The 277,286-nt window shown below is 46.6% G+C and overlaps 2 protein-coding genes across 3 annotated transcripts; both read left to right on the top strand.

Moving 5' to 3' along the window:
• Positions 1 to 33,714: 33,714 nt before the first annotated feature.
• Positions 33,715 to 189,703, top strand: LOC139264384 (inactive ubiquitin thioesterase OTULINL-like). Of its 2 annotated transcripts, XR_011593337.1 has the most exons (10): positions 33,715 to 33,820; positions 64,942 to 65,098; positions 65,877 to 65,899; positions 66,003 to 66,094; positions 77,596 to 77,745; positions 81,900 to 82,025; positions 86,879 to 87,148; positions 90,936 to 91,132; positions 160,373 to 160,424; positions 189,675 to 189,703. XR_011593337.1 is itself a non-coding variant. In XM_070880751.1 (8 exons), the coding sequence occupies exons 1-8, from the start codon at positions 33,775 to 33,777 to the stop codon at positions 91,113 to 91,115; spliced, it is 1,044 nt and encodes a 347-aa protein (XP_070736852.1). In that variant the 5' UTR covers positions 33,716 to 33,774; the 3' UTR covers positions 91,116 to 91,219. The 2 variants fall into 2 exon arrangements, 1 of the variants encoding a protein (XP_070736852.1); XM_070880751.1 differs by lacking the exons at positions 160,373 to 160,424; positions 189,675 to 189,703 and having other exon boundaries at positions 33,716 to 33,820; positions 90,936 to 91,219.
• A 12,156-nt stretch (positions 189,704 to 201,859) lies between these two features.
• LOC139264093 (histone H2B 1.2-like) lies at positions 201,860 to 202,207 on the top strand (the record flags this gene model as incomplete). Its single annotated transcript, XM_070880184.1, has 1 exon — positions 201,860 to 202,207. A coding segment is annotated over one exon (348 nt), but the record flags the coding sequence as incomplete, so codon positions are not given.
• Between the last annotated feature and the right edge of the window lie 75,079 nt (positions 202,208 to 277,286).

Below are 277,286 nucleotides of genomic sequence, written 5' to 3'. Positions count from 1 at the left end.
TCGTCTTTAAAAAAAAAATGACATTTTCCAGTTTTACTTAATTAGAATTTCAGCATTTTTCTAGCAAGATTCAAAACATGAGGTATCTGCAGTCATAGAATGGTTACAGCACCGAAGGACGCCATTCGGCCCATCAATCCGTGCCGGCTCTGTGCAAGAAGTGCTAGTCCCACTCCCTCACAGCCCTCTAATTTTTTTTCCTTCAGGTACTTATCCTACTCCCTTTTGAAAGCCACGATTGAATCTGCCTCCACCATCCTTTCAGGCAGTGCATTTCAGATAGTAACCACTTGCTGCGTAAAAAAGTTTGTCTTCATATCGCCTTTGGTTCTTCTTCTTTAAATCTTTGTCCTCTGGTTCTCGACCCTTCTGCCATTGGGAACAGTTTCTCTCTACCTACTCTGTCTAGACCTCTCATGATTTTGACCTCCTCTGCTCTCAGAACATCTCCAGCTTCTCTAGTCTATCCACGTAACTAAAGTCCCTCTTCCCTGAAACCATTCTTGTAAATCTTTTCTGCACTCTAATGCCTTCACATCCTTCCTAAAGTGCAGTGCCCAATACTTCAGTTGAGGCCGAACTAGTATTTTATAAAGATTCATCAAAATTTTCTTGCTTTTGTACTCTATGCCTCTATTTATGAAGCTTAGGATCCAGTATGCTTTTTTAACCGCTTTATCAACCTGCCCTGCCACCTTCAACTATTTGTGCACATGTACCCTCAAGGGTCTCTGTTCATGTACTCCCTTTAAAATTGTACCTTTTAGTTTCTATTGCCGCTCCTTGTTCTTCCTACTAAAATGTATCACTTCCACTTTTTGGAGTTAAATTTCATCTGCCACGTTTCTGCCCAGTCCACCAGTCTGTCTATGTCCTCTTGAAGTCTATCACTATCCTCCTCACTGTTCACTATACATCCAAGTTATGTGTCATCTGTAAATTTTGAAATTATGCCCTGTATATCCAAGTCATTAATATATATCAAGAAAAGCAGTGGTTCTAGTACTGACCTCTGGGGAACACCACTGTATACCTTCCTCCAGTCCGAAAAACAACCGTTCACCACTACTCTCTGTTTCCTGTCACCTAACCAATTTTGTATCCATGCTGCCACTGTCCCTTTTATTCCATGGGCTTCAACTTTGTTGGCAAGCTTATTATGTGGCACTTTATCAAATGCTTTTTGAAAGTCCATGTACACCCTCATCAAAAAACTCAATCAACTTAGTTAAACATGATTTTCTTTTAACAAATCCTTACTGGCTTTCCTTAATTAATCCACACTTTTCCAAGTGACTATTAATTTTGTCCCGGATTATCGTTTCTAAAAGCTTCCCCACTACCGAGGTTAAACTGACCAGCCTGTAGTTGCTGGGTTTATCCTTGCACCTTTTTTGAACAAGTGTAACATTTGCAATTCTCCAGCCCTCTGGCACCACACCATCATGTCCTGATTTTGCCATTCTGGCCCTGATTCAACCAAAAAAGAACAAGTGATCACAGTTGACCAGATTGAAATATCTTCTTTATCTATTTCCGCCCCCCCCCCCCCCCCCCATCACTACCAACTCCCAAGTAAGCCCCACAAACTAACCTCAGGATGCTATTCCTACTAAAAGTGTCAGTTTTGCTCAGTAGCAGCAGTCCTATCTCCGAGTCAGCAGGTTGTGGGTTTAAACCCAACTCCAGAATTTAAGTAAATAATCTAAGCTAATACTTTAGTGCAGTATTGAGGGAGTCCTGCATTGTCACAGGTGCTGTCTTTCAAATAAGATATTGAACCGATATCCTGTCTGTGTGCTCAGGTGGACGTAAAAGAACCCATGCCACTATTTGAACATGAGTAGGGACTTCTCCCAGTATCCTGACTAACATTTATCATTCAACTACTACCACCAAAACTGGTTGTTTAACTCGGATGTTTGAGACACCTTGCTTTGTACAAATTTGCAAGTGACAACCATAAAAAAAAATCTTAAGTATGGAGCCTAAAATCAGAATTTTCCCCACTAGAACTTCAGTGGAAGCCTGTTCTGCTAAACCATTAACAGTAATAATCTATTAAGTGTGTGGCAACAATATTCCAACAATGAATAGTCAAGGGACTATAGAGGGGGGAGGAACTTAACACAATCACAATCACTAAGGAGGTGGTCCTCAGTAAGATAATGGGACTAAAGGCAGATACATCCTCTGGACTTGATGGCTTGCATCCTAGGGTCTTAAGAGAAGGGATTGTGGATGCATTGGTTGTAATTTACCAAAATTCCCTGGATTCTGGGGAGGTCCCAGCAGATTGGAAAACTGCAAATGTAACGCCTCTATTTAAAAAAGCAGGAAACTATAGACCAGTTAGCCAAACATCTGTGGTTGGGAAAATGTTGGAGTCGATTATTAAAGAAGCAGTAGCAGGACATTTGGAAAAGCAAAATTCGGTCAGGCAGAGTCAGCATGGATTTATGAAGGGAAAGTCATGTTTGACAAATTTGCTGGAGTTCTTTGAGGATGTAATGAACAGGGTGGATAAATGGAAACCAGTGGATGTGTATTTGGACTTCCAGAAGGCATTTGACAAGGTGCCACATAAAAGGTTACTGCACAAAATAAAAGTTCATGGGGTTGGGGGTAATATATTAGCATGGATAGAGGATTGGCTAACTAATAGAAAACAGAGTGTCGGGATAAAGGGTTCATTCTCTGGTTGGCAACCAGTAACTAGTGGGGTGTCGCAGGGATCAGTGCTGGGACCCCAACTATTTACAATCTATATTACCGACTTGGAAGAAGGGACTAAGTGTAACGTAGCCAAGTTTGCTGATGATACAAAGATAGGAGGAAAAGCAATGTGTGAGGAGGACACACAAAATCTGCAAAAGGACATAGGGTAAGTGAGTGGGCAAAATTTGGCATATGGAGTATAATGTTGTAAAGTGTGAGGTCATGCACTTTGGCAGAAAAAATCAAAGAGCAAGCTATTATTTAAATGGAGAAAGATTGCAAAGTGCTGCAGTACAGCGGGACCTGGGGGTACTTGTACATGAAACTCTTTTGAGTTAACCTGCAAAAACATAAAACATTAAAACCATGCCACCCGACCTGGGTGACACAGCAGACATTTTCAAGGCCCCTTTTTTTTTTGGTTTTTGGTTTTTTTTTGGGGCGCTAAAATCAAATTTTTCCAGTGCCCCCTATAAAAGGGGAGGGGGACACTAAAAGCACCGGCAATGAAAACAAATTAAACTTTAAAACGTAAAATCAAATTAAAATTTGGTTGCCGGGCGTGATGATGCACTCCAGTCCCTCCGGTGCCCACCTCTCGCGGAAGGCCGCGAGCGTACCGGTGGACACCGCGTGCTCCATCTACTTGTACATGAAACACAAAAGAATAGTATGCAGGTGCAGCAAGTGATCAGGAAGGCCAATGGTATCTTGGCCTTTATTGTAAAGGGGATGGAGTATAAAAGCAGGGAAGTCTTGCTACAGCTATACAAGGTATTGGTGAGGCCACACCTGGAATACTTTACAACATTATACTTCATATGCCAAATTTTGCCCACTCACTTACCCTGTCTATGTCCTTTTGCAGATTTTGGTTTCCATATTTTGGTTTCCATATTTACGAAAGGATATACTTGCTTTGGAGGCAGTTCAGAAAAAGTTCACTAGGTTGATTCCGGAGATGAGAGGGTTGACTTATGAGGAAAGGTTGAGTAGGTTGGGCCTCTACTCATTGGAATTCAGAAGAATGAGAGGTGATCTTATCGAAACGTATAAGATTATGAGGGGCCTTGACAAGGTGGATGCAGAGAGGATGTTTCCACTGATGGGGGAGACTAGAACCAAATGGCATGATCTTAGATTAAGGGGCTGCCCATTTTAAACTGAGATGAGGAGAAATTTCTTCTCTGAGGGTTGTAAATCTGCCTCAGAGAGCTGTGGAAGCTGGGACATTGAATAAATTTAAGACAGAAATAGACAGTTTCTTAAACGATAAGGGGATAAGGGGTTATGGGAAGCGGGCGGGGAAGTGGAGCTGAGTCCATGATCAGATCAGCCATGATCTTACTGAATGGCGGAGCAGGCTCGAGGGGTCGTATGGCCAATCCTGTTCCTAGTTCTTATGTGCTAAGAGTAGTTTTTAGTGGCATATGTCATAACGCTGTCATTAAATGCATAGGTCTCACTTAAACAGCAGTATTATGGCCCATTTCTCATCTTTGCAAATAACAATTTACTCATTGTTAATTTTTTTTGGTCGGAGCCTAACACAAGCAGAAATGTGTCACCATGCTGAAGAGTTTTCAAAGCAAGCTACTGGGAAATTCACATGGACAAGAGTTTCTGTTTGACGGATAGGGAGCGCACACACTCTCTCTGTAGGAACACACTGCATTTATCAAAGTCCAAACAGCTTATGCACAGATTGGCAACAGCCAAAGTTTTGGGATTCCCAAGTGAGCACAGGGGTATTACTGGAATTTAGCGAGCTAAAATTGTGCAGCCTTCAAGTATGGAATGCTGGTAAGCTTCTGCTTGTTTGTTCAGCTAGGACCATTTACTTGTTGGGTTATCTAGAGAAAACGGGGAAGAGCCCACTGCTTAATTTCAAGTCTACCCCTCTGGGTCCCATCAATGAGCCAGCCTGACTGGTCAACTATCAATAGTGCCTGGAATACTATGTACCTGCTTGGCTCAGTTCTTGGATTTGTTCATTTACTACCAAAGTCTAACCAATTATGATATCACCATTACAGAACAGTTTCTAAATTTAGTTTTTGCCCGAAGTATATTTTGAATATTCTCTTACGATTACACCACATAGGTGCAGGAAATAACATTGTAGAAAACTCAGTTGTATGCCACAAATGAGTATATGGTATTGATTATTGAAACAGTGTTTGCAATGGCTCTTATTTTCTTTATATCACTATTATCCCACAGTCTCATTTCTCAACTTACCATTTACATGTCAGGGATATGTTGCTAAATAAAAGAAAATTCACAGCCAGTCACACGAGCAGAAAGCAATTAATGAGATGTTAAACACAGTTATCTTTAGTAAGATTGAACTGCCTTGAAATTTCTAAGTGAAAGTCTAATAAACCACAGTTCCAGCTACTTTTCTGAACCCTTATGACCAATAGCAATGCTAAAGAATTATCTCTTGTCTCGGTACAAAGAATTAAATTACACAAGTTGACATACTGTCTTCACTCTGACTTCAAGTTCTCAACCCACATTAATGCCCAACTCTCTCCAGGGGGACAAAATTGCCCCTCTCCTTAAGGCCTGTTACCAGCGCAAATCGGTGGTCATGCTGTGGAGTGGAATGTCCGCCAACTTTTGGTGGAATGGCCGCTGCTAGCCCAATTGCCCTCCCGAGATTTTCCAGCGGTGCCCCAATCCCCCCCTTACCGCTCCACTGCTGCCGATTGGTGTTAAGCACGTCATCACCGCATGCGCACCGCTGATCTAACTACATTCCCCTTGGAAAATCTTTGGCCCACCCGGTGGTGCCAAAACAAGCTTTTTCCCAGTGGTTCAGTGAGGCTGTGGCCTTCTGTAGCGGCGATGCGACATCCTTTAAAGGGGGGGTGGGGGGGGCTCACTTGTCACTGACGCCATTTTTTTTTGTCGGCCGACTGCCATGTTCAGCCCCCATGTTCAGCCCCCGTGTTCAGCCGGGCCGTCAACAGGCAGCCTGGACCACTGGCCTGGCCGAAACCCTCCCTGGTGGCCCAGTGGGCCGAAGTTTAAAAATCGCGACGGCTCTCCCCTTTAAGTGAAAGGGATAGCCATGGTGACGCGGCGCTGTGATGATGTCATCGCGGCGGTGACCCCGCACCAGCCCCAACTTCTGTCCCTCAGTTGCTGTCACTGTCGCATCTTTGCCCCTCAGGTGTAGTCACCGTCCCCATTTACACCGATTTCCGGATCAAAACAAATAAACCAAAGAGCGGAATTTGTCGAAAGAGTCGACCTGAACCATAGCTGCGGTAAAAACCATCGAAACAGGGTGGGAGCGCTCCATTTCGGGTGTGGGGACAATTTCTACTCCCAGGTCTCTTCGTCACACTCAAGTGTTTGCTAAACAGTTCTGGTGAGGGAGATGATTTGACTGTTGAAATGAAAGAATGTATACATATTTCTCTTATGTATACAGAATGAGCATATTCTGAGACAAATCAGACTGACTCCTGGTACGGGGCAACTAAGTACGAAACTATAAAATGACTGAGCATGTTCTGTTTGCACCATTACTGATTGTCCCCAGCTAATACTTCTGAAGAATAATAATTCTTTATCCCCAATGATAATTGAGTGAAAATTTGCATAATCTCAATCTAACATTACAAACTACATTATTCAGCCTCGATCACTTGCACACAGATTGCATTCCCATGGTCTCAGCAGCACAGCAATTATAGTGCTTTGTGGATCATCTATGTTAAGAGTGTCCAAAGTTTTAGTCTTTATGGGCCATAGAGCTTGATTTCAACTTTACAAGTGATCCATGTTCCCATTAATCTTCATATTTATCAAGCTCCCACTGAAACCCTCATTCATGCCACTGCCATGTCTCAACTATTCCAATGCTTGCCTGGCTGTCCTCCCATCCTCTATAAACTTCAGCTCATCCAAAACTCTGCTGTTCTGTATCATACCCTGCACCAGGTCCTGATCATCATTCATTCCTACCCTTATAAGCTCCTGTTCTCCAAAAACATTTAATTTAAAATTCTCATCCACAAGTTTAAATCCCTTCATGCCCTCACCCCTTCCTATCTCTATACAATGCTACACTACAACTCTCTGTTCCTGTAAGTCTGGATTATTGTGCATCCTTCCCCCCGTCCCCCCCACTCCCCCGCCCCCTCACCCCATCATTGGCGATCATGCCTTTAGTCGTTTATGCCATGCACTCTGAAATTCCCTCCATGTCTCCATCTTCCTTTAAGGAACTCCCTAAAACCTACTTCTTTGACCAAGCTTTTGGTCACTCGAATATCTATTTTGTCTCAGCATTCATTTATGTCTGATTACATACACCACCTTTAATCGCCATAGGACATTTTTCTACATTAAAGGCACTATATAAATTAAAGTTGTTATTGCTAATACTATCAGATATTGATGTTCAAATTCAGGAGTTGTAAGCACTGTTGCCTCATTGGTTAATAACGATCATTTGGAAACGTCTAGGCCCATTAATGTATGAACATAGACAGCGAGTGTTAGTTGGCTATTTCATTGGCTTTAATTGTGCTGAGTTCTACAATCAGCCTGTTCTCACCTCATGTCCACACATCCATATTTCTCGCAGGAGGTCACTAAATAGCAATCAGGTGCAAAAACCCTGTCTGATTTTTTTTTTCCTCTACCAAACCAATCAGCCAATTGTAACTACTGTCACACTAGCTGTGATTAGGGAGCGCAGCATAGACCGGAGATCAAACTTACGATCTTTTTCATAGAATCATAGAAATTTACAGCACAGAAGGAGGCCATTTTGGCCCATTATGTCCGCACCAACCGACCGAGAGCTATCCAGCCTAATCCCACTTTCCAGCTCTTGGTCCGTAGCCCTGTAGGTTACGGAACTTTAAATGCATATCCAAGTATTTTTTAAATGTGCTGAGGCTTTCTGCCTCTACCACCCTTTTAGGCAGTGAGTTCCAGATCCCCACCACCCTCCTGGGTGAAGACATTTCCCCTCATATCCCCTCTATACCTCCCCCCAATTACTTTAAATCTATGCCCCCTGGTTGTTGACCCATCCGCCAAGGAAAACAGGTCCTTCCTATCCACTCTATCCAGGCCACTCATAATTTTATACACCTTAATCAGGTCTCCCCTCAGCCTCCTCTGTTCCAAAGAAAACAGACCCAGCATCTCCAATCTTTCCTCATAGCCAAAAATTCTCCAGGTCCAGGCAATATTCTTGTAAATCTGCTCTGCACCTTTTCCAGTGCAATCACATCTTTCTTGTAATGTGGTGACCAGAACTGCACACTGTACTCCAGCTGCGGCCTAACCAGTGTTTTATACAGTTCAAGCGTAACGTCCTTGCACTTGTATTCCATGCCTTGACTAATAAAGGCAAGTATTCTATATGCCTTCTTAACCACCTTATCTACCTGGCCTGCTACCTTCAGAGATCTGTGGACCTGTACTCCAAGGTCTAATTTTTCCTCTATACTTTTCAGTGTCGTGCCATTTAATGTGTATTCCCTTGCCTTGTTAGACCTCCCCAAATGCATTACCTCACACTTATCTGGATTGAATTCCATTTGCCACTGTTCTGCCCACCTGACCAGTTCATTGATATCTTCCTGCAGTCCGCAGCTTTCTTCTTCATTATCAACCACATAGCCGATTTTAGTGTCATCAGTAAACTTCTTAATCATTCCCCCAACATTCAAGTCCAAGTCATTGATATATATACCACAAAAAGCAAGGGACCCAACACTGAGCCATGCGGAACCCCACTGGATACAGCCTTCCAGTCTCAAAAACACCCATCAACCATGACCCTTTGCTTCCTGCCTCTGAGCCAATTTTGGATCCAACTTGCCACTTTGCTCTGGATACCATGGGCTTTTACTTTCGTGGCCAGTTTGCCATGTGGGACTTATCAAAAGTTGTAATACGACTCACCACTCACCAGTGAAACTTGCTGAGCTCACAGGAGAATGAATCCCAGCTCCTTTTCATGGGAACGAATGGATATAGCATTATTAGATGACATCATAACAATGATCAAGGAAATTTAGTGATGTGATTTTTGCAAACTAAGGCAACTAGTTCTTACAAATAGTGTGACAGTTGCATCTCTCAACTTTGTACTGCAAGCAATCTTGCTGTTTCAAGAAAATGCTTTAAATCAATTTGCAACAAAATTTAAGAATCAGATGAAAAATGCCTGTTGCGTTCTTCATCTTGGATTAGTTAAATGTATCTTTCCTGCACATATCATGTATGCTGTGATTAGACTGGCCATTTAAACATCAATCACGAGTAGATGAGTGTGCCAGCAGGCAAAATTACATAAAGACTGTCTAATACACAGATATTGCAATACAATACAAGTAGACGCAACTACCTATTGACCGTTATAATATTGCTAGTTACTCAAAGCTGCCCACATTTCTGAAAATATAGACACGAAGTAAATCTGAAAAAGCGGGAAGACAGAGCAAATAAATGGAAAAGGGAATGAAATATACAAAACAGATTTTGAGTAACGTCTTCACGTGACACTTGTAGTGAGAGAAAAAATGGTAATACTAAAGCTTCAATTATTGGAAATTTTCTAGTGATGCTATTAATATTTTAAATTTTGCAAGTGTCATTTCCAGTCAATGGAGCAAACTGGTTGGTTTTTGATCAGATGTGTCTCCATCCTTGTCTTTCCATGTATATAGCAAGTATGTTGTATTATTTCTGTGGATGTTATCTTATTTAAAATTTCAGTTTGAATTTTTAATGCTTTGAGACACATCTTTAAAACAAATAGGCAACATGCATGATGTAAACTAAGCATAAAATGTAAACTAAGTATATGATGTAAACCAAATATTTACAATCTATATTAATGACTTGGAAGAAGGGACTGAGTGTAACGTAGCCAAGTTTGCTGACGATACAAAGACAGGAGGAAAAGCAATGTGTGAGGAGGACACACAAAATCTGCAAAAGGACATAGACAGGCTAAGTGAGTGGGCAAAAATTTGGCAGATGGAGTATAATGTTGAAAAGTGTGAGGTTATGCACTTTGGCAGAAAAAATCAAAGCAAGTTATTATTTAAATGAAGAAAAATTGCAACGTGATCAGGAAGGTCAATGGAATCTTGGCCTTTATTGCAAAGGGGATGGAGTATAAAAACAAGGAAGTCTTGCTACAGGTGTACAGGGTATTGGTGAGGCCACACCTAGAATACTGCGTAGAGTTTTGTTTCCATATTTAAGAAAGGATATACTTGCTTTGGAGGCAGTTCAGAGAAGGTTCACTAGATTCCGGAGATAAGGGGGTTGACTTATGAGGAAAGGTTGAGTAGGTTGGGCCTCTACTCATTGGAATTCAGAAGAATGAGAGATGATCTTATCAAAACATATAAGATTATGAGGGGGCTTGATAAGGTGGATGCAGAGAGGATGTTTCCACTGATAGGGGAGATTAGAACTAGGGGGCATAATCTTATAAGGGGCCACCCATTTAAAACTGAGATGAGGAGGAATTTCTTCTCTCAGAGGATTGTAAATCTGTGGAATTCACTGCCTCAGAGTGCTGTGGAAGCTGGGACATTGAATGGATTTAAGAAAGAGATAGACAGTTTCTTAACTGATAAGGGAATAAGTGGTTATGGGGAGCGGGCAGGGAAGTGGACCTGAGTCCATGATCGGATCAGCCATGATCATATTAAATGGTGGAGCAGGCTCAAGGGGCCGTATGGCCTACTCGTGCTCCTATTTCTTATGTTCTTATGAAACATACACCTGTTTGTTAGAATCAAAGGATTTACTCAAAGTAATTTTCCTGGTTACATTTGCAGCATTGTTACTACATTTGTTACAAACTTTTCTTGATTTGTTTTTATAAACTGAGTCAAATTTACACCATTTTATACTTTGTTACTTCATCAGTGGCAATTATATTGATATTTTATTATTGCATCTCTGTCATAGCAATATGTTACCACAAGCGTGTGATTAGATCTGATGAATAATAACCTAATTCCAAAGTGCATGCACATAAAAATACATACAGGGCAGGTATCTTGTCAAATAGGGACTAGGGATGGCTATCATCACTTTACACGATACTGTTCTTAGTCACAACACCAATTGATGTAATTAACAGCTTTGCTTATCTGTACCTATTCAACACTTGTGTGTATTGAAACAAAGTTTGTTTTGCACCTGATGTATTCTTGCTGAGCTGATGTATAAATTTGATATTTTGTAATACTTGTTAAACCAATAAACCATTCAAAAAGTATCTTCTGTGCAAGCTAGTTATCATGCAACATCGTTTTAAAAAAAAAATCACAAAAATAAAATCCACATGATACAAGCAGCATGAAGCTTATTAATAGCCAAACAAAGTGTGCTACTAAGGAGCATCTCCAACTCAGACTGCTAACAAATAGCATCTACTCGAGGACTATATAAATCGCTTGTTGGTTTTAAAGAATCTGTTATTCTACCAAACACATCTTCCCTTCCTCTCTCCTTTCACATTCCGCAGGGACTGCTCCCTCCATGACACCCTTGTCCACTCCTCAATCACTCCTCAATCACCCCCAACAACCCCTCCCCTTCCTACGGCACCTTCCCGTGCAAGCGCAGAAGATGCAACACCTGCCCTTTTACCTCCTCCCTTCCCACTGTCCAGGGCCCCAAAACTCCTTCCAGTTTAGTATACTGTATTCGCTGCTCACGATGTGGTCTCTTCTACATCGGGAAGACCACACATAGATTGGGTGACCGCTTTGCAGAACACTTTCGTTCAGTCGGTAAGCATGACTCTGAGCTTCCGGTCGCCTGTTGCTTTAATTCTCTGCTCCTCTCCCAGTCTGATCTCTCTGTTCTCGGCCTCTTGCGCTGTTCCAACAAAACTCAAGGAATAGCACCTCATCTTTCATTTAGGAATTTTACAGCCTATCGAGTTCAACAATTTCAAATCATAACTCCTGCCCCTAATTTTTTTCCTGTTTTTTTTCTCTTTCCCATGGCAGCTGTTGATGATTCTGCCATTTCCATTTACACCCTATCTCGACTCGTCTTTTGTTTCTTAAATAGCTCCATTACCATTTCCTTTTGCCTTGCACCATCATCCCTTTGGTCTCTTAATCTCTCCAGCCTTCCACCCTATCACAGACCTTCCCTTTTCTTTCCTTTCCTGTTGAGACTAGCTCATTGAATGTATTCAAATCACAGATAGATAGATTTTTAACCAATAAGGGAATTAAGGGTTATGGGGAGCGGGCGGGTAAGTGGAGCTGAGTCCACGGCCAGATCAGCCATGATCTTGTTGAGTGGCGGAGCAGGCTCGAGGGGCTAGATGGCCTACTCCTGTTCCTAATTCTTATGTTCTTATGTCCCCTTTCCCTGCTTCTATAATTGCTTAATACCTGTTACATCTCTAACTTTTTCAAGTTCTGACAAAGGGTCTTCGACCTGAAATGTTAACTCTGTTCTCTCTCCACAGATGTTACCTGACCTGCTGAGTATTTCCAGAATTTTCTGTGTTTAATGAGATGGAACAATCGGCCTGGCACAGGATCCTTGACCCCCAAGATCTCTGGCCGAAAATGCGGGGCCAGCAAGACAGCCAATCCACACGAAGTGGAAGTGAGGTGGCTCATGCGGACCACTTCGTGCTATTCCAGAAGCCACGTAGCCTTGTCTCCCAGAACGGTGTGCATTTCCTGCAGGAAGCACTCTCATACTTCGCTTCCTTAAGGAACGAGAAGTTAATAAATCTGTGACGCACCTCTGCCTCTCAGCTTGCAGAGGCTCATGCCCTGGCCCACGCTCAGGGTCATAGCAGCAGAGTGGATGGACCTGATGGGCAGTGCCAGCTCCGACCATCTGTCGAGGGCCAGCTGGATTTTTTGCGACGACCCAGGCAACCAACCAGAAATCCCTGGAGTTTCTCAAAAAGGATGAGGGGAGACTCTGTAGGGGACACGAGGGCATCCACCACCTCACTGGTGATTGACTCCAAATCGTCCCCAATGCCCTCCACCGAGTCACCCTCCCCCCTCCAGGAGGTTGCTGCCAGTGGCTGACCCACGCACCACACCGCATAGACTGCAGCGAATGGCTCGGCCGCACCAGCCGGTCCCACCTGTCACGATCTACCTCCAGGATCGATGGCAGAGGAGTCCTCCCTGGGTTCCTCCGTGGGGCTTGGGTCAGAGAGATGCAGAAGTTCGGGACCCCCTCCGCCTCAGGCACCAGGTTGTGAGGTGAAACTAGGGAAAGAACCATCCTAAGTTCCCTAACACACCCGGTACAAACATGGGGAAGGGAGGGGCCACCCCTTACCCGCCACTACCCGGCAGGGCAAGGATTTCCTATTAAAGAACAGGTCAAGCAACTCCTGGGGAATGTCAGGACATGGGTGGGTGGGTGGACTTAGCTACATCGGCCATGCCCGCCCCAGACGAGTTGCGGTGTTACTTTGTGCGGAACCGCGGCCCCCCACCCCATGGACAGGGCTTTCTTCCCACCCCCAGGAGGCATGAGCTGGACAGACGAATCTGTCTTAGCTTCCTGAGGGATGGGTGACTTCGCCGACTGCAAGGTGCGGGTGGGGTGGAGAGTGGGGGGGGGGGGGGGGAGGGGGGCCGCAGGTCCCATGACAAACGCCGTCTCCTCTTCCACGGAGGGACATGAGCTTTCTTCCACTTCCAAGGAATGGTGCCTGCGACTCTTCCTCCCAGAGGGAGGGAGACCTCCATGTCGGCAGAGGCCCCCACCTCCACATCCTCCTATTTTTGGCTCCCTCTTCTGAGCCCGACTGCGGGATGAAAGTTTTCCGCAGAAGTGGACGTGATCATGGGCTCGCGAATGAACGTGGGGATAGGACTGTGCGCACTCTCTGGGATACTTAGCCCGAGGTTTTTAGGTCTTTCTCCACGTCGATGCTCTCCCCCCGCCGGAGGCTGCGATAACATTGGCCTCTGATGTCGAACACGCATTTGGTGTTACTAGCATGGGGATGGGGGCAGTGGCAGTGCCAGCCTTGGCCGTCTTTGCTGTTTTGTCAGCCTTGGAAGCAGGGCAGTTTTTACGTCCATGCCCCACCTCCTTGCAGGCATGGCACCACACATCGTCCGACATTCAGAAGATATGGTAGGGAGTCCCCTGTGGTCAAAAAAAATATGGGAAAAGGCAAGAGATAGCTTTACCCAGGCAGTCGGGGGCTGTGTTTATAATTCTGTATGGCTTAGTTGATTTTGAAAGACCACACACACACCCCGCTCAATCTTTCAATCTTTGAATCTTTATCTTCTTTACTCCCCCCACCAACATGCAATAGTCTTGAAGATAAAGTGCACCAACACCCACTTTATGTTGATCTTTGGTGTTCGTAGTCGCCCTCCTTCCAAGTAGATGGTATTTTCTTCCAGTTGTTGAAGTTTCAAAAGTTGTAGTTCTCCCTCACTCTCTCCCAATACAGAGAGCCAATAAGTAAGCAAACAAATTGCTCCCTTCTCCCTACCTTCTAGTAGACCCAATGGAAAAACTGAAGCTTAGTTGCTTACAAGCTTTTTGTCACATAGATGCACATTACATGCTAAGTGCACCCCCCGCCACCCCCTCCCCCAGCCCAGTGGTCGTTGCGGGACCCCACCTCCGGTTCCGGTGAATGCTATCAGCATTTTCTCCAGGACATGGTTAAAGTGGCAAAAGACAATTTAGTGACCTCACCAGGATTGCCAAGGTGAGTCTCTCTTTCACATCTTTATAGTTTCTGCACAGCTCTCCAGGACCCTAACTTTGCCTCAGTACGATCAATCCTTCCCTCCCTCACTTGCCATGACTCTCCATAAGTCAACAGGGAAGATTTCACTGCCTTCCTTTCTGCTTGCACACAAAAGCTATCACTGGTCTCAAAAAACGATTTGTACCTCAGCCACACTTGCTGTTTTTTTCCTGTTGACGCCCTGCTAGATGTCAGCCTTGGCTCAGTGGTAGCTCTCATCTCTAAGGCAGAAGGTTGTGGTTTCAAATTCCATTCCAGAAACTTGAGCACATAATCTGGCTGAAAGTTCAGAGTAGTACTGAGGGAGTGCTGCACTGTCAGAGGTGCTGACTTTCATTAGGGGCCGGATTTTCGGCTTTCGGGGTTTTTTGGTGAAAACTGTCGTGATACGTGAAACTTAGCGTTTTCGCTGAGCTACCGTTTTTAGCCCGAACTTTCGGCCTTTATGTCTGTGCCGGGACGCATCGGTAAGGGAGGCGTTGCACAAACATTCGCGGCGCAAACTGCGAGTTTCAACAACTTCAGTCCGGTGCCGGGAGCGCTGTGAGAGAGGTCTTGGGAAGGGGTAAAAAAGAAAAAAAATTCCAAAAACATTTACAAGACCCTTAACATATTTTTGCAGATTTTCATATTTACTGCTGCTAGCAGGGCTGCACCGACAGGTTTGATCTGTCGCTATTCTGGGCACGGCGTACAGGTCGGGAGAGTGCCAAAACTCGAACGCAAACGCAATCCGAGTCATTGCACGTCAGCACATTTTTCCCCCGGCGGTACTTGAAAGTGCCACCGCAAACAGGTACTCGAGGATCCCGCCCGGGCTTTGCGACTGGGATTTTGCCATAGAGGGTCAAACCCGGTCGCAAACCTGCCGAAAATCTGGCCCATTTAATTGTGTTAAACTGAAACCTGGCCTTCCCTTTCAGGAAGATGTAAAAGGTCCCAGAGCACTATTCGAAGAAGAGCAGTGGAGTTCTTCTGGTGGCCTGGCCTGGCCAATATTTATCCTTCAATAAACACCACCTTGACTACACTTCAAAAGCACTTTGGGACATCCTGAGGTGGATATTTTGGCATCTTCCCTTTTTCTCTTTCAACTTAACTTTTTCAGTCACACACTCACCTACTGATCATGACAATCTGATATATTTCCCAGAGAGGCTCCAGTAACATCAATAGGGCTGACACTTTGTTCCTCTGCATACTCAACTGGTAAAATGCTTTCCTGGGTTGGGTGACTCTGGAAAAGTCTCCAGGCTGGTCCTAAATAAGTGCAGATTCACCAGTATGCTGCCTTGTATGAGAAAATACAAATGCAAAGAAAGACTTGAAAACATTGGAATATGTTTTCATTAGAACAGAGGAAATTGCTTTGATCGAGGTGTTTAAAATGATTAAGGGATGGGACAGGATAGATAAAAACATTGTGTCCAGAGATTGAGAGGTCTAAAACAAGTGGACATAGGTACCAGATTTTTAGGTATATATTTAGGTATATATATATTTTTGTATGATATTTAGGACAGAGAGCAGGAGATACTTTTTTTATACAGATGGTTGTGAGGCTATGAAATGCATGACCAGAGTTCGTGATTATAGCAAAGACCATTTTAACAGTTTTGGAATAGATTAGATAAGTGGTTGAAGGAAAAGGGAATAAAGGGATCTGGCAACATAGCAGGCATATGAGATTAGGAGGATAAACACCAATATCAAATGGTCATGCAGAACAGCCTGTATCCATGTTGTAAATTCTATGTAAATGGCTTGTGGTTATTGTCTGTGGCTGTGAGCTTTTGTTATTGAAAATTAGTTTTATATTAAGAGGTTTGATGTACTTTTTAAAATGTACACTTTTCTGCCTGCCAGTTTCACAAAAATATTGTTTTAATTAAACTTGAGGTGATTAGTGGGAAACTTTGAATACATGGGCACAGGGCTATTTGATTTCCCTAAAGGATATTGGTTTCAGCAAGTTAGTATGCACATCTGACACCCAAATGGAATCTTAAATACAACATGCAAAATTCTAGAAATGACATCCAAATATCTAATGGGAAGATATCTATGTTGCACAACTATCATTTTTGGTACTGACATGAACCTCAGTTACATATAAAAACAGTCACAACAATTCAACTGAAAAGAAAATGATGTAATTCATGGCCCTTATGCACATATAAAAATAACTCTTTCTTTCTCAAAGTCTCAACTTCCTGATCTGTGCCATAAAATACCATTCTTATTTCATCAACCTCCACAGACAATAGGGGCATTGCTTATTTTCTCCAGTGCAATGACAGGGGTATCCTATTTATATATGGAGGTCAGATGTCTTTCCATGAATGAGTAAGTTTGTATCTACACTAGGTAACTTAACCTACTTTTAGAATTACAATTACTTTACAATTATTTTACAATTACCTTATTTTATTGTATGCACTCGCCCGATTTTATGTTATTGAACATTTTGAGTGTGTATGCACCCACAACCACATCTGTAGTGTGAGATTGGGGGTGAGGAGTGATGGGCTATGCTGAATTTTGTAATATAAGCTCTGGACCTACTTTGAAAAGACTAAAAGTGTTATATATGTAAACTTGTATTTACTCTGTACAGCCACCAGAGGGCTCATCCCCTGGAGTCCCAAGGGATCCCATAATCCCTTGGGAGCACAGGTATTTAAGGAGGTCTCACAGGTTGGAGAGGCACTCTGGAGACCTGCAATAAAAGACTAAGGTCACACTTTACTTTGAGCTCACAGTGCTCAGTCTGACTCTTTCTCCATACATAACAACTAGCGACGAGATACAGATAGCGAACCCAAAGATGCAGAGAACAGTGGGCATCCTGGAGAAATTATCAGAGGGAGATGATTGGGAAACTTTTGTGGAGCGACTCGACCAATACTTCGTGGCCAACGAGCTAGATGGGGAAACACTGCCAAACGAAGGGCGACTCTCCTCACCGTCTGTGGGGCACCAACGTACGGCCTCATGAGGAATCTGCTCACTCCAGCGAAACCCACGGAGAAATCATATGATGATTTGTGCACACTGGTCAGAGAGCATTTGAACCCGAAGGAAAGCATTCTGATGGCGAGGTACCGGTTCTACACCTACAAAAGGTCTGAAGGCCAGGAAGTGGCAAGTTATGTCGGCAAGCTAAGACGCCTTGCAGGACATTGCGAATTTGAAGGACATTTGGAGCACGTGCTCAGAGACATTTTCGTACTTGGCATTGGACACAAAACCATACTTCGCAAACTTTTGACTGTAGAGACCCCAACCTTGAGTAAGGCCATAGCGATAGCCCAGGTGTTCATTGCCACCAGTAACAATACTAAACAAATCTCTCAGCACACAAGTGCTGCTACAAGTACTGTGAACAAAGTGATGTTGTTTTCGAATTGCAATGTACAGGGCAGGTCAGACATGCCTGCAGCTGCACGTCTGCAGATATCTGAGTCCACTATCAAGGGTGATGAATGCAAGGCCATTAACACCTTGATGGCGCTGCGGAGGTGATCATCGTTTCCATTCATGCCGATTCAAAGGGTATGTTTGTAAGGACCGTGGAACAATGGGACACCTCGAACGTATGTGCAGGCATGCTGTTAATCCTGTTAAGCCCGCAAACCACCATGTTGCAAAGGAGAACAGATCCACAGAGGATCACGATGAACCAGAGCCTCAGACCGAGGAGGCAGAGGTACATGGGGTGCACACATTCACCACGAATTGTCCTCCAATAATGCTGAATGTTGAACTAAATGGACTCCCGGTGTCAATGGAACTGGACACAGACGCGAGCCAGTCCATCATGGGCAAAAAGACTTTCGAGAGACTATGGTGCAACAAGGCCTCAAGGCCAGTCTTAACTCCAAATCGTAAGAAACGAAGAAATTACACGAAAGAACTGATTCCCGTAATTGGCAGTGCTACCGTAAAGGTCTTTTACGTTGGAGCGGTGCACAAGCTACCACTCTGGGTGGTACGGGGCGATGGTCCCAAGTTGCTCGGCAGAAACTGGCTGGGAAAGATACGCTGGAACTGGGACGACGTCCGAGCTAGTGCTGTTGGGGAGGAGTTAAACTAATATGGCAGGGAGAAGGGAAACTATGCAGGAAAACAGAGGCAAGTAGAATGGGGGCAGAAGCAAAAGATAGAAAGAAGAAAAGTAAAAGTGGAGGGCAGAGAAACCCAAGGCAAAAAGCAAAAAGGGCCAAATTCTGAAGGGGAAAAGTGTGTTAGAAAGACAAGCCTGACGGCTCTGTGCCTCAATGCGAGGAGTATTCGTAATAAGGTGGACGAATTAACTGCGCAGACAGCAGTTAACGGAGATGATGTAATTGGCCTCACGGAGACATGGCTCCAGGGTGACCAAGGCTGGGAACTCAACATCCAGGGGTAGTCAACATTTAGGAAGGATAGACAGAAAGGAAAAGGAGGTGGGGTGGCATTGCTGGTTAATGAGGAAATTAATGCAATAGTGAGGAAGGACATTAGCTTGGATGATGTGGAATCGGTATGGATGGAGCTGCGGAATACCAAAGGGCAGAAAACGCTAGTGGGAGTTGTGTACAGACCTCCAAACACAAGTAGTGAGGTTGGGGGCAGCATCAAACAAGAAATAAGGGATGCGTGCAATAAAGGTACAGCAGTTATCATTGGTGACTTTAGTCTACATATTGATTGGGTTTGCCAAACTGGTAACAATGCGGTGGAGGAGGATTTCCTGGAGTGTATTAGGGATGGTTTTCTAGACCAATATGTTGAGGAACTAACTAGAGAGCTGGCCATCCTAGACTGGGTGATGTGTAATGGGAAAGGACTAATTAGCAATCTTGTTGTGCAAGGCCCCTTGGGGAAGAGTGACCATAATATGGTAGAATTCTTTATTAAAATGGAGAGTGACACAATTAATTCAGAAACTAGGGTCCTGAACTTAAGGAAAGGTAACTTCGATGGCATGAGGTGTGAATTGGCCAGAATTGACTGGCAAATGATAGTTAAAGGGTGGACGGTGGATAGGCAATGGCAAACATTTAAAGATCACATGGGTGAACTTCAACAATAGTACATCCCTGTCTGGTGTAAAAATAAAACGCGGAAGGTGGCTCAATTGTGGCGAACAAGGGAAATTAAGGATAGTGTTAAATCCAAGGAAGAGGTATATAAATTGGTCAGAAAAAGCAGCAAACCTGAGGACTGGGAGAAATTTAGAATTCAGCAGAGGAGGACAAAGGGTTTAATTAAGAGGTGGAAAATAGAATATGAGAGGAAGCTTGCCGGGGACATAAAAACTGACTGCAAAAGTTTTTATCGATATGTGAAGAGAAAAAGATTAGTAAAGACAAACGTAGGCCCCTTGCAGTCGGATTCAGGTGAATTTATAATGGGGAACAAAGAAATGGCAGACCAATTGAACAAATACTTTAGTTCTGTCTTCACGAAGGGAAACACAAATAACCTTCAGGAAGTACCAGGGGATCGAGGGTCTAGTGAGAAGGAGGAACTGAAGGATATCCTTATTAGGCGGGAAATTGTGTTAGGGATGGGATTGAAGGCCGATAAATCCCCGGGGCCTGATAGTCTGCATCCCAGAGTACTTAAAGAAGTGACCCTAGAAATAGTGGATGCATTGGTGATCATTTTCCAACAGTCTATCGACTCTGGATCAGTTCCTATGGACTGGAGGGTAGCTAATGTAACACCACTTTTTAAAAAGGGAGGGAGAGAGAAAATGGGTAATTAAAGACCAGTAGTCATTAGTAGTGTGGAAAATGTTGGAATCAATTATTAAGGATGAAATAGCAGTGCATCTGGAAAGCATTGATAGGATCGGTCCAAGTCAGCATGGGATTTATGAAAGGGAAATCATGCTTGACAAATCTGGAATTTTTTGAGGATGTAAAACTAGTAGAGTGGACAAGGGAGAACCAGTGGATGTGGTGTATTTGGACTTTCAAAAGGCTTTTGACAAGATCCAACACAAGAGATTGGTGTGCAAAATCAAAACACATGGTATTGGGGGTAATGTACTGACGTGGATGGAGAACTAGTTGGCAAGCAGGAAGCAGAGAGTCGGGATAAATAGGACCTTTTCAGAATGACAGACAGTGACTAGTGGAGTGCCGCAGGGCTCAGTGCTGGGACCCCAGCTTTTCACAATATACATTCATGATTTACATGAAGGAATTGAGTGTAATATCTCCAAATTTGCAGATGACACTAAACTGGGTGGCGGTGTGAGCTGTGAGGAGGACGCTAAGAGGCTGCAGGGTGACTTGGATAAGTTAAGTGAGTGGGCAAATGCATGGCAGATGCAGTATAATGTGGATAAATGTGAGGTTATCCACTTTGGTGGCAAAAACACGAAGGCAGAATATTATCTGAATGGCGGCAGATAAGGAAAAGGGGAGGTGCAACGAGACCTGAATGTCATGGTCATCAGTCATTGAAAGTTGCCATGCAGGTACAGCAGGTGGTAAAGAAGGCAAATGGTATGTTGGCCTTCATAGTTAGGGGATTTGAGTATAGGAGCAGGGAGGTCTTACTGCAGTTGTACAGGGCCTTGCTGAGGCCTCACCTGGAATATTGTGTTCAGTTTTGGTCTCCTAATCTGAGGAAGGACGTTCTTGCTATTGAGGGAGTGCAGCAAAGGTTCACCAGACTAATTCCTGGGATGGCTGGACTGACATATGAGGAGAGACTGGATCAAATGGGCCTTTATACATCGGGTGTGTATTGCAACAAGCTAATGATTTTGGGAAACTGCAACCAGTTGCTTATGCGTCCAGGAGTTTTTCTAAGGCTGAGAGCGCCGACAGCATGATTGAGAAAGAAGCGTTAGCGTGTGTTTATGGGGTAAAGAAAATGCATCAATACCTGTTCGGGCTAAAATTCGAATTGGAAACTGACCATAAGCCATTTATATCCCTGTTTCCCGAGAGTAAAGGTATAAATACCAACACATTGGCCCGCATCCAGAGATGGCCGCTCACGTTGTCCGGATACAACTACGCCATCCGCCACAGGCCAGGCACAGTAGACTGCCGTTGCCCACCATGGGGGTGGAAATGGCACAGCCCGCAGATTCAGCCATGGTTATGGAAGTATTTGAGAGTGATCAATTACCTGTCACTGCCCGGCAGATAAAAACCTGGACGAGCCAGAACCCCTTATTATCCCTAGTCAAAAGCCGTGTGCTTCATAGGAGCTGGTCCAGTGTCCCAGTGGAAATGCAGGAAGAGATAAAGCCGTTCCAGCGGCGCAAAGATGAAATGTCTATACAGGCAGACTGCCTTCTGTGGGGCAATCGTGTAGTGGTTCCCAAGAAGGGCAGAGACACCATCAATGACCTCAACAGTACCCACCCAGGCATCCTAATGATGAAAGCGACAGATCCCTTGTGTGGTGGCCCGGTATCGATGCGGACTTAGAATCCTGCGTTCACAGATGTAGTACATGCTCGCAGTTAAGCAATGTACCCAGGGAGGCGCCGCTAAGTTTATGGTCTTGGCCCTCCAAACCGTGGTCTAGGGTACACATCGACTATGCAGGCCCGTTCTTGCGTAAAATGTTCCTTGTGGTTGTAGATGCGTACTCCCAAGTGGATTGAACGTGAGATAATGTCGGCTAGCCTGTCTGCTGCCACTACTGAAAGCCTGCGGACCATGTTTGCCACACACGGCCTACCCAATGTCCTGGTGAGCGACAACGGGCCATGTTTTACCAGTGCTAAATTCAAAGAATTCATGACTCGTAACGGGATCAAATGTATCACGTCTGCCCCATTTAAACCAGCGTCCAATGGTCAGGCAGAGAGAATAGTGCAAATCATCAAGCAAGGCTTGAAGAGGGTAACTGAAGGCACACTGCAGACTTGCCTATCCCGAGTCCTGCTTAGCTACCGCACGAGATTCCACTGGGATCCCACCTGCTGAACTGCTCATGAAAAGAGGACTTAAGACAAGGCTCTCATTTGTTCACTCTGATCTACATGAACAGGTAGATAGCAGGCTTCAACAAAGTACATACCATGAAAGCGCAAATGTGTTACGCGAGATTGAAATCAATGATACTGTATTTGTAATAAATTATGGACAAGGTCCCAACTGGCTTCCCGGCACTGTCGTGGCCAAAGAGGGGAGCAGGGTGTTTCGGGTCAAACTTTCAAATGGACTCATTCACCGGAAACACTTGAACCAAATCAAACTCAGATTCACGGACTATCCTGAGCAACCCACCTTGGACCCTACCTTTTTTGATCCCCCAACATACACACCCGTGGCAACCGACACCATGGGTAACCACGAAGCAGAACCCATCCACAGCAGCCCAGCTGGACCCAACACACCAGGCAGCGCAGCAAGGCCAGCTGCACAGTAGCCCAGCGAGGGTCCAACAAATGATTCAACACCAGCTTTCACACCGAGACGATCAACCAGGGCAAGAAGGGCCCCACAACGACTCACATTGTAAATAGTTACACAATTGACTTTGGGGGAGAGTGTTATATATGTGGACTTTTATTTACTCTGTACAGCCACCAGAGGGCTCATCCCCTGGAGTCCCAAGGGATCCCATAATCCCTTGGGAGCACAGGTATTTAAGGAGGCTTCACAGATTGGAGAGGCACTCTGGAGACCTGCAATAAAAGACTACGGTCACACTTTACTTTGAGCTCGGTGTTCAGTCTGACTCTTTCTTCGTACATAACAAAAGGCATCTCCCTCAGAGCTTATCCTGAGCAGATTTGGCTTGGGATCACAAACTTCAGTGCAGAAGCTGGTCTAAAATGGCTGCAGCTCGCCATTAAACAGCAAAAGGTAGACTACGTGAATGAGCCATGAAGACAACACTGCTTCCTCTGCTGCAAAAGATTTGAAGGTCCAGCTGCAGGAAGTGCCCTAAAGGAAAGTGGCTTTATTTGACGTTGATGGCCATCCTCTAATGAAGGTGCATGTGCCAGCTGTATAGAGGCAGAAAAAAGAAAGATTTGAATTTACATAGCTACTTTCACATTCTCAGGACACCCAAAGTAATTCACAACCAATGAATTACTTTTTGAAGTTTAGTCACTATAATTTTGTCGGCAAACTTGACCACACTTTACAACATTTCACAAACAGGACTGAGAACAATGGCCAATCTATTTTGGTGGTGGTAGTTGAGGGATGAATGCCGGTCAGAACGCTCAGAAAAGTACCAGTTTGTCTTTGAAAATGTGCCATGGGAGCTTTTATGCCCACCTGAACATGCAGACTGGTTTGGTTTATCATCTCATCCAAAAGATGGCACCTCCGTCAATTCAGCAGTTCCTCCATACTGCACTGAAGCATCAACTTAGATTATGTGCCCAAGGATAAGTTAAAGGGACTCATGGAGGAAAAGACACCAGGGCCAGATTAGATTTATCCCAGTTTACTGATGGAAATGGCTGAAGTTGTTGGTGATACGGTTGTAAAAACTTTGAATAGTTCAGAGAACTGGGAAAGTGGTGGATGATTGGAGGAAGGCACACCTGGTACTGTAAGTTAAAATGAATAAAATCGCAACTTAGTCAATATAGACTGGTGAGTTTACTCTCAGTGGCAGGAACATTAATGCAAAACATCTTTAAGGATGCTATTAATGATCATCTAGAACACTTGGGCTTGATAGGCACTTGATGAAGAGTTCTTCTGAAGACAAAGTCTCTTCTTCACACTGAGGACACCCTCCAGTGTGTTGTGTGACACCACCACCATGCTAAATGGGATAGATTCAGAACAGATCTAGCACCTCATAACTTGGCATCCATGAGCAGCTGTGAGCCATGAGCAGCAGCGGAATTGTATGCTACCACAATCTGTAACCTTGTGTCCCGGCATATCACTCACTCTATCATTACCATCAAGCCAGACGACCAACCCTGGTTCAATGAAGAGTATAGAAGAGCATGCCAGAAGCAGCACCAGGTGTACCTAAAGATGAGATGCCAACCTGGTGATACTATATCACAGGACTACATGCAGCATGCTATAGACAGAGCTAAGCGGTCCCACAATCAATGGATCAGATCAAAGTTCTGCAGTCCTGCCACATCCAGTCATGAATGGGGGTGGACAATTAAACAACTAACGGGAGGAGGCTCCCAGAACATTCCCATTCTCAATGATGGTGGAGCCCAGCATGTGAGTGCAAAAGACACAGCTGAAGCATTCACAACCATATTCAGCCAGAAGTGCCGAGTGGATGACCCATATCGGCCTCTTCCTGAGGTCCCCACCGTCACAAATACCAGTCTTCAGCCAATACAGTTCACTCCACGTGATATTAAGAAATGGCTGAGCACTCTGAATACGGCAAAGGCTGACAACATCCCGACTGAAGGCTTGCCCTCCAGAACTAGCCGCGCCTCTAGACAAGCTGTTCGAATAGACATACAACATTAGCAACTACCCGACAAAGTGAAAAATTGCCCAGGTATGTCCTCTTCACAAAAGGCAGGACGAATCCAATCGGCCAATTACTGCCCCATCAGCCTAACCCTAACCCTCAATCAGCAGCAAAGTGATGGAAGGTGTTGTCGACAGTGCTATCAAACGACACTTACCGATAACTGCTAACCGATGCCCAGTTTGGGTTCTGCCAGGGTCACCTGGCTCCAGACCTCATTACAGCCTTGGTTCAAACATAGACAAAAGAGCTGAATTCCAAAGGTGAGGTGAGAGTGACTGCCCTTGATGTCAAGGCAACATTTGACCGAGTGTGGCACCAAGGAGCCTTAGTAAAACTGAAGCCAATGGAAATCATGGAAAACTCTCCACTTGCTGGAGTCGTATGTAGCACAAAGGAAGATGGAGGCAAATCATCTCAGCCCCAGGACATTGCTGCAGGAGTTCCTCTTGGCAGTGTCCTAATCTCAACCATCTTTAGGGGCTTCATCAATGACCTTCCAGCTATAATTTTCAGCTAAAGTAATTTAGGTTTTGTAAAGAGCTGTGACTTGTTAGAGATTAAATAAAGCCACTAATACGTTTTATAAATGAACTGTCAATTTATATTGGTTTATGTTTTTAAAAAATAGTAACTCATGATTTCTAACCAAATCTCAAGAATTTTAAGAGTTCGTCTCATGATTTATGAGATGATGGGATTGGCATTACTGATAAGGTCAGAAGTGGGGATGTTTGCTGATGATTGCAGTGTTCAGTTCCATTTGCAGTTCCTCAGATAATGAAGCAGTCCGTATATACATGCAGCAAGACCTGGATGACATCCATCATAGGCAGACCCTCGAATTTGAGGAAGACTTGCTTCCAATCTAAAAGTGAGTTCTCAGGTGGATGTACAGTCCAATGCGGGAATTACAGTCTCTGTAACAGGTGGGGCAGACAGTGGTTGAAGGAAAGGGTGGGTGGGACTGGTTTGCCGCATGCTCCTTCCGCTGTCTGCGCTTGATTTCTGCATGCTCTCGGCGACGAGACTTGGGGTGCTCAGCGCCCTCCCGGATGTTCTTCCTCCACTTTGGGCGGTCTTGGATCAGGAATTCCCAGGTGCTGGTGGGGATGTTGTACTTTACCAAGGAGGCTTTGAGAGTATCCTTGAAACGTTTCCTCTGCCCACCTGGGGCTTGCTTGCCATGTAGGAGTTCCGAGTGGAGCGCTTGCTCAGGGAGTCTCGTGTCGGGCATGATGTGGCCCATCCAATGGAGCTGGATGAGTGTGGTCGGTGCTTCGATGCTGGGGATGTTGGCCTGAGCGAGAACACTGACATTGGTGCATTGGTGATATGATGACATCCAGGTTTGGGCTGATAAGTGGCAAGTAACATGCATGCTACATAAGTGCTAGGCAATGACCATCCCCAAGAAAAGAGAGTCTGATCTTGATGTTCAACGGCATCATCATCATTAAATCCTCCACCATCAACATCCTGGGAATCACCATTGACCAGAAACTTAAGTGAAGCAGTCACATAAATACTGTGGTACAAGATCAGGTCAGAGGCTGGGTGTTCTATAGTGAGTGACTTACCTCCTGACTCCCCAAAGCCTTTCCACTATCTACAAGGCACAAGTCAGGAGTGTGATGGAATACTCTCCACTTGCCTGGATGAGTGTAGTTCCAACAACACTTAAAAAGCTCGACACCATCCAGGACAAAGCAGCTCGATTGATTGGCACCCCATCCACCACATTAAACATTCACTCCTTTCACTGTAATGAGGTCTGGAGCCAAGTGATCCCTGGTGCACTGTGGCTGGTGTGTGTACCATCTACAAAATGTATTGCAGCAACTCACCAAGGATTCTTCGACAACACCTCCCAAACCCAAGACCTCCACCACCTAGAAGGACAAGAGCAACATGGGAACACCACCACCTCCAAGTTCCCCTCCAAGGCACACACCATCCTGACTTGGAAATATATTGCTGTTCCTTCATTGTCACTGGGCCAAAATGCTGGAACTCCCTACCTAACAGCACAATGGGAGTGCAGTTCAAGAAAGTGGATCGCCACCACTACCTTCTCAAGGGGAATTAGGAAAGGGCAATAATTTCTGGCCTTGCCAGCAATATCTACATCCTGTGAATGAATGAAAAAACAAATTTATTGGTCATTGTCACATTGATGCTTGTGGGACTTAATATACAAATTAGCTGCCAGCATTTGTCTACATAAAACAGGGACTACACTTCAAAAGTAATTAATTGACTGGGAAGTGCTGTGGCATGTCCTGAGATTATGAAAGATGCTATATAAATTTAAGTTATTTATTTTTGTGTACTTAAATTAAACTCAGTAATTACTGCATGGCAATTTAATACCTGCCACATGAACTGATTCAAAGAATCTTTGCTGGAAGCCTTGAATGACTCAGTTCAGTTTGAGTTCCCAAATACCATTTGAAGGGTTATAACTCTGTATGAATGGATTTTGGTTTAACGTTCAAAGTTTAGCTCTCCCTCAGGTGTGATAGTGTGAGTGTGCATTGTCACTGCCAGAACACTGAACTTTCTAATTGCATCACTCACATGTTCTGAGAGCTGATGTCCTTGATGTAGACATACAACTGGAACTGACTGCCCACCTATTTTTTGGAGAACAAATTCAACACATGAATTCAATGACCATGTTCCTGCTTACATAACCATTTAATACTGGATTCATGGCTACTTCTACTTTCCTGAAGAGCATACTCCTTTATGATGGCTTTCTCCCAATGTACATTGGATATTGCATACAAAGGTTAATGTATGCACAGTTTAAAAAAAAAAAGTGATTTTCATGGGATTATTTTGAGTAAGTTTATGTTAAGCAGTTAAAGGAATAGCAGTGACTATTATAAGTGTCCAGTATTTGGAAGCAGAATCTGCATACCTAATCATTGCCTTCAAATTGGTTTGGGTCTTGGAATGAAGTCTGAGATGGGCCTGACCCAATTCAATGTCTGATTGGAATTCTGGAGTTTCCATCAATTACATTCTAAAATGGAGCTCAGATTCAGCAGAATTAGTATGCAAGTATGATGTCTGTTTGTAATTCTAAACAAAATATGGAAGAGATGGGGGATGATTTCCTCTGGTTAATATGTTGTAAATATTGCAAGAAGATTTTCTATGTTCACTTGCAAAATGTTACAAATAGCAATCAGAGGAAATCTTCCCACTATCCTTATGATGTTATTAACACATAGTGAACAGAGAAAATCTTTCCTTCCTGGCATTGTAAAGTGGGCCTAGCTTTTAAAAGGTCCACTTTGGTAAGCTTCCACTGTAGTTATATTTGCAGACAGCTAACTGAGAGAGAAAATTCTGTGGATATTTCTACCTATTTCCCCTCCTGCCTATTGGCATCTCCTTCTGTTACTTATAATGGATTACATAGAAGTTTCAACATGGAAACAGGCCTTTCGGCTCAACCAGTCCATGTTGGTGTTTATCCTCCACATGAACAATAGTCTTAATCCCATTTGTCCACTTGGTTTCCATTTCCCTTTATTCTTTTTTCTTTCAACCTCATATCTAACCTATTCTTAAATTAAACTCTTTTACAGTACAATCTGCAATACCCAGAATTGACTAATAACTTTATTATAGTCAGTGCATTACAATCAGCAGATCTGAATAAATTAAACTACTGTTTTACAGTACAGTAGTCCCTGATAACATATTTTTACATGTGCACAAAGGGGAGCATATTTGTCTGTTCATTTGTACTTGACACCTCACCTGAAGGAGTCCTACCTGAAAAAATATGCATCGTTTTAAAATATTGGATTTAAAAAAATTCTGAAATCTACTATTTTCCATTTTTGTTGCTTATTGTCATTTGATTCATTCTCTTGAGGCATATCAGCTAGAAGATTTATTATTATATAAGTAATCTTTAATGTTTATTATCAATATCTAATTCACAATGGAAAAAGTCCATAAAAATGTTTTGATTATTTTTTGATTTATGAAGGAAATATGAAATCAGATTTTCAGAATATCTCTTATTTGTTCCCAGGATATGGGTGAAGCTGGCAAAGGTGTTCTCACATTATGGGATTTCTGACTATACTACCACAGAGGACTTTGGTATAATATATGTGGAAAAAAACTACAATTGTGTTAAATTGAGCTGTCTAGGGCCCGAAATTGGTGAACTTACCACCCACTGCCACGTCCGTCTAGTGCCACTTTCGACGTGGCCTGGAGCGGGCGGGAGGGGAGCGCCGCCGGGAAGCGCAAGTGGACTCCCGCCCGCTGAGATGTGATATTCATGTGGGCAGGAGTTGGCGGCAGAACGAGGGTGGACCGCTGGCTGGAGGCTGGTCTGTCTCCGACGGAAAATAGGAAAATTGCAGAAAATAGGTTAGTGAACATTTTTTTTGTTTTTTCCACAGCGACTTACCTTGATGGTGTCCCCTGAAGGTTTTCCGATAGTTTTTTAATTTTTGCTAATGATTTTTATTTTTAAGTCTTCAACCCTCCATGGGCCCGACTCCATCCTCAGCGGCATATGGGCGGCAGGCGCCTCTGCTGCTGAGAATGAAAGCTCCCGTCGGCTGCTGTCCAGATTGGCCATGTAAGTCCCTCATTTACTGCTCGCCGACCTTCGAGGGATCTTGGTGATGAAAATCCCGCCCAAAGAACCGTCGGGTACTTTGGCGGTCCTTTGGGCGACACTTGGGTCCCAAGTGTTTAATTTGTAGATTAGAATTCAGATAAGATGTGTGAAATGGCAAGCTTCAGACAATTACATTTAGTTTGGACATTTAGATGACCAATTTATTCTGGTCAGGTGACTTAGTTCATTGGAGTATAGCAGCAATAGTTGTCAGGAACCTCTGGTAAGATCCACTTCCTGGGGCTAGAATTAACCAAAACATTTTCAGGGCGAGTCACGTCTAGCAAAGGCTGCAAGAAAGTGGGTCTGGGCCTGAGCTGGCCCCTTATGCCTGCAGAATCAGTTGGTATTTTTCTCCCGTTTCCAGATACAACGTGCTGCCAGGGGTGCATTGGACTTAAATGTACTGAACCTGCAAATACAGGCAGAGCGCACTTTGGCTGTACTCCGCTTGACGTGGGAGGGGGGAGTTTATTGTTCTGATTGGACTTCACAGGTCCTTTAGTTCCACATCCGCAGTCCAAGTCAAATAGCCTGCTTATCATCTATACTTCTCAACAACTTAAATCCCTGGATTACATTTCCCGTCAGTATCTTTTTCTCCATTTAAAACAAATTTTGCTCTCTGTATTAGCTCCTAGTTGAGAGCCCAAAATCCTAGTATGAACCATGTCACTTTTCTTTGATTACTCCCCAAAACGTCAATGGCACTCACTGCTGCAACTTATTTTTCAATTACTTTTGTACCACATAGGATTCGACCTGTTTGCTACCGATTAAGGATTAGATAAGAAGACGCAATAAAAAGACCTAATAGGATATTAATTTATGCCATAAGTAATCTGACCCTGCTGACTTATGCTTAAAGAAGTAGCAAGTGATTTACTATCAATGAACCAGTGGAATATAAATTATATCCACTGGCTCTATATAGTATATGATTTTTACACCACATTGCCAATTTTACGAATATGCACTCCTTGAGGGCGAGATTCCCTTCCAGGAATACGCATTTGTAAAATCAGTCCTCACATAGCAAAAAGTTAAGCAGATATCGAGGTAAAAGAATTGAGTTTATTATTGCGATATATGGCTTTGTGGTTTGTTTTCAGTAAACTCTCGGCAGATTGTTATGCTCTTTGGCTTTAGAATGTTTATACTTTGAACATTCTCTTCAAATGATTTTTAATAATAAGTAGTTTCATGATCAGGGTGTGATTAAATAAAAAAAATAACATGATATAATTAGCATTTTATTCAGCTGGTGGCTACCTATCTACCCATCTGCCTAGTGCTTGCCAACATCTTCAGCTGCTCCCTCTCCTTAGGCAGTTCTCTACCACCCTTTCTAAACTACAATTATCCTGCTCCTTATAAAACTTATCCTCAAATCCCACTATCCTTGCCAACTATTGTCCATTCCTTCCATTCCACTCGAAGGTTTCAGAATATGTCACTGCCACCCAATACTGTTTCTATATCTCTCACCACCCCCTTTTTGAATCTCCAGTTTAACATCCATATCATCCACAGAGACCAAAAACCCATTATGTGCGACTCTAACCATGCTCATCCACCTCAACCTCTCTGTGGCCTTTGACATGGTCAACCACAGCATCCTGCTCCACTGCCTCTCCTCCATTGCCCAGCTCTGAGGTACTGTGCTCACATAGTTTCATTCCGACCTATCCCAACAGAACCAGCATATCTCTTGATTCTGCTCTCATGCCTCCATGGTCACCTCTGGTGTGCCCTAAAATTTCATCCTTGCTCCCCATGTTATCTATATGTTGCCCCTTGGCATTACTCGTAAGAAAGGTGTCATCTTTCGAATGTATGCCATTAGTACGCAGTTTAACGTCATCCCTGCCCTTGATTTCAGAACAGTCACAGTGCTATTTGAGTGCCTGTTCGACATCAAATTCTGGATGAGCCAGAACTTACTGTTGCTCAGCAATGGTAAGATTGAAGCTATTGTGCTTGATGTTCACTAGAAACTCCAAACATTAACACTGATTCTATCCTTCTTCCTGAATGCCCATTTAAGATCACACGAACGATGAGCAACATTGGTATATTACTTATTCCTAAGTAGAGCTTTAAACCCCATTTCCCACTGTCGAGAACACCAATTTCAACTACTAATATATTGCCACCCTTATCTCTGATCAGCCATGATCTTATTGAATGGTGGAGCAGGTTCGAAGGGCTGTATGGCCTACTCTTGCTCCTATTTCTTATGTTCACTGTCACATCTCTACTGCTGCTGAAACCCTCCTTAAAGGCTTTATTGTCTCTTCCAATGCCAACTCTGCCTCCTCAGCTCCACTCCATCCTACATAAACTCCAACTCATTTAGAAGTCCACCATTTGCATCCTATTCACACACACAAAGTCTCATTCATCCATCTCCTCTATCCTAGCCAAACTACATTGGCTCCTCATCCCTCAACTTCACAATCCTCTAAATCCTTCCATAACCTTGCTCCACACTACTGCTGTAACTACCTTCAGCCCTATAGCCCTTCTAGCACATTACACTCTTCCAACAACAGTCTACTGGTATATTCTCCTCTCTTTTGGTGGCAAAGAGTTCAATCAATTTACCCCACACTTTTGAACTCTTTTTGTGTACCATTCTGCCTTCAAAAGCCTCTTAAAACCTTTGTTTTGACTACGTGCGTCTCCCTTAATTTTCCCCTCCTACTGATACTAGAATACTGCGTACAGTTTTGGTTTCCATATTTAAGAAAGGATATACTTGCTTTGGAGGCAGTTCAGAGAAGGTTCACTAGGTTGATTTCGGAGATGAGGGGGTTGACTTAAGAGGAAAGGTTGAGAAGGTTGGGCCTCTACTCAATGGAATTCAGAAGATTGAGAGGCGATCTTATCGAAACATATAAGATTATATAAGCTTGACAAGGTGGATGCAAAGAAGATGTTTCCATTGATAGGGGAGACTAGAATTAGGGGGCATAATCTTAGAATAAGGAGCTGCCCATTTAAAACTGAGATGAGGAGGAATTTCTTCTCTGAGGGTTGTAAATCTGTGGAATTCTCTGTCTGAGAGAGCTGTGGAAGCTGGAAATTGAATAAATTTAAGACACAGATAGACAGTTTCTTAACCAATAAGGGGTTATGGGGAGTCAGCAGAGAAGTGGACCTGAGTCCATGATCAGATCAGCCATGATCGTATTAAATGGCAGAGCAGGCTCGAGGGGCCGTATGGCCTACTCCTGCCCTATTTCTTATGTTCTTATGATACCCTTGTCTGATTGCCAACTGTGAAGTGCCTTGAGATATTTTCCTATGTTAAAAACACTATATAAATGGAAGAAGTTGTAAATTATAAGACTCCCTCCGTGGGTTGGTGTGTGTTCCTTTGATTTTTTTTCCTCCTTCACCCTTCTGTAAAGCACCTTAGGACATTTTCTCTGTTAAAGGCGTTATATAAGTTACATAGATTGGAAGTTTATTCTGCAGTTTTTAACTGTACTTGTTTTGTAGAGATATATTCAGTGACACAAATAACGTTCATGTTGCGTGTGCACAGACATTGCTGAAAAACGTTTGAGTTGTAATGAATTTTAAGAGAAATGCTCCAAAATCCCCTCAGCAGTGACATTCAATACTCCGGATCAGGAAACGACACAACCACTCCCTCATTAAAGCCTTTCGTTAATTCTGGTATTTGGCAAAGGAAACACAAGACTCAAGTCATGATTCACCTCGACTGTTGCCACATTGTTCCACCCGTTCAGTTCTGGACCTGTGAAAAGGTCAGCTGCAAGTTTCGAAAGAGCACAGTCTCAATTACGATACATATTAATTTATCACAGTTGTTTCCAAGTATATTATGTTTCACAAATTGAAGAATCTAAATACGCTTTGTCTCATTCTAAAACACACTTAAAGGGTAGATTTTACCAAGACGCCTTTAATTTCCCTATATTGGCTTCCAGCGCTTTGCTGTATACTTCTGCTCCAGTTGCGATTGTTACTGTGTTGGGTTAAATGGAAGCGTCACTCTGTCACACCAATGAGGATGAGTTAAGATTATCACTTTCCCTCAGTGTTAGTTGATTGGCTGTGTGAGCTGTCCATCAGAATGCGGAAGTTGCACACCAGACGTTGCTTAAAGTGAAAGCTGCAGGAGCGTCGAGAGAGCTACAGGATGGGAACGTTACTCACCAACCAAAACATCAACTCCACCTTTGCAGGTAAATGCTGCATCTCCGCTCATAGTTCGGGAAAGGGCACACTGATTTTAGCCAGCCTTGTATGTTTTCGCCCTGCTGTGTGAGGGAGGAAGATTCCGCAACCGAATAAATGCTTCGAAGGGGAACCGACTTGGGCTTCTGCATTTGGAGCCTTGTTGCTTTTGGATTTGAGTGCATTGTTTCTTCATTTGCTCCCTTGTAACAGCATTCAGATTCACTGAGTAAATGGTGGGGGAGATATTCGGTGAGTCGATGGGGTGTAGCGAGGAGGGGCTGAGGCTCAGTTAGCAGGTTACAGAGGAGGGAGAGAAAGGTATCCAGTGAGTGAGTGGATGTAATCCAGCAAGTCAGTAGTGAGTAAGTGGGTGGATAGCAGCCGATCATTAAATATAGACTGAGCTGGGTTTTAAAGTTTTTATGCCTTGGGAATGTTATAGTTTTATTTAAATGAATTCAGACAAACATTTTAACACTTCATTTAATCTCTTTATAGGTTATTGGCTCTTCAAAATGTTTTTGGAAGTAATCTTATTCGTATTATACACTTCTTGTTGATTTTCTTCTATTCCCCTCATTAAGGTGTTGACTATGGTTTTACAAGTGCCAAAAGTAACTTTTATCATCTATGAGCATGATCCTTTCATGGCCTCTCCTGTCATGTATTCTACATGGTTACTGCTTGTAGTATTACAAGGTGTGCCACCAGAGGGCACCACAGTGGGAGGTTACCTTTACAGGTGTGCCTGGCCTAGTATAAAAGACAAGCCACCATGTGTGATCCTCACTCTGGAGTTATCAATAAAGGACTAAGGTCACTACAGTTCAAGTACAACACATTGCCTCGTGAAGTCATTATCAGAGCATCTAAAGACATAACATCTCCCTATTTCTATAACCTTCTCCAGTGCTCATCATCATAGGTAGTCCCTCGGAATCGAAGATGACTTGCTTCCACTCTAAAAGTGAGTTCTCAGGTGGCTGAAGAGTCCAATGCGAGACCTACAATCTTTGTCACAGGTGGGACAGACAGTGGTTGAAGGAAAGGGGGGGGGGGGAGCCTGATTTGCCACATGCTCCTTCCGCCGTCATCGCTTGGATTCTGCATGCTCTCAGCGTTGAGAATCGAGGTGCTCAGCGCCCACCTGGATGCTCTTCCTCCACTTCAGACAATCTCGGGCCAGGGATTCCCAGGAGTCGGTGGGGATGTTGTACTTTATTAGGGAGGCTTTGAAGGTGTTCTTGAAGCGTTTTCTCTGCCCACCTCGGGATCACTTGCCGTGATGAAGCTCCGAGTAGAGCGCTTGCTTTGGGAGTCTCCTGTCGGGCATGTGAACGATGTGGCCCGCTGATCGAGCGTGGTCAGCACTTCGATGCTGGGGATGTTGGCCTGAGCGAGAGCAGTGACGTTGGTGCGTCTGTCTTCCCAATGGATTTGCAGGATCTTGCAGAGGCAATGCTGGTGGTACTTCTCCAGTGTTTTGACATGTCTCTGTAATTAGTCCACGTCTCTGAGCCATATAGGGAGGCTGGGTATCACTACTGCCCTGTAGACCATAAGCTTGGTGCCAGATTTGAGTTCCTGGTCTTCAAACACTCTTTTCCTCAGGCGACTGAAGGCTGCGCTAGCGCACTGGAGACAGTGTTGGACCTAATCATCAATCTGCAGTACTACAACCTCACCAACCCCAAACACTCTGCTCCTTTGGCTCTGGCCTCTAATGCACACCAAGGCCTGGTCAGATGGACATAAAAGATCATATGGCACTATTCAAAGAGAAGGGCAGTTCTTCCAGTGTCCTGGTCTATTTATCCTTCAACCAATACCACCAAAGTAATTAACTGTTTGTTTGTTTATCCCAGTGTGTAAATTGGTTGCTGTGTTTGCTTACATTATATCTCAAAAGTATTCATTGGCTGTAAAGAGCTTTGGAACATGCAAAAGATGCTATATAAATGCAAGTTTGTTCGTTCTTAACCTTATCTCTTCTTCCTTTCTGAACTATCCTCTCAACCTGTATCCTGCCCTTTCCCAACCTCCTGCTATCACTCCCCTCATGCTCAACCCTCCATCAAGTTCCCCAACCCTGCACCCCCACCCCCCGGCCAAAGGATAGTGGTGAGAGGCCAGAGGGTCCCTTGCCCTTCATTGTTTTCCCCCAGCCTGCCTTCCTCTATCTTCTGTTCTCCTTTTTTGTCAAAGGCTTTATTTGCTTTCAAAATCAGAATTTTTTTTTAAAAAGAGCAAGCAAATTAGATTGATGAATCTGTCTGTCTGTCTTTCTTTCTTTCTTGCTTGCTTGCTTGCTTGCTTTCTCTTTTTCTTTTTCTTTTTCTTTTTCTTTCTCTTTTCCCCATGCCCCATGTCTTACAGGTGTAAGCCACTGGCAGCAATCCTTTCTAACGGTCAACAAAAATATAGGTGGAGATAATCATTTGGTTTCAAAATACAACTTTTTTTAAATTCATATGTGCTTATTCTTAAGAGTGACATAGATCAAAATAGAGCTAAGTTTTAAATGATGATGAGTGGTGACAGGCCTGGTAATGAAAGAGAGATTATTACAGTCCTGACTGCTAAGAGAAAAGATAGCTATCCGTGGCTAACTAAAGAAATAAAGGACGGTATCCAATTTAAAAACAAGGGCATACAATGTGGCCAAGACTAGTAGGAGGGCAGAAGATTGGGAAGCTTTTAAAAGCCACCACAGGATGACTAAGAAAATGATTAAGAAAGGGAAGATAGACTATGAAAGTAAACTAGCACGAAATATAAAAACAGATAGCAAGAGTTTCTATAGGTATATAAAAAGGAAAAGAGTGGCTAGAGTAAATGTTGGTCCCTTAGAGGACGAGACCGGGCAATTAGTAATGGGGAACATGGAGATGACAGAAACTCTGAACAAATATTTTGTATCAGTCTTTATGGTAGAGGACACTAACAATATCCCAATAGTGGGTAGTCAAGGGGCTATGAGGGGGAGGAACTTAACACAATCACAATCACTAAGGAGGTGGTACTCAGTAAGATAATGGGACTAAAGGCGGATAAATCCCCTGGACCTGATGACTTGCATCCTAGGGTCTTAAGAGCAGTAACGGCAGGGATAGTGGATGCATTGGTTGTAATTTACCAAAATTCCCAGGATTCTGGGGAGGTCCCAGCAGATTGGAAAACTGCAAATGTAATGCCCCTATTTAAAAAAGGAGTCAGACAAAAAGCAGGAAACTATAGACCAGTTAGCCTAACATCTGTGGTTGGGAAAATGTTGGAGTCCATTATTAAAGAAGCAGTAGCAGGACATTTGGAAAAGCAGAGTCAGCATGGATTTATGAAGGGGAAGTCATGTTTGACAAATTTGGTGGAATTTTTTGAGGATGTAACGAACCGGGTGGATAAAGGGGAACCAGTGGATGTGGTGTATTTGGATTTCCAGAAGGCATTTGACAAGGTGCCACATAAAAGGTTACTGCACAAGATAAAAGTTCACTGGGTTGGGGGTAATATATTAGCATGTATAAAGGATTGGCTAACGAACAGAAAACAGAAAGTAGGGATAAATGGTGCATTCTCGGGTTGGCAATCAGTAACCAGTGGGGTGCCGCAGGGATCAGTGCTGGGTCCCCAACTATTTACAATCTACATTAACGACTTGGAGGCAGGGACTGAGTGCAATGTAGCCAAGTTTGCCGACGATAAAGATGGAAGGAAAAGCAATGTGTGAGGAGGACACACAATATCTGCAAAAGGACATCGGCAGGCTAAGTGAGTGGGCAAAAATTTGCAGATGGAGTATAATGTTGGAAAGTGTGAGGTCATGCATTTTGGCAGAAAAAAAATCAAAGAGCAAGTTATTATTTAAATGGAGAAAGATTGCAAAGTGCTGCAGTACAGCGGGACCTGGGGATGCTTGCGCATGAAACACAAAAGGTTAGTATGCAGGTATAGCAAGGGAAGGCCAATGGAATCTTGGCTTTTATTGCAAAGGAGTGGAGTATAACTGCAGGGAAGTCATGCTACAGTTATACAGGGTATTGGTGAGGCCACACCTGGAATACTGCATGCAGTTTTGGTTTCCATGTTTACGAAAGGATATACTTGCTTTGAAGGCAGTTCAGAGGAGGTTCACTAGAATGATTCTGGAGATGAGGTTGTTGACTTATGAGGGAAGGTTGAGTAGGTTGGGCCTCTACTCATTGGAATTCAGAAGAATGAGAGGTGATCTTATCGAAACGTCTAAGATTATGAGGAGGCTTGACAAGGTGGATGTAGAGAGGATGTTTCCACTGATGGGGAGACTAGAACTCGGGGCAAAATCTTAGAATAAGGGGCCGCCCATTTAAAACTGAGATGAGGAGAAATTTCTTCTGAGGGTTGCAAATCTGTGGAATTCGCTGCCTCAGAGAGCTGTGGAAGCCATTGAATAAATTTAAGACAGAACTAGACAGTTCCTTAAACGATAAGGGGTTATGGACAGCGGGCTGGGAATGGAACTGAGTCCATGATCGGATCAGCCATGATCATATTAAATGGTGGAGCAGGCTCAAGGGGCCGTATGGCCTACTCGTGCTCCTATTTCTTATGTCCTTAAGTGACAATACTGCTAAGTTTTGTTAAAGAAGGGATATCATCAGCATCATCATTGATTTCAGCATGATAGGATACAATTGCGTCATAAGCACTGGAGATACAGGTGCCGCATCCTAAATACGGGACGAAGGCCGTTTTGCCAGATTTTGGATCGTCTTTCTGATGTCACAAAGCCGAAAACACCCGAGCCCAGGGTGGGTTGCTCGCCGAAGAGCTGATTGGCCAGCAGCCCACCCCAGCCCCATCCCCTTTCTGATATTTCGAAATCCGAAAATAACCGAACCTGGGATCGCCGGGCGATGAGTTTGGGCGGGGCCCCGCCACCGTGGAGGAGTCGAGGGGGGCATGAGGGCGGGGGCGGCCCTGGGCGGAGGCGAAACGAGGCCTGGGCGGAGGCGGAGAGTAAGAGTGTATGGGGGGAGGGGAGAAAGAGAGTGCATTGGGGGGGGGGGGGGGGAGAATGCATTGTGGGGGGGAGGAAAGAGAAAGAGAGTGCATTGGGGGGGGAGGGGGGAGAGAGTGCATTGTGGGGGGGAGGAAAGAGAAAGAGAGTGCATTGGGGGGGAGGGGGGAGAGAGAGTGCATTGGGGGGGAGGGGGGAGAGAGTGCATTGGGGGGGAGGGGGGAGAGAGTGCATTGGGGGGGAGGGGGGAGAGAGTGCATTGGAGGGGAGGGGGGAGAGAGAGTGCATTGGGGGGGAGGGGGGGAGAGAGAGTGCATTGGGGGGGAGGGGGGAGAGAGAGAGAGTGCATTGGGGGGAGGGGGGAGAGAGAGAGTGCATTGGGGGGAGGGGGGAGAGAGAGAGTGCATTGGGGGGGAGGGGGGAGAGAGAGAGTGCATTGGGGGGGAGGGGGGAGAGAGAGAATGCATTGTGGGGGGGGGGAGGAGACTGCATTGTGGGGGGGGAGGAGACTGCATTGGGGGGAGGGGGGAGAGAGAGAGTGCATTGGGGGGGAGGGGGGAGAGAGAGAGTGCATTGGGGGGGAGGGGGGAGAGAGAGAGTGCATTGGGGGGGAGGGGGGAGAGAGAGAGTGCATTGGGGGGGAGGGCGGAGAGAGAGAGTGCATTGGGGGGGAGGGCGGAGAGAGAGAGTGCATTGGGGGGGAGGGGGGAGAGAGAGAATGCATTGTGGGGGGGGGGAGGAGACTGCATTGGGGGGGGGGAGGAGACTGCATTGGGGGGGGGGGAGGAGACTGCATTTGGGGGGGGGGGGGGGGAGGAGACTGCATTGGGGGGGGGAGGAGGAGACTGCATTGGGGGGGGGGAGGAGACTGCATTGGAGGGGGGGAGGAGAGTGCATTGGAGGGGGGGAGGAGAGTGCATTGGAGGGGGGGAGGAGAGTGCATTGGGGGGGGGAGGAGAGTGCATTGGGGGGGGGAGGAGAGTGCATTGGGGGGGGGGAGGAGAGTGCATTGGGGGGGGGGGGAGGAGAGTGCATTGGGGGGGGGGGGGGAGGAGAGTGCATTGGGGGGGGGGGGGGAGGAGAGTGCATTGGGGGGGGGGGAGGAGAGTGCATTGGGGGGGGGAGGAGAGTGCATTGGGGGGGGGAGGAGAGTGCATTGGGGGGGGGGGAGGAGAGTGCATTGGGGGGGGGAGGAGAGTGCATTGGGGGGGGGAGGAGAGTGCATTGGGGGGGGGAGGAGAGTGCATTGGGGGGGGGAGGAGAGTGCATTGGGGGGGGGGAGGAGAGTGCATTGGGGGGGGAGGAGAGTGCATTGGGGGGGGGAGGAGAGTGCATTGGGGGAGGGGGGGGGAGAGCATTGGGGGAGGGGGGGGGAGAGTGCATTGGGGGGGGGGGAGAGTGCATTGGGGGGGGGGAAGAGTGCATTGGGGGGGGAGGGGAGGAGAGGGTGCATTGGCGGGGGGAGAGGGTGCACGGGGGGGAGAGAGTGCATGGGGGGGAAGAGAGTGCATGGGGGGGGAGGGGGGGGGAAGAGAGTGCATTGGGAGGGGAGAAAGAGAGTGCATTGGGAGGGGAGGGGGGGGAAGAGAGTGCATTGGGAGGGGAGGGGAGGGGGGGGAAGAGAGTGCATTGGGAGGGGAGGGGAGGGGGGGGAAGAGAGTGCATTGGGAGGGGAGGGGGGGAAGAGAGTGCATTGGGAGGGGAGGGGGGGAAGAGAGTGCATTGGGAGGGGAGGGGGGGAAGAGAGTGCATTGGGAGGGGAGGGGGGGAAGAGAGAGAACATTGGGAGGGGAGGGGGGGAAGAGAGAGTGCATTGGGAGGGGAGGGGGGGGAGAGAGATAGCATTGGAGGGGGAGGGAGGGGAGAGAGAGTGCATTGGGGGTAGAGGGGGGAGAGAGAGAAAGAGAATGCATGGGGTGGGGGGGCAGGGGGGGAGAGAGAGAGAATGCAGGGGGGGAGAGAGAGAGAATGCAGTGGGGGAGAGAGAGTGCATTGGGGGGGCAGGGGGAGAGAGAGTGCATTGGGGGAGGGGGGAAGAGAGAGTGCATTGGGGGGGAGGGGGGAGAGAGTGCATTGGGGGGGAGGGGGGAGAGAGAGAGCATTGGGTGGGGGGGGAGAGAGAGTGCATTGGGGGAAGGGGGGGAGAGAGAGTGCATTGGGGGAAGGGGGGGAGAGAGAGTGCATTGGGGGAAGGGGGGGAGAGAGTGCATTGGGGGGGAGGGTGGAGAGAGGGTGCATGGGGGGGGGGGAGAGGGTGCATGGAGGGGGGGGGAGAGGGTGCATGGAGATGGAGAGAGGGTGCATATGGGGGGGGGGAAGAGGGTGCATGGAGGGTGCATGGAGATGGAGAGAGGGTGCATGGAGATGGAGAGAGGGTGCATGGAGATGGAGAGAGGGTGCATGGAGATGGAGAGAGGGTGCATATGGGGGGGGGGAAGAGGGTGCATGGAGAGGGTGCATGGAGGGGGGGGTGGGAGGGTGCATGGAGGGGGGGGGGGGGAGAGGGTGCATGGAGGGAGGGGGAGAGGGTGCATGGAGGGAGGGGGAGAGGGTGCATGGAGGGGGGGGGGGAGGGTGCATGGGGGGGGTGGAGAGGGTGCATGGGGGGGGTGGAGAGGGTGCATGGAGGGGGGAGGGGAGAGGGTGCATGGAGGGGGGGGGGGAGAGGGTGCATGGAGGGGGGGGGGAGAGGGTGCATGGAGGGGGGGGGGAGAGGGTGCATGGAGGGGGGGGGGAGAGAGGGTGCATGGAGGGGGGGGGGAGAGAGGGTGCATGGAGGGGGGGGAGAGGGGGTGCATGGAGGGGGGGGGGGGAGAGTGGGTGCATGGAGGGGGGGGGGAAGAGAGGGTGCATAGGGGGGGGGGAGAGAAAGGGGGGAGAGAGTGCATTGGGGGGGGAGGGAGAGAATGCATTGGGGGGGGAGGGAGAGAGTGCATTGTGGGGGGGAGGGAGAGAGTGCATTGGGGGGGGGAGGGAGAGAGTGCATTGGGGGGGGGAGGGAGAGAGTGCATTGGGGGGGGGGTGGAGAGAGTGCATTGGGGGGGTGGAGAGAGTGCATTGGGGGGGTGGAGAGAGAGTGCATTGGGGGGGTGGAGAGAGAGTGCATTGGGAGGGGAGGGAGAGAGAGAGTGCATTGGGGGGGGAGGGAGAGAGAGAGAGAGAGTGCATTGGGGGGGAGGGAGAGAGTGCATTGGGGGGGAGGGGGGAGAGAGAAAGAGTGCATGAGGGGGGGAGGGGGGAGAGAGAGAGTGCATGAGGGGGGGAGGGGGGAGAGAGAGAGTGCATGAGGGGGGGAGGGGGGAGAGAGAGAGTGCATGAGGGGGGAGGGGGGGAGAGAGAGTGCATGAGGGGGGGGGGAGAGAGAGAGAGCGTGCATTTGAGGGGGGGGGGGGAAGAGAGAGAGCGTGCATAGGGGGGGGGAGAAGGGAGAGAGAGAGTGCATTGGGGGGGAGAGAGAGAGAGCATTGGGGGGGAAGAGAGAGTGCATTGGGGGGAAGGGAGAGAGAGTGCATTGGGGGAGGGGGGAGAGAGAGTGCATTGGGGAGAGGGGGAGAGAGAGTGCATTGGGGAGAGGGGGGGGGAGAGAGAGAGAGAGAGAGAGAGAGAGTGCATTGGGGAGAGGGGGGAGAGAGAGAGAGAGAGAGAGAGAGAGAGAGTGCATTGGGGGGATGGGGAGAGAGAGTGCATTGGGGTGGGAGGGGGAGAGAGCGAGAGAGTGCATTGGGAGGGAGGGAGAGAGAGAGAGAGTGCATTGGGGGGAGGGGGGAAGAGAGAGTGCATTGGGGTGGGGGGGGGAGAGAGAGAGCATTGGTGGGAGAGGGGGGGGGAGAGAGAGCATTGGTGGGAGAGGGGGGGAGAGAGAGAGAGTGCATTGGGGGGGAGGGGGGAGGGAGAGTGAGAGTGCATTGGGGGGAGAGAGAGAGTGCATTGGGGGGAGGGGGGAGAGAGAGAGAGAGAGAGAGTGCATTGCGGGGGGAGGGGGGAGAGAGAGAGTGCATTGGGGGGGGAGGGGGGAGAGAGAGAGAGTGCATTGGGGGGAGGGGGGGAGAGAGAGAGTGCATTGGGAGGGGGAGGGGGGGAGAGAGAGAGAGAGTGCATGGGGAGGGGGGGGAGAGAGAGAGTGCATTGGGGGGGAGGGGGGGGGAGAGAGAGAGTGCATTGGGGGGGAGAGAGAGAGTGCATTGAGGGGGGGGGGGAGAGAGAGAGAGTGCATTGGGGGGGGAGGGGGGAGAGTGCATTGGGGGGGAGGGGGGAGAGTGCATTGGGGTGGAAGGGGGAGAGAGAGAGAGTGCATTGGGGTGGGAGGGGGAGAGAGAGAGAGAGTGCATTGGGGCGGGAGGGTGAGAGAGAGAGAGTGCATTGGGGTGGGAGGGGGAGAGAGAGAGAGTGCATTGGGGTGGGAGGGGGAGAGAGAGAGAGTGCATTGGGGTGGGAGGGGGAGAGAGAGAGTGCATTGGTGGGGGAAGGGGAGGGGGGAGAGAGTGCATTGGGGGGGAGGGGGGGAGAGAGTGCATTGGGGGGAGGGGGGGAGAGTGCATTGGGGGGAGGGGGGGAGAGTGCATTGGGGGGAGGGGGGGAGAGAGTGCATTGGGAGGGGGGAGGGGGGGAGAGAGTGCATTGGGGGGAGGGGGGAGGGAGAGTGCATTGGGGTGGGAGGGGGAGAGAGAGTGCATTGGGGGGAGGGAGAGAGAGAGAGAGAGAGAGAGTGCATTGGGGGGGAGGGGGGGGGAGAGAGAGAGTGCATTGGGGGGGGGGGGAGAGAGAGAGAGTGCATTGGGGGGGGGAGAGAGAGAGAGAGAGTGCATTGGGGGGGGGAGAGAGAGAGAGTGCATGGAGGGGGGGAGAGAGAGAGTGCATTGGGGGGGGGAGGGGGGGGGGAGAGAGAGAGAGAGTGCATTGGGGGGAGGGGGGGAGAGAGAGAGTGCATTGGGGGGGAGGGGGGCAGAGAGAGAGTGCATTGGGGGGGAGGGGGGGGAGAGAGAGAGAGAGAGTGCATTGGGGGGAGGGGGGGGGGAAGAGAGAGAGAGTGCATTGGGGGGAGGGGGGAGGGGGGAGAGAGAGAGAGAGAGAGTGCATTGGGGGGGAGGGGGGAGAGAGTGCATTGGGGGGGAAGGGGGGGAAGAGAGAGAGAGTGCATTGGCGGGGAGGGGGTAGAGAGAGTGCATTGGAGGGGGAGGGTGGGGAGAGAGAGAGAGCATTGGGTGGGGGGAGAGAGAGAGCATTGGGTGGGGGGAGAGAGAGAGCATTGGGTGGGGGGAAGAGAGAGAGCATTGGGTGGGGGGAGGGAGAGAGAGCATTGGGGGGGGAGGGAGAGAGTGCATTGGAGGGAGGGGGAGAGAGAGTGCATTGGAGGGAGGGGGAGAGAGAGAGAGAGAGAGTGCATTGGGGGGGGGGGAGGGGGGGGGAGAGAGAGAGAGTGCATGGGGGGGGGGGAAGAGAGAGAGAGAGTGCATTGGAGGGGGGGTGGGGGTGGGGGAGAGAGAGCATTGGGTGGCGGGAGAGAGAGCGAGTGCATTGGGGGGGAGAGAGAGTGAGAGAGAGAGAGTGCATTGGGGGGGGAGAGAGAGTGCATTGGGGGGAGTGGGGGGAAAGAGAGTGCATTGGTGGGGGAGGGGGAGAGAGAGAGTGCATTGGGGGGAGGGGGAAAAGAGAGTGCATTGGGGTGGGAGGGGGAGAGAGAGAGAGAGAGAGAGAGAGTGCATTGGGGGGGAGGGGGAGAGAGTGCATTGGTGGGGGAGGGGGGGAGAGAGTGCATTGGGGGGAGGGGGAGGGGGGAGAGAGAGTGCATTGGGGTGGGAGGGGGAGAGAGAGAGAATGCATTGGGGTGGGAGGGGGAGAGAGAGAGAGAGAGAGAGAGAGTGCATTGGGGGGAGGGGAGAGAGAGAGTGCATTGGGGGGGGAGGGTGGAGAGAGAGAGAGAGAGAGTGCATTGGGGTGGGAGGGGGAGAGAGAGAGAATGCATTGGGGTGGGAGAGGGAGGGAGGGAGAGAGAGAGAGAGTGCATTGGTGGGGGAGAGAGAGAGTGCATTGGGGGGAGGGGGGAGGGAGAGTGCATTGGGGTGGGAGGGGGAGAGAGAGAGAGAGAGTGCATTGGGGGGAGGGGAGAGAGAGAGAGAGAGAGAGAGAGTGCATGGAGGGGGAGAGAGAGCGAGAGAGAGAGAGAGAGAGCATTGGGGGAGGGGGAGAGGGAGAGAGAGAGAGAGAGAGAGAGAGTGCATTGGGGGAGGAGGGAGGGGAGAGAGAGAGTGCATTGGGGGGGGGTAGGGGGGAGAGAGAGTGCATTGGGGGGGAGGGGGGAGAGAGAGAGAGAGAGAGAGAGAGTGCATGGAGGGAGAGAGAGAGAGAGAGTGCATTGGGGGGGAGGGGGGGAAGAGAGAGAGAGAGAGAGAGTGCATTGGGGGGGGAGGGGGGAGAGAGAGAGTGCACTGGGGGGGGAGGGGGGGAGAGAGAGAGTGCACTGGGGGGGGGAGGGGGGGAGAGAGAGTGCATTGGGGGGGAGGGGGGAAGAGAGAGAGAGTGCATTGGGGGGGAGGGGGGGCGAGAGAGTGCATTGGAGGGGGAGGTGGAGAGAGAGAGAGAGAGAGCATTGGGTGGGGGGAGAGAGAGAGCATTGGGTGGGGGGAGAGAGAGAGAGCATTGGGTGGGGGGAGAGAGAGAGAGCATTGGGTGGGGGGAGAGAGAGAGAGCATTGGGTGGGGGGAGAGAGAGAGAGCATTGGGTGGGGGGAGAGAGAGAGAGCATTGGGTGGGGGGAGAGAGAGAGAGCATTGGGTGGGGGGAGAGAGAGAGAGCATTGGGTGGGGGGAGAGAGAGAGAGCATTGGGTGGGGGGAGAGAGAGAGAGCATTGGGTGGGGGGAGAGAGAGAGAGCATTGGGTGGGGGGAGAGAGAGAGAGCATTGGGTGGGGGGAGAGAGAGAGAGCATTGGGTGGGGGGAGAGAGAGAGCATTGGGTGGGGGGAGAGAGAGAGCATTGGGTGGGGGGAGAGAGAGAGAGCATTGGGTGGGGGGAGAGAGAGAGAGCATTGGGTGGGGGGAGAGAGAGAGAGCATTGGGTGGGGGAGAGAGAGAGAGCATTGGGTGGGGGGAGAGAGAGAGAGCATTGGGTGGGGGGAGAGAGAGAGAGCATTGGGTGGGGGGAGAGAGAGAGAGCATTGGGTGGGGGGAGAGAGAGAGAGCATTGGGTGGGGGGAGAGAGAGAGCATTGGGTGGGGGGAGAGAGAGAGCATTGGGTGGGGGGGGGAGAGAGAGAGCATTGGGTGGGGGGGAGAGAGAGAGCATTGGGTGGGGGGAGAGAGAGAGCATTGGGTGGGGGGAAGAGAGAGAGCATTGGGTGGGGGGAGAGAGAGAGAGCATTGGGTGGGGGGAGAGAGAGAGTGCATTGGAGGGAGGGGGGGAGAGAGAGTGCATTGGGGGGACGGGTAAGAGAGAGTGCATTGGGGGGAGGGGGGAAGAGAGAGTGCATTGGGGTGGGAGGGAGAGAGAGAGAGAGAGAGAGTGCATTGGGGGGGAGGGGAGAGAGAGAGAGAGAGAGAGAGAGAGAGAGAGAGAGAGAGTGCATTGGGGCGGGGGGAGGGGGGGAGAGAGAGTGCATTGGGGGAAGGGGGGAGAGAGAGAGAGAGAGAGAGAGAGAGAGAGCGCATTGGGGGGGGAGGGGGGGAGAGAGAGAGTGCATTGGGGGGAGGGGGGGGAAGAGAGAGAGTGCATTGGGGGTGGAGGGGGGGGAGAGAGAGAGAGTGCATTGGGGGGGAGGGGGGGGGGAAGAGAGAGAGAGAGTGCATTGGGAGGGAGGGGGTAGAGAGAGTGCATTGGAGGGGGAGGGGGGGGAGAGAGAGCATTGGGTGGGGGGAGAGAGAGAGCATTGGGTGGGGGGAGAGAGAGAGCATTGGGTGGGGGGAGAGAGAGAGCATTGGGTGGGGAGAGAGAGTGCATTGGAGGGAGGGGAGAGAGAGAGAGAGAGAGTGCATTGGGGGGGGGAGGGGGGGGAGAGAGAGAGAGAGAGAGAGTGCATTGGGGGGGGGGGAAGAGAGAGAGAGCGAGAGTGCATTGGAGGGGGGGGGTGGGGGAGAGAGAGCGAGTGCATTGGGGGGGAGAGAGAGAGTGCATTGCGGGGGGGGGGAGAGAGTGCATTGGGGGGAGTGGGGGGAGAGAGAGTGCATTGGTGGGGGAGGGGGAGAGAGAGTGCATTGGGGGGAGTGGGGGGAGAGAGAGTGCATTGGGGGGAGGGGGGGAAGAGAGAGTGCATTGGGGGAGGGGGGAAGAGAGAGTGCATTGGAGTGGGAGGGGGAGAGAGAGAGAGAGAGAGGGAGTGCATTGGGGGGGAGGGGGAGAGAGTGCATTGGTGGGGGAGGGGGGGAGAGAGTGCATTGGGGGGAGGGGGGAGAGAGAGTGCATTGGGGTGGGAGGGGGAGAGAGAGAGTGCATTGGGATGGGAGAGGGAGAGAGAGAGTGCATTGGGGTGGGAGGGGGAGAGAGAGAGAAAGTGCATTGGTGGGGGAGAGAGAGAGTGCATTGGTGGGAGGGGGGAGAGAGAATGCATTGGGGTGGGAGGGGGAGAGAGAGAGAGTGCATTGGGGTGGGAGAGGGAGGGAGAGAGAGAGAGAGAGAGAGAATTGGTGGGGGAGAGAGAGAGAGAGAGTGCATTGGTGGGGGAGAGAGAGAGTGCATTGCGGGGAGGGGGGAGGGGGGAGAGAGAGTGCATTGGGGTGGGAGGGGGAGAGAGAGGGTGCATTGGGGGGAGGGGGAGAGAGAGAGAGAGAGAGAGAGTGCATTGGGGGGTGGGGGGGAGAGAGAGAGAGAGAGAGTGCATTGGGGGGAGAGAGAGAGAGAGTGCATTGGGGGGAGGGGGAGAGAGAGAGAGTGCATTGGGGGGGGAGGGGGAGAGAGAGAGAGAGAGAGAGAGCATTGGGGGGGGAGGGGGGAGAGAGAGAGTGCATTGGGGGGGGGGAGGGGGGAGAGAGAGAGTGCATTGGGGGGGGAGGGGGGGGAAGAGAGAGAGAGTGCATTGGGGGGGGAGGGGGGAAGAGAGAGAGTGCATTGGGGGGGAGGGGGGAAGAGAGAGAGTGCATTGGGGGGGAGGGGGGGAGAGAGAGTGCATTGGAGGGGGAGGGGGGGGAGAGAGAGAGCATTGGGTGGGGGGAGAGAGAGAGCATTGGGTGGGGGGAGAGAGAGAGCATTGGGTGGGGGGAGAGAGAGAGCATTGGGTGGGGGGGAGAGAGAGAGTGCATTGGGGGGGAGAGAGAGTGCATTGGAGGGAGGGGGGGGGGAGAGAGTGCATTGGGGGGAGGGGGGGAAGAGAGAGTGCAATGGGGGGAGGGGGAGAGAGGAGAGAGAGAGTGCATTGGTGGGGGAGGGGGGGAGAGAGTGCATTGGGGTGGGAGGGGGAGAGAGAGAGAAAGAATGCATTGGGTGGGGGGAGGGGGGGAAGAGAGAGAGAGAGAGAGAGAGAGAGAGAGTGCATGGGGGGGGGGGAGAGAGAGAGAGAGTGCATTGGGTGGGGGGAGGGGGGGAAGAGAGAGAGAGAGTGCATGGGGGGGGGAAGAGAGAGAGAGAGAGAGAGAGTGCATTGGAGGGGGGGATGGGGGATAGAGAGCATTGGGTGGGGGGAGAGAGAGTGCATTGGGGGGGAGAGAGAGAGAGAGTGCATTGGGGGGGGGGGAGAGAGTGCATTGGTGGGGGAGGGGGAGAGAGTGCATTGGGGGGAGGGGGGAAGAGAGAGTGCATTGGGGGGAGGGGGGGAAGAGAGAGTGCATTGGGGTGGGAGGGGGAGAGAGAGGGAGAGAGAGCATTGGGGGGAGGGGGAGAGAGTGCATTGGGAGGGAGGGGGAGAGAGAGACAGAGAGTGCATTGGGGGGAGGGGGGGAGAGAGAGAGTGCATTGGGGTGGGGATGGGGGAGAGAGAGTGCATTGGGGTGGGAGGGGGGGAGAGAGTGCATTGGGGGGAAGGTGGGGGGTGAGAGAGAGTGCGCATTGGGGGTGAGAGAGAGTGCACATTGGGGGGGGTAGAGAGAATGCATGAGGGGGGGGGAGAGAGAGTGCATTGGGGAGGGAGGGGGGGAGAGAGAGAGAGAGTGCAGTGGGGGGGGAGGGGGGGAGAGAGAGTGCATTGGGCGGGGAGGGGGGGGAGAGAGTGCATTGGGGGGGGGGAGAGAGAGAGAGAGAGAGAGAGAGAGTGCAGTGGGGGGGGAGGGGGGGAGAGAGAGAGCATTGGAGGGGGAGGGGGGGAGAGAGAGAGAGAGAGAGAGAGCATTCATTGTGGGGGGGAGGGAGAGAGAGTGTCTCTCTCTCTCTAGCTACCCCCCCCCCGACATTGCGGCTAGCAGCTCTCATTTCTCCGGTAAGATTTACTTCCTCTTTATTAATATTTCAATTGTTAGAGCTTTTCCTTGCAATGTTTGGTGCTTGGTTGTTGAGGTCCTCTCCAGTTCCCTTCTCTCCCTATGGTTTCCCTAATGTCTGCCGAATGTGGGCTGCTTTTTCTTCACTGCCCGCAGGTCTTTCAGAGCTGGCCACATACGCTGACCTAAGTGGATTTAGAGTAAGTTTTTTGGGGGGAAGGGAAAGAAAGAGAGTGAGATTGCTGGGGGCGGGGTTGGGGGGAAGAGAGTAAGATAGCAGGTGGTGGGAGAGAGTGAGATCGCAGGGGGGTGTGGGGAGGGGGAAGGAGAGATCGCTGTCGGGGTAAGACTGGGGGTGGGGGGAGGTTGGGGCGGGTGAGAGAGACTGGGGGGGTGAGACTAAAGGAATAAATAAGGCTTTGTTAGACCATTTATATTATTGCCTAACACTAGAAAATACTACAATCCATTTAAAAATACATGAAACTGGAGAACTATAAAGATCTGTGTAATATCAAATAAACTTATCAGATCTGTGTCCATACCGCCCACTTAAGATCCAATAAAACCTGCTTTTTCAGGACGGTATTAAGATCCGATGGTAAACGGATCTTAATGATGAAACTTCCTATTTGGGCGGTAATATATGGGCGGACAGTATCGAATACCGCCCAGCGGTTTCTAGGCAGTAAATGGGCGATTTGAGAGGAAACTCTAGCCCACAGTAGCTGGTCCTAGGCTTAAGATAGTCAAACTTGGGGAGTTCTACTGCTGTTTTATTATCTACTGTACCATTGCTTTTGTAGTTTATGATGACAGAGCCACGTTGCTGAATTACTGCTGTTTTGCTCTGTCCCTGTTATCCTATGTTATTTCCTGGTACTTGGCTAATATTATGGTGCTCTTTTCTGAGATGGTGAGCTCATGTCTTTCAATTAGTAGACCGTTGACAAGCTTGCAACAAAGTTATCGCAGTTTAAAAAAAAAAATTGGAATAAATTATTAAAATTTGTTATAACGTGTGCTGCAGTGGATTGGAGCACAAACACAGTGATAACGCCCGTTTTCTGGCGTATTGCCACAGTTACGCCCGTTTTTGTAGGCCAGAAATGCAGCAGAAATATTTTGTCAAAGTTTCGGCGATGTATAATTTGAATTTGGCGCTGCGCAGCGTGTCCAGTCACCTCTGGGGGGGGGGGGGTCTGCGCTGAAAACCGAAGCCGCACACCCTCTGCGCATGCGCGGGGGGGAAAAGCAACGGTTTTGACATTCTAATGGACATGAATGCTCAGTACAGCTCGGATTTGGCAATTGGCCATTTTTAAAGAGCCAGTTGTGTGTGTGAGAAGGAGTGCTGTGAGAGCATTGGGAAAATCGCAGCTGGAGCAATACCAGATGCAACGCAGTGCAAGGACCAAGAGTTTCTTACAGGAAGAAGTGGAGGCATTAGTTACTGTGATTGAGAACAGATGACAGGAGCTGGACACCAGCAGTGGTCACACAAAAGTTCCACCCAAAGAAATGAAGAAACGCTGGAACCAAGTTGCAGAAGATTACTGCGCTGTGGTGACCACCACGAGATCTGGAGGCCAGTGTAAAAAGAAATGGCAGGACCTTGGTCAAGTAGTTAGTGTAAGTAATATTTCCATTCATTCAATAGAATTGCAATTGTAAATGTGACCAGCTGTACATGTTCCACCCAGCAGAAAGACACCCTCTCTTTTAAAAAGTTGCATTTTCATCTTTGGCACACAACAAAAGGGATAGAGCTCGAACAGGAAGAGGCCCGACAAATCTGCACCCACTGACACCCTTGGAAGAGAGGGTCGCTGCTTTGATGGGTCCTGCCTGGAAAAAAGCAATCAGTACTGCACAAGCTGGACCCACACTCGAGGGAGAGGGTAAGTCCTGCAAATTCATTGCCGTCCTTCAAATCAGCCTGCAGCCTGGCCTGAGCCTATTCATGCCACTCACTCTGCCTCCACCTCTGCTGCTAACCATTTGACTGTTCTGTTATCTTTTGCAAAACTTAAGGCCAACCCTGACAATGCAGAAGAAGATTCAGACGAGGACGAGCCTGAGGAGGAGAACGTCTTCTAATCTAACCCTCCAGACCAAGAACATGGGGGTGAGCGGGTGGGGTTGGAGCTGGATGAAGCTCCCACTGTTGCACTGACTTTGAAGAGGTGCCGCTTATGGAGGTGACAGTCCCTTCCGTGACTAGTGGTTTGAGTGTTGGTGGGACATTCCATGGTTTCACACCTTCCGAGGTTGCAGGTCCCAATGGTGTGGTGTAACGAGGCACACCCAGGGTCCCACCTTCCGAGGTTGCGGGTCCCAGTTCTGTGGTGCAGTGAGGCACACTCTGCCCCACCATCCCTGGCCGTGGGTCTCCGTGTTGGGGTGCGAGCCACACCCTTGGGGAGTGTCATGTATTCAACCAGCATTGTGACCCATGTATAATCTGACCTAAGTTATACACTGTGAGAACAATGACCACTAGGTGGGAGACACTCCTAACCTGGACCTTCAGGTATAAAAGGGGAAGCTCCACCCACCTTCATCACTTGAGTGCTAAAAAATAAAGGACAGATCACAGACTGACCTCTCAAGCATTGGCCTCGTGTGCATTTATACTGTATAGTAAGGACTTATCAATGGCGACGAGAAACTGGAATTTAAACCACGCGAGCATGGCCACGAGCAGAACAGACGAGAGGTACTGTGTTAAGGAATGGTTGGGACAGAGATTCAACATTGTTAAAGCAGCACACAGCTCCAGGTAGACAAGGGCAGTCGGGCATGCCCCAACATGTAGTCGAACCCAGAGGAGGAGTTCGACAGAGACAATGGCAAGTTGAACGGCGATTCACGCCATTGCAAGGTACAATGCGGCCAGTAATGGGGCCATCAACACCTGTTAATGGCGCACTCAAGGACAGTCACAGGGGCAATCGGGGACGATCGACTGGCAAGGGACATTTTTGTTTCCAACAGCAGCTCATGTTGGAGGCATGGAAGCACACACTCAGCCGGAGCTTGCAGAGATGAGCAAAATACCTGCAGAAATGAACGCTGGGGGAAATCGCTGGAAGCTGAAGTTCAGCGAGTTCATGTGGAGCACGTATACAGTTCATACACCAGGACGCCACCGATAATGATGAAAGTGCTCCTCAATGGCATCCCAGTATCAATGGAGCTAGACACGGGGGCCAGCCAGTCACTGATGGGTATCAAACAGTTTGAAAAGTTGTGGGCGTCCAAGGCCAGGAGGCCAAAATTATCGCTGATTGACGCACAGCTACGGACTTGCACAAAGTAGTGATTCACATAAACCCGGACGCCAGGCCAGTACACCACAAGGCCAGAGCGGTGCCGTACATGATGCGGGAAAAGATAGAAGGCGAATTGGACCGCCTGCTGAGGGAAGGCATCATCTCCCCAGTCGAATTCAGTGACTGGGCGAGCCCGATCGTGCCGGTGCTCAAGGCGGATGGGTCGGTCAGGATATGTGGTGATTACAAGGCCACCATCAATCGGGTGTCACTCCAAGACCAGCACCCGCTAACGAGAGCGGAGGACCTCTTTGCGACGCTATTCGGTGGCAAACTTTTTTCAAAATTGGACCTGACCTCAGCTTTCATGACCAGGAGCTGGCGAGTGAGTCGAAGAAGCTGACCACCATCACGACACACAAGGGGTTGTTTGAGTACAACAGATGTCCGTTTGGGATTCGCTCGGCCGCCACGATCTTCCAACGAAATATGGAAAGCTTCCTCAAGTCGATTCCAGGGACGGTGGTTTTTCAGGACGACATCCTCATCACGGGTGAAAGTCTACGGGCCATAGTCTACTGGACGTCTTGGACAGCGACAATGACCCGTGCTTCACAAGCACTGAATTCCAGGACTTCATGGCAGGCAGTGGAATTAACCATGTCAGAACGGCACCGTTCAAGCCGGCCTCAAACGGCCAGGCAGAACGAGCAGTGCAGATAATCAAACAGGGGATGCTCAGAATCCAAGGGGGTTCCCTACAAAGGCGCTTATCACGCCTCCTGTTGGCCTATAGATCCCGACCACACTCTCTCACAGGGGTTCCACCCACAGAGCTGCTAATGAAAAGGATGCTCAAAACCCGGCTATCCCTTATAGAATCTATCATGAAAGAAATTGTCGAGAGCAGGCGCCAGCCACAATATGACTACCATGACAGGAATGTGAGGGCGCGATGTATTGATGTAAATGATCCTGTTTTTGTCCTCAACTACACTGCAGGGCCCAAATGGCTCGCAGGCACTGTGATTGATTGCCAAAGAGGAAAATAGGATTCTGGTAGTTAAACTTACCAATGGACAAATCTGCCGCAAACACGTGGATCAAACAAAAAGGAGGTTCAGCAACCCCATAGAAGAAGCAGAGGAAGAACACGATGTAGAGTTCACTCCTCCACAGGTGACCACACACCGGAACCAAAGGGAGGAGAGCCAAGTCACTGTGGGCAGTCTGGATAGGTCTGAGGCACCGCAAGCAGCAGACACTCAGGCCAGCGCCCAACAACCGGAGCCCCAACTCAGGCGCTCTACAAGAGAGCATAAACCATCAGAGAGACTCAACCTGTGATCCCAATAAGACTTTGGGGCAGAGGTGATGTCATGTATTCAACCAGCATTGTAACCCATGTATAATCTGACCTAAGTTGTACACGGAGAACAATGATCTCTAGTTGGGAGATACTCCTAACCTGGACCTTCAGGTATTAAAGGGGAAGCTCCAACCACCTTCATCACTTGAGTGCTAAGAAATAAAGGACAGGTCACAGACTGACCTCTCAAGCATGGGCCTCGTGTGCATTTATACTGTATAGTAAGGACGTATCAGGGAGGAGGGGAAGGAGAGCTAGACCACGCTCTCCTGAAGTGCATGGTCTAACGGTTCAGATGATGTCATTGAGTGCGGAGAGCATTGACCTTACCTGATCACTCCTGGACACCATCGGTGGAGTGAGTGATGAGGTAGCGGGATTGTCTGGAGAAGTAACAGCAATGACACAAGAAATGGGAACGATATCCGGAACCATCATTGAGGGAATAGTGGCCATGAGGGAGGGAATGTCAGAGGTAGTGCAAACCAGGTCACTGACCATGAGGGAGGGAATGTTGCAGGTCGTTGAGACACTGTCGGGGTGCATGAGGGACGGCATGTCAGAGTTAGCTGCTGCAATAAGGGAACACGTCCAGACCCCGCGCCCATTGACAGAATCAACTGTCACTCCCACTCCAATCCCCGCACCAGTCTCTGAAGATGCTAAAGCTGGGCCCTCCAACTTGCCGCCTGACTCCAATGCCCCCCACCCTCAAGAGGTGCGCAGTATCCGAGATGTTAAAAAGAATAAGCTTGGTATCAAGCCCTGAAACACTGCGCCACCACCAGCGGGCAGGGGTGGAGTGTCCATGACCAAGTGCAGCGGGTGGTCTTAGAATAAGGGGGATGAGAGATGGGTGCAGCATTTCAGGGCTTGTTATTATTGTTACTGTTGTAACTGTTCACAAATTTAAAGTTTTTTGTAAGTTATGTAAATTTATAAGTGATCGTAAAGTGATATTTAAAGTAAAGTTTGATACAAGAATCATATTATTTAAGTTAAGTACATTGTAAACTTTTGAGTAAAATATATTTTACATTAAAACTGAATCATGTTCCATTAACACAACACAACATTATGGAACAGCTCCAAACAGTAAACGTGTCCATGTGGAATAGTTGTCACTGAGTCCTCCGGCATCATTTAAGCGTTCACGGATGAGCTGCTGGTGCAAAGCTTGAGCAATCGTTAAAGGAGCACAATGGCCCGCTCTTCTCTGCCGTCATGCACCGGCGTCAGGCACTTGCATGGCTTCCTCTTCCTTGTCCTCCTCCTCCTCCTCCTCCTGCTCGTCGTCTGCATCTTCCACATCATTATCATCAGCCGCAGGTGGGTCTTCCACTACTAGGTGTTGCTGCCTCATGGTGGCTAAGTTATTGCAGCACACAACAGTGAACTGACCGACAATCTCAGGGAAGTACAGCAAGTAGCCTCCGCAATGGTCCAGGCATCGGAAACGCTGTTTCAAAATGCCAATGGTCCTCCCGATGATGCTGCGTGTCGCAATGTGCAACAATTTGTATTGACGGTCAGCTTCCGTCCGGGTTACGCGTAGTTTCGTCATGAGCCAGGTGGCGAGGCCGTACCCTTTGTCTCCCAGTAGCCAGCTCTGCCCTTCTGGCTGCTGCTGAAACATGGCAGATATAACACTGTCGCATGGGATGAACGCGTCATGGGTGCTGCCAGGGTATCTTGCATCGACTGACATGATATGCATGTTGTCACACACGAGCTGCAAGTTAATTGAGTGGAAGCCTTTTTTATTCCTGTACATTTCGGAATCCTTAAGGTGCTCACAAGGCGATGTGGGTACAATCAATGCAGCCCTGTACCTTTGGGAAGCCAGCAATCCTTGAGAAGCCCACAGCCCTGTCATGGATTGCTTGGGCAGTCATGGGGAACTTTATGAAGTCATTCCTACGCACGTACAGGGCGAATGGAGACATGTGTTGCATGTTGAGAGATAGTGCACACATCCCCAGTTGTAGCTTGAAACGAGCTGGAGGCATACAATGAAAGTGCAGCTGTAACCTTCACTTCAACTGACTAAGCAGTCCTCCTGATGCTTCTAGGTTGCAGGTCTGCTTTGACCAACTCACAGATCTCACTTACAACTTTGCGGAAACACAGCCTTCTGACACAGTCTGCATCACAGGTGGAGGTACAAGCACCTGTCTCGATATACCCGAGGTGTATAAGGCTTCCTGCCCAGCACTCTATGGGCTCTGATGTTCTTGATGCGATGAAGTCAAATCAGTTGTCTCCTACGTAGTACCATGATGCAAGGTATGGATGGCATTGTCAGTATTGCCCCATACTTAAATTTAACCTTTGAAAGAAGCTCAAAACGGCAAGAAAGCAGGCAGCACAGGTTCACTGTTGTATCTCTCCAGGTCTGTATGGATGGACCACACCCAAAGGTTTTGTGACTTCACTTTCTTTCTCCCCCCCCCCCCCCCCCCCCACCCCCTCCTTGAGTCTTGTGATTTCTCTCTCTCCCTCCCCAGGCTCCAAGCCTTCTGATCGGTCTCTCTCACTCTTTTTTTTTCTCTCTCTCTCCTTTTTCTCTTTCTCCTTTTTTTTTTTCTCCTCCTCCTCTTTCTCCTCCTCCTCGCCTTCCGATTGGCATCTCTCTCTCTCTCTCTCTCTCTCTCTCTCTCTCTCTCTCTCTCTCTCTCTCTCTCTCTCTCTCTCTCTCTCTCTCTCATTCCCCAATGGCTGTGGAGACAGACTTACTGAGGGAATGATCAGCCATGATATTATTGAATGGCGGTGCAGGCTCGAAGGGCCAAATGGCCTACTCCTGCATCTATTTTCTATGTTTCTATATAAGATTCTGAGGAGGCTTGACAGGGTAGATGCAGAGAGAATGTTTCCCCTCGGGGAATCTAGAACTAGAGGGCATAGTTTCAGAATTAGGGGTCACCCATTTAAAACAGAAATGAGGAAGAATTTCTTCTGAGGATCGTGAATCTTTGGCATTCTCTACCCCAGACTGCTGTGGAGGCTGGGTCATTGAATATATTTAAGGTGGAGATAGACAGATTTCTGAACGATAAGGGAGTCCAGGGTTATGGGGAGAGGGCAGGGAAGTGGAGCTGAGGCCAAGATCAGATCAGCCTTGATCTTGTTGAATTGAGAATGTGGGAAAATGTATAGAGACATTGAAGTTGAGAATGTGGGAAAATGTATCGAGACAGTGAAATTGAACAAAGGATTCATGGAAGAATAGCATTAAGACTGTCAAACTGCAAATGTTACAACATTGGCACAAATAACAGACTGGCTCAAGGTCTTACTAAGTCACACCAGTAAACTTGAAACATTAACAAGGGTAAGAAAGGTTCTTTGTGTAAAAACAGTTGAACAATTGCTGCTACACATAACTACAGACCCATACCTAATTGGCCCAGGAAGGCCAGATGTCAGCTCATTAGTGGACAAAGGGAAGGAGGGATCATAAGGGGACAGGGTGAACTGAATGTCACTCAAATTGTATCATGTACTGAAAGTGTATAACCGTTGCGCCCTTACATTGTAACAGGACTTGTCCGTAGGGAGTGGGTGCACTCTAGAGGGAGAGCATTCCTTCTTTCTGATAAGTCCCGGCCGGTGAAACAATTAATAAAGTCTGCTTTGTTATAAGCGGCAACGGTGTTCGACTCAGTGAATTCGCTGAACCAGATTGAGGGAAAAGAATCTGTATTTACAGAATGGCCAAATGGCCTACTCCTGCTCTTATTTCTTATGTTCCTAGCAGTTACTCATGCACTACAAATGTTCATGTAATTACTGTGGATGTGACGTCACACTATTGAAACCCCCCGGTGACTGGTCACACTTGATTCCACTCCATAGTATCTAAGATTAGTCCATCTTCCTCCGGTGACTGTGACCAGTCCCTCCCTCACCCGCTGCGGTTGCCGTGCTCTCGGGCACTTCCGGCACCGATAATTGAGCAACACGAGATCAGCTGCAAATTCAAACAACCACTGGCACATGCGCAGAAGACCGCAAAGTGACCGCTTAGGGGTACGCTTACTGCCAAGGGGTACGCTTTGGGGATGAGTTTTGTGAACCGGGAACATTGTTTGCCTGGGGACACAATACTTCATTTGGGGTCTGTCTCTGGAAAATGGGAACATGTGGTCATACAAATGTCTCAATACTATTTGTACAAGTATTTATATAGTGCCCATTGATTTTTTTTTTAAAAATTCCTGTTCTGATTGGTCAGTTGGGGGTGACAGTGAAGAGAAGAGGGGAAGTAAGTAAATTCTACAAATTTTCACTTGTTATTGGTGTGGGCATGGGATCTAAATCTGGTGTTGGGCAAGCTTATGTACCCCTCCTTTAAATTATTCAAATGTTGTGAAATAAAATATTTTCATACTAAACTGCCATCTTAAATGCATAGATCACCAGTGCAAATGAGGTTTTACCCAAGTATTATATAACCCTACCATTGTGGTCCTAGTTTTGTACTGAATAGTTCGGGCAATTCTGTCACGATGGACATGGTCAGGACTGAAAACTTGTATCTCAAATACCTCCCAGCTGACCACATACATAAATCTCACTACAGGTGGCTTTGTTCAACAAAAAGCAACCTTATAACAGAACTGTGTATGTACACAACAGCAATATATCCCAAAAATATATAAGCCTTTTCTGCCAAGCAAGTAGCTACAAATAATTGGTGGGTAAGGTTCATCTCCTGCTAAGGTTTCATATGCTGCTGAGGGTTCAGACTGCCTCCTGCATTTGGTTTATGTTCCCTTTTAATACACAACTATGTCCTATATATCTTGCAGTGCCACCTCATTATTAAATTTGCTCCCTCTAAGTAAGTTGGGTTTATTTTCCACTTCCATAGCACTTGGCTTATCTAAGAGCAATCTGTTCCCTTTCAAGAGGAAATTAAGAAGGAAGAAGCCCCATTATTCTGCAACAGTCGGAACAGTATTCTGGAAGAAGTGACCTGAAGTGCCCTCATCAAGAGACAAACCTTTATTGTGAACTTGAATGACATGTCCATGTTTATACACATATCTAGTGTAAGCAGCCATATTTTAAGGGCCCAAGTTTCGGGTGGAGTTGCTCCAATTTTTTTGGAGCAACTAGTTTAGTTTGGAGTATCTTAGAAATCGCAATTCTCGGCATTTAGTTTGCTCCAGTTCTAGTGAGTGAGTTTAGTTTCGTTTTAGTTCAGTTTTTTTTTTCAAAAGGGGATGTGTCCAGCCACTCGGGCCTGTTTTGCAAGTTTGAACTGCGAAAAGTTAGTCGAAACTAATATAGAACGGAGTAAGTGTCCACTATTGTAAGCTCTGAAACACCTTATCTAGCGTTAAGTTCAGTGGTAGAGAATTCCACAGGTTCGCCACTCTCCTCATCTTGGTCCTAAATGGCTTACCCCTTATCCTTAGACTGTGACCCCTGGTTCTGGACTTCCCCCAACATTGGGAACAATGTTCCTGCATCTAACCTGTCTAAACCCGTCAGAATTTTAAACGTTTCTATGAGATCCCCTCTCATTCTTCTGAACTCCAGTGAATACAAACCCAGTTGATCCAGTCTTTCTTGATATGTCACTCCCGCCATCCCGGGAATCAGTCTGGTGAACCTTCGCTGCACACCCTCAATAGCGAGAATGTCCTTCCTCAAGTTAGGAGACCAAAACTGTACACACTACTCCAGGTGTGGCCTCACCAAGGCCCTGTAAACTGTAGTAATACCTCCCTGCCCCTGTATTCAAATCCCCTCGCTATGAAGGCCAACATGCCATTTGCTTTCTTAACCGCCTGCTGTATCTGCATGCCAACCTTCAATGACTGATGTACCATGACACCCAGGTCTTGTTGCACCTCCCCTTTTCCAGATCTGTCACCATTCAGATAATAGTCTGTCTCTCTATTTTTTACAACCAAAGTGGACAACCTCACATTTATCCACATTATACTTCATCTGCCATGCATTTGCCCACTCACCTAACCTATCCAAGTCACTCTGCAGCCTCATAGCATCCTCCTCGCTGCTCACACTGCCACCCAACTTAGTGTCATCCGCAAATTTGGAGATACTACATTTAATCCCCTCGTCTAAATCATTAATGTACAATATAAACAGCTGGGGCCCCAGCACAGAACCTTGCGGTACCCCACTTGTCACTGCCTGCCATTCTGAAAAGTACCCATTTACTCCTACTCTTTGCTTCCTGTCTGCCAACCAGTTCTCAATCCATGTCAGCACACTACCCCCAATCCCATGTGCTTTAACTTTGCACATTAATCTCTTGTGTGGGACCTTGTCGAAAGCCTTCTGAAAGTCCAAATATACCACATCAACTGGTTCTCCCTTGTCCACTCTATGGGAAACATCCTCAAAAAATTCCAGAAGATTTGTCAAGGATGATTTCCCTTTCACAAATCCATGCTGTCTTGGACCTATCATGTCACCTCTTTCCAAATGCGCTGCTATGACATTCTTAATAATTGATTCCATCATTTTACCCACGACCGATGTCAGGCTGACCGGTCTATAATTCCCTGTTTTTCTCCCTCCTTTTTTAAAAAGTGGGGTTACATTGGCTACCCTCCACTCCATAGGAACTGATCCAGAGTCTATGGAATGTTGGAAAATGATCACCAATGCGTCCACTATTTCCAAGGCCACCTCCATAATTACTCTGGGATGCAGACCATCAGGCCCTGGGGATTTATCGGCCTTCAATCCCATCAATTTCCCCAACACAATTTCCTGACTAATAAGGATTTCCCTCAGTTCCTCCTTCTTACTAGACCCTCTGACCCCTTTTATATTCGGAGGGTTGTTTGTGTCCTCCTTAGTGAATACCGAATCAAAGTACTTGTTCAATTGGTCTGCCATTTCTTTGTTCCCAGTTATGACTTCTCCTGATTCTGACTGCAGGGGATCTACATTTGTCTTTACTAACCTTTTCCTCTTTACATATCTATAGAAGCTTTTGCAGTCCATTTTAATGTTCCCTGCAAACTTCCCCTCGTACTCTATTTTCCATGCCCTAATCAAACCCTTTGTCCTCCTCTGCTGAGTTCTAAATTTCTCCCAGTCCCTTGGTTCGCTGCTATTTCTGGCCAATTTGTATGCCACTTCCTTGGCTTTAATACTATCCCTGATTTCCCTTGATAGCCACGGTTGAGCCACCTTCCCTTTTTTATTTTTACGCCAGACAGGGATGTACAATTGTTGTAGTTCATCCATGCGGTCTCTAAATGTCTGCCATTGCCCATCCACTGTCAACCCCTTAAGTATCATTCGGCAAGCTATCCTAGCCAATTCACGCCTCATACCTTCAAAGTTACCCTTCTTTAAGTTCTGGACCATGGTCTCTGAATTAACTGTTTCATTCTCCATCCTAATGCAGAATTCCACCATATTATGGTCACTATTCCCCAAGGGGCCTCGCACAATGAGATTGCTAATTAATCCTCTCTCATTACACAACACCCAGTCTAAGATGGCCTCCCCCCCCCCCCCCACCTAGTTGGTTCCTCGACTTATTGGTCTAGAAAACCATCCCTTATGCACTCCACCTCGGGAGGACGAGGAAGAGGAGCCTGGCGAGGAACCCATTGCGGTGAGACCACAACCACAGGAGAGGCAGCATGGAGATGTGGCCGCAGCAAGTGCCTTGCATCGGCAGCTCATCATTGACTGGTTTGCTTGAATGGGGAAGGTGGGGTTGCAATGTTGACTTGCTATTCTATGCCACCCTGCTGGCTAATCTACACACAATTCTGCAATGAGACAAAAGACAGCCATGGCAAAAGTCAAACAAACATTTCTATAGACATCAATAATTAAAATGTCCCCCCCCCCCCCCCCCCCAAAACTATAAAGTAAATAGACACAAACCTGCTTCCTGAAGCAAGACAAATCAAGATAAATCAATTGTTATCATACAGCTATGTTCAATTTTTACAATGCTACATACAGCCATGAGCACCAGCTTGTGCCAGGCCTTAATGACTCTTATCCAAATTCCCTTCAACCCCTCCCATGCCTGCTGCTGCTCCTCAATGAGGCCTTAGTGTGTATAGCAAGACTGCTAGAGTGCTGTTGTGTTGGGGGGGTCAGACAATGCAGATGGCGTCTAAGGACGCCTTGTACCAGCTCTTGGCCTAGAAGGCCCGCTATGGACTGCTGCACCTCATCATCGGCGGGAGCAGTCACTGGTGGCTGGGGTGTCAACCGTGTATGGTGCATGGTTGGCAAGTCAGTGGTGGGATCCAGAATGCTGTCATCCCGAGGAAGGACAGCCCTTCCATTTCCTGGGAGTGACTCTCCGGGGCTGGGCCTCAGCATCCGGAGCATAATGTGTCTCCACAACTTGCTGGTCTGCCTCGGCACCATCCCTTCCCTGTTTGACAGAGAGGAATGAAGAGAGTATGGTAGCAGACATCGACTGAGTCACTTGACCAAGCTGAAGCAAAGCTTGTGCATGCGATGTGACCGAGTCTACGACGTGATCAAGGGCATGCGCCCCACACTCTGGAACTTTACTGTTGCTGCTCGAGGCCACCAGCCTCTGTGTGGGTAATGATGGCCCCGCTGGACTCCCAAGTCTGTGACACTGCCTCTGCAACAGTCGCCGTAAGCTTGTCGATGCTTTCTGGGATCCGCCCAATGCATCCATAAGTTCACGGTACATTCTTGTGGTTTCCGTGGACATTTCCATTAAGTCCAGTTCCATGTCTGCCTGTAGTTGAGCAAACTGACTTTGCTGACTTGACCTCCAGAGAGCTGGCCTGTGAGAAGCCCCTCTCGCACTGCACTGCTGTACGTGACTGGGGTCAGGAGCCTCTAACTCCTCAAACCGCTGGAAATCCGCCTCATTCCCAGATGTAGTGAGGTCAGTGGAGGCAACTGGTGGGCTCTTCGGCTCCGGCAGAACACTCTTTTCCTCTCCCTCATCATCTTCCCCCATGGCCAGATGTAGAGGGCTCCCTCGAAGGATGCTGCGCTTGTGACTGGTCATCTGCAAGCAGAAAACAACAGACGTGTGGTTAGCAGCAGGGGAGGGGGCAGGGTGACATGAGGAAGGTGGCATTGCACATGTTCATGTGAAGGCCCTACGCCACTTCATTATATATTTCAATGCAGTCTCTTCAGTCGCTCTAGCCATTTACACACGTTCACTACCCGAAGGGGGCTCCGCATCACCCCCGGTAACAGTCCGAGCTGGTATACCTATGAGTGTCGACACCCGTTCCTCGACAAGAGTGAGTGGCAATAATTGGGGCAGCCCTCCTCCTGTTGTGGGAGTGCTTCGACTCCATAGAGAAAAATAGGAAAGGATCAGAAAGGCTTAATCCGTTTGGATTTTGCATGTGCTTCATGAGGAATTATTAGGTTAAAGGGAGGTTACATGGGCATTGTAGGTGATGTTTCTGAAAGGCTTGATAGCAATGGGAGTGTATTCTGATGAAGGATGTAAATGAGTGGGTTTATGTGCATTGCTCATTAGAAGACAATGAGTCCAGAAGTAAGCCTTCATCTTTCTTTTGCATTGTGATAGCCACCCCACCTGTTGAGCGGGACCATATGCATTAAAAACTTCACAGTATGTGAGATTCAAGTTAAATGTAATGGAGGTATACATAATTGCAAATGCTACTCACCCTGATGCATCTGGTAAGGTCGTTGAACTTTTTACGACACTGTGTGGCTGTTCTGGCCACAGTGTCTGCAGCAGACACCTCCTGAGCAAAGTCTCTCCACAGTCTCTCTAAAAACAGATGGGAATGGTCTGCCTCCCCCAGCAAGATGGAGTAAGGACCATCTCCTCTCCATTGTGTTCACTAAGGCCTCACTCAGCTCATTGGTGAAGCGCCTGGCACACTGACTTCCCTCCTGCTCCTCCAGCTCTGCTGAAGTGGGGCGGTTTATATGCGCATGCATGTAGGAAGCTGCCACGTCCTGCATTAGCCTTTGCGAGTGGGGGAAAAAAAAATGTGCAATGCGCAAAATGGTCATCTCCTTTAATGGACGCACAAAGCCCGTTGTGCAACACCTGACTTAACGCCGATGCTCCTCCAAAAGTTCTTTTTCGTCGAAACTGGTCGAAGGTGCAAACTATTTTCAGCTGCAAACTTTAATGCCCAAAATCCAGCCCCAAGTGCTTTGTATCATCAGCTTGAGATACATGCAAATTACTGGGAACATGTGTCTGTCTCCCAAGGTGCCAAGTATGCACCAATGTGTCCTTTGAAAAGGATAAGCTTGGGTGCTCCTATCTTGTAGTAATTATTCTCTGAGAAAATGTATTGACTCAAAGGCAAACAATTGATTTCCCTCGTGCATAATGTAACAATAATGCAGAGAATGCCTGGGGAGGCTTGAAGAACTTTCCAGTTGATCATTGGCTACTTCAGAAAACATTCAGTGGCCATTGTTGCTTGTTGATGGATGTAGAAATATGCTCATTTGAGTTTGTTTACCTGTAGCAGAGAACATTCTGTTCAAAAATTAAAGGGAGTGTATTTCCCTATTTTTACTTCATTTCCCTCCTACCCTTTTTAACTTGGAGTAAGTGCCTTGGCTCTTCACTTGAGTTTCTCAATTTGAAGAATAAAACCATAAGTGTCACTCTCACCCAAGTCAGAAAGGTATGGTTTGAAGGCCCGCTTTAGGAATTCAGCACATAATCAAACTGACATTTCGGTGAAGAAGAGCTGTCTTTCAGATGATAAACTGAGCCCCTAGTTGCCTGCTCAGGTGAATGTAAAAGATCCCATGGCACTATTCGAAGAAGAGCAGGGATGTTCTCTTGGCCAGCATTTATCTCTCAACCAACCTCACCAGAAAACAGATTATCTGGTCATTTATCTCTGCCATTTGTTATGTGCAAATTATCTGCCGTATTTACCTGCATAGCAACAGTGATGACACTTCTGAAGTAATTCAGTGGCTTGTTGAGCACTTTAGACATCCTGGGGACATGAAAGGTGCTGTATAAATGCGAGTTAATTTTCTTTTGTTTTCCTTCCTCCCTCACCCTCTCAGTTCAACATTGTTTTGAAATTATAGTGAACTTGAACCTTTTGCACTGTGCTTCTGCTCTTTTTTTTTTACTGAGTATAAAGAGAAGACCATCTAATTTTTCTCATTGCAGAGGCAAAAATACACTCCTTGAGACAAACTGTCTCCTGGATCATAGGCTGTACCTGGAAAAAACTTCAGAGTCCATTCATTGTTGGAATAGTAGCAATATTGTTGAGTTCGTGGTTCATCAGAACATCTTACACATGGGTAGGATATTTTCTAAAATGGTAAGTGTACTAATTTTATCTACTGTCACTACATATGTGCAACTATTGTGTTGTTTGAGGTAAATCTCTCTCTCTCGCTCTCGCTCTCGCTCTCTCTCTCTCTCTCTCTCTCTCTCTCTCTCTCTCTCATCTCTATCTTTCTTTACTCTCTTCCTCCCTTCCAGGTGAGGTTAGCTAGCCGTCCCCTTTTCAGTACCACTCATCTAGACTACCCAGGTAACCCTCTACTGTTAGCTCCTCAAAGTCATTGATGTGTAGCTAGCTGCTGCTCTGCATGCCTCTGTTCTCAAAACTAACAGCCCTGTTTAAAATCATACCGACCTCGGTTACAATGGCAGGTGGCAACAGCGGAAAAAAACAACACAAAAGTTTTTATCACCAACAGTAGCTTGAGGAAGTTTTTCTCTTTAAATCTATTTTGGATTTTGGAATTCTCTATTTGTAGAGCTTTATTTGTATTTGCAATGCATTATACCTTCGTGGAGAGGCCAGAAAGACCTTTTAGTTCTTGATCCAGCCCCAATAGTAGGGTGGTTCCCTTCACTCAGGGTATGCCTGGCTTCCATGAAATAGCAGAGATTAAAAACTTGCCATGCAAGGAATTGTGAGCTTGATTCCATGTTCATCCACTTGGGAGCTCATGGGTGTCTTGCCATTGCACTGTAAGTTTGAATTGTTCTGAAATAATGGTGAAGATTTTGAGTTTTGTATGCACTTTTTTTGAAGAATAAACCACCTACTAGAGCTTGATTTTTCTTTTCTCATTTTACCATTACAGGCCATTTAGTATAAGAAACAAAAGTAAGACATGATTTTTTTTTTCTGAATTGTTTATTTTTAAAAATTTTACTTATTCCATAGATTAAGCAGTGGAATAATACTTTTGTGCCTTGTTTTGGTTCAGAAAACATTGCTGTTGGCCCATTAACGGACCTTTTTGAATATGGAAACATCGAATGGAAGGGAGATACCAAGCAAGCTGAAAAGATGAGAAGGGTAACGATATTACATATTATGACTATTGAACACCCATTCTATAATACTGTCTTTTGGAACAATACAGTAAGTTTGTTTAGAATGTAATCACCTAATGTAAATGGATAGTTATGACATAATTTGCAACCGAGAGGTTCCTGTACTGTTCTCCACTCCATAGTTACAATGTCATATGTAGCAATTAATTCTCTGTTCTATTATCCAAATTATATACTATTTAGTTTTCCTCATCCACCCAGCACTTCCTCTAGAATCTAGATAGCTCAACTGAGATTGAGGGCTCATTTTGCAGAGTGGATTAACACCAACAAGGAACATTGTACTATCCTGTACATAATACTTGCTTGCGTAGTTGCTTAAACCTTTTCAGTCCTTGTCAAGGAAAACATGGAGTGAACAGTCAATTCCTGCGAAAATGTTCATGTTAAAGGGGTTGGTGGGAAATAGTTGAGGACTTAAATCACTTTTCCCCTGAAGGTGAGATATTGCTGATGGTGACTTGGTTGAAATATGAAGATATCATTGTAATGAACTGGTTGATGTATTGGCTACTGCTGAGGCTCTAATATTTTATAACAATAGTTCACCACTGAGATTTTGTTAAAAAGGAAATGAAACATTTTATTTACAACTACCAAGATCCAAGTCTGCACTAGACACACTTTATTAAAAAAAAACTATAGGAACAGGAATAGGCCATTAGCCCCTCGAGCCTGTTCCGCCATTCAGTGACATCATGACTGATCTGCGACCTGACTCCATATAACCGCCTTCATCCATATCCCTTCATACTTTTAGTTTACAAAAAGTTATCCAGCTCTGATTGAAAATTAACAATTAATCTAGTATCAATTGCTGTTTGTGGAAGAGAGATCCAAACTTCTACCACTTTTTGTGTGTAAAAGAGTTTCCTAATTTCACTCCTGAAAGGTTTGGCTCTAATTTTTAGACATTGCTCCCTAGTCCTAGAATCTCCAACCAGCGGAAATACTTTCTCTCTATCTACCCTATTTGTTCCCCTTAATATCTTGTAAACTTCGATCAGCTCACCCCTTAACCTTCTAAATTCTAGGGAATATAACCCTAATTTGTGTAATCTCTCGTAACTTAACCCTTGAAGTGTGGGTATCATTCTGGTAAACCTATGCTGCAGTCCTTCCAAAGTCAATATATCCTTCCTATGGTATGGTGCCCAGAACTGCTTACAGCACTCCAGGGTTTTATAATTCCAAGTTGCAGCATAACTTCTACCCTCTTGTATTCTAGTTCTCTAGAAATAAAAGCCAGCATTCCATTAGCCTTTTTGATTATTTTCTGTGTCTGTTAATGACATTTTAATGATCTATATACCTCACCCCCAAGTCTCTTTGGATCTCCACTGTTTTTAGCTGTTCACCATTTAAAACCTGATTTTAAACAGAAAAGCCTGTTCAACAAACAGGTTTTAGTATATTTAAAAGGTATATGTGTTATATTTTTGGGTCTACTCTAATATCTAGAGTATTTTATCTCCATCTTGGATTGCTCTTATGAGTGAATCCCTACTCTTCATACCTTCAAGAGTGTCTATCCTAGCCTTGAGATCTAGGTGAGCTTTCAGTAAAGTGTGTGAAATAAACAGCAAATCCAGTTTGGAATTATTTTTAGCTACTGAATTTGGCCATTTAAAAACTCATTGCTCTCGCATCAGAATTAGTTTTAAGTTTAAAATATCAAGCCTACTATATTTCACAAAGACTAAACAAGTACATAATTAACAGTGATACTACATATTTACAATAAATGTTTTTTAACCTAACTACTGGAGTAAACAAAATAATATTTCAACGCTTAAGAACCAAATCCTTTGTAAATATGAAATAGTGTTACTTTTCCGACAATTTCTTGCTACAATGGGAGCCTAATGTAAACTGTTCCTTAGAAATTCAAGACGATTTTTCTGTCTTTTATGAGTTACAAATGTAATGGTTCCTTCTCCCAAGATTTTTTTAATAAACTCTTTGGTTTAGACAGAACAGCCGTTTTTTAATGTCCTGGCAAGAATTTTTGGGACTTCCTAGATTTTCAATACCTGACCATTCAAATTTGAAAAGGAAAGGCAATGCAGCACCTTCACGGCTAATAGAAACTGCCTCTATAAACTTGTCATGCTGCAATTATACCCTCTTGCCAACAGAGGTGCTGCATAACACTGCTGGCTGAAGGATATAATTACAGCGTGACAAGTTTACATAGATGGTTTCCATTATAAATATGGACAAAGCATTTTATAATGAGACGTTGATAGGAAGCACAAGCAGACGTAAGTTAGACATATAGGGCTCAATTTTCCCCAGTTATCTCTGCCATATTTTTGTCATGCATCATTTTTTCTTGAAGTAAATAAAAATCTCCAAGTTTCCTCAAAATTTCTGCGCCAGCATAATTCAGTTAGGTACAATTTATTTTTTAAGGTTACGATTTATTTGTGTCATAGGGGGCGTAATCTGATGTCTGCGCTAGTTTTTCACATTTAAGCAAGTTTAGCCAACTTACATTTTTCCTAGGACGGTGTATGTGACCACTCCCAAAGAAACCTTCTGGGCACTTAAGAAAAAGCAGCGCACATTGCAAAATCGGTACAGAATGACGTCATTGTTTTTAGGCAATGTTTTGGAGGGAATCAAGAAGACAAATAATATGCATCATAAATCTTAATTGTTTCAAAGTCAAAAGGGAGAAAATGAAAGTCCAATGCAATTCTTCAATTTTTTTTTCAAAGTACCACCCCACCATCGAATGTCTCCTCACCGGGCTCAAGGGTCAGAGCGTCGGACGGCAGAATCGCTCCCTCTCCTGGACACGGGCTCGGCTTCAAAAGAAGCCTGGGGGTTGGGGGTGATGGGGCGGAAGCCGAATGGAACTGCCAGCCACTTATACAAAAGCAAAATACTGTGGATGCTGGAATCTGGAATAAAAACAGAAAATGCTGGAAACCTCAGCAGGTCACACAGCATCTGTGGAGAGGAAGCAGAGTTAACATTTCAGGTTGGTTCTGACAAAGGTTCATCGACCCGAAACGTTAACTCTGCTTCCTCTCCACAGATGCTGCCTGACCTGCTGAGGTTTCCAGCATTTTCTGTTTTTATGCCAGCCACTTAAATAAGGGATGAGAACCCTTAGGCTACACAGCAGCTTCAAAAGAAGCCCGGGCGGGTGGGGGAGGGTTGGAGTGGAAGCTGAGCCCCTGTGTCCGGGCGAGGGAGCGATTCTGCCGGTCGACACTCTGACCCTCGAGCCCGGTGAGGAGACGTTCAGTGGTGGGGTGGTACTTTAAAAATGTAAATAAATTAATTAATTAGTTTGAAAAGATTAAAGAATGCATTAGATTTTGTTGCCCCAAATGCCTTCATTGAATGCCCAGCTTCCTGTTCTAAGCAAGCCTATTGAACATGTGCAGATCAAGGTGTGGTCCATACTAGGGCATGCACCTTGGAGAGAGAGAGAGAGAGGAAAGAAGGCGTGAGTGCATTGTCCTTTTGTTTTGAGCTTGGTGCAAAGCTACAATTAAATTATGGGGGCAATATTGACAATGCTATACCTCGTGCAAGCCTTCTGCATGATGATGGTGCTGCGGAGAAGACGATTGATAAGGCATCATCACCTGAGGAACCTCCGAGCACGTAGGATGATGGGCAGAAGGCCTTATCCTCATTGGGTATTTCGAGACAGGTGTTCACCTGAGTGATAGAAACATAGAAAATAGGTGCAGGAGTAGGCCATTCGGCCCTTCGAGCCTGCACCACCATTCAATGAGATCATGGCTGATCATTCCTTCAGTACCCCTTTCCTGCTTTCTCTCCATACCCATTGATCCCTTTAACCGTAAGGGCCATATCTAACTCCCTCTTGAATATATCCAATGAACTGGCATCAACAACTCTCTGCGGCAAGGAATTCCACAGGTTAACAACTCTGAGTGAAGAATTCTCTCCTCATCTCAGTCCTAAATGGCCGACCCCTTATCCTAAGACTATGTCCCCGGTTCTGGACTTCAACATCGGGAACATTCTACCCGCATCTAACCTGTCCAGTCCCGTCAGAATCTTATACGTTTCTATGAGATCCCCTCTCATCCTTCTAAACTCCAGTGAATAAAGGCCCAGTTGATCCAGTGTCTCCTCATATGACAGTCCAGACATTCCTGGAATCAGTCTGGTGAACCTTCGCTGCACTCCCTCAATAGCAAGAAATCCTTCCTCAGATTAGGAGACCAAAACTGAACACAATATTCCAGGTGAGGCCTTACTAAGGCCCTGTACAACTGCAGTAAGACCTCCCTGCTCCTATACTCAAATCCCCTAGCTGTGAAGGCCAACATACCATTTGTCGCCTTCACTGCCTGCTGTACCTGCACGCAAACTTTCAAATGACTGATGAACTGCACACCAATCTCTTGTGTGGGACCTTGTCAAAAGCCTTTTGAAAGTCCAAATACATCACATCCACTGGTTCTCCATTGTCCACTCTGCTAGTTACATCCTCAAAAAATTCCAGAAGATTCGTCAAGCTTGATTTCCCTTTCATAAATCCCTGCTGACTTGGACCGATCCTGTCACTGCTTTCCAAATTCCAAATTTCATCCTTAATGATTGATTCCAACATTTTCCCGACTACTGATGTCAGGCTAACCGGTCCATAATTACCCATTTTCTCTCTCCTTTTTTAAAAAGTGGTGTTACATTAGTTACCCTCCAGTCCATAGGAACTGATCCAGAATCGATTTCCCTAACACAATTTTCCACCTAATAAGGATATCCTTCAGTTCTTCCTTCTCACTGGACCCACTGTCCGCTAGTACATTCGGAAGGTTATTTGTGTCTTTGCTCGTGATAACAGAACCGAAGTATTTGTTCAATTGGTCTGTCAATTTTTTTATTCCCCATTATAAATTCACCTGAATCTGACTGCAAGGGACCTATGTTTGTCTTCACTAATCTTTTTCTCTTCACATATTTATAGAAGCTTTTGCAGTCAGTTTTTAATGTTCCCTGCAAGCTTCCTCTCATACTCTATTTTCCCCCTCTTAATTAAACCCTTAGTCCTCCTCTGTTGAATTCTAAATTTCTCCCAGTCTCAGGCTTGCTGCTTTTTCTAGCCAATTTATATGCCTCTTCCTTGGTTTTAACACTATCCTTAATTTCCGTTGTTAGCCTCGGTTGAGCCACCTTCCCCGTTTTATTTTTACTCCAGACAGGGATGTACAATTGCTGAAGTTCATCCATGTGATCTTTAAATGTTTGCCATTGCTTATCCACCGTCAACCCTTTAAGTATCCTTTGCCAGTCTAGTCTAGCCAATTCACGCCTCATACCGTCGAAGTTACCTTTCCTTAAGTTTAGGACCCTAGTTTCCGAATTGACTGTGTCACTCTCCATTTTAATAAAGAATTCTACCATATTATGGTCACTTTTCCCCAAGGGGCCTCGCACAACAAGATTGCTAATTAGTCCCTTCTCATTACACACCACCCAGTCTTGGATGGCCAGCCCTCTAGTTGGTTCCTCGACATATTGGTCTAGAAATCCATCCCTAATACACTCCAGGAAATCCTCCTCCACTGCATTGTTCCCAGTTTGGTTAGCCCAATCAATATGTAGATTAAAGTCGCCCATGATAACTGCTGTACCTTTATTGCACACATCCCTTATTTCTTGTTTGATGCTGTCCCCAACCTCACTACTACTGGTTGGTGGTCTGTACACAACTCCCACTGGTGTTTTCTGCTCTTTGGTATTCCGCAGCTCCACTCATACTGATTCCACTTCATCCAGGCTAATATCCCTCCTTACTATTGCATTAATTTCCTCTTTAACCAGCAACGCCACCCCGCCTCCTTTTCCTCTCTGCCTATCCTTCCTAAATGTTGAATACCCCTGGATGTTGAGTTCCCAGCCTTGGTCACCCTGGAGCCATGTCTCCGTGATGCCAATAACATTATATCTGGTAAATGCTGTCTGCGCAGTTAATTCGCCCACCTTATTCCGAATACTCCTCACATTGAGGCACAGAGCCTTCAGGCTTGTCTTTTTAACACACTTTGCCCCTTTAGAATTTTGCTGTAATGTGGCCCTTTTTGTTTTTTGCCTTGGGTTTCTCTGCCCTCCACTTTTATTATTCTCCTTTCTATCTTTTGCCTCTGCCTCCATTTTGTTTCCCTCTTGTCTCCCTGCATAGGTTCCCATTCCCTTGCCATTTTAGTTTAACTCCTCCCCAACAGCACTATCCTGCCCAGGTGCAGACCGTCCGGTTTGTACTGGTCCCACCTCCCCCAGGACAGGTTCCAATGTCCCAGGAATTTGAATCCCTCCCTTTTGGACCACTCAAGCCACGTATTCATCTGAGCTATCCTGTGATTCCTACTCTGACTAGCATGTGGCACTGGTAGCAATCCTGAGATTATTACTTTTGAGGTCCTACTTTTTAATTTAGCTCCTAGCTCCCTAAATTCGTCTTGTAGGACCTCATCCCATTTTTTACCTATATCGTTGGTACCTATATGCACCACGACAACTGACTGTTCACCCTCCCTTTTCAGAATGTCCTGCACCCGCTCTGAAATATCCTTGACCCTTGCACCAAGTAGGCAGCATACCATCCTGGAGTCTCGGTTGCAGCCGCAGAAACGTCTATCTATACCCCTTACAATTGAATCCCCTATCACTATAGCTCTCCCACTCTTCTTCCTGCCCTCCTGTACAGCAGAGCCACCCACGGTGCCATGAACTTGGCTGCTGCTGCCCTCCCCTGATGAGTCATCCCCCCCCCCCCAACAGTACTCAAGAGTGGTGTATCTGTTTTGCAGGGGGATGACCACAGGGGACCCCTGCACTACCTTCCTTGCACTGCTCTTCCAGTTGGTCACCCATTTACTATCTGGCTGTGTACCCTTTACCTGCGGTAAGACCAACTCGCTAAACGTGCTATTCACATCATTCTCAGCATCATGGATGCTCCAGAGTTCATCCACCCGCAGCTTCAGGGCCATAATTCGTTCCATCAAGAGCTGGAGGCGTCCCTGACTTCTTACATAGTACAGGAGGAGCATAACACATGTCCGAGCTCTCCTGCCATGACTTAACCCCTAGTTAAACTTAATTTGGCAACAACAATGCTAAATGTTACTTACTGATAAAGAAAAGAAAAAAGAAAAGCTACTTACCAATCACTTACCCCCTTGGCTGTGACGTCACCTTTCGATTTCTTTCTACTTTTTTGCCTCCCTGCTGCAGCTGCACCGGCTGGGCCTCTTGTAGGCCGCTCGCCTCCCGAACTCCCGCCTCTCACGAACTCCCGCTGCTCACTGACGGGCCTCTTGTAGGCCGCTCGCCTCCCGAACTCCCGCCTCTCATACAGACTGTGTGAGACGGCTGCGTTTCTGCAAAGAAGTTGTAACCGAGGTCTGTGAGTTAATAAAAGCAGACCTGCACCCTAAAAGCATTAGGAGGACTGCTTTGTCAGTTGAAGTAAAGGTTACATCTTCACTTTCATTTTATGCATCTGGATCATTCCAGGCCACAACTGGGGATGTGTGCACCATTTCTCAACATGCAACACATATCTGCATTCGGCAGGTGACTGCTGCACTATATGCCCGGAGGAATGACTACATAAAGTTCCCCATGACCGCCCAGGCAATGCATGACACGGCTGTGGGCTTCTCCAGGATTGCTGGCTTCCCAAAGGTACAGGGCTGCATTGATTGTACCCACGTTGTCTTGCGAGCACCTTTGGAGGATCCGAAGATGTACAGGAACAGAAAAGGCTTCCACAACATGAACGTGCAGCTCGTCTGTGACGACATGCATCGCATCACAGCAGTTGATGCGAGATACCCTGGCAGCACCCATGATGCGTTCATCCTACGCGAGTCCGAAGATGTACAGGAACAGAAAAGGCTTCCACAACATGAACGTGCAGCTCGTCTGTGACGACATGCATCGCATCACAGCAGTTGATGCGAGATACCCTGGCAGCACCCATGATGCGTTCATCCTACGCGAGAGCGCTATATCTGCCATGTTTCAGCAGCAGCCAGAAGGGCAGAGCTGGCTGCTGAGCGACAAAGGGTACGGCCTCGCCACCTGGCTCATGACGCCCCTACGCACAACCCGGACAGAAGCTGAGCGGGAATTCAACATGTCACACATTGCGATGCGCAGCATAATAAGAGAGAACCATTGGCATCTTGAAGCAGTGTTTCCGATGCCTGGACCATTCCGGGGGCTACTTGCAATACGCCCCTGAGATTGTAGGTTAGTTCACTGTTGTCTGCTGCATGCTGCATAACTTAGCCATTATGAGGCAGCAGCAGCTGGTAGTAAAAGACTCACCTGAGGTGAGAGTGTCTGATGATGAGGTAGATGCAGATGCCGAGGAGGAGGAGAAGCCATGCAACTACCTGAACCCGGAGCACGACGGTGGAGGAGGGCGGGCCATCGTGCCCCTTTAACGATTGCTCGAGCCTTGTGCCAGCAACTCATTCATGATCGCTTTACTGCCTGAAGGCTCAGCAGCAACTATTCCAAATGGCCCATGTTTACTATTTGCACATGTGTTAATGGAACAAATAATGTACATGATGATTCTTCAGTTCAAAAAGTTGTATTAATAATGGAACAAATAATAATTCAGTTATAATTTAAAATCTATTATTCAAAAGTTTAACATTTGTTTGTAAACTTTAATAAAAATATTCTTGTATAAAACTTTAAAGTATTCAGTTAAGATCACTTACAAACTTTTAAACTTGTAAATTTACATAACTTACAAAAACCTTTTAATTTGAGAACAGTAATAACAACAACAGCAGCAAAGAAAGGCTGCACCCATCTCTCCTCCACCTTATTCTAAGACCGCCTGCTGCGCTTGGTCTTGGTGACTCTACCCCTGCCCGCAGGCGGTGGTGCAGTGTTTCTTGGGTTGGTACCATGCATATTCTTTCGAGCATCTTGGGTAATGTACACTTCTTGATTGGCGGGGGGGGGCGGCGGCGGGGAGTGGGCGTGGGCAGACGGTAATGTGGAAGGCCCGGCTTGGGCCTCATCAGAGGTTGGTCTGGGGATTGGAGTGGGAGTGACAGTCGATTCCGTCAATAGCCGTGGAGTCTGGATGTGTTCCCTTATTGCAGCAGCTACCTCCGACATTCCCTCCCTCATATGCCTTGACAGTACCTCAACTACCTGCGACAATCAATCCCTAATGTGCCCGGGCAGTGTTCCCATTTCTCGCGAGTGTGTTGTTACTTCTCCCGACAGTCCCAAAACCTCATCACCCACCCCACTGATGGTGTCCAGGCGTGATCGCGTAAGGACCTCTCCACTCATAGCCATCATCTGTACCACATCTGTTAGATCCTGCACCTCAGGAGAGCGCTGTCAAGCTCTCCTTCCCCTCCCCACCCTGGGTATGGCTCGCTGCATCCTACTGTGACCTGCAGCCTCGGACGGTGGGGCCCTGGGTGTGGCTTGCTGCACTCCACTGGGACCCGCAGCCTCGGACTGTTTGAAACCATGAAATGTCCCAACACTTATACCACTCAGGGAAGGGGCTGGCACCTCAATGGGCAGCACCAGCACCACCTCCAGAGTGAGTACAAGAGTGGGGGCTTCATCTGCTCCCTCCCCTACACCCATATGCTCTTGGTCTGGAAGGTCGGGTTGGAAGATGTTCAGGCTGTTCTGCGTCTGAATCTTCTGCATCGGCTTCGGCTCGTCAGGGTTGGCCTCAAGTTCTGCAAAATATTATAACAGAACAGACAAATGGTTAGTAGCAGAGGAGGGGGCAGGGTGGCATGAGTAGGCTCAAACAGTGCAGGCAGCAGGCTGATTTGAAGGACCACGATGAACGATAGCACATTGCACCAACTGAAGCGTAGCTGACTGAGACATCCCCATGAACCGAAGCATGGGTAGCCTGCACAGTACTTAACATTTAGCAAAGCCAGACTGTGTAATTTGCAGGACTTAACCTCTCCCTCAAGTGTGGGCCCAGCTTGTGCAGTGGTGGTTGCTTTTCTCCAGGCAGGACCCATCAAAGCAGCGACCCTGTCTTCCACAGGTGTCAGTGGTTGCAGATTTGCCGGGCCTCCTGATCGAGTGTTCTCTCTTTGTTGTGTGCCACCTTCCTCTGCAAAGATGAAAATATAACTTTTTAGAGAGGGTGTCTTTCTGCTGGGTGGGACATAAGGATGGTCACATTTACAATTGCAATTCCAGTGAATAAATTAAAATATTACTTACACCTACTACTTGACCAAGGTCCTGCCATTTCTTTTTGCACTGCCCTCCGGACCTCTGGGCGGTCACCATTGCACAGTAATCTGTGAAAGTTGGTTCCAGCGTTATTTCTTTTCTTTTGGTGAAACTTTTATGTGACTTCTGCTGGTGTCCAGCTCGTGCCATCAGGCTTCCACTTCGTCCTGTGAGATATTCTTGGTCCTTGAGCTGCGTTGCATATTGCAGCTCCAATTTTAAGTTCTCACACACCACTCAAGAAAAGTTCTCGCACACAACTGGCTCTTTAAAAATGGCTGAATGCAGACCGTAAGGTGTACTGGGCATGCAGTAGCAGTCGCGTAAAAAACGTCTTTTTTTTCGCACATGCGCAGAAGGGGAGATATCCTTTTTTCGGCACAGACATTAGGCTCCACCCCCTGAAGCGAAAGGAGAGACTGCGCGGTGCAAATTTCAAAAATTAGAACGGAAACTTTCAAGTTTTTTTTTTGGAGTAGTCGGGCCCCCAAAAATTGAGCGTAACTCTTCAAATACGCCAAAAAACAGCATTGGGGAAAATTGAGCCCATAATATATACGATCTGCAGCACAAGTGTCTCAGTGGCTTTCAATTTATTGCAATGATGTGCTGACGCTTCAGCAGGAAATGTCTGTCGTATGCTTTTCTCTCTCCAGCTGTGCCTCCGCAAAGTGTTCCTCTAAGTAACCTAACAGAACTGATAAGAGCCACCCAGCGAGATGGATAAGAAGCTAACGGTTGCTAAAATATTTTAAGAACGTTGAAGTGTATATGGGAAAGAACTCATGTTGCCCAATCTTTATCAGTGTTTAGCACTGCTCCTGACCACTGCCAAGTTGCACTTACACACAACTGTAGTTTTACCTTCACAGCAATGCTAAACTTATGAAGTGTCAATGTGTTAAACCAATTGCTTTCTAACATTAAACTAAGAGTAACCATCAGTGATTCTCTGATATGTAACTAATTACATATGCAAAATGTAGAGGTGAAGATGATCAGGAAGGATTGTGCTGCATCTGTGGAGAGAGAAACAGAGTTAACGTTTCAGGTCGATGACCTTTCATCAGAACGGAGTTTTCCAGCATTTTCTGTTTCTATTATTAAAAAATGCAAGAATTGAAACTGATTGATTAAGGTTATGGGGATAAAACTATTTAATGTTGTTTTGTAAAATGTTTATTTTATGAACCTATTTCTGTGTTCTAGGCTTATGAAGCTATTTATTTGGAGCACAATATTAAACACGTGCGAAAAATCCGAGGAGATAACTACTGTGCACTGAGGGCAGTTTTATTTCAGATTCTCAGCCATGGTATACCTCTTCCATCGTGGATGAGGGAACAGGATGTAACCAAGGTAACTTGATGTTTGAAAAGGATACGCAAACCAGTGCACAACTGTTGCAGTTCTAGCCATTGAAGCACTGAAGGATTGTCTGTTTCCAAAATGCATATTTCTTTCCTATTTTGTATATGTGCAAAAAAATGCATACATTTCAAGCAGCTTTTGGGAAACCTACATGACGTTAAAACAGTTTCTTCTTTAATGGTGTTTTTGTTTGGAATATACCAAATTTTCTTCTATGACATAACGTCCCTATTGCTAAGAAGACGGGGGGGGGCATATTAGAAAATCACAGTAGTAGAAGAACATGGTGCATGATGCATAGCCATGTGTCACTTTTGGAATGTTGGGGTGAGCAATCTTATGTACTGTTTGTTGAGAGAGCCTGTTCTGTTGTATTGTTAATATTACAGTACCTCTTTTAGATCTACTTGAGTTACATTCCCAATTACAGATTCAATTTACTGAGAATCAATTGCTTATATTTCTTGCAGCAATTTTCTAACTGAGTAACAGCTTAAGTATCATTCTTTGATATGAAGAAGGTTGGCGAAAGGATATAAAGTACAGTAGGAAACATTACATGTAGCTGCAGAGATCTGTATTGAGACCTCCTGAATTCTTCCATATGAATAAATAATTTGGACATAGAAGGAATAAGAACATTAGGAGCCGGAGTAAGCCTTTTGGCCCTTCGAGCCTTCAGTAAGATGGCTGATCTTCTACCTCAACTCCATCTTCCCGCACTGTCCCCATATCCCTCGATTTCCTTAATATCCAAAAATCTATTGATCTCTGTCTTGAATATACTCAGTGACACAGCCTCCACAGCGCTCTGGGATAGATCATTTCAAAGATTCGCAACCCTTTGAGTAAAGACATTTCTCCTCATCTCAGTCCTAAATGGCTGACCCCTTAATCTAAGACTGTGACCCACTAGTTCGAGACGACTCTGTCAGGGGAAACATTCTCCCAACATCAACCCTGTCAAGCCCTGTGAGAACTTTATATGTTTCAATGAGATCACCTCTCATTCTTTTTCTAAATTCTAGGGAATATAGGCCTAGTCTCCTCAATCTATCCTCATAGGATAATCCCCCCATTCCAGGAATCAGTGTAGTGAACCTTCATTGCACTCCCTCTAAGGCAAGCATATCCTTCCTTAGATAAGGAGACTAAAACTGAACGCAGTATTCCAGGTGTTGTCTCACCAAGGCCCCATATAATTGCAGTAAGACGTCTTTACTCTTGTACTCCAACCTTTTGTAATAAAGACCAACATACCATTTGCTTTCCTAATTGCTGTACCTGTATGTTAACTTTCAGCGATTCATGTGCCAGGACATCCAGGTCCCTCTGAACACCAACATTTCTCAATCTCTCATCATTTAAAAAATATTCTGCTTTTCTATTTTTCCAACCAAAGTGGATACATTCATAATTCTCCACATTATATTCCACCTGCCTGTTCTTACCCACTCACTTAACCTGTCTATATCCCTTTGCAGTCTCTTTGCATGTCCTCACAACTTACTTTCCCACTTAACTTTGTATCATCAGTAAACTTGGATACATTACGCTCGGTCCCCTCATCTAAGCCATTTGATATAGATTGTAAATATCTGAAGCCCAAGCACTGATTCTTGCGGTAGCCTAGTAGTTAAAGCGTGCCAACTCGAAAATGACCCGTTTATTCCTACTCTGTTTTCTGTCCGTTAACCAATCCTCAATCCATGCTAATATATTACCCCCATTCGCAAGAGCCCTAATAACCTCTTATGTGGCACATTATTGAATGCTTTCTGAATATTCAAATATACTACATCCCCTGGTTCCCCTTATCTACCCTGCTAGTTACAACCCGAAAAGCTCTTAACAGATTTGGCAAACATGATTTCCCTTTCATAAATCGGTGTTGACTCCGCCCAATCGTATTATGATTCTTTAAGTGCCCTATTACCACATCCCTTATAATAGATTCTAGCATTTTCCCACTACTGATGTCAGGCTAACTGGTTTGTAGTTCCCTGTTTTCTCTCTCCCTCCTTTCTTGAATAGTGGGGTTGCAGTTGCTACTTTCCAATCCACGGAGAACATTATAGAATCTAGGGAATTCTGGAAGATAAAAACCAATGCATCAACTATATCTGTAGCCACCTCTTTTAAAACCCTAGGACGCAGGCCATCAGGTCCAAGGGATTTGTTGGCTTTTAATGTAGTCCTAATAATTTCTCCAGTACTATTTATTTACTAATACTAAGTGATCGGTCCATGGCTAACTAAAGAACTTAAGGATAGCATTAGATTAAAAGAAGAGGCTTATAATGTTGCGAAGAATTGTAGTAAGCCTGAGGATTGGGAGAGCTTTAGAAACCAGCAAAGGATGACCAAACAATTGATAAGGGAGACAATAGAATATGAGTCAACTTGCAAGAAATATAAAAAACGATTGCAAGAGCTTCTAAAAATATGTAAAAAGGAAAAGAGTAGCAAATTTAAGCATTGATCCCTTAGAGGCTGAAACAGGAGAAATTATAATGGGGAATAAGGAAATGGCAGAAACTGACATATGAGGAAAGACTGGATCGGCTAGGCTTTTATACTCACTGGAATTTAGAAGAATGAGAGGGGATCTCATAGAAACGTATAAAATTCTGACGGGACTGGACAGGTTAGATGCAGGAAGAATGTTCCCGATGTTGGGGAAGTCCAGAACCAGGGGACATAGTCTTAAGGATAAGGGGTAAGCCATCTAGGACCGAGATGAGGAGAAACTGTTTCACCCAGAGAATTGTGAACCTGTGGAATTCTCTACAACAGAAAGTTGTTGAGTCCAGTTCATTGGATATATTCAAAAGGGAGTTAGATGTGGCCCTTATGGCTAAAGTGATCAGGGGGTATGGAGAGAAGGCTGGGGTGGGGTACTGAGGTTGAATGATCAGCCATGATCATATTGAATGAAAGGGCCAAAAACCCTGCTCCTGCACCTATTTTCTATGTTTCTATGTAAACAAATATTTTGCCTCTAGTGAGGAACCAAAGGAGTAATGAAAGTTAGGAACTTAAATTACTTAATTAGAGAAAAAGTACTTGATTTAAAAGATGGCTGTAGATATAGTGGATGCTTTGGTTTTGCCTAGAGACTTCGTTTCTGATTGGTCCCCTTGGAGGATAAGCCACACCCTGAAGTTTCACAGGAATCTGTCACTGGAACTGCCCATCCCAAGGTCTCACTGACTTTGCAAATTGTAACTCAATCCACTTTGACTTCCTGAAGTGACAGAGGACAGAGCTCCCCAGAAGACAGCAAGAGCCAGTCAAAGTCCTGTACCCAGCGCAAGTGCATCCTCCCCCCCCCACCCACAGATGGGGCAGGCATTGTGTACGGATTGTTAACAGGTTTATTGGGTATGAAGTGAATAGTGACAGTATCGTGACTTCTGGATTTTATTCATTACAACGATATCCTTTGTAGGGGATTGGAAGAACGTGATCATCTTCCCTGAACTCCCTCTTTCCCCTCAGATTCCACAGCCCCCCTGCCACCTGTCTCTCTGTGTCTCTCTCTCTCTCTCTCTCTCTCTCTCTCTCTCTCTCTCTCGTGTCTCTCTCTCTCGCGCTTTCTCTCTTTCTCTCTCTCTCTCACCCCCCCCCTGACCCCCTCTCTCTCTCTCTCTCACCCCCCCCCGACCCCCCCTCTCTCTCGTCCCCCTGACCCCCTCTCTCTCTTTCGCCCCCCCCGACCCTCTCTCTCCGCTCCAGTCTCTCTCTCTCTCTCTCTCTCTCTCTCTCTCTCTCTCTCTCTCTCTCTCTCTTTATCTCTTTCTCTTTCTCTTTCTTTTCCCGCCGCCCCCCCCCCCCCTCTCTCTTTCCCTTCCCGCCCCCCCAGCCTCCCTCTCTCTCTCTCTCTCTCTCTCTCTCTCTCTCGCTATCGGGGCTGCACTCGGGCCCTCACACCGGCCGCACTCGGAGCCACATGCATCGAATGATTTGTCCAGGATGGGGGTGGAGCTTAACAGGGGACGCCTGTCAGTCAAAAAAGTGCAGTACAAATAGTTAGTCCCTTTTAATCACTACTCCTGCACTGTCTGAACATATTTGACAGGTCGTTGAAATGTAAGAAAAGAGGACATTTTTTTTTCTTTTTTGTTTAATTTCTTTTCTAGATTCCTGAAAAAGTATTTACACAAGGATGCAACTGGCTACAGCAATACAGTTTTGGTCCTGAGAAATATACCGGGAATAATGTATTTGGAAAATTACGCAAGTACCTGGAATTATTTAAAGTGCAGGTAAAGTGTTTGTGTGGAAATAAAGATTAGGTCAGAAATAGGCAGCTGAGTCCTCAAAGAAAGAAAAGACTTACATTTATATAGCGCCTTTCATCTTCAGGATGTCCCAAATTCCTTTACGGCCAATTAATTACTTTTGACATGTAGTCACTGATGTTTTGTAAGCAAATCAGGCAGACAACAAAGTCAAACTAACAGCAATGAGCGACCAATTCATTGGTTAATGTATGTGCTGAAAATTTCAAGCCTCACCAGGTCCGTACGAAGTGAGCACGGTCCCGGTGAGGCCTCACAAAGGCCAGTTTTCGGGCCACAATGTGCATGTGCCGAAAACCGGCTTTTCTGATCTGTCACGATTTCTCTCAACAGATCCTCCGCATCCCAGGGAGAAGGACATCCGCGCGGGAGACATGTCCAGCAAATGTCTTTCAAAGTTTTACGCCTGGTAAAAGTAGGCGCATAGTTTACTTTTACCAGCGTAACACTTTTAAACATATAAAAATTAAATTTAAGCATTCACTTTTATATTAAAAACCCTCTCCATTAACGTAAGTTTATTTTTAATCCTATTAAAATACTTTAAAAAATGTTTTAAATATATTTTTTTCCTTAAATATTTAATTTCAATTAATTTTAAGTATGTGAGGTGTTTTATTTATGTATTATGCTGTGTTTCGGTGTTTTAGAGGGTTATTCTCATAGTAATGAGAATTCATACAAACAGAAGTCCCATTTTTATCAATGAGAATACTGCATAGTGATTGGTGGTCCAGGCCCGTGTGACTCTAGCATGTACTTACCTGAAAAACATCTTCCCATGCGCTGCGCAGTGTCGAGACCTCTGACCTGAATCCTACGTCCCTCTGGGGCCACCAGGTATTTGCGTAGATTTTTTTCGGGTCAGAGGCGTTTGTATGAAGGAAGCCTCTGACCGCAATTTTCCCCCCAATGTATATGTTTAGAAGGAACTTTGTGAATACCCTAATGAGTGCAAAACATAAACGGGAGTTGAACCAACCTGATAGTTGCAGTAGTCGAGTGCTCATTATTTAACCAGAGGATCACCAAGTTTAACATTTTTTGACCAGGCCCTTGCATGGAAATCTATGACAGACAGTGCCATCTGTTAACCAGTAATCGTATGTACAATGGGTCTGAAGGCCCACTGCCTCTCACCAAAGAGAGTTACAAGTTTTTGATACTGTATTTCATGAGAAATACTACAGGCCTTCAATGAGTTGAATCAAATAATGGCAGCGTATAATTTTGAATGACCATATTCTGCATCAGCTAAACTGAGGTTCTCTTTAAGCCACCACATAGAATGAAGTATGATGTGGTTTTATATATTTTTTGTATTATTCCCAATACCAGTTTTTTCACTTTTTATTAAAATAATTACTTCCTTCTCATTAAGTTCTCTTTTTTTTTAATGAATAAATTGATATCTTGGATTTAAATTATTTGTTAACTCATTAACTGTTTGTCTTCTGCCTCTTTTTAAAAAAAAAAATCTTTCAGCCCTGGTATTTCAATGCCTCATCTGTGACTTACTTGCTTCCTCTTCCTTCAGCAATATTCCACATTAAACCCTATCCGATTGGTGCTTTTACTTCTTTTAAATCGCTTTATCAACTTCATAAGAATTAAGAACATAAGAACATAAGAATTAGGAACAGGAGTAGGCCATCTAGCCCCTCGAGCCTGCTCCACCATTCAACAAGATCATGGCTGATCTGGCCGTGGACTCAGCTCCACTTACCCGCCCGCTCCCCATAACCCTTAATTCCCTCATTGGTTAAAAATCTATCTATCTGTGACTTGAATGCATTCAATGAGCTAGCCTCAACTGTTTCCTTGGGCAGAGAATTCCACAGATTCACAACCCTCTGGGAGAAGAAATTCCTTCTCAACTCGGTTTTAAATTGGCTCCCCCGTATTTTGAGGCTGTGCCCCCTAGTTCTAGTCTCCCCGACCAGTGGAAACAACCTCTCTGCCTCTATCTTGTCTATCCCTTTCATTATTTTAAATGTTTCTATAAGATCACCCCTCATCCTTCTGAACTCCAACGAGTAAAGACCCAGTCTACTCAATCTATCATCATAAGGTATCCCCCTCATCTCTGGAATCATCCTAGTGAATCGTCTCTGTACCCCCTCCAAAGCTAGTATATCCTTCCTTAAGTAAGGTGACCAAAACTGCACGCAGTACTCCAGGTGCGGCCTCACTAATACCCTATACAGTTGCAGAAGGACCTCCCTGCTTTTGTACTCCATACCTCTTGCAATGAAGGCCAACATTCCATTCGCCTTCCTGATTACCTGCTGCACCTGCAAACTAACTTTGTGGGATTCATGCACAAGGACCCCCAGGTCCCTCTGCACCGCAGCATGTTGTAATTTCTCCCCATTCAAATAATATTCCCTTTTACTGTTTTTTTTTTCCCCCAAGGTGGATGACCTCACACTTTCCGACATTGTATTCCATCTGCCAAACCTTAGCCCATTCACTTAACCTATCTAAATCTCTTTGCAGCCTCTCTGTGTCCTCTACACAACCCGCTTTCCCACTAATCTTTGTCATCTGCAAATTTTGTTACACTACACTCTGTTCCCTCTTCCAGGTCATCTATGTATATTGTAAACAGTTGTGGTCCTCGTACCGATCCCTGTGGCACACCACTAACCACCGATTTCCAACCCGAAAAGGACCCATTCATCCCGACTCTCTGCTTTCTGTTAGCCAGCCAACTCTCTATCCATGCTAATACATTCTTCTCCCCGTTTGAAAGATTTCTGTATCTGTATCCCAAAGTGTCTCGGCACTCCTATTCTTTAAAGTTTCACCAATTATTGTACATTTCCTCATCTTAAAATTACCATCCCACATTAAATTTTATCTGACATCTATCTGCCCAATCTATTATCCCATCTATGTCCTTCTGAATTTGCTTACAGTCCTCTTTATAGTTAATCATGCTCTTTTTATGTTTCAAAATTTTGATTTGCCCCAAACGTTGAGTACAGATCAACGTTTCTAATCCTGGCTCCTGGGAGACAACATCAGTCTGAAAATCATCATTCCCTTTTAATATTGTGGCCCTTAATTTTATCAATAACCCACCTATGCAGTACCTTATCATGCTTATTGAAGATTCATGTACAATATATTACTTTTATCATTAAACCCCATTATTTCCTCAAAGTACACTTTCAAATTTGTCAGACACGACTTGGCTTTTACAAATCTATGTTGGCTGCACTTAATTAACCCAGTCTGAAGCGAGTATTAATTTTATTCCCCGTTATAGCCTCGAGAAGCTTACCCACTACTGATGTTGGGCTGACTGGCTTATGGTTACTTTTTGATCCTTTTGTCGATTCTTGACCAGAGATGTTACATTGGCAACCCTACAGTCCTCTGGCACAATTTTTATATCCAAGGATGTTTGCAAGATAGTGGTCAGAGCCTGTGTTATTCTCTGTCTGACCTCCCTCAGCATTGCAAGATTCATATCATTAGGGTCCCATACCTTTTCCACTGTGATTACTACATCCTTTTCATCTTTTTCATCTTTTTCTAAGTACTATGCAATGCTTTCCCAAACAAATTGTGAAATATGTGCATTAGGTAACAGATTAGTTTGCTACCTCTAGGACTTGGGTTTAAATCCAGGTCAGACTGTTTAATACAAGTCTCTTCTGTTTTACTGGCTATAAGGGCCTCCTGCACCAATCTGTCCAGAATTCAATAACAGCTTGCATTTATATAGCGCCTTTTACAGAGAGAAACATCCCAAGGCACTGCACAGGTGTAGAGAGAAAGCAGCACTATAGCATCCCTCATTAACAAGTCCCATTCCAGGAACTTGTAGCACAAAAAATCTAAGCTGACACTTCAGTGTAGTGCTGAGGGAGTGTTGCACTGTCGGAGCTGCCGTCTTTTGGATGAGATGTTAAACCGAGGCCCCTTCTGCTCTCAAGTGGACGTAAAAAATCCCTTGGCACTATTTCGAAGAAGAGCAGGGGAGTTATTCCCGGTGTTCTGGACAATATTTATTCCTCAATCAACATAACAAAAACAGATTGTCTGGTCATTATCACATTGCTGTTTGTGGGGGCTTGCATGTGCGCAAGTTGGCTGCTGCATTTTGCACATTATAGCAGTGACTACACTCCAAAAGTACTTCATTGACTGTAAAGCACTTTGGGACGTCCAGTGGTCGTGAAAGACGCTATATAAATCCAAGTCTGTCTTTTTTTTTCTTTAATTAACTGTTCATCAGTTGCAAGTAAGCAACTAAGACAGCTTACTAACACTCCTAATCTTTATTTTCTGTAAAGTGCTTTGAGATGTCCAGTGGTCGTGAAAGCGACTATATAAATGTAATTCTTTCTGCCTTTCTTTCTGCTTTTCTTTTTGCCTTTCTTTTTTCGCCTTTCTTTAAGTTGGCCGCCTCATAGAAAATTGAATTGCCACACACAGTCTAAAATAGCCTTGCTTTGGAGTAGTTCCCATTTACCTTTCTGCAGAAGATTCTGCTGCATCACCATTGTCCACATACAGAAGTAAAGGGTAGTCTTGCTCCGAAAGATCACAGGATCGCTGGTGCAGCAGATGGGCTATTCTGAGGTCGGGGCTTAGTCTTTCTGATGGCTGGGCAATACCTTAGTTGAAATGGGAAGACTTCCATTCCCTGGCACTAATATCTTTCACCTTTTGAAATATTACTTCATATCTGTTCTTCTTGACTGTATTCCCTCCTTACAATTAGTTAATTGAATCGGTTTCTTAGATCACTGTTAAACAAAGTTTGTTGTGCTTTGATTAAAACCATATTCATTTTGTTCCAGTGGATCAACATTCATGGAATTAAAGACCAGGAGAAAAGAACCAAAATGTGTATGAAATTATTCAGTGAGCAGGAGAATGAGTACAAAATGTATGAAGCTATGAAATTTCTTATGTTATACATTGTAGTCGAGCTTCATGAGGACATAAAAAATGGAGATGATGTTCCCAGCTTTTGTACTTTCTTCTTTGCTCGAGAATCCTCAACTGATCCTTTAAGTTTCATGATGAACCACCTGAACTGTGTTGGTGACACCGGTGGACTGGAGCAGGTATGTAACTGTTATGGTTTGGACTCTCTCCTAACTTTCTTTATTTGTGTAAGTGGAGAATTCCAGTGGTGAATCTGCATTCCCAATAGCTGAAATGTACAATTATAGATGATGCAGTAAATGCCTCAGGACTAATGATCAACCGCTTTATAGTATAGCACAGTCTGAATAATACTATGTCACACATCACTTCAGCAGACTAATAATATCAGCCATATAATGATCTAATAATCTGATTTATATGCAAGTATAATTATTTACAGAAGTGAGCAGTACAGGTGAGGTATTAGCATACAGTACTAGATGTCTGGAGATCATTTACAATGGATTAGTTAAATAAGCACATCTTTTTATCGTTCTTCTGGAAAATCAAATGACACATACAGCTGTGTAATGCTTTTACTTTTGATTTGAATGACTGATTCTATTTGCAGTATTATGATTCTTGGCCTGTTCTTTATATATTAAAGTATTATTTGCATTTCTTCATCCCTGATTAACATGCTTAGTCAGCAATTATTATACAGGGCTTGAATTATATTTCTTTAGTTGAAGTGGAGCAACATTGTGTGGAGGCAGGGAAATGGAAAACCCCTGGCTGTATTGACCTTTCTAATAGAAACATAGAAAATAGGTGCAGGAGTAGGCCATTCGGCCCTTCGAGCCTGCACCACCATTCAATAAAATCATGGCTGATCATTCCCTCAGTACCCCTTTCCTGCTTTCCATACCCCTTGATCTCTTTAGCCGTAAGGGCCATATCTAACTCCCTCTTGAATATATCCAATGAACTGGCATCAACAACTCTCTGCAGCAGGGAATTCCACAGGTTAACAACTCTGAGTGAAGAAGTTTCTCCTCATCTCAGTCCTAAATGGCCTACCTCTTATCCTAAGACTATGACCCCTGGTTCTGGACTTCCCCAACATCGGGAACATTCTTCCCGCATCTATCCTGTCCAGTCCCGTCAGAATCTTATATGTTTCTATGAGATCCCCTCTCATCCTTCTAAACTCCAGTGAATAAAGGCCCAGTTGATCCAGTCTCTCCTCATATGTCAGTCCAGTCATCCCTGGAATCAGTCTGGTGAACCTTCGTTGCACTTCCTCAATAGCAAGAACGTCCTTCCTCAGATTGGGAGACCAAAACTGAACACAATATTCCAGGTGAGGCCTCACCAAGGCCATGTACAACTGCAGTAAGACCTCCCTGCTCCTATACTCAAATCCCCTAGCTATGAAGGCCAACATACCATTTGCCGCCTTCACCGCCTGCTGTACCTGCATGCCAACTTTCAATGACTGATGAACCATGACACCCAGGTCTCGTTGCACCTCCCCTTTTCCTAATCTGCCACCATTCAGATAATAGTCAGCCTTCATGTTTTTGCCCCCAAAATGGATAACCTCACATTTATCCACATTATACTGCATCTGCCATGCATTTGCCCACTCACCTAACCTGTCCAAGTCACCCTGCAGCCTCTTAGCATCCTCCTCACAGCTCACACCGCCACCCAGTTTAGTGTCATCTGCAAACTTGGAGATATTACACACAATTCCTTCATCTAACTCATTAATGTATATTGTAAAGAGCTGGGGTCACAGCACTGAGCCCTGCGGCACTCCACTAGTCACTGCCTGCCATTCTGAAAAGGACCCGTTTATCCCGACTCGCTACTTCCTGTCTGCCAACCAGTTCTCTATCCAGGTCAGTACATTACCCCCAATACCATGTGCTTTGATTTTGCACACCAATCTCTTGTGCGTGACCTTGTCACAAGCCTTTTGAAAGTCCAAATATACCACATCCACTGGTTCTCCCTTGTCCACTCTGCTAGTTACATCCTCAAAAAAAATTCCAGAAGATTCGTCGAGCATGATTTCCCTTTCATAATTCCATGCTGACTTGGACCGATCCTGTCACTGCTTTCCAAATGCACTGCTATTTCATCCTTAATGATTGATTCCAACATTTTCCCCACTACTGATGTAATTACCCATTTTCTCTCCCTCCTTTTTTTTAAAAAGTGGTGTTACATTAGCTACCCTCCAGTCCATAGGAACTGATCCAGAGTCGATAGACTGTTGGAAAATGATCACCAATGCATCCACTATTTCTAGGGCCACTTCCTTAAGTACTCAGGGATGCAGACTATCAGGTCCCGGGGATTTATCGGCCTTCAATCCCATCAATTTCCCTAACACAATTTCCCGTCAGAGAATCATGATCAGCAGTCAAGACTGGGAGGGAATGCCAGTCCTGTCAAAACAATGAGACCCAGCCAAAGGCAGATATACCATGTATATCAGTGGAATGGCTCTCTTCCAGTTATTGGACCTGATACAGCAAATCTCCAGCAAGATACCGTCAGCTGTTCAAATGTGGAATTTGTTAGATAGAAGAAATAATAAATAACTTTTTAGGGAAATTAATGTTGTATAACTAGGATTTCTCATTCTAATCCATTCCAGAATTTCCCCTTTCAAAAGTTGTAAGTTCTTGTTTGCTGGAATCTAAATTCTCGAATATAGATTGTACTGAATAATTGTCTTGTGTTTTTATTTCCTTCAGCAACACCGGTCTAGATATTTATTGGCAGATCTGGCACGATTATGTTGAGCATTAACATGCTTTGCTCATCAGCCAAATCCACCACCCCCTTGTCCACTCCAGGAAACCAAAGACAACGCAAGGCTTTTCTTCATGACTAACCACCTCCACAAACTTTTACCTTGACTCCCCCACTCTCCACTCCAACACAAAGTATGAAGATCTCATGATGTTTTTATCTCCAAGGCTGAGACCATCTGTATGGCAGCCTCTGTTGCTATTTTCCTATTTTGTCCTTCTTGATTGGTACCACCCCACAACTCGTATCCACTCTAGCTCTGATACCCGCTGACACTGCAGTCTCTACTCTTTCCCTCCCCATGACCTCTCCTAGGCTCACTTCTTCCTTGATTCCTAACCTATTCAAAGTCTGACCGCTCAACTACTCTTGGATTCTATGCTAGCTACCATTGTTTGTGGCTCCCTTTGCTTAGGCACAATCTCATTCACTTTCAAAATCACCATCCTCAAAATACCCACTCTCAATCTATGCATTCAACTATCGACCATATCTAACCATACTTTAATAAGGGCCATAAATTTGTCCTCATCACCCAGCTCCATGCCGGTCACCAAACATCCATTCCTGCTTTTGCCATGGTCGCAGGGTCAAGGAAACTAACCGCATGTCTGCAGATGATGTCAGCAAGGGGCACCATGTAGACGAGGAAGGGGCTAAGGGAAGCCATTGCTGGAGATGCACTGGCTACTATTAGATAGGTAAGAGTGGAATCCAGCAAGGGCAATCCCATCAAGTTAGACAGTGGACGAGAGGCATTGAGAGAGGATGATGTGATCGTCTACATGAAGGATACATAGAGGTTGAAGAGGGATAATGCACCATGCAGTCTGTGACTTTTGGTTTGGGCTGTTTTAGTGCTCTGGGAGGAGAACTGTGATTGGAATGTATTCAAATGTAGTTGAGAGAGCTAGGCTTAGATCTGGAAGGTGATACCTTCAAGCAAGGAAGGCTGGAAATGGGGTGGTAGGTAGTGAGGACAGAGGGATAGAGAAGGTGTTGTTGTTTTGAGGGCAGAGAATAAGAGTGATGAACAATGTTTGCTGTGTGGTAATACCTGTCTCTCTATCATACTACAAATAAAATCTTCTATATGATAGTTGAAATCAGTATTTCTGTTCTGTGTGTATTTTGTTTTATTTCTTTCTCTTCTAGATTGAAATGTTTCTCCTTGGATTCACATTTCATTTGAAAATCAGAACCTTCAGACTGTACAAATATGATACTGAAGAATTTGTATCATGTTATCCTGAGGATAGCCACAGGGAATGGCATGAAATTCTCCTTCTAACTGAGGATGACCGGCATTACAATGTTCCCATTACCTGGAGCTGAGTGACATTACTGAGATTGTGAGAAAACATTTTATCTACATTGTAAATATCTTTGGTACAGCTGCTTTAAGCCAATATAAATGCCAATCATTGTATAGCAACAAAGTCTATTATTTTAATTTCATTGAAACTTTTATTTGAACACACAGTTTTGCCATATGCTGCAAGCCTAAAGGCATCCTGCAAGATTCAGATCTTGATCTAAACAATGGGAAATATTCAACTTAGTAAACAAAAATAACAGCACGTATATAGGATCATTATATAAAGAGTGAACCAATTGATGTTTTAAAATTTTCTTCCATCTTTCTCCAGTCTCATCCCCTCCACCTCTACTGAGACTTTCCACCCTCTGCTATATGTGAGCTTAGACAATGTGCTCAGTCATCCTGATACTACCAGTAGAAGTCACTGGATACTCAGTAAACAAGGAACATTATGTTTGGAGGGGGGTGGGGGTGGTGAGTGAGAAATAAGAGGCAACTTCTAAAATGCCCAGTATCATTCTGTATTCTGGAGCTTCTGATCAACTAAAAGCAGATCTGTCCTCTGCTCATATGAAACAGACCTAAGCGAGTGATGCCTATAGACTCGACATCCACACCCCTCTCCCTGTTCATGTTTAATATGCTGCTCCTCCTCCAAAGAAAACTCACCATTAACGGAAGACCAATAAATCTATTCAAAGTTTGCCAATGACTGGGGAGGGTTCCGAGATCCCTTAGCTGCTCTATCCCACCCAGACTCTCACCTTCCAAGTAATAAGTGACCTCCCTATTCTTCCTACCAAAATGTAGTACCTTAAATTTATGTGTTCAAATACATTTGCTAATTATATGCCCATTCTGTAAGTTTATTAATGTCTTCCTCAGTATTGACTATCTCTTCTCCCCGCCAATTTGGTGTCATCCGCAAATTTATAAATTGTGTTTTTGATTCCAAAGTCTAAATCATTAATATAAATTGTGAACAACAGTGGTCCCAACACTGATCCTTCTGCCGGTGTAAATAGCCACCATTTACCTATAATCTCAGCTTTTTATCTCTAAGCCAGCTAGCTATCCATTCTGCTACTTGTCCCGACTCTGCATTCTCTGACCTTATTCATTAGTCTATTATGTGATAGCTTATCGAAGGCCTTTTTGAAAATCTAGATAAATGACATCTATTCATTACCCTTATCTACTCTCTTTGTTACCTCTTCAAAAAATTCAATGAGGTTGGTCAAGCAAGATTTTCCCTTTTGAATTCCTTATTGACTATTCATTATTATATTTTTGGTCTCTAGATGTTCTATTTTCTCCATTATTTTTCGTACCACTGATGTTAAGCTGAGTGGTCTATAATTCTTCGGACATGTTCAATCTCCCTTCTTAAATATAGTATTACATTAGCAATCCGCCAGTCTTCTGGCACTACATCATAAAAGGAGTGGCCAGGGGCCCTTGGCCTCGGGAGCAGCGTGGAGGCCCCGACCTGCGTGAGTACACCAGCGGCAGGTCGGGGCCAAAAAAGGGGCAGCGAGTGGCCTCGAGAGTAGCGTGGAAGCCCCGGCCTGCGTGAGTACACCAGCAGCAGGTCAGGGCCATAAAAGGAACGACGAGCGGCCTCGGGAGCAGCATGGAGGCGTACCACTTCAGGGAGCAGCGCGAGCTGGGGCAGGAGGGCGACGGCAGCAAAGAGGGACGTCATCAAGGTCCAGGTAGGTGATTGGAGCGTGGTCAGGTACAGCAGGAGCAGCGAGGTCGGGGCGAAGGAGCGGCGAGAGATTGTAGAGGGATGTGATCGGGGCCCAGAAGAAGCGTGATTTCAGGGCCCAGAAGAGGCGAGGGCCCAGGGGCAGCACGGGCCAGCCCACACTGCGATATGTGTGTGAACTGTGTCCATGCAGCCGAGCAGGTCTCCAGTTGTCTTGGATAATTCTTGCAACTGGACCAAGACCTACCTCTGTCAAGCCCGTGTGATGGCTGGTGTGCAATGGCCACCCCACGTTAAAAAATCCACGCACAGGCATCTTCCACCCTTCAGGATGTAGTTCAGGACCTGGAATATTAGATCCTTCATTGAAACACCTGTGAACTCATCCTTTTTTGGCGTGGAAACAAGTCATCCTCGTTTCGAGGGACTGCCTATGATGATGATGACATCATTTTCTAATGAATTATTAAATATGTACAGTAATGCCTCGGTCTTCTCTTCCCTAGATTCTTTTAAACTGTGTGGATGTAAATTGTCCGGACAAGGGGTTTTAACCTCTTTGAGTTTGATTAGTTTCTTTAATATATATCCCCTTTTTATTTTAAATGCAAGTATCTCATTACTAATCTCATCATGCAATATCATGTCCACCTGTTCTATCTCCCTGGGCAATACTGAAGTCGTCGTCTTAGGCAGTCTCCCGGAGTCGAGGATGACTTGCTTCCACACTAAAATGAGTTCTAAGGTGACTGATGAGACCAATGCGGGATCTACACTCTCTGTCACAGGTGGATCAGATGGTTGTTGGAAGGACTGGTGGGTGGGGTGAGGTCACTGGAAGGAACCAGAATGTGAACACTCTGCCCTGCCTCCTCCTTGATCCTCTTTGAAAAATTGCAGACCGTAAAAATAAAGCAGAGATTTCTCCACCGAATAATTGGTCAATACTTCGCAGACACCCCTGGAAAGTCTCTACGGACTCGTGGATCATTTGTTTAGACATTGGTTCTTGAATTATTTTGGGCTGTGCTACAGAATTTTCAAGAAATCTTGTATTCTCCAACATAAGAACATAAGAAATAGGAGCAGGAGTAGGCTACCCTGACCCCTCGAGCCTGTTCCGCCATTTAATAACATCATGGCTGATCTGATCATGGACTCAGCTCCACTTCCCAACCCGCTCCCCTTTTTTCTCTTATCGCTCAAAAATATGTCTATCTACGCCTGAAATATATTCAATGACCCAGCCTCCACAGCTCTCTGGGGCAGAGAATTCCATAGATTTACAACATTCTGAGAGAAGAAATTCCAGTTTTAAATGGGCGACCCTTTATTCTGAAACTGTGTCCCCTAGTTTTAGTTTCCCCTATGAGTGGACATATCCTTTCTGCATCTACCTTGTCTAGCCCCCTCATTATCTTGTATGTTTCGATAAGATCACCTCTCATTCTTCTGAACTCCAATGAGTATAGGCCCAACCTACTCAACCTATCTTCATAAGTCAACCCTTCCTCTCTGGAATCAACCTAGTGAACCTTCTCTGAACTGCCTCCAATGCAAGTATATCCTTCCTTAAATATAGAGACCAAAACTGCACGCAGTACTCCAGATGTGGCGTCACCAATACCCTGTACAGTTGTAGCAGGACTTCTCTGCTTTTATACTCTATCCCCCTTGCAATAAAGGCCAACATTCCATTTGTCTTCCTGATTACTTGCTGTACCTGCATACTAACTTTGTGTTTCATGCACAAGGACCCCCCAGGTCCCTCTGTACTGCAGCACTTTGCAATTTTTCTCCATTTAAGTAATAATTTGCTTTTCTATTTTTTTCTGCCAAAGTGGATAACCTCTCATTTTCCCACATTATTCTCCATCTGCCAAATTTTTGCCCACTCACTTAAGAACACAAGAACATAAGAAATAGGAGCAGGAGTAGGCCATTTGTCCTCTTGTGCCTGCTCTGCCATTCAATAAGATCATGGTTGATCTGATGATGGACTCAGCTCCACTTCCCTGCCCGCTCCCCATAACCCTTTACTCCCTTATCGCTCAAAAATCTGTCTATCTCTGCCTTAAATATATTCAATGACCCAGCCTCCACAGCTCTCTGGGGCAGAGAATTCCACAGATTTACAACCCTCAGAAGAAATTTCTTCCCCTCTCAGTTTTAAATGGGTGGCTCCTTATTCTAAGTTTTAGTTTTCCCTATGAGTGAAAATATTCTCTCTGCATCCACCTTGTTGAGCCCCCTCATTATCTTATGTTTCAATAAGATCATCTCTCATTCTTCGGAACTCCAATGTGTATAGGCCCAACCTACTCAACCTATCCTCATAAGTCATAACCTGTCTATATCCCTTTGCAGATTTTTTGTGTCCTCCTTACATAGATGAGTGGGAAAGCAAATTGTATCATCATTAAACTTAGCAATATTCCACTCGGTCCCTCCATCCAAGTCATTAATATAGATTGTAAATAGTTGATGCCCCAGCACCATACTAGTCACTGTTTGCCAACCGGAAAATTACCCATTTATCCCAACTCTCTGTTTTCTGTTAGTTAGCCAATCCTCTATCCATGCTAATATATTACCCCCAACCCCATGAACTTTTATCTTTTATGTGGCACCTTATCGAATGCCTTCTGGAAATCTAAATACACCACATCCACTGGTTCCCCTTTATCCACCCTGCTCGTTGCATTCTCAATGAACTCCCAACAAATTTGTCAAACATGATTTCCCTTTCATAAAACCATGCTGACTCTGCTTAATTGAATTATGCTTTTCCACCTAGAGTACTGGTATGGTAAATTGCATTTGGAGGAAGAGAGGAAAGAATCATTGTTTTGTTTTTATTTATTTATTTTCCTGTGCTTCAAACAAAAGAGCTGAATTCCAGAGGTGAGGAGAGTGGGACTGCTCTTGACATCAAGGTGGCATTTGACCGAGTGTGGCATCAAGGAGCCCTAGTAAAACTGAAGTCAATGGGGGATCAGGGGAAAACTCTCAAGTGGCTGGAATCATACCTGGCACAAAGGAAGATGGCTGTAGTTGTTGGAGGCCAATCATCTCTGCCCCAGGACATCACTGCAGGAATTCCTCAGGGCAGTGTCCCAACTGCTTTATTAATGGCCTCCCCTCCATCATATGGTCAGAAGTGGGGATTTTCGCTGATGATTACACAGTGTTCAGTTCCATTCGCATCTCCTCAGATAATGAAGTAGTCCATGCTGTATATGCAGGCACGACCTGGACAACATTCAGACTTGGGCTGATGTGGCAAGTAACATTAACACCACACACATGCCAGCCAATGAACATCTTCAAGAAGAGAAAGTCTAACTGCCTCCCCATGATATTCAGTGGCATTACCATGGCAGAATCCCCCACAATCAACGTCCTGGGTGTTTCCATTGACCAGAAACTCAACTGGACCAGCCATGTAAATGCCATGGCTACTAGGGCAAGTCAGAGGCTGGATATTGTATGGTAAGTGGCTCCTTACTCCCCAAAGCCTCTCCACCACCTACAAGGCACAAATCAGGAGTGTTGTGGAATCCTCTCCACTTGCCTGAAATGGATGCAGCTGCAGCAACACTAAAAGCTCAACACCATCCAGGACAAAGCTGTCAAGTGGCAGCCTATCCATCACCTTAAACAACCACTCACCCCACCACTGGCACATTGTGGCTGCAGTGTAAACTATCTACAGGATGCACTGCAGCAACTCATCAAGGCTCCTTCGACAGCACTTCCCAAACCTGCGACCACCAGCACCTAGAAGAACAAGTGCAGTAGATGCTTAGGAACATCTTCACCTCCAATTTCCAGTACAAGTCATACACCATCCGGACTTGGACATATATCCACATGGACTACAATGCTTCAAGAAGGCTCACCACCACCATCTCCAGGGCAACTAGGATTGGCAATAAATGCTAGTCTTGTTCGTGACACCCAAATGCCCAGAATGAATAAAAATAATTTAGAAAGTTAGTTTGCATTGTGATAACATCAATAAGAACCTAAGAACATAAGAAATAGGAGCAGGAGAAGGCCATACGGTCCCTCGAGCCTGCTCCGCCATTTAATACGATCATGGCTGATCCAATCATGGACTCAGGTCTACTTCTCTGCCCGCTCTCCATATCCCCTTATTCCCTTATCTTTTAAGAAACTGTCTATTTCTGTCTTAAATTTATTCAATGTCCTAGCTTCCACAACTCTCTGAGGCAGCGAATTCCACAGATCCACAAACCTCTGAGAGAAGAAATTTCTCCTCATATCTGTTTTAAATGGGTGGCCCCTTATTCTAAGATTATGCCCTGTCTGGCATAGAAATAAAAAAGGGAAGGTGGCTCAACCGTGGCTATCAAGGGAAATCAGGGATAGTATTAAAGCCAAGGAAGTGGCATACAAATTGGCCAGAAATAGCAGCGAACCTGGGGACTGGGAGAAATTTAGAACTCAGCAGAGGAGGACAAAGGGTTTGATTAGGGCAGGGAAAATGGAGTATGAGAAGAAGCTTGCAGGGAACATTAAGACGGATTGCAAAAGTTTCTATAGATATGTAAAGAGAAAAAGGTTAGTAAAGACAAATGTAGGTCCCCTGCAGTCAGAATCAGGGGAAGTCATAACGGGGAACAAAGAAATGGCGGACCAATTGAACAAGTACTTTGGTTCGGTATTCACGAAGGAGGACACGAACAACCTTCCGGTTATAAAAGGGGTCGGGGGGTCTAGTAAGGAGGAGGAACTGAGGGAAATCCTTATTAGCCGGGAAATTGTGTTGGGGAAATTGATGGGATTGAAGGCCGATAAATCCCCAGGGCCTGATGGACTGCATCCCAGAGTACTTAAGGAGGTGGCCTTGGAAATAGTGGATGCGTTGACAGTCATTTTCCAACATTCCATTGACTCTGGATCAGTTCCTATGGAGTGGAGGGTAGCCAATGTAACCCCACTTTTTAAAAAAGGAGGGAGAGAGAAAACAGGGAATTATAGACCGGTCAGCCTGACATCGGTAGTGGGTAAAATGATGGAATCAATTATTAAGGATGTCATAGCAGTGCATTTGGAAAGAGGTGACATGATAGGTCCAAGTCAGCATGGATTTGTGAAAGGGAAATCATGCTTGACAAATCTTCTGGAATTTTTTGAGGATGTTTCCAGTAGAGTGGATAAGGGAGAACCAGTTGATGTGGTATATTTGGACTTTCAGAAGGCGTTCGACAAGGTCCCACACAAGAGATTGATGTGCAAAGTTAGAGCACATGGGATTGGGGGTAGTGTACTGACATGGATTGAGAACTGGTTGTCAGACAGGAAGCAAAGAGTAGGAGTAAATGGGTACTTTTCAGAATGGCAGGCAGTGACTAGTGGGGTACCGCAAGGTTCTGTGCTGGGGCCCCAGCTGTTTACACTGTACATTAATGATTTAGATGAGGGGATTAAATGTAGTATCTCCAAATTTGCGGATGACACTAAGTTGGGTGGCAGTGTGAGCTGCGAGGAGGATGCTGTGAGGCTGCAGAGCGACTTGGATAGGTTAGGTGAGTGGGCAAATGCATGGCAAATGAAGTATAATGTGGATAAATGTGAGGTTATCCACTTTGGTGGTAAAAACAGAGAGACAGACTATTATCTGAATGGTGACAGATTAGGAAAAGGGGAGGTGCAAAGAGACCTGGGTGTCATGGTACATCAGTCATTGAAGGTTGGCATGCAGGTGCAGCAGGCGGTTAAGAAAGCAAATGGCATGTTGGCCTTCATAGCAAGGGGATTTGAGTACAGGGGCAGGGAGGTGTTGCTACAGTTGTACAGGGCATTGGTGAGGCCACACCTGGAGTATTGTGTACAGTTTTGGTCTCCTAACCTAAGGAAGGACATTCTTGCTATTGAGGGAGTGCAGCGAAGGTTCACCAGACTGATTCCCGGGATGGCGGGACTGACCTATCAAGAAAGACTGGATCAACTGGGCTTGTATTCACTGGAGTTCAGAAGAATGAGAGGGGACCTCATAGAAACATATAAAATTCTGACGGGGTTAGACAGGTTAGATGCAGGAAGAATGTTCCCAATGTTGGGGAAGTCCAGAACCAGGGGTCACAGTCTAAGGATAAGGGGTAAGCCATTTAGGACCGAGATGCGGAGGAACTTCTTCACCCAGAGAGTGGTGAACCTGTGGAATTCTCTACCACAGAAAGTTGTTGAGGCCAATTCACTAAATATATTCAAAAAGGAGTTAGATGAGGTCCTTACTGCTAGGGGGATCAAGGGGTATGGCGAGAAAGCAGGAATGGGGTACTGAAGTTGAATGTTCAGCCATGAACTCATTGAATGGCGGTGCAGGCTAGAAGGGCCGAATGGCCTACTCCTGCACCTATTTTCTATGTTTCTATGTTTCTAGTTCTAGTCTCTCCTATCAGCGGAAGCATCCTATCTGCAATCATCTTGTCAAGCCCCCTCATAATCTTATTCATTTCGATACGTTTCTGAATTCCAATGAGTAGAGGCCCAACCTACTCAATCTTTCCTCATAAGTCAACCCCTTCATCTCTGGAATCAACCTTGTGAACCTTCTTTGAATTGCCTCCAAAGCAAGTATATCCTTTTGTAAATATGGAAACTAAAACTGCAGCAGTATTCCAGGTGTGGCCTCACCAATACCCTGTATAACTGTAGCAAGACTTTCCTGCTTTTATACTCCATCCCCTTTGCAATAAAGGCCAAGATTCCATTGGCCTCCCTGATCACTTGCTGTACCTGCATACTAACCTTTTGTGTTTCATGCGCAAGCATCCCCAGGTCCCGCTGTACTGCAGCACTTTGCAATCTTTCTCCATTTAAATAATAACTTGCTCTTTGATTTTTTTCTGCCAAAGTGCATGACCTCACACTTTCCAACATTATATGCCATCTGCCAAATTTTTGCCCATTCACTTAGCCTGCCTTTTGCAGATATTGTGTGTCCTCCTCACACATTGCTTTTCCTCCCATCTTTATCGTCGGCAAACTTGGCTACATTACACTCAGTCCCTTCTTCCAAGTCGTTAATGTAGATTGTAAATAGTTGGGGTCCCAGCACTGATCCCTGCGGCACCCCACTGGTTACTGATTGCCAACCCGAGAATGCATCATTTATCCCTACTTTCTGTTTTCTGTTCGTTAGCCAATCCTCTATCCATGCTAATATATTACCCCCAACCCTGTGATCTTTTATCTTGTGCAGTAACCTTTTATGTGGCACCTTGTCAAATGCCTTCTGGAAGTCCAAATACACCACATCCACTGGTTCCCCTTTATCCACCCTCTTCGTTACATCCTCAAAGAATTCCAGCAAATTTGTCAAACATGACTTCCCCTTCATAAATCCATGCTGACTCTACCTGACCGAATTTTGCTTTTCCAAATGTCCTGCTACTGCTTCTTTAATAATGGACTCCAACATTTTGCCAACCACAGATGATAGGCCAACTTGTCTGTAGTTTCCTGCTTTTTGTCTGCCTCCTTTTGTAAATAGTGGCATTACTTTTGCAGTTTTCCAATCTGCTGGGACCTCCCCAGAATCCAGGGAATTTTGGTAAATTACAACCAATGCATCCACAATCCCTGCCGCTACTTCTCAAGATCTTAGGATGCAAGCCATCAGCTCCAGGGGATTTATCTGCCTTTAGTCCCATTATCTTACTGAGTAGCACCTCCTTAGTGATTGTGATTGTATTAAGTTCCTCCCCCCGCTATAGCCCCTTGACTATCCACTATTGGGATATTATTCGTGTCCTCTACCGTAAAGACTGATACAAAATATTTGTTCAGAGTTTCTACCATCTCCATGTTCCCCATTTCTAATTCCCCGGTCTCGTCCTCTAAGGGACCAACATTTACTTTAGTCACTCTTTTCCTTTTTATATATCAACTGGCAGTAAGAGACTGTTTGACTGGTATATAATATATATAATGGACATTTTTTGATATAAATGAGTATATATTTAGGTGGAGCAACACAGAAAATAAAACTTCCTTTTCTTTTATGACAGGGGAATATAACCCCTAAATCCAAAGCTTAAAACGAACCGCTTTTGGATAGGAAGTTAAACCAAATGGATGTAAAACATCTCATGGCACTATTTCGAAGAAGAGCAAGGGAGTTATCCCTGATGTCCTGGCCAATATTTATCCCTCAATCAACATAACAAAAAAACAGATTATCTGGTCACTATCACATTGCTGTTTGTGGGAGCTTGCTTGTGTGTAAATTGGTTGCTGCGTATCCTACGTTACAACAGTGACTACACTTCAAAAGTACTTCATTGGCTGTAAAGTGCTTTGAACACCTGGTGGTTGTGAAAGACGCTATCAATCCAAGTCTTTCTTTTTCTTCCCTTTTTTTCTCTTTCTTTATTTCTCTCTCCCTTTCTTTCTCCCTTCCTTTCTTTTCCTTTTTCTTTCGTTATTGGTGATCATCTGTTTGTCACTTCTCAAATTGGATGTTCACCTATAATTCCAATTTGTAATAGTGTATTGATTTTTATAGATATTTACAAAGCAAATTTATTAGAATTGAACAAAGATTCCAAACATGGTGAATGCAGTACACAAACTGCTGGATCAAATTTTGTTATAAAATATGTCTATGCATTAAATATATAGCATATTTCATGGAATATCAGCGGATCCAGCACTTGGTTTCAGCACTGTATTCTGGAATGCCAGAGCAGTGGAATATTACTAAATTTAGTAATGTAACACATGTCACTAAAGCCTCATACACTCCTCATTCAGGTGATACAAGGTACTGCACTTCATTTAAACAATATTGGCAGATTCGGAGAGACTGTTTTGCATGTTTTCAATTCAAACATGATAATGGTAATGTAGTAATAAAGCTACTCAAACATAAGGAACCCTGGGAGAGCCATCAGCCACCTGGATCCTACTCTCTGGACTTTCCTCTTCAAACTTCTCCGTCACTCCAACTCCCTTTGCTCTTTTTAAAAAAAAAAATCTCAAAACACATCTTTTCAACCAAGTTTTCAGTCACCCCTCTGAATCCCTTCCTGGTTTGGTTTCTGTTTCCTTGCACCGATCTATGAAACCTCTTTTGATATTTTTAACATCTCAGATGCTGTAGAAAGGCAAATTGTTGTAAATTACCAAAATTAAACACCTAAAATACAACTTTATGGAAAAACTCATGGAGTGTGCCTTTTTAAGTAATCTAATGTGTGTTAACAACCATAGTGCATCACATGTCCTCTTTTGGTTCTTGGCAGGGAGGATAGAGAGATGATTTCTGGAAAAAAAACTTTCAGGTTGCATCAAATAAGAAACATTTCAGTAGTACATTTTATGATATGTGATTTTAAAAATTGGTTTCAACTAATTGTAGCTTGAAGGAGTTGCCATTATTAATTGTGACTAGATTAATTGAAGTTTTTATGTGAGTAGGCTGAACGACTTTGGTGCCAGAAGCTAATTTGGTCAAAGTTTGCTTGGCAGCCGGGTAGTCTCTCAGATTAGATTAATCAAATGGCTAAACCATTGAATGATATGCTTGAGAGGACGATAGTTAATGTCTCAATATTAACACCTGTGACTGGACCATTTTTTCGCATGAAGACACTGCCTTATAACACATACAAAAGGAAAATACTGTTGATGCTGGAAATCTGAAATAAACACACAAAATGCTGGAAATACTCAATAGGTCAGGCAGCATCTATGGAGGGAGAAACACAGTTAATGTTTCAGGTTGATGACCTTATTGTCAGAACAGTTTTGACAAAAAGGTTGTCGAACTGAAATTTTAACTCTGTTTTTCACTCTCCACAGATGCTGACTAACCAGCTGTGTATTTCCAGCATTTTCTGCTTTTATATGGATGTGTTTATTTGTAACACCTAAATAATCTGATTGAGTCCCCTTCATCACATTACCTGATTGGTCCCCTTGGAGGATAAGACACACCCAGCAGCTTCTCTGAAATATGTAATTAGAACTGCCCAGCCTACGTAATCAGTGACTTTGCAAAGTGTAAATCGAGCCATTCTGACTGATGACTCCAGACAGGAGAGAGCTCGCTCTCGCAGGTTAAGATCTCTCTTTCTCCAACTTCCTCCCCCCGCCCCCCAGCCAAGTTCCTGACTCCAGCCCAAGTTCCTAATCTCCCATCGCAGCCCAAGCTACTTCCCCACCCCAGCCCAAGTTCCTGCCCCCTCCCCTGGCGAGCCCACGTTTGTTGCTTTTCAAAAGCTAACCCAAAAGCCCTAGTAGCAGGCAATAGTCACTGACCCAAATGATGCAGAATCGGTCAATCCACAATTTAAGCGAAACATGCAACTCTGATTTCTAGCAACACTACAAAGGTACCAAGATCCAAGGAAGCAAAGCAAAGCACTTCTGCTTTCGGGTTCGAGGAATCTGCACAGGCACGGCACGCTAAAATGCGCATATGTGCAAAAGGGGGTGGAGTCCAAGGCGGTCTTGCACATGCGCAGCACGCCTCGGTGGAGTCCAGGGCATGCATGTGCAGAAGGACACAAAAGTTGCAGATAATCACACTATTTTTATATGCCTTGTAGTTCATCTTTGATTCAGTTCACTTGTGAACTTGAACTCCACAAAAGCAACTTAGGAATTGCATCACATGGTAGATGATCAAGTTGGGTAGTTTGAAAGTCTGTTTCAACTGCAAGTTTTACCGATTAATGAAAAAATATTTCAAAGTGACATTTTAATGCTTTATCAACCTACATTACATCATTATGAGAGCACCATCACCACAAGTGCTGCAGTGGTCCAAGGAGAGGGCTCACCATCACCTTCTCAGGACAAACAGGAATGGGCAATTAAATGTGGCCTTGCTAGCGTTGCCCACGTTCCAAGAGTAATGAGTTTTGGTCACTTTACCTAAGGTTGTACTTGCCTCAGATGGAGTGCAATTAAGGTTCCCAGATTGATTCCTGGGATAGGGGTATTGTCCTATGAGGAGAGATTGATGAGACAAGACCTATATTCCCTTGAATTTAGAAGAATGAGACATATAAAATTCTTACAGGGCTTGACAGGGTAGCTGGGAGGATGTTTCCTTTGGCTGGGAAGTCTAAAACTATGGGACTACAGTCCCAGAATAAGGGGTTGGCCATTTAGGACTGAGTTGAGGAGAAATTTCTTCACTCAAAGGGTTGTGAATCTTTGGAATTCTCTATCCCAGAGGGCTATGAATGCTCAGTTGTTGAGTATATTTAAGAGTGAGAGCGATAGATTTTTGGATATTAAGGGAATCAAGGGATATGGAGATAGTGCAGTAAGGTGGAGTTGAGATAGAAGATCAGCCTTGATCTTATTGAATGGCAGAGCAGGCTCGAATGTCCTACTCTTGCTCTTACTACTTATGTTCTTGTGTTCATTCAAACTTTAATCTTGTAAAACCTTTAGTTTCTGTCAAAAACATCAGACTCTAAATCGTCTGCTTTATAAAAGGTGAGAATGAACTGGGGTTTTTGTTACAGTAAATCTAATTCTTTTTTGAATGTGGAATCTTTCATCTACTTTTAAAACAGTTACTAAACATAAGTGTGGCTGAAGAGCAATTAATATCTAGCATACAAACTTCTATAAATATTATGATATCCTGATATTTTTAAATTGCTTGTTTTTTTTTGCAAAAGATATACAATGACATGTTTTTAAATTAGTCATTTATAGTGATTTTTGTAGTTAAGCTTGGTACTATATAAACCTTGGCACTTTTACAAAATGGAGTAATGTCATTGTTTTACAAATGCTGATTTTTAATTGTATTCAATTTTTTATACATGTCGATTGCAACATTGTATTTGAGCATTTGTTGGAATTAACACTGAAATCGGCTATGAGCAATAAAGTGTTCTTTAAATCCTTTTTACATTTTGTTTCTTTTAATATTTATCAAAGAAAATGTATTTTAGATATCTAGAGCGCTAAAGTAGCTTGTGATTATGTTCAACTTGTAAAACTCTTTATTGAAGTGATCCTTCATCTCTGCTTTCAACATCCCAGATTCCTTCATTACCATCCCTGGGTATGCACTGGCAGGACATACCCAGCAGAGGTGGGGGCACAGTGGTGTACAGTCAAATGGGAGTAGTCCTGGGATATAAATAAATGGCTGCTATGCCAGTGATGCCAATATCATGAGAATGAATGCAAAAAAAACTCACCATCTCCCATTGTTGCCATTCCCCCAGTACAATTTCTACCACTGCCTTAAGTACAAGAACTGCAATCTTTAGGGCAATCATGCACCAGGTGCCTTAATCGTTTAGTGCCAGATTTGGCTTGAGCACATTAAGCTGTACTGTGCTTCACACACCTCAGCCAAATGTTACTCCAGGTTCCTGAATCTCCTTTCCTTGATCCCTTTCATTCTCACCTCCACCATCAAGTGTGACGAGGTAATGGATTTCTTTGTCTCCACGATCGAGACCATTCATGCAGCTGTCTCTGCTGTCACTTTCTCTTTTTTTACCCCACCCAACCGATCCTTGATTTCCTTTCACAATGCAGTTTCTCTTTCATCCCCTCTCCACTTTCCAAGTGCATCACATCCATGAGACTTACTTGCTTCTCATCCAATCTCTTCCCTACCCAACTTCTGACCATTTAATTTTCTTTCCTAGCCCCCATGCTTGCCACAGAAGCTCTCATGGCATTGTAAGGGTTACACATTTGTGATCAAGGCACAGCAAGAGGCCACAAACTAAAATGTTTTAAAAGAAAACCTGTGGGACTGTTGGGTGGGAGAAAGAGCGCCAGCCTGGGGCAGGTGGTGACTTATAACTGATTAATGCAATTTCTGCGGTCAGGAGCGAGACCCGATTAAACATCGAGACAAAGGGTTTGATACAATCAAGCAGAGAAACCCATGGATTAATTGGCCGGAGGGGAAAAACCAGTTCCCTATGGAAACTACAAGTCTGCGAAAACCCAGGACCATAAGGGATCCCACAAGGCGTGCATTTTTGAATAGCGGGGCACAAAAGATAAGGAGTTATCTTTTGCCCTGCCGATTCCATGCACAGAACGAGGTGCGAATTGTGGCATCCAAACAGATCCAGACCCATCAATACAGCCATCGAGGCTCATCCAGATGCATTAACTGAATGCAGCCCAGCAGGAGATTTGTATAATCGTATGGATATATATGAAGGAGTTCACAGAAGTAAAACAGTGCAGAACAGGTTGAAGAAACACCTCCGAACAACAGGTCAAAGGAACAATGACCACGAAGCAAACAGCTGGGATCCCAACACCTTCCCTAGCTCCACAAGTCTACAATTGACAACAGCAGCAACTGGCTGGATGGGTGATTGTATGCCTTCGATCAAACTCTTAAGAAGTCTTGTTCTGCAGTTTTTAGTTAGTTTATTACACAAAAAACAACAGTTGGGTTTAAGCCTAAACTTTGCGTTATGTGGAGTCCTTCCTGTAATTCCCGAGGTCTATGAATCAAAGTAGAGTGGAAAGCGAACATACTACAGCATCTCCCACTTTCAAAATGGCTGTCATTATCCCTTCTTAAAAAGCCCATTCTCAGATCCGTTCAATTACTGCTGCATCTCTCACCACCCTTTCCTTTCCAACGATCTTGCGTGTCATCATCTGCCAGTTCCATATCTGTCTCTCCTAAAACTCTCTGTTTGAATCCTTTGAGTCCAGCTTCCATCTTCCGACACTGAAACTGCCTTAGCCAGATGTCCACCTAACATTCAACACAAATTAACCACACCATCCTTCTTCATTTCTTTTCCTCTGGGATTTCTCTTGTGTGATTCATCTTCTACCTATCTCAATGGAGCCAGTGCATTTCCAAGAATGATTGTTCTCGTCATCCTTGCAGTCACCTCTGAAATTCCACAAGGATCTACCCTTTGTTTGGGTATGCGTTGGAATCTGACAAATGTCATCACGCTGTGCAAAACAGACAAAGAAGTTGCAGGCTTTCTTGGGGCAGTGATCTGCCTTCTAGAAAATTTTACTTTGAAAGTACCATGAATGTTTGTAATAGTTTGTGACAGTGTCTGCCCTTTTATACCTCTTATTGCTTACATTTGAGGATTTGGCAGTAGAATCATCAGGCTCAGCTTCATTCGTCATTCTCTATTATCTGACAACATGAAATTAGCAGTATCTAAAAGCAACACCTGCTATATGTAAATATATTGCTTAGTAACTTCCATAAGCCAGTTCTGCTTATAAAAGCCCCTTCAGTCTAGTCCTTAATTGGCAAGGTTAAAACCATATTCGGAGCTGCTGCTGTATATGGCATTAACATCTGTAATGGTGTCCTTGTCATTAATTGTCACTGGCATATTAATAAAACAAGAGAAGAGAGGACACTATTCTGAAAATTCTCTACACAGTATTCTCCTTTAATGCAAAATTAATGCTGTGGAAGTGGAAGTCACATTCCATTTGAATTGAAAAAGAAATGGGCATCAATTTCTCACGTTTAATTTCCTATCGCAGTAAGCAGATGCAACAGCTGTTGACACGTTACCAGCCGCGGCTGAAGCTAAGGCTGAAATGTTCGCAACCATCTTCAGCCAGAAGTGCCAAGTGGAAGGTCCATCTTGGCCTCCTCCTGCGGTCCCCACCATAAGAACATTAAAAAATAGGAGCAGGAGTAGGCCATAAGGCCCCTCGAGCCTGCTCCACCATTTAATACGATCGTGGCTGAATCCGATCATGGAATCAGGTCCACTTCCCTGCCCGCTCCCTATAACCACTTATTCCCTTATCGGTTAAGAAACTGTCTTTCTCTGTCTTAAATGTATTCAATGTCCCAGCTTCCACAGCTCTCTGAGGCAGTGAATTCCACAGATGTACAACCCTCAGAGAAGAAATTTCTCCTCATCTCAGTTTTAAATAGCAACATAGAAACATAGAAAATAGGTGCAGGAGCAGGCCATTCAGCCCTTCCAGCCTGCACCGCCATTCAAGGAGTTCATGGCTGTACATGAAACTTCAGTACCCCCTTCCTGCTTTCTCGCCATACCCCTTGATCCCCCGAGTAGTAAGGACCTCATCTAACTCCCTTTTGAATATATTTAGTGAATTGGCCTCAACTACTTTCTGTAGTAGAGAATTCCACAGGTTCACCACTCTTTGGGTGAAGAAGTTTCTCCTCATCTTGGTCCTAAATGGCTTACCCCTTATCCTTAGACTGTGACCCCTGGTTCTGGACTTCCCCAACATTGGGAACATTCTTCCTGCATTAAACCTGTCAGAATTTTAAACGTTTCTATGAGGTCCCCTCTCATTCTTCTGAACTCCAGTGAATACAAGCCCAGTTGATCCAGTCTTTCTTGATAGGTCAGTCCCACCATCCCGGGAATCAGTCTGGTGAACCTTCGCTGCACTCCCTCAATAGCAAGAATGTCCTTCCTCAAGTTAGGAGACCAAAACTGTACACAATACTCCAGGTGTGGCCTCACCAAGGCCCTGTACAACTGTAGCAACACCTCCCTGCCCCTGTACTCAAATCCCCTCGCTATGAAGGCTAACATGCCATTTGCTTTCTTAACCGCCTGCTGTACCTGCATGCCAACCTTCAATGACTGATATACCATGACACCCAGATCTCGTTGCACCTCCCCTTTTCCTAATCTGTCACCATTCAGATAATAGTCTGTCTCTCTGTTTTTACCACCAAAGTGGATAACCTCACATTTATCCACATTATACTTCATCTGCCATGCATTTGCCCACTCGCCTAACCTATCCAAGTCGCTCTGCAGCCTCATAGCATCCTCCTCGCAGCTCACACTGCCACCCAACTTAGTGTCATCCGCAAATTTGGAGATACTTCATTTAATCCCCTCGTCTAAATCATTAATGTACAATGTAAACAGCTGGGGCCCCAGCACTGAACCTTGCGGTACCCCACTAGTCACTGCCTGCCATTCTGAAAAGTCCCCATTTACTCCTACTCTTTGCTTCCTGTCTGCCAACCAGTTCTCAATCCACGTCAGCACACTACCCCCAATCCCATGTGCTTTAACTTTGCACATTAATCTCTTGTGTGGGACCTTGTCGAAAGCCTTCTGAAAGTCCAAATATACCACATCAACTGGTTCTCCTTTGTCCACTTTACTGGAAACATCCTCAAAAAATTCCAGAAGATTTGTCAAGCATGATTTCCCTTTCACAAATCCATGCTGACTTGGACCTATCATGTCACCATTTTCCAAATGCGCTGCTATGCCATCCTTAATAATTGATTCCATCATTTTACCCACGACTGAGGTCAGGCTGACCGGTCTAGAATTCTCTGTTTTTTCTCTCCTTCCTTTTTTAAAAAGTGGGGTTACATTGGCTACCCTCCACTCGATAGGAACTGATCCAGAGTCAATGGAATGTTGGAAAATGACTGTCAATCCGCTATTTCCAAGGCCACTTTCTTAAGTACTCTGGGATGCAGTCCATCAGGCCCTGGGGATTTATCGGCCTTCAATCCCATCAATTTCCCCAACACAATTTCCCGACTAATAGAGATTTCCCTCAGTTCCTCCTCCTTACTCGTCCCTCTGACCCCTTTTTATATCCGGAAGGTTGTTTGTGTCCTCCTTCATGAATACCGAACCAAAGTACTTGTTCAATTGGTCTGCCATTTCTTTGTTCCCCGTTATGACTTCCCCTGATTCTGACTGCAGGGGACCTACGTTTGTCTTTACTAACCTTTTTCTCTTTACATACCTATAGAAACTTTTGCAATCCGCCTTAATGTTCCCTGCAAGCTTCTTCTCGTACTCCATTTTCCCTGCCCTAATCAAACCCTTTGTCCTCCTCTGCTGAGTTCTAAATTTCTCCCAGTCCCCGGGTTCGCTGCTATTTCTGGCCAATTTGTGTGCCACTTCCTTGGCTTTAATACTATCCCTGATTTCTCTAGATAGCCACGGTTGAGCCACCTTCCCTTTTTTATTTTTACGCCATACAGGAATGTACAATTGTTGTAGTTCATCCATGCGGTCTCTAAATGTCTGCCATTGCCCATCCACAGTCAACACCTTAAGTATCATTCGCCAATCTATCCTAGCCAATTCACGCCTCATACCTTCAAAGTTACCCTTCTTTAAGTTCTGGACCATGGTCTCTGAATTAACTGTTTCATTCTCCATCCTAATGCAGAATTCCACCATATTATGGTCACTCTTCCCCAAGGGGCCTCGCACAATGAGATTGCTAATTAATCCTCTCTCATTACACAACACCCAGTCTAAGATGGCCTCCCCCCTAGTTGGTTCCTCGACATATTGGTCTAGAAAACCACCCCTTATGCACTCCAGGAAATCCTCCTCCACCGTATTGCTTCCAGTTTGGCTAGCCCAATCTATGTGCCTATTAAAGTCACCCATTATAACTGCTGCACCTTTATTGCATGCACCCCTAATTTCCTGTTTGATGCCCTCCCCAACATCACGACTACTGGTTGGAGGTCTGTACACAACTCCCACTAACGTTTTTTGCCCTTTGGTGTTCTGCAGCTCTACCCATATAGATTCCACATCATCCAAGCTAATGTCTTTCCTAACTATTGCATTAATCTCCTCTTTAACCAGCAATGCTACCTTTTCCTTTTATTCTATCCTTCCTGAATGTTGAATACCCCTGGATGTTGAGTTCCCAGCCCTGATCATCCTGGAGCCACGTCTCCGTAATCCCAATCACATCATATTTGTTAACCTCTATTTGCACAGTTAATTCATCCACCTTATTGCGGATTCTACTTGCATTAAGACACAAAGCCTTCAGGCTTGTTTTTTTAACACCCTTTGTCCTTTTAGAATTTTGCTGTACTTTTTGTTCTTTGCCTCCACTTTTCCTCATCTCCTTTCTGTCTTTTGCTTTTGCCTCCTTTTTGTCTCCCTCTGTCTCCCTGCATTGGTTCCCATCCCCCTGCCATATTAGTTTAACTCCTCCCCAACAGCACTAGCAAACACTCCCCCTAGGACATTGGTTCCGATCCTGCCCAGGTGCAGACTGTCCGGTTTGTACTGGTCCCACCTCCCCCAGAACCGGTTCCAATGTCCCAGGAATTTGAATCCCTCCCTGCTGCACCACTGCTCAAGCCACGTATTCATCTGCGCTATCCTGCGATTCCTACTCTGACTGACTAGCACGTGGCACTGGTAGCAATCTCGAGATTACTACTTTTGAGGTCCTACTTTGTTTCGTAGGACCTCATCCCTTTTTTAACCTATGTCGTTGGTACCAATGTGCACCACGACAACTGGCTGTTCTCCCTCCCTTTTCAGAATGTCCTGCACCCGCTCTGAGACATCCTTGACCCTTGCACCAGGGAGGCAACATACCATCCTGGAGTCTCGGTTGCGGCCGTAGAAACGCCTATCTATTCCCCTCACCATTGAATCCCCTATCACTATCGCTCTCCCACGCTTTTTCCTGCCTTCCTGTGCAGCAGAGCCAGCCACGGTGCCATGAACTTGGCTGCTGCTGCCTTCCCCTGATGAGTCATCCCCCCCCCCAACAGTACTCAAAGCGGTGTATCTGTTTTGCAGGGGGATGACTGCAGGGGACCCCTGCACTACCTTCCTTGCACTACTCCTCCTGCTGGTCTTCCATTCCCTATCTGGCTGTGGACCCTTCTCCTGCGGTAAGACCAACTCGCTACACGTGCTACTCACGTCATTCTCAGCATCGTGGATGCTCCAGAGTGAATCCACCCTCAGTTCCAACTCCGCAACGCGGACCGTCAGGAGCTTGAGGCGGACACACTTCCCGCACACCGGAAGTGTCCCTGAGTTCCCACATGGTACAGGAGGAGCATATCACGTGACCGAGCTCTCCTGCCATGACTTAACCCTTAGATACACTTAAATTGGCAACACAATGTTAAAAGTTACTGACTAATATAAAAAAGAAAAAGAAAAACTACTCACCAATCACCAGCCAATCACTTACCCCCTAGGCTGTGATGTCACCTTTCTGTTTCTTTCTACTTTTTTGCCTTCTCCCTGTAGCTGCACAAGTACGCCTTTTATAGGCCTCTGCTGATCCCCGGACTCACGCCTCAGCGACCACGAACTCCCGCTGCCTCTCGCGGCCTTTTATCGGCCTCTGCTGATCCCCGGACTCACGTCTCAGCGACCACGAACTCCCGCTGCCTCTTGCGGCCTTTTATAGGCCTCTGCTGATCCCCGGACTCACGCCTCAGCGACCACGAACTCCCGCTGCCTCTCGCGGCCTTTATACGCCTCTCGCCAATCCCCGGACTCACGCCTCAGCGACCACGAACTGCCGCTGTCTCTCGCGGCCTTTTATAGGCCTCTCGTCGATCCCCGGACTCACGCCTCAGCGACCACGAACTCCCGCTGCCTCCAGCAGTGTTAGCGTGAATGTTTTCTCAGAAGAATCACTCAACACTGAGTCGGTTCCAACACCAATGCAGCCTTTATTTTGCATGCGGGGAGGAAGCCTCAGGACTGGATCCAGGTACTTCCCTCCGACGAACAAAGAAACTCATCGATATTTATATGTTTTACAATAGTTCTTTACAGTTACTCAGCCCACTTCGGCTGGACACAATCCAATCATACTGATTATAGATTACATATAGGTTTCTTTAACCCAATAGAATTCTCCTGATATCTCAGGGGCTGTATGTTCGGTTTTTGTCAGGTCGGGCTGATTAATGACCTCGTTATGTGAGGCAGGTTCCCCCCTTATCTCTGTTCCTTGGGGCTCGGCTGTGTGAAGTCACTGATTATACCAGTGTACCATAATGGTTCGTTATAATTATCTTGTATCCAAGGCATTCCTGGTAGTGGGCCTCACTCGGTCATTGCTCGGTCAGCCTCAGTCAGTAGTTCATTACTTGAATAACTGAGCTCCCATCATGCTTGGGCAGCCATTTTATATCTGGCCACTTTAAACTTATATGAGTTTAGATATATTCAGCAGGTGCCTAATGCCTACAACAATTCCCTCCTTTCGGTAAAGAGACTAGTCATAGTCCCCCTTTAACCGAACGCCCTACTTTTATTAGATTTTGTGCACGGCCCGGTACTCCCTGCCTCAACGTGCTGGCCAGTCACGCGGTTTCAGGAGTCCCGGTTGCTTAGATCAAATTGACAAAGGCCAAATCCTCCTGCCCCTTTATTAAACAGGCTTGTTTAGTATCCGGGGGCCGGGCATGGGTTCCTCTTCGTTGTGCGTGGTGCCTGCATGCCTGGCAGGCCATTATGCCCCATGTTATTGCTAAGATCAATTGTATCCCGAACCAGTGTGTGAAATTATTCGAATCCAAGGATGGATGTTCACATTTATTCCCCAGTCCCAGACCTTTCTCCACCAACTCTGACTTTGTAAGTCTACATCGATATCTTCTTCCAGTACTTTGATTTTAGTTTGCAGTTGGTGGTAGAGCTTTACGGATTGACCCACCCTGAGCCTCAATTCTCGTAATACTTCGGTTAGATGTGGGATAGGGACCTGCTCTGGCTCGTCATAATCCTACAAATGATCGTGGAGCTGATCGATTACATCAATAACTTCGGGCTTCCGGCGCCTAACCTGGGTAATATGCGCTTGCCCGATCGCGACAGGTCGTAGCGGCGCAAAGCAAAAGTTCGGCTGTGGTATAGGGCACTGCAGGTCATTATACTGGAATGAACGCTCTGTGGTAGAGACGCAGTATCTCCCCTTCCCTCCGTAGCCTGCCCTCGCGAAGTGCCTGTGTGCGGGCACTATTTCTAGTACACACCCGTTGGTTTGGTTAAACCCGCACTCGTCTAGCTCACCTCGGCCCACCGGGTGAGGGCATACTGTGATCTCCCCCCTTTGCTTGCATTCTGTTAGGGAGATCCCGGTAAGTATGTCGTTTCGACGAACGGCGGAGGTGGTGGTCAGATAGTAACGTATGGAGACATTTTCCCGTATTACTCCGATATTCTCTAGTTGGTACAGGGGGAACGGCCCTGAGTCCGGCGTGGCTATAGGGATCATCAGGACTATCCCTATCCCAGTATTCCTACCCATCTGGCAATCTGGAATTGCTGGGTGTACTCGGGTAAGTCCCTTCAGAGTACAATTATCCAGTGTCCCCCTCTGGTTAGCCAACTGAGCTAAATGTGAACTGTATCCAATCGGGTACTTCCCCGCGTTGGATCTGGTCGAGATTGTGACGGATCTGTCCCACCATCCACAGACCATAAGCGCGACAGAGTTGCCCCTGTCTTTGCTTTCCGGTATCTTCTCTTTCTCTATCAATGAGGTGATTGATGGTTTTGGCGTGTGCTTCCAGGACTGAGATGCCATCCAACTGGATTTCTGCACCCTCCTTTCCTAGGTTGGCTTGGTCTTCCTGGTTTTGCTCCACCCTTTCTAATAACCCCTTCATCACCCCTCTAAGCTGGTCCACCCTCTCGTTTAACCCTTGTATGTCTATCGAGTTTACTACGGAGGTCTCTGTATTGAAGCCGGTAGCAACATCATTAACTATTCCCCTATTTATCCTGGGGGCTGACCCCTGTCCTCGGAATCTACTGGCACCCATTGCATTGGCAGCCTGCTGCATTACAACTTTACTTAATACATTGTACATTTTCCTTGACTGTTCTGTACAGTATTCCGGCATCTGGATGCCCGAAATATTGATCAGGACAGGCACAATTTCATGTTTAACATTATCATACAATAATTCCCCTTCGTTGTACATTAAAATCCCATTTTCTGGTCCCTTAGTAGTTATGGGACAAGGCAGTTCCTCGGGCAATGTAGTGGTTCGTACGGGGCGTGACGTCGGTGAAGGGGAGAAACACACATACAATGATATTGCAGCCGCCCCCACCTCCTCGTAGTACCCACACAGCCCCACTCCCTTTTTGCGGATGACTGATTGCTGGGACTGTTCCGGAGGCGCGCAAATTATGCCGAAAGTACATTCATCGGGCCCTTTGACATCCCTCCGTTTAATGCAGCTGCTCCTTATACCCGTGGAGCACTGTACACATACCCGGTTCTTATTAGGATTCACTTGTAACCATGCATTAAAATAAGTCCTGTCCTTGCTCCAGTCCTTGGCTGCTGGGATGCACATTCCATCCGTTAAATTAAACAAGACTCCATAGTTCATGTAGTTGTTTATTTCCTGAGTGCGCTGCAATCCGTTGGTATCATCCAATGTTTGCGTGGGTCTTGAGGTTCCCAGTATCATGAGTCCCCAGAGTCGAAGTCACCACTGCGGTCCCATCTTGGTGAGTGTTTTATCTGAAAATTTTAAACAGATAGCCTGGTCGTCACCAGGTGTTAGGTTCTGGTCTACTTGTGTCGCTGTCACTCTGTGGAATCGGAGGTAAGGATTAGGTTAACCATATTCTTTATAGTTGTACCATCTCTATCACTTCATGTCCCTGTCTGGGCTGCCGTCGGTTTTGCATTTTGAGCTTGCTGTGCTCGAGCCTGCACGATGACCCATCTAAATATTATCCAAGCTCCAATCAACACCAATGCCACCATTATTCCTCCAAACATCGCTGTCTGCTTTACCGTTAGGTTGGGTTTGTGGACTACACCTACTATCTGTGGGGTACATTGGCTCTATTGCCATAGGTGATGGTGCTATGGCTGCGCACTGCACTATCCGTCTAGTCCCGTTTTTTAAAACATCTCTTCCAGCCTGTTTATCTTGGCTTTTAACTCTTGACCAGCTAGTTCCGTTTTATTTTTATTCTGAATATCCCACCATTTCCTCTATCTGTCAGTGAGTCTTTATTTTATTAAGAAATCCAAATTAATAATGTCCAGTATAAAACAGCTGTCAATGGAAAGGGTTAACTCCTTTACAGGTTTGTAAGAATGCCTGATGTAATTACGTGACTTCACATAATCATCCGAAAAATTCTTTTTTTTTTCAAGTCTTTGTGCCTTCAAAACTTGCTTAGAAATTAGGAATCCGTTAAAACAGCAGAAATCATTAGTAAAGCCGTCATAATAAAAATCTTCTCATCGGGAAAGACAGCATTTTAGATTAAACTCCAATTTTTTCTTAACTTCTAATTCAAGTACTTGCCAAAGAATTAAAAAAAAAAATTGATTTAAAACGAGACCACACATTTTTAATAGCTATTTTGTTTACAGAAATTCAATTTTTTTTTAAATTTCTCTCTCAGCACCAAATCTAAACTTCTGTGCCAGTTCCATTTTTTCTTTCTGTGCTGAGTTAGCATAGCTTAGATCTTTTCTTCTCGTTATTTTCATACATTCCAACATTTCGGGTTTTTTTACGGTCCCGTTCACTGGGCAAATCTTGTGTTCTATTTCTCTCCCAGCACAAAATCTAAACATCCGTGCCAGTTCCATTTTCTATAAGAATTTAAAAATTCAGTAAGATTCACTGATTCCCAGTTTTTTCTTTCTGCTGAGTTTGCATAGCTTAGATCTTTTCTCCTCATTATCTTCAAAACCCTCCTGCTTGTTTAGACTGTTCTGGACTTTTCTTGATAAACACTGTCCATTTTGGAAGTCTTTTCAAACGGCAGTGGAATTTCTCGTAATTTAAAATCATTATCACTGTAGAGTGTCTTTTACCTCTTCCAATTTTTTTTTCCTTTTCCAAATTAAACCAATATCTTTTTCACAGCAAACATCAACTAGTATTTAGTAAGTTATGTCTTTTTCCATCACAAACACTTTTTTTCCAGCACTTATTTAGTACGTTACATTTTTTTTCAGATCTCCTTTCTTCAAATTAGGTTTTGTATTTTACACGGAGGGCTCGTGACTCCATAAATTTGTTCATTTAAAATCATTTGTTTACTTTCAAAGTGGCGTCTTTATCTTTTTCTTTTCTCCATAACTAGAATGGAGTCCAGCAATTGGGCTTTGAGGGCTGCTTTTCGTTATCTCAAAATGCTCCAGTTTCAAAGTCGTTAAAATGTCTCTTCTAAACTGCTAAAGCTTGCTGTTTTTAACATTTTTCAAAAGTCCCTTTTACACCTTCGCAGATAGCTCGCCACTCACCCAGGAGTTTGACCTGATCCCTGAAGGTATTTCTAGATTGTTTCCAAACCTTTTAGTTTTGCATCTCCTTTTTTCTTTAAGAGATTAGATTTAATTTAATAATTTTTTTTTTGAATCCACCTCAATATTTTGCTGTGCCTTCTCTAAATATCTCAAAATCCCAATTCAAACTTTGTAATTTCAATCTTTATTTAGAACTTTTTTTTTGAGCTAGAAGCTTTTTTTAAAAGGCATTCTTTATCTCATTCCGAGACTAAATTTATGTCTTTCAACCCAATGTAATCAATCATTGCATGTTTTCTTTTGACAAGTAAGTGAGCGTGTCAAATAAATTCTTTTTTTTTAACCACCGGGACCATGTATTTTTTATCTTTTGCTCAACAAATCTATCCTTTGTACATGTCCTAGCTCCGTAAGTTATCATCCGAATAAATCCACACCTGCGTTTCTAACTTAAAATGTCTTAAAACTTCCCACATACAGGACAACACTACAAAGGGTTAAAAAAACTTTCACTCTGTTTGGAAAAGTGGGTGGAGCTAAAATAAACAGACAGTTGCATTCCTCTTCCAATCAGGCTTTTGGAAACATGAAAACATAAAAAAATTCATTCCGCAGTCAAAAAATCCCACAAGGACTCAACGACAGACATTCACAAAAGTCTCTCTTCATTCAACAAAGCTTATTAATTTTTTTTTGGCCGGCTCTATTCTTGGATCCATACTTCACTTAAGATAATCACCATCAGGTTTTTTAAAATTTCTTACATATTGATTTACTTCCTCTGTTAGTTTTACGTGGGCTCGCAGTATCAAGACCACAGCCTTTTCATTTTTATCTTTCTTTTCCTTCTCCCACCATTCCGCTGGTCTGCTGGCGGGTCCTGAGGATCCCACCCTGCTCTAATCATTTTCTCGATTAGCTTCTTTTGTTTTTCCGCCAGGTGGTGGGTAAGGGACCCTTCTGGTCCCCACTTGAGGTTACTTGCTTTCGTGGCCATTCCTGGGTAGGACTAGAACCGTTAGGAATCTACTCTGAGGTCCGCTTTCTACGTAGCGTAACTTGTAGTAGACCGTCTCCTGGCTACTGTCAGGTCACAAGTTCTGCTGTTACACAAACTTACACAATTCTTAAAACGCGTTTAAGCAATTCCCGCAGTGCTCTACGTATCCTTAACGACTACCTACCACCGCTCTGCCCGTTGGTCCGACCCTGTTCAGAGGTTTGGATTCCGCTAGCCGCTGTACACCGCTTGGTTCTACCCCGGGGTATATTTCAAATTACACTACTAGGTCCGGATGATGTCTTTTGGTATCACGATCCCACGGTCCAAGTGTGTTCCCTGCACCTACATAGTTCCTGGCCGTCACGTGGGACTAAAGTCCTCTTAATTCAGGATCAGGCTAGGCGTTTGAGATATTGGACCGTCTCCTCGTGTCGATCAACCAGCATCCACCTTCCGCACCTGTTATAAAATTTTGTTTAAGGTATACTCACCCAGTTTCTCCAAGAGCGTCAGCGACCCCGAAATCCTGTTTGTGACGCCACTGTTAGCGTGAATGTTTTCTCAGAAGAATCACTCAACACTCAGAGTCGGTTCCAATGCCAATGCGGCCTTTATTTTCACATGTGGGGAGGAAGCCTCAGGACTGGATCCAGGCACTTCTCTCCGACGAACAAAGAAACTCATCGATATTTATATGTTTTACAATAGTTCTTTATAGTTACTCAGCCCACTTCGGCTGGACAGAATCCAATCATACCGATTATAGATTACATATAGGTTTCTTTAACCCAATAGAATTCTCCTGATATCTCAGGGGCTGTATGTTCGGTTCTTGTCAGCTCGGGCTGATTAATGACCTCGTTATGTGAGGCAGGTTCCCCCCTTATCTCTGTTCCTCGGGGCTCGGCTGTGTGAAGTCACTGATTATACCAGTGTACTATAATGGTTCATTATAATTATCTTGTATCCAAGGCATTCCTGGTAGTGGGCCTCACAGGGTCATTGCTCGGTCAGCCCCAGTCAGCAGTTCATTACTTGACTAACTGAGCTCCCATCATGCTTGGGCAGCCATTTTATATGTGGCTACTTTAAACTTATATGAGTTTACATATATTCAGCAGGTGCCTAATGCCTAGTGTTTTGATATATTCAGCAGGTGCCTAATGCCTACAACAGGCCTCTTATTCTAGGATTATGCCCCCTAGTTCTAGTCTCCCCTATTAGTGGAAACATCCTCTCTGCATCCACCGTCTCAAGCCCCCTTATAATCTTACATGTTTTGATAAGATCACCTCTCATTCTTCTGAATTCCAATGAGTAGAGGCCCAACTTACTCAACCTTTCCTCATAAATCAACCTTCTCATCTCTGGAATCAACCTAGTGAACCTTCTCTAAACTGCCTCCAAAACAAGTACATCCTTTCATAAATATGGAAACCAAAACTGCACGCAGTATTCCAGGTGTGGCCTCACCAATACCCTGTATAACTGTAGTAAAATTTCCCTGCTTTTATACTCCATTCCCTTTGCAATAACATCACAGATTCGAGTCTTTAGGTAATTCGATTCACTGCATGTGGTAACAAGAAACGGTTGAGCGCACTGGATATCCTGTATCCAACAACATCCGAACACTAGTACTGAGGATTTGTGCTCCAGAGTAGCTGCGGCTCCAGCAAGTTGTTCCAGTACAGCTACAACACTGGCATCCACCTGACAATGTGGAAACTGCCCAGGTATGTCCTGTCCACAAAAAGCAGGACAAATCCAATCCAGCCAATTACTGCCTCATCAGCTGATTCTCAATAATAAGCAAAGTGATGGAAGGTGTCATCAACAGTGCTATCTAGTGGCACATACCAATAGCTTGATCGTTTGGCTCCAGACCTCATTACAGCCTTGGTTCAAAAATGGATAAAAGACCTTAATTCCAGAGGTGAGGTGAGAGTAACTGTCCTTGACATCAAGGCAGCATTTGACTGAGTGTGGCACCAAGGAGACCAAGTAAAATTGAAGTCAATGGGGATCAGGGGGAAAACTCTACACTAGTTGGAATCATACCGAGCACAAAGGAAGATAGTTGTGGTTGTTGGAGGCCAATCATCTCAGCCCCAGGACAATGCTGCAGACGTTCCTCAGGGCAGCATCCTAGGCCCAACCATCTTCAGCTGTTTCATCAATGACCTTCCCTCAATCATAAGGTTAGTGGGGATGTTCGCTGATGATTGCATAGTCCTCAGTTCCATTTGTAACTCCTCAGATAATAAAGCAGTTCTTGCCCGCATGCAGCAAGGACTGAACAACATTCAGACTTGGACTGATAAGTAGCAAATAACATTCGTGCCACACAAGTGTCAGAAACTTAACTGGATCAGCGACATAAATACTGTGACTACAAGAGCAGATAAGAGGCTGGGTATTCTGCGGCGAGTGTCTCACCTCCTGACTCACCAAAGCCTTTCCACCATCTACATGGCACAAGTCAGGAGTGTGATAGAATATTCTCCACTTGCCTGGATGGTGTAGCTTCAGAAACACTTAATAAGCTCAACACCATCCAGGACAAAGCAGCCCACTTGATTGGCACCCCATCCACCAACTTAAACATTCACTCCCTCCATCATCAGTGCACCGTGGCTGCTGTGTGTACCATCTACAAGATGCACTGCAGCAACCCGCCAAGGCTTTGCTGACAGTATCTATCAAATCCGTGACCTCTGCCACCTAGAAGGACAAGGGCAGCAGGTGCATGGGAACACCGCCACCTCCACATTCCCCTCCAAGTCACACACCAGCCTGACTTGGAAGTATTTCGCCGTTCCTTCATCGTTGCTGGTTCAAAATGCTGGAACTCACTACCGAACAGCACTGAGGGAGTACCTTCACCATCACCTTCTCAAGGGCAATTAGGGATGAGCAATAAATTCTGGCATTACCAGTGATGCCCACTTCCCATCAATAAATATATTTTTTAAAAATCTCAGTTTGAACCGTAGTGGATACTACAATTGGCTTCATCATTCTTGGGCCAAGGAAGAGAAAAACTTCAAGTTTTTCTTGATTTGCTGGTGCTGACATTGGCTGTATCATCTGTCCAAGATTGGCAAGCCTTGCCTCCAATGATGGTTGGGGATTTGACCTCGGGGCCGAAATTGCCCCTTTCAATAAGAGCCGTGACCGCCTGAAAGCGGCGGCCGCAGGTTAGTAAGCACTCACTGCTCGGTTGGTGCAGATGGACCCCCACTTTGAAAATTGCCCTCGTGGATTTTCCCAGTGGAGAACATCTCCGCTCCGCCCGTGTTGCCGCCCCGTCGACCCCTTACCGAATGGTGGTGACCCCGTTTCTGCTCCTGTGTGTGAAATTGCCCTGCAGGAGCAGATCAGCCGCTGTTCGGTGCCTCTGACAGCTTTTCCCGGGGGGACCCTTCTTGTGGTTGGGCGGTGCATCTGTCTTTAAAGGGGAGGGTGCACTGCTGCGGCCGCCATTTTATTTTAATTGTCAGCTGGCTGCTAGGTTGGCCCGACAATGGCGGCCACATTTTCAACCGAGCCACCAACAGGCAGCCCGACACCTCCTCTTGCGTACAAGGCCGGTGGCCCGGCCGAATCCCTTCCTGGTGCTCCAGTGTTTGCCACTAAAGTGGCTGCAGAGTTTGCAGTGGCCCTACCTTTTAACTGAAGGGGAGGAATGTTGTGATGTGTCAGCACGACGCAGCATGTCTGCATTGCGCTGACGTCACCAGCGACACGCTGATGACTTGGAGTGATGGTTGCTCCTATCTGCACCAACTTCCGGCCCTCTCACGATGGCCACTCCGACCCACCCCCACTTCCACTCCTCTCCCAACACCAAAACCGCTCCGGCCAGAAACAAGAAGCGAAGTGCTGAAAATCGCTGGATTGTCCGCCCTATGCATTGGGGCGGATGGAACACTTTAAAATTGTTCGGTGCGACCCATTTCGGACAGAGGGCAATTTCGGTCCCCTCATGTCTTAAACGCCTTCAATCAGAGCAGCCCTACCAGTGAAAAGTTGTGGTGACTGAAAAGGAATCCAGACATGGAAAGGTTCTGATTTGAAGTTTTTATTAGGATTTTAAAATATTACAAGCATTTTTTTTTATCTAACCACTTCACCATCCTGCAGTCTTTGGATGGCTTCGGACAAATAACAAATATTGGTCTTGATCAAAAAATGCAATGAAGAATTTCTTAATGCAAACTGGATAATAAAGTTTTAGTGCACTACAACATGAGAAAAACATTGTGTTTAGCCTGTGATGCTTCATTGTTACAGGTGAACCTCAGAATCATAGAAATTTTACCACACAGAAGGAGGCCATTCGGCCCATCGTGTCTGCTCTGGTCGAAAGAGCTATCCAGCCTAAACCCACTTGCCAGATCTTGGCCCACAGCCTTGCAATTTACAGCACTTCAAGTGCATATCCAAATACCTTTTAAATGTGATGAAGGTTTCTGCCTCTACCACCCTTTCAGGCAGTGAGTTTCAGTTGTGAGGTTATCCACTTTGGGGGCAAAAACGCGAAGACAGAATATTATCTGAGTGGCTGCAGATTAGGAAAAGGGGAGGTGCAATGAGGCCTGGGTGTCATGGTTCATCAGTCATTGAAGTTTGGCATGCAGGTACAGCAGGCGGTGAAGAAGGCAAGTGATATGTTGGCCTTCATAGCTAGGGCATTTGAGTATAGGAGCAGGGAGGTCTTACTGCAGTTGTACAGGGCCTTGGTGAGGCCTCACCTGGAATATTGTGTTCAGTTTTGGTCTCTTAATCTGACGAAGGACGTTCTTGCTATTGAGGGAGTGCAGTGAAGGTTCACCAGACTGATTCCCGGGATGGCAGGACTGACATATGAGGAGAGACTGGATCAACTGGGCCTTTATACTTTGGAGTTTAGAATGATGAGAGGGGATCTCATTGAAACTGTCATGTATCTCACATTACTGTATGTAACTGTATCTTACCATGCTATACATGACTGTAACTGGATATGACCTGTAACAATAAGCATAGCTTACCACCAGGAGTGCACTTGCAGGAGACACTCCATACCTGTCCCACTGTGATATATAAAGGGAGGTCTCAGGCAAGTGCAGCACTGGAGAGCTGGAATTAAAGGTGCAGGTCCAGAGTGATCTTGACTTCAGCATGTGTCTCGTGTAAGTCAGTACATTAGAGTCAGGACTTAACAGTGGCGACGAGTTACGGGATCACAGAATCCACAGAATGGCTACCAACAGCTCAGATGAGAAATACAATGCTGGAGACAATTGGGATGACTTTATATAAAGGCTCCAGTAAAGCTTTGTGACCAAAGACTGGCTGGGCGACGATAAGGCAGACAAGAGAAGAGCCCATTTCTTGACCAGCTGTGGCTCAAAAACATACGCTTTAATGAAAGACCTGCTGGCACACGAGAATCCAGCAAGCAAGTCGTTTGAGGAGTTGAGCACACTGGTGAGAGACCACCTGAAGCCAGCGAGCAGCCTACACATGGCCAGACACAGGTTCTACAACTACAAGCATACCCAACTTCGTGGCGGATCTTCGGAGGCTGGCTAGTTCATGTGAGTTTCCCGATGAACTAAGGAGAGAAGTACTGAGAGACTTTTTTATTGAAGGAATAGGCCACGCAGGCATATTCCGAAAGCTTATAGAGACTAAGAAGTTGACTCTAGAGGCAGCAACACTGGTCACACAGACGTTCTTGGCAGGTGAAGAAGAAACGAGGCTGATCTATACTTTGAGTACGACAACCAACGAGGCATCGGAACAAGGGGTTCACATTGTGAAACAAACCACTACCCCCACACACAGACAAAGGCAGGAGAGCAGGCCTTCAACAGCAGACAGTGGCACCAAAAGCCATCAAAATCAAGGGCCACATGAATGGCCGATCACTCCTCATCAACCCACAATGCAAGCAATCAACAACAGATTGAGAGAAGCTCAAGGGAGATCAGCCAGATGCAGCTCATCCTTCGGAAACAATGGAAATGGTCTGTGTTGGAGATGTGGGGGAAGGCACTCAACCAGGGTGTGTCGATTTCAGCATGCTGTTTGCAGAAACTGCAACTACACAGGGCATCTGGCTCGCATGTGCAGAAAAACAGCAGCTCGGCTGGTATACAAATCAGAAGGGTCGGAAAGTGGACCAGAAGATGGTTGGAACAGTGCACGGGACGCCGAGGTACAGCGGGTTAACACGATCAATGTCCACTGTTCTTACACCAAGACGCCTCCATTTATGATGAGGGTTCTACTCAATGGGATACCCGTCAACATGGAACTGGACATGGGGGCCAGTCAATCTCTCATGAGCGAACAGCTGTGGCCGCACAAAAGCAACAGACCAAAACTCACAAAGATCGACACCAAACTAAGGACCTATACTAAAGAAATCGTCCCAGTCCTTGGCAGCGCCATGCTCTCAGTCACACACAAAGGGATGGTGCACCGACTTTCCCTGTGGATTGTCCCTGGAGATCTCCCAGCCCTGTTGGGGAGAAGCTGGCTAGCAGAACTTAATTGGAAATGGGATGATGTTCACGCCATGTCGTCAGAGGAACGGACCTCCTGCTCAACAGTTCTAAGCTGTTTTGAACATCTCTTTCAGCGAGGTGTGGGCACCTTCAAAGGGGCTAAAGTTAGAATCTACATCACACAGGATGCTAGACCGGTCCATCACAAGGCTAGAGCTGTGCCTTATGTAATGAGGGAAAAGATTGAAAACGAACTGGACCGGCTTCTGCGGGAAGGCATAATTTCTCCCGTGGAATTCAGCGACTGGGCAAGCCCCATCGTCCCCGTCATGAAGCCTGATGGATCCGTGCGGATCTGTGGGGATTACAAATCTACCATAAACAGAGTCTCCCGACAGGACCAATACCTGCTGCCCAGAGCGGAGGACCTATTTGCCACGTTGGCTGGAGGAAAACTTTTTTCGAAATTTGACCTCACATCTGCATATATGACGCAAGAACTGACCGAAGAATCTAAGCTACTCATCACCATCAACACACAAATAAGGCTTTTTTGTGTAAAATCGATGCCCATTCGGCATCAGGTCGGCAGCTGCTATATTCCAGCGCAACATGGAGGGTGCTCAAGTCCATCCCGGGGACGGTTGTATTTCAAGATGACATACTCATCACGGGCAGGGACACCGACTCTCATCTCCGCAATCTTGAGGAAGTCCTAAGTCGATTGGATCGGGTAGGCCTAAGAGTTAAGAAATCCAAGCATCTGTTTCTCGCGCCTGAGGTTGAATTTTTGGGCAGAAGGATTGCCGCTGATGGAATCCGCCCAACCGAATCCAAAACCGAAGCGATTCGCCTGGCACCCAGGCCCCGGAATGTCTCGGAACTGCGCGCCTTTCTCGGGCTACTCAATTACTTTGGGAACTTTATGCAGAACTTAGGCACGCTGCTGGAGCCTCTCCACGTGCTACTCAGAAAGGGGTGCGATTGGTTTTGGGGGGACGCCCAAGAACGCGCCTTCAATAAGGCACACACCCTTCTATGTTCCAAGAGTGTTTTAGCCTTTTTTGACCCAGGTAAAAAGTTAGTCCTTACGTGTGATGCGTCAGCGTACGGGGTCGGGTGCGTTTTACAGCATATCAATGAAGCGGGTAAATTGCAGCCCGTTGCTTATGCCTCCAGGTCACTTTCGCGGGCAGAGCGCGGGTACGGTATGGTTGAGAAGGAGGCGCTCGCGTCAAAAAGATGCACCAATACCTTTTCGGGGCTAAGTTTGCATTAGAAACCGACCACAAACCCCTCACATCCCCACTATCCGAGTGCAAGGCAATCAACGTCAACGCCTCGGCGCGCATTCAGCGGTGGGCACTCATGCTGGTGGCTTACGACTGCACGATAAGGCACAGACCAGGCACAGACAACTGTGCCAACGCGCTTAGCAGGCTACCCCTGGCGACCACAGAAGGGTCCGACGAACAGGACTGTGAGATGGTCATGGCAATCAATGCCTTTGAATCCACAGATTCGCCCATGACAGCTCGCCAAATCAGAGCCTGGACGACCAGCGACCCCACGTTATCTCTAGTTAAAAGATACGTTTTAACCAGTGACTGGACAGAGGCTCGCGATGCCTGCCCCGAGGAGGTCAAACCCTTCCATAGGCGCATGCATGAACTCTCAATACAGGCAGACTGCCTGATGTGGGGCAGCCGAGTAGTTATGCCCTGATGAGGCAGGGAGGCGTTTCTCCGGGAGCTCCATCTCGAGCACCCGGGGATCGTCCTTATGAAGGCCATAGCCAGATCTCATGTCTGGTGGCCTGGCATTGACGCGGACTTGGAGCTCTGCGTCCATCGGTGCACCATTTGTGCCCAACTCAGTAATGCCCCCAGGGAGGCCCCCCTAAGCTCCTGACCCTGGCCCACCAAACCGTGGTCGCGGATGCATGTAGACTATGCGGGTCCATTCATGGGCAAAATGTTCCTCGTAGTCGTTGATGCATTTTCAAAATGGATCGAGTGCACCATTTTAAACTTGAGCACCACCTCCACCACTGTGGAGCACCTTAGAACCATGTTTGCAACGCACGGCATTCCTGATATATTGGTCAGTGATAATGGTCCGTACTTCACCAGCGCAGAATTTCATGATTTTATAGTTGATCACGGTATAAATCACCTCCAATGGCCAGGTGGAGCGAGCAGTGCAGATCATTAAACAAGGCATGCTCAGAATCCAAGGTCCCACGCTGCAGAGCCACCTGTCGTGACTGCTGCTGGCATACAGATCTCGTCCGCATTCGCTGACTGGGGTCCCCCCCCGCGCAACTATTGATGAAACGAACCTTAAAGACCAGGCTCTCGTTAATCCTCCCAGACATGCATGAAATTGTTGAGGCTAAGTTTCAAAAGCTAACTGAGTACCATGACCGAAATTCGAGGGGGAGATGGAATGAGATAGGGGACAAAGTGTTTGTGCTAAACTATGGCCGGGGTCCCAAATGGCTTGCAGGGACAGTAACAGACAAAAAGGGAAACAGGCTACTGGTTGTACAAATGGACAATGGCCAAACTGCCGGAGGCATGTAGACCAAGTAAAAAGTAGATTCACTGATAACACTGAAGAACCAGAGGCAGACTACAATGTGGAACTCGCACCACACCTGGTGGACAGACAGGTGGAACAACCTGAGGAAAGGGCAGTCCCAACAGACAGCCCAGGCGAGATACCAGCAATCATACCGAACGAAACAGATAGCCCAGGCGAAATACCAGCAATCACACCGAACGAAAAACAGGCACCAAGGCAAACAACGGAACCACAACTAAGACGCTCCACGCGAGAGCGCAGACCACCTGAGAAACTGAATCTATAAAGGCAATAAGACCTTGGGGGAGGGTGATGCCATGTATCTCACATTACTGTATATAACTGTATCTTACCATGTATACATGACTGTAACTGGATATGACCTGTAACAATAAGCATACCTTATCTCCAGGGGTGCACTTGCAGGAGACTCTCCATACCTGTCCCACTGTGGTATATAAAGGGAGGTCGCAGGCAAGTGCAGCACTGGAGAGCTGGAATTAAAGATGCAGGTCCTGAGTGACCTTGACTTCAGCATGTATCTCGTGTAAGTCAGTACATTAGAGTCAGGACTTAACAGAAACATATAAGATTCTGACAGGACGGGATAGGTTAGATGCGGGTAGAATGTTGCCGATGTTGGGGAAGTCCAGAACCAGGGGACACAGTCTTAGGATAAGGGGTAGGCCATTTAGGACTGAGATGAGGAGAAACTTCTTCACTCAGAGAGTTGTTAACCTATGGAATTCCCTGCCGCAGAGAGTTGTTGATGCTACTTCATTGTATATATTCAAGAGGGAGTTAGATATAGCCCTTATGGCTAAGGGGATCAAGGGGTATGGAGATAAAGCAGAAAAGGGGTACTGAGGTGAATGATCAGCCATGATCTTATTGAATGGTGGTGCAGACTCGAAGGGCTGAATGGCCTACTCCTGCACCTATTTCCTATGTTTCTATGTTTCTATCTAGGCTCCTCATAATTTTATACACCTCAGTTATGTCTCCCCTCAGGCTCCTCTATTCCAAAGAAAATAATACCAGCTTGTCCAATCTTTTCTTATAGCTAAAATTCTCCAGTCCTGGCAACATTCTTGTAAATCTCCTCTGTACCCTCTCTAATGCAATCACATCTTTCCTGAATTGTATGCAGTACGTTAGCTGTGGCCTAACTAGTGTTTTATACAGTTCTAGCATAACCTCGCTGCTCTTATATTCTATGCTGCGGCTAATAAAAGAAAGTATCCCGAAAGCCTTCTTATCTACCTGTCCTGTCACCTTCAGGGATCTGTGGACATGCACTCCAAGGACCCTCTGTTCTATACATTTCTCAGTATCCTACCATTTATTGTGCATGCCTTTGCCTTTTTAATTCTCCCCAAATGCATTACTCCAGATTGAATTACATTTGCCACTTTTATGCCCACCTGACCAGTCCATTGATGTCTTCCTGCAGTCTCCAATTACCTTCCTCACTATCAACCACACTGCCATGTCTAAATCATTGATATATAACACAAAAATCAAGGAACCTAGTACTGAGCCCTGTGGAACCCTCCTGGAAACAGTTTTCTAGTCACAAAAACACCCATCGACCATTACCCTTTGCTTCCTTCCACTGAACCAATTTGTTTATCCAACTTGCCACTTTCCGTGATGGGTGGGCATAGTAATCTCTCACGATAGGAACAGAAGAGCATGTCTTGACTTTTGATTTCTAAGCATTAACCAGTCATGAATGAAAATATGTCCGTATAAAAGTAGGCTCTTGGAGTGATAAAGTTCCAAATGTATCTGTATGGTCAGAAATTCACTTTGGTCATCAATCACAAACCATTATTGGTTATTTTGGGGCCCAAGTCAGCTGTCTCCTCCCTAGCTGCTTTGATGATGAAATGACGGGCATTATTTTGTTCATATGTATGTACAAAATTGAATATTACAGGTCCACTGGCCATGCAAGTATTGACACCTAACCCAAGTTACCAAGAATTGAGTTGGAACTATCTGAAGAAGATGTAAACATCTTTTAATTCTCTTATTTGGAAGAAATGATAATTTTTGCAAAGGATATATGTAAGGTGCTAGACTACGACATCATCCGAGCAAGGGACCACAAGGACGTCCGTAACCCTCGGTCATGACAGGAGCTGACGACTGCTGGACTGACCACCATCTAATCCGCTCTGTTATCTCCATCAACGTAGCCTCAAAACGGCGGGGGCAACAGAAATGCTGCCGCAAAAAGATCAACGCTGAAGCACTCAAAGACCCTGCAAAGAAAGCCATCCTAACGACCTCCAATGAACCGGAGCCGCAGATTGTACATAGTGCCTGGTCTGCCCACATGTCCACCATAATTAGCACCTGCAAAGGGATTCGGTTACGCTACCAGAAAACATCAAGACTGGTTCGATGAGAATGATCCGGAGATCCAGGAGCTAATAAACCTCAAACGCAAGACATTTCTGAATTGGAAACAACTCCATAACTCAAGTGAAATAAAGCAGATCTACAGACAACTGAAGGCCGAGGTCCAACAAAAAACTCGTGACGTAAAGAACAAATGGTGGGTGGTAAAAGCGCAGGAGATCCAGCATCTAGCTGATAATCACAACGTGCGTGGATTTTATTACTGTAGTCGAGTCCACCTACGGCCCAAGCACTCAAGGTCCTATTCCACTGGGAGCCAAGACGGAGAGGTGCTCATCAAGGACAGAGAGACAGTCAGTGCCCGCTGGAAGGAGCACTTTGAGAATCTCCTTAATCATGTCTTTGACGTGAGTGTCCTTGACACCATCCCACAGCATGCAACCTGTCACCACCTCAGCACAATCCCAGCCTGGCATGAGGTTGAAATGGCCATCCGACAACTGAAAAACAAGGCCTCAGGAGCAGATGGAATCCTTGCCGAAGTACTAAAGCATGGCAGAGAAGTACTCTTGGTGTGAATCCATGATCTCATCTCTCTTATCTGGAAGGAGGAGAGCATGCCAGGGGATCTCAGAGATGCCGTAATCGTGACCATCTTCAAGAAAGGGGACAAGTCCGACTGTGGTAATTACAGAGGAGTTTCCCTGCTGTCTGCCGCAGGGAAAATCATTGCGAGAATCCTCTCCAATCACCTTCACCCTGTGGCTGAAGAGCTCCTCCCAGAGTTGCAATGCGGATTCCACCCACTAAGGGGCACAACGGACATGATCTTCACCGCACGACAAATCCAAGAAAAATATAGAGAGCAGCATCATAGAATCATAGCATCGTAGAGGTTTACAGCACGGAAGAAGGCCATTTTGGTCCATCGTGTCCGCGCCAGCCAACAAGAGGCTATCCAGCCTAATCCCACTTTCCAGCTCTACGTCTGTAACCCTGCAGGTTACGGCACTTCAAGTGCACATCCAAGTCCGTTTTAAATGTGGTGAGGGTTTCTGCCTTTACCACCCTTTCAGGCAGTGAGTTCCAGACCCCCAAAACCCTCTGCGTGAAGAAATTTCCCCTCAAATTCCCTCTAAATCTTCTATCAATTACTTTAAATTTATGCCCCCTGGTTGCTGACCCCTCTGCAAAGGGAAATAGGCCCTTTCTATCCACTATATCTAGGCCCCTCATAATTTTATACACCTCAGTGAGGTCTCCCCGCAGCCTCCTCTGTTCCAAGGAAAACAAACCCAGCCTATCTAATCTGTCCTCATAACTAAGATTCTCCACTCCCGGCAACATCCTCATAAATCTCCTCTGTACCCTCTCCAGTGCAATCACATCCTTCCTATAATGCAGTGACCAGAATTGCTTGAAGTACTCCATCTGTGGCCTTACCAGTGTTTTACACAGTTCAAGCATAACCCACCTGCTCTTATATTCTATGCCTCAGCTAATAAAGGCAAGCATTCCGTATACCTTTTTAACCACCGTATCTACCTGGCCTGCTACCTTCAGAGATCTGTGGACATGCACACCCAGGTCCCTTTGTTCCTCTTGTCTTCTCAATGTCTTACCATTTAATGTGTATTCCCTTTACTTGTTAGCCCTCCCAAAATGCATTACCTCACACTTCTCTGGATTAAATTCCATTTGCCACTGTTCTGCCCACCTGACCAGTTGATTGATATCTTTCTGCAGTCCGCAGCGTTATTCTTCATTATCAACCACACAGCCTATTTTTTTATCATCTGTAAACTTCTTAATCATACCCCCTGTATTCAAGTCTAGATCATTGATATATACCACAAAAAGCAAAGGACCTAGCACTGCGCCCTGTGGAACCCCACTGGAAACATCCTTCCAGTCACAAAATCACCCATCAACCATTACCCTCTGCTTCCTGCCGCTGAGCCAATTTTGGATCCAACTTGCCACTTTGCCCTGGATCCCATGGACGTTTACTTTCGTGACCAGTCCGCCATGTGGGACCTTATCGAAAGTTTGCTAAAATCCATATACACTACATCATACACACTGCCCTCATCCTGGTTACCTCTTCAAAAAATTCAATCAAGTTAGTCAGACAAATCCGTGCTGACTGTCCCTGATTAACCCGTGTCTTTCTAAATGTAGATTTATCCTGTCCTTCAGGACTTTTCCCAATAATTTTTCCACAACTGAGGGTAGGCTGACTGGCCTATAATTACTCGGTCTATCCCTTTCTCCCTTCTTAAACAAAGGTACCACATTAACAGCCATCCAATCCTCTGGCACCACACCTGAAGCCAGAGAGGATGGGAAAATGATGGTCAAAGCCTCTGCTATTTCCTCTTTTGCTTTGCTTAACAGCTTGGGATACATTTCACCTGGGCCTGGGGATTAACCACTTTTAAAGCTGCTAAACCCCTTCATACCTCCTCTCAGTAAGTTTATTTCATCTAATATTTCACACTCCTCCTTCTCAATAGCATTGTCTGTATTGCACCTCTCTTTTGTGAAAACAGAAGCAAAGTATTCATTAAGAACCATACCTGTTACGTTTAGAATAATTCCACAAGACTGTATATCTTAAGCTCAAACTGTTGTGATCTTGGTCTCTTTATTGTAACTCCAGAGTGAGGAAGCAGCATGATAGACTGCCTTTTATACCTGCTTGCCCAGGGTGTGCAGGTGACCCTTGGGTCTCCCACAGGTGCGCCCCCTGGTGGCAAGCCTTACACATTGGTAATGTTTACATACATAACATCATTCCCCCCCCCAAAGTCTTATGTACAAGCTATTTACAAGTTGAGGTGATCAGGGGCTCTGTGTTCCTGGGTTGATCGCCTGAGTTGAAGTCCTGGCATGGGTGAGTCAGTCGGATCATTGCTGCACTGCGATGTGGCTGGTCTGATCGGACTGTCGGGCATGGTGCGTTCATCCTTGTGGTTGACCGCGAGGTCAATTGCTGGTTGGGTGTGTGTGGGTGGATCAATGATGGTAATGTCCTCTTCAAACTGTTCTTGGTTATCAGTGAATCGCAGTTTGGTCTGATACAAGTGCTTTCTGCATGTTTGTCTGTTCAAAAGTTTGACAATAAACACTCTATTCCCCTCCTTGGCTAACACAATGCCAGCAACCCATTTGGGACCATGACCATAATTAAGAACAAACACAGGGTCATTAACTTCAATGTCGCGTGATACACTGCGTGATCGTGGTACATGTTATGCCTGTGACGCCGGGTTTCTACATGATCATTGAGATCCGGGTGGACTAAGGAGAGCCTGGTTTTGAGTGCTTTTTTCATTAGCAAGTCTGCAGGGGGAGCCCCGGTAAGCGAGTGGGGTCGAGTGCGATAGCTGAGCAGAATCCGAGATAACTCGGTCTGCAGGGAATCATCCGTCACGCGTTTCAAGCTCTGCTTGATGGTTTGGACTGCCCATTCCGCTTGACCATCGGATGCGGGCTTAAACGGCGCAGACCTGACATGCTTGATGCCATTGCGGGCCATGAACTCGTTGAATTCTGAGCTGGTGAAGCATGGTCTATTGTCACTAACAAGGATGTCGGGCAAACCATGGGTGGCAAACATGGCCCGGAGGCTTTCAATGGTGGCAGTGGACGGACATGATGACATTATTATACATTCAATCCATTTAGAGTAAGCGTCCACTGCTACTAGGACCATCTTTCCTAGAAAGGGGCCAGCGAAATCTACGTGGACCTTTTACCACGGTCTGGAAGGCCATGACCACACACTCAGTGGGGCCTCCTTTGTTGCATTGCTCAACTGTGAGCAAGTGTTGCATTGGCGAGAGGCGGGAGTTCCTGGCGTTGGTGAGGCCTATAAAGGCTCAGCGGCAGCGAGAGGCGGCGGCAGTCCGAGAGGCGGGAGTTCCTGGCGTTGGTGAGGCCAATAAAGGCTCAGCGGCAGCGAGAGGCGGCGGCAGTCCGAGAGGCGGGAGTTCCTGGTGTTGGTGAGGCCAATAAAGGCCCAGCGGCAGCGAGAGGTATACCTGTGCAGCTGCAGCGGGGAGAGAAGGCAAAAAAGAAGTAGAAAGAAATCAAAAGGTGACGTCACAGCCAAGGGGCTAAGTGATTGGCTGGTGATTGGTGAGTAGTTTTTCTTTTTTCTCTTCTATAACAGTGAGTAAACTTTAACATTGTTGTTGCCAATTTAAGTGTATCTAAGGGTTAAGTCATGGCAGGAGAGCTCGGTCGGGTGTTATGCTCCTCCTGTACCATGTGGGAACTCAGGGACGACTCCAGTGTCCCTGACGACTACATGTGCGGGAAGTGTATCCACCTCCAGCTCCTGACAGACCGCGTTGCGGAGTTGGAGCTGAGGGTGGATTCACTCTGGAGCATCCACGATGCTGAGAATGACGTGAATATCACGTGTAGCGAGTTGGTCGTACCGCAGGGAAAGGGTCCACAGCCAGATAGGGAATGGAAGATCAACAGGAAGAGCAGTGCAAGGAAGGTAGTGCAGGAGTCCCCTGTGGTCAACCCCCTGCAAAACAGATACACTGCTTTGGGTACTGTTGAGGGGGATGACTCATCAGGGGAGGGCAGCAGCAGCCAAGTTCATGGCACCATGGCTGGCTCTGTTGCACAGGAGGGCAGGAAAAAGAGTGGGAGAGCGATAGTGATAGGGGATTCAATTGTAAGGGGAATAGATAGGCGTTTCTGCGGCCGCAACCAAGACTCCAGGATGGTATGTTGCCTCCCTGGTGCAAGGGTCAAGGATGTCTCGGAGCGGGTGCAGGACATTCTGAAAAGGGAGGGTGAACAGCCAGTTGTCGTGGTGCACATTGGTACCAACGACATCGGTAATAAAAGGGATGAGGTCCTACGAAATGAATTTAAGGAGCTAGGAGCTAAATTAAAAAGTAGGACCTCAAAAGTAATAATCTCGGGATTGCTACCAGTGCCACGTGATAGTCAGAGTAGGAATCGCAGGATAGCGCAGATGAATACGTGGCTTGAGCAGTGGTGCAGCAGGGAGGGATTCAAATTCCTGGGGCATTGGAACCAGTTCTGGGGGAGGTGGGACCAGTACAAACTAGTGGTGTTGGGGAGGAGTTAAACTAATATGGCAGGGGGATATGAACCAATGCAGGGAGACAGAGGGAAACAAAAAGGAGGCAAAAGCAAAAGACAGAAAGGAGATGAGGAAAAGTGGAGGGCAGAGAAACCCAAGGCAAAGAACAAAAAGGGCCATTGTACAGCACAATTCTAAAAGGATAAAGGGTGTTAAAAAAACAAGCATGAAGGCTTTGTGTCTTAATGAAAGGAGTATCTGCAATAAGGTGGATGAATTAACTGTGCAAATAGATGTTAACAAATATGATGTGATTGGGATTACGGAGACGTGGCTCCAGGATGATCAGGGCTGGGAACTCAACATCCAGGGGTATTCAACATTCAGGAAGGATAGAATAAAAGGAAAAGGAGGTGGGGTAGCATTGCTGGTTAAGGAGGAAATTAAGGCAAAAGTTCGGAAGGACATTAGCTTGGATGATGTGGAATCTATATGGGTAGAGCTGCAGAACACCAAAGGGCATAAAAGGTTAGTGGGAGTTGTGTACAGACCTACAAACAGTAGTAGTGATGTTGGGGAGGGCATCAAACATGAAATTAGGGGTGCGTGGAATAAAGGTACAGCAGTTATAATGGGTGATTTTAATATGCACATAGATTGGGTTAACCAAACTGGAAGCACTACGGTGGAGGAGGATTTCCTGGAGTGCATAAGGGATGGTTTTTTAGACCAATATGTCGAGGAACCAACTAGGGGAGAGGCCATCTTAGACTGGGTGTTGTGTAATGAGAGAGGATTAATTAGCAATCTCGTTGTGCGAGGCCCCTTGGGGAAGAGTGACCATAATATGGTGGAATTCTGCATCAGGATGGAGAATGAAACAGTTAATTCAGAGACCATGGTCCAGAACTTAAAGAAGGGTAACTTTGAAGATATGAGGCGTGAATTGGCTAGGTTAGATTGGCGAATGATACTGAAAGGGTTGACTGTGGATGGGCAAAGGCAGACATTTAGAGACCGCATGGATGAACTACAACAATTGTACATTCCTGTATGGCGTAAAAATAAAAAAGGGAAGGTGGCTCAACCATGGCTATCAAGGGAAATCAGGGATAGTATTAAAGCCAAGGAAGTGGCATACAAATTGGCCAGAAATAGCAGCGAACCCGGGGACTGGGAGAAATTTAGAACTCAGCAGAGGAGGACAAAGGGTTTGATTAGGGCAGGGAAAATGGAGTACGAGAAGAAGCTTGCAGGGAACATTAAGACGGATTGCAAAAGTTTCTATAGATATGTAAAGAGAAAAAGGTTAGTAAAGACAAACGTAGGTCCCCTGCAGTCAGAATCAGGGGAAGTCATAACGGGGAACAAAGAAATGGCGAACCAATTGAACAAGTACTTTGGTTCGGTATTCACTGAGGACACAAACAACCTTTCGGATATAAAAGGGGTCGGAGGGACTAGTAAGGAGGAGGAACTGAGGGAAATCCTTATTAGTCGGGAAATTGTGTTGGGGAAATTGATGGGATTGAAGGCCGATAAATCCCCAGGGCCTGATGGACTGCATCCCAGAGTACTTAAAGAGGTGGCCTTGGAAATAGTGGATGCATTGACAGTCATTTTCCAACATTCCATTGACTCTGGATCAGTTCTATGGAGTGGAGGGTAGCCAATGTAACCCCACTTTTAAAAAAAAAAGGAGGGAGAGAGAAAACAGGGAATTATAGAGCCTGACATCGGTAGTGGGTAAAATGATGGAATCAATTATTAAGGATGTCATAGCAGTGCATTTGAAAAGAGGTAATATGATAGGTCCAAGTCAGCATGGATTTGTGAAAGGGTAATCATGCTTGACAAATCTTCTGGAATTTTTTGAGGATGTTTCCAGTAGAGTGGATAAGGGAGGACCAGTTGATGTGGTATATTTGGACTTTCAGAAGGCTTTCGACAAGGTCCCACACAAGAGATTAATGTGCAAAGTTAAAGCACATGGGATTGGGGGTAGTGTGCTGACGTGGATTGAGAACTGGTTGTCAGACAGGAAGCAAAGAGTAGGAGTAGATGGGGACTTTTCAGAATGGCAGGCAGTGACTAGTGGGGTACCGCAAGGTTCTGTGCTGGGGCCCCAGCTGTTTACATTGCACATTAATGATTTGGACGAGGAGATTAAATGTAGTATCTCCTAATTTGCGGATGACACTAAGTTGGGTGGCAGTGTGAGCTGCGAGGAGGATGCTATGAGGCTGGAGAGCGACTTGGAAAGCTTAGGTGAGTGGGCAAATGCATGGCAGATGAAGTATAAATGTGAGGTTATCCACTTTGGTGGTAAAAACAGAGAGACAGACTATTATCTGAATGGTGACAGATTAGGAAAAGGGGAGGTGCAAAGAGACCTGGGTGTCATGGTACATCAGTCATTGAAGGTTGGCATGCAGGTACAGCAGGCGGTTAAGAAAGCAAATGGCATGTTGGCCTTCATAGCGAGGGGATTTGAGTACAGGGGCAGGGAGGTGTTGCTACAGTTGTACAGGGCCTTGGTGAGGCCACACCTAGAGTATTGTGTACAGTTTTGGTCTCCTAACTTGAGGAAGGACATTCTTGCTATTGAGGGAGTGCAGCGAAGGTTCACCAGACTGATTCCCGGGATGGCGGGACTGACCTATCAATAAAGACTGGATCAACTGGGCTTGTATTCACTGGAGTTCAGAAGAATGAGAGGGGACCTCATAGAAACGTTTAAAATTCTGACGGGGTTAGACAGGAAGAATGTTCCCAATGTTGGGGAAGTCCAGAACCAGGGGACACAGTCTAAGGATAAGGGGTAAGCCATTTAGGACCGAGATGAGGAGGAATTTCTTCACCCAGAGAGTGGTGAACCTGTGGAATTCTCTACCACAGAAAGTTGTTGAGGCCAGTTCACTAAATATATTCAAAAAGGAGTTAGATGAAGTCCTTACTACTAGGGGAATCAAGGTGTATGGTGAGAAAGCAGGAATGGGCTACTGAAGTTGCATGTTCAGCCATGAACTCATTGAATGGCGGTGCAGGCTAGAAGGGCCGAATGGCCTACTTCTGCACCTATTTTCTATGTTTCTATGTTTCTATGTTTCTATGGTGCACGCATGACTCCAACGCCGAGTCAATGCCGGGCCACCAAACGTGCGACCTGGCAATAGCCTTCATAATGACTATGCCTGGGTGTGTACTGTGAAAGTCGCGTATAAACGTTTCCCTGCTTTTTATGGCAAAATTACACGATTCCCCCATAGGAGGCTGTCCGAATGGATGGACATTTCGTCCTTGCGTCGGTGGAACGGCTTAATTTCGTCTTCCATTTCCGTGGGACCGTCGACCAGCTCCCATTGAGGACACAGCTTTTTACTAGTGATAGCACAGGGTCCTGGCTAGCCCAGGTCCTGATCTGGCGAGCCGTGACGAATGACCCCTCGCTCTCAAAAGCATCCATTACAAGAAGCAAGTCTGTGGGTTGCGCCATTTCCACCCAGGTGGTGGGCAATAGTAGCCGACTGAGGGTATTCGCACAGTTCTCAGTGCCTGGTCTGTGGCAGATTACATAATTAATATGCAGATAACGTTAGTGCCCATCTTTGGATGCGGCACGATGCATTGGTGTTAATACCTTTGCTTTCTGAGAACAACGAAATGAACGGTTTGTGGTCGGTTTCGAGCTCGAACCGGAGCCTAAATAGGTATTGGTGCATTTTCTTAACCCCTTATATGCATGCTAATGCTTCTTTTTCAACCGTACTGTAGGCTCTTTCAGCCTTAGATAAACTTCTGGAAGCATATGCAACCGGTTGCAGTTTGCCTGACCCATTGGCTTGCTGTAACACACAACCGACCCCATACGAAGATGCATCACAAACTAGTAATAAACGTTTACACGGGTCATACAATACAAGTAACTTGTTAGAACATAGCAGGTTTCTGGCCTTGTTAAAGGCTGCCTCTTGAGCTTTACCCGAAATCCAGTCGTCACCCTTGCATAGCAATAAATGCAATGGTTCCAGCAAAGTGCTCAACCCCGGTAGAAAGTTACCAAAATAGTTGAGGAGTCCCAGGAACGAACGCAGCTCCGTCACATTCTGTGGTCTGGGTGCATTCTTGATGGGCTCTGTCTTGGAGTCCATGGTCCGCCGCAATCTTTCTCCCCAAAAATTCGATCTCTGGCACCAGGAAAACACACTTGGAGCGTTTCAACCTGAGTCCCACTCTGTCCAGTCGCTTGAGAACCTCTTCCAGGTTGTGCAAGTGTTCGGTGGTGTTGTAGCCAGTGATCAAGATGTCATCTTGGAACACCATGGTGCTCGGAACCGATTTCAGCAGATTCTCCATGTTCCTCTGGAAGATGGTCGCCGCCGAATGAATCCCAAAGGGGCATCTGTGGTTTATGAACAGTCCTCTGTGCGTTTTGATGTACGTCAATTTTTTTTCGAAGGTTCTACCAGCTCCTGTGTCATGTAAGCAGAGGTTAGATCTAGTTTGGTGAACGACTTCCCCCCTGCTAGCATTGCAAACAGGTCATCTGCTTAGGGTAGTGGGTACTGGTCCTGGAACAAGACTCAGTTGATCGTTACCTTGTAGTCTCCACAGATTCTGACCATTCCATTGCTCTTCAATACTGGAACAATTGGACTGGCCCACTCGTTGAACTCGACGGGCGATATGGGGTTGACAGTGGATGGGTAATGGCAGACATTTAGAGACTGCATGGATGAACTACAACAATTGTACATCCCTGTCTGGCATAAAAATAAAAAAGGGAAGGTGGCTCAACTGTGGCTATCAAGGGAAATCAGGGATAGTATTAAAGCCAAGGAAGTGGCATACAAATTGGCCAGAAATAGCAGTGAACCTGGGGACTGGGAGAAATTTAGAACTCAGCAGAGGAGGACAAAGGGTTTGATTAGGGCAGGGAAAATAGAGTATGAGAGGAAGCTTGCAGGGAACATTAAGACGGACTGCAAAGGTTTCTCTAGATATGTAAAGAGAAAAAGGTTAGTAAAGACAAACGTAGGTCCCTGCAGTCAGAATCAGGGGAAGTCATAATGGGGAACAAAGAAATGGCAGACCAATTGAACAAGTACTTTGGTTCAATATTCACTAAGGAGGACACAAACAACCTTCCGGATATAAAAGGGGTCAGAGGGTCTAGTAAGAAGGAGGAACTGAGGGAAATCCTTATTAGTCGGGAAATTGTGTTGGGGAAATTGATGGGATTGAAGGCCGATAAATCCCCAGGGCCTGATGGACTGCATCCCAGAGTACTTAAGGAGGTGGCCTTGGAAATAGCGGATGCATTGACAGTCATTTTCCAACATTCCATAGACTCTGGATCAGTTCCTATAGAGTGGAGGGTAGCCAATGTAACCCCACTTTTTAAAAAAAGGAGGGAGAGAGAAAACAGGGAATTATAGACCGGTCAGCCTGACCTCAGTAGTGGGTAAAATGATGGAATCAATTATTAAGGATGTCATAGCAGCGCATTTGGAAAGAGGTGACATGATAGGTCCAAGTCAGCATGGATTTGTGAAAGGGAAATCATGCTTGACAAATCTTCTGGAATTTTTTGAGGATGTTTCCAGTCGAGTGGACAAGGGAGAACCAGTTGATGTGGTATATTTGGACTTTCAGAAGGCTTTCGACAAGGTCCCACACAAGAGATTAATGTGCAAAGTTAAAGCACATGGGATTGGGCTGACATGGATTGAGAACTGGTTGTCAGACAGGAAGCAAAGAGTAGGAGTAAATGGGTACTTTTCAGAATGGCAGACAGTGACTAATGGGGTACCGCAAGGTTCTATGCTGGGGCCCCAGCTGTTTACATTGTACATTAATGATTTGGACGAGGAGATTAAATGTAGTATCTCCAAATTTGCGGATGACACTAAGTTGGGTGGCAGTGTGAACTGAGAGGAGGATGCTATGAGGCTGCAGAGTGACTTGGATAGGTTAGGTGAGTGGGCAAATGCATGGCAGATGAAGTATAATGTGGATAAATGTGAGGTTATCCACTTTGGTGGTAAAAACAGAGAGACAGACTATTATCTGAATGATGACAGATTAGGAAAAGGGGAGGTACAACGAGACCTGGGTGTCATGGTACATCAGTCATTGAAGGTTGGCATGCAGGTACAGCAGGCGGTTAAGAAAGCAAATGGCATGTTGGCCTTCATAGCGAGGGGATTTGAGTACAGGGGCAGGGAGGTGTTGCTACAGCTGTACAGGGCCTTGGTGAGGCCACACCTGGAGTATTGTGTACAGTTTTGGTCTCCTAACTTGAGGAAGGACATTCTTGCTATTGAGGGAGTGCAGCGAAGGTTCACCAGACTGATTCCCGGGATGGCGGGACTGACATATCAAGAAAGACTGGATCAACTGAGATTGTATTCATTGGAGTTCAGAAGAATGAGAGGGGATCTCATAGAAACGTTTAAAATTCTGACGGGTTTAGACAGGTTAGATGCAGGAAGAATGTTCCCAATGTTGGGGAAGTCCAGAACTAGGGGTCACAGTCTAAGGACCATTTAGGACCGAGATGAGGAGAAACTTCTTCACTCAGAGAGTGGTGAACCTGTGGAATTCTCTACCACAGAAAGTAGTTGAGGCCAATTCACTAAATATATTCAAAAAGGAGTTAGATGTAGTCCTTACTACTAGGGGGAATCAAGGGGTATGGCGAGAAAGCAGGAATGGGTTGCATGTTCAGCCATGAACTCATTGAATGGCGGTGCAGGCTCGAAGGGCCGAATGGCCTACTCCTGCACCTATTTTCTATGTTTCTATGTCTATGATCCCCTCTTGTTGAAGTCTGTCCAACTCAAACTCAACTTTCTCTCGCATCATGTATGGAACCGCTCGGGCCTTGTGATGAACGGGTCGTGCATCAGGGACTAGATGGATCTGCACTTTGGCCCCTGTGAAGTTGCCGATGCCTGGCTCGAATAACGACGGGAATTTGTTTAGCGCTTGGGCGCACGAGGTGTCATCCTCCGAAGACAGCGCTTTGACGTCGTCCCAGTTCTATCGGATTTTTCCTAGCCAGCTTCTGCCGAACAGTGTTGAGCCATCGCCTGGTACAATCCATGGTGATAAATCATGCACAGCTCCATCATACGATACCTTCACTGCTGCACTGCCAATGACTGGTATGAGCTCTTTGGTGTGTAAGTGCGCAGCTTGGTGTGAATCGGGCTTAGTTTTGGCCTTTGTGCCTTGTTGCCTCACAATTTCTCAAAAGCTTCTGGCTCATAATTGACTGACTCGCCTCCGTGTCCACTTCCATGGAAACTGGAATGCCATTTAATTTGACTTTTAACATTATCGGAGGGCTTTAGGTGGTGAAGGTGTGTACCCCATACACTTCCTCTTCAGCCTCGGGTTGAGTTGCCTCTCTTACTCGTTCAGCCTGATCCGCGCCGGATCGCTCATCTTCTGCCGACTCTGCCACGTGATGAGTCACAGCACACCTGCACATTCGCTGGAGGTGCCACATTGTTCCACAGCCCTTTCACACGTAGTGCTTGAATCGACATTGATGGGCTCGTTGATTACCCCCGCAGCGCCAACATGGTGTTAATGGATTTGCATCCACACCCCACGGCGGACTCTGAATCATCCTACACCTGGCCTCTGCGGGCGTGTCGGCCCTGCCAAGTACAGTACTGCCTACTGGATGCGTTATTTTATGCACATTTCTTGCCGGTGAGTTCCGATGCTGCAATGATATCTGTTTAGTGTTATCGTTCGTGGACATAAAAGCCTGGGCTATCATGATGGCCTTGCTCAGATCTAGGGATTCGGCAGACAGCAGTTTGCGAAGAATGACCTCGTGGCCAATTCCAAGCACGAAAAAGTCCCGCAACATTCTCCCAAAAATCCAGCAAATACGCACGGTCCCGCAAGGCGTCTTAGGTCGACGACATAGCTCGCCACATCCTGGCCCTCGGAGCGGTGGTGCGTATAAAAGCGATACCTGGCCATCAAGATGCTCTCCTTCGGCTTGAGGTGTTCCCGAACCAGCGTGCACAACTCTGCATATGTCTTGTCCATTGGTTTCGTCGGTGCTAGCAGATTTTTGATGAGGCCATATATCATGGACACGCATACGGTGAGGGGAATCGCCCTGCGCTTGACCGCAGTTTCTTCCTTTTCCAGTTCGTTGGCCACGAAGTACTGGTCAAGACGCTCAATGAAGGCTTCCCAATCATCACCCTCAACAAATCTCTCAAGAATACCAATGGCAGCCATAACTGCATGAAAGTTCGTGATCTGTTATTCGTCACCAATTGTTACGTTTAGAATAACTCCACAAGACTGTATATCTTAAGCTCAAACTGTTGTGACCTTGGTCTCTTTATTGTAACTCCAGAGTGAGGAGGCAGCATTGTAGACGCCCCTTTATACCTGCTTGCCCAGGGTGTGCAGGTAACCCTTTTGTCTTCCACAGGTGCGACCTCTGGTGGCAAGTCTTACATTACAATACCCACATCTTCCGCCTACACACAGTTTACCCTCATGGTCTCTAATAGGCCCCACCCTTTCTTTAGTTATCCTCTTGCTCTTAATATATTTATAAAACATCTTTGGGTTTTCCTTGATTTTACTTGCCAAGAATTTTTCATGCTCTCTCTTTGCTTTCCTAATATCTCTTTTGATCTCACCGCTGGACTTTCTATAATCCTCGAGAGATTCTGCAGTATTTAGCCCTCGGTCTCTGCCATAAGCTTCCCTTTTTTTCTTTATCCTACCTTGTATGTCCCTCGACATCCAGGGGGCTCTAGATTTGTTAGTCCCACTCTTTTTCTTTAAGGGTACATATTTGGTCTGAACTCTGCGGATCTCCTCCTTGAATGCCTCCCACTGTTCTGATACTGATTTATCTTCAAGTATCTGTTTCCAGTCCACTATGGCTAAATCACCTCTCAGCTTAGTAAAGTTGGCTTGTCCCCAATTTAGAACTTTTATTCCTGGTCTAACCTTGTCCTTTTCCATAACTACCTTAAATCTAACTATGGTTTCTAGCACCCATTGATACCCCTTCCACCTGCCCGGCTTCATTCCCGAAAACTAAATCCAGAACCGCCCTCTCCTGTGTTGGGCTTACTACATACTGGCTAAAAAAGTTCTCTTGAATGCATTTTAGGAATTCCACACCCTCTATACCCTTCACACTAATGTTTCCCCAGTTAATATTAGGATGGTTGAAATCCCCTACTATTAATGCCCTATAGCTTTTGCACTTCTCAGAAATTTGCCTACATATTTGCTCTTCTATCTCCCTCTCACTGTTTGGCAGCATCAACCTCTGTCCATGGCTTTCTTTGACCTCAGAAAGGCCTTCGACTATGTCAACCACGAAGGATTATGGAGTGTCCTTCTCAAATTCGGCTGTCCTCAAAAATTCATCACCATCCTCCGCATGCTTCCTGATGACATACAAACCATGATTCTTACCAACGGATTCACTACAGACCCAATACACATGCAAGGCTGTGTTATCGGACCAACGCTCTTCTCAATCTTCTTCGCTGCAATGCTTCATCTCACTCTTAACAAACTCCCTGCTGGAATGGAGTTAACCTACAGGACAAGAAGGAAATTGTTCAACCGCCAGTCCAAATCCAAGGTTGCTCCAACCTCTGTCATTAAATTACAATATGCAGATAACGTTCGCGTTTGTACACACTCGGAGTCCGAACTACAAACCATCATTGACAGCTTCACTGAAGTGTAAGAGAGTCTGGGATTCACATTAAATATCAGTAAGACAAAGGTCGTCTACCAACCAGTCCCCACCACACAGTACTGCTCCCCGGTTATCTAGATCCATGATAAAACCTGTACAATGTGGACCACTTCCCATATCTTGGGAGCATACTATCAGCAAGGGCAAACATCGATCACGAAGTCCAACATCTCCTTCAGTGTGCCAGTGCAGTCTTTGGCCACCTGAGGAAAAGACTCTTCGAAGACCAGGATCTCAAACCCGGCATCAAACTCATAGTCTTCAGAGCAGTAGTGATACCCAACCTCCTATATGCTTCAGAGACATGGATTATGTACAGTAGACACCTTAAAGCACTGGGGAAGTACCACCAACGCTGCCTCTGCAAAATCCTGCAAATTCATTGGCAGGATAGGCGCACCAACGTCAGCGTTCTCTCTCAGGCCAACATCCCCAGCATTGAGGCATTGACCATGCTCGACCAGCTCCGGTGGGTGGGCCACATTGTCCACATGCCCGATGCTAGACTCCAGAAACAAGCATTCTACTCCGAGCTACGTCATGGCAGGTGGGCCTCAGATGGGCAGAGAAAACATTTCAAGGACACTTTCAAAGTCTCCTTGAAAAAATGCAACATCCTCACCGACTCTTGGGACTCCCTCGCCCAAGACCGCTCAAAGTGGAGGAGGAGGAGCATCTGTGAAGGCACTGAACACGTCGAGTCTCTTCACCGGGAGCACGCGGAAGCCAAGTACAAACAGTGGAAGGAGCACATGACAACCCAAGCACCCCACCCACCCGTCCCTCCAATCACCATCTGCCCCACTTGTGACAGAGACTGTAGATCCTGCATTGGTCTCATCAGTCACCTTAGAACTCATTTAGTGTGGAAGCAAGTCATTCGTGACTCCAGGGGACTGCCTAAGAAAAGAAGATTTTAGGTAAGGAGACACAGGCATTTGAACAATAGGTCTAATTTTATGAAATCATGGTATCATCTGCCAGAAATGCCTATCAGGAAATTAATTTTCCATGCACAGGACAGAATATCATGGGAAGGGGACCATGCTGTACTTTCTTAACTGATCACGGTGGGCAACATTTGTCGTATATATTAGTTGTATATTAAATCGACGACCAACCCCTTTGGAAAGTAAAGACAATTGGTTTATTTTACCAGGAGAGAAAATTATCAGTAAAATATGACTGTGTTTGTTGAGGTCTAAGAGTAATTCCACCTGTACAGTGAATCAGATTACTGGAGCATTTTTATGAGAAACACTATGGAAAGACATTTGCAAGAGGCTACCTCTGATCATCCGGCCTTGATAAAGAAATTGAGGGAGCTGTGTAGAATTCTGGGGTCTGCACAGTGGTAAAGCCACAGCACCAAGTGGCACTTTTGCATCCCTGGAGGTGGCCCACCAGTCTGGTAATGCATGCACATGCATGTGGAGATGCATCCACGCTACTCAGGGCTACTGGATAATCAAAGAGGTTAGAGATTTTGCCTATATCCCAAAAAAGATCACTAAAACCATTGAAATTATTTAGAATTTATTTGTGTGTTAGTGAATTGAAAAGGAAATGGTCTCTAACAATGGACCATATTGCACCCCTGGGAAAGCTGTCAGCGGTAGAATCCCATGGGTCCGCACAGTGCAGCTCAACTGCCCCAAAGAATTTGTAAAATCACTGCAATTCTTTGCAAAGTAATTGCACACCATAAAATTGATGATCTGTAAATTTGTGTGAGAGTTTTCTACTGCCATAACTTCTGTAGGAACCCAAAGGAGAAATGGATAAAAAGCAACCATTTACATCATTTCTCCATGGTTTCCACCGATGTTCCACCAAAGTTATGGCAGGAGATTGGGTGACTCTCACAGAAATTCTTCCCTAGGGTCTCAACTAGCTGTTACCTTCTGAACTGCTCCCGATCACAGGATCTGATCTGGCTGTTTTATAAATCTTTTTGATCCTTCTCCCAGTCACTCTGGTTACACCTTACTACTACTAGTGCAAAGCTTCATGCTGTCCTTTTTCTTAGTTTGGAACATAGGCATAGGAGTAGGCCATTCAGCTCCTCGCGCCTGTTCCACCATTCAATTAGATCATAGCTGATCTGTATCTTAACTCCATCTACCCACCTAGGTTCTATAACTCTTAATATCCTTGCCTAACAAAAATCCCTCAATTTCACTTTTGAAATTATCAATTGATCTAGCCTCAACAGCTTTTTGAAAGAGAGAGTTCCAGATTTCCATTATCCTTTGTGTGAATAAGTGGTTTCTAATATCGCTCCTGAACAACCTAGCTCTAATTTTAAGCTAATGCCCCCCTTTTCTGGACTCTCCCATGAGAGGAATTAATTTCTCTCTGTCTACTCTAGCAAATCCTTTAACCATCTTAAGCACCTCAATTCGATCACCCCTTAATCTTCTTTATTCCAGGGAACACAAGCCTGGTCTATGCACTCTGTCTTTATAATTTAACCCTGTTAGCCCCAACTTAAAAAGTTTAATATTTATTGACTGTGCTTGAGAACGACATCTAATTCAGTACATGCATGCAGCAGTGAGAAGTTAAACATTTTTCCAGATTTAACCATCAGTCTTCAAGGTTTATGTAAGAGCATGTAATGGGAAATCATAAGTGCACGGCCCACAATTTTGTGAATTTAATGGCTGGAAAATCATGGGAAGCATGACCATATTTTCCCAATATGTGCTTCCAATGGGTGTGAGCATTTGTAAAATCAGCTCTTAAAAAAATCTTTGCAAAAGAGCCTTTACATTTAATTGTCGCTGCATTAAAGTCTTTTTACTTCTAAGGTTAAGAATTTGATTCTGTAAGTCAAGGGTGTAATGTATTTGCTTCATAGGTTCTTTGCTTAAGAATTCATAGCAACACATTGCTTTTAAGAACTAGTTGGTTTATTAACAAAGGTTTAACAATCACACTACATATTACCAATTGACTGTGAGGTGGAGCATGACAGCGAGGAAGATTGAGAAGAGGGTTGGGGCGATGACGCAGCCCTGTTTGACCCCAGTCCGAACGTGGATTGGGTCTGTAATGGATCCGTTGGTAAGGATCACGGCCTGCATTTCATCGTGGAGCAGGTGGAGGATGCTGATGAACTTTTGGGGGCATCCAAAATGGAGGAGGACTCTCCATAGACCCTGGCAGTTGACAATGTCAAAAGCCAGTGACAGTAAACAAGCTCCCCGCTGGAGTGGAACTAAACTACAGAACCAGTGGGAACCTGTTCAACCTACGCCGTCTCCAGTCCAGGTCCAAGACCACCCCAACCTCTGTCGTCGAGCTACAGTATGCAGACGACGCCTGCATCTGCGCACATACAGAGGCTGAACTCCAGGACATAGTCGACAAGTTTACTGAGGCGTACGAAAGCATGGGCCTTACACTAAACATCTGTAAAGGTCCTCCACCAGCCAGTCCTCGCCGCACAGCACTGCCCCCGAGTCATCAAGATCCACGGTGCAGCCCTGGACAACGTGAACCATTTCCCATACTTCGGGAGCCTCTTATCAACAAGAGCAGACATTGATGCCGATATTCAACACCGCCTCCAATGCGCCAGTGCAGCCTTCGGCCACCTGAGGAAAAGAGTGTTCGAAGACCAGGCCCATAATCTGCCACCAAGCTCATGGTCTACAGGGCTGCCCTCCTGTATGGCTCAGAGACATGGACCATGTACAGTAGACACCTCAAATCGCTGGAGAAATACCACCAACGATGCCTCTGCAAGATCCTACAAATCCCCTGGGAGGACAGACGCACCAACATTAGCGTCCTCGACCAGGCCATCATCCCCAGCGTTGAAGCACTGACTACACTTGATCAGCTCCGCTGGGCAGGCCACATCGTTCGCATGCCAGACACGAGACTCCCAAAGCAAGTGCTCTACTCGGAACTCCTTCATGGCAAATGAGCCAAAGGTGGGCAGAGGGAACGTTACAGGGACGCCCTGAAAGCCTCCCTGAAAAAGTGTAACATCCCCACTGACACCTGGGAGTCCCTGGCCAAAAACTGTCCAAAGTGGAGGAAGTGCATCCGGGAGGGCGGCGAGCACCTCAAGTCTCATCGCCGAGAGCATGCAGAAATCGAGCGCAGGAAGCTGAAAGAGCGTGCGGCAAATCTGTCCCACCCATCTTTCCCTCAACGACTATCTGTCCTATCTGTGACAGTGACTGTGGTTCTCGTATTGGACTGTTCAGTCACCTAAGGACTCATTTTTAAGAGTGGAAGCAAGTCTTCCTCAATTCCGAGGGACCGCCTATGATGATGAAGACATTACCAGTTCATCCACTTGGCTCACAACTGCATACCTCATCATGGATGACCTAGACCCAACTTGTTATGTATTGATGTGTGTATCGTCCTGGTACCTTAAATGTAATGTAAGCACAATGCTACGCCACAGAGGGCGCTGTGGTGGGAAACCTGGAAGTACCTAGAACAGGCACTATAAAAGGCTGACCACCACACCTGAGAGGCACTCTGGAGCTGAACAATAAAGGACAAAGGTCACAGCAGTTAGATTTACAACAGATCGTGTAGAGTCAGTGATTTGTGTGCTACATACACCACATTGGCGACAAGGAAGTGGACGAACTCCACACAACCATGGCTACTCTGGGCTCACTAAAGGATTTTACCGTGGGCAATAATTGGGAGGCCTTCACGGAAAGGCTCGAGTACTATTTCACAGCAAACGACCTGACGGAGGACACGGACGCACTGAGAGATAAGCATAAGACGATATTGCTCTCCAGTTGTGGAGATGAGGTTACTGTCTCGCCAGGAATTTGCTGGCACCCGGGAGCGCTAGGGACAAGTCATACAAGGAGCTGACTGAACTCATTCGTGACCAGTTGAAACCGAAGGAGAGCATCCTCACGGCCAGATACAAATTTTACCATCACTGCAGACCCGAGGGCCAGGATGTCACCAAATATGCTGCGGACCTCAGGAGACTCGCAGCACAGTGTGATTTTGGCGCACACCTTGACGAGGCGTTACGGAATGTTTTTGTTATGGGGATTGGCCACGAGGGCCTCCTTCACAAGCTGTTAGCCACGGAATCCACAGTCGCTCTGACAAAGGCCATCGCCATCAGCCGGGCACATATGACCTCGACTTGCAGCACCAAGCAAATGATCCACACAGTCTTGAACCCGGCAGGCACTGTCCACAGGATAGCGCCCACCACGGACAAAACTGCAGAAGATGGCTCTGCCAGGGGCAGAGAGTACGGACCTCGGGGTCCTGGAACTCAGAGTCCGCTGAGGGGGGCCAATCAAGCAGCACCATTCTGGTGTTGTGGAGGAAGCCATGGGGCTCACCGGTGCAGGTTTGCGGAGTACACGTGCAATACCTGCCACACGAAAGGCCACCTTCAGCGTATGTGTAAAAGAAATCGGACTCACCATGTAGCTGAGGAGATGGGGGATGATCCACCATCCAGCGAGGTGCAGGCAGAAGATGATGAGGTGTTGGGACTGTACACGTGTACCGACGATTCGCCCCCAGTGATAAGGGAAGTAAAAATCAACGGAGTCCCTGTGAGTATGGAAGTGGACACGGGCTCGGGTCCATCGTTGTTGAGTTGGAGAACTTTTGATAAACTATGGATTAACCCAGCTGCATGATCCAAGCTGGTCCCGGTCACGGCAAAGCTGCGTACCTACACCAGGGAACTAATACCTGTTCTTGGCAGAGCGATGGTGCAGGTATCCCACGGGGACGAGACGCACGGTTTACCTTCGTGGGTCATTGCAGGCTATGGGCCGACACTCCTCGGCCGGAGGTGGATGGGGACGGTCCGTGGGAGCTGGGAAGACTTCACCATTCCACCGGCTGCTGCTCCCCGGGGTCCTGCCGTGCCCCGGGTCCCCAGAGAGCAGCGCCGACCGAGCTGGAGCTGCAGCCTCAATCCCCCCACAGGCAAGCCCCAGGCCCGGGCCTCGCACAGAGACCCTGCAGCCCCAGCCCCACAGGCAAGCCCCAGGCCCGGACCTCACACAGAGACCCTGCAGCCCCAGCCCCACAGGCAAGCCCCAGGCCCGGGCCTCGCACAGAGACCCTGCAGCCCCAGCCCCACAGGCAAGCCCCAGGCCCGGACCTCACACAGAGATCCTGCAGTCTCAGCCCCCACAGGCAAGCAGCCCTGCAGAGAGAGGCCTAGTGCGGGGGGGGGGTGAGCCGGCGGGGTGTGAGGGATCCAGGATGGCTGGCGGATCGGAGGGGCCCACGCAGAGGGAGAGTTGGGCGACGGCAGCAGCTGGAGGTCGGCGGCCACGGCAGCCGCAGGGGAGGCCGCTACGGAGGCCGCGGGGGAGGCGGCAAGTGCGGCCGCTGGAGAGGCCACGATGGCCGCAGGGGAGGCCGCTACGGAGGCCGCGGGGGAGACGGCAAGTGCGGCCGCTGGAGAGGCCACGACGGCCGCAGGGGAGGCCGCTACGGTGGCTGCCGGAGAAGTGATGGCGACGGCCGTAGGAGAGGCGGCAAGTCAGGTGGCAGCGGAGGGGAGCGGAGGGGAGCGGAGGCTGCGGCGGCGGAAGGCATCCGGAGCGGCGGAGAGCAAGATGGCGGCGGCCTCGGTCCAGAGCATCAAAGATGGCGGCGCCCAAGGAGAAGCCTTGTGGAATCCTCCAGAGCATCAAAGATGGCGCCTTAAAAAGGAAATGCACCTGGGAGTTTTAAAAGGGCCTTACCAATTGGTGGTCCCCACAAAGGACTTCTGTAAGGCAGAGCGGGTCTAAATTGAGCTATGTTAATGAGAGATGGCGAATTTATAATAAGAATTAATTTTTTAATGCTGAATGGCCACTGTATTTGTGTAAAATAATGGATATGAAGTACAATTAATGATAAGGGCTAACAAGGAAATCAGGGATCCGTTACCAGTCAATAACTAGTTAATATACAAGATAACATGTACCATACTAATGCACTGTCTATACCTACCTGCCTTTCGTTGAACAAGTGTGATGTTATGTATTGATGTGTGTATCATCATCCTGCGTCCTGGTGGAGGGGAAGTGTGATGTTATATATTGATGTGTGTATCATCATCCTGCGTCCTGGTGGAGGGGAAGTGTGATGTTATGTAATGATGTGTGTATCGTCCTGGTACCTTAAATGTAATGTAAGCACAATGCTACATCACAGAGGGCGCTGTGGTGGGAAACCTGGAAGTACCTGCAACAGACGCAAAAAAGGCTGACCACCACACCTGAGAGGCACTCTGGAGCTGAACAATAAAGGACGAAGGTCACAGCAGTTAGATTTACACCAGACCGTGTGGAGTCAGTGATTTGTGTGCTACATACACCACACAACTGACTGGGTTTTATTGAGTCTTGTGGACATCACATGACTGGCTTAGCCATTCACAATACAACAGCTCTACAATTCTTTTGGGTTGAAGACAAATAACAATTAAATCAAGTGCCCCCTGTACAAACCTGTGGGCTTACTCACAGATGCGTACATTACAAAGGGTTACCAAGTTTTTGTCTTTGCGGTATACAAAAGTGTGTGCCTTGGAGCCTCGGGGTTGAAAATAAAGTTTAAATCCACATTCTCTATCATTTCTATATATCTCAAGTTGCTGGTATCATCAGATCTATACATTCTTCTTTAGGATGAGGCAACAGTACTATAATGTATGTAGCCTTTATGTAACAACACTGCAATACTGTATATACATAAGAAATGCACACCTTGACCACAGGGTGTGAACTTGTGGGAGACACTCCTCACCTGGTCATCCAGGTATATAAAGGGAGGTCCCACGCAGGGTCATCACTTCTTGGTCCTGTGAATAAAGGTTCAGGTCATGGAGTGACCTTGTCCATAGAATGTGCCTCGTGTGGATTTGTGGTATTGTGTAAGGACTTTACATTGGCGACAAGAAATGGGAATCAACGACCCATGAGAATGGCCACCGGTAGCACAGATGAATGGTACTGTGTTGGTGAGGACTGGGACGATTTCATTGAGAGGCTCCAGCAGAGTTTTGTCACGAAGGACTGGCTGGGAGACGCAGCGGCCGACAAGCGAAGAGCTCGTCTGCTGACCAGCTGTGGATCTAAGACTTACGCGCTCATGAAAGACCTGCTAGCACCCGAGAAGCCCGCGGACAAAACCTTTGAAGAGCTCAGCAAACTAATCAGTGAGCACCTCAAACCGGCGAGCAGCTTACACATGGCCCAACACAGATTCTATACCCACCGACGTCGGGAAGGACAGAGCATACCGGATTTCGTTGCGGACCTCTAAGTTCACAGACACCTGCAGGGGGAGATGCTAAGGGATTTCTTTATTGAGTTCATCGGTCATGCTAAGATTTTCAGAAAGCTAATTGAGACCAAGGACGTGACCTTGGAAGCGGCGGCGTTGATGGCTCAGACTTTTATGGCGGGGGAGGAGGAAACCAAGATAATATACGCGTGCAATTCTGCCTCCAAAGTGGCGATGGGTCAGGGAGTCAATATCATAAACGCGATCCAGAGCCCCGCAGGCAGGCAGGGGCAGTTCGACACACCCCAGGCAGCAATAGACCCAAGAGTAAGTCTCCAACAGAGACAATGGCAGGCTGAACAGACATTTACGCCCCCCTAGTGGACAATGCGGCCTGGTGTGGGACCATTGACATCCACTAACAGGGTGCTCAAGAGCAGCCAAAGGGACAATCAGCGAGGAATGCCTTGTAACAGCTCTTTTGTTCACAACAATGGGAATCTCAGTTCATGCTGGAGGTGTGGGGGCAGACATGCTGCCAGGACTTGCAGGTTTCAACAGTTCATCTGCAGAAATTATAGCCTCAGTGACCATTTAGCCAGAATGTGCAGAAAGCCTGTAACCAGGCTCATATACGAGGCGGATGAACCAGATGAGGGGTCTGCGAGGCAGGATGACGCTTGGAGCAAATCAATGGACGCTGAAGTTCAGCGGGTTAATGTGGCAAACATTCTCAGCTCATATACCAAAACGCCACCTATGATGATGAAAGTCCTATTAAGCGGCATCCCTGTACACATGGAGCTGGACACGGGGGCCAGCCAGTTACTCATGAGTGTTCAACAATTCAAAAAGCTGTGGCCACTCAAAGCCAGCAGACCCAAACTAGAACGCATTGAGACGCAATTACAGACATACACCAAAGAAATCATTCCAGTGCTAGGCAGTGCAATGTTGGCGGTCACACACAATGGATCGGTGAACCGGCTGCCACATCCTCATCACCGGTCGTGACACCGAGGAACACCTCCACAACCTGGAGGAGGTGCTACGCCGGCTGGACCGGGTAGGCCTGTGACTCAAGATGTCTAAATGTGTGTTTTTGGCTCCTGAGGTTGAGTTCCTGGGCAGGAGGGTTGCTGCAGATGGGATTCGGCCTACCGAATCCAAAACAGAGGCGATTCGACGAGCGCCCAGGCCCTGCAACACATCGGAGTTGCGTTCATTTCTGGGTCTCTTGAACTATTTCGGGAACTTTCTGCCGAACTTCAGCACGTTATTGGAGCCACTACATGTGCTCCTGCGTAAGGGTTGTGATTGGTTTTGGGGGGACTATCAGGAATGGGCTTTCAATCGGCCGCGGAACCTACTTTGTTCAAATAAGTTGTTGACCCTGTACGACTCCCGTAAGAAATTGGTTCTGACGTGTGATGCATCATCCTATGGGGTTGGGTGCGTGTTGCAGCAGGGTAATGCTGAGGGCCAACTACAACCTGTGGCTTATGCCTCCAGGTCACTCTCTCAAGCTGAACGGGGATAAGGGATGGTTGAGAAGGAAGCATTCGCGTGTGTCTATGGGGTGAAAAAGATGCATCAGTACCTTTTTGGCAGGAGGTTCAAATTAGAAACGTACCACAAGCCGTTAACATCCTTGCTGTCAGACAGCAAGGCTGTCAATGCCAATGTGTCAGCTCGCATACAGCGATGGGCTCTCACGCTCGCTGTGTATGACTACACCATCCGGCACCGGCCCGGCACCGAAAATTGCGCTAACGGCCTCAGCAGGCTTCCACTGGCCACCACTGAGGGGGCAGCAGAGCAAAGCGCCGAGATGGTCATGACCGTTGATGCCTTTGACAGCGCAGGCAGCCCGCCAGATCAAAATCTGGACCAACAAGAGATCCTCTCCTATCCTTGATTAAGAAATGTGTCCTGACTGGGGATTGGGCGCCCGCACACGGAGCATGCCCTGAGGAGGTCAGACTGTTTCACAGACGGATGGATGAGCTCTCCATCCAAGCTGACTGCCTACAGCCGGGTAGTCATGCCCCAGAGGGGCAGGGAAGCATTCATCAGGGAACTCCACAGCGAGCACCCAGGCATCGTGCTGATGAAGGCCATTGCCCGGTCACATGTGTGGTGGCCGGGAATTGATTCAGACCTGGAACACTATGTTCGCAGGTGCACGACGTGTGCCCAGCTAGGTAATGTTCCCAGGGAGGCCCCGCTCAGCCCGTGGCCCTGGCCCACCAGGCCATGGTCATGTATTCACGTCGACTACGCAAGCCCGTTCATGGGAAAAATGTTTCTCATTGTGGTTGATGCGTACTCGAAATGGATCGAGTGCATCATTTTGAATTCGTGCACGTCATCCACCACTATGGAGAGTCTGCGCGCGGTCTTTGCGACCCACGGCTTGCCGGACATCCTTGTTAGCGATAATGGCCCATGTTTCACGAGCTACGAATTCCGGGAGTTCATGTCGGGTAATGGAATTAACCATGTCAGGATAGCACTGTTCAAGCTGGCCTCCAATGGCCAGGCGGAACGTGCGGTCCAAATCATAAAACAAGGCATGCTCCGGATTCAAGGACCCTCCCTTCAATACCGCCTATCGCGCCTCCTGCTGGCTTATAGGTCCTGACCGCACTCGCTCACGGGGGTCCCGCCTGCGGAGCTACTCATGAAATGAACACTCAAAATTCGGCTGTCCCTCATTCATCCTGTCCTGTCCGACATTGTTGAGGGCAAGCGCCAGTTCCAAAACGAGTACCATGACCGAAATTCAAGGGGAAGATGTATAGAAATTGATGACCCCGTATTGGTTCTCAATCACGCTTTGCGGCCCAAATGGCTTGAGGGTACTGTAATAGACAAAGAGGAGAATAGGGTCATAGTGGTTAAACTTAACCATGGGCAGATATGGACCAAATAAAAAAAAGGTTCAATATGGACACTGAGGAACCTGAGGAAGATCATGAAATGGTATTCACACCACCGCCAGTGAATGAGCAACAAAAACATTCCCTGCGGTCAGCCCGGACAGGCCGGAATCACCACAGGTGACAGACACGCATACCATGGCTCAACAACCAGAGCCCCAACTGCGGTGCTCCACGAGAGAGCGCAGACCACCCGAGAGACTTAACCTATGATCCCAATAAGATGTTGAGGGGGAGGTGATGTCACGTATGCAACCTTTATGTATATATCTAAGAAATGCACACCTTGACCACAGGGAGTGAACTTGTGGGAGACACTCCTCACCTGGTCATCCAGGTATATAAAGGGAGGTCGCACGCAGGGTCATCACTTCTTGGTCCTGTGAATAAAGGTTCAGGTCATGGAGTGACCTTGTCCATAGAATGTGCCTCGTGTGGATTTGTGGTATTGTGTAAGGACTTTACAAGTACCAAAAGCAGCTTTTTCCAAATGTCCAGATGCACAACATTTATCAGAGCAAAGTAGTAAATAATATGTGCAAAAAGAACTAAGATGCCTCGGCTTTGAGGCCAGGCTGCGATGTGTTCGGTGTGCAGGTTGGATATCCTGCATATGTGTATGCGTCTGTCTGCTGGGCTGCCAGCAAAATAACCTTGAACCTACCTGCTCCTTTGCAGTATTGCCAAATTGAAATAAAGCTTCACTTGCGATCCCGCGATGGAACGTTGAAATCTCTGGATTTTTGGGGGGGAAAATGAAACAATTTGCGCATGCACGGAAGAAAGAAGCCTAATGGTTAAATGTTTGAAAAATGTTTAGCTTCTTGCTGCAATGACAGAGCATAGTCACTGGAGGAAGTTACTAAGATTTTTACAGAGAGCTGAGCAAACCTCTATTTCATTGGAAGTGTTTGAGGTCAGAATGAGTGCCTGACTATAGGTAAACATTGTCAGATTCAGAGAAGCTGTTTGAAGTATTTGTTCCTAAAACGCTGAGCTTAGAAATGCCCACCCACACTGTGTGTGTTATTGATACACAAAATCTTATGGGTGTAGATCCTGGAATCCAGCTTCTAATGTGAACATAGGAGTGCAAGAATAGGAACAAGAAATGAACACTCCACCTAATTGCATTGCCCCAATACAAATCTATTTTCTGGATCTGTTTTACTGACAGACTATTTTTTCATCCTTCTATTTTCTTCTCTCTTCCTCTGAAAGCACTAACTCATGCTGAGGTGGGGTATCACAGGCATTGCATGCCCTCTCGTACATTACCAAAGTAGCTATTCCTTTTGTACTGATCCAGACAGCTGGTGTTGGCAGGCTGCATGATCATGGAAGACTTAATGGCTAAGCCAATCCTATGCTCATCCAATGTATGCCGTCACACATGTGGTACCATGGTGTTGTTGTTATGTTACTTGTTTAGTAATCCAGAGTTCTGTTTTGGGGAAATTTGATGCTTGCAGGAATCCTTATTTTTTAAACATTTTTTTGTGATTGGAAATGCAAGGCGCCTATTTCTTATGTTCTTATGTTTTTACCTTCTTATGCCAGTAATTGGTTAGGGATGTTCAAATGCGCTTCCTGTTCAGGAGCAAGGTTAATGAGGGGTCAGATCTGGAAAAAATAGCAACTCATGATTTCTATAACAAATCTCATGATTGTTAAGATTTTGCCTCATGATTTATGAGACAGTGGGGTTGGCATTACTGCCTTTGGCACAGTCATGTTTTCTTTTTAAAAAACATGAATTTCATGGCTTTAATTCATCAAATCTCTACAAATAATTAGTACTCTCTCTTGCTAAGCATAGCAGCCATGGAGGCCAGCAGTGTCCCAGGCCCGGATGAAATGCATCCCAAGCTGTTGAGCAAATAGCAAAGGCCTTGATCATCATTTTCCAGTCCTTTTTGGATCTGGGCATGATGCCGGAGGATTAGAGAACTGCTAATGTAGTACCCTTGTTTAAGAAGGGAAAAAGGGATAGGCTGAGTAATTACACGCCTGTCAGCCTAACCTCAGTGGTGGGAAAATTATTGGAAAAAATCCTGAAAGACAGGATAAATCTACACTTGGCAAGGCAAGGATTAATTAGGGACAATCAGCACGGATTTGTTAAGGGAAGATCGTGTTTGACTAACTTGATTGAATATTTGAGGAGGTAACCAAGAGAGTCGATGAGGGTAGTGCGTACGGTGTAGTATATAGGTACTTTAGCAAGGCTTTTGATAAGGACCCACATGGTAGACTGATCATGAAGGTTAAAGCCCATGATGGAATACAGGGCAAAGTGGCAAGTTGGATCCAAAATTGGCTTGGAGGTAGGAAGGAAAGGGTAATAAGAACATAAGAAATAAGAGCAGGAGTAGGCCATACGGCCCCTTGAGCCTGCTCACCATTTAATACGATCATGGCTCATCCGATCATGGAATCAGGTCCACTTCCCTGCCCGCTCTCCATAACCCCTTATTCCCTTATTGTTTAAGAAACTGTCTATTTCTGTCTTAAACTTATTCAATGTCCCAGCTTCCACAGCTCTGTGAGGCAGCGAATTCCACAGATCCACAACCCTCTGAGAGAAGAAATTTCTCCTCATCTCAGTTTTAAATAGGCGGCCCCTTATTTTAAGATTATGTCCCCTAGTTCTAGTCTCCCCTATCAGTGGAAACATCCTCTCTGCAGCCATCTTGTCAAGCTCCCTCATAACCTTATATGTTTCGATAAGATCACCTCTCATTCTTCTGAATTCCAATGAGTAGAGGCCCAACCTACTCAACTTTTCCTCATAAGTCAACCCCCTCATCCCCGGAATCAACCTTGTGATCCTTCTCTGAACTGCCTCCAATGCAAGTATATCCTTTCGTAAATACGGAAACCAAAACTGCACGCAGTATTCCAGGTGTGTTCTCACCAATACCCTGTACACCTATAGCAAGACTTTTTATACTCCATCCCCTTTGCAATAAAGGCCAAGATACCATTGGCCTTCCTGATCACTTGCTGTACCTGCATACTAACCTTTTGTCTTTCATGCACAAGTACTCCCAGGTCCCGCTGTACTGCAGCAGTTTGCAATCTTTCTCCATTCAAATAATAACTTACTCTTTGATTTTTTCTACCAAAGTGCATGACCTCACACTTTCCAACATTATACTCCATCTGCCAAATTTTTGCCCACTTAGCCTGTCTATGTCCTTTTGCAGATTTTTTGTGTCCTCCTCACACATTGCTTTTCCTCCCATCTTTCTATCGTTGGCAAACTTGGCTACATTACACTCAGTCCCTTCTTCCAAGTCGTTAATATCGATTGTAAATAGTTGGGGTCCCAGCACTGATCCTTGCAGCACCCCACTGGTTGCTGATTGCCAACCCATGAATGACCCATTTATCCCTACTCTCTGTTTTTGTTCGTTAGCCAATCCTCTATCCATGCTAATATATTACCCCCAATCCCATGAACTTTTATCTTGTGCAGTAACCTTTTATGAGGCACCTTGTCAAATGCCTTCTGGAAGTCCAAATATATCACATCCACTGGTTTCCCTTTATCCACCCTGTTCGTTATATCCTCAAAGAATTCCAGCAAATTTGTCAAACATGACTTCCCCTTCATAAATCCATGCTGCCTCTGCCTGACCGAATTTTGTTTTTCCAAATGTCCTGCTACTGCTGCTTTAATAATGGACTCCAACAGCTTCCCAACCACAGATGTTAGGCTAACTGGTCTATAGTTTCCTGCTTTTTGTCTGCCTCCTTTTTTGATGGATGCTTTTGTGACTGGAAGGATGTTTCCAGTGGGGTTCCGCAGGGCTCAGTACTGGGTCCCTTGCTTTTTGTGGTATATATCAACGATTTAGATTTGAATATAGGGAGTATGATTAAGAAGTTTGGTGACAACACTAAAATTGGCTGTGTGATTTGTTGGGGTAAAAAGGAAGCTTCTCTCCTTCAAGGTGGACGAACTGATATAGTTAATTGACACCTCACCCAGCTTCCCACTGAATAACGACCACGGAAGTAAACAAACGAAACCTCAGGTTTGCCGGTTTTATTACGAGCAATGCACGGGCAGGTTCAATCTAAAACCTCCGAAATACAAGAGGTTTCAAGTACAATTTATACAGGTTTTGGAGAAGAGCACCCTCCTACAAAATCCTCGATAGGTCTAATTCTATCAGCAAAGTTACATTGATTTGTCGACTCTTATCAAACTGTCTCTGAGTGGTATATGCAATTGCCCATCTTCTATGGTGTCGTTCCATGACTTGCACTTTGCCACAGTATAATAGACGCCTAAACTGGGTTCCTTATCTCTTCCTCAGAGACTTCTGATCAACAACTGCTGAGTTTGCTGTTTAAGTATTACAGAGGTTACGGATTCAGTTTAATGCATTATATGTTTGTGCTACCCTTACATAAGCAAGTGTTACATACATAGGCAATTATACAGACTCTCCTAATACTGATAAGTTCACTACCTTCAGCATAATTCTGACCACCTATTTGCAACTCTTACAAGTTATCCCTTACAATTCCCCCCTAATGGCCCTTGGACAAATGCCCAAGATAGGCCATTTCCCAATTAGTATCTCATGGGTGAGCTTCCAGAGTTGTCTTTTCGCTTGGATAGCGTTACATCCCGATCTACCTGTTGGCTTTCCCATCAAGGTTATACTAAGTAAGCCCTTTCTACTGGACTGTTTGATTTCCCTTTATTCAATGTTTTAACTATAGTACAGGCTAGGGCCTGCCTCTTACGTCGGTTACGCCTTTTTACAGGATAATACTAGCAAAATGAGTTCCCTTGCACTACAACCAGTACATTGAGTCCAGCATAGTTCATGTATAAGTCTTTTTTAGCCAACATTTTCTCGGTGTTCGAATTATGCCCCGCCTGGGGTATCCTCTGTTTCTTCTATCTTTCCTCCACTTGGGGTCTTCTCTATTCTGCCGAATTATGCCCCACCTGGGGTATCCTCTATGTTGTCGAATGGTGTCCAATTCAGTTGTGTTTGTTCCTCTTTCAGTTCAAGTGTCGGTTTTCCTTGTGGCCCGATGGCCTTCACATAACCTCCTCAGGTAATGTCCTTCATTGTCCCATCGATCTTTCCTCCTTTAGTTCAGGGGTTATAATAAATCCCTTTATATCTGTCTCGTCAAGCAGAATAAAGCAGAAGTCAATATCCATAATGGTGCATGAGGTGTTCCTTTCTTCATTTCAGTTGTTGTGGTCCTCACACATCAATCTCCATTTCCTCGTGGAACAGCGATAATTTAGTAGTCCTGCGTTAGGGGGGTGATACTCAAGGTGCACCCGTCCACTTGGATATATATACAGTCATCTTTGATCATTCGTAGTGGATCTCGACATAAAGCAACTTGGTTATTTTTATAACAATGATTTATGCTGAGACTCTTAGTATTGTTGTTCTCTTCAGTTACATTTCTGGTTTGTCATGGTACCGCACGCGCGTTTGATTTCTTATTTCTCCTACATTGTTTGGTGTAGAGGATCTCCCTTTGTCACATCATAATGTGGTTATAAATAATACAAAACCTATTATATTTAAATGTCCGGTTACACATCTGGCCTTTGGGACCCAAGCATGACTGTTTCTCTGCATCTCGCAGGCATGAGTCATGTTTTTGTCCAAGGTCCAGTTGGTAAATACATCCAAGTGATATCCAATCCGGCATCTTTCCATTCTGAAGCTGCTCTAGGTTATGTTGTATTCCATTGAGCAACCATGCTCCATACCCTGTACATACTAGTTCTGTCTGTATGGTTTTACTTAAGTTCTGTTCTGCTCTATTCATTTATAGTTCTGGCGTGGTCTCACAATGTGTGGGTCATTTGTAATAATTCCCTTTCTGCGCCATTATCCAGTTGTGCCTGTATCTTTTCATTATTCTCATCCCTTTCCATCAGTCCCTGTAAGGTTCGTGTTAGGGCGTTAACTTGATCATCTATCGTGTGTAGTTCTATAGGGCCCAAGTTTCGGGCCGTGCCTAGAACGGCGCAGCCCGGACCTGGACGCCCGTTTTTCGCGCCACAAAGTGCACCTAAAAAAAACTCACCTATTCTCCAGCTCCCTGCAGGTCCTCTGGAGCTGGGCGCGGCGCAGCATGAGCTGTGGGGGGCGGAGCCAGGTCCCTGCGCTGAAAACAGTGCCGGGACCTCTGCACATGCGCGCTACAGTGGGTGCACATGTGCAGTAGCTCCAGGCGCCCAAAACTGTGGGAGGGGCCCGAAGCACGCAGCCCCTAACCCTGGCCGAATGGCCTCACTGGGACTGCGTGGATAAGGCTCACCTCCCAGGCCCAGCTCCCTCCCGACCGGACCTGACCCGGCTTGACTCCCGCTCCCCACCCCCCACCACCCCTCAGACCAGACCCCGACCCCCACTCCCCCGGACCCGATACGACTCGACCTCCCAACCCCCCCTCCCCCACGACCCGACCTCCACTCCTCCCAGCTCCGACCTCCGCTCCCCCCCGGCGACCCGACCTCCGCTCCCCCCACGCCCCCCAGCGACCCGACCTCCGTGACTCCCTCCCCGACCTCTGCGACTCCCCCCCCTCCGCCAACCTCCGCGACTCCCCCCTGCTGACAAGCCCCCGACTCCCCCTCGACCTGCGCGACTCCCCCCCGGACCTCCACGGCTCCTCCCCCGACTCCCCCCTCTGCGACCCCCCCGATCTCCGTGACCCACCCCCCGATCTCTGCGACCCCCCCGACCTCCACGACTCCCCCTCCCCCGATCTCCGTGGCCCCCCCCCCGATCTCCGTGACCCCCGATCTCCGTGATCCGCCCCCCCGGGACCCGGGACCCAACGCCACCTACCTGTAAATCCAGCCCGAAGTCTTGGGCGCAGCCCGGCCCGTTCTCTCTCTCTCTCTCTCTCTCTTTCCCTCCCTCTCCTCTCCTTTTCTTCCCTCCCTCTCCTCTCCTCCCCTCCCTCCCTCCCCTCTCCTCTCCTCCCCTCCCTTTCCTTCCCTCCCCTTCCCTCCCTCCCTCCTTCCCTCTCTCCTTCGCCTCTCCTCCTCCTCTTCTCCTCCTCCCCCCCTCCTCTCCTCCTCCCTCCCCCTCCTCCTTCTTCTCACCCCCTCTCCTCCTCCTCCCCCACCCCACTATACCTCCCTCCATCTCCCTTCTCCCCCTCCCCCACCCCCCTTCTCCCCATCCCCCTCCCCCACCCCCCTCCCCTCGCTGTCAGAAACACAGACACTGACAGACAGAGAGTGAGAGACACACGCGCAGACAGACAGAGAGATAGAGACACTGGCAGAGACACACTGGGGGTGGGGGCGTCCCAGCACGCTGTTGGAGGACTCACGGTGCTGCAGTCGGTAAGTTTTATTTATTGATTTTTAAATTTTTTACATTTTTTATTAATTTTTTTTGATTGATTTATTGGTTGATTTATTGATGTATTTATCATTTATTATTGATGATGGCTCTTTATTTGTAAAACTGAAGTGTTTAATGTTTGTAAACTTCCCTTTAAACCCCCCCCCCCACATTCCCTACGCCTGATTTGTAACCTACGCCTGATTTTCTAAGTGTAGACAAGGTTTTTCTGAGCGTACAAAAATCTACACTTACTCCATTCTAAGTTAGTTTGGAGTAAGTTTTCACTGCCTAAACTTTCAAAACGGGCGTAAGTGGCCGGACACGCCCCCTTTTGAAAAAAAAAATCTGTTCCAAACTGAAACTGTTCTAACTGACGAGAACTGGAGCAAACTAAATGCCGAGAATTGCAATTTCTAAGATACTCCATTCTAAACCAGTTGATCCAAAAATACAGGAGCAACTCAGGCCGAAACTTGGCCCCTTAGTGTTTACCTTCGCAACTCCCGCCGCGTATCCTGTCGTGTATCCCGCCGCGTACCATTTCTAGTATCCCTCTTTTTCCCCGATCCCGTTTTTTACCTGACCCTCTTTCCACATTAAACTTCATGCTTTTTATTCAGGGCCTTTAACTGCTCGCAGGGTCAGGTTTCTATACAGGCTTATAGTGTTTAAATTTAGGGATACAGTAATTATTCGGTGACGTACCCCGAAGTGTATCTTATCCTTGGTCTACCTTAACAATCCCCCTTTTGCCCCAGCGTTCAGAGTTGGACACGTTTGTGATGCGGGGGATGTGGTGGTCGGGGTCCAGGTAGTGCTCACTGTTGCTAAAGTAGTGGGTGGGGCCGTGTTGGTGGGTCTATCTCGGGAGATATCCCTCCACCACCATTCACAGATGTTGAGTGAAACCTGCACCCCCTTCCCCCGGGGGCAGTATCCTTGTCCCTCCTGATTATAAAACACACCGCGGTCTTATTCCCACTAATTATTGGTCCCGCATTACTGGCCCATCCCCAAAGTTGTTTTGTTTCCTCGTTATGTTTTATGCCCGTTATTTAATTCTACTGTTGCTCCGTGCATCACCATCAGCGTTTTTGATTCTTTTTAAACGAATGTCGACCGAGTCCCTGTAATACAGGCCTTGCCATCCCTCAGCCTGTTGTCCTTGATATGAGGCTGCGTTACCCCACGTTGTTTCCATGAGCAGTAGAGTCCTGTAAAAAATAATATTTCCCAGTCGTCACCGGTTAGTTAGTGACCATGCTTTTTTAACTGAGTGTTGCCACTTGTCGATACCCTTTATAACTACCATAACGTACCATTATTACCTGATAGGGTCCGGTCCATTTGGGTGCCAGTCTGGACCTCGCTGGGGTAATCACCTAACTGCCTAAATTTAAGTATGGGGGCAGTCAGTCGAGGAGGTGGGAGCTCGGAGCAGCGCGAGTCCGGGGTCGGCGAGAGGCCTATAAAGGCCAGCGGGAGTCGAGCAGTTCGAGCAGTCAGTCGAGGAGGCGGGAGCTCGGAGCAGCGCGAGTCCGGGGTCGGCGAGAGGCCTATAAAGGCCAGCGGGAGTCAGGCAGTTCGAGCAGTCAGTCGAGGAGGCGGGAGCTCGGAGCAGCGCGAGTCCGGGGTCGGCGAGAGGCCTATAAAGGCCAGCGGGAGTCGAGTAGTTCGAGCAGTCAGTCGAGGAGGCGGGAGCTCGGAACAGCGCGAGTCCGGGGTCGGCGAGAGGCGTGCCGGTGCAGCTACAGGGAGAAGGCAAAGAAACAAAGGTGACGTCACAGCGATTGGCTGGTGATTGGTGAGTAGTTTTTCTTTTTCTTCTTATATTAGTCAGTAACTTTTAACATTGTTATTACCAATTTAAGGGTATCTAAGGGTTAAGGCATGGCAGGAGAGCTCGGTCGGGTGTTATGCTCCTCCTGTACCATGTGGGAACTCAGGGACACTTCCGGTGTCCCTGACGACTACGTGTGCAGGAAGTGTATCCACCTCCAGCTCCTGACGGTCCGCGTTGCGGAGTTGGAGCTGAGGGTGGATTCGCTCTGGAGCATCCACGATGCTGAGAATGACGTGAGTATCACGTGTAGTGAGTTGGTCTTACCGCAGGGAAAGGGTCCACAGCCAGCTAGGGAATGGAAGACCAGCAGGAAGAGTAGTGCAAGGAAGGTAGTGCAGGGGTCCCCTGTGGTCATCCCCCTGCAAAACAGATACACTGTTTTGAGTACTGTTGAGGGGGATGACTCATCAGGGGAGGGCAGCAGCAGCCAAGTTCATGGCACCGTGGCTGGCTCTGCTGCACAGGAGGGCAAGAAAAAGATTGGGAGCGCGATAGTGATAGGGGATTCAATGGTGAGGGGAATAGATAGGCGTTTCTGCGGCCGCGACCGAGACTCCAGGATGGTATGTTGTCTCCCTGGTGCAAGGGTCAAGGATGTCTCGGAGCGGGTGCAGGACATTCTGAAATGGGAGGGAGAACAGCCAGTTGTCATGGTGCACATTGGTACCAACGACATAGGTAAAAAAAGGGATGAGGTCCTACGAAACGAATTTAAGGAGCTAGGAGCTAAATTAAAAAGTAGGACCTCAAAAGTAGTAATCTCGGGATTGCTACCAGTGCCACGTGATAGTCAGAGTAGGAATCGCAGGATAGCGCAAATGAATACGTGGCTTGAGCAGTGGTGCAGCAGGGAGGGATTCAAATTCCTGGGGCATTGGGACCGGTTCTGGGGGAGGTGGGACCAGTACAAAACGGACGGTCTGCACCTGGGCAGGACCGGAACCAATGTCCTAGGGGGAGTGTTTGCTAGTGCTGTTGGGGAGGATTTAAACTAATATGGCAGGGGGGTGGGAACCAATGCAGGGAGACAGAGGGAAACAAAAAGGAGGCAAAAGCAAAAGACAGAAAGGAGAAGAGGAAAAGTGGAGGGCGGAGAAACCCAAGGCAAAGAACAAAAAGGGCCACTGTACAGCAAAATTCTAAAAGGACAAAGGGTGTTAAAAAAACAAGCCTGAAGGCTTTGTGTCTTAATGCAAGGAGTATCCGCAATAAGGTGGATGAATTAATTGTGCAAATAGATGTTAATAAATATGACGTGATTGGGATTACGGAGACGTGGCTCCAGGATGATCAGGGCTGGGAACTCAACATCCAGGGGTATTCAACATTCAGGAAGGATAAAATAAAAGGAAAAGGAGGTGGGGTAGCATTGTTGGTTAAAGAGGAGATTAATGCAATAGTTAGGAAAGACATTAGCTTGGATGATGTGGAATCTATATGGGTAGAGCTGCAGAACACCAAAGGGCAAAAAACGTTAGTAGGAGTTGTGTACAGACCTCCAAACAGTAATAGGGATGTTGGGGAGGGCATCAAACAGAAAATTAGGGGTGCATGCAATAAAGGTGTAGCAGTTATAATGGGTGACTTTAATATGCACATAGATTGGGCTAGCCAAACTGGAAGCAATACGGTGGAGGAGGATTTCCTGGAGTGCATAAGGGATGGTTTTCTAGACCAATATGTTGAGGAACCAACTAGGGGGGAGGCCATCTTAGACTGGGTGTTGTGTAATGAGAGAGGATTAATTAGCAATCTCATTGTGCGAGGCCCCTTGGGGAAGAGTGACCATAATATGGTGGAATTCTGCATTAGGATGGAGAATGAAACAGTAAATTCAGAGACCATGGTCCAGAACTTAAAGAAGGGTAACTTTGAAGGTATGAGGCGTGAATTGGCTAGGATAGATTGGCAAATGATACTTAGGGGGTTGACTGTGGATGGGCAATGGCAGACATTTAGAGACCGCATGGATGAATTACAACAATTGTACATTCCTGTCTGGCGTAAAAATAAAAAAGGGAAGGTGGCTCAACCATGGCTATCAAGGGAAATCAGGGATAGTATTAAAGCCAAGGAAGTGGCATACAAATTGGCCAGAAATAGCAGCGAACCCGGGGACTGGGAGAAATTTAGAACTCAGCAGAGGAGGACAAAGGGTTTGATTAGGGCAGGGAAAATGGAGTACGAGAAGAAGCTTGCAGGGCACATTAAGACAGATTGCAAAAGTTTCTATCGGTATGTAAAGAGAAAAAGGTTAGTAAAGACAAACGTAGGTCCCCTGCAGTCAGAATCAGGGGAAGTCATAACGGGGAACAAAGAAATGGCGAACCAATTGAACAAGTACTTTGATTCGGTATTCACTGAGGAGGACACAAACAACCTTCCGGATATAAAAGGGGTCGGAGGGACTAGTAAGGAGGAGGAACTGAGGGAAATCCTTATTAGTCGGGAAATTGTGTTGGGGAAATTGATGGGATTGAAGGCCGATAAATCCCCAGGGCCTGATGGACTGCATCCCAGAGTACTTAAGGAGGTGGCCTTGGAAATAGCGGATGCATTGACAGTCATTTTCCAACATTCCATTGACTCTGGATCAGTTCCTATGGAGTGGAGGGTAGCCAATGTAACCCCACTTTTTAAAAAAAGGAGGGAGAGAGAAAACAGGGAATTATAGACCGGTCAGCCTGACCTCAGTAGTGGGTAAAATGATGGAATCAATTATTAAGGATGTCATAGCAGTGCATCTGGAAAATGGTGACATGATAGGTCCAAGTCAGCATGGATTTGTGAAAGGGAAATCATGCTTGACAAATCTTCTGGAATTTTTTGAGGATGTTTCCAGTAAAGTGGACAAAGGAGAACCAGTTGATGTGGTATATTTGGACTTTCAGAAGGCTTTCGACAAGGTCCCACACAAGAGATTAATGTGCAAAGTTAAAGCACATGGGATTGGGGGTAGTGTGCTGACGTGGATTGAGAACTGGTTGTCAGACAGGAAGCAAAGAGTAGGAGTAAACGGGTACTTTTCAGAATGGCAGGCAGTGGCTATTGGGGTGCCGCAAGGTTCTGTGCTGGGGCCCCAGCTGTTTACATTGTACATTAATGATTTAGACGAGGGGATTAAATGCAGTATTTCCAAATTTGCGGATGACACTAAGTTGGGTGGCAGTGTGAGCTGCGAGGAGGATGCTATTAGGCTGCAGAGTGACTTGGATAGGTTAGGTGAGTGGGCAAATGCATGGCAGATGAAGTATAATGTGGATAAATGTGAGGTTATCCACTTTGGTGGTAAAAACAGAGAGACAGACTATTATCTGAATGGTGACAGATTAGGAAAAGGGAAGGTGCAACGAGACTTGGGTGTCATGGTACATCAGTCATTGAAGGTTAGCATGCAGGTACAGCAGGCGGTTAAGAAAGCAAATGGCATGTTGGCCTTCATAGCGAGGGGATTTGAATACAGGGGCAGGGAGGTGTTGCTACAGTTGTACAGGGCCTTGGTGAGGCCACACCTGGAGTATTGTGTACAGTTTTGGTCTCCTAACTTGAGGAAGGACATTCTTGCTATTGAGGGAGTGCAGCGAAGATTCACCAGACTGATTCCCGGGATGGCGGGACTGACCTATCAAGAAAGACTGGATCAACTGGGCTTGTATTCACTGGAGTTCAGAAGAATGAGAGGGGACCTCATAGAAACGTTTAAAATTCTGACGGGTTTAGACAGGTTAGATGCAGGAAGAATGTTCCCAATGTTGGGGAAGTCCAGAACCAGGGGTCACAGTCTGTGGATAAGGGGCAAGCCATTTAGGACCGAGATGAGGAGAAACTTCTTCACCCAGAGAGTGGTGAACCTGTGGAATTCTCTACCACAGAAAGTAGTTGAGGCCAATTCACTAAATATATTCAAAAGGGAGTTAGATGAAGTCCTTACTACTCGGGGGATCAAGGGTTATGGCGAGAAAGCAGGAAGGGGGTACTGAAGTTTCATGTTCAGCCATGAACTCATTGAATGGCGGTGCAGGCTAGAAGGGCTGAATGGCCTGCTCCTGCACCTATTTTCTATGTTTCTATGTAATACTGACCTTGTGCGAGCCTTCTGCATCATGGCGCTACTTAGGAGACAATTGATTCGACTTCATCACATAAGGAACATCATAGCGCGTAGGGTGCTGGGCAGGAGGCCTTACCCATCTCAGGTATATCGAGACAGGCGTTCATACCTCCACCTGAGTTAATATGTCCTTACTATACAGTATAAATGCACATGAGGCCCATACTTGAGAGAAGGTCACTCTGTGACCAGTAACCTTTATTAGCCAGCACTGAAGTGATGAAGGTGGGTGGAGCTTCCCCTTTTATACCTGAAAGTCCAGGTTAGGAGTGTCTCCCACAAGTTCACCACCTAGTGGTCAATGTTCTCACAGTGTACAACTTAGGTCAGTTTACACATGGGTTACAATGTCAGTTGAATACATGACATCACCTCCCCGCCAAAGTCTTATTGGGATCACAGGTTAAGTCTCTCTGGTGGTTTACGCTCCCTTGTAGAGCGTCTGAGTTGGGGCACCGGTTGTTAGGCGCTGGCCTGAGTGTCTGCTGTTTGCGATGCCTCAGGCCTGTCCGGACTGCCTACAGTGACTGGGCTCTCCTCCACTCGGTTCCGGTGTTTGGTCACCTGTGGTGGAGTGAACTCTACATCGTGTTCTTCCTCTGCTTCTTCTATGGGGTTGCGAAACCTCCTTTTTGTTTGATCCACGTGTTTGCGGCAGATTTGTGCATTGGTAAGTTTAACTACCAGAATCCTATTCCCCTCTTTGGCAATCACAGTGCCTGTGAGCCATTTGGCCCTGCAGCGTAGTTGAGAACAAAGACAGGGTCATTGACATCAATACATCGCGCCCTCGCATTTCTGTCATGTTAGTCACATTGTGACTGGCACCTGCTCTCAACAATTTCTTTCATGGTGGGTTGTATAAGGGATAACCTGGTTTTGAGCGTCCTTTTTATTAGCAGCTCTGTGGGTGGAACCCTTGTGAGCGAGTGTGGTCGGGATCTATTGGCCAACAGGAGGCATGATAAGCGGCTTTGTAGGGAACCCCCTTGGATTCTGAGCATCCACTCTTTGATTATCTGCACTGCTCGTTCCGCCTGGCCGTTTGATGCCGTTCTGACATGGTTGATACAATTTCCTGCCATGAAGTCCTGGAATTCAATGCTTGTAAAGCACGGGCCATTGTCGCTGACCAAGACGTCCAGTAGACCAAGGGCGGCGAACATTGCCCGTAGACTTTCTACTGTGGCAGAGGATGTGCTTGAATTAAGAATGTCACACTCGATCCATTTGGAGTAGGCTTCTACTACAACCAAAAACATTTTTCCCATGAAAGTACCAGTGTAGTCCACATGGATGCGTGACCATGGCTTGGCGGGCCAGGACCAAGGGCTAAGGGGGGCTTCCCTGGGTGCATTGCCCAGCTGGGCACACGTGTTACACCTGCGAACACGAAGTTCCAGGTCTGCATCTATCCCTGGCCACCAAACGTGTGACCTGACCTGGCAATTGCCTTCATCATGACAATGCCCGGGTGCTCATTGTGGAGTTCTCTGATGAACACCTCTCTGCCCATCTGGGGCATGACTACTCGGTTTCCCCACAGTAGGCAATCGGCCTGAATCGAGAGTTCATCCTTGCGCATGTGAAATGGTTTAAATTCCTTAGGGTATGCCCCGTACGTGGTTGCCCAGTCCACATTCAGGACACATTTCTTGACTAAAGACAGTAGCGGGTCTCTATTTGTCCAGACTTTGATCTGATGGGCTGTAACGGGTGAGCCTTCGCTTTCGAAAGCTTCAACAGCCATGACCATCTCAGCAGCATGCTTGGTTGACCCCTTGGTGGTGGCTAGCGGGAGCCTGCTGAGTGCATCGGCGCAGTTTTCAATGCCCGGTCTGTGCCGAATTGTATAGTCATAGGTGGCTAACGTGAGTGCCCACCTCGTTATGCGGGCCGATGCATTTGCATTTATGGCCTTGTTGTTGGCCAAAAGGACGTTAGGGATTTGTGATCTGTCTCCAGCTCAAATTTCCTGCCAAACAGGTATTGGTGCATTTTTTTCTACTACATATACACATGCAAGCGCTTCCTTTTCTACCATCCCGTAGCCCCTTTCTGCCTGGGACAGACTTCTGAAGGCATAAGCTACCGGCTGTAACTCACCATTGGCATTAACATGCTGCAACACACACCCGACCCCATAGGATGACGCATCGCACGTTAAAATAAGTTTCTTATATTTAGCGTTAACAGATTGTTGGAGCATAACAAATTGCGTGCTCTATCAAAAGCCCTTTCCTGGCTGTCCCTCCAGACCCATTCGCGACCTTTGCTTAGGAGCACATGTAGCGGCTCTAACAGTGTGCTCAATTTGAGAAGAAAGTTACCAAAATAGTTCAGGAGCCCCAGGAATGAACGCAGCTCCGTCGTGTTGTGGGGTCTGGGTGCTCTCTGGATCGCTTCCGGTTTGGACGCAGTAGGTCTGATCCCAACAGCTGCTACCCTCATCCCCAGGAATTCTGCCTCTGGAGCTAGGAAGACACACTTCGCCTTTTTCAGTCGCAGCCCTACCGGTCCAGTCTGTGTAGCACCTCCTCCAGGTTGTGGAGGTGTTCTTCAGTATCGCAACCCGTGATGAGGATGTCATCTTGAAAAACCACCGTCCTTGGAATCGACTTGAGGAGGCTTTCCATATTTTGCTGAAAGATCGCGGCGGCCGAGCGAATCCCGAATGGACATCTGTTGTACTCAAACAACCCCTTGTGTGTCGTGATGGTGGTCAGCTTCTTTGACTCACTCGCCAGCTCCTGGGTCATGTAAGCTGAGGTCAGGTCCAATTTTGAAAAAAGTTTGCCACCGGATAACGTCGCAAAGAGGTCCTCCACTCTCGGTAGCAGGTACTGGTCTCGGAGTGACACCCGATTGATGGTGGCCTTGTAATCACCACATATCCTGACCGACCCATCCGCCTTGAGCACCGGCACAACCGGGCTCGCCCAGTCACTGAATTCGACTGGCGAGATGATGCCTTCCCTCAGCAGGTGGTCCAATTCGCCTTCTATCTTTTCCCGCATCACGTACGGCATCGCTCTGGCCTTGTGATGTGCTGGCCTGGCGTCCGGGTTTATGTGAATCACTACCTTGGTCCCCATGAAAGTGCCAATGCCAGGTTGAAATTATGAGTCAAATTTGTCCAGAACCTGTGAACATGATACTCGCTCCACAGAAGAAATTGCATTGACATCGCCCCATTTCCAGTTCATGACAGCAAGCCAACTCCTCCCCAGCAGTGCGGGACCATCCTTCGGGACAATCCAGAGTGGCAATCTGTTCTCCGAATCTTTGTGGGTCACAACTACCGTGGCGCTGCCTAGCACCGGAATGATCTCCTTTGTGTATGTCCGTAGCTGTGCGTCAATCGGCAATAATATTGGCCTCCTAGTCTTGGACGCCCACAACGTGTCGAACTGTTTGATACTCATCAGGGACTGGCTGACCCCTGTGTCTAGCTCCATTGATACTGAGATGCCATTGAGGAGCACTTTCATCATTATTGGTGGCGTCCTGGTGTATGAACTGTATATGTGCTCCATATGAACTTGCTGAACTTCAGCTTCCAGCGATTTCCCCCAGTATTCATTTGGCCTCGTAGGGCTTACATCGGTCCTGTCCTCCTCGTACATCAACCTGGCTGCAGGCTTCCTGCACATACGTGCCAAGTGATCGCTGATGTTGCATTCCTGCAGGTATATTGCTGATACCTGCAAGCTCTAGCTGGGTGTTTGCCTCCACACCTCCAACATGAGCCGTTGTTGGAAACAAAAGGTCCATTACCAGTCGATCGTCTCTGACTGTCTGTGTAACTGTCCTTAAGCGCACCATTGACAGGTGTTGATGGCCCCATTACTGGCCACATTGTCCATTGCGATGGCATGAATCGCCGTTCAGCTTGCCATTGTCTCTGTTGAATTCCCCCTTTGGGTTCGACTACATGCTCGGGCATATCCGATTGCCCCTGCCTGCCTGGAGAACTGTGTGCCACATTAACAATGTTGACTCCCTGTCCATTTGCTGCATTTGAGCCAAGATTTTTGTCAAACATCATTCTGGTCTCTTCCTCCCCTGAGATAAATGTCTGGGCCATCAAAGCCGCCGTTTCCAGGGTCAAGTCTTTGGTCTCAATCAGCTTCCTGAAAACCCCAGCGTGTCCAATACCCTCAATAAAAAAGTCTCGCAGCATCTCCGCTCTGCATGCATCTGGGAACTTACATAGGCTCGCCAGTCGCCGGAGGTCTGCCACGAAGTCTGGAACGCTTTGCCCTTCTCGCCGCCGGTGCGTGTAAAACCGGTGTCTCGCCATGTGCATGCTGCTCGCCAGTTTAGTGTTCCCCGATCAACTTACTGAGCTCTTCAAAAGTTTTGTCCACCTGCTTCTCTGGCGCTAGAAGGTCCTTCATCAGGGAGTACGTCCTGGATCCACAAACCGTCAGGAGATGAGCCCTGCATTTGTCGGCCGAATCCTTCCCACTCTTTCCTTGGTGACGAAACTTTGCTGTAGTCTCTCAATAAAATCATCCCAATCATCACCAACACAGTACCGCTCATCTGTGCTGTTAATGGCCATGCTCGCGTGATTTAAATCCCAGTTTCTCGTTGCCAATAATAGGTCCTTACTACACAGTATAAATGCACACAAGGCCCATACTTGAGAGAAGGTCCCTCTGTGACCAGTAACTTTTATTAGCCAGCACTGAAGTGATGAAGGTGGGTGGAGCTTCCCCTTTTATACCTGAAAGTCCAGGTTAGGAGTGTCTCCCACAAGTTCACCACCGAGTGGTCAATGTTCTCACGGTGTACAACTTAGGTCAGTTTATACATGGATTACAATGACAGTTGAATACATGACATGAGTGATGCAGACTGTCAGAAGGCTGTGTTTCCGCAAAGAAGTTGTAAGTGAGATCTGTGAGTTGGTCAAAGCAGACCAGCAACCTAGAAGCAGCAGGAGGACTGCTTTGTCAGTTGAAGTGAAGGTTACAGCTGCACTTTCATTCTATGCCTCCGGATTGTTTCAAGCTACAACTGGGGATGTGTGCGCCATCTCTCAACATGCAACACATGTCTGCATTCGCCAGGTCACGGTTGCACTGTACGCGCATAGGAATGACTTCATAAAGTTCCCCATGACCACCCAAGCAATCCATGACAGGGCTGTGGGCTTCTCCAGGATTACTGGCTTCCCAAAGGCTGCATTGATTCTACTCACATCACCTTGCGAGCACCTTTGAACGATTCTGAGATGTACAGGAACAGAAAAGGCTTCCACTCCATTAATTTGCAGCTCATGTGTGATGACATGCATCATGTAATATCAGTCGATGCAAGATACCCTGGCAGCACCCATGACGCGTTCATCCCATGCGACAGTGTTATATCTGCCATGTTTCAGCAGCAGCCAGAAGGGCAGAGCTGGCTACTGGGAGACAAAGGGTACGCCCTCGCCACCTGGCTCATGACACCCCTACGTGTAACCCGGACGGAAGCTGACCGTCAATACAACATGTCGCACATTGCGACACGCAGCATCACTGAGAGGACCGTTGGCATATTGAAACAGCGTTTCCGATGCCTGGACCATTCCAGAGGCCACTTGCTGTACTCCCCTGAGATTGTCGGTCAGTTCACTGTTGTGTGCTGCATGCTGCATAACTTAGCCATCATGAGGCAGCAGCAGCTGGTAGTGGAAGACCCACCTGCGGTGAGAGTGGTTGATGATAATGATGTGGGAGATGCAGATGACGAGCAGGAGGAGGAGGAGGAGGACGATGAGGATGAGGAAGCCATGCAAGTGCCTGAGTCCGGAGCACGACTGCGGAGGAGGGCGGGCCATCGTGCCCCTTTAACGTTTGCTCGAGCCTTGCACCAGCAGCTCATCCGTGAATGCTTTACTGATGCCTGAGGGCTCAGCGACAACTATTCCACACGGACATGTTTATTGTTTGGAGCTGTTCCGTAATGTTGTGTTGTGTTAATGGAACATGATTCAGTTTTAATGTAAAATATATTTTATTCAAATGTTTACAATGTACTTAACTTAAATAAAATTATTCTTGTATCAAGCTTTACTTTAATATCACTCTTTAAGATCACTTAAACACTTTAAGATCACTTATAAACTTGTAAATTTACATAACTTACAAAAAACTTTTAATTTGAGAACAGTTACAACAGTAACAATAATAACAATAACAACAACAGCAGCAAAGAAATGCTGCACCCATCCCTCAACCCCTTATTCTAAGACCACCCGCTGCACTTGGCCATGGACACTCCACTACCCCTGCCCGCAGCGTTTCTGGGCTTGATACCAAGCTTATTCTTTCTAACATCTCAGGTACTGCGCACCTCTTGAGGGTGGGGGGGGTTCGTCTTCAGGTGGCAAGTTGGAGGGCCCGATTTTGGGCTCTTCAGAGACTGGTGTGGGGATTGGAGTGGGAGTGTCAGTTGATTCTATCAATGGACGTGAAGCCTGGGCGTGTTCCCTTATTGCAGCAGCTAACTCCAAAATGCCACCCCTCATGCTTCCTGACAGTGTCTCAATGACCTGCAACATTCCCACCCTCATGGTCAGCGACCTGGTTTGCACTACCTCTGACATTCCCTCCCTCATGGCCACTATTCCCTCATTGATGGTCCTGAATATCGTTCCCATTTCTCGTGTCATTGCTGTTACTTCTCTCGACAATCCCGCTACCTCATCATTCACCCCACTGATGGCATCCAGGAGCGATCGGGTAAGGTCAATGCTCTCCGCACTCAATGACATCATCTGAACCACATCTGTTAGATCCTGCACCTCAGGTTGAGCTCTCCTTCCCCTCCTCCCCATGGGTGTGGCTCGCACCCCAACACTGGGACCCGCAGCCTGGGACAGTGGGGCCCTGGGTGTGCCTCGCTGCACCACATCACTGGGACCCACCACCTCGGAAGGTGTGAAACCATGGAATGTCCCGCCAACACTCAAACCACTAGTCATGGAAGGGGCTGTCACCTCCATGTGCGGCACCTCTTCAAAGACAGTACAACAGTGGGAGCTTCATCCAGCTCCATCCCCTCCCCCTCCCCCTCACCCCCATATTCTGGAGGGTTGGATTGGAAGATGTTCTCCTCTTCAGGTTCACCCTCATTTGAATCTTCTTCTGCATTGTCAGTGTTGGCCTCAAGTTCTGTAAAAGTTAACAGAACAGTCAAATGATTTGCAGCAGAGGAGGGGCAGGATGGGTGGCATGAATAGGCTCACATATTGCAGGCCAGGCAGCAGGCTGATTTGAAGGACCACGATGAATTTGCAGGACTTACCCTCTCCCTCGAGTGTGGACCCAGCTTGTGCAGTACTGATTGCTTTTTTCCACGCAGGACCCATGAAAGAAGCAACCCTCTCTTCTAAGGGTGTCAGTGGGTGCAGATTTGCTAGGCCTCCTCCTTTTCGAGTTCTTTCCCTTTTATTATGTGCCACATTCCTCTGCAAAGATGAAAATGCAACTTTTTAGAGAGTGTGTCTTTCTGCTGGGTGGGACATATACAGCTGGTCACATTTACAATTGCAATTGCAATTCCATTGAATAAATGGAAATATTATTTACACTAACTACTTGACCAAGATCCTGCCACTTTTTACACTGGCCTCCAGATCTCGTGGTGATCACCACTGCGCAGTAATCTTCTGCAACTTGGTTCCAGCGTTTCTTCATTTCTTTGGGTGGAACTTTTATGTGACCTCTGCTGGTGTCCAGCTCCTGTCATCTGTTCTCAATCACAGTAACTAATGCCTCCACTTCTTCCTGTAAGAAATTCTTGGTCCTTGCACTGCATTGCATCTTGTATTGCTGCAGCTGGAATTTTTCCAATGCTCTCACACAGCACTCAATGTTCTCACACACGCAATTGGCTCTTTAAAAATGGCCAATTGCCAAATCCGAGCTGTACTGAGCATGTACGTCCATTGGAATGCGTCAAAAATGTAACTTTTTTTTCTGCGCTTGCGCAGAAGGTGCGGCTTTGTTTTTCGGCGCAGACAGCAGGATCCACCCCGAGGTGACTGGACACGCTGCGCGGCGCCAAATTCGAATTATACCTTGGGGAAACTTTGGCAAAATATTTCTGGAGCATTTATGGCCTAGAAAAACAGGCGTAACTCTGGCAATACTCCAGAAAACGGGCTTGGGGAAAATTGAGCCTGTTAAGTCTAAGCCTCGGCCATTCAGTAAAAAATTTAATGAAGGCACAAAAACACAAAAATATTCAGTTGATACATTTAATCATTTTATTGTGAAATCTATTTTTGTTAATTATATTTTGTTTAACCCCTTATTTTAGACAGTAGAAATTTCAGTAATTGAGAAGAAAATGGCAGATGAAAAAAAATCAGAAAGCATTTTGAGCGATTTATCGGTCCTGGTTGCCAAAGTGATAGGTTTACAAAGTCAAAATCAATTATAACTATGGACATAGGAATCTATAATGAGAAAAAGTTGACAGAAAAGTGTGACAAAATTGTGAGAACAGGAAATCAACTTGTGAAAGAAGTGCACACAGATATAAGGTTTTTTAATAAGATATAGATAGATTTACAGTACTTGCATTGATGTTTTCTTTTAACTATAGTTAATCAAAATATCTAATTTAGCTCCGAATCTAAAGAGGCTGAACACAAGAGGGCAATGTAACACAAGCATAAACTATTTATTATTTATTTTACTTCACAATCAGTGCTGAATTTGTTTATAAGAACATGGAAAATAAGCAATAGGAACAGGAGTAGGCCATACGGCCCCTCGAGCCTGCTCCGCCATTTAATATGATCATGGACTCAGCTCCACTTCCCCGCCCGCTCCCCATAACCCCTTATCCCCTTATCGTTTAAGAAACTGTTTATTTCTGTCTTAAATTTACTCAATGTCCCAGCTTCCACTGCTCTCTGAGGCAACGAATTCCACAGATGTACAACCCTCTGAGAGAAGAAATTTCTCCTCATCTCAGTTTTAAAAGGGCGGCCCCTTATTTTAAGATCATGCCCTCTAGTTCTAGTCTCCCCCATCAGTGGAAACATCCTCTCTGCATCCACTTGTCAAAACCCCTCATAATCTTATACATTTCAATAAGATCACCTCTCATTCTTCTGAATTTCAATGAGTAGAGGCCCAACCTACTCAACCTTTCCTCATAAGTCAACCCCCTCATTTTCGGAATCAACCTAGTGAACCTTCTCTGAATTTCCTCCAAAGCAAGTACATCCTTTTGTAAATATGGAAACTAAAACTGCACGCAGTATTCCAGGTGTGGCCTCACCAATACCCTGTACAACTGTAGCAAGACTTCCCTGCTTTTATACTCGATCCCCTTGGCAATAAAGGCCAAGATTCCATTGGTCTTCCTGATCACTTGCTGTACCTGCATACTATCCTTTTGTGTTTCATGCACAAGTACCCTCAGGTCCCGCTGCACTGTAGCACTTTGCAATCTTTCTCCATTTAAATAATAACTTACTCTTTGATTTTTTCTGCCAAAGTGCATGACCTCACACTTCCCAACATTATACTCCATCTGCCAAATTTTTGCCCACTCACTTAGCCTGTCTATGTCCTTTTGCAGATTTTTTGTGTCCTCCTCACACATTTCTTTTCCTCCCATCTTTGTATCATCATCAAACTTGGCTACGTTACACTCAGTCCCTTCTTCCAAGTCGTTAATATAGATTGTAAATAGTTGGGGGTCCCAGGTTTATCGTGAATCAGGAACATTTGGAATGATTTAATAAACAGTAATCCTGAGCAGAATTTAAACTATTTTATGTTTATGTGGAACTGAGTAAAGACTGTACCTTGTGCATCATATAAATGTATGTGTTTAATTTAAATGGATGCCTGAAAGCACATAGGTAATCATTTTTGTCACTTTTGCTTGCAATACTTCTTATACTCCATATGACTTGGCTCAAACTTTTCATTGCCTGCTAAAATTCTATTTTTAGGATGGAAATACTCCCATGCTAAATTATTTATCGTCTTCCATCTCATGTTACACCAGTTTTCTCACCCCACAGTACACCTCCACAACAACCCTCGCCCCACTACCAACATCTCACCCCCTACCCACCCCCACACCCCGCTGCACCAAACTTTCTTAAAAACTGTTTGAAACAGATTCATGGTAAAGTATTGTGGCGGTGGATGCCTTCCTTCAACTGTTCTGGCCATAGTTTAATGTTCTTTTCATGATCCATCAACAATTGAGTAAAATAATCTTTGCCAGGAAATTCCATTGACCAGAGCTCCAGCTGTCGTAATAAGGCAAAGAATGTGAGGCATAGAATTATTATTAGCTATGTTAACACTTAGAATTCCAAAATGATGCAAGTGCCAGAGGAAATAGTTCTGTTGAAATTCATTTTTATGCTCTTTAGACAATTTACAAGGAGATAATCAATTCAAAACGATCAGATGGCATTTATTAAACCCCAATCCTTAATGTAAATAGAATTATAGATTTATAGAATAGTACAGCATGGAATAAGGCCATTTGCCCCATTAAGTCTGCCCTGGATCTTTCGAAGAGCGATCCAGTTAGTCCCACTCCCCCATTCTTTCCTCATACCCCTGCGATTTTTTTCTACATAAAGTGTTTATTCAATTCCCTTTTGAAAGCTAATATTGAAACTGTTTCCATCACATTATCAGGCAGTGAATTCCAAATCCTAACCACTCATTGTGCAAAGAAACTTTTCCTCATATGGCCACTGGTTCTTTGACAATCGCCTTTTGATTATCGATCCTTCCACCAATTTCTCTTTACTTTGTCTATCTAAACCCTTCACGTTGTAAACACCTCTATCAAATCTCCTCTTGGCCGTCTCTGCTTGAAAGGAACAGCCCTAGCTTTTCCAGTCTACCCAAGTTACTGTAATCCCTCATCCCTTATACCGTTCTAGTAAATCTCTTCTGTATCCGATCGAAAGCCTTCACTTCCTTCCTAAAGTGTGGTAACCATAATCAAGGTCACCAATGCACTCAATTTCTATGCCAATGGATCCTTCCAATATGCAGCAGGAGACATTTCCAACATCTCCCAGTTTCCATTCATTGCTGCATCCGTGAGGTCACAGATGCTTTCTACAGAAGGAGAAGGGACTACATTTCCTTCCCCATCACCAGCTAGCAGCAGCATGAGCGTACATGTGGATTTGCCAGGATAGCGGACTTTCCCATGGTGCAAGGCACCATTGACTGCACCCACATAGCTTTGCGGGCACCACATAACAATCCTAAGGTATTCCGTAACCACAAAGGTTACCACTCACCTAATGTTACAGTTGGTGTGCAACCCCACATGCCGAATCCTCACCATCAACGCCTGCTATCCTGGCAGTCGCCAGGATGCATTCATCCTGTGCCACCACATCAAGCTCACGGCTGGCTGCTCAGAGACAAGGGCTATTCACTCTCCACCTGGCCCATGACTCCCCTCCACAACCCCAACACCCCTGCCCAGCACTCATATAATCAGAGCCATGCTGCCACCTGGAACATCATTGAGCAGACCATCGGAGTGTTGAAGCAATGCATCCGTTGCCTTGACCGCTCGGGAGAAGTCCTCCAGTACCCGGCTGAGTGGGTGCCCCTTTTTGTCGTTGTCTGCTGCATGACTTGCCCATCATGAGGGCTCAGCCATTGCCACCAGGCATAGCTCCACCACCTCAGGAGGAGGAGGAGGACGAGGAGGAGAATGAGGAGTAGGATGAGGACGAGAGAACATAGAAACATAGAAAATAGGTGCAGGAGTAGGCCATTTGGCCCTTCGAGCCTGCACCACCATTCATAGAAACATAGAAAATAGGTGCAGGAGCAGGCCATTCAGCCCTTCTAGCCTGCACCGCCATTCAATGAGTTCATGGCTGAACATGAAACTTCAGTACCCCCTTCCTGCTTTCTCGCCATAATCCTTGATCCCCCGAGTAGTAAGGACTTCATCTAACTCCCTTTTGAATATATTTAGTGAATTGGCCTCAACTACTTTCTGTGGTAGAGAATTCCACAGGTTCACCACTCTCTGGGTGAAGAAGTTTCTCCTCATCTCGGTCCTAAATGGCTTACCCCTTATCCTTAGACTGTGACCTCTGGTTCTGGACTTCCCCAACATTGGGAACATTCTTCCTGCATCTAACCTGTCTAAACCCGTCAGAATTTTAAACGTTTCTATGAGGTCCCCTCTCATTCTTCTGAACTCCAGTGAATACAAGCCCAGTTGATCCAGTCTTTCTTGATAGGTCAGTCCCGCCATCCCGGGAATCAGTCTGGTGAATCTTCGCTGCACTCCCTCAATATGATCATGGCTGATCATGCAACTTTAGTACCTCATTCCTGCTTTCTCTCCATACCCTTTGATCCCTTTAGCCGTAAGGGTCACATCTAACTCCCTTTTGAATATATCTAACGAACTGACTTCAACAACTTTCTGTGGTAGAGAATTCCACAGGTTCACAATTCTCTGAGTGAAGAAGTTTCTCCTCATCTCGGTCCTAAATGGCTTACCCCGTATCCTGAGACTGTGATCACTGGTTCTGGACTTCCCCAACATCGGGAACATTTTTCCTGCATCTAACCAGTCCAATCCCGTCAGAATTTTATATTTTTCTATGAGATCACCTCTGATTCTTCTAAATTCTAGTGAATATAAGCCTAGTCAATCCAATCTTTCATCATATGTCTGTCCTGCCATCCTGGGAATCAGTCTGGTGAACCTTTGCTGCACTCTCTCAATAGCAAGAATGTCCTTCCTCAGATTAGGAGACCAAAACTGTACACAATATTCAAGGTGTGGCCTCACCAAGGCCCTGTACAACTGCAGTAAGACTTCCCTGCTCCTATATTCAAATCCTCTCGCTATGAAGGCCAACATGCCATTTGTCTTCTTCACCGCCTGCTGTACCTGCATGCCAACTTTCAATGACTGATGTACCATGATACCCAGGTCTCGTTGCACCTCCCCTTTTCCTAATCTGTCAACATTCAGATAATATTCTGCCTTCCTGTTTTGTCACCAAAGTGGATAACCTCACATTTATCTACATTATACTGTATCTACCATGCATTTGCCCACTCACCTAACCTGACAAGTCACCCTGCAGCCTCTTAACATCCTCCTCACAGCTCACACTGCCACCTAGCTTAGTGTATCTGCAAACTTGGAGATATTAAATTCAATTCCTTCATCTAAATCATTAATGTATATTGTAAAGAGCTGGGGTCCCAACACTGAACCTTGTGGTAACCCACTAGTCACTGCCTGCCATTCTGAAAAGGACCCGTTTATTCCGACTCTTTGCTTCCTGTCTGCCAACTAGTTCTCTATCCACATCAATACATTACCCCCAATACCATGTGCTTTAATTTTGCACAATAATTTCTTGTGTGGGACCTTGTCAAAAGCCTTTGGAAAGTCCAAATACACCACAATGCACTGGTTCTTCCTTGTCCACTCAACTAGTTACATTCTCAAAAAATTCCAGAAGATTTTTCAAGCATGATTTACCTTTCATAAATCCATGCTGACTTGGACCTGTCACTGCTTTCCAAATGCGCTGCTATTACATCTTTAATAATTGATTCCAACATTTTCCCCATTCCCGATGTCAGGCTAACCGGTCTATAATTCCCTGTTTTCTCTCCCTCCTTTTTTAAAAAGTCGAGTTACATTAGCTACCCTCCAATCCATAGGAACTGATCCAGAGTCTATAGAATGTTGGAAAATGACCACCAATGCATCCACTATTTCTAGGGTCACTTCCTTAATTACTCTGGGACGCAGACTATCAGGCCCTGGGGATTTATCGGCCTTCAATCCTATCAATTTCCCTAACACAATTTCCTGACTAATAAGGATTTCCTTCAGTTTCTCCTTCTCGCTAGACCCTCGGTCCCCTAGTATTTCCGGAAGATTATTTGTGTCTTCCTTCGTGAAGACAGAACCAAAGTATTTGTTCAATTGGTCTGCCATTTCTTTGTTCTCCATTATAAATTCACCTGAATCCGAGTGCAAGGAACCTACGTTTGTCTTCACTAATCTTTTTCTCTTCACATATTTATGGAAGCTTTTGCAGTCAGTTTTTATGTTCCCTGAAAGCTTACTCTCATACTCTATTTTCCCCCTCCTAATTAAACTCTTTGTCCTCCTCTGCTGAATTCTAAATTTCTCCCAGTCCTCAGGTTTGCTGCTTTTTATGACCAATTTATATTCATCTTCCTTGGATTTAACACGATCCCTAATTTCCCTTGTTTGCCACGGTTGATCCACCTTTCCCGTTTTATTTTTATACCAGACAGGGATGTACAATTGTTGAAGTTCATCCATGTGATCTTTAAATATTTGCCATTGCCTATCCACCGTCAACCCTTTAAGTATCATTCGCCAGTCTATCCTCGCCAATTCACTTCTCATACCATCGAAGTGACCTTTCTTTAAGTTCAGGACCCTAGTCTCTGAATTAACTGTGTCACTCTCCATCTTAAATGAAGAATTCTACCATATTATGGTCACTCTTCCCCAAGGGGCCTCGCACAACAAGATTGATAATTAATCCTCTCTCATTACACAACACCCAGTCTAGGATGGCCAGATCTAATTGGTTCCTCGACATATTGGTGTAGAAAACCATCCCTTAACACTCCAGAAAATCCTCCTCCACCGTATTGCTACCAGTTTGGTTAGCCCAATTTATACGTAGATTAAAGTCACCCATTATAACTGCTGTACCTTTATTGCACGCATCCCTAATTTCCTGTTTGATGCCATCCCCAACCACACTACTCGTCTGTACACAACTCCCACTAGCATTTTCTGCCCTTTTGTGTTCCACAGCTTTACCCATACAGATTCCACATCATCCAAGCTAATGTCCTTCCTTACTATTGCGTTAATCTCCTCTTTAACCAGCAACACTACCCCACCTTCTTTTCCTTTCTATCTATCCTTCCTGAATATTGAATACCCCTGGATGTTGAGTTCCCAGCCTTGGTCACTCTGGAGCCATGTCTCCGTAATCCCAATTACATCATATCCGTTAACAGCTATCTGCGCAGTTAATTCATCCACCTTATTACGAATGTTCCTTGCATTGAGGCACAGGCTTGTTTTTTTAACACACTTTGTCCTTTTAGAATTATGTTGTAATGTGGCCCTTTTTGATTTTTGCCTTTGATTTCTCTGCCCTCCACTTTTCCTTATCTCCTTTCTACCTTTTGCTTCTGCCCCCATTTTACTTCCCCTTGTCTCCCTGCATAGATTCCCATCCCCCTGCCATATTAGTTTAAACCCTCCCTAACAGCACTAGCAAACACTAGCAGACCGCCGGTTTGTACTGGTCCCACCTCCCCCAGAACCGGTTCCAATGTCCCAGGAATTTGAATCCCTCCCTCTTGCACCATTCCTCAAGCCACGTATTCATCTTAATTATCCTGCTATTTCTACTCTGACTAGCACGTGGCACTGGTAGCAATCCTCAGATTACTATCTTTGAGGTCCTACCTTTTAATTTAACTCCTAGCTCCCTAAATTCAGCTTGTAGGACCTCATCCCATTTTTTACCTATATCATTGGTACCTATATGCACCATGACAATTGGCTGTTCACCCTCCCCCTCCAGAATGGCCTGCAGCCGTTCCGAGACATCCTTGACCCTTGCACCAGGGAGGCAACATACCATCCTGGAGTCTCGATTGTGGCCGCAGAAATGCCTATCTATTCCCCTTACAATTGAATCCCCTACCACTATAGCTCTCCCACTCTTCTTCCTGCCCTCCTGTGCAGCAGAGCCACCCATGAACTTAGCTGCTGCTGCCATCCCCTGATGAGCCATCTCCCCCAACAGTACCCAAAACGGTATATCTGTTTTGGAGGGAGATGACCGCAGGAGACCCCTGCACTATCTTCCTTGCACTGCTCTTCCTGCTGGTCACCCATTCCCTATCTGCTTGTGTAAACTTTACCTGCGGTGTGACAAACTCACTAAACGTGCTATTCACGACATCTTCAGCATTGCGATGCTCCAGAGTGAATTCATGCACAGCTCCAGTACCACAATGCAGTCTGACAGGAGCTGCAGCTGGACACACTTCCTGCACACATAGTAGTCATGAAGCATCCCTGATTTTCCACATAGCACAGGAGGAGCATGACATGGGTCTGGGCTCTTCTGCCATGACTTAACCATTAAATTAACTTAATTTGGCAACAATGCCAAAGATTACCTACTGATAAGAAAAGAAAAAGAAAAAGAAGACGATTAAATACTCACCAATCCATCAGCCAATCACTTACCCGCTTGGCTGTGACGTCAAACTTCAATTTCTTTTTACTTCTTTGTTTACCATCTGCCCCTGCATCAGCTGGCCTCCTCCGACGGCCATGCCCTTTTATGGGTCTCCCGAACTGCCGCTCCCTCTCCTGGAAGAGAAAGAGGAACAGCAGCAGCAATAGCAGTGTCAGAAGAGGCAGGCACTCAATCGGCCTTCTGCAAGGATGGTATGCAAGCACGGTTCGGTTCCAGGCTATTTCCCAGTTGGTCTGTATGTTCCCATCATTACATCAATTTCCCACTCCATAGCAGAGCCGCAAAAAACTGAAATGAGAAACAGCACCAAATATACAGCATTCCAATAAAATTTTTTATCATAAAACATGAACCACATATAGATACATTTGGAAGGTCGAGAATCCGGAACCCTCGGGGCTGAGGCCATTCCGGATTTGGGCTTTTCCGGAATTTCGATCGTCTTTCTGACGTCACGAATCCGGAAACACCTGAGCCCAGTTCAGGTATTTCCAGAATTCGGAACGTCAGAAAGGGGAGTGGGGGTCCCGTCGAGGAGCTATTTGGGTCGCCGGCCCCGTCGATGAGGTCGTCGGGTGGGCACCACCACCAAGGAGGTGTTCGGGTGGGCCCCGCTGAGGTGGAGCTGTTCGGGCGGGCCCCGCCGTGGAGGAGGTGTTCGAGTGGGCCCCGCCGTGGAGGAGGTGTTCGAGTGGGCCCCGCCGTGGAGGAGCTGTTTGGGCGGGCCCCGCCGTGGAGGAGGTGTTCGAGTGGGCCCTGCCGAAGAGGAGCTGTTTGGGTGGGCCCCGCCGTGGAGGAGGTGTTCGAGTGGGCCCCGCTGAGGTGGAGCTGTTTGGGTGGGCCCCGCCGTGGAGGAGACGTTCATGTGGGCCCTGCCGAAGAGGAGCTGTTCGGGCGGGCCCCGCCGTGGAGGAGGTGTTCGAGTGGGCCCTGCCATGGAGGAGGTGTTCGAGTGGGCCCCACCATGGAGGAGGTGTTCGAGTGGGCCCTGCTGACGTGGAGCTGTTCGGGTGGGCCCCGCCGTGGAGGAGGTGTTCGAGTGGGCCCCGCTGAGGTGGAGCTGTTCGGGTGGGCCCCGCCGTGGAGGAGGTGTTCGAGTGAGCCCTTACGAAGAGGAGCTGTTTGGGTGGGCCCCGCCGTGGAGGAGGTGTTCGAGTGGGCCCCGCTGAGGTGGAGCTGTTCGGGTGGGCCCCGCCGTGGAGGAGGTGTTCGAGTGGGCACTGCCGAAGAGGAGCTGTTCGGGTGGGCCCCGCCGTGGAGGATGTGTTCGAGTGGGCCCTGCCGAAGAGGAGCTGTTTGGGTGGGCCCCGCCGTGGAGGAGGTGTTCGAGTGGGCCCTGCCGTGGAGGAGGTGTTCGAGTGGGCCCCGCCGTGGAGGAGGTGTTCGAGTGGGCCCCGCCATGGAGGAGGTGTTCGAGTGGGCCCCGCCGTGGAGGAGATGTTCGAATGGGCCCTGCCGAAGAGGAACTATTCAGGTGGGCCCCGCCATGGAGGAGGTGTTCATGTGGGCACTGCCGAAGAGGAGCTGTTTGGGTGGGCCCTGCCGAAGAGGAGCTGTTAAGGTGGGCCCCGCCGTGGAGGAGGTGTTCGGGTGGGCCCTGCCGAAGAGGAACTATTCAGGTGGGCCCCGCCGTGGAGGAGGTGTTCGGGTGGGCCCTGCCGAAGAGGAACTATTCAGGTGGGCCCTGCCGAAGAGGAGCTGTTCGGACGGGCCCCAAGTACAGGAGCAAAGATGTCTTACTACTTTTATACAGGGCCTTGGTGAGACCACACCTGGAGTATTGTGTGGAGTTTTGGTTTCCTTACTGTTAGCGTTAGCGTTCTCTCAGAAGAATCACTCAACACTCAGAGTCGGTTCCAACGCCTGGCGGCCTTTATTACGCTCAGCGGGGAGGAAAACTCAGGACCGTATCCAGGTTTCTCTCCACAGAACAAAGGGTTACATGCACCTTTATATGTTTCACAACAGTTACAAACAGTTTACTACAGCTACACAGCCCATCACAGCTGGACACAAGCCAATCACAACAATTATAGATTACATATAGGTTCTTTTAACCCAATAGAATTCCCCTAGTGTCTCGGGAACCATATGTTCGGTTATTGTCAGCTTGGGCTGATTGATGACTTTACTATAGGAGATAGGTTCTCTCCCTAGTTCTTTCATCTGGGAGAAATAATTGGTTTATAACCTTGTTTACAGGAGATGGTTTCCCTCTTATCTTTCTTCCTGGGGAATTAATTGGTTTATGGCCTTGTTCACAGGGGATGGTTTTCCTCTTATCTCTTTCTTCCTGCATCCAAGGCATTCCTATAGTGGGCCTCACAGGGTTATTGCTTGGTCATTGAACATTCAACAGTTCACAGCTTGACTACCTGATTTCCCATCATGCCTGGGCAGCCATTTTATGTGTGGCCACTTTAAACTTATATGCGTTTAGATATATCTAGCAGGTGCCTAATGCCTAGTGTTCTGGTATATTCTAAAGGTGCCTACCTCCTACAACAACTCCCCCTTTCGGTAAAGGGACTAGTCCTAGTCCCCTTTTAACCAACCATTCGACCTTTATTAGATTTTGTATACGGCCCGGTACTCCCTGCCTCAACGTGCTGGCCAGTCACGCGGTTTCAGGAGTCCCGGTTGCTTAAATCAAATTAACAAAGGCTAAATCCTCCTGCCCCCTTATAAAACAGGCTTGTTTAGTATCCGGGGAACGGTGATTTGTTCGTCTTCGTTGTGCGTGGTGTCTGCATGCCTGGCAGGCCATTACGCCCCATGTTATTGCTAAGATCAATTGTATCCCGACCAGTATATGTGAAATTATTCAAATCCATTGGTGGATGTTCACATTTATTCCCCAGTCCCAGACCTTTCTCCACCAACTCTGACTTTGTAAGTCTACCTCGGTATCTTCTTCCAGTACTTTGATTTTAGTTTGCAGTTGGTGGTAGAGCTTTACAGATTGACCCACCCTGAGCCTCAATTCTCGTAATACTTCGGTTAGATGTGGGATAAGGACCTGCTCTGGTTCGTCATAATCCTACAAATGATCATGGAGCTGATCGGTTACCTCAATAACTTCGGGTTTCCGGCGCCTAACCTGGGTAATATGCGCTTGCCCGATCGCGACAGGTCGTAGTGGTGTAAAGCAAAAGTTTGGCTGTGGTATAGGGCACTGCAGGTCATTATACTGGAATGAACGCTCTGTGGTAGAGACGCAGTATCTTCCCTTCCCTCCGTAGCCTGCCCTCGCGAAGTGCATGTGTGCGGGCACTATTTCTAGTACACACCCATCGGTTCGGTTAAACCCGCACTCGTCTAGCTCCCCTCGGCCCACCGGGTGAGGGCATACTGTGATCTCCCCCCTTTGCTTGCATTCTGCTAGGGAAATCCCGGTAAGTATGTTGTTTCGACGAACGGCAGAGGTGGTGGTCAGGTAGTAGCGTATGGAGACATTTTCCCGTATTATTCTGATATTCTCTCGTTGTTATAGGGAGAACGGCCCTGAGTCCGGCGTGGCTATAGGGATCATCAGGACTGTCCCTATCCCGGTAGTCCTACCCATCTGGCAATCTAGAATTGCTGGGTATACTCGGGTCAGTCCCTTCAGAGTACAATTATCCAGTGTCCCCCTTTTGTTAGCTAACTGAGCTAAATGTGAACTGTCTATCCAATCGGGTACCTCCCCGTGTTGGATCTGGTCGAGATTGTGGCGGATCTGTCCCACCATCCACAGACCATAAGCGTGACAGAGTTGCCCCTGTCTTTGCTTTCCTGTATCTTCTTTTTCTCTATCAATGAGGTGATTGATGGTTTTGGCGTGAGCTTCCAGGACTGAGATGCCATCCAACTGGATTTCGGCACCCTCCTTTCCTAGGTTGGCTTGGTCTTCCTGGTTTTGCTCCACCCTCTCCAATAACCCCTTCATCACCCCTCTAAGCTGTTCCAGCCTCTCATTTAACCCTTGTATGTCTATTGAGTTTACTACGGAGGTCCCTGTATTGAAACGGTAGCAATATCATTAATTAGTTCCCTCTTTATCCTGGGGGCTGACCCCTGTCCCCAGAATCTACTGGCACCCATTGCATCGGCAGCCTGCTGCATTACAACTTTACTTCATACATTGTACATTTTCCTTGACTGTTCGGTACAGTATTCCGGCATCTGGATGCCTGAAATATTGATCAGAACAGGCACAATTTCATGTTTAACATTATCATACAACAGTTCCCCTTCGTTGTACATTACAATCCCATTCTCTGGTCCCTTAGTAGTTATGGGACAAGGCAGTTCCTCGGGCAATGTAGTGGTTCTTATGGGGTGCGGTGTTGGAGGGGGTGAGAAACATACATACAATGATATTGCAGCCGCCCCCGCCTCCTCGTAATACCCACACAGCCCCATTCCCTTCTTGCGGATGACCGATTGCTGGGATTGTCCCGGAGGCGCTCAAATTATGCCGAAAGTACATTCATCGGGCCCTTTGACATCCCTCCGTTTAATGCATCTGCTCCTTATACCCGTGGAGCACTGTACACATACTCTTATTCTTATTAGGATTCTTATTAGGATTCACTTGTAACCATGCATTAAAATAAGTCCTATCCTTACTCCAGTCCTTGGCTGCTGGGATGCACATTCTGTCCGTTAAATTAAACAAGACTCCATAGTTCATGTAGTTGTTTATTTCCAGCATGCTCTGCTGTCCGTCGGTGTTGCCCAGGGTACGTGCATGTCGCAGGGCTATCCATATTACGAGTAGCGCCGTTCATATTCCCATTCCGGTAAGTATTATCTGTAATTTTAAACAGACGGCCTGGTCGTCACCAGGGGTTAAGTTTTTTGCTCTACGAGTGTCCCTGTCACCCTGCAAAATCAGAAGCACAAGGTTATAATCGAACCATTTCGAGCTGAATCTGTAGGGCGTGTGCCCATGTCTTTACCCACTTAAATATTACCCAAACTCCTATGACCAAGGCCAAAGCTATTCCTCCAAACATCGTTGTCTGCTTTACCGTTAGGTTGGGTTTGTGGACTACACCTACCCACCGTGGGGTACATTGGCTCTATTACCGTAGGTGATGGTGCTATGGCTGCGCACTGCACTATCTGTCTAGTCCCGTTATCTCTTCCAGCCTGTTTATCTTAGCTTTTAACACTTCAATTTGTTTTATTGAGTAGCTATTTCTTTATTGTATCAGGCAAGTATTATTACATAAGCTAGTTCTGTTTTTATTTTTGTTTCCTCTGTTAGACGAGTCTTTTTTTTTCTATTAAGAAATCCAAATTAATAATGTTCAGTATAAAACGGCTGTCAATGGAAAGGTTTAACTCCTTTCCAGGTTTGTAAGAAGACCTGATGTCATCACGTGACTTCTGAAAAAAAAAGTCTTTGTGCCTTCAAAACTGGCTTTGAAATTAGGAATCCGTTAAACAGCATAAATCATTAGAGTAAACTCCAATGTTTTCTTAACTTCTAATTCAAGTACTTGCCAAAGAATTTTTTTTAAAAATTGTTTTAAAACAAGACCACACATACAATAGCAATTTTGTTTACTGAAATTCAATTCTGTTTTTTTTTTATTTCTCTCTTTCTCCTCGTTATCTTCAAAACCCTCCTGCTTGTTTCGACTGTTCGGGACATTTTTGATAAACACTGTCCATTTTGGAAATCTTTTCAAACTGCATTGAAACTTTTTCATAATTTAAAATTCGAATCCATGTAGAGTGTTTTTTACCTATTCCAATTTTTTTTTTCCTTTTAATTAAACCAATATCTTTTTCACAGCAAACATCAACTAGTATTTAGTAAGTTATGTCTTTTTCCCTTTAGTCCGTTACATCTTTTTTTTCTTGCTTCAAATTAGGTTTTGTATTTTACACTGAGGGTTCGTAACTCCATAAAGTTGTTAATTTAAAATAATTTGTTTACTTTCAAAGTGGCGTCTTTATCTTTTTCTTTTTTTTTCATAACTGGAATGGAGTCCAGCTTTGAGAGTTTGAGGGCTGCCTTTCGTTATCTCAAAATGCTCCAGTTTCAAAGTCGTTACTAAAGCTTGCTGTTTTTAACATTTTCCAAAAGTCCCTTTTACACCTTCGCAGATAGCTCGCCACTCGCCCAGGAGTTTGACCTGATCAGATTTAATTTAATCTTTTTCTTTTTTGAATCCACCTCAGTATTTTCTGTGCCTTCTCTGAATATCTCAAAATCCCAATTCAAACTTTGTAATTTCAATCTTTATTTAAAACTTTTTTTTTGTTAGAAGCTCTTTTTTTTTTTAAAAAAGCATTCTTTATCTCATTCCGAGACTAAATTTATGTCTTTCAACCCAATCAATCATTGCATGCTTTCTTTCGACAAGTAAGTGAGCGTGTCAAATAAATCTTTTGCTCAACAAACCTATCCTTTATACATTTGTTTACTTTCCTAGCTCCGTAACTTACCATCCGAATAAATCCACACCTGCGTTTCTAACTTAAATGTCTTAAAACTTCCCACATACAGGACAACACTACAAAGGGTTAAAAAAAGACTTTCACTCTGTTTCTAAAATAAACAGACACTTGCATTCCTCTTCCAACCAGGCTTTCGGAACATGAAAACATTAAAAAATTCATTCCGCAGTCAAAAATCACACAGGCACTTCTCATTTAATACAAACTTCACAACAGTCTCTTCTTTCCTATTAATCTTTTTTTTTTTGGCCGGCTCTATTCCTCTTCCATACTTCACTTAAGACAATCACCGTCAGTTTTTAAAAAAATCTTAGTTTCCTATGTTAATTTACATGGGCTCGCAGTATCAAGACCACAGCCTTTTTTTTTTCCTTTTTGACTTTCCGTTCCTTCTCCCACCATTCCCGTTGCTTTGCTGGTAGTTCCACCCTGAGCTAATCATTTTTTTTTTTCAATTAGCTTCTTTTGTTTTTCCGCCAGATGGCGGGTAAGCGACCCTTCTGGTCCCCACTCAAGTTTACTTGTTTTCATGGCCATTCCTGGGTAGGACTAGTACCGTTAGGAATCTACTCTCAGAGGTCCGCTTTCTACCTAGCGTAACTTGTAGTAAACCGTCTCCTAGCTACTGTCAGGTCACAAGTTCTGCTGTTACACAAACTTATACAATTCTTAAAAACGCGTTTAAGCAATTCCCGCAGTGCTCTACGTATCCTTAACGACTACCTACCACCGCTCTGCCCGTTGGTCCGACCCTGTTCACAGGTTTGGATTCCGTTAGCCGCTGTACATCGCTTGGTTCTACCCCGGGGTATATTTCAAATTACACTACTGGGTCCGGAAGATGTCTCTCGGTATCACGATCCCACGGTCTAAGTGTGTTCCCTACGCCTACTTGGTTCCTGGCCGTCACGTGGGACAAAAGTCCTCTTAATTCAGGCTCAGGCTAGGCGTTTGAGATATTAGACCGTCTCCTCGTGTCGATCAACCAGCTTCCACCTTCCGCACCCTTTATAATTAAACATTGTTTTTTATACTCACCCGGGTTTTTCCAAGGGCGTCCAGCGACTCCGGGAAATCCCGTCGACTACGCCACTGTTAGCATTAGCGTTCTCTCAGAAGAATCACTCAACACTCAGAGTCGGTTCCAACGCCTGGCGGCCTTTATTACGCTCAGCGGGGAGGAAAACTCAGGACCATATCCAGGTTTCTCTCCACAGAACAAAGGGTTACATGCACCTTTATATGTTTCACAACAGTTACAAACAGTTTACTACAGCTACACAGCCCATCACAGCTGGACACAAGCCAATCACAACAATTATAGATTACATATAGGTTCTTTTAACCCAATAGAATTCCCCTAGTGTCTCGGGAACCATATGTTCGGTTATTGTCAGCTTGGGCTGATTGATGACTTTACTATAGGAGATAGAACTAGGGAGAGAACCTTTCATCTGGGAGAAATAATTGGTTTATAACCTTGTTTACAGGAGATGGTTTCCCTCTTATCTTTCTTCCTGGGGAATTAATTGGTTTATGGCCTTGCTCACAGGGGATGGTTTTCCTCTTATCTCTTTCTTCCTGCATCCAAGGCATTCCTATAATGGGCCTCACAGGGTTATTGCTCGGTCATTGAACATTCAACAGTTCACAGCTTGACTACCTGATTTCCCATCATGCCTGGGCAGCCATTTTATGTGTGGCCACTTTAAACTTATATGCGTTTAGATATATCTAGCAGGTGCCTAATGCCTAGTGTTCTGGTATATTCTAAAGGTGCCTACCTCCTACAACACTTACCTAAGAAAGGATATACTTGCCATAGAGGGAGTGCAGCGAAGGTTCACCAGATTGATTCCTGGGATGGCAGGACTGTCGTATGAGGAGAGATTGGGTTGACTAGGCCTGTATTCACAAGAGTTTAGAGGAATGAGAGGGGATCTCATTGAAACGTATAAAATTCTGTCGGGGTTGGATAGACTGAATGCGGGGAGGATGGTTCCTCTGGCTGGGAAGTCTAGAACAAGGGGTCACAGTCTCAGGATACGGGGTAGAAAATTTAGGACTGAGATGAGGAGAAATTTCTTCACTCAGACGGTGGTGAACCTGTGGAATTCTGTACCATAGAAGGCTGTGGAGGCCAAGTGGAGGCCAAGAAGGAGATAGATATATTTCTAGATACAAAAGGCATCAAGGGGTATGGGGAGAATGGTTGGGATAGAGTATTGGCCAGGATCATATTGAATGGCGGTGTAGGTTCGAAGGGCTGAATGGCCTACTACTGCTGCTATTTTCTATGTTTCTATGTCATGGAGGAGGTGTTCGGGCGGGCCACTAAGGAGGCCCCGAGGTAAGGGCAGCGGCAGGGCCCCAAGGTCGGCAGGGTCGGCGTGTCCGGATTCCCGAACACTTTACGGATTCCGGACGATCCTGCCACCGATCAGGCCAGTGTCTGGATTCCGGTACATTCTGGATTCCGGATTCCGGAACTCTGGATTTTCGACACTGCATCTGTACAACAATTACATTTACTATTCACCCTTGTGAAAAACCTTATATCCTCTCTTAACACTGGCTTCACCTATTCTGCAGCTCCTACGTAGTGTCTCCCCAGTGACTGCAACATGGCTGGTGGAAGCAGCGTGTGGCGGCCCAATACAGAAATCGGCGCTGTCCCGACCTGTAAGACTATCAGCAGACCATGGCCATTGGAGGGAGCAGCGTGCGGCGGCTCGGCCTGGAAATCTGCGCGGTCCTGGCCTACAAAACCATCAGCAGGCCAGGGCCATTGGAGGGAGCAGTGTGCGGCGGCATACCACTGCAGGGAGCAACGCGTGCTGCTGCAGGAGAGCGATGGCTGCGAAGCCAGGTCGCTGATTGCAGTGCGGGCAGGCACAGCAGGAGGGGCGATGCAGCGGCAAGAGTCTGTAGAGGGAAGTGACCGGGGCCCAGGAGAGGTGTGAATCTGGGGCCCAGAAGAGGCAAGGGCCAGGGGCAGCACGGGCCAGCCCACACTGCGATATGTGTGCACGCTTGGTCTGTGCAGCAGAGCTGGTCTCCAGTTAGTCTTGGGTAATCCTTGCCACTGGACCAAGACGTTGTGTGCAACGGCCACCACTCATTAAAAAATCCAAGCACAGGCATCCTCCACCCTTTATGATGTTTGGGATCTGGAATATTAGGTCCTTCATTGAAACACCTGTGAACTCATCCCTTTTTGGTGTGGAAGCAAGTCATCCTCGCTTCGAGGGACTGCCTGTGATGATGATGATGATGGTGGAAGGTTGCTGAGTGTAAGGACCAGAGACTGCAAATTGCCTTGCAGGACACCCTCGACTAATTCTGGGCCTGGAAGGCCTTGCTGTAGACTGCACCATCTCAGGCTGGGTGGCAGCAGTCTGGGCTGGCTGGGTAACAGGCAGTGACAAGTGAAATGGTGGAGTGGCAGTGGTGGGATCAGTAATGCTGTCATCCTGAGAGAGGACAGTAAGTTCTTGCTCCACTGACCCACTACTACTCCCCCAGGGCATCACCTCAGCATCCTCACCAATCTGCTGGAGCACAGATTGGTGGCGTACTGCGACACCGTGAGATCCTCTGTCGACTGTAGTGGACCCAGAGACGATGGCAGCAGTCTGAACTCGCGTGTGCCTTCGAGCTGAGACTGCATGAGAGCAGTCTGAGCTTCCATGCCAGCAACCATTCTCTGCATTACAGCACTAAGACATTGTGTTGCTTCTGCTTGTGCTGGAATGGAGGCTGCCACATCACCATGACATGCGTCATGAGGTCTGGGCCCCCACGGTTATCTCGGTGTCCACCATCGTCTGAAGACTGGAAATGATGGGCTCCATGCTGTGCGCAGAGCTCTGTGCAATGTTGGAGGTGGATTACTCCATGCTCCTTACCATTGCCGAGAGGCTCTTGGGCACCTTTGCCATTGCACCTATCATCTCGGAGTACGTGGCCATCACCCTTGTTGTGAACACATCCCCATCAAAGTCCGCATCTGAGTCCTGTGCAGCAGAACTCGTGGGTGAACTCACCCTCTGGGGAGCTGGCCCCCAAGCTTTTCTTTTCCCTTGGCCTTGCTGCAGCCCACTCGTCCCCGGTGCATCGCCCTGTGTAGACCCCTCTACTAAGCTAACCTCTAATGAATGCGTAGTGCCAATCTCTGAGGTGGTGCCTGTGAGTGAGAGATACAGTGACACGGTACTTGGGTCCTCCTCCTCTTCTCCTTCGTCACTCTCAAGCGCATGCTCAGGGACAGGATGGACAGCTGCTGGCTGATTATCTGAAAGCATAAAGGCACAAGAACTGCGTTAAGTTGAGGGCAGGGCTGCAGGAATGGAAAGAGATAAAGCCTTCTGGGATGAGAAAAGGAGCGGGGATAAAGATACCATTGTTGCCTCCAGCGGGGTTGACGTCGCCTACCACCTGCAGGCCAATGAGCTGCAGCACTCGCTCCTCGATGACCGACAGCTGCTGGAGCTGAGGTTCAACCCCGCCTGTGCTCTGCTACTCCCTCCTATTGTGGGCCATCTTGCCCTGCAAAAGAAAGGGTTGTGTGTGATTCGGAGTCTGGCTATGTGCCTGGGGATATGCCTGCCGCTGTTGAATAGCTGCGAATGTAGGCAAGGCGTGAGATGAGGATGTGAGTTTGAGTAGTTGCAGATGTTTGATGGGTGAGTGGTGATTTGCACAAACAGAGGTTCTAATGCTGGTATGTAGGACTTGTCAAAGCATGTACTCACCTTGGCCCGACTGAGGTCATTGAAGTTCTTACGGCACTGTGCGAGCTTACTTTCAATGAGACTATGGCTGAGTCCTCCTCTGCCACTTCCCTCCACAAGACCCTGAAGACGTGGGGCAATGGCCTCCTTCCACTTGCTGGGAAGAGCGCTTCCCTCCTTTGTTCGACTATCCCCGCTAATGCCTCCAATGCAGTGCCATTAAACCTATGAGTTCTCTCCCTTTGATGTAGATTAGAGCAGCCATAGCCATGTTGGTGTCAGGTCAAGTGCAGTTGGAAGAATGGTGAAAATGAGCAGCTGCAGCTTGATACAACTACCCTTTAACAGCTGGAATGAGTCAGTGTGAAGGATTGAAGGATGATTGGTGAATGCAAGTCACCTGAAATTCGGTAGCTCTCTAGTGGTAGCACCCTGTAACGCCCCACTGAGGTCATTAACGCTTGATTTACCACCCCCCACTTCCTTCCGGGGGCTCTAAAGTTCAATTTTGAAGAAGTTAAGATTCCTTTACGCCTGCTGCTAAATTTTCAAAATTTAAAAAGTTAGCGGCCCAAACGGGGTGCTACTGAATGTCTCCCTATTTATGTCTCTAGTTATAAAGCCCAAGATCCCATATGCTTTATTAACTGCTTTGTTAACCTGGCCTGTCACCTTCACGGATTTGTGCACAAACACCCCTAGATCTCTCTCTTCCTGCACCCCCTTTAATATTGTTCTTCCTCATTCTTCCTACCTAAATGTATCCGCTATACTTTCCTGTGTTGAATTTCACCTGCCCTGTGTCTGCCCATTCCACAAGGCTGTTTATGTCCTCTGGAAGTAGATTATATCTTCCTCTGTCTTTACCACACTTCCACTTTTTGTGTCATCTGCAAATGTTGAAATTGTGCTCTGTACCCCCAAGTCCAAGCAGTGATCCTAATACGGAACCCTGAAGAACACCTTGCTCCAGTCGGAAAAACCACTCACCACAACTCTCCATTTTTTACCCCTTAGCCAATTCTGTTTCCATGCTGCTACTGCCTCTTTTATCCCATGGGTTTCAATTTTGCTAATGTGGTACTTTAACAAATGCCTTTGGGCTGGAAATTCAGTTCCGACCATTTTGCAATGTTATTCATGTCGGAGCGGTAATTCTAGAGCCCTCTAAAAGTTTGCGCCTCCAACTGGAAAATTTGTTGCAAACGCAGCGAGATTGACAGCGGATGCTAAATCAAGCGTTTTACACCTGTGTTCGTCCTCTCCAAACGAACACCTCAGCGTAAAAATTCAAGGTTTTTTGCGCATGCACAGTTCGATCTGGGCACTTTGAGCAGAGCCAAAAATTGGAGCAGGTTGCCATAGAGTACGCCATTTCTCATCCATGGCCGCTGAAGCATTAATAGAGGCTGTAGAGAGAAGGTGGCATGTCTTGCATCTGCCTGGAGGGATGAGGTCCATTCCATTTTCAGAGGCTTTGGAGGGAGGTGGTACAAGTCGTCTCTGCAAGAGACACGGTGGGGCGAACTGCGACACAATGTCGCAAGAAGTTTAATGACCTCACGGGGGTCGTCACGGTGAGTACCCTTTACATTAATGCACCAATGCCATGAGTTCAAAATCACTGCTTCACTCAATGTAAAGTCTTTGCAGTAGCTGCCCCTTCTCTATGTGTTCCAGGCCATAATCTTGGCTGGTGAAGCCACCTGAAAAGTGAAGGCTCAGTTCACCAGCCATGCCCTACATGCAAGCGTCGTGCACCTTCTTGTTCCCTAATCAGTCTCACCCTTCCTCGCACTACCCTTTGAATAATAGGGCGCTTGGGGGAGTTTCAATGCGACGTGAAAGTTTTGGAGCATATGTGGAGCGGCTAGAAATGTTTTTCACCGCAAATAGTGATGTGTTCACAATAAAGGATGAAACTGAGTACTGTGTACAATGAGCAAGTGTGACCTTAGCTCCTTTAATAAGACTCCAGAGTGCAGGTACTCGTGGGTGACCTGCTTATATACTGTGCTCCCAAGGGATGCTGGGATCCCTTGGGACTCCAACAGGTAGGCCCTCTGGTGGTAGTGTAATACAGGTTACAAGGGCCTAAATACGTAATATAACTCCCCCGTGAAGTCAACAGTACAACCATTTACAAGGTGAGATGATCTGGGGCTTTTCGCTCCCTTGTCGATCGTCTCGGTACAAATGCGGGTGTGGGTGAGTTGGTAAGTTATTCACTGTGCTGTTGGACAGCCAGCCTTGCCGGGCTGCTGGGCATGGTGAGTTCGGCTTCATGGTCAACCATGATGTCAGTTGTCACTTGTGTGTGTGTGTGTGTGTGTGTGTGTTGGAAGGTCAAAGTTGGTGGTGTCTTCTTCGGGTTATTCATAGCTGTTGGTGAACCGCAATTTGATTTGGTCCAAATGTTTTCTGTACGATTGTCCATTGGTCAATTTGACCTGAAACACCCTACGCCTCTCTTTGGCTGTGACTGTGCCAGCGAGCCATTTAGAACCATGTCCATAATTGAGCACAAACACAGGATCATTGATCTCAATATCGCGTGACAAATTTGCGCGGTCATGGTATACACTTTGATGCCGCTTGCCCTCCACGTGATCATGGAGATCAGGGTGGACAAGAGAGAGCCTTGTTTTAGCACCCTTTTCATGAGCAGCTCGGCTGGGGGCACCCCGGTGAGTGAGTGGGGTCTGGTGCGGTAGCTGAGCAGCACTCGGGACAGCTGGGTCTGCAGGGAGCCTTCCGACACACGTTTCAAGCTTTGCTTGATGGTCTGAACTGCCCGTTCTGCCTGGCCGTTGGATGCGGGCTTGAACGGGGCAGATGTGACATGTTTGATCCCATTGCGGGTCACGAATTCCTTGAATTCAACACTGGTGAAGCACGGCCCATTGTCGCTGACTAGGACATCAGGCAAGCCGTGCGTGGCAAACATGGCTCGTAGGCTTTCAATAGTGGCTGTGGACGTACTTACAGATATTATCGCACATACAATCCATTTTGAGTAAGCGTCCACGACAACCAAGCACATTTTGCCTAGAAATGGGACCACATAGTCCACGTGGATTCTCGATCACGATTTGGAGGGCCATGACCACAAACTTAGCGATGCCTTGCTCAGCTGAGAGCAAGTGTTGCACTGGCGCACACATGACCCTAAATCTGAGTCGATGCCGGGCCACCACACATGGATCTGGCTATGGCTTTCATCATTACGATGCCTGGATGGATGCTGTACAGTTCACATATGAACGTTTCTCTGCCTTTCTTGGGCAAGATCACGTGATTGCCCCACAACAGACAGTCTGCCTGCAGGGACATTTCACCTTTGCGCCTGTGGAACGGCTTAATCGCCTTCTGCATCTCCGCTGGGACACTGGACCAGCTCCCATGGAGGACACAGTTTTTTTTTACCAAGGACAGTAAAGGATCCTGGCTGGTCCAGGTCCTGATCTGGCCGGTCGTAATGGGGACTTTTCGTTCTCGAATTCCTCCATGACCATGAGCAAGCCCGCTGGCTGTGCCATTTCCACCCCAGTGGTGGGCAATAGTAGCCGACTGAGAGCATCTGTGCGGTTCGCTGTGCCCAGTCTGTAGCGGATTACATAGTTGTATGCCGACAGCGTGAGCACCCATCTTTGGATGCGGGCAGAGGCATTGGTGTTTGTTACAATGACTGAACACTGTGACCTCAAAGTAAAGTGTGAGCTTCGTCTTTTATTGCAGGTCTCCAGAGTGCCTCTCCAACTTGTGAGGCCTCCTTCTGAGATCCCTTGGGACTCCAGGGGATGAGCCTTCTGGTGGCTGTACAGAGTAACTACAAGTTTGCATACATAACAACAATAACAATCCCCCCCCCCCCAAAGTCAATAGTGTAACTATTTACAATGTGAGTCGATCTGGGGCCCTTCTTGCCCTGGTTGATCGTCTCGGTGTGAAAGCTGGTATTGTTGGATCATTTGTTGGGCCCTCGCTGGGCTGCTGTGCAGGTGGCCTTGCTGGGCTGCCTGGTGTGTTAGGCCCTGCTGGGCTGCTGTGGATGATGGGTTCTGCTTCGTGGTCAACCGTGGTGCCGGTTGCCACTGGTGTGTATTTTGGGGATCAAAGAAGGTAGGGTATAAGGTGGGTTGCTCAGGATAGTCCGTGAATCTGAGTTTGATCGGTCCAAGTGTTTCCGGTGAATGAGTTTGAACCAAAAAACCCTGGGACTTGAGCACAATAATCTAGGTTGACACACCAGTGCAGTGATGAGGGAGTGCTGCACTGTCGGAGGTGCCATCTAAAGGAAGGGACGTTAAACCGAGGTCCTTTCTGCTCTCTCAGGTGAATGTAAAGCATCCGTTGGCCATTATTTCAAAGAAGAGCAGGTCAGTTATCCCGGTGTCATGGTCAATGTCATGAACAGGTGATCCTCAGTCGATCTCAGTTATCAACGGGTCAATAGCTGTTGAACATGTAGAAATCTAGATCCACAAACAGAGCAGCGAGTTTGCTGTTCACATTATTGAATATATATATACATATACTAAAAAATGAATGAACCTTCCTCGTAAGATTTTTGCCTGAGAGCAGAATAGAAACATAAAGAACAGAGAACAACTCAGGAGGGGTTGTAACTGATGACCTCATTCAAGAACTTGTGATTGTGGCGAGCAATAAATCTGATTGGATGTTCAAAGAGTCCAATAAGAGAGCTACAGAACAATGCAAATTGACAAGGCGGACACTGAACCAATCACAATCATTGTCACCCATCCTTCATTGGTATAGGGCTGTGGGCGGAGTGAGGGTTGCCCATATAATGTGGGCTCTGAGCAGAGTTTCCTCAAATCAGCACCGGACTGAACGAGACGATGGCTGAAGGAGATGCAGTGGTTGCTGTCGAGGTTCATCCCAAGCAGCTCTGAAACACAGGGCTCTGTGTTCTGCGCTCTACGGACTGTTCCCAGGGACGCACACCGAGACAGACATCATCTGCTGCTGGAGAGTCAGTCTTTGGTCTTTGGTCTTTGGTCTTCCCGAAATTTGCTGGTCTTCCAGAGCAAAGAGATATCCACGGCCGAGTGTTGCAGACTTGCGCAATCCAAGGTCCAGGAGTACATGCTGAGGGATGCACTAAAGATTAGTGCAGTCGCCGCAAAGGCACAAAGGGGAAGAGCCACAGTTTAAGGCCCTTCCGCCATGGTAAACCCAGGGGATGGAATCAGACCCCCCTCGGGCTGTACTTGTTAATCTGCTTGTATACATAGAGCACCATGTACTGAAAAACACCTGTGTTGTGCCATGTATAATGAAAGTCTCTGCACTGTTTAGTAACTTGTAAAGAAATGTAAATGTATCCCTATCCGGTCCATGTACTGCATTCATCTGCATAGTGCTACATGTGATGTGATTCGTGATCGGTATTCTGGAATCTAATGTAAACCTGTTCTCATCTGCTCCATGTGATACCCTCATTTGCACAGTATTACATGTAATGTATTTTACGGATTGTACTAAACTGTACCTTGAAATGAAATGCACGCTAGGGCATTGTATGGAACTGCTGTCAGCATCCAAACGAATTGTATGGAATTGCTGACCGCAAGGTACTGAGCTATTTTCCAACGTATTATGAAAATTTTATATGAATAAAGTATATTTTTGAAAAAAAAAGAAAACAGTTACCGCCAAGAAAGGCGCCAAGAAAGTAATCAAGAAAACACCACCGAAGGGCGGCGAGAAGCGCAGAAAGTCGAGGAAGGAGAGTTACTCCATCTACATCTACAAAGTGATGAAGCAGGTTCACCCCGACACCGGCATCTCCTCCAAGGCCATGGGCATCATGAACTCGCTTGTGAACGATGTATTCGAGCGCATCGCAGGTGAGGCTTCCCGCCTGACCCATTACAACAAGCGCCACACCATCAGCTCCCGGGAGATCCAGACCGCCGTGTGCCTCCGGCTGCCTGGGGAGCTGGCCAAGGTCGCCGTGTTGGAAGGGACAAAGGCGGTGACCAAGTACACCAGCTGCACATTGTTCTGAGAGAACAAACATAAACACAGCGGCTCATTTTAGAGCTACCCACAACCTATCTGAAAGAGCTGCACAAACCCATCATCATTTAGATTCAAATCACTAATTTTTTTCCTAACAAGTGTGAGAACCTTTGCAGTTCCAGCTGTAGATTTAGTTTTGAAATCTCCGATAAGCAGCTTCACTGTCCGGTTCTACCTCAGCGTCACTGGAATTTCTTGGCCACAAACTATAAACACGGTCCCTGGTCGCTCGTTCACTTTACTCTCAGACCCGTTTATTTACACCGCCTGCAGAATTAAGAGCTTGTTTAGGGGCTGAGACTCAGATTTCAGTCACACATTCTCTCTCGCAAGCCCTTTTCAAGTTTATTTTTCAAATCCTGTTGCGGGTCAGTCCGTTTATTAACCGACACACCCCGCAGTGTAACAACCCAGAATGGGAGTTCTTAGAGACCAGAACCGGGGCAGTTTGAACAATCTGTCCCGCTTCTCTTTTCACAGAGCGACTCCCAGTTCTGGTCTCACTCCTGCCTGTGCGGGGGATCGAACGATAATCTATGAATTCTAACTTTCACAAAGCTTGAGTTGGAATCTGTCCCGTTACAGAATCAGTAGGGATTGATTCCCGCCCATTACAGATAGTTTGAAACAGTACCCAAATTTAATCCTGATTGCAACAGCTTGGAACTTGCAAGGGAAATAGAAAATAAGACGAATGGAAATAAAGCTTTTTGGGAAATATTTGACTAATGGTGAATTTATTAACATAGTCCACTATTTTAACAATTATTGGCGTGGTTTATGAATTAATGAATTTCACCACAGAGCGACTAATCACAAGTTCGCTCCCTGCATTCCTCCAGAAGGTGAAGAAGGGCAGATGTAGGAGGAGTTTCTCATTCTTTCTCTGAACGTGTGAATTGTGCAAATGTCTAGAAGAGGAAAAAACGGTGGTAAAGTTCGGGCCAAGGCCAAGTCTCGCTCCTCCCGGGCCGGACTGCAGTTCTCTGTGGGCCGTGTTCACAGGCTCCTGTGGAAGGGGAACTACGCTGAGCGTGTGGGTTCCGGAGCCCCAGTCTACATGGCTGCTGTGCTCGAGTATTTGACCACTGAAATCCTGAGCTGGCCGGCAACGCGGCCCGCGACAACAAGAAGACCCGCATCATCCCCAGACACCTGCAGCTGACCATCTGCAATGACGGGGAGCTCAACAAGCTGCTGGTAGGGGTGACCATCGCTCAGGGCGGGGTGCTGCCCAAGAAACCACCAGTGCATTCAAGAGAAAGGAAAGCAGACAAGATTTAATTTAATAACTCAAAGGCTCTTTTCAGAGCCACCCACAGTATCAATGTAAGGGCAGGTTAATGTTCTATGGATCGCACTTGTCCCAGATCTAAATTAACATTGAATCTCTGCAATTGAGCTGTTTCCTGATCAGAAATGACCCTCAGACTTTCTCTTTGGCCACGACAGTGCCGGGAAGCCACTTGGGACCTTGTCCATAATTCATTACAAATACAGGATCATTGACTTCAATCTTGCGTGACACATTTGCGCTATCATGGGATGCACTTTGTTGAAGCCGCCTGCTCTCTATCTGTTCATGTAGATCAGGGTGAAATAATGAGAGCCTTGTCTTAAGTGCTCTTTTGATGAGCAGTTCAGCAGGTGGGATCCCAGTGAGTGAGTGGGGTCTTGTGCGGTAGCTAAGCAGGATTCGGATAGGCAAGTCTGCAGTGAGCCTTCAGTTACCCTCTTCAAGCCTTGCTTGATGGTTTGCACTGCTCTCTCTGCCTGACCATTGGACGCTGGTTTAAATGGGGCAGATGTGACATGTTTGATCCCATTACGGGTCATGAATTCTTTGAACTCAGCACTGGTAAAACATGGCCTGTTGTCGCTCACCAGGACATCGGGGAAGCCCCGTGTGGCAAACATGGCCCGCAGGCTTTCAGTAGTGGCAGCGGACGTGCTAGCCGACATTATCTCACATTCAATCCACTTGGAGTACGCGTCTACAACCACAAGGAACATTGTACCCAAGAACGGACATGCATAGTCGACGTGTACCCGAGACCACGGTTTGGAGGGCCAAGACCATAAACTTAGCGGAGCCTCCCTGAGTATATTGCTTAACTGCGAGCATGTACTACATCTGTGAAGGCAGGACTCTAAGTCCGCATCGATACAGGGCCACCACACGTGGGACCTGGCTATCGTTTTCATCATTATGATGCCTGAGTGGGTACTGTGGAGATCATTGATGAAGGTGTCTCTGCCCTTCTTGCGAACCACTATACGATTGCCCCACAGAAGGCAGTCTGCCTATACAGACATTTCATCTTTGTGCTGCTGGAACGGCTTTATCTCTTCCTACATTTCCACTGGGACACTGGACCAGCTCCGGTGAAGCACATGGCTTTTGACTAGGGATAATAAGGGGTCCTGGCTTGTCCAGGTTTTGATCTGCTGGGCAGTGACGGGCGATTGCTCACTCTCAAATGCTTCCATTACCATGGCTAGATCTGCGGGCTGCGCCATTTCCATCCCCATGGTGGGCAATGGCAGCCTATTGAGAGCATCGGCACAGTTTTCTGTGCCTGGCCTGTGGCGGATGGCGTAGTTGTATGCGGACAACGTGAGCACCCATCTCTGGATGCGGGCCGATGCGTTGGTATTCATCCCTTTACTCTCGGAAAACAGGGATATGAGTGGCTTATGGTCAGTTTCCAATTCGAATTTTAGCCCAAACAGGTATTGATGCATTTTCTTTACCCCATAGACACACGCTAACGCTTCTTTCTCAATCATGCTGTAGGCTCTCTCAGCCTTAGACAGACTCCTGGATGCATAAGCAATCCGGTTGTAGTTTCCCGAAATCATTAGCTTGTTGCAATACACACCCGACGCCATATGACGACGCATCACATGCTAGTACCAAATGCTTACATGGATCATACAACACAAGCAATTTGTTTGAGCATAACAATTTTCTCGCTTTTACAAAGGCATTTTCTTGGCTTTTGCCCCAAACCCATTCATCCCCTTTTCATAGTAAGACATGCAGTGGTTCTAGCAGTGTGCTGAGACCCGGTAAGAAGTTACCAAAGTAGTTCAGGAGTCCCAGAAACGACCGCAGCTCCATCACTTTCTGTGGCCTCGGTGCGTTCTCGATTGCCTTCGTCATATAGGCTTGGTGGAGCAGGCTCGAGGGGCTAGATGGCCTACTCCTGTTCCTAATTCTTATTATGTTCGCATTGGTGGGCCTGATGCCGTCCGCCGCAATCCTCCTTCCCAAGAACTCCACTTCAGGCGCCAAGAAAACGCACTTTGAGCGTTTTAACCTGAGCACCATGCGATTGAGTCGACTAAGTACTTCCTCCAGGTTCTGCAGATGCTCGACTGTGTTCTGACCAAGATGTCGTCCTGGAAGACCACAGTGTGCGGGACCGACTTCAGTAAACTTTCCATGTTTCTCTGTTTCTCTGGAATATCACCGCCACTGATCGAATTCCAAACGGGCATCTGTCATAAATAAAAAGATCTTTGTGCGTGTTGATGCAGGTGAGGCCCTTTGATGATTCCTTGCGTCGTATAGGCTGAAGTCAGATCCAGCTTCGTGAATGTCTTTCCTCCAAAAGAGGTCAGTGGCCTTTGGTAGTGGGTATTGGTCCTGCAGGGGGAAAAGATTGATAGTTACTTTGTAATTGCCACAGATTCTGACGGTGCCGTCTCCCTTGAGGACAGGAATGATCGGGCTGGCCCACTCGTTGAACTCGATCGGTGAAATGATGCCCTCTCTTTGCAGCCAGTCTAGTTTGATCTCTACCCTTTCTTTCATCGTGTACGGTACTGTTCTCGCCTTGTGATGGATGGGTCACGCCCCCGGAATTAGGTGGATCTTCACTTTTTCTCCTTGGAATTTCCCGATGCCTGGTTCGAACAGCGAAGGAAATTTATTTAAGGCCTGGGCACACGAAGTGTCGTCAGTGGGCGATAGCGCTCGTCCCAGTTCCAGCGTATCTTTCCCAGCCAGCTCCTGCTGAGCAGCGTGGGACCATTGCCCAGTACCACCCAGAGTGGTAGCTTGTGCATCGCTCCATCATAGGAAACTTTTACAGTAGCACTGCTGATTACGGGAATCAGTTCTTTCGTGTAAGTTCTTAATTTCATATGAATTGGAGTTAATACTGGCCTTGAGGCCTTGTTGTACCACAATCTTTCGAAAGTCTTTTTGCCCATGATGGACTGGCTCGTGCCCGTGTCCAGTTCCATTGACACCGGGAGTCCATTTAGTTCAATATTCAGCATTATCGGTCGACAATTTGTGGTGAATGTGTGCACCCCATGTACCTCTGCCTCCCCGGTCTGAGGCTCTGGTTCGTCGTGATCCTCCGTGGATCTGTCCTCCTCTGCAACATGGTGGTTTGCAGGTTTAACAGGATTAGCAGCTCGCCTGCACGTACAGTGGATGTGTCCCATTGTACCACAACCCTTGCAAACATACCCTTTGAATCGGCATGAATGGAAACGATGATCACCCCCGCAGTGCCAACAAGGTGTTAATGGCCTAGCATTCATCACCCTTGATGATGGACTCTGAGACATCTGCGGACATGCAGTTGCAGGCATGTGTGACCTGCCCTGTACGTTGCGATTCGAAAACAACATCACTTTGTTCACAGTATTTGTAGCAGCACTTGTGTGCTGAGAGATTTGCTTCGATTTGTCACATGGTGGCAATGAACGCCTGGGCTATCACTGTGACCTTACTCCAGTCAAAAGTTTGCGAAGTATGGTTTCGTGGCCAATGCCAAGTATGAAAAAGTCTCTGAGCGTGTGCTCCAAATGTCCTTCAAATTCGCAATGTCCTGCAAGGCGTCTTAACTCGGCGACATAACTCGCCACTTCCTGGCCTTCAGACCTTTTGTAGGTGTAGAACCGGTACCTCACCATCAGAACGCTTTCCTTTGGGTTCAAATGCTCTCGGACCAGTGTGCAGAAATCATCGTATGATTTGTCCGTGGGTTTCGCTGGAGTGAGCAGATTCTTCATGAGGCCATACATTGGTGCCCCACAGACGGTGAGGAGGATCGCCCTTCATTTGGCAGCGTTCTCTTCCCCATCTAGCTCGTTGGCCACGAAGTATTGGTCGAGTCGCTCCACAAAAGTTTCCTAATCATCTCCCTCCGAAAATTTCTCCAGGATGCCCACTGTTCTCTGCATCTTTGGGTTCGCTATCTGTATCTCGTCACCAGTTGTTATTTATGAAGAAAGTGTCAGGCTGAACACTGTGAGCTCAAAGTAAAGTGTGACCGTAGTCTTTTATTGCAGGTCTGCAGCGTGCTTCTCCAACCTGTGAAGCCTCCTTAAATACCTGTGCTCCCAAGGGATTGTGGGATCCTTTGGGACTCCAGGGGATGAGCCCTTGGTGGCTGTACAGAGTAAATACAAGTTTGCATATATAACAGTGTTAATCCCTTTGCTCTCAGAGAACAGCGATATGAATGGCTTGTGGTCAGTTTCAAGCTCAAACTTGAGGCCAAATAAGTAATGGTGCATTTTTTTTAACCCCGTAAACGCACGCCAGAGCCTCTTTTTCAATCATGCTGTAGGCCCTTTCGGCCTTGTACAAACTCCTGGACGCATAAGTGACCGGTTGCAAGATCCCCGATTCATTAGCCTGTTGTAACACACACCTGACCCCATATGATGACGCATCGCAAGCTAGCACTAATCATTTACAAGGGTTATGCAGTTTGTTTGAACACAACAGATTTCTGGCTTTCTTAAAGGCAGCCCCTTGTGAATTCCCCCATACCCAGTCATCTCCCTTGCGCAGCATGTCGGGGTTCTAGCAGGGTGCTTAACCCAGGTAGGAAATTACCGAAATAGTTAAGGAGTCCCAGGAACGACCGCAGCTCCGTCACGTTCTGTGGTCTCGGCGCGTTCTTGATGGCCTCCGTCTTGGCGTCAGTGGGTCTGATGCCGTCTGCCGCAATTCTTCTTCCCAAGAACTCGACCTCCTGCACCAGGAAAACACACTTCGAGTGTTTCAACCTAAGCCCCACGTGATCCAACCGACTAAGAACCTCTTCCAGATTCTTCAAGTGCTCAACGGTGTCCCAACCTGTAACCAGTATGCCGTCCTGGAAAACCACGGTGCGAGGAACCGACTTTAGCAGGCTCTCCATGTTCCATTGGAAGATTGCTGCGGCCGACCGAATCCCAAATGGGCACCAGTTATAGATGAATAGACCTTTGTGCGTGTTGATGCAGGTGAGGCCTTTCGAAGACTCCTCCAGTTCCTGCGGTCATGTAGGCCGAGGTCAGGTCTAGCATGGTGAACATCTTCCCTCCAGCCAGGGTCGCAAATAGGTCGTCTGCCTTGGGTAGCGCGTACTGGTCCTGAAGCGAAAAACGGTTAATCGTTACTTTATAGTCCCCACAAATTCTAACCGTGCCATCCTCTTTAAGTACCAGGACAATCGGACTAACCCACTCGTTGATTTCCACCGGCTCGCTGATGCCTTCTCGCTGCAGCCTGTCCAGCTCAGTTTCCACTTTCTCACGCATCATGTATGGTACCGCCCGTGCCTTGTGGTGGATGGGTCGGGTAACAGGAACCAAATGGATCTGCACTTTCGCCTCCGAGAAGCTTCCAATGCCTGGCTCAAACAATGATGGGAACTTGCTCAGAACCTGGGCACATGAGGCTTCGTCGATGGACGAAAGCCCTCGGATGTCGTCCCAGGTCCAGCGGATTTTTCCCAGCCAGCTTCTGCCAAACAATCTGGGGCCATCCCCTGGCACAATCCACAGCGGGAGACTTTGACTTCTGAAATGCCAATTACAGGGATTAGTTCCTTGGTGTCAGTCCTTAGTTTGGTGTGAATGGGGCTGAGCTTGGGCCCGTGTGCCTTTTTGCCCCACAGCCTGTCAAAGGCTTTTTTTACTCATTATGGACTGGCTTGCACCCGTGTCCAGTTCCATAGATACTGGAATACTGTTCAGTTCAACTTTCAACATTATTGGTGACATTTCGTAGTGAATGTGTGTACCCTGTACACTTCTGCCTCCTTGGTACGAGTCTCCAATTCAGCTGATCCACAGTGAATCGATTTTCCTCTGCAATGTGGTGGTTTGCAGGGTTTGCAGCTCGCCCGTACATTCGCTGGAGGTGTCCCATTGTTCTGCAACCATTGCACGCATAGTGCTTGAAGCGGCATTGATGGGCAGGTAATCACCTCCACAGCACCAACAAGGTGTTAACTGCCTCGCGTTAACGATTGATGGCAGACTCTGGGTCATCTGAGGTCGGGCAGCAGCAGCCAGCGTGTATGTTCTGCCATGTACATTTCTGCTCGAAACCGACATTACTTTATGCACAGTACTGGCCAAAACTTCTTTACTCTGCAAAATCTGTTTGGTGTTGTCGCTGGTGGACATAAATGCCTGGGCTATCGATATGATTTTACTTAGATTTGGAGTTTCTACAGTTAACAGTTTGCGAAGGATTGTCTCATGGCCAATGCCCAGTACAAAAAAGTCTTTAAGCATTTGCTCTCGGAATCCCTCAAATTCACAATATCCTGCAAGGCACCTTAGTTCGGCGACATAGCTCGCCACTTCCTGGTCCTCCGATCGTTGACACGTGTAGAACCGATATCTCGCCATCAAAACACTTTCCGTAGGATTTAAGTGCTCCCGGACCAGAATACACAATTCGTCATAGGATTTCTCTGTTGGTTTTGCCGGAGTTAGGAAATTCTTCACGAGGCCATAGGTTGTTGCCCCACTGACAATTAGGAGGATCGCCCTTCGTTTGGCAGCATTCTCGTCCCCTTCCAACTCATTACCACAAAGTATTGGTCGAGTCTCTCCACGCAGGCCTCCCAATCATCCCCTTCTGAGAACTTCTCCAGGATACCAACTGTTCTTTGCATTTTCGCGTGGATGTTCGTTACCTCGTTGCCAATTGATGTGTTTACAATAAAGGATGAAACTGAGTACTGTGTGCAATGAGCAAGTATGACCTTAGCTCCTTTAATAAGACTCCAGAGTGCAGGTACCTCATGGGTGACCTGCTTATATACCGTGTTCCCAAGGGATGCTGGAATCCCTTGGGATTCCAACAGGTAGGCCCTCTGGTGGTAGTGTAATACAGGTTACAAGGGATTAAATACATGACAAATAGTATCATCAAAGTTCTCGATGATGAAAACCATAACCGGGTGTTGTTGGAGAGAAAACGGGCTATTTTCTTAACTGAAGCAGGGCCGGAGGTGTATGAAACCCTGAAAAATGTGCTTGTGCCTGTCAAGCCAAAGGACACATCACTTAAGCAGAGTTAGAACAGCACTACAGTCCTGAGCCCCTGGAAATTGTTGAAAGTTATCGTTTCATAATAAGAGAACAGTTAACCGACGAAAGTATCAGTGAGTACATTGTTGCATTAAAAAAGCTATCTATTCACTGTAATTTCAGAAACTTTCAGGACCGAGCATTGTGTAATCGCTTTGTTTGTGGGATGAAAAATGATGCGATCAGAAGAAAGTTATTGACAACTCCTAACTTGACATTTGATTTAGCTTGTCTGACAGCTATGTCAATGAACATGGTCGACCAATATTCCCGAGAATTTCGTACCATTTCCAGTCATCAGACAACTGAGGTGAATCGCCTGCAGGTTAAAAGTAAAAGGCAGTTGGGCCCCAAGGTCTCAGCAACTGGCAATGGTAACAGAGCATTGAAGTCATGCTATCAGTGCCTGGGACAACACGTTGCTCATATGTGAAGGCAGAATGTTGCTTCTGCAGGAAAACTGGGCATGTTGCAAAGGCATGCCAACTGAAGAGTAAACTAACTTTCAAACCTATAAGTAGAAATCCCCAGAGTCTACTTAGCATGGAAGAAAAACTAGAGCTACACATCATCAGGAGCACGAGGATAACTAACAACGATTCGAAAAGTATCATCATCCAAGTAGATGTTGCAGGAACCAAGATACCCATGGAAATCGACACTGGTGCATCCGTTGGAAGATACAAGATAGAGCTGCGAGGCTACTCAGGACAGAACGTTCCTGTGGTAGGTCATATCACCATACCGATGAAATACAAGGTGTTGTGTCCTTAGATGCTCTAGTAATGACTCCACGAGGCAATGTGTTGTACTTGAACTGTAGTGACCGTAGTCCTTTATTTGTTAACTCCAGAGTGGGGATCACACCTGGTGACCTGCGTTTTATGCTAGGCCAGGCTCACCTGTACAGGTAACCTACAAATCTCCCACTGCTGTGCCCTCTGGTGGCACACCTTGAGATAGTACCAACAGTAGCCATGTAGGATACATGACACAAGGATCAATTTCAGAGCTTACCTCTCTTAGCAGTGGCAGGAGACAAGCCTGCCTTATGAGCAAGTAATTGGTTGGGATCACTGAAGCTGGATAGGAGTATGATTTTTTGTGTTGAAACGAGATTTGCATCGAAGGATGATGTCACAATAAGTATCCGATGGTGTTCTGCGAAACAGGCAGTCTGATCCAAGGCTTCAAGACGAGTGTCAGGGTACAGAAGGACTGCAAACCACGTCCCATACCATATGCACTCAAGGAGAAATTTGAGCAAGAACTCAAAAGACTAAAGACTGAGAACATTATCTCTAAGATAGATCTATGTAATTGGGCTATACCCATTGTTGTTATACCTAAGTCCGGTGGTAAGGTAAGGTTGTGTGGTGATTATAAAATAATCGTAAACCAGGTTCTAGAGGGTAATTTCCCCAATACGTTGCCAAATGTAGAAGATTTGTTCACAACACTGACAGGTGGTCAGAACTTCTCAAAGTTGGATCTTACGAATGCCTACTTACAACTGGAACTAGATGAGGAGTCCAAGTCATACTTGACTATAAATACTAATCTAGGCCTATATCAATTTAATAGGCTACCATTTGGAGTGTCTTCCGCACCTGCCACATTTCAAGGGGTGATGAGCCAGATTTTGCAAGGTATTGAAGGGGTAGTATGTTATTTAGATGACATACTATTTTCAGCACCAAGCAGGCAAATTCATAATAACATATTGAATGAAGTCCTCAAATGGCTAGAGAAGCTCAGAGTACAAGTGACTGCGAGCAAGTTTGAGTTAATTTAAAACTCAGTGGAGTATTTAGGGTACAGAGTAGACAAAGATGGTTTACATCCAACCAAGGGAAAGCTGGATGTAATCAGAAATTCCGAGATAGGAATAGTGCAATCAAGCAGACGCAACATGGATTCATGAAGGGGAAATCATGTTTAACTAATTTACTGGAATTCTTTGAGGATATAACGAGCATGGTGGATGGAGGTGTACCGATGGATGTGGTGTATTTGGATTTCCAGAAGGCATTCGATGAGGTGCCGCACAAAAGGTTACTGCAGAAGATAAAGGTACGCGGAGTCAGAGGAAATGTATTAGCATGGATCGAGAATTGGCTGGCTAACAGAAAGCAGAGAGTTGGGATAAATGGGTCCTTTTCGGGTTGGAAATCGGTGGTTAGTGGTGTGCCACAGGGATCGGTGCTGGGACCACAACTGTTTACAATATACATAGATGACCTGGAAGAGGGGACAAAGTGTAGTTTTACAAAATTTGCAGATGACACAAAGATTAGTGGGAAAGCGGGTTGTGTAGAGGACACAGAGAGGTTGCAAAGAGATTTAGAAAGGTTTAGCGAATGGGCAAAGATTTGGCAGATGGAATACAATGTCAGAAAATGTGAGGTCATCCACCTTGGGAAAAAAAACAGTAAAAGAGAATATTATTTGAATGGGTAGAAATTACAACATGCTGCGGTGCAGAGGGACCTGGGGGTCCTTGTGCATGAATCCCAAAAAGTTAGTTTGCAGGTGCAGCAGGTAATCAGGAAGGCGAATGGAATGTTGGCCTTCATTGCGAGAAGGATGGAGTACAAAAGCAGGGAGGTCCTGCTGCAACTGTAAAGGGTATTGGTGAGGCTGCACCTGGAGTACTGCGTGCAGTTTTGGTCACCTTACTTAAGGAAGGATATATTGGCCTTGGAGGGGGTACAGAGACGAGTCACTAGGCTGATTCCGGAGATGAGGCGGTTACCTTATGATGATAGATTGAGTAGACTGGGTCTTTACTCGTTGGAGTTCAGAAGGATGAGGGGTGATCTTATAGAAACATTTAAAATAATGAAAGGGATAGACAAGATAGAGGCAGAGAGGTTGTTTCCACTGGTCGGGAAGACTAGAACTAGGGGGCACAGCCTCAAAATACGGGTGAGACAATTTAAAACCGAGTTGAGAAGGAATTTCTTCTCCCAGAGGGTTGTGAATCTGTGGAATTCTCTGCCCAAGGAAGCAGTTGAGGCTAGCTCATTGAATGTATTCACATCACAGATAGATAGATTTTTAACGAATAAGGGAATTAAGGGTTATGGGGAGCGGGCGGGTAAGTGGAGCTGAGTCCACGGCCAGATCAGCCATGATCTTTTTGAATGGCGGAGCAGGCTCGAGGGGCTAGATGGCCTATTCCTGTTCCTAATTCTTATGTTCTTATGTTCTTATGTTAACCCACTCCCAATAATGTCACTGAACTGCAATCATTTTTGGGTCTTTTGAACTATTATGTGAAGTTCCTACCAAATTTGGCTACAGTGTTACATCCACTATTGAAAAACAGGTCCATTGGAAGTGGTCAGAAGAAAGCGACACAGCATTCAAGGAGTGTAACATGAATTTGGTAGAGTGCAGCATATTAGTTCACGATGATGTATCGAAGGAGATCAAGCTAGCATGTGACGCTTCTCCGTATGGAGTTGGGGCAGTGATCTCTCATGTACTACATAGTGGGGAGGAGCCACCAATTGCTTTTGCTTCACGCACACTCAGTGCCAGTGAGCGTAATTATGCGCAAATCGAAAGGGAAGTTTTGTTATTAATTTTTGGGGTCAAGAAGTTCCACAAATACTTGTACGGTCATAAGTTTACCATCGTTACGGACCATAAGTATAATGTTGGAAAGTGCGAGGTCATGCACTTTGGCAGAAAAAAAATCAAAGAGCAAGTTATTATTTAAATGGAGAAAGATTGCAAAGTGTTGCATTACAGTGGGACCTGGGGGTACTTGTGCATGAAAAACAAAAGGATAGTATGCAGGTACAGCAAGTGATCAGGAAAGCCAATGGAATCTTGGTCTTTATTGCAAAAGGGATGGAGTATAAAAGCAGGGAAGTCTTGCTACAGCTATACAGGGTATTGGTGAGGCCACACCTGGAATACTGTGTGCAGTTTTATTTCCATATTTATGAAAGTATATACTTGCTTTGGAGGCTGTACAGAGAAGGTTCACTAGGTTGATTCCAGAGATAACTTATTAGGAAAGGTTGAGTAGGTTGGGCCTCTACTCATTGGAATTCAGAAGAATGAGAGGTGATCTTATCGAAATGTATAAGATTATGAGGGGGCTTGACAAGGTGGATGCAGAGAGGATGTTTCCACTGATGGGGGAGACTAGAATTAGAGGGCATGACCTTAGAATAAGGTGCAGCCCATTTAAACAGAGATGAGGAGAAATTTCTTCTCTCAGAGGGTTGTAAATCTGTGGAATTCGCTACCTCAGAGAGCTGTGGCCATTGAATAAATTTAAGACAGAAATAGACAGTTTCTTAAACGATAAGGGGGTAATGGGTTATGGGGAGCGGGCAGGGAGGTGGAGCTGAGTCCATGATCAGATCAGCCATGATCTCATTGAATGGCGGAGCAGGCTCGAGGGGCCATATGGCCTACTCCTGTTCCTAATTCTTATATTCTTATAATAAGCTCCTGACAACAATCCTCCATCCAAAGTACCCTGTTCCAACATTAGCTGCAGCCCGAATGCAGGGATGGGCTTTGATGTTGTCAGCATATGCATATGATATTGAATACAGACAATCAGCTGATCACAGTAATGCTGATGCAATGTCTCGATTGCCTTCCCCATCATAAGTTACACCCGATAGTGAAGAAGAGTTCTATTTTTCTTTCATTGATGAACTGTAAGTCACAGCTGAAGAGATTGGTAGAGCAACTAAACGTGACCCAGTTATGTCAAAAGTGTATGATTACATCGCAAAAGGCTGGCCAAACCAGATAACAGACAAGATATTCTTCCATTCTTCATTTGTAGGAATGAATTACCAGTCGATAAAGATTGTATCATGTGGGTTGCAAGAGTGGTTATACCAAATAAATTCAGGTCCAAATTAGTAGGAGATCTTCATGACCAGCACCTGGGAATGTGCTTGACCATGAGTTTTGCACACAGTTACTTATGGTGGCCAGGTCTAGATAAAGATATAGAGTACATCATTAGTCGGTGTACGACATGTCAATCGGTAAGCAAGAAACCACCATCAGTACCATTACAGGCATGGAAATGACCTCCCAGGGTGTGGCAAAGGTTACATATCGATTTTGCTAAGCTCGAAGGACAACAATTGTTCATTGTGATTGATAGCCATTCGAAGTGGGTCGAGGTGTTTACAATGTAGAAAATAACAACAAGTAAAATATTAAACATTTTGCGAAGATTATTTTCTTCATTTGGCCTCCCAGAAGAAATTGTTTCTGATAATGGACCACAATTTTGTTCAGAAGAATTTGCACAGTTCACGGGCAAAAATGGTGTGAAACATACCAAGGTTCCACCGTACCACCCTGCTTCAAAAGGTGCAGTAGAACGCAAAGCACAAATTGTAAAACGTGCCCTCATCAAACAGATGTTGGATCGAAATCCAAAGAAACAACAGTTGTCATTGGACCACAGATTGGTTAATTTTCTAATTACATATCGTAATACTCCTCATACAACTACTTGGAGAACATCAGCAGAGTTGTTTCTTAAATGACAGCCACGAACCAGATTCTCGTTGTTAAAACCAAACTTGGCACAGTCCGTAAAAGAGAAACAATTAAGACAGAAAGCGAATCATGATAGAAGTAGAGTAAAAGAGAGAAGTGCGAAATTAAATCAGAAGGTGAGAGTGAAGAACCATCACCATAAATGGTTAAAGTGGTTTCCAGGAAGAGTGGTGAAGATATGTGGTCCTCGCACAAGATATTTGATCATGGACAGGTTAGGTTTGTTCACATTGATCATATTTACCTACAGATGTGGAAGGAGTTGAAGGTTGGATTGATTCGATTATTTCTGACTCATCAGATGGTTTTGATACAAGTAACGTACCAGTAGTATACCCTACATCAACTGTACTGGAAACAAGTCCAAGAGAAAGTCAGAATTTAAGTCTGAGTCCGAGTCAGGCAAACAAAGTTGTAGAGAATTCAAATTTAAATCAAGGGCATCTCTTGGAGGAAAACTTTCCTCAGGATCATCCTCAAATGAATCTAAGTTCGACACCATGTTTGGAAGGTTTTTTTCAAGGGTGAAGGTATCCTCTTCAAAACAGAAAACAAGTGGCTATACTTGATTTGTAAATATGGCAAAATAATCCATATCTTTTGTTATGTATAACCATGCAGGTTATGTATGATGATTGTTATAATTACTTCTTCATTAAGGAGGGAGAAGTGTAATATATATAACTCCACCCAGTGGACAACTGTGGCATTGTAGCCATTGCTGTTTACAACAATAAAGAGGGAGTCACCTGACTGGGTTACTGAAGTTATCAGCCATTTTAAAGCCTGTGTGTTTGTGAGGTTGTACCGAAAACATAACAGGTAGGGCCTATTAGAGATCATGAGGGAAATCTTTGTGTGGAAACGGAAGATGTTGGCATGGTTCTTAATGAATACTTTGTGTCTATTTTCACAAAGGGAAGGGGCAATGCAGATACTGCTATCGAGAGGAGTGTGAAATTCTCGATAAAAGAAACATACTCAAAAGAGGAGTTATTAAGGGGTTTAGCAGCTTTGAAAGTAGATAAGTCCCCAGGCCCGGATGAAATGCATCCCAGACTGTTGAGCGAAGTAAAAGAGGAAATAGCAGAAGCCTTGACCATTATTTTCCAGTCGTCTTTGGATTTGGGCATGGTGCCGGAGGTCTGGAGGACTGCTAATGTGGTACCCTTGTTTAAGAAGGGAGAAAGGGATAGGCCAAGTAATTACAGGCCTGACAGTCTAACCTCAGTGGTGGAAAAATTATTGGACAAAAACCTGAAAGACAGGATAAATCTACATTTAGAAAGGCAAGGATTAATTAGGGACAGTCAGCACGGATTTGTTAAGGGAAAATCGTGTTTGACTGACCTGATTGAATTTTTTGAGGAGGTAACCAGGAGGGTCGATGAGGGTAGTGCGTATGATGTGGTGTATATGAACTTTAGCAAAGCTTTTGATAAGGTCCCACATAGTAGACTGGTCACGAAGGTTAAAGCCCATGGGATCCAGGGCAAAGTGGCAAGTTGGATCTAAAATTGGCTTAGAGGTAGGAAGAGGTTGATGGATGTTTTTGTGACTGAAAGGATCATTCCAGTGGGCTCCGCAGGGCTCAGTACTGGGTTCCTTGCTTTTTGTGGTATACATCGATGATCAAGATTTGAATTATAGGGAGTTTAATTAAGAAGTTTGCAGATGACAGTTAAATTGGCTGTGTAGTTGATAATGAAGAGGAAAGTCATGGACTGCAGGAGGATATCAATCTACTGGTCAGATGGGCAGAACAGTGGCAAATGGAATTTAATTTGGAGAAGTGTGAGGTAATGCACTTGGGGAGGGCTAATAACGAAAGGGTATACACATTAAACGGTAGGCCACTTAAAAGTGTAGATGAACAAAGGAACCTTGGAGTGCTTATCAGGAGATCCCTGAAAGTAGCAGGCCAGGTGGATAAGGTGGTTAAGAAGACATACGGATAGCTTGCCTTTATTGGCCAAGGCATAGAACACAAGAGTAAGGAGGTTATGCTTAAATTGTATAATACTCAGGTTAGGTCACAGCTGGAGTACTGCCTGCAGTTCTGGTTGCCGTATTATAGGAAGGACGTGATTGCACTAGAGAAGGTGCAGAGAAGATTGACAAGGATGCTGCCTGGAATGGAGAAACTTAGCTATGAGGACAGATTGGATAGGCATGGTTTGTTCTCATTGGAACAGAGGAGGCTGAGAGGGGACCTCATTGAGGTGCATAAAATTTTGAGGGCCATGGTGGAGGGGTCAATTACAAGGGGGCATAGTTTTAAGGTGGATGGTGGAAGGTTCAGAGGGGATTTGAGGGGAGGCTTCTTCACGCAGAGGTTTGTGGGGATCTAGAACTCACTACCTGGAAGGTTGGTAGATACAGAAACCCTCATCACATTTAAAAGGTGCTTGGATGGGCACTTGAAGTGCCGTAACCTGCAGGGTTACAGACCTAGAGCTGGTAAGTGGGATTAGACTGGATAACCTCTTGTTGGCTGGCACAGATGTACTGCAGGGAATCAAATATGGCCAGAGTGATCTCCTGGACTAGTTTCAATCACTTGGATGGATAGGATAGGAATTTTCCCAGATTTTTTTCCTCAATTGGCCTGGGTTTTTAATCTGGTTTCTTGCCTCTCCCAGGAGATCACATGGCTCAGGTTGGGGTGGAGTGTAGAATGTTGCGGTGCAGAGGGTGTCACAGTGGTGTGGGGCGGACTGGTTGGGCTGGATACTCATTATCTTTCTGCCATTATTGATTGTTCATAGGTTTATATGTAACCTTCAGGGCTGCTGACCGAGGGTCATGTGGCTCTTTGTCAGCCGGCGCAGACACGATGGGCTGAAATAGAAACAGAAACATAGAAAATAGGTGCAGGAGTAGGTCATTCAGCCCTTCGAGCCTGCACCACCATTCAATAAGAGCATGGCTCATCATTCACCTCAGTATCCCTTTCCTGCTTTCTCTCCATACCCCTTGATCCCTTTAGCCGTAAGGGCCATACCTAACTCCCTCTTGAATATATCTAACAAACTGGTATCAACAACACTCTGCGGTAGAGAATTCCACAGGTTAACAACTCTCTGAGTGAAGAAGTTTCTCCTCATCTCGGTCCTAAATGGCTTACCCCTTATCCTTAGACTGCAAGCACTGGTTCTGGACTTCCTCAACATCGGGAACATTCTTCTTGCATCTAACCTGTCCAGTCCCGTCAGAATTTGATTTGTTTCTATGCGATCCCCTCTCATTCTTCTGAACTCCAGTGAATACAGGCCCAGTCGATCCAGTCTCTCATCATATGTCACTCCTGCCATCCCGCGAATCAGTCTGGTGAACCTTCGCTGCACTCCCTCAATAGCAATAACGTCCTTCCTCAGATTAGGAGACCAAAACTGAACACAATATTCCAGGTGAGGCCTCACTAAGACCCTGTACAACTGCAGTAAGACCTCCCTGCTCCTATACTCAAATCCCCTAGCTATGAAGGTCAACATGCCATTTGCCTTCTTCACCGCCTGCTGTACCTGCATGCCAACTTTCAGTGACTGATATACCATGACACTCAGGTCTCACTGCACCTCCCCTTCTCCTAATCTGTCGTCATTCGGATAATATTCTGCCTTCGTGTTTTTGCCACCAAAGTGAATAACCTCACATTTATCCACATTATACTGCATCTGCCATGCATTTGCCCACTCACCTAACCTGTCCAAGTCACCCTGCAGCCTCTTAGCGTCCCCCTCACAGCTCACACCACCGCCCAGTTTAGTGTCATCTGCAAACTTGGAGATATTACACTCAATTTCTTCATCTAAATCATTCATGTATATTGTAAAGAGCTGGGGTCTCAGCACTGAGCCCTGCGGCACTCCACTAGTCACTGCCTGCCATTCTGAAAAGGACCCGTTTATCCTGACTCTCTGCTTCCTGTCTGCCAACCAGTTCTCTATCCACATCAGTATATTACCCCCAATACCATGTGCTTTGATTTTGCACACCAATCTCTTGTGTGGGACCTTGTCAAAAGCCTTTTGAAAGTCCAAATACACCACATCCACTGGTTCTCCCTTGTCCACTCTACTAGTTACATCCTCAAAAAATTCGAGAAGATTTGTCAAGCATGGTTTCCCTTTCATAAATCCATGCTGACTTGGACCGATCCTGTCACTGCTTTCCAAATGCGCTGCTATTTCATCTTTGATAATTGATTCCAACATTTTCCCCACTACCGATGTCAGGCTAACCGATCTATAATTACCTATTTTCTCTCTCCCTCTTTTTTTAAAATTGGTGTTACATTAGCTACGCTCCAGTCCATAGGAACTGATCCAGAGTCAATAAATCTACTATTTCTAGGGTCACTTCCTTAAGTACTCTGGGATGCAGACTATCAGGCCCTGGGGATTTATTGGTCTTCAATCCCATCAATTTCCCGAACACAAATTTCCTGACAAATAAGGATTTCCTTCAGTTCCTCCTTCTCTCAAGACTCTCAGTCCCCTAGTATTTCCGGAGGGTTATTTGTGTCTTCCTTCGTGAAGACAGAACCAAAGTATTTGTTCAATTGGTCTGCCATTTCTTTGTTCCCCATTATAAATTCACCTGAATCCTACGTTTGGCTTCACTAATCTTTTTCTCTTCACATATTTATAGAAGCTTTTGCAGTCAGTTTTTATGTTCCCAGCAAGCTTCCTCTCATATTCTATTTTTCCCCTCCGAGTTAAACGCTTTGTCCTCCTCTGCTGAATTATAAATTTCTCCCAGTCCTCAGGTTTGCTGCTTTTTTTGGCCAATTTATATGCCTCTTCCTTAGATTTAACACTATCCCTAATTTCCCCTGTTAGCCACGGTTGAGCCACCTTCCCCTTTTTATTTTTACTCCAGACAGGGATGTACAATTGTTGAAGTTCATCCATGTGATCTTTAAATGTCTGTCATTGCCTATCCACCATTAACCCATTAAGAAAGAACATAAGAACATAAGAATTAAGAACAGGAGTAGGCCATCTAGCCCCTCGAGCCTGCTCCGCCATTCAAAAAGATCATGGCTGATCTGGCCGTGGACTCAGCTCCACTTACCCGCCCGCTCCCCATAACCCTTAATTCCCTTATTCGTTAAAAATCTATCTATCTGTGATTTGAATACACTCAATGAGCTAGCCTCAACTGCTTCCCTGGGCAGAGAATTCCACAGATTCACAACCCTCTGGGAGAAGAAATTCCTTCTCAACTCGGTTTTAAATTGTCTCCCCCGTATTTTGAGGCTGTGCCCCCTAGTTCTCGTCTTCCCGACCAGTGGAAACAACCTCTCTGCCTCTATCTTGTCTATCCCTTTCATTATTTTAAATGTTTCTATATGATCACCCCTCATCCTTCTGAACTCCAACGAGTAAAGACCCAGTCTACTCAATCTATCATCATAAGGTAACCGCCTCATCTCCGGAATCAGCCTAGTGACTCGTCTCTGTACCCCCTCCAAGGCTAGTATATTCTTCCTTAAGTAAGGTGACCAAAACTGCACGCAGTACTCCAGGTGCAGCCTCACCAATACCCTGTACAGTTGCAGCAGGACCTCCCTGCTTTTGTACTCCATCCCTCTTGCAATGAAGGCCAATATTCCATTCGCCTTCCTGATTACCTGCTGCACCTGCAAACTAACTTTTTGGGATTCATGCACAAGGACCCCCAGGTCCCTCTGCACCGCAGCATGTTGTAATTTCTACCCATTCAAATAATATTCCCTTCTACTGTTTTTTTTCCCAAGGTGGATGACCTCACATTTTCTGACATTGTATTCCATCTGCCAAACCTTAGCCCATTCGCTTAACCTATCTAAATCTCTTTGCAGCCTCTCTCTGTCCTCTACACAACCCGCTTTCCCACTAATCTTTGTGTCATCTGCAAATTTTGTTGCACTACACTCTGTCCCCTCTTCCAGGTCATCTATGTATATTGTAAACAGTTGTGGTCCCAGCACCGATCCCTGTGGCACACCACTAACCACCGATTTCCAACCTGAAAAGGACCCATTTATCCCGACTCTCTGCTTTCTGTTAGCCAGCCAATTCTCAATCCATGCTAATATATTTCCTCTGACTCCGCCTACCTTTATCTTCTGCAGTAACCTTTTGTGTGGCACCTTATCGAATGCCTTTTGGAAATCTAAATACACCACATCCATCGGTACACCTCTATCCACCATTTTCGTTATATCCTCAAAGAATTTCAGAAAATTAGTTAAACATGATTTCCCCTTCATGAATCCATGTTGCGTCTGCTTGATTGCACTATTCCTATCTAGATGTCCCGCTATTTCTTCCTTAATGATAGCTTCAAGCATTTTCCCCACTACAGATGTTAAACAGGCCTATAGTTACCTGCCTTTTGTCTGCCCCCTTTTTTAAACAGAGGTGTTACATTAGCTGCTTTCCAATCCGCTGGTCCTCCCCAGAGTCCAGAGAATTTGGGTAGATTATAACAAATGCATCTGCTATAACTTCCGCCATCTCTTTTAATACCCTGGGATGCATTTCATCAGGATCAGGGGACTTGTCTACCTTGAGTCCCATTAGCCTGTCCAGCACTACCTCGCTAGTGACAGTGATTGTCTCAAGGTCCTCCCTTCCCACATTCCTGTGACTAGCAATTTTTGGCATGGTTTTTGTGTCTTCCACTGTGAAGACCGACGCAAAATAATTGTTTAAGGTCTCAGCCATTTCCACATTTCCCATTATTAAATCCCCCTTCTCATCTTCTAAGGGACCAACATTTACTTTAGTCACTCTCTTCCGTTTTATATATCGGTAAAAGCTTTTACTATCTGTTTTTATGTTTTGCGCAAGTTTACTTTCGTAATCTATCTTTCCTTTCTTTATTGCTTTCTTAGTCATTCTTTGCTGTCGTTTAAAATTTTCCCAATCTTCTAGTTTCCCACTAAACTTGGCCACCTTATACGCATTGCTTTTTAATTTGATACTCTCCCTTATTTCCTTGGTTATCCACGGCTGGTTATACCTTCTCTTACCGCCCTTCTTTTTCACTTGAATATATTTTTGTTGAGCACTATGAAAGAGCTCCTTAAAAGTCCTCCACTGTTCCTCAATTGTGCCACCGTTTAGTCTGTGTTCCCAGTCTACTTTAGCAAACTCTGCCCTCATCCCACTGTAGTCCCCTTTGTTTAAGCATAGTATGCTCGTTTGAGACACTACTTCCTCACCCTCAATCTGTATTACAAATTCAACCATACTGTGATCACTCATTCTGAGAGGATCTTTTACTAGGAGATCGTTTATTATTCCTGTCTCATTACACAGGACCAGATCTAAGATAGCTTGCTCCCTTGTAGGTTCTGTAACATACTGTTCTAAGAAACAATTCCGTATGCATTCTATGAATTCCTCCTGCAGGCTACCCCGTGCGATTTGATGTGACCAATCGATATGTAGGTTAAAATCCCCCATGATTTCTGCCATTCCTTTTTCACATGCCTCTATTATTCCCTTGATTATTGTCCGCCCCACCGTGAAGTTATTATTTGGGGGCCTATAAACTACGCCCACCAGTGACTTTTTCCCCTTACTGTCTCTAATCTCCACCCACAATGATTCAACATTTTGTTCATTAGAGCCAATATCATTTCTCACAACTGCCCTGATATCATCCTTTATTAACAGAGCTATCCCACCTCCTTTCCCTTCTTGTCTATCCTTCCGAATTGTCAGATACCCCTGTATGTTTAATTCCCAGTCTTGGCCACCCTGCAACCACGTTTCTGTAATGGCCACCAAATCATACCCATTTGTAATGATTTGTGCCGTCAACTCATTTACTTTATTTCGAATGCTGCGTGCGTTTAGGTAAAGTGTTTTAATACTAGTTTTTAAACCATGATTTTTAGTTTTGACCCCTCCTGCAGTCCCTTTATATTCATACATATTGTCCCTTCCTATCACCTTGTGGTTTACACTTACCCCAGTGTTACTCTGCTCTGTTGCCTCCTGCCTTTTGCATTCTTTCTTGGGGTCCTGTTCATCTGCGCACTCACCCACTCTAACTAGCTCAGATCCCTCTCCTGGGTTCCGAATGCTCCTCGCATTGAGGCACCGAGCTTTCAGGCTTGCCTTTTTATTACACTTTGACCCTTTAGAATTTTGCTGTACATTGGCCCTTTTTGTTTTTTGTCTTGGGTTTCTCTGCCCTCCACTTTTACTCATTTCCTTTCTGTCTTTTGCTTCTGTCCCCATTTTGTTTCCCTGTCTCCCTGCATTGGTTCCCATCCCCCTGCCATATTAGTTTAACTCCTCCCCAACAGCACTAGCAAACACTCCCCTAGGACATTGGTTCCGGTCCTGCCTAGGTGCAGACCGTCCGGTTTGTACTGGTCCCACCTCCCCCAGAACCGGTTCCAATGCCCCAGGAATTTGAATCCCTCCCTGCTGCACCACTGCTCAAGCCACGTATTCATCTGCGCTATCCTACGATTCATACTCTGACTAGCACGTGGCACTGATAGCAATCCTGAGATTACTACTTTTGAGGTCCTACTTTTTAATTTAGCTCCTAGCTCCTTAAATTCGTCTCGTAGGACCTCATTCCTTTTTTTATCTATGTCGTTGGTACCAATGTGCACCACGACAACTGGCTGTTTTCCCTCCCTTTTCAGAATGTCCTGCACCTGCTCCGAGACATCCTTGACCCTTGCACTAGGGAGGCAACATACCATCCTGGAGTCTCGGTTACGGCCACAGAAACGCCTATCTATTCCCCTAACAATTGAATCCCCTATCACTATCGCTCTCCCACTCTTTTTCCTGCTCTCCTGTGCAACAGAGCCAGCCACGGTGCCATGAACTTGGCTGCTGGTGCCATGAACTTGGCTGCTGCCGCCCTCCCCTGATGAGTCATCCCCCTCAACAGTACTCAAAGCAGTGTATCTGTTTTGCAGGGGGATGACCGCAGGGGACCCCTGCACTACCTTCCTTGCATTGCTCTTCCTGCTGGTCTTCCATTCCCAAGCTGGCTGTGGACACTTCACCTGCGGTAAGACCAACTCGCTGCATGTGCTACCCATGTCATTCTCAGCATTGTGGATGCTCCAGAGTGAATCCACCCTCAGCTCCAAATCCGCAACGCGGTCCGTCAGGAGCTGGAGGTGGATACACTTCCCGCACACGTCGTCGTCAGGGACACCGGAAGTGTCCCTGAGTTCACACATGGTACAGGAGGAGCATATCATGTGACCGAGCTCTCCTGCCATGATTAACCCTTTGATACGCTCAATTTGGCGACAACAATGTTAACAGGTTACTTACTGATATAAAAAAGAAAAAGACAACAATGTTAACGGCTTACTTACTGATATAAAAATGAAAAAGGAAAGCTACTCACCAATCACCAGCCAATCACTTACCCCTTTGGCTGTGACGTCACCTTTTGATTCCTTTCTACTTCTTTTTTGCTTTTTCACCCGGCTGGAGCTGTACAAGCCATGCCTTTATAGGCCTCTCCACGCAGCCCAGACTCGCGCTGCTCGAACTGCCGCTCCCCGTTTGATGTTGGGCCTTTATAGGCCTCTCCACGCAGCCCAGACTCGCGCTGCTTGAACTGCCGCTCCCCATTCGACGTTGGGCCTTTATAGGCCTCACCACGCACCCCGGACTCACGCTGCTCGAACTGCAGCTCTTCCTCCGACGTTGGGCGTTTATAGGCCTCTCCACGCACCCCGGACTTGCGCTGCTTGAACTGCCGCTTTTCCTCCAACGTTGGGCCTTTATAGGCCTCTCCACACACCCCGGACTTGCGCTTCTCGAACTTAAGTATCATTCACCAGTCTATTCTAGCCAATTCACATCTCATACCATCGAAGTTACCTTTCCTTAAGTTCAGGACCCTAGTCTCTGAATTAACTGTGTCACTCTCCATCTTAATAAAGAATTCTACCATATTATGGTCACTCTTCCCCAAGGGGCCTCACACAACAAGATTGCTAATTAGTCCTTTCTCATTACACATCACCCAGTCTAGGCTGGCCAGCCCTCTAGTTGGTTCCTCGACATATGGGTCTAGAAAACCATCCCTAATACACTCCAGAAAATCCTCCTCCACCGTATTGCTATCGGTTTGGTTAGCCCAATCTATATGTAGATTAAAGTCGCCCATGATAACTGCTGTACCTTTATTGCACACATCCCTTATTTCTTGTTTGATGCTGTCCCCAACCTCACTACTACTGTTTGGTGGTCTGTACACAACTCCCACTAATGTTTTCTGCCCTTTGGTATTCCGTAGCTCCACCCATACCGATTCCACATCATCCAAGCTAATCTCCTTCCTTACTATTGAATTAATTTCCTCTTCAACCAGCAATGCGACCCCACCTCCTTTTCCTTTCTGTCTATCCTTCCTGAATGTTGAATACCCCTGGATGTTGAGTTTCCAGCCTTGGTCACCCTGCAGCCATGTCTCCGTAATCTCAATTATATCGCATTCGTTAATAGCTACCTGTGCAGTCCTCACATTGAGGCACAGAGCCTACAGGCTTGTCTTTTTAACACATTTTGTCCCTTTAGAATGTTGCTGTAATGTGGCCCTTTTTGATTTTCACCTTGGGTTTCTCTGCCCTCCACTTTTACTTTTCCTCTTTCTATCTTTTGCTTCTGCCCCCATTTTACTTCCCTCCATTTCCCTGCATAGGTTCCCATCCCCCTGCTGCATTAATTTAAGCCCTCCCCAACAGCACTAGCAAACACTCCCCCTAGGACATTGGTTCCGGTCCTGCCCAGGTGCAGAACGTCCGGTTTGTACTGGTCCCACCTCCTCCAGAACCGGTTCCAATGTCCCAGGAATTTTAATCCCTCCCTCCTGCACCACTTCTCAAGCCACGTTTTCAACTTAGCTATCCTGAAATTCCTACTCTGATTAGCACGTGGCACTGGTAGCAATCCTGAGATTACTACCTTTGAGGTCCGGCTTTTTAATTTAACTCCTAGCTCCCTAAATTCAGCTTGTAGGACCTCATTCCGTATTTTACCTATATTGTTGGTACCTATATGCACCACGACCTCCTTCTGCACTGTAGATTTCTATGTTTCTACGTTTCTATGAGTTCCCTGACATAAGAACATAAGAAATAGGAGCAGAAGTAGACCATACGATCATTGACTCAGCTCCACTTCCCTGCCCGCTCCCATAACCCCTTATCCCTTATCGTTTAAGAAACTGTCTATTTCTGCCTTCAATTTATTCAATGTCCCAGCCTCCACAACTCTCTGAGGCAGTGAATTCCACAGATTTACAACCCTCTCAGAGAAGAAATTTCTCCTCATCTCAGTTTTAAATGGGCAGCCCCTTATTCTAACATTATGCTCTCTAATTCTAGTCTCCATTATCATCCTCTCTGCATCCACCTTGTCAAGGCCCCTCATAATCTTACACGTTTCGATAAGATCACCTCTCATTCTTCTGAATTCCAATGAGTAGAGCCCCAACCTACTCAACCTTTCCTCATGTCAACCCCCTCATCTCCGGAATCATCCTAGTGAACCTTCTTTGAAATGCCTCCAAAGCAAGTATATCCTTTCGTAAATATGGAAATCAAAACTGCACGCAGTGTTCCAGGTGTGGCCTCACCAATACCCTGTATAACTGTAGTAAGACTTCCCTGCTTTTATACTCCATCTCCTTTGCAATAAAGGCCAAGATTCCATTGGCCTTCCTGATCACTTGCTGTACCTGCATACTATCCTTTTTGTGCTTCATGCACAAGTACCCCCAGGTCCCGCTGTACTGCAGCACTTTGCAATCTTTCTCCATTTAAATAATAACTTGCTCTTTGATTTTTTTTCTGCCAAAGTGCATGACCTCATACTTTCCAACATTATACTCCATCTGCCAAACTTTTGACCAATCACTTAGCCTGTCTATGTTCTTTTGCTGATTTTTTGTGTCCTCCTCACACATTGCTTTTCCTCCCATCTTTGTATCGTCAGCAAACTTAGCTACATTACATTCGGTTGCTTCTTCCAAGTTGTTGATAAAGATTGTAAATATTTGGGATCCCAGCATTGATCCCTGCGGCACCCCACTAGTTACTGATTGCCAACCAGGGAATGAACCATTTATCCCGACTCTCTCTTTTCTTTTAGTTAGCCAATCCTCTATCCATGCTAATATATTACCCCCAACCCCGTGAACTTTTATCTTGTGCAGTAACCTTTTGTGTGGCACCTTGTCAAATGCTATCCCTGCTATCAAATGGCCTACCCCCTTTACATATAGATGTCCAATACCATCTTCCTCTTATCACCTCCCCTGCTGTTGACCACACATTTGTTGCTTTGTGCTTACAGATGATCAGCCAGAAGCACGGCATCCTGCCCCTGAACCATCAACATCGGACGGCAGGGAGATGACAAGGGAGGGGAAGACTGTGTGATAATTGAACAGGACACTCCATCAGTCCCACCGAGTGGGGATATGACATCAGTGGAGGAGCCTGAATTCGTGGGGTTTGAAGAGTATGAGGCTCCTGGCCCCAGTGGCCTACAGCAATGCCAAGCAGGAGGGTATGCTCGGAGGCCAGTTGCCCAGAGGGTAAGTCGGCCCAGAAGTCCCGCTGAAACACTGTCAGAGGTGGACATGGATTTGGAGGCTGTGGCCAGGGAGTCCACGCACCGTGACCTCATGGGTGCACTGGAGAAGGTCCCACAGAGCATAGATGCACGCTGTGAGTGTGGCGGAGGTCACCTCAAGCATTGCCCCTGCCTCTCATTAGTCCAACGATCCCGTCCTTCCCTGTTTACAGAGGGAGATATGCCCAACGAGAGACAGTGGAGTTGCAGAGGGGATTGTATGTGCCATAGTTAACATGGCAGCAGCTATCACATTACAGGCCGATGCTACACAAGGACTTTGTGATGTGATGCTGTCAGTAATTGTTGGCATGAACTCGCAGACTGCTGTGTTTCAGGGTCAGTGTGCTGTGAGTCAATCACAGAGTAATGCCATGCATATATTGATTACTGCCATCCTCTCTGTGTTCTCCACAGTCCAACGGGGAAGTGATGGTGCCAAAGCAGGCCAGTGCTTTGGATGCTGAGGCTGTGCCCCGGGTGAGTCGCAGTCTGCCGCTGGAAATGGAAGGTGCTGTCCTTCCTCAAGAAGACAGCATTCCGGCTCCCAACACTGCCCCTCCGCCTTTGCATCTGCCGAGGTTAACTCAAGCCTTCCCAGACTGTTGCCGCCTTTGCTGAGATGGTGCCATCTGCAGCCGGGCCTTCCAGGCCCAGAGCTGGTCCAGGGCGTCCTGCTAGGCCATCTGTAGTGTCTGCTGCACACACACAGCAGCCCTCAAGCAACCTTGCTGTAGGCACTGAGGCCACATTGAGGAGGAGCACTTGGCATGGGAGGGGGTTAAAGGTGAGGGGTGGGAAATGTCAATCCAGATCTGAGTGATGACCATGGAATTTTAACTTAAATAATGGCTGTAAATATGTTGTTACACTGTTTAACATCATTGTGTTGATGGTGTTTCAATGGGACATTGTGTTTTGTTTTGATCTTTGCTGGGGGGGTGGTTTGGTTGTATTGTTTGAGGCGACTATGTTGGTGTCGTAAGTAAAATGTTACTTTGACCATTTTGCATTGGTGTCTTGTGTATGATTGTGGACTTTAATGGAGATCTGCCATTATTAGCTGCATCCTACAGCTTCCTCCATGCAAGATGAAAGCATCATGTGCGCTCCCTGGAGTGTGAGCATTCACTGCAACTGTGTGTGGTCGCACACTCGCTGCACATTTAGGGTGGTATCCCTTTAGGTTTCTGAGTAGCTCTGCATTGTCGAATGGTGCTCGAAAGGCCACGTGTGTGCAGTCAATGGCTGCTTGAAGCCTCGGGAAGCTAGCAATCCTGCCAAAACCACTTGCCCGCTCATTCTGGCTCTCCCTGCTCATTGGGAATGTTATGAAGTCCATTAGTGGGCGGAGAGAGCCTTTGTGATGTGGCACATTCAGCGATGTGCTAAGTTTTGAGAGATGCTGCATATGTCCCCTGATGCAGCCTGGAAGGAGCCAGAGGCATAGAAGGCCAGTGATCTTCACTGCGATGGGCAGTGCCGACCTAGTGCCGATGTGAGGCTGCAGGTCAGCCTGCAGGAGATGGCATATTTCTGTCAGCACTTCCTTTCAGAAGCGCAGCGTTCTCACTGTTCCTCAGAGAGCTGGAGCTATGAGCATTGTTGCCTGTACACCCATGGGGAGATAATGCCTCCTGTCCAGATGTCTATGGCCTCTCCTCATTCATGGTCCGAACTGTCCAACAGCCCTTCTATATAGATGCCGCCGAACAAGAGCATGGAGTAGGCGACGCTGAAGAACTAGCAATGCCCCCATTAAATTATTTCACTCAAGTTGTAAGGACCCTGTAATGGCAGATAAACCTGCCGCTTTAAATTCAGAGATTCACACAGCGTGTTGTGTGGAAACGTTGCACTCAATTTGACCTCCAATTAATGCTCCTCCTCCCTTCTTTTAAATAGGCTGCAGATAGCGCCAACGTAATGTGGTACCACCTGGTTTCTTGGGCGTGATTAGGGCACACCCTAAATGATATGGATGCACCTAATTTTTCGACCGGACCGTTAGCGGGATGTTGCATGATGACTGACGTCATGATCTGAATGAAATGACAGAGCGAGGCAGTAGTGTTTTGCACCGCCGCAAAACCAGCACCAAATTTCTTGGCAGGGCACTAAAAGCTGTGCGCCCGGGTGGTAAGCAATTCAAGCCACATTACCGTCCCTCCGAGGCGCTAAACAACCAAATTTCCAGCCTTCATCCACCCTCTCTGTTACCTCATCAAAAAACTCAATCAAGTTAGTCAAATATGATTTGCCCTTAACAAATCCGTGCTGGCTTTCCTTTTTTAGTCCATGCTTGTCCAAGTGGCTGTTAATTTTCTCCTGGATTATTGTTTCTAAAAACCTCTCCACCGCTGATGTTAAACTGACTGGCCTGTAATTGCTGAGTTTATCCTTCTCCCCTTTTTGAACAAGGGTGTAACATTTGCAATCCTTCAGTCCTCTGGCACCACTCCTCTGTCTAAGGAGGATTGAAAGATCGTAGCCAGCACTTCTGCAATTTTTACCCTTACTTACTTCTCTCAGCAAACTGCATCCCATTCTGACCGGGTGACTTGTCCACTGTAAGTACTGTCAGCCTCTCTAGTATCTTCTCTTTATACAATTTTATCTCATCCAGTATCCGACAACCTCCTTGTTTACCTCTTACTTGGTAAAAAACAATTCCTGGGATGGCAGGACTATTGTATGAGTAGAGATTAGGTCGACTAGACCTGTATTCACTAGAGTTTAGAAGAATGAGAGGGGATCTCATTGAAACATATAAAATTCTGACTGGGTTGGATAGACTGGATGCGGGGAGGATGTTTCCTCTGGCTGGGAAGTCTAGAACAAGGGATCACAGTCTCAGGATACGGGGTAGGAAATTTAGGACCGAGATGAGGAGAAATTTTTTCACTCAGAGGGTGGTGAACCTGTGGAATTCTCTACCACAGAAGGCTGTGGAGGCCAAGTCACTGAATATATGTAAGAGGGAGACAGATGGATTTCTAGAATCAAAAGGCATCAAGTGGTATGGGGAAAAAGCGGGAATATGGTGTTGAGATAGAGGATCAGCCATGATCATATTGAATGGCAATGCAAACTCGAAGGGCCGGATGGCACCGAGCTTTCAGGCTTGCCTTTTTATTACACTTTGACCCTTTAGAATTTTGCTGTACATTGGCCCTTTTTGTTTTTTGTCTTGGGTTTCTCTGCCCTCCACTTTTACTCATTTCCTTTCTGTCTTTTGCTTCTGTCCCCATTTTGTTTCCCTCTGTCTCCCTGCATTGGTTCCCATCCCCCTGCCATATTAGTTTAACTCCTCCCCAACAGCACTAGCAAACACTCCCCCTAGGACATTGGTTCCGGTCCTGCCTAGGTGCAGACCGTCCGGTTTGTACTAGTCCCACCTCCCCCAGAACCGGTTCCAATGCCCCAGGAATTTGAATCCCTCCCTGCTGCACCACTGCTCAAGCCACGTATTCATCTGCGCTATCCTACGATTTGTACTCTGACTAGCACGTGGCACTGATAGCAATCCTGAGATTACTACTTTTGAGGTCCTACTTTTTAATTTAGCTCCTAGCTCCTTAAATTCGTCTCGTAGGACCTCATTCCTTTTTTTATCTATGTCGTTGGTACCAATGTGCACCACGACAACTGGCTGTTCTCCCTCCCTTTTCAGAATGTCCTGCACCCGCTCCGAGACAGATGGATTTCTAGAATCAAAAGGCATCAAGTGGTATGGGGAAAAAGCGGGAATATGGTGTTGAGATAGAGGATCAGCCATGATCATATTGAATGGCAATGCAAACTCGAAGGGCCGGATGGCCCACTACTGCTCCTATTTTCTATGTTTCTATGTTTCTATTGCAAAGTACTCATTTAGTACCTCAGTCATGCCTTCTGCCTCCACCAATAGATCTCCATTTTGATCCATAATCGGTATCACTGTTCCCCTGACAGCCCTTTTACTGTTGAAATGCCTGTGGAAGACCTATGGATTCCCTTTTATGTTACCTGCCAATCTACTCTCATACCTTCCTTCCTTCCTATGTCTCTTTGCCACTCTTATTTCCTTTTTCACTTTTCCTCTGCCCTTTTTATATTCAGCCTGATGCTCCCTTGTATTATCAAGCTGACTTCTGTCATATGTCCTCTTTTTCTGCTTCATCCTACTCTCTAACTCCTTCATCATCCAGGGAGTACTGGATTTGTTTACCCTCCCTTTTCCCTAGATTGTACCCGAACCATCTGCTCTTTAAAGGCAGCTCCATTACATTTTTGCCTGCCAATCTTTGACTCCTTTTACCCAGGCCAATCCCTCCTCCGGTCAGGTAGTTTACTCTAGATTGCTCATGTCCTTCTCCATAACTGATCTAAACTTATTACAAAAGCAAAATGCTGGAATCTGAAATAAAAACAGAAAATGCTGGAAATCTCAGTGGGTCAGGCAGCATCTGTGGAGAGAGAAACACAGTTAACGATTCAGGTCCATGACCCTTCGTCAGAACTGGCGAAAGGTCAAAATGAACAGATTCTTAAAGAGCATTGAAAGGGGGAGGGGAGGAAAGAACAAAAGAGAAGGTCTGTGATAGGGTGGAAGGCAGGAGAGATTTCAGAGACAAAAGGGACGATGGGCTGACTTGAAATGGTAATGGCAGAAGTTAGAAAAAGATTAGTCTAGATAGGGTGTGAATGGTGGAATAATTACCAGCTGGTCTGAGAAAGAGAGAGAGAAAAAAGTGCATAAGATCGGGGGGGGGGGGGTTAAAAAAAGGGAGGAAACATAGAAACATAGAAAATAGATGCAGGCGTAGGCCATTCGGCCCTTCGAGCCTGCACCGCCATTCAATAAGATCATGACTGATCATTCCTTCAGAACCACTTTCCTGCTTTCTCTCCATACCCCTTGATCCCCTTAACTGTAAGGACCATATCTAACTCCCTCTTGAATATATCCAGTGAACTGGCATCAACAACTCTCTGCGGCAGGGAATTCCACAGGTTAACAACTCTCTGAGTGAAGAAGTTTCTCCTCATCTCAGTCCTCAATGGCCTACCCCTTATCCTAAGACTATGTCCCCGGTTCTGGACTTCCCCAACATCGGGAATGTTCTTCCCGCATCTATCCTGTCCAGTCCTGTCAGAATCTTATACATTTCTATGAGATCCCCTCTCATCCTTCTAAACTCCAGTGAATAAAGGCCCAGTTGATCGAGTCTCTCCTCATATGACAGCCCAGCCATCCCTGGAATCAGTCTGGTGAACCTTCGCTGCACTCCCTCAATAGCAAGAACATCCTTCCTCAGACTAGGAGACCAAAACTGAACACAATATTCCAGGTGAGGCCTCACTAAGGCCCTGTACAGCTGCATTAAGACCTCCCTGCTTCTATATTCAAATCCCCTAGCTATGAAGGCCAACATAACACTTGCCTTCTTTACTGCCTGCTGTACCTGCATGCCCACTTTCAGTGACTGATGAACCATGACACCCAGGTCTAGTTGCACCTCCCCTTTTCCTAATCTGCCACCATTCAGATAATATTCTGCCTTTGTGTTTTTGTCCCCAAAATGGATAACCTCACATTTATCCACATTATACTGCATCTGCCATGTATTTGCCCACTCACCTAACTTGTCCAAGTCACCCTGCAGCCTCTTAGTGTCCTCCTCACAGCTCACACCGCCACCCAGTTTAGTGTCATCCGCAAACTTGGAGATATTACACTCTATTCCTTCATCTAAATCGTTAATGTACATTGTAAAGAGCTGGTGTCCCAGCACTGAGCTCTGTGGCACTCCACTAGTCACTGCCTGCCATTCTGAAAAGGACCCGTTTATCCCTACTCTTTGCTTCCTGTCTGCCAACCAGTTCCCTATCCACATCAGTATATTACCCCCAATACCATGGGCTTTGATTTTGCACATCAATCTCTTGTGCGAGACCTTGTCAAAAGCATTTTGAAAGTCCAAATACACCACATCTACTGGTTCTCCCTTGTCCATTCTGCTAGTTACATCCTCAAAGAATTCCAGAAGATTCGTCAAGCATGATTTCCCTTTCATATATCCATGCTGACTTGGTCCAATCCTGTCACTGCTTTCCAAATTTCATCCTTAATGATTGCTTCCAACATTTTCCCCACTACTGATGTCAGGCTAACCGGTCTATAATTACCCATTTTCTCTCTCCCTCCTTTTTTAAACAATGGTGTTACATTAGCTACCCTCCAGTCCATAGGAACTGATCCCGAGTCGATAGACTGTTGGAAAATGATCACCAATGCATCCACTATTTCTAGGGCCACTTCCTTGAGTACTCTGGGATGCAGACTATCAGGCCCCGGGGATTTATTAGACTTCAATCCCATCAATTTCCCAACACAATTTCCCGCCTAATAAGAATATCCTTCAGTTCCTCCTTCTCACTAGACCCACTGTCCCCTAGTACCTTCGGAAGGTTATTTGTATCTTCCTTCGTGAAGACAGAACCGAAGTATTGGTTCAATTGGTCTGCCATTTCTTTGTTCCCCATTATAATTTCACCTGAATCCGACTGCAAGGGACCTACATTTGTCTTTACTAATCTTTTTCTCCTCACATATTTGTAGAAGCTTTTGCAGTCAGTTTTTATATTCCCTGCAAGCTTCCTATCATACTCTATTTTCCCCCTCCTAATTCTAAATTTCTCCCAGTCCTCAGGTTTGTTGCTTTTTCTAGCCAATTTATATGCCTCTTCCTTGACTTTAACACTATCCTTAATTTCCTTTGTTAGCCATGGTTGAGCCACCTTCTCAGTTTTATTTTTACTCCAGACAGGAATGAACAATTGCTGAAGTTCATTCATATGATCTTTAAATGTTTGCCACTGCTTATCCACCATCAACCCTTTGAGTATTCTTTGCCAGTCAATTCTAGCCAATTCATGCCTCATGCCGTCGAAGTTACCTTTCCTTAAGTTCAGGACCCTAGTTTCCAAATTAACTTTGTCACTCTCCATCTTAATAAGGAATTCTACCATATTATGGTCACTTTTCCCCAAGGGGCCTCGCACAACAAGATTGCTAATTAGTCCCTTCTCATTACACATCACCCAGTCTAGGATGGCCAGCTCCCTGGTTGGTTCCTCGACATATTGGTCTAGAAAACCATCCCTAATACACTCCAGGAAATCCTCCTCCACCGCATTGCCTGCAGTTAGGTTAGCCCAATCATATGTAGATTAAAGTCGCCCATGATTACTGCTGTACCTTTATTGCACACATCCCTTATTTCTTGTTTGATGCTGTCCCCAACTCACTACGACTGTTTGGTGGTCTATACACAATTCCCACTAACGTTTTCTGCCCTTTGGAATTCCACAGCTCCAACCATACCAATTCCACATCATCCAGGCTAATGTCCTTCCTTACAATTGCATTGATTTCTTCTTTAACCAACAACGCCACCCCGCCTCCTTTTCCTTTCTGTCTATCCTTCCTAAATGTTGAATACCCTTGGATGTTGGGTTCCCAGCCTTGGTCACCCTGGAGCCATGTCTCAGTGATGCCAATCACATCGTATCCGTTAACTGCTATCTGCCCAGTTAATTCATCCACCTTATTCCAAATATTCCTCACATTGAAAGGGAGCAAATTATGGGCAGAGATTATGATCTGAAATTGTTGAACTTTATGTTGAGTCCAGAAGGCTGAAAAGTGCCTTAACGAAAAATGAGTTGCAGTTCCTTGAGCTTGCGTTGAGCTTTATTGGAACAGTATCGGAGGCCGAGGACGGAGAAGTCAGAGTGGGAGTGGAACGGAGAATTAAAGTGACAGGCGACCGAAAGCTCGGGGTCATGCTTATGGACTGAACAGTGGTGCTCCGCAAAGTGGTCACCCAATCTGCATTTGATCTCCCCAATGTAGAGGAGACCACATCGTGAGCAGCGAATACAGTATACTAAATTGAAAGAAGTACAAGTAAATCGCTGTTTCACCTTGAAGGAGTATTTGGAGCCCTGGACAGTGGGAAGGGAGGAGGTAAAAGGGCAGGTGTTGCATCTCAGTCCTAATTGGCTAACCCCTTATTCTGAGTCTGTGACCCCTGGTTTTTGACTCCACAGCCATGGGAAACATCCTCCCAGCATCCACACTGTCAAGCCCTTTAAGAATGTTATATGCTTCAATGAGATCACCTCTCATTCTTCTAAACTAAAAGTGTAGAGTCCCAGCCTACCTTGATAACTAAGTTGCTTCAAAATGGGAATTAGTCTAGTTGCCCTCCTCTACACTCTATCCAAAACCTCAATATCATCCACCATGTGAGGAGACCAAAACTGGACACTCTATTCTAACTGAGGCCTAACTAAGGTCTTGTACAAGGACAAAATTGCATGTTTTTCATTTGTAAATAAATGCACCCTAGTACCCTATTCGCTCTCGCTAGCGCTTCATGACATTAGCCATAAACTATTAGAGATCTATGCACTAGAATAACCACATTTCTTTTTTTTTTCACTGACTTTAATACAGTAAACACCGGGTTCACTGAATAACAATCAGGAATGGGAATTTAGGCTGATTTTTTTCCTGCTCCCCAAGGCACTGAGATCTATAATGTCAGTCTTAATATTGCCTGGCTGAGAATGGCTAACTTAGCACAGATGGAAGATCAAAATTTGAACTTTCTTAGTCTGTGTTGCATTGAACCCAAGCAAGGCAGTGTCTTTAACAACTGAGCCATTGAGGAAAGCCCTGAGTTTTTGACCAATTTTATCTAGTGTTTTATGAATAGAAGCCGAGGTGTAAAGTTTGTGGGGTAGAAATTGCAGTCAATGGAATTAAATACCAGGCGCTGCGTATAGCAGGTGACTGATCCGATACTGCCAATTGTGGTCCTAAGACGAATTTCTACCGCAGTTTGTTAGATTTTCTGTTCCAGATATTAAAAAGAGAAAATCAAAATGATTTGAATATACTGCTCACTCAGTCCTGCGAAATTGGAGCCTTAGATGTAAAATTTCATTGTTCCGATACAACGAGCTACGACGCCTGGGGCTGGATTTTGGGCTTTTTAGATTTTGGGGCTTTAATTGCGGCAGAGCGTTAAAGTTAGTGCCTGAAAATAGTTTGCGCCTTCAACTGCAAGTTTTGCCAAAAATGTAAGTTGGAGGAGCGTTACGTTAAGTCAGGCTTTGCACAACTGACTTTGTGCGCCTGAGCCGAAACTTGCGACGTTAAAGGAGGTGGCCATTTTGCGCATGCGCAGTGATGTTTTTTCCCTGGTCGCAAATGCTAACCAGGGCGCAGCAGCTTCCTGCGCGCATGCGCATATAAGCAGCCCCACTTCGCCACTTCTGCAGAGCTGGAGGAGCAGGAGGGAAGTCAGTGTGCCAGGCATTTCACCAATGAGGCGTGTGAGTCCTTAGTGAACACAATGGAGAGGAGATGGTCCTCATTCCATCTTGCTGGGGAAGTCAGACCACTCCCACCTGTATTTAAGAGACTGTGGATGGACATTACTCAGGAAGTGACTGCTGCAGTCACTGTGGCCAGAACTGCCACACAGTAAGAAGTTCAATGACCTTACCAGATGCATCAGGGTGAGTACTATTTGCATTTATGTATGCCTCCATTACTTCTAACATGAATCTCACATGCTATGTGAAGATTTTCATGCATAATGGTCTGTCTCAACAGTGTGTGGGGTGGCTTTCACAATGCATAAGAAAGATGAAGGCTTACTTCTGCACCCATTAGCTTCTAATGATCCATGCACATAAATTAAATCATTTACATCCTTCCTCATAATACACTCCCACTGCTGCTATGCCTTGCAGAAAGATCATCTACAGCCCCTATGTTACATCCCTCTAACCTCCTAACAATTTTTCATGAAGCACATGAAACATCCAAACAGATTGAACGGAAGCTACTAGAACATTCACATAGTATCACCTATTGTACTACGTGCCACAACAGCAGAGAAACTCTTTCTGAACGCTTCCTATTTTTCTCTATGGAGTCGAAGCACTCCAACAACAGGAGGGAGTAGCTGCGCACAGGTGGAGGGCCGCCCCAATTATTGCCACTGACTGACGTCGAGGAATGGGTGTCAGCCTTCATAGGTGTACCAGCTTGCACAGTTGCCGGGGGTGATGTTGAGCCCCCTTCGGGTAGTGAGGGTATGTAAATGGCTAGAGCAACTGAAGAAACTGCATTGAGACATATGATGAAATGCCGGCGGGCCTTCAAATGAACATGTGCAAAGCCATCTTCTCATGTCACCCTGCCCCCTCCCGTGCTGCGAACCACACATCTATTGGTTTCTACTTGCAGATGACCAGCATCCTTAAAGGGAGCCCTCTACATCTGGCCATGGGGGAGATGATGAGGGAGGGGAAGCGAGTGCCAGCCTGAGCCTCAGAGCCCACCAGTTGCCCCGTCTAGCCTCACGACATCTGGGGACGAGGCGGATTTCTCGGGGTTTGAGGAGTCGGTGGCTCTTGGCCTCAGTCGCGTACATGATCGCAGTGCGAGACGGGAATCTCGCAGGTCAGCTCAGGAGGGTGAGTCAGCAAAGTCGGTCTGCTCAACGACAGGCAGACATGGAACTGGATTTGGTGGAAATGTCCAGGGAAAATGCAGAAATGCACCGTGAGCTTATGGATGCATTGGGATGGATCCCAGAGAGCATTGACACGCTTACTGTGGCTGTTGCAGAGGTCGCGTCACACATTGTCAGTGTGACCTGGGAGTCCAGTGAGGCCATCATTTCCCACACACAGAGACTGGTGATCTTGAGCAGCGACAGTAGCATTCCAGAGTGTGTGGCGCATGTCTTTGATCACGTTGCAGACTCGGGTGCATCGTAGGCACAAGCTTTGCTTTAGCTTGGCGAAGTGATGCAGTCGATGTCAGCTACCATACTCTCTGCATTCCCCTCTGTCCAACGGGGAAGGGATGGTGCTGAAGCTTCCAAATGTTCAGGCCCAGCCCCGTCGGAGAGTCAGTGGCTCCCAGGAAATGGAAGATGCTGTCCTTCCTCAGGATGACAGCATTGCAGCTCCCACCAATGAGTCGCCAACTATGCACCATACACGGTTGACACTCCAGCCCTCAGTGATTGCTCTCGCCGATGATGTAGTGCAGCAGTTCGCAGCCGGGCATTCCAGGCCAAGAGCTGGTCCAGGGCATCCTCAGACACCATCTGCATTATCTGGCCCTCCAACACAGCAGCCCTCCAGCAGCCTTGCACTGAGGCCTCATTGAGGAGGAGCAGCAGGCAGGAGGGGTGAAGGGAAGGGGCGAAGTGTGGATAAGAGCCATTATGGCCCAGTACAAGTTGCTGCTCATGGATGTATGTAGCATTGTAAAAATTGTACAAGTTGTTTGATGACAATTGACTTTGTATTGAATTGTCTTGCTGCAGGAAGCAGTTTACTGTGTATCTACATTTTGTTCACTGCAGGATGCAGTTTTGTGTTAATTTACATTTTGTTCACGACGGGAAGCAATTTTGTGTTTATTTACATTTCTTTTAACCATTGTATAGTTTTGATTTTTTTTGGGGGGGGAAACATTGTTAATTATTGATGTCTATAAAAATGTTTGTTTGAATTTTGCCATTGGTGTCTTGTGTCTCATTGTAGAATTGAGTCTAGACTAGCTGGAATGTTGGTATAGAGTAGCGAGTCAATGTTGCAACCCCACCTTCCCCCTTCAAGCAAAAAATGATAAGCTGCTGATGTAAGGCCGAGCGCTAAATCCTGGATGCCCGGAATCACGTCCAGAAACAGCATTTAATGCCCCGCTGGGGCGCTAAACGAGGCGTAAGATAGCCAAAAATCCAGCCCCTAGTTTCACATCTGGTTAATTCTATTTTTGGGAGGTAGAAGATTTTACATTCTTCTGGCTCCAAACATTAAAGCAGTTCCACGTATAAACAAATAACTCCTAATGATGCACTCTGATTTCTGACTTTTGCGATTTTTCCTTCAGTGCATTCACAACATACTTTTGTTGTTTAATAAAGAATGTGAGATATATTTTGACTTTGTGCGATAGTGTAAAACAGCGGTAGTGAATCAGCAGCCTGTTTCACATTTCTCCTGATTTTTATTTCCCTTGACGTCACACTGTTGCGCAAAGTCAAAATCTGCTCCTGTATTTTTAAATCTGTCTTCATCAAGAGTCCACCATAAGCTTTGGTGATTTGATCCATGGCCTTTGACTGCCTGATCAGGCCCTTGGGTTTGACAAACTAAAAATTCCAGCTTTGGAGGATAAATAAACTTTGATGGAGAAAATCAAATCACGGCTGTGTTTAAACAGCGTTACGCCTCCGAATTTCACAGCATGACTTGCCTTACCGATCTGGACCAGAAGTGCACCAGATACCTTACCGATATGGGAACCTTTTAGTCACTCAGACCGGCCACCTGAAAGCAGTAGGGGCCTAATACATATATGTAAATGAGGGAACTGTGTTGGCCAAGGACTCTCCTGCCAAAATTGGAACCGCTAGATTCATACATTCTAAACCACCCCCAAACACTTGCCCAATACAAAGGAAAGTAGAAACTTATCTGCAAGGCCTCTGCAGCTTTCCGATCCTCTTTACACTGGCCTTCACCTGATGTAAAAGCCACAGCTTCTTCCCTGCCCAGGCCAAAATTAAAACCCTTGTGAGCGCCCAATGACCTTATCAGACCGCAATTAGCATATGTCAATTAGGATCCTGCCAGCTGTGGGTGGGCATCTTCAGAACCTGTTCAAAAGCATTTGTCTAAGTCACAAACAACGGGTATTTTCCTGTGGGTAGTTTTCCCGTGGGTCAGTAACCCGGGACATTTTTTACTGCTCATCCACCTGATTTTCCCTTCCTGTGTCAAGAGATAAAATGAAAACAAATTTTAGAATAGATCGTTGCTCAGTTGATCAACAAAGTTAATTATATGACATTGTCAAAATGTTCCTAAGTACTTTGCACAATCTATTGCTTTTGGAGTGCAGTGACTTTTGTTGTCAGTCCAACAAAGCATAACATTCTGCACAAATGACATTGCACAAACAGTAGGGAGATGAATGACTAATTTTTTTTTCAAATTTATTGGTTGAGGGAGGAATATTGGCCAGAACACTAGTACGATTCCCTGTTATTCTTCAAGCAGTAAGGTATCTCATTTGCTAAGGCAGACAGAAACGCAATTTAGTGTTTCCTTCAAAGGAGAGATTAATTACAACATTTATTATGTCCAGTCAGGTATTGCAGAAAAAACTAAGAAAACAGTGTGCGAGAAGACAAACTACATTACAGAGCATTGAGATAGAAACATAGAAGAAGCATAGAAATTTACATCGCAGAAGGAGGCCATTTTGGCCCATCGTGTCCGCGCCGGCCGACAAAGAGCCACATGTCCCTCGGTCAGCAGCCCTTGAGGTTACATATAAACCTATGAACAATGAACAATGGCGGAAAGGTAAAGAGAATCCGGCCCAACCAGTCCGCCCCACACAACTGCGACACCCCCTGCACCACAACATTCTGCACTCCACCCCAACCTGAGCCATGTGATCTCCTGGGAGAGGCAAAAAAACAGATAAAAAACCCAGACCAATTGGGGAAAAAATCTGGGAAAATTCCTCTCTGACCCATCCAGGCAATCGAAACTAGTCCAGGAGATCACCCTGGCCATATTTGATTTCCTGCAGTACTTACCATCATATCTGTGCCAGCCAACAAGAAGTTATCCAGTCTAATCCCACTTACCAGCTCTGGGTCCGTAATCCTGCAGGTTATGGCACTTCAAGTGCCCATCCAAGCATCTTTTAAATGTGGTGAGGGTTTCTGCATCCACCACCCTTCCAGGCAGTGAGTTCTAGACCCCCACAACCCTCTGTGTGAAGAAGCCTTCCCTCAAATCCCCTCTGAACCTTCCACCAATCACCTTAAAACTATGCCCCCCTCGTAATTGACCCCTCCAACAAGGGAAATAGGCCCTTGCTATCCAATATATCCAGGCCCCTCAAAATGATATACACCTCAATGAGGTCTCCTCTCAGCTCCCTCTGTTCCAATGAGAACAAACCCAGCCTATCCAATCTGTCCTCATAGCTAAGATTCTCCATTCCAGGCAGCATCCTAGTAAATCTCCTCTGCACCCTCTCTCGTGCAATCACACCCTTCCTATAATACGGCGAACAGAACTGCACACAGTACTCCAGCTGTGGCCTAACCTGAGTATTATACAATTTAAGCATAACTTTCCTGCTCTTGTATTCTATGCCTCAGCCAATAAAGGCAAGCATTCCATATGCCTTCTTAACCACCTTATCCACCTGGCCTGCTACTTTCAGGGATCTGTGGACAAGCACTTCAAGGTTCCTTTGTTCATCTACATTTTTAAGTGGCCTACCGTTTAATGTGTATACCCTTTCCTTATTAGCCCTCCCCAAGTGCATTACCTCATACTTCTCCGAATTAAATTCCATTTGCCACTGTTCTTCCCACCTGACCAGTAGATTGATATCCTCCTGCAGCCCATGACTTTCCTCTTCATTATCAACCACACAGCCAATTTTAGTGTCATCTGCAAACTTCTTAATCATACTCCCTATAATTCAAATATAGATCATTGATGTATACCACAAAAAGCAAAGGACCCAGTACTAAGCCCTGCGGAACCCCACTGGAAACATCCTTCCAGTCACAAAAACAAAAATTAAAAAAATGAATACTCCATGCCTGCATTCATCAAGTCCTGAACAACATCCAGGCTTGGGCTGATAAGTTTCAAGTAACATGCACACCAACGTTCAAGTGCTCAGGGAATGACCATCTCCAACAAAAGCACATAAGAAATAGGAGCAGGAGTCATCATATGGCCCCTTGTGCCTGCTCCGTCATTCAATAAGATTATGGCTGAACTTCTGCATCAACTCCACTTTCTGGTCTTATCCCCATAACCTTAGATTCCAAAAATCTATCGATCTTTGTCTTGAATATTCTCATTGAGTGAACATCCCCAGTTTTCTGGGTTAGAGAATTCCAAAGATTTACAAGCTTCTGAGTGAAATCGCTCCTCATCTCAGTCCAAAATGGCCTACCCCTTATCCTGAGACTATGACCCCTGGTTCTGGATACTCCAGCCAGGGAAAACAACCTCTCAGCATCTACCCTGTCAATCCCTCTAAGAATTTTATAGGTTTCAGTAAGATCACCTCTCATTCTTCTAAACTTCAGGGAATATAGGTCCAGTCTACTCAATATCTCCTCAAAGGACAACTGTAGGATGATAGTTTCATCACAAATTAATTTGTAGCAGGCAAGAACAATTAGTTAACACTTCCAGCTACCTCTTAGAGTTTGACACTGGAAAATAATGACAAGACACCAATAAGTTTAGTTCCCACTGTGCATGGCAGTCTTTACTGAGTACTAATCAACCTGTTATCAACATTACACCTATCAGTCTGTCCCTTGAGCTGTCAAGCTATGTTATAGTTACCAGTTCCTCAGTTCTCTGCGTGCTCACGATCATCCCAGGGGTCCGTTGACATGCCGTGATGTGGGTCTTCTGATCACTGACCGGGTCACCTTTTCTTGACGGCAGCCAAGTTCCCACTTGTCTTTGCTGAGTCTCTGCCTCAGTTTCCCTGTGCACTCACGATCGACCCGGTGGTCTGACAGGTTCGTGGAGCACACCTTCTGATGCCTGACCCATCACCTTTCTCTGACGACTGCGTCTGTTGTCCCGTCGTTTGTGTGTTTTGCCCTTGCCTTTTCTCAGGTGTTGTTTCCATGGCTACCGAATCCTTCATTTGATCCATCGATGATCTATCTTCTCTGAGCATGCCTTTAGCACTTCAGCAACTGGCCCATTGTCTAGTCTAGCGCTATCATGGACCTCGCTGTGTTCAGTATCGGTGCTTACATTTCTACAACGGTTTGGTCAATATCAGTATTTACATATCCACAAAAGGTTTAGTATCATTTCCATTGTGTTGGGATTTCTCTACAGATTACAGTTTGTGTGGTTTTACATTTCCACAAAAGGTTTCTTACAGTCCTATTGTGTTGAGGTTTCTCTACAGATGAACATCAAGCATTTTAAATAGGAGTCTCCAAGAGTTCTTACATCTTACAGGAAGTCAATATTTACAGCTTTTGTGTTTTAGGCATTTTATACAGAATGTTTAAAAAGGTTAATCACCGAGTTCGATTTCCTGGGTCTTACACTGGGTTCAAGCCCTGCAATATCCACCCTCAAGTGATACAGTTTACTCTTAAAATAAATTGTAAGACTTCCATGTACAGACATCGCAGGATACATTCAGAGGAATGAACTATTGCATGTTATGGCAGCTGGTCGGTTTCTCTTGACGACCATTTCTCATTCAATAACTTTAATATTTGCTTGGCTCTCCGTCTCTAGTACCTTCCACATGAATTGATTAGCAAGTATGATACTACAATTAATTGAACCATCACCAACACATGAGAGGCTATGTGGATCCATGGATGGATCTGTATATTAGTTCCAATAGGCCTAGCCCACCATGAGGTTTCCGGGATTTCATTAATTTTCCCCGCTAATCTCTTGTTTGTTTGCTGTAGCTGATCATAGTGTTTCCTGGATCTTTCGATCCATTCCTCCAGCATTGCCAAATGCTCTGGCAACGGTAGGATGTCATACCGGAATCTCTCCACATACCTCCTTGAATTCCCTTTTAAATCATCTTTTACTTGGATTCCCATCGCACTGTGTTGCTAAACATTTATCAGTTCTCGCACCTCTAACCTCACCGGTCTAGTAGGGATTAAACAGAATGTGCTGTGTGTAATTAGGCATTGCCAAGTGTTATGAGTATAGAAACATAGAAACATAGAAAATAGGTGCAGGAGTAGGCCATTCGGCCCTTCGAGCCTGCACCGCCATTCAATAAGATCATGGCTGATCATTCCCTCAGTACCCCTTTCCTGCTTTCTCTCCATACCCCTTGATCTCTTTAGCCGTAATGGCCATATCTAACTCCCTTGTGAATATATCCAATGAACTGGTATCAACAACTCTCTGCGGTAGGGAATTCCACAGGTTAGCAACTCTCTGAGTGAAGAAGTTTCTCCTCATCTCAGTCCTAAATAGCCTACCCCTTATCCTAAGACTATGTCCCCTGGTTCTGGACTTCCCCAACGTCGGGAACATTCTTTCCCGCATCTAACCTGTCCAGTCCCGTCAGAATCTGAAACGTTTCGATGAGATCCCCTCTCATCCTTCTAAACTCCAGTGAATAAAGGCCCAGTTGATCAAGTCTCTCCTCATATGTCAGTCCAGCCATCCATGGAATCAGTCTGGTGAACCTTCGCTGCACTCCCTCAATAGCAAGAATGTCCTTCCTCAGATTAGGAGACCAAAACTCAACACAATATTCCAGGTGAGGCCTCACCAAGACCTTGTACAACTGCAGTAAGACCTCCCTGCTCATATACTCAAATCCCCTAGCTATGAAGGCCAACATACCATTTGCCTTCTTCACCGCCTGCTGTACCTGCATGCCAACTTACAATGACTGATGAACCATGACACCCAGGTTTCATTGCACCTCCCCTTTTCCTAATCTGCCACCATTCAGATAATATTCTGCCTTCGTGTTTTTGATCCCAAAATGGATAACCTCACATTTATCCACATTATACTGCATCTGCATGCATTTGCCCACTTACCTAACCTGCAGCCCCTTAGTGTCCTCCTCACAGCTCACACCGCCACCCAGTTTAGTGTCATCGGCAAACTTGGAGATATTACACTCAATTCCTCATCTAAATCGTTAATGTATATTGTAAAGACTGAACCCTGCGGCACTCTACTAGTCACTGCCTGCCATTTTGAAAAGGACCCGTTTATCCCAACTGTCTGCTTCCTGTCTGCCAACCAATTCTCTATCCACGTCAATACATTACTCCCAATACAATGCGCTTTGATTTTGCACACCAATCTCTTGAGCGGGACCTTGTCAAAAGCCTTTTGAAAGTCCAAATACAGCACATCCACTGGTTCTCTCTTGTCGACTCTGCTAGTTACATCCTCAAAAAATTCCAGAAGATTCGTCAAGCATGATTTCCCTTTCATAAATCCATGCTGATTTGGACCGATCCAGTCACTGCTTTCCAAATGCGCTGCTATTTCATCCTTAATGATTGATTCCAACATTTTCCCAACTACTGATGTCAGGCTAACCGGTCTATAATTACCCGTTTTCTCTCTCCCTCCTTTTAAAAAAAAAATGGTGTTACATTAGCTACCCTCCAGTCCATAGGAACTGATCCAGAGTTGATAGACTGTTGGAAAATGATCACCAATGCATCCGTTATTTCTAGGGCCACTTCCTTAGGTACTCTTGGATGTAGACTATCAGGCCCCGGGGATTTATTGGCCTTCAATCCCATCAATTTCCCTAACACAATTTCCCACTTTTCAGGATATCCTTCAGTTCCTCCTGGTTGTGTGGCTGGTTGTTACCCTTTTCCCACATGTGCGCTTTGCGTAGACTGCAGCTGAGTGTTCAAAGCTTCCATGGTGCAATTCATCTCGGTTCCCGAATTATTAAATCCACACATCAGCTGAGAATGTTCCTCAATAGCAGAGGGACACATCACCGTGTCCCCGTGTGTATTGCATCCTTCTAACCTTGTCCCTGTTATGTATGCAACACCTTGTAACCAGCATTTTACCACCACCAGAGGGCGCATCTGTTGGAGTCCCAGGGGATCCCAGCATCCCTTGGGAGCACTGCATATAAGCAGGCCTCCCATGCTGTGCCAGCACTCTGGAGTCAGAATAAAGAGAATAAGGTCACACTTACTCAAGTCTACAGTACTCAATCACATTGCTTTACTTGAGACATAACAGCCTCCACCATATAATCTCCTAAGTCTACCGCATATGGAGAGATTCCATGATACTTTACATAATTTTCACCTCGCAACACCCTATATTTTCTATCCAATACACCGGGAATGGCACGGTCCCGTGGGTAATTACTAGCAAATATAACACCAATCCCAGTATTGTCAGATTATTTCTGGTACAATCGACTTGGACAGGATATACCTGAATTAAACCTCGGAGCTGACACACTGTGACATTATTACTGTTGTGTATGGAGAAAGAGTCAGACTGAACACTGTGAGCTCAAAGTAAAGTGTGACTGTAGTCTTTTATTGCAGGTCTCCAGAGAGCCTCTCCAACCTGTGAAGCCTCCTTAAATACCTGTGCTCCCAAGGGATTATGGGATCCCTTGGGATTCCAGGGGATGAGCCCTCCAGTGGCTGTACAGAGTAAATACAAGTATACATATATAACAAAACTCCCCCCCCCCCCCCAAAGTCAATAGTGTAACTATTTACAAGGTGAGTTGATCTGGGGCCCTTCTTATCCTGGTTGGTCATCTCGGTGTGAAAGCTGGTATTGTTGAATCATTTGTTGGGCCCTCGCTGGGCTGCTGTGCAGCTGGCCTTGCTGGGCTGCCAGGTGTGTTGGGCCCGACTGGGCTGCTGTGGATAATGGGTTCTGCTTCGTGATCAACCGTGGTGCTGGTTGTCACTGCTGTGTATGTTGGGGGATCAAAAAAGGTAGGGTCCAAGGTGGGTTGCTCAGCATAGTCCGTGAATCTGAGTTTGATTTGGTCCAAGTGATTCCGGTGAATGAGTCCATTTTAAAGTTTGACCTGAAACACCCTGCTCCCCTCTTTGGCCACGACAGTGCCAGGAAGCCACTTGGGACCTTGTCCATAATTTGATACAAAAACAGGATCATTGATTTTCATCTCGTGTGACACATTTGCGCTGTCATGGTATGCACTTTGTTGAAGCCGCCTGCTCTCTACCTGTTCATGTCGATCAGGGTGAACTAATGAGAGCCTTGTCTCAAGTGCTCTTTTCATGAGCAGTTCAGCAGGTGGGATCCCAGTGAGTGAGTGGGGTCCTGTGCGGTAGCTAAGCAGGACTCGGGTTAGGCGAGTCTGCAGTGAGCCTTCAGTTATCCTCTTCAAGCCTTACTTGATGGTTTGCACTGCTCTTTCTGCCTGACCATTGGACGCTGGTTTAAACGGGGCAGATGTGACATGTTTGATCCCGTTACGGGTCATGAATTCTTTGAACTGAGCACTGGTAAAACATGGCCCGTTGTCGCTCACCAGGACATTGGATAGGCCGTATGTGGCAAACATGGCCCGCAGGCTTTCAGTAGTGGCAGCGGACATGCTAGCCAACATTATCTCACATTCAATCCACTTGGAGTACGCGTCTACAACCACAAGGAACATTTTACCCAAGAACGGGCCTGCATAGTCGACGTGTACCCTAGACCACGGTTTGCAGGGCCCAGACCATAAACTTAGCGGCACCTCACTGGGGATATTGCTTAACTGCGAGCATGTGTTACATCGGTGAACACAGGACTCTAAGTCCGCATCAATACCGGGCCACCACACGTGGGATCTGGCTATTGCTTTCATCATTCCGATGCCTAGGTGGGTACTGTGGAGGTCACTGATGAAGATGTCTCTGCCCTTGATTGCCCCACAGAAGGCAGTCTGCCTGTATAGACATTTCATCTTTGCGCTGCTGGAATGGCTTTATCTCTTCCTGCATTTCCACTGGGACACTGGACCAGCTCCCATGAAGCACACAGCTTTTGACTAGAGATAATAAGGGATCCTGGCTTGTCCAGGTTTTGATCTGCCGGGCAGTGACAGGTGATTGATCACTCTCAAATACTTCCATAACAATGGCTAGATCTGCGGGCTGCGCCATTTCCACCCCCGTAGTGGGCAATGGCAGCCTACTGAGAGCATCTGCACAGTTTTCTGTGCATGGCCTGTGGCGGATGGCGTAGTTGTATGCGGACAACATGAGCGCCCATCTCTGGATGCGGGCCGATGCGTTGGTATTTATCCCTTTACTCTCGGAAAACAGGCATATGAGTGGCTTATGGTCAGTTTCCAATTCGAATTTTAGCCCAAACAGGTATTGATGCATTTTCTTTAACCCATAGACACACACTAACGCTTCTTTCTCAATCATGCTGTAGGCTCTCTCAGCCTTAGACAGACTCCGGAATGCATAAGCAACTGGTTGCAGTTTCCCGAAATCATTCGCTTGTTGCAATACACACCAAACGCCATATGACAACGAATCACATGCTAGTACCAAACCCTTACATGGATCATACAACACAAACAATTTGTTTGAGCATAACAATTTTCTCGCTTTTACAAAGGCATTTTCTTGGCTTTTGCCCCAAACCCATTCGTCCCCTTTTCATAGTAAGACATGCAGTGGTTCTAACAGTGTGCTGAGACCCAGTAAGAAGTTACCAAAGTAGTTCAGGAGTCCCAGAAACAACCGCAACTCCATCACATTCTGTGGCCTCGGCGCGTTGTCGATTGCCTCCATCTTCACGTTGGTGGGCCTGATGCCGTCCACCGCAATCCTCCTTCCCAGGAACTGCACCAGGCGCCAGGTAAATGCACTTCGAGTGTTTTAACCTGAGCCCCACGCGGTTGAGTCGACTAGGAACCTCCTCCAGGTTCTGCAGATGCTCGACTGTGTGTGACCAAGATGTCGTCCTGGAAGACCACGGTGTGCGGGACCGACTTCAGTAAGCTTTCCATATTTCTCTGGAATATCGCCGCCACCGATCGTATTCCAAAAGGGCATCTGTTATAAACAAAAAGATCTCTATGCGTGTTGATGCAGGTGAGGGCCTTCAATAATTCCTGCAGTTCCTGCGTAATGTAGGCTGATGTCAGATCTAGCTTCGTGAACGTCTTGCCTCCCGCCAGCATGTCAACCTTCAATGACTGATGAATCATGACACCCAGGTCTCGCTGCACCTCCCCTTTTCCTAATCTGCCGCCATTCAGATAATATTCTGCCTTCGTGTTTTTGCCCCCAAAGTGGATAACCTCACCTTTATCCACATTATACTGCATCTGCCATGTATTTGCCCACTCGCCTAACCTGTCCAAATCACCCTGCAGCCTCTTAGCGTCCTCCTCATAGCTCACTCCGCCACCCAGTTTAATTTCATCTGCAAACTTGGAGATATTACACTCAATTCCATCATCCAAATCATTAATATATTTGTAAAGAGCTGGGGTCCCAGCACTGAGCCATGCGGCCCTCCACTAGTCACTGCCTGCCATTCTGAAAAGGACCCGTTAATCCCGACTCTCTGCTTCCTGTCTGCCAACCAGTTCTCTATCCACATCAGTACATTATCCCCCAATACCATGTGCTTTGATTTTGCACACCAATCTCTTGTGTGGGACCTTGTCAAAAGCCTTTTGAAAGTCCAAATACACCACATCCACTGGTTCTCCCCTGTCCACTCTACTAGTTACATCCTCAAAAAATTCCAGAAGGTTTGTCAAGCATGATTTCCCCTTCATAAATCCATGCTGACTTGGACCAATCTGATCACTGCTTTCCAAATGTGCTGCTATTTCATCCTTAATGATTGATTCCAACATTTTCCCCACTACTGATGTCAGGCTAACTGGTCTATAATTACCCGTTTTCTCTCTCCCTCCTTTTTTAAAAAGTAGTGTTACATTAGCAACCTTTCAGTCCATAGGAACTAATCCAGAGTCGATAGACTGTTGGAAAATTATCACCAATGCATCCACTATTTCTAGGGCCACTTCCTTAAGTACTCTGGGATGTGGACTATCAGGTCCTGGGGATTTGTTGGCCTTCAATCCCGTCAATTTCCCTAACACACTTTCCCTCCTGATAAGGATATCCTTCAGTTCCTCCTTCTCACTAGACCTTCGGACCCCTAGTATATCTGGAAGGTTATTTGTGTCTTCCTTTGTGAAGACAGAACCAAAGTACTTGTTCAATTGATCTGCCATTTCTTTGTTCCCCATTATAAATTCACCCGAATCCGACCGCAAGGGACCAACGTTTGTCTTCACTAATCTTTTTCTCTTCACATATCTATAGAAGCTTTTGCAGTCAGTTTTTATGTTTCCGGCAAGCTTCCTCTCGTACTCTATTTTCCCCCTCTTAATTAAACTCTTTGTCCTCCTCTGCTGTATTCTAAATTTCTCCCAGTCCTCCGGCTTACTACTTTTTCTGGCTAATTTGTATGCCTCTTCCTTGGATTTAACACTATCCTTAATTTCCCTTGTTAGCCACAGTTGAGCCATCTTCCGTGTTTTATTTTTAATCAAGACAGGTATGTACAATTGTTGAAGTTCGTCCATATGATCTGTAAAGGTTTGCCATTGCCTGTCCACCATCAACCCTTTAAGTATCATTTGCCAGTCTAATCTAGCCAATTCGCACCTCATACCATCGAAGTTACCTTTCCTTAAGTTCAGGACCCTAGTTTCTGAATTAACTTTGTCACTCTCCTTCTTAATAAAGAATTCTACCATATTATGGTCACTCTTCCCCAAGGGGCCTTGCACAACAAGATTGCTAATTAGTCCATAGAAACATAGAAACATAGAAAATAGGTGCAGGAGTAGACCATTCGGCCCTTCGAGCCTGCACCGCCATTCAATGAGTTCTCATTACACATCACCCAGTCTAGGATGACCAGTTCTCTGGTTGGTTCCTCGCCATATTGGTCTAGAAAACCATCCCTAATACGCTCCAGGAAATCCTCCTCCATTGCAATGCTACCAGTTAGGTTAGCTCAATCAATATGTAGATTAAAGTCACCCATGATTACTGCTGTACCTTTATTGCACACATCCCTTATTTCTTGTTTGATGCTGTCCCCAACCTCACTACTACTATTTGGTGGTCTGTACACAACTCCCACTAGCGTTTTCTGCCCTTTGGTATTCCGCAGCTCCACCCATACCGATTCCACATCATCCAGGCTAATGTCCTTCCTTACTATTGCATTAATTTCCTCTTTAACCAGCAACGCCACCCTGCCTCCTTTTCCTTTCTGTCTATCCTTCCTAAATGCTGAATACCCCTGGATGTTGAGTTCCCAGCCTTGGTCACCCTGGAGCCATGGCTCCGTGATGCCAATCACATCATACCCGTTAACTGCTATCTGTGCAGTTAATTCGTCTACCTTATTCCGAATACTCCTTGCATTGAGGTACAGAGTCTTCAGGCTTGTCTTTTTAACACACCTGGGCACACGAAGTGTCGTCAGCGGGCGATAGCGCTTGGACATTGTCCCAGTTCCAGCGTATCTTTCCCAGCCAGCTCCTGCAGAGCAGCATGGGATCATCGCCCGGTACCACCCATAGTGATAGCTTGTGCACCGCTCCATCGTAGGAGACCTTTGCGGTAGCACTGCCGATTACAGGAATCAGTTCTTTCGTGTAAGTTCCTAGTTTTGTGTGAACTGGAGTTAAGACTGGCCTTGTTGCACCACAACCTTTCGAAAGTGTTTTTGCCCATGGTGGACTGGTTCACCCCCGTGTCCAGCTCCATTGACACCGGGACTCCAGTTAATTCAACATTCAGCATTATTGGGGGACAATTCGTGGTGAATGTGTGCACCCCATGTACCTCTGCCTCTTCGATCTGAGGCTCTGGTTCATCATGGTGCTCCGTGGATCTGTCCTCCTCTGCAACACTGTGGTTTACAGGTTTAACAGGCCTTGCAGCTCGCCTGCACACTCGTTAGAGATGTCCCATTGTTCCACAGTCCTTGAAAACGTACTCTTTGTATCAGCATGAATGGAAACAATGATCACCCCCACAGCACCAACAAGGTGTTAATGGCCTTGCATTCATCACCCTTGATGGTGGACTCTGAGACATCTGCAGACGTGTAGCTGTAGGTATGTGTGACCTGCCCTGTACGTTACGATTCGAAAACAACATCACTTTGTTCACAGTACTTGTAGCAGCACTTGTGTGCTGAGAGATTTGCTTTGAATTGTCACTGGTGGCAATGAACGCCTAGGCTATCGCTATAGTCTTACTAAAGGCTGGAGTCTCTACAGTCAAAAGTTTGCGAAGTATGGTTTCGCGACCAATGCCAAGTACTAAAAAGTCTCTGAGCATGTGCTCCAAATGTTCTTCAAATTCGCAATGTCCTGCAAGGCATTTTAGCTCGGTGACACAACTCACCATTTCCTGGCCTTCAGACCTTTTGTAGGTGTAGAACCGATACCTCGCCATCAGAATGCTTTCCTTCGGGTTCAAATGCTCTTGGACCAGTGTGCACAAATCATCGTACGATTTCTCCGTGGGTTTCGCTGGAGTGAGCAGATTCTTCATGAGGCCATACATTGGTGCCCCACAGACGGTGAGGAGGATCGCTCTACGTTTGGCAGCGCTCTCTTCCCCATCTAGCTCGTTGGCCACGAAGTATTGGTCGAGTCGCTCCACAAAAGTTTCCCAATCATCTGCCTCCGAGAATTTTTCCAGGATGCCCACTGTTCTCTGCATCTTTGGTTTCTCTATCTGTATCTCGTTGCCAGTTGCTGTGTATGGAGAAAGAGTCAGACTGAAAACTGTGAGCTCAAAGTAAAGTGTGACCGTAGTCTTTTATTGCAGATCTCCAGTGCCTCTCCAACCTATGAAGCCTCCTTAAATACCTGTGCTCCCAAGGGATTATGGGATCCCTTGGGACTCCAGGGGATGAGCCCTCTGGTGGCTGTACAGAGTAAATACAAGTATACATATATAACAGCTATGGTATTCTATAATGCTTCGAGGTGTTCGTTAGTCACCAACGGAGGAATTTTACCATCTTTGATACGTTTGAGATTCTCTTGGGCCTGCTCTACCAAACCGGATCCATACATTATGCAAATGTCATTTCTGGCAGCTTCATCCAAAGCGGCCCTATCCTCTTTAACCAATGTGTTAATTATCTTAGTGTGTCTTCCCAGACCTTCCACAATTTCCTGCAAATGGACATCATAATTTTATTTTCCCGAACTGGGCAACCTGCTTGTCATTAGCACCCTTGAGTATCTCTTTGTGTTTAGGTTTTAAGTTCCCGATTCCTCCCTCGAAGGCAGCCAAATCCAAACTATTCACCAATGATTCCCAGTATCAAACACTGTGACCACATAATTGATTAACCCCCTTCTTTGTCTACTTTTAAAACCACTGGTGTCAACGTTTTTTTTCCCGTAAATACTACACCACTCCAGTAATCCTAACTCTGTAAGGTTCAGCATCACGGGTATCACCTCATGATGTATGTCATGGTACAAAACCTTTGGTGTGGAGATGAGGACTAATCCGTTCTTAAGCCCCGGTGTGAGAGTAAGACATTTATTCTTTCCCCTAGGCTTGGGCGGTACAGTGGGTTTGATCTTCTTAACCTTGACTAATTGAAACCCTTCCAACCTTAATTCCCCTGCAGTGCAATTTACCCCATTAGCTGTTAGGGTTCCATTTGTAATTGTGCACCAAGTATAGTTCCATTTCCCCGTGGCATCCCAAACATACGATGACCATCCCCATATAGAACAATTGGCTGTCATCTTTAAGCAGTATTTCCTAAGGTCTTCTATTGTGTTTCTCATATCCGCACTACCACTGTACTATATGGTCCTTTATACAGCGGTTCAAACACCCCCACCCTCGCATAGTTACACACCATCACCTGGTCTCCTGCAGCCTTTCCTGTGGTTTACTTGGGGCTAAATACAACCGGCTGTGCTGATATGCTTTCCCGATGTTATGCGTAGCATTCGGGTTGAGTTCTCTGAAGAGCTCCCACAACTCCTTCACAAACTTTCAGTTGCTTGTCAGTAAGAGTAGGGACCAGTAAATGGGTAGGCGTGCACATGGGTTGCCCCGTTACCATCTCGTGTGGGGAATACCCAGTCCCTTTGAACTTGCTGCTCCGCATCCCCATGAGGCTCAGAGGAAGCACTTCATCCCACCTCTTGGGCTGCTCTTCTAATTCTTTCCGAAGGGCTAACTTGAGAGTTAAGTTCATTCTCTCCACAATTCCGGACGACTGGGGATTATGGGCCATGTACCATTTCCCCTCAATCCCTAACAGCTTCAGAGTAGCTTGCATCACCTATCCCATAAAATAACTTCCCTGATCTGACTCTACCACTTTGGGGAGCCCCCACATGGAGAACACTTCCCTAACTGAATCTTAGCAGTCCCGAACGCGGTTGCGGACTTGCAGGGGAATGCCTCCAGCCACTTAGTGAAATTATCCACCAGGACCAGGCAAAACTTGTTAACTTGGGCAACAGTCTGATAAAATCTATCTGGACACATTGCCAAGGTCCCTTGGATCGGGGGATGTGGCCTAAAGGCGTTTACTTCCTACGGGGATCCGGATTATTAGCTGCGCAGATCAGGCAGTTTTTATAATAATCTTCCACATCGTCCCTGAAATGGGGCCACCAGGCTACCTCCCTAATCTTGTCGCAAGTAGGTCCTGGTCCTGGATGACCAGCCCCAGGTCCCCCATGCACCAGTTGCATAAATCCTTTCTGGTACTATCCACATGTCTCCCTTGAACAGTATTTCCTCTTTGATCTCAATATCATTAGCCCTGTATGGTCCCTCGATTGGTTTTCCTTCCCTCTTGGCTTGCATGACTGCCCTTAACACCACATGCTCCTTCAAATCTGGTGGGAGAGGGAGCCTGTTGTTATGAGGGGCCATTGAAGCTACTAACCGTGACTGGTATGGATCCCACAGAATCCCCTTCTCTGCCCCTGTCCTAGCCAGCTCGTTGGCTCTCTTATTCTCTTTCCACCTGGGTTCAGTTTTGGAATGGGCTTTGACCTTGTGAATGTAAAATAGTTCCTTTTCCGATCCTACGATTCCCATTATAGTAGCCAAAATGGGCGTGATCACCATTGGGTTTCCATCGGCCGATGTGAACTCTCGTCTGGCCCAGATTGCCAGATATTCTGTACAGGAATTACAGGTGAACATCGAGTCCGAGAAAATCGTGTAAGGAGGGGGAAACTCCATTGGATGTGTGACTACGTAAGTTACTGCTGCCAGCTCCACCTGCTGGGTGCTGAGGGCATCTGGCAATTTAATCGCCAGTTCTACCTTCGTTTGTGGGTCATATATCCCGCATCCTGTTTTTTGCTCCCCATTCTCCATAAAGCTAGACCCATCTACATAAATGTCCCTTCCCTCGGGATGGATACCTGACTTGAACCCACCCTCAGTCTCCCATACCCCTTCCACTGTACAAGTGTGTGGTTCTTCCGGGTAATGGAAATTTGTGGCCAGTTTGGGATCTGACATAGATTGTACCCTTAATTCCATCCCTCCCAGTAACAGCATCCAAGTTGCTATCCTAGTACTCGATACCATTCTTTCCTTGATTCTCCCCTCGAGTAACAATCGAGTGGGTGTGTGATAATTGAGCAGCGATATGGGTTGGGTTCCTTTAAACAATGCAAAATGTTTTACTGCCCAGAAGGTAGCAAGGAGGTGCCATCCACAATCCGAATATTCCTTTTCTACCTCTGATAGAACCCTAGAAACGTAAGCTACCGGCCAGATTTTCCCATTAGTCTCCTGCAACAGTACCGCACTTAGACTAGCTTCAGTTGCACCTGCCTCTAGTGAGAATTCTTTCACTATAACCCCTATGCCAATGCAGCTGCAAGTCTCGTTTTAGCTGGACAAAGGCTTCCTCGCACTGTTCGTCCCATTCCCATTCCACCCAGGACCGCCCAAAGTGGAGGAAGAGCATCTGGGAGGGTACTGAGCACCTCAAGTCTCGTCGCCGAGAGCAAGCAGAAACCAAGCACAGACTGCGGAAGGAGCGTGTGGCAAACTAGATTCCCCACCCACCCTTTCCTTCAACCATTGTCTGCCCCACCTGTGACAGGGACTGTAATTCCCGCATTGGACTGTACAGATATCTGCAAATTCACTTTTAGAGTGGACGCAAATCTTCCTCAATTTCGAGGGACTGCCCATGATGATAAGATACCCCCTTCCCTTCCACCATAATGACCACACATGGTCTCCCCCAATCATCGTACCTGAGTGGACACACGTACCCGGGCTGAACGCGGCCCCTTCATTCCTGATTTTCCTTCACCAGGCCCTCTCCTTTCACGGCATGGATCTTTCAATTAGAGGACTCTAATTGTTGGACCCGCTGGGCAAGATCTCGATCATCTTTTGATAATCGGGGGCTCTGGTTCCCTGCCTTTCCCATTGAGCCCTCTCTCTCTCTCTTTAAGAGGCAACCTACATTCTCTTTTAAAATGTGCTGGCTTCCCGCAGTTGTAGCAAGTTCCTAGGCGTTGTTCCTTAAAACGTTCTTGTTGCCACCTCTTTTGAGCCTGTCCCTTAACCTAAAAGACATTCCCCTTTGTCTTGACCATGTTTCCTACACTGGCTTTGTCTATCTGTTGGGCTTTGAACCACAGTGTTAACTTCCTTATCATCCCAGACTTGGTGTTATTGTTATTATCAGGGTCAAAGTCCGAGAGGGCTGCTTGCAAATATGGCAGTGAATGGAATATGAGGATCCATAGCCAATGGTTCAACGGCTCTTCTCGCAAACCAGGCCAATCCAGGGCCCCTTCCATAGCCGCATTGTAAGTTGGCCATAATTTTTCCGCGAAAGCAGTCGGGTTTTCGTTAGGGTTTTGCTGGGTTACTGCCAAATCTTTAAAAGGATCTCCCCTTCCTTTCCCCATGACCTGCATAACTCTGTGCTTCAGGTTATCGCAGGTTCCCCTTCCCGTCTTGCTTTCTGCTGGGAGACTCGCATATATAGAAGCTCCGAGGGTGTGTAATAACAACCTCTTCTTTTACTCATTATATAGGTTGTTCAACCCAGCTATTTGGTCTATCTCCAGGAAATGGCCGGCGGGGTTTTTGTCCCCTTCCAGCTTTGGCAACCTGGATGCCATTTTCCTCAGATCCTCAGTATTATAGGGAACAATTAATTCCTGTTCCAATTACCCGAGCCCATCCACCCCCACAACTGGTGGATGATAGCGTCTCTGTGTCATTGGATTCATTGCTGGAGGAAGCCAATCCCCGGGATCCCCACGTTCTGCCTTTCTGTCACCTGAGGGGTCACATTATATCTCGCCTACTTTCTCTTCATCTCGCTGACTATGCACTAACTTCTGCTGTTTGGGCCCTGGTCCCATGGCACAAACTATGCCCCACTGAACCTTCAACTGTTAGTTCAGTTCTTTAATTACTAATCTACACTGAGTGTGATCACTCCATGTCGCCCTGCTTTTAAATCCTCAGCAGCCTTTTATAAGAACATAAGAACATAAGAAATAGGAGCAGGAGTAGGCCATTTGGCTCCTTGAGCCTGCTCCACCATTTAATAAGATCGTGGCTGTTCTGATCATGCACTCAGCTCCACTTCCCAGCCCGCTCCCCATAACTCTTTATTCCGTTATCGCTCAAAAATCTGTCTATCTCCGTCTTAAATATATTCACTGACCCAGTCTCCATGACACTCTGGGGCAGAGAATTCCACAGATTTACAATCCTCTGAAAGAAGAAATTCCTCCTCATCTCAGTTTTAAATGGACGAACCCTTATTCTGAAATTAAGCTCCCTAGTTCTAGATTCCCCCATGAGTGGAAATATCCTCTCTGCATCTACCTTGTCAAGCCCCCTCATTATCTTGTATGTTTCAATAAGATCTCAATCTTCTGAATTCCAAAGCATATAGGCCCAACCTACTCAACCTATCTTCGTAAGTCAACCCCCTCATATCCAGAATCAACCTAGTGAACCTTCTTTGAACTGCCGCCAATGCAAGTATATCCTTCCTTAAATAAGGAGACCAAAATTGTATGCAGTACTCTAGGTGTGGCCTCACCAATACCCTGTACAGTTGTTGCAGGACTTCTCTGCTTTTATACTCCATCCTCCTTGCAATAAAGGCCAACATTCTATTTGCCTTCCTGATTACTTGCTGTAACTGCATGCCAACTTTTTGGGTTTCATGCACAAGGACCCCCAGATCCCTCTGTACTGCAGCATTTTGTAATTTTTCTCCATTTAGATAAGAATTTGCTTTTTTATTATTTCTGCCAAAGTGGATAACCTCACACTTTCCCACATTATGGGCCCAAGTTTCCACATGATTCGCGCCTGATTTTTAGGAGCAACTGGTGGAGAACGGACTATTTTAGAAATCGCAATTCTCCACATTTTTTTTTCTGCAGTTCTAGTCAGGTAGAACAGTTCTAGTTTAGAACAGAATTTTTTCTTCAAAAGGGGGCGTGTCCTGCCACTGACGCCTGATTTCAAAGTTTCCACAGTGAAAATGTACTCCAAACTAAAGTAGAATGGCGCCAGTGAAGATTTTTGTAGAACTGAAAAAACCTGTTCTACACATTAAAAAATCAGGCGCAGGTTACAAATTAGGCGTCCAGAACGAGGTGGGGGGGGAAGGGAACTCATTAAATTCGACAATAAATCCTTATTTATACTTCTACAAATATTATACAAATAAATCCAACCTGAATAAACATTTATAAGCCAAGAAAAGATTAAATAAACCATCTTCCTACCTGTGTGAAAGTGCTTCAGCCAGGGAGAATTCTGCAGCTGTTCGTGCCGCTGAGCGAGAGAGGGAGGGAGAGAGGGGAGGGAGGGGAGAGAGGGGAGAGAGGGAGGGAGAGAGGGAGAGGGAGAGGGAGAGGGAGGGGGAGAGAGGGGAGGGAGGGAGGGGAGAGAAGGGAGGGAGGGAAGAGAGGGGGGGGGTCGGGGAACAGGAGCGGGTGTCGGGTCGGGCGGGGGGGGGAGCGGGTGTCGGGTCGGGAGGGAGCGGGCCTCGGGTCGGGGCGGGGAGCGGGTGTCGGGGCGGGGGGGGGGTGGGGAGAGCGGGTCTCGGGTCTCGGTTCGGGGCGGGGGGGAGCGGGTCTCGGGTGTCGGGGCGGGGGGGGGAGAGCGGGTGTCGGGTCGGGGGGGGGGGGAGCGGGTGTCGGGTGTCGGGTCGGGGAGGGGGGGGGAGAGCGGGTGTCGGGTCTGAGGGGGGGAGCGGGTGTCGGGTCGGGTCTGGTCGGCGGGGCGGGGGGGGGGAGCGGGTGTCGGGTCGGGGGGGGGGTGGGGAGAGCGGGTCTCGGGTCTCGGTCGGGGCGGGGGGGAGCGGGTCTCGGGTGTCGGGTCGGGGCGGGGGGGGGAGAGCGGGTGTCGGGTCTGAGGGGGGGAGCGGGTGTCGGGGGGGGGCGGGTGTCGGGTCGAGTCTGGTCGGCGGGGGTGGGGGGGGGAGCGGGTGTCGGGTCTTGTCGGGCGGGGAGCAGGAGCTGTCCGTGGGAGGAGCCTTATCCACGCAGCCCCAGTGAGGCCATTCAGCCAGGGCTAGGGGCTGCGTGCTTCGGGCCCCTCCCACACAGTTCGGCGCCTGGAGCTACTGCACTTGCGTGCCCACTGTAGCGCGCATGTGCAGAGGTCCCGGCACTGTTTTCAGCGCAGGGACCTGGCTCCGCCCCCCCCACAGCTCGTGCCGGCTACGCCGAGTGCCACAGGACCTGTAAGTCGGTGGAGAATACCGAGGATTTTTTTAGGCGCCGTTTTAGGCGCGAAAAACGGGCGCCCAGCTCGGAGGGGCGCCCGTTTTTTTTTCTTGTGGAAACTTGGGCCCTATACTCTACCAAATTTTTGCCCACTCAGTTAGCCTGTCTGCAGAGTATTTGTGTCCTCCTCACAACTTGCTTTCCCACCCACCTTTATATCATCAGCAAACTTGGCTACATTACACTCAGTCCCTTCATCCAAGTCATTAATATAGATTGTAAATAGTTGAGGCTCCAGCACCAATCCCTGTGGCACCCCATTGGCTATTGTTTGCCAACGGAAAATGAACCATTTATCTGTTTTCTGTTAGTTAGCTAATCCTCTATCCATGCTAATATATTACCTCCAACACTGTGAACTTTTATCTTGTGCAGTAACCTTTTATGTGGTACTTTATCGAATGCCTTCTGGAAATCCAAATACACTGGTTCCCCCTTATCATCATCATAGGCTGTCCCTCGGAATCGAGAAAGATTTGCTTCCACTCTTAGCATGAGTTCTTAGGTGGCTGTACAGTCCAATACGAGAACCACAGTCTCTGTCACAGGTGGAACAGATAGTCGTTGAGGGAAAGGGTGGACAGGGAGCCTGGTTTGCCGCACACTCCTTCCACTGTCTGCGCTTGATTTCTGCATGCTCTCAGCGACGATACTCGAGGAGCTCAGCGCCCTCCCGAATGCACTTCCTCCAATTAGGGCAGTCTATGACTAGGGATTTCCAGGTGTCAGTGGGGATGTCGCACTTTATCAGGGAGGCTTTGAGCGTGCCCTTGTAACGTTTCCTCTGCTCACCTTTGGCTCATTTGCCATGTACGAGTTCCGAGTAGAACGCTTGCTTTGGGAGTCTCGCGTCTGGCATGCGAACTACGTGGCCTGCCCAGCGGAGCTGATCAAGTGTGGTGAGTGCTTCAATGCTGGAATTGTTGGCCTGGACGAGGACGCTAATGTTTGTGCATCTGTTCCCCTTATCCACCCTGTTCATTACATCCTCAAAGAACTCCAGCAAATTTATCAAACATGATTTCCCTTTCATAATACCATGCCGACTCTGCTTGATTGAATTATGCTTTTCCAAATGTCGTGCTACTGGTGCCTTAATAATGGACTCCAGCATTTTGCCAATGACAGATGTTAGGCTAACTGGTCTATAGTTTCCTGCTTTCTGTCTGTCTCCTTTTTTAAACAGGGGCATTACATTTGCGTTTTTCCAATCTGCTGGGATCTCCCCAGAATCCAGGGAATTTTAGCAGATTACAACTAATGCATCCGTTATCTCTGCAGCCACTTCTTTTATGGCCGGAGGATGCACGTCATCAGGTCCAGGGGACTTATTTAACTGAGAACTTCTTCTTTAGTGACCATAATTGTTTTAGGTTCCTCCCTCCCTATAGCCCCTTGATTATCCATTATTGGGATGTTTTTAGTGTCTTCTACCGTGAAGACCGATACAAAATATTTGTTCAAAGTCTCTGCCATTTCCCTGTTCCCCATTATCAGTTCCCCAGTTATCAGTGCATACGCCCCAACACCCGACGCAACAGATGAGGCCAAAGAGGAATTCTACTCCAGCCTCGAACAATCCCTGTCCCGAGTCCCTACGGACAACAAACTGATCCTCCTCGGCGACTTCAACGCCAGATCAATAAGGACATAGACCTCTGGCAAGGCATGATTGGCAGAGAGGGGGTAGGGAAAACCAACTCCAGCGGTACACTGCTCCTGACAAAATGCCTAAAACATGACCTTGTCATCACCAGCACCTTGTTCCGCCGGAGGGACAAGTACAAGGCATCGTGGCAGCACCCTCGCTCCAAGCACTGGCACCTAGTCGACTACGTCATCATCCAAGCCGACGACTGCTGGACGGACCAACTTCTAATCCATTCCGTCACCAACATTAATATAGCCCCAAAGCGCCGATGGCAACAGAAACAATGCCATAGAAAAATCAAAGCTGGGGCACTCAAAGACCCAGTTAAGAAAGCCCTATACAGCCAGCACCTCACTGCCAACCTGGCGACCCTCGATGACCCCGAGACGCAGAGTGCCCACAGCGCTTGGTCTGCCCTGCAGGCCACCATAATCAGTGCCTGCGAAGAGAAGCTCGGTCACTCAACCAGAAAAAACAGGAGTGGTTTGACGACAATGACCAGGAGATCCAGGAGCTAATAAAACGCAAGTGCATGGCATTTCTGAACTTAAAGCAGCAGCAACCCAATTTGGGAGCAGCAAAGCAGCTCTACATACGGCTGAAATCCAAGGTCGAACAAAAAACCCACAACCTAAAGAATAGATGGTTGGTGGAGAAAGTACAGGAGATTCAGCAGCTGGCCGAGAGCCATGACATGTGAGGATTCTTCACTACAGTTAAGTCCACCTACGGCCCAAGCACCCAAGGCCCTACACCACTGCTGGCCAAGAACGGGGAGACACCCATTAAGGACACCGAGCCAGTCAGGGCCCACTGGAAGGAGCACTTTGAAGATCTCCTTAATTGAGAATCTGCCTTTGACATGAGTGTCGTCGACTCCATCCGGCAGCATACAACCCGCCACCATCTCAGCAAAACCCCAGCCCTGCATGAGGTAGAAAAGGCCATCCATCAGCTCAAGAACAACAAGGCTTCAGGAGCAGATGGAATCCCCGCTGAGGCACTAAAGTATGGCGGAGAAGCACTTTTGGCATTAATGCATGACCTCATCTTTCTTATCTGGAGGGAAGAGAGCTTACTGGGAGATCTCAGAGATGCCGTAATCATGACCATCTTTAAAAAAGGGGTCAAGTCCGACTGCGGCTACTACGGAGGAATCTCCCTGCTGTCGGCCACTGGGAAAGTCATCGCAAGAATGCTCCTCAACTATCTTCTCCCTGTGGCTGAAGAGCTCCTCCCAGAGTCACAATGCGGATTTCGTCCACTAAGGGGCACAACGGACATGATCTTCATGGCGCGCCAACTACTGGAGAAATGCAGGGAACAGCACCAACCCTTGTACATGGCCTTCTTTGACCTCACAAAGGCCTTTGACACTGTCAACCGTGAGGGATTATAGAGCATCCTCCTCTGTTTCGGATGCCCCCAAAAGTTTATCGCCATCCTCTGCCTGCTCCACGACGACATGCAAGCCGCGATCCTGACCAACGGATCCACCACAGACCCAATCCATGTCCAGACTGGGGTCAAGCAGGGCTGCGTCATCGTGCCAATGCTCTTCTCGATCTTCCTCGCTGCAATGCTCAATCTCACGCTCAGCAAGCTCCCCGCTGGAGTGGAATCAAACTATACAACCAATGGGAACCTGTTGAACCTTCATCGCCTCCAGGCTAGATCCAAGGTCGTCCCCTCCTCTATCATCGAACTACAGTACGTGAATGACGCTTGCTTCTGCGCAATTCAGAGGCTGAACTCCAAGCCATCATCAACGCCTTCACCGAGGCGTACAAAAGCGTGGGCCTTACACTAAACATCCGTAAGACAAAGGTCCTCCAACAAACCTGACCCCGTCACACAGCACTGCCTCTCGGTCATCAAAATCCATGGCGCAGCATTGGACAACGTGGACTATTTTTCATACCTCGGGAGCCTACTATCAGCAAGGACAGAGATCCAACACCACCTCCAGTGCATCAGCACAACCTTCGGTCGCCTGAGGAAGAGAGTGTTCGAAGACCAGGACCTCAAACCTGGCACCAAGCTTATGGTCTACAGGGCTGTAGTACTACCTGCCCTCCTGTATGGCTCAGAGATGTGGACCATATACAGTAGACACCTCAAAGCACTGGAGAAATACCACCAACTCTGCCTCCGCAAGATCCTGCAAATCCATTGGGAGGATAGACGCACTAACATCAGTGTTCTTGATCAGGCCAACATCCCCAGCATTGAAGCACCGACCACACTCGACCAGCTCCGTTGGGTGGGCCACATCGTCCACATGCCCAACATGAGACTCCCAAAGCAAGTGCTCTATTCGGAAATCCTACACGGCAGGCGAGGCCCAGGTGGGCAGAGGAAACATTTCAAGGACTCCCTCAAAGCCTCCTTGATAACGTGCAACATTCCCACCAGCACCTGGGAATCCCTGGCCAAAGACCGCCCTAAGTGGAGGAAGAGCATACGGAAGAGGGCTGAGCACCTCGAGTCTCGTTGTCAAGAGCATGCGGAGGACAAGCGCAGGCAACGGAAGCAGCATTCGGTAAACCAGACTCCCCACCCACCCTTTCGAGCAATGACAGTTTGTCCCACCTGTGACAGAGACTGTAATTCCCGTATTGGACTGGACCTGAGAATTCATTTTTGGAGTGGAAGCAATACTTCCTCGATTTTGAGGGACTGTCTATGATGATGATGATGACAGACCACTGTCACAGGACTCTTGCAACCATCACATGGAGATCGCGGATGGTTGCTCGTGGACAAGGGTTATGCACTCGCTACCTGGTTGATGACACCCTTCCGCAACCCCAAAACATGTGCTCAGCACGCATATAATGAGAGCCATGCCGTCGCCAGGAAACTCATCATGCACACTCATCATCATAGGCAGTCCCTCGGAATCGAGGAAGACTTGCTTCCATTCTTAGAATGAGTCCTTAGATGGATGAACAGTCCAATACGGGAGCCACATTCCCTGTCACAGATGGGACAGATAGTCGTTGGGGTAAGGGAGGTTGGGACAGATTTGCCGCACGCTCTTTCCGCTGCCTGCGCTTGATTTCTGCATGCTCTCGGCGATGAGAGTCGAGGTGCTCAGCACTTCCTCCACTTAGGGTGGTCTTTGGCCAGGGACTCCCAGGTTGCACTTAATCAGGGAGGCTGTGAGGGTGTCCTTGTAACGTTTCCTCTGCCCACCTTTGGCTCGTTTGCCGTGAAGGAGTTCCGAGTAGAGCGCTTGCTTTGGGAGTCTCGTATCTGGCATGTGGACAATGTGGCCTGCCCAGTGGAGCTGATCAAGTGTGGTCAGTGCTTCAATGCTGGGGATGTTGGCCTGGTCGAGGACGCTAATATTGGTGCATCTGTCCTCCCAGGGGATTTGTAGGATCTTGCGGAGACATCGGTGGTAGTATTTGTCATGTATCTCACATTACTGTATATAACTGTATCTTACCATGCTATACATGACTGTAACTAGATATGTACTGCAACAATAAGCATACCTTACCACCAGGGGTGCACTTGCAGGAGACACTCCATACCTGTCCCACTGAGGTATATAAAGGGAGGTCTCAGACAAGTGCAGCACTGGAGAGCTGGAATTAAAGGTGCAGGTCCTGAGTGACCTTGACTTCAGCATGTGTCTCGTGTAAGTCAAGTACATTAGAGTCAGGACTTAACAGTATTTCTCCAGCGACTTGAGATGTCCACTGTACATGATCCATGTCTGTGAGCCATACAGGAGGGCGGGTATTACTACAGCCCTGTAGACCATCAGCTTGGTTGTAGATTTGAGGGCCTGATTTTCGAACATTCTTTTTGTCAGGCGGCCGAAGGCTGCACTGGCGCACTGGAGGCAGTGTTGAATCTCCTCATCAATGTCTACTCTTGTTGATAAGAGGCTTCCGAGGTATAGGAAATGGTCCATGTTGTCCAGGGCCGTGCTGTGGATCTTGATGACTGGGGGGCAGTGCTGTGCGGCGAGGACAGGCTGGTGGAGGACCTTTGTCTTACGGATGTTTAGCGTAAGGCCCATGCTTTCGTACGCCTCAGTAAATACGTCGACTATCTCCTGGAGTTCAGCCTCTGTATGTGCACAGACGCAGGAGTCGTCCGCATACTGTAGCTCAACGACAGAGGTTGGGGTGGTGTTGGACGTGTCCTGGAGACGGCAAAGGTTGAACAGCTTCCCACTGGTTCTGTAGTTTAGTTCTACTCCAGCAGGGAGCTTGTTGACTGTGAGGTGGAGCATGACAGCGAGGAAGATTGAAAAGTGAGTTGGGGCGATGACGCAGCCCTGTTTGACCCCGGTCTGGATGTGGATTACATGTACACTATCGGGGTGCTCAAACAACAGTTCCAATGCCTTGACCGCTCTGGAGTACTCCCCTGATCGAGTCTCCCTTTTCGTTGTTGTGTACTGCATGCTGCACAACCTGGCCATTGAGAGGGCCCAGCCATTGCCATCAGGGTTTGCAGATCCATCTCAGGAGGAGGATGAGGAGGACGAGGAGCAGTAACGGAGGAGGGAGCGTGCCGATGTTGCTTCTGCAACGCCTCATTATGCAGCGGTTCCACTAAACCACAGATCACATGGCGATTGCGCTACACCAACAAATGGTTATGTGCAGAGGACGGGGAGGAGGGAGAAGGGACCGGGAGGGAAATATACAAAAAGGGAAGTAACCCACTTTTGATGACACGGGCAGATGATTATTTTGTAAATATATTCTTGATGCTGGTTGTGAGCGCAGAGCCTATCACCCTGCACATGGCAAATGAAAAACAGGACCAAATATGAACTTTAAAATTACCCATTTATTACAACCCCCAACATCACCCATACTACCCACAACAACAATAATATATTTACAGACAACCGGTTGCTATTCAAAATTAATCACCCACAACCAGCATCAAGAATATATTTATAAAATAATCATCTGCCTGTGTCATCAAAAGTCGGTTACTTCTCTTTTTTGCATATTTCCCTCCCAGTCCCTTCTCCCTCCTCCCCGTCCTACTGCTCCTCCTTAATAGGGCCCCAGTGGCTGCAGGAAGGCTGGTAGCAGGCTGCTCGCTCTGCGACACAGAGACTACTGGTGGCCTTGCAGGATGCCCTCGACCAGCTCTGGGTCTGGAAGGCCCGGCTGCAGACTGCACCACCTCAGGCTGGGCTGCAGCAGTCTTGGATGGCTGGGGTGCAGACAGTACCAAGGGCAATGGCGAAGTGGCAGTGGTGTGAGCCAGAATGTTGTCATCCTGAGAGAGGACAGCACCTTCTATTTCTAGTGACACACTGCCACTCCCCTGGGGCAGCGCCTCAGCATCCGGAGCAATCTAATGGAGAACAGATTGCTGGCCTGCTGTGGCATCATGAGATCCCCGTTGGACTGCGGGGAACCCAGAAACCATGGCAACAGTCAGTGCTTTCGTGGCATCAATCTGAGTCCGCATGATAGCAGACTAAGATTGGATGTCACCAACCACCAACTCCATTACAGCAGTGAGCCATTGCTTGGCTTCGGCCTGCACTGAACTAGCTGCTGTCACCTCACCCATGCCACGCAGCATGAGGTCCGGGTCCCCACCATCTCTCTGTGAGTCTACCACCCTTTGCAAGCTGCCAAGGACGGGCTCAAAGGTGTGCTGGGAGACACGTGCAATGCTGGAGGTGGACTCCTCCAAACTCCTAGCAAGTGCGTCCATGCTCTCGAGTATCCTTGCCATTGCACCTAGAAGCTCGCTGTGCATGCCCGCTAACCGTCTGGCCGTAGCCTCCACATCAAGGTCAAGGTCCTCATCTGAGTCTTGCTGAGCAGAACTTGCGTGTGAACTCACCCTCTGGGGAGCAAGCCCTCGAGCTTCCCTTGCCCCATGGCATTGCTGCATGCTGCTGGGTCCCGGAGCATCACCCACATCGAACCCAAGGAACATTGCCTGCTCGAGCGATGTCATTGCCCCAAAGCCAGTGGCAGCTTGCTGAAGTGACTATGTCTGTGCTGGGCTCTCCTGTCCTTGGTCCTTGTCTCCCTCGTCGATCTCAGTGGGAGGCTGAGGGGCAAACTTCTGCATAAAGGCACAAGAGTGTGATTAAGATCAGGGGAGGGGTGTAGGAAGGGAACAAGGAATGGAGACACGACGCTGTAATGCAAAATGGAAATGCTTGTGGTTTGAGGGGGAAGTGGAATGAGGGAAGAGGAACATACCAATACTGTCCCCATGAGGGTCGGCATGGCCACATGCTGCAGCTCCTACCACTTGTGGGCCAATGATCTACTGGACTCTTTGTTCGAGGTCAGTGAGGGGCCTCCGGTCTGGCTCACCGCCTCCTGTCCTTTCATGCTCCTTTCTATTGTGCGCCAGTTTGGTCTGCAAGAGAAAAAAAAGCCTTTAAGTGACTGTGCAGTTATGTGGTTGTCGCACACCCTGACTACTCAAGTGAGGTCTTTGAACTTCTTCTGACATTGCGTCGCTGTCCTATCCACGACACTCCTGCCAGATACATATTGTGCTACCTCCCCCTTAGGTGCCTGTAGATGGCTGGCATTGGCCTCCGACTAGTCTCAGGAAACATGGAGGCCCGTCGCCTCTCCAGCGCCCCCACAAGAGCCTGAAGGGTGTCGACGCTAAAGTGCATGATGTGCAGTCTTTGTCCCTAAGTAGCCATGTTGCTCCTTCAACACCAACAACAGAGATGGAATGGTGAGTTTGAGGCTGTGGTGCATCATTACCCCTCCCCTTAAAGATCCAGTTGGAGCCAACATGTCTGATGCGTCTGGACATGAGCACAGCTGAAATTGATTAGCGCTCAGGGTAGCGCTCCACTTGCCGATACTACCGCACTAGATTCAGCACTCCTATTCCCTCTTGGAGTGGATTTATTTTCACTGTTTTGTCAGTGATTTTTTTGAGCTTTTAGTAGCTTCACCCACTACTTTATGCCATATATAAAATATTATTTGGAAGGTGTCAGCCCCATGACTAGGGAAGTGAGTCAGTTCTGGTTGTTGGCCTGCAGACCGACAGTATGAAGGCAGACCTACATCTTCTCTTTAACTACTGACTGTCATATTCCAATTAAGCAGTAATGGACAGCCTTGACTCATTGGTAGCACTCTCACCTGTGAATCAGAAGGTCATGGGTTCAAGCCCCACCCAAGAGACTTGAACACATTGGGCTAGACTTTCCACTTCACATCGCCTATATATTGCCCAAAACGGCCTTTCATCGCCCATTTTGACAAAAAAGTGGAAATTCAGGCTGGAACATCGCCGAAAAATTATCCCCTTCACTTTCGGCTCACATCTCCGAGCTGATCGCTGAGGTGATCACCCGCACATCGCCCAGTCTAACTTTCGGCACATTGCCAGGCTGATCACTCACTGACAACATTGCTGGGGAATAGTTGCTTTTCCAGGGCTTTCTTCTCAGAGCTTGGAACTACGGACGCCATTTTGAATATCGGAGGAAAGGAGGAACGCTGAAAAAACAAGAGTGCTAGTATTTTGTGAGTTATAAGTGTATTTGACAGATATATCCAGTCAAATTTAAACTTATATTTATTATTCTAATTATATTTTCATTTATTTTCATAGAAAGGTCAGTTTAGTGGCAGAAAGGGCATTTATATAAACAGTGAAAGAAGTAATGGGGGCTGCATCTTCCCTGCCATTACTTGTGAGTGCAGAACTGCTGGCATCAGAGCTTGAGTTAAGCGAAGGGTTTAGTGAAGGGGTCAATCGTAGAGGTCGCAGACTAATGCGTGGATGTATGAGGAGACCTTCCAGCTGAAGAACTTACAAGGAAAAGCAATCTTACCTCAACTTGTCAGGATGATCAGGGCTGGGAACTCAACATCCAGGGGTATTCAACATTCAGGAAGGATAGAATAAAAGGAAAAGGAGGTGGGGTAGCATTGCTGGTTAAGGAGGAGATTAATGCAATAGTTAGGAAGGACATTAGCTTGGATGATGTGGAATCTATATGGGTAGAGCTGCAGAACACCAAAGGGCAAAAAACGTTAGTGGAAGTTGTGAATAGACCTCCAAACAGTAATAGTGATGTTGGGGAGGGCATCAAACAGGAAATTAGGGGTGCATGCAATAAAGGTGCAGCAGTTATAATGGGTGACTTTAATATGCACATAGATTGGGCTAACCAAACTGGAAGCAATACGGTGGAGGAGGATTTCCTGGAGTGCATAAGGGATGGTTTTCTAGACCAATATGTCGAGGAACCAACTAGGGGGGAGGCCATCTTAGACTGGGTGTTGTGTAATGAGAGAGGATTAATTAGCAATCTCGTTGTGCGAGGCCCCTTGGGGGAAGAGTGACCATAATATGGTGGAATTCTGCATTAGGATGGAGAATGAAACAGTTAATTCAGAGACCATGGTCCAGAACTTAAAGAAGGCTAACTTTGAAGGTATGAGGCGTGAATTGGCTGGGATAGATTGGCGAATGATACTTAGGGGGTTGACTGTGGATGGGCAATGGCAGACATTTAGAGACCGCATGGGTGAACTACAACAATTGTATATTCCTGTCTGGCGTAAAAATAAAAAAGGGAAGGTGGCTCAACCGTGGCTATCAAGGGAAATCAGGGATAGTATTAAAGCCAAGGAAGTGGCATACAAATTGGCCAGAAATAGCAGCGAACCCGGGGATTGGGAGAAATTTAGAACTCAGCAGAGGAGGACAAAGGGTTTGATTAGGGCAGAGAAAATGGAGTACGAGAAGAAGCTTGCAGGGAACATTAAGACGGATTGCAAAAGTTTCTATAGATATGTAAAGAGAAAAAGGTTAGTAAAGACAAACTTAGGTCCCCTGCAGTCAGAATCAGGGGAAGTCATAACGGGGAACAAAGAAATGGCAGACCAATTGAACAAGTACTTTGGTTCGGTATTCACTAAGGAGGACACAAACAACCTTCCGGATATAAAAGGGGTCAGAGGGTCTAGTAAGGAGGAGGAACTGAGGGAAATCCTTATTAGTCAGGAAATTGTGTTGGGGAATTGATGGGATTGAAGGCCGATAAATCCCCAGGGCCTGATGGACTGCATCCCAGAGTACTTAAGGAGGTGGCCTTGGAAATAGCGGATGCATTGACAGTCATTTTCCAACATTCCATTGACTCTGGATCAGTTCCTATCGAGTGGAGGGTAGCCAATGTAACCCCACCTTTTTAAAAAGGAGGGAGAGAGAAAACAGGGAATTATAGACCGGTCATCCTGACATCGGTAGTGGGTAAAATGATGGAATCAATTATTAAGGATGTCATAGCAGTGCATTTGGAAAGAGGTGACATGATAGGTCCAAGTCAGCATGGATTTGTGAAAGGGAAATCATGCTTGACAAATCTTCTATAATTTTTTGAGGATGTTTCCAGTAGAGTGGACAAGGGAGAACCAGTTGATGTGGTATATTTGGACTTTCAGAAGGCTTTCGACAAGATCCCACACAAGAGATTAATGTGCAAAGTTAAAGCACATGGGATTGGGGGTAGTGTGCTGACACGGATTGAGAACTGGTTGTCAGACAGGAAGCAAAGAGTAGGAGTAAATGGGTACTTTTCAGAATGGCAGGCAGTGACTAGTGGGGTACCGCAAGGTTCTGTGCTGGGGCCCCAGCTGTTTACACTGTACATTAATGATTTAGACGAGGGGATTAAATGTAGTATCTCCAAATTTGCGGATGACACTAAGTTGGGTGGCAGTGTGAGCTGCGAGGAGGATGCTATGAGGCTGCAGAGTGACTTGGATAGGTTAGGTGAGTGGGCAAATGCATGGCAGATGAAGTATAATGTGGATAAATGTGAAGTTATCCACTTTGGTGGTAAAAACAGAGAGGCAGACTATTATCTGAATGGTGACAGATTAGGAAAAGGGAAGGTGCAACGAGACCTGGGTGTCATGGTACATCAGTCATTGAAGGTTGGCATGTAGGTACAGCAGGCGGTTAAGAAAGCAAATGGCATGTTGGCCTTCATAGCGAGGGGATTTGAGTATAGAGGCAGGGAGGTGTTGCTACAGTTGTACAGGGCCTTGGTGAGGCCACACCTGGAGTATTGTGTACAGTTTTGGTCTCCTAACCTGAGGAAGGACATTCTTGCTATTGAGGGAGTGCAGCGAAGGTTCACCAGACTGATTCTCGGGATGGCAGGACTGACCTATCAAGAAAGACTGGATCAACGGGGCTTGTATTCACTGGAGTTCAGAAGAATGAGAGGGGACCTCATAGAAATGTTTAAAATTCTGACAGGGTTAGACAGGTTAGATGCAGGAAGAATGTTCCCAATGTTGGGGAAGTCCAGAACCAGGGGTCACAGTCTAAGGATAAGGGGTAAGCCATTTAGGACCGAGATGAGGAGAAACTTCTTCACCCAGAGAGTGGTGAACCTGTGGAATTCTCTACCACAGAAAGTTGTTGAGGCCAATTCACTAAATATATTCAAAAAGGAGTTAGATGAAGTCCTTACTACTAGGGTGATCAAGGGGTATGGCGAGAAAGCAGGAATGGGGTACTGAGGTTGCATGTTCAGCCATGAACTCATTGAATGGCGGTGCAGGCTAGAAGGGCCGAATGGCCTACTCCTGCACCTATTTTCTATGTTTCTATGTTTCTATAACGTGTGCCTTCGGAGGTTGCGCTTCCGAAAGGAGGTCAGTGATGAGATTTGTCAGCTCATCAAGGGGGATCTGCAGCTTACCAGCACCATCAGGACCCCGCATTTTTCATTGAGATAAAGGTTACTGCAGCACTATCCTTCTATGCATTGGGCTCCTTTCAGGCTTCAGTTGGCGACATCTGCAGTATCTCTCAGCACGCTACACACTGCTTCATTCGACAGGTGACTCAATCCCTTTACGCTTGCAGGATGGACTTTATAAACTTCCCTATGACCAGGGAGGCACAAACTGGAAGGGCTTTGGGGTTTTCGAGAATAGCAAACTTCCCCAAGGTGCAGGGAGCAATAGACTGCATGCACATCGCCCTGAAATCACCTTTACAGAATGCGAGGTGTTTCATAACCGAAAGTGATTTCAGTCGCTGAATGTGCAGCTCCTTGTCGACCACAACCAAATTGGCCCTGAAATTCTGATGTCCTGGATCTGTACGAAGTTTCTACGGATTCGGGAAGGCATAGGAAAAGCCCGTTTTCAGCATGCAATGCACATGCGCTGAAAATCGGCTTTTCCAATCTGTCAAGTTTCAGGCTTGACAGATCCTCCGTATCTTGGGAGCGAGGACACTTACAGGGCTAGATTTCCGATATTTACGAATATCTTGCCCTGCAAATGTCCTTTCAAATCTTGCACCTGAAAAAGCAGGCGTATAGCCTACTTTTACAGGCGTAAGAATTTAAAAACATAAAAAAAACATGATTAAAATAAAAATTTTAAAAACACATTTATGTGAAAAGCCTGCCGACTTAGATAATTTAATTTTAAACCCTAACCCTAACTTTTTTTAAAAAATCGGGAATGTGTAACATTTTTAATTTCTATTGGTTTATTGTGTGAGGTGTTTTTTAAATGTTTTTTATAGTGTTTGTGCGTTTTGGGGTTTTTCTCATTCATAGTATAGGAGATTTGTAACTTATGAATCTCCTATTACTATGAATGAGAAAATACTTACCTGTGATTGGGTGTCCAGGCACACGTGACTCCTGCGGACGTCCTGACGTGAACGCGCTGTGTGTCGTTGGGAGAGGATGCCTGTGAATCGGAAATCCCAATGTGTGCAGCAGCTCCAGGTAAGTGCGCAGTTTATTTCTATTTTTTCAGGATTTACCCGTGGGAAGCCCTCCTCGGAATTTCAGGGCCATTATCATGGCAGTTAATACTAATTTTCCGGGCAGCTTCCATGATGCACACATCCTGTGTGAGAGTGCTGTCTTTGACCTGTTTGTCAATCAGCCACAAGGTCATGATTGGATGCTGGGGGATAAAAGATATGGCCTTGCCAGCTGGCTCAGGACGCCCCTGCGTAATCCCATTACTGAGGCCGAGAAGCGTTACAACGAAAGCCACATTGCTACACGCAACATTGTCGAAAAGACAATTGGAGTCCTAAAGCAGGGCTTCAGATGCCTGGACCACTCAGGAGGCAGTCTACAGTACCATCCTGACCAGGTTGCTGAATTTATTGTGGTGTGTTGCATGCTGCATAACCTGGCTATAAGGAGACGACAACATTTGCCAGATGGGGCTGTAGGTCCACCTCAAGGAGGATTGGAGGCAGAAGAGGTAGATGACGAGGAGCAGGAGGAGGAGGAGCAGGAGGAGGCCGATGAGCACCTCGGGGAGGACATTCAACCTGGCGATGAACCCATGTCCCCACGCCCACCCGCAAGACTGGAAAAACCCCGTGGGAGTTACGCAGCTGCAAAACTGTTGTGTGAGCAGCTCATAAATGAACGCTTTGCAAGAACTTTCATTATGGACAGTTAGAGTTACAGTTACGTTTATTGTGAAAAAACGGTTGCCTTTGCGTTAGCATTGAGCTACGTTACATCATTGCCCGGTCTGGTCGGCCATTGTTTACATTAATATGTTATTATGTTATTATAAGAAAATGCACAACAATTGTAAATTGTAAAATGTAATAAAAAAATTTTACTCAAACAAAATTTTAATTTCAACTGCAACAGGAGCAACCCAAACAACCCAACAACCCATCCACCCACTCATCCTCCCACCCAACCTCCCCAAACAAAACCCCAACAGTAAACCATTAACAGAGAGAACGATAAACAATTACCTGCGGCCACGTTTCCCTCCCCGTACTCTAGCCCCACCCGCTCAATTTGGTCCCCTTGTGCGTTGGTGGTCTGCTGCATCATGTCATGTTCAGGTGCAGCGCCGTGTCCCGCCAACGATGCATTGGTGGCGACGGTCAGCTGACGCATCTCCTCGAGCATCTGTTGTGAGACCCGGCAGAAGGTCTCCATGAAGTCCACAAACGCCTGGAGATGGTTGCGACTTATTGTGACGGTCCCCTTGCACAGTTGAGCCAAGCCATCCATGCGATTGGCCAGGGTAGGCATGTGCTCTACTTGCTGACTCAACTTCCTTAGGGTCTGCGAGGGCACTAATGCTGGCCTTTGCGTCGACAGTTGCACGCCGCTTGGTCCCGCTGCTTTTTCTATCGAAGATGCTAACGTAATGGCCACAGGTCACACAGGTGATTCCACCACATGCTGAGGGATGCTAGGGGCATCTCCTCCGATTCCAGTTCCTCCTCCTCCTCCTCAGGCTCCGTGGTATCTTTCTCCTCCTCCTCCCCACCCGTGGTGAGGACCACCTGTAACGGAACCACAGGTTGCGGTTCTGATCTGCACATTTGTGCTGTGGGTGTTGTGGGCCCTGCAAAACACAATTGAGCTTATTGAGTTTATTAGAGCAGAAGGGTACACATTCTTGCACTGCGCTCGCATACGAAGGCGGAGCATCACTACTACAATAAATGAGACCAGGAGACATTACATAACAATGTTAGTACATATAGAAACATAGGCATAGAGACGTAGAAAATAGGTGCAGGAGTAGGCCATTCGGCTCTTCGAGCCTGCACCACCATTCAATAAGATCATGGCTGATCATTCACCTCAGTACCCCTTTCCTGCTTTCTCTCCATACCCCTTGATCCCTTTAGCCGCAAGGACCATATCTAACTCCCTCTTGAATATATCCAATGAACTGGCATCAACAACTCTCTGCGGTAGAGAATTCCACAGGTTAACAACTCTCTGAGTGAAGAAGATTCTCCTCATCTCAGTCCTAAATGGCTTACCCCTTATCCTTAGACTGTGTCCCCTGGTTCTGGACTTCCCCAACATCGGGAACATTCTTCCTGCATCTAACCTGTCCAGTCCCGTCAGAATTTTATATGTTTCTATGAGATCCCCTCTCATCCTTAGAAACTCCAGTGAATAAAGGCCCAGTCGATCCAGTCTCTCCTCATATGTCAGTCCTGCCATCCCGGGAATCAGTCTGGTGAACCTTCGCTGCACTCTCTCAATAGCAAGAACATCTTTCCTCAGATTAGGAGACCAAAATTGAACACAATATTCCAGGTGAGGCCTCACTAAGGCCCTGAACAACTGCATTAAGACCTCCCTGCTCCTATACTCAAATCCGCTAGCTGTGAAGGCCAACATACCATTTGCCTTCTTCACCACCTGCTGAACTTGCATGCCAACTTTCAATGACTGATGTACCATGACACCCAGGTCTCGTTGCACCTCCCTTTTTCCTAATCTGCTGCCATTCAGATAATATTCTGCCTTCTTTTTTTTCCACCAAAGTGGATAACCTCACATTTATCCACATTATACTGCATCTGCCAGGTGATTGCCCACTCACCTAACCTGTCCAAGTCACCCTGCAGCCTTTTAGCATCC

The sequence above is a fragment of the Pristiophorus japonicus genome, chromosome 5 (assembly GCF_044704955.1).
Source record: "Pristiophorus japonicus isolate sPriJap1 chromosome 5, sPriJap1.hap1, whole genome shotgun sequence".
In the NCBI taxonomy this organism is placed as follows: domain Eukaryota; kingdom Metazoa; phylum Chordata; class Chondrichthyes; family Pristiophoridae; genus Pristiophorus; species Pristiophorus japonicus.
This window is presented reverse-complemented; position numbering and strand designations above follow the sequence as displayed.

Excerpts from the sequence above, each read along its gene's own strand:
- LOC139264384 (XM_070880751.1), top strand. The coding sequence starts at position 33,775 with ATGGGAACGTTACTCACCAACCAAAACATCAACTCCACCTTTGCAG. Across the intron at positions 33,821-64,941 it reads CATCAACTCCACCTTTGCAG|AGGCAAAAATACACTCCTTG; the intron begins GTAAATGCTGCA and ends TTCTCATTGCAG. Across the intron at positions 66,095-77,595 it reads AAGCTGAAAAGATGAGAAGG|GCTTATGAAGCTATTTATTT; the intron begins GTAACGATATTA and ends TCTGTGTTCTAG.